The 285,839-nt window shown below is 41.1% G+C and overlaps 4 protein-coding genes and 1 long non-coding RNA gene across 18 annotated transcripts; 4 read left to right on the forward strand and 1 right to left on the reverse strand.

Annotated features, from left to right (window-relative positions):
* The first annotated feature begins 1,190 nt into the window (after positions 1-1,190).
* Positions 1,191-47,609, forward strand: slc6a13 (solute carrier family 6 member 13). Of its 5 annotated transcripts, XM_088646665.1 has the most exons (16): positions 1,191-1,407; positions 2,162-2,323; positions 10,740-10,978; positions 15,130-15,264; positions 19,607-19,747; positions 20,793-20,880; positions 21,930-22,062; positions 23,030-23,164; positions 27,846-27,949; positions 28,499-28,623; positions 29,392-29,504; positions 30,349-30,486; positions 31,663-31,765; positions 32,617-32,717; positions 33,473-33,643; positions 37,342-47,609. In XM_088646665.1, the coding sequence occupies exons 3-16, from the start codon at positions 10,783-10,785 to the stop codon at positions 37,504-37,506; spliced, it is 1,848 nt and encodes a 615-aa protein (XP_088502791.1). In that variant the 5' UTR covers positions 1,191-1,407; positions 2,162-2,323; positions 10,740-10,782; the 3' UTR covers positions 37,507-47,609. The 5 variants fall into 5 exon arrangements, with proteins under 5 accessions (XP_088502791.1, XP_088502790.1, XP_088502794.1 ...); XM_088646664.1 differs by lacking the exon at positions 2,162-2,323 and having other exon boundaries at positions 1,193-1,407; XM_088646668.1 differs by lacking the exons at positions 1,191-1,407; positions 2,162-2,323 and adding an exon at positions 6,589-6,642.
* Positions 47,610-50,403: 2,794 nt separating this feature from the next.
* usp15 (ubiquitin specific peptidase 15) lies at positions 50,404-91,146 on the forward strand. 6 transcript variants are annotated; one of them, XM_088646673.1, is made up of 22 exons: positions 50,404-50,553; positions 54,248-54,375; positions 55,697-55,827; positions 60,083-60,209; positions 62,751-62,896; positions 68,210-68,271; positions 71,920-72,006; positions 74,390-74,534; positions 75,224-75,397; positions 76,464-76,622; positions 76,958-77,182; positions 77,629-77,712; positions 77,801-77,895; positions 78,485-78,673; positions 80,292-80,404; positions 82,551-82,826; positions 84,685-84,755; positions 84,997-85,112; positions 86,132-86,281; positions 86,659-86,762; positions 87,843-87,931; positions 89,246-91,146. In XM_088646673.1, exons 1-22 carry the CDS (start codon positions 50,465-50,467, stop codon positions 89,453-89,455), a joined length of 2,970 nt encoding a protein of 989 aa, XP_088502799.1. In that variant the 5' UTR covers positions 50,404-50,464; the 3' UTR covers positions 89,456-91,146. The 6 variants fall into 6 exon arrangements, with proteins under 6 accessions (XP_088502799.1, XP_088502800.1, XP_088502802.1 ...); XM_088646674.1 differs by lacking the exon at positions 71,920-72,006; XM_088646676.1 differs by lacking the exons at positions 50,404-50,553; positions 54,248-54,375; positions 55,697-55,827 and adding an exon at positions 58,901-59,041.
* A 5,015-nt stretch (positions 91,147-96,161) lies between these two features.
* Positions 96,162-167,183, forward strand: mon2 (MON2 homolog, regulator of endosome-to-Golgi trafficking). 4 transcript variants are annotated; one of them, XM_088646684.1, is made up of 36 exons: positions 96,162-96,668; positions 113,152-113,215; positions 115,630-115,757; positions 118,366-118,497; positions 119,183-119,312; positions 121,125-121,222; positions 123,059-123,184; positions 123,690-123,884; positions 124,575-124,699; positions 126,150-126,289; positions 126,744-126,897; positions 131,463-131,683; positions 134,283-134,364; positions 136,431-136,612; positions 137,701-137,748; positions 140,004-140,116; positions 141,940-142,044; positions 142,484-142,564; positions 142,661-142,734; positions 143,575-143,665; positions 144,460-144,561; positions 146,210-146,320; positions 147,224-147,399; positions 148,841-149,003; positions 149,830-150,123; positions 151,032-151,230; positions 153,068-153,693; positions 155,242-155,385; positions 158,581-158,598; positions 158,945-159,073; positions 160,194-160,384; positions 162,290-162,350; positions 162,460-162,583; positions 163,295-163,502; positions 165,625-165,707; positions 166,514-167,183. In XM_088646684.1, exons 1-36 carry the CDS (start codon positions 96,561-96,563, stop codon positions 166,675-166,677), a joined length of 5,190 nt encoding a protein of 1,729 aa, XP_088502810.1. In that variant the 5' UTR covers positions 96,162-96,560; the 3' UTR covers positions 166,678-167,183. The 4 variants fall into 4 exon arrangements, with proteins under 4 accessions (XP_088502810.1, XP_088502811.1, XP_088502813.1 ...); XM_088646685.1 differs by lacking the exon at positions 158,581-158,598; XM_088646687.1 differs by lacking the exon at positions 137,701-137,748.
* Positions 167,184-170,338: 3,155 nt separating this feature from the next.
* On the forward strand, positions 170,339-171,737 carry LOC148654453 (uncharacterized). Its single transcript, XR_015941453.1, has 2 exons — positions 170,339-170,447; positions 171,060-171,737. It is a non-coding gene; the product is annotated as an uncharacterized LOC148654453 (long non-coding RNA).
* A 22,161-nt stretch (positions 171,738-193,898) lies between these two features.
* Positions 193,899-270,906, reverse strand: ppm1h (protein phosphatase, Mg2+/Mn2+ dependent, 1H). Of its 2 annotated transcripts, none has more exons than XM_088646680.1 (10): positions 270,468-270,906; positions 241,475-241,640; positions 234,784-235,125; positions 223,503-223,615; positions 218,678-218,762; positions 214,318-214,436; positions 202,732-202,795; positions 200,929-201,036; positions 197,064-197,221; positions 193,899-194,335 (listed from the first exon to the last, which is right to left on the reverse strand). In XM_088646680.1, exons 1-10 carry the CDS (start codon positions 270,698-270,700, stop codon positions 194,194-194,196), a joined length of 1,530 nt encoding a protein of 509 aa, XP_088502806.1. In that variant the 5' UTR covers positions 270,701-270,906; the 3' UTR covers positions 193,899-194,193. The 2 variants fall into 2 exon arrangements, with proteins under 2 accessions (XP_088502806.1, XP_088502805.1); XM_088646679.1 differs by having other exon boundaries at positions 193,899-194,341; positions 197,070-197,221; positions 270,468-270,900.
* Between the last annotated feature and the right edge of the window lie 14,933 nt (positions 270,907-285,839).

Here is a 285,839-nt window from a genome sequence, read left to right on the forward strand (position 1 = left end):
CATCTAATCAGATTTTAATAATCGAAGATGTAGAATGGTACATTACATTTTTAATGCTGAATATAGGTGATTTGTCATTCCCAATGGCCGACAAAATTTGCTTTTGTACTTACATTTGCCGATCACGTGGGGTCAGTACAGAACAAGTATCTCAGTGGTCACCTGTTCCGACATTTCACATATTCTTTAAAATAATTATGTTTCCTGTCACAATCTAGGTGTTTCCACAATGTAAATTTCTCTGAACTGTAATTGGCCTGTCAATATTATTTTGAATAAAAAATACATTAAGTAAATTGTTATATGCAATTTTTCCTGCAATCTGTGTTTTTGAGATTCCCTATCAGACACTGTTAAGGCCAAAAGAGGTGTTAGCCGAAGAAAAGTTCAGTTTCGCGCCTTTGCATTAAACAGTGATGCAATGAATCAGATCAGTAGGATAATCTGAAACATTTTCTCAGAATTTGACATATTGCTTTAACAGGTTGTAGCCCAAAATGTTTTTGACTTTGCTCAGAATATCTTTTTTTTTTGTCATCCAGTTCAGGTAAAAATGAGTTGCTTCTTCAGAGAATGCCAAATATGGTTCTTTGGCTGAAAAATGTTTCTAATCTCTTGGGAAGGAAATTGGCCCTTGTGTCAGCGTGAAACAGACTGGATTGTTAGGGTCATGACCTCCGGATGAGAGTTCAAAAACCAGGCGACCCTTTTGTGAAAAATGTCCAAAAAACGGTCTAAACAGAGTGTGTCAAGATCACCAGGAGAGCTTCAGAAGAATTAAGCTGTTTTTTTCTTTCTAGGTTAAGGTTTTCAGGAATGTGGTCATAATTTGTCTGAAGAACTGCTTTAAATGGAGCTGTCAGTTTGGAACTTGTTGCTTTTTCTTTTGCTCTTAAAATCTCCCTGGACCTGTGGTCCAAACGACAACCACATGATAAGTAGATATTCTGCAAACCTCACCAAGCGAAGGAAGCAGGATAGGAGGGATTGAGTTCGAGCTCAAGCCTCTGTGAAAATAGCCGCCCCCCTCCCCTCCTCTCGTCTCCTCCTCACAGCAACCGCAGTGTCCCTGGGTTATGCAATCGTTCTGACACACCACCGGCTGCACAGACCTCCAGTGTGTTCTCTGAGGGCGCAGCAGCGACCGTCTGAGGTTCAGAATGACTGGGGGTTTGTGTGTGTGTGTGTTTCTGAATGGAACTGGGGAGGTGTGTGTATGGGAGGGTGGTGGTGGTGGTGAGGGGGGGTTTGAGGGGAGGCTCAGTGGGGGTTGGTTCAAGTTTAGAATTACACAGCTACCCTCCCTTCTGCACACACTTTAAATACTCAATCCGCCGGGCTCACGGATCAATATTTTGGGCAAATTCAAACGAAAGGGGAAGATTTCTTGCTTGCCCGGGGCAAAAGGTAAGACTTTTGATTCATGGCATTTTTGTCTAACCTATGCACAGAAAAATAAGGCATTGCTTTACTCTACTGGTTGGTTCTGCTGGTTTTAACTTTTCTTGACCTGTTTTAGTCTCACGCTGTTAAAAATGAAGGTGGTTGTCTGTAAGTGCACATGCCATACCTGCTGTGTGTAGTTTTACATGGATTAGTAATAAAACTGTACCCTCACTACCAGTAAGGAAAATGTGTAAAGCATGCTTGTGGATAGTCCATAATGTGAAGTATTTTTAGACCAAATGTGTTGCTATTTTGAGTGTCTTTGGTTCTAACTATATTTTTCCCTTTTCAACATTTTTACCTATTTTTACCTATTGTCCACTTCAGTTTTGAACAGCAAATCATTCTTTTTTTATCTGAAGTGAATTCTTCCCAGTGTTTTGGTCTCTTTTATTGAACTATAGTAAAGTACATTCCCTTAAACTTTAAGCTTTCAAATTTGGATACCCAGCTGTACATTAATAGGACTGGACAAGTGTAATAGCTTACCTTTATTTGCACAGTAGTGATCACATATTGTTAAGCCACTTAATAACTTCTCTTCTAGAATTAAGGCAGCTGTCTGTGCTGGAATACTTTTCCACATTTTTCAAGTTCTTCAAAATGTTTCCTTCTTAAGTGAGCAAATAATAACTGCAATATGTTGCAGTTAGATTTGATGTATAACAGTTCTTGGCAGCAGCCTTTTTAATTTGCTACTTTTCTGTTGTGACAGGTAGCTGTATTAATTTGAAGGGATCCCTTTTAAAATAGTTGGACAGAGATCAAAACAGAAAACCATTAAAAAAAACAACCAAACGTAAAAAGAAACAGGACTTCAAGTAGACACAATGAAGCAAATTACTTCAGAAGCTCGCAGAATGTTATCTTCATAAAGGTAATTGCTATACTAATGTGGATTTAATTAAATCATTTACTAGAGGATTACAATGTAAACTATATTTAATCATTTAGCCAGGTTTTGAAAATGCACTAGTTAAAAAGTATAAAAAGGTTCATGCTTATGTGAATATATTTATAGAAACGGTGCAGTTGCGAGTTCACCAAGCGTTTATGCTGGTGCCTGGCATGCAATTAAAATAAAGATTCATTCTCTGACATAAAAGATGTTACATGTAGCAATCTTCATGGGTCAATGAAAGTTATGAGCATTTGCCTAAAACGCAGACTGAAGTATTTTTTTTGCATATTGCCGGAGGAAGATATTAAAAACCACAGGATCTGTCAGTTTATAGAGTTCCCTTTGCCGTGTTGATCGAATAGGCTTCGGGTTGTCTCAGTTCTCGCCAAGAATAAACAGATTTCTGATCATGTGTAGAGTGATGGATGGGTGTATTGGATAGGTACAGTACATGGATGGTTGGAGTGCCATATTATGATCGTGAGCCCCATTCGAAAGCACATTACAAGGAAGGGTAATGGCAACAGAAGCCAATTGGAAGTATTTATAGAATAAATAAGGAATCCATACAGTATTTTGCACAACTATATTGATCCACAGACATAGGACACAATTCAAAGCAATTGTAAATCTAACATTGTTGCGTTAAACCTATCACATGCATGAGGAAATTTAAAAACCTAAGTCCGATCTTATACAAAGGACATTGCTACATCCATAGAGATCAATAGCAGAGGAGTGTTACTAAAGATGTGGTCGTATCATTCCAGGCTGTTTAGCGGATACTCTATCACAGCCACTACTTTTTTCAGATAATTGTTTTAAAGCAAACTGATCGGCAGTCTAAGCCAATCAATTCTCAAGTGTCCCCAGGCTTTGCAAGTTATCATTCGCTGAAAGGCAGAGGTGCTTTCGAGTTCAGCAAAAGGCAGGAGAGAGGTGTGGTCTGGCAGTACACATATTTAAAAGTCAACATTACTGAAGCACGTGTTCTGCAGTGGCATGGCTAGGTACTGTATGTCTGGGCATTTGTTACAGACCGATTTCCAACGGCAGTGTAGTATTAAGGGGTGAATTCATTGCTGTTGGCTGGTTGGAAGCAGTTCGGACCTGTCCGGACATGAACTTACATATTTCTTGTAAAGGAATCCCCTGTATGTCATGGATTCTATGCTTGACCATTCCTGTCATGCGTTTACTATTGTTGTTTCTCTGTGCTTTTAAATTCTGCTTTTTTCTTCCCAAACATTCCCTTGTCTTTTTCTTCACACCGAGTTTTGCTCTTGGTGAACAGTGTGTTTTTATGAGTTTTGTGAAGTGAGAACTGAGACGTTTTCTTCAGTATCCACCAGTCCGCATGTTATTTTATCAGATGACGTATTTAGCCTCATTTTTAGTGTGTTTGTATGTTTTATTTTAGAAAACCAACTTTATAGCATGACGTAGTGTTGTTGATTGCAATAATTTATCTATTAATGAGCCATTTCACACCATTTGAACTGTTCAGCTTACAAGAGATGAGTATGAAGAACACATCTTAGTGAAGATAACAGTTCCAGAGGAAGAACGCTGTCATCTGGTAGATTAAAGACTTATTTTGTAACCGAGAGAGCAGAACATGTTAGTAGGTTGCTGCTCGACCTGTTTCCGATATCTCCTGATGGCTGATGCAAGAGTCTTCTCCTAATTTCCAAATTTTACGGTTCTTTAAAAAAGGCGCTGTCCTTGGGATGAGAAGAAAAACCGAGGTCCTGTCTCTCCGTGGCCATTAAAAATCTCAAGGCCTTTCTCAAAAACGTCTCCTGATGTTTACCAGTCATGTTGTTTACCTCTGTTCTTCTCCCCACTGGTTGTTGGTGTGTGTGGAGTCTGGATACTGGTGCACTTGGGCTGCCATTGCATCATGCAGGTGGGGCTACTGTAAAGCATTTTGAGTAGAGTTTCCAGAAACAATGTGCTATGTAAGGATTATTATTATGCACATATATACAGTATAGAAAGACTACAGGGGCTGCTGTTTGCAACTGTCCCAGATTTTGCTCAGATGCTGCACAGAAGCTGTCTACATTTGCTTTCCATGTGAACTCGGCCAGGCAGCACCAGATCAAGTAGCCACAGGCTTCAACAGCTGCACAGATTGAGCTGCTTCTGAAACACACTGCACCAGAGCAGATACGTCTGAGAGCAAAAGTGCGAGATTAGAATTAGAATAAACGTAACGACTAAACAGCAGAGAAGCACTGACAGCTACAGGTAGTGGGAGAGGCTGTTAAATAGTCACCAGTATGCCAATAACAGACTGGTTCGGGTTCTTAAGAGCTGGGTTGAAATGAACACTTTCAGATACTGTTCTCTCCACCCTTGGTGCAGACACTTCAACATGCTTATTTGTACATAACCAGGAGATGACAAAAAAAAAGACGATTCGTTGTCTCAAACAACATTTCCCAGAGCCCTTTCTTCAACTCTCTACCTCTCTCCCACACATGTTCTTATTAGTTATTGCTTAACTGTGCAACAGACAAAAGTGTGAATAAAATGTCGGATACGAAGGAGAAAAAGATCATAGTAACAGCAAGTACAATACAATTTCAGCCTAGCAGCGAGCACGGTAACTTTGGTAAGGAAAATGCAGTGCAAGTGGTGCTCAAGATGACCAAAATTGCACCCAGCAGGTGTAGAGTGTGGTTTCAAATTTCTTTTTGGAAGGCAAATGTAATTGTAATAAAGTATATCATGAAATTTAGTTTCTTCACAGATTATGGACTTTTGGCCCTAGTAGTCAGATCCTGTTTATGTTTGTCACTTCTGTGGTACAAAGTGTCATGCAGCATGGAATTACTGTCTGATATACAGTAGCAGTCTTTCTGTGCAACGAGAAAACCAAGAGGTGTGCTATAAGTGGGACAGCCACTGTATGTGGCTACATTAAGAGTACTGTATGTTGAGACTGGTTGGTAGTATCTCTTCTGATCCCTCACATGTTTTGCAGGAAGAATACCAACTGATGCCTTCAAATGGACATTTCACAATTCCTTTATCCCACATTCAATCAAATGAGTGATTGATTATTGGATATGGGCAAGTGCATTCTGTGGTTAAGAGCAAAATTAAGAGGCAATGTGTATTTACAGGGGCTTAGGGTGATTGTTGGTGAACTAAACTTACTGGTTCAGGTTGTCTGTGTGGGTTCCAGTTGTTGTGGTGTATACTGTATGGGCTCATGTCTTTTATGTGATATTAGATTTCTTTTTAACTTAATGTTTATTTGTACTGTTTATACCGTGAGTCTCTGTGTGTTTGAAACACAGCTGCTTGGATGCAAAACAAATTTCAAAGAAATCAGACAAATGAACATATCACATATATTAATGTACAAAACTGTACAGCACTTTTTATCCATCCATTTTCTAACCACTGTATCCAATTCAGGGTCATAGGTGAGGCAGAGACTATCCCAGCAAGTAACAGGTGCAAGGCAGGATACAAGGAGCTAATGTTCCATGAGAGCATGAGGAGAACATACAAACTCCACACAAATGCTATCCTTTGAATTGAACCCAGGGCATCAAGACTGTGAAACAGCAATACTAACCATTGAGGCACCATGCCACCCTGGAATTTTTAATCTGCCATCAAATATAAATTCCATATAACTTGGATTTAGACATTTCCTATTTTGTTATGACAGTGAGAAATGAAAGGAAGCAATTGACACTAAAGGTGTTTGCTTAAAGTAAAAACCAACAAATAACTGCTGGAATCTCTTGGAAACAAGCTTTTCTGTTTAACATACTGAACGAGGCTCTAACCCTTTTCAGGCTGAGGGTCGTAATCCAAGGGAATTTGCCCAGAATGTTCCGTTTTCACTGTATCAGAACTAGCCTTCAGACCAGAACGCTAGGGAAATCTGCTTCCAGGCAGATCATGACAGCTGTCACATTTTTGAGTATCCGTACCAGAGCTCGTAAGAATCTTAAGAATTTGCGTCGTTAATTTACTGAAAGCTAGGTGCGGCATGCTTGTGTGAAGTACAGCTTATTGTAAAGAATATAGAAATAAATTAAAAAAATATAAATCAGAAACCAAGATTATTGACAAGAGATAGCAGCGTTTTCTGAAGTACGATGGAGCTGCAGCAAAAGGCTAAATTTATTTCGGAAGTCACGCACTCTTTCCCACCAAATACCTCTTTAAATCTGAAGCTTCCGGGTTTATTGCTCTTTTCTCTGTAATGTACGATGTAACAACTTCACCTCAGCAAGCGAAAATGTGTTCCCAAGGCTCTGATCTCGGTAGGATGCCCATTCTGCTTGTTGTTTCAAATCTCAAGTATGTCGAGGGACATACTTTTTCATTGCTTAAGGGCAGCTGGAATGGGACATTCAGTGCTTTTGGACACCAGGGGACATTTCCTGTTTTCTCTCTTGTTATAGATCACGTCTGCAGTCACATAAAAATGAAGATCTTTTTTTAACAGGCCGTATAGGGAACAAGTTAAGTGAAGGAGACGTGTTTTGTTAAATAAAATGAGACAATGTTTTAACTCAATTTTACTTAAATCTATGCCTTGACACTTACCAGGGAACTTTTCAGACAGAGGATGGATGTTTCTTACTAATTACAGCAGAGAGCACTGATAAAACTATATATATATATGTGTGAGTTTATATTAAAAACTAAGTGTCTACTTTTGAGACAAAAAAAGTATTTTATTTCACAATGCTAAAAGGACTATAATAATAGTTTTTTAGATTTGTTAAGTACATAATTATTTGGAAATGTTAAGCTCCAAGCAAAAAATCTTTTTCACATTGCGTCTTGTCAATAGATGCCAGTTTCACCCTTTTTTTTCCAGTGCAAGAGGAGTTTTGTACCTTGTGACTTGTGAAAACACTCAATCAATCTTGTGCAATACTGACATAAAACCGAGAGCTTTGGCTATGGGGAATAGGAGCGATATATATCCAAGAAAGTGTGAAAAGAGATGCAAGAAGCCCTACACTTATAGGGCATGATCTTGGGATGAAAGTTTTAAGTTTTGAACAAATCGAACAATCAGTATCATTGTACAACAATTCAAGAAGTTGGAAAATATTGTATGCTCCATTTTCAGCAACCCATTGTCCTTAATAGGATTGTGGTATGCCTGTGGCCTAACACAGCAGGCAATTAGAATGTGAACACTCAGAAGCATTTAGTAGCACGGGGGAGTTTTAGAGATAACAGTTAACTTAGGGGCAGCATGTTTGCAACTAGGGGGAAATACAGTAGCTGAGGTACCTGGATGAAAACCCAGTGAAAACAGGCACACCATGCAAACTCCATGCAGACAGAGCTGGACTTGACCCCTGGATGTGCTTCGCCACTGTATTGCCCTCATACTGTGTATTGTGTAGGGGAAATCCACTCTGAAGTTGATTAGGAAGACGAACAATGCTTCAACACACTCAAATGATAGGAAAGAAAAGTACGTGTGACATAATGTAATGGCGGTTTTAATTTGTAATAGTCATCCATAATACTGTACTGTCAGTGCAGTTTAAATCTCTTTAAGTCAATGAAATTACAATCATTCACATTTAGTTTCAAATTCAATATTGTCCTTGACAATTGCCCAAGAAAGGAGCCTCAGTATTAATACCACACACTGTACATCCAGCCCTTGCAACAATAATTATTTTGCACTGATGACTTATTAACCTAATCAGAATTTGAATCTTACCTCAGGGTTGGATTCATGCTCTACTGAGTTCTGATGGGTTTCGGGCTGGCCTTCAAAGAGCATGAAACTGATGATGGATGTAGTGTTCCAGGAGTGGTTGATGGTTATTTAAATTGTATTTATGGTTATTTGAATTATCAGGGAAAAGCACATAAGACCATCAAATCTGATTTCAGCAGCCACATCACTCTGCAACTCACAACTGGCAACCCACTGAAGCTAAGCAGGTGTGAGCCTGGTCAGTACCTGGATAGGAGACCTCCTGGGAAAAACTAAGGTTGCTGCTGGAAGAGGTGTTAGTGGGGCCAGCAGGGGGCGCTCACCCTGCGGTCTATGTGGGTCCTAATGCCCCAGTATAGTGACGGGGACACTATACTGTAAACAGGTGCCATCCTTCGGATGAGACGTAAAACCAAGGTCCTGACTCTCTGTGGTCATTAAAAATCCCAGGGTGTTTTTCGAAAAGAGTAGGGGTGTAACCCCGGCGTCCTGGCCAAATTTCCCATTGGCCCTTACCAATCATGGCCTCCTAATAATCCCCATCTCTGAACTGGCTTCATTACTCTGCTCTCCTCCCCACTGAGAGCTGATGTGTGGTGAGCGTTCTGGCGCACTATGGCTGCCGTCGCATCATCCAGGTGGGGCTGCACACTGGTGGTGGTGGAGGGGAGTCCCCATTACCTGTAAAGCGCTTTGAGTGGAGTATCCAGAAATATAAGTGTAAAGCAATTATTATTATTATTATTTCAGTGGATTTGTTGGCTAGTTCATTGAAAAAGAGGTAAAGTAAAGCAGGGGCTTTATTAATTCCACACGAGAGACTGCATATTGTTAATGAACATCGCGGTAGTATGATGGCGCAGTGGTTAGTATTGCTACCTCACTAGATGAGGGTTCTGGGTTCAGTTCCCAGAGTGCTATCTGTGTGGAGTTGGCGTGTCTTCCCTGTGTTAGCATGGAAACCTCCAGGTGCTGATACATTAACTGGCTTCTAGGGAAACTGGCCTTGGTTTGAGTGCATGTCTGTATGTCCTGTGATGAATTAGTGTCCAGGGTTGATTATGCCTTGTGCCCATGGCTTGCTGGCATAGGCTCTGTCTCCCCCACACCCCATATTGGATAAAGTGCTTATAAAACAGATGGAATGGATGAAGTTCTGAGCACTGAAGTTCTGTGGTTTCCACTGAAGAGTGACTTTTCAGAGCTCCAGGTGTGCTTACCCTAAACTCAGTAGGAAAACATAAAACCATCAACGTATAATCAAAAGTGCAGCACAAAAATCTCATTCCTGAGTATGTATGCGTGATATTAAGTTAAGAAAGATATTTAAGGGATTGTCAAATTCCATTCCCTATGACAATGCTTCTGCTCACTGCTCCTTTGTATAAGAATTTCCTAAGAAGCTGCAGTGCTTGAACTGCGGAAAAATGTGTGTTGAACTGCGAAAAACTGTGTGTGTTGCTGTGCTAGTGTTGGTGAAGGAGGAGTTAATGTGTAGCGTTTACCCTTGCCTTGCTGTGATGTCAACAAGGGGCTCACTGTTCTGTAGGAAGCACAGATCGCTCACATAGAAAGTGAGTTTATACTGAGAAAGTGTGAGATCGTTCTTGAAGCACACTTTCAAAGAATGAGGGAGAGGCAGTACAGAGGGTTAACATTGTGACCTTCTCATGTTCTATCAAAGCTCAAGTGACTCAGGCCATATTACTGGCCTGTCTTGTTTCAGCCCAGTGTCCAATGCCCCTGTTACCCACCAACCTGCACAGAAGATTGTATATCACAGGGCGATGAGGTCAAAAGGAGATTCTCGTAATGGAGTCAAATGAAAGTGATTATCTGTAAATCTTGTCAATTGTGAAATATCCACTGAGCATCATTGTGTTTAAGTAATCTCCTTAGCTTCAAATTACTCTGTAAATTAAGAAAATATATTCTAAAATTACATTGATGTACAGCGGCTTGGTTCTTTATTTACCTTGCTGGGGGTGATGGGTCTGAGTCTCACCTGAAGCAGTGCAGAATTCATTCTTACTGTATATCCTAAAAACCAGCTGTCGGCAACTAGAATGCTCTTTTGACTTATGGAAAAAAAAGCTTTGGTGTTTATGTTGATAGATCATTTACATCTTGTGTGGAAGTCATAAAAAGATCAAGCGTGATGTCAGTGTAGTTGTAGGCACATGTAGTTAACACTGTGCAACTTTAATCAAGAGACGTTAAGTTAAATTTACGTAAGACACTTGTATAATACTGTGTACAATTCAGGTCAAGACATTATAGGACAAGATATTGCTGCTCTGGAATCGGTCCAGGGAGTAGCAACTAGATACATTCAAGGGCTGAAAGGAATGTCCTACTCTGACAGGCTGAAAGAACAGAACCCTTTCAGTCTTGAACAGAGAAGACGAAGAGGCACAAGAGTTCAAAACTTCACAAGAGGTGCTTTACGAAGTAAGAAGACAGGGTGCTTCTTTACCCGCAGGGTTGTGGGAGTATGGAACAAACTACTCAGCCATTTTGATGAAGGAGACACCCTGGTTTGTTTTCAAGAAATGGTGGGAGGAGATCCCTTTGATCAGTTAAATACTACCCATCAGACGGTCTAGAGAGGTAGAATGGCCTCCTCTCTTTTATATCTGTTCTTTTCTTTTTCTTCTGTTCCTCAAGTATTTCTGGCAAGCCGGCGTTGTTTGGCCGTTGTGGGGGCGATATGGAAAACAGGTTTCGAGTGGACGCATCCAACGGCCACAGCCGCCCCCTGGAGATAGTGGCTCAGAAGGAGGAGAAGATTAAGGACAGAGGACAATGGAATAACAAGGTGGAGTTTGTGCTCTCAGTGGCTGGAGAGATCATTGGGCTGGGCAATGTGTGGAGGTTCCCTTACCTCTGCTACAGGAATGGCGGGGGTGAGTATATGTCTAAAGAACTTTATTATCCATCCAAAAGGGGTAGAAATTTGTCTTAGGCATCGTTGTGAAAAACCACCAAAACAGATGACACTCAACCTGAAGTGAATACACATTGACAACATGCAATAGTCCTAGCCAATGAACAACACTCCTACACACATCTCACTCTGCCCATATTGCATTATTACATTAATCAGATAGCTCCAAACAGAAAACAGTCACTCAGATACCTTTGATATACAGGACATTCATGGAACAAAAGATTTCTTCTAGACATTTTTCTTGGTCACAGGCATTTTTCGATGCCTCCAAGAAGGTAGCAGTTATAAGTGGGAGGGGTTGTCAACGAAAAGCTAATCTTTCCTGACAAAAACAATATAATTCAGTTCTTTAAGCTATTTATGTGGGCGACCAATTATTTTACCAGCAATATTAACAATTCTGGCCAGTTTCCCTTTCCTCTTAACACTCAGGCTGCCATACCACACTGTGATACCAAAAGTTAGGAGCTTTCTACTCTCTCTAAAATGTTTCGACTCACCCCAAAACCTCTCCGCTTCCTGATCAACAATTTACCCTGACTAGCCTTCTTAAACATACAGTAGAATTGTTATCTTCTGCAAAGTTTAAATGTTCACCTATTACTGTTCCTAGGTGTTTGAGATACTGAACAACCTCCACAAGGTGATTAATAAGGGAGGGAGGTTGAAAATCTAACATATTGCTATCACAGGTAGCCAGTTCTTTGGTTTTATCAACATTAATATGAAGCACGTATGACTGATATCACCTTTCCAATGTACTTATCTGTTCAAAGTAATCCTCCACCTTTGTCTACCATTCCCAGTAAATAATCCTACGGCCATACCATTTGCATACTTTAATAGATTAACAAAAGTAGCATTTTCATTTCATTCCTATAGATGGGAAATAGTTAAGGTGACAAAAACAAAACCCTGGAGAATACCAACATTTAAAATAATTTCATTTGAAAACATTGTTCATAAGAACTCGCGGTGGACGCTCTGTTAGAAAATCCTTAATGTATTTTATAGATCTCCCATTAACATCCAAACCCAACATATGTTGATCTGGATAGTATTAAGCACTGAACTAAAATCAAGAAATAAAATCTGCACAAATTAGTAGCGTATCAGGAAATACTCGGACAAAAACAGCACATTACACAAGTTGTTCTCTTCAATTACATCTTAGGTCCATGATTAAAGTAGCTTAACAGACCCAAATAAACCTTCATACCACACTGACTGTCTGTTTTGCATTATCTTGCTGGATTGGAACACAACTGAAGACTGAAGGTTTCCTTGCATTAAGGTTTAATTTAGAGATGGGTCACTGTCATCCTGGCTGGAAGACTAGAAGTTTTCCTACAGGATTTGTAGGTTTTTCTCCACCGATAAGAACTTTTGACCTGCTGACCTGCTTAGACCAATTAAAAAAATAATTAGTTAAATTAAGCGATGAAAGTTACAACCAGAACTGTAAAGAAAGCTCATTTCTTTTCTTGTTTGTAATTTCTTATCTGTTAGAAAAAAAAAACACCACTGTGCCAAAAGACTGTCCTTTCAGACACAGGACCAGCAATGTTTATCCTTTTAAACAAGAATTACAGCGCAATTTTTATTTTATTTTATTATGTAGAGGTGCGCATAATATACAGGTACTGATGAGTCTGCTCAAAAGACTTCAGCACATGTGCTATGGTTGTCCTGGACCACAACAAAAACGAGCTAGCAGGTTCAATTTTAAGACGATGGGAAATTGTAAAAAAACAAGAAAGTTCTGTATTTTATTATAAGAATCCCGTTAGATTCATTCCTAGATGAGATGTAATTTCCTGGCACAGCACACATAGATACAAAGACAATTTTGTCACAATTTTCCCAGAAGCTACATAACCTACCTGTATGCCTTTGGACTGTGGGGGGAAACCAGAGCACCTGGAGAAAACCCACACAAACACAGGGAGAACATGCAAACTCCACACAGACAGCACCCTGGTCCAGAATTGAACCCAGGGCCCCAGCGCTGTGAGGCTGCAATACTAACCACTGTGTCATTGTGCTTCCCTCTGGTGCTAACTATGTTATGTGAATTCATACTTTCATATTCAGCCGGACACAACAGTGTCCTCTTGCTGTTAAAAAGGTTAATGACATAGAATGAATGTACTGGCTCTTTCCGGGCTATTTCACACCCTGCATCACAGCCTGTAGGAGTATCAACAACAACAAGACATGCTGCTCTAGTTTCAAACGAGAAAAAATAAAAATCTTGTGCAACCTTGTCTGTACAGATGGCTGTTACATAACTCCCAGCAGTGGGTTTGGAATTCAATCAAGTAGAAAATCATTATACAATATACAGTAGGTGTTTTTGATTAGGTGTGACTGCATTCATGTTTTTAAGAATTGATATTGTCTTTGGGTCCTACAATGAACCATTTATACAATAAAAACATCACAACATAATAAAACACAGCCTGCAAACATGTGTTGTTCTTATGTCATAGGTAATATATTGGTCTTAGGAATGCTAAAAGAACTACAGGGCCTTGCAAAAGTATTCACCTGCTTTCACTGATGTCTCATTTGGTTGAATTCTAAATGATACGTGTGCTTTTTTTAAAGGGAATAATGTTAATCAAAACATGAATGCTCAAACGGAACACGTTTATGGGTGAAAGAAGCTAAATGGCAGCAAAAACCATAAAGAAAGATCCAAAAATAAAATACACATGTAAAATATAGTAGGTCTGTGATGGCTTTGCTATCAACTCAGATCTGTGGGCTTAATAGTCGTGTCACAAGAGTCTGGAGTCCTTGAGTATTTTATTTTCCTGTTGTCCCTCACCTTTGCAAAACATAAAAATGCCCACTTTCCCTTATCCCAGTTTATTCCCCACTTTAAATACCCAAATTTGAATGAATTTTGCCCCATCACAACTAATGAGTGCTCACTGACATATGTTGCAGTATATTTACAGAAATGTTTGTGAGCAATATACAATTAGAGTTTCATTTTCCAAAACAGAAAAGTTTCACAGAGAAGACTTTTGTGGATTGGATCCAAGGTGAGGTTACATTTTACTGGTGGGGTTTGTCTTGCACTGGATTGTTGTCCTAAAGAATGTGTGAAAAGGAAGTGCAAACACAAATTTGACTGTAATGAGCATGTCTACGAGATGTACACAGAACGTGCCTGAGAGGGCTGTAACCCATGAGCCCATAATTCTAATGTTTTATTTCTTTCAGACATATAAGAAAATCCAATAAAAAAAACAGATTCAATATTAAGTCTCATGGGCTCACTTTGATGTTAATTAGTCAGCTTCCGCCTTTTTAAAACTAATAAAATCTCTTAAGTGAGAGCTTAAACTAGTTTGTTGTTGTAGTCTTCTTTGATTTCACTGACTCAAGGTCCCAGGTTAAAAAAAAAAAACATCTTGACTCACCCCAAAATCACATATGGTAGTTGAAAACCAATACTGGATAGCAGCTATCCATTTTCTACACACAGGAGCCCTCAAAACTCAACATTTTCTGTTGTTGAGATCCAATACATTTGGCTCATGGGGCAAGTCTTTCCCAAACTCAAAATGTAAAAAAAAAAATGATGACAATACCAACATGTGCCAAATCCTTCACAAATGCTACTACTTGCAATTGCTGGTAACTACATTATTGTTCTGTGCTTCATGCTTTGCACGTAGAAAAATCTGAAATGTGAATAACATTTCATAATATGTTCATATTGAAATCGGGATTCAGAAGAGTCTGTGCTTTAATTTACAGTACATGCGTCAATCAGACTGAAGCAGTTACATATACTGTACGTCTGGGGCTCAGCCAATGAAGCAGTAAGGAATCTGTTGGTGTTGGGAGATCAGAGACAGACTGTGGCAGATGTGTGGACTCACTGCTGTGAACTCACTAGCTTACACCAGCTGGCTTTAAAATCAAGTAAACGTTGTGAGTTTGAAGCACAGTCTCTTGGGAAACCGTTTCAATTCAAAGTAATGTGTATTGATTAATGGACCCCATTACTACATTGTCACCTTGGAACACGGAAACAGGAATTACTATCCCAGAGCTCAATTTAACATCACCTTTTTTTATTTCCAACAGGTGCATTCTTTATCCCATACCTCATTTTCCTCTTTACCTGTGGTATCCCAGTGTTTTTTCTGGAGACATCGCTAGGACAGTATACGAGCGAGGGGGGCATAACGTGCTGGAGAAAGATCAGCCCGCTATTCGAAGGTAATGAAAGAAAATTTGTCTGATTTGTTCTTTCGTTGTGGAACTGCAAAATTCCCCAACGCAATTCCGAGACGTCCCCACTGCCCTGGGTGAGGATTGACAACGACACGCATGTTTGCTCTCAAAACCACCTGCTTCGTTTTTTTCACACTGCAAGACTGTACCGGCATGCTTCTTGTCTGACACAGAGGGCTGACTCACACATGCAGGGCTGCTCGGATGGGGTTGCTGTCCGTACATAGCTGTCGGCCCCTGATGGAGACCACTGGGAGATCTCAGCAAGTCTTTCTAGATTTCCAGTAGCACTCATGGAGCTATATGGCCAATCCTGCCTCCTATGTAACTGCCTATGGTTCCATTTCAAGGATGTTTTTAGTATTGACTAGTTTAGTAGTAACTGTTGTCTTATTTCCCCAGGCACCCAGGATTACCATTACAAACAGATCTTTTGTGTACACTATATAAGAGGATCTCCAATGCTGATAATAACCTAGAATTGCTAAACGCCGTATAAAACTGGCCTACATATTGGCTCCTGGTTGATCATCTTCTACAAATCTTTATGCTGCCAAAATCAATGAGGGGATTAGTTAGTGTTTAAGTTCCTTCAAGCAAACCTTCGTACTATTATCTCTTTTATTTCCTGGCTTCAGCAGTAACATTTCATCGACAGAGCAGTGGCACAGCTAAAATAAATATTAGCATTGCTTACTCATCACTAAAGCAATGGGCAGACTAGATCTTACATCCCTATAGGTGGGACGAGAGCTTAATGCTTACAAAGTAACAGTAGTATATTTGAAAGGAGGCGAAAAGATGGGGGTAACTTTTAAGAGTTCTAGGCTGCCACAGCTAGAAATAAGTAGCTTCCTGTAGTGGATGAACGGATGAATATCACTTCTTGAGTACTGTATGTGGCATTTCAATCTTCCAAAATAAAGGGGCACTGTGAGTAGGAGAAAGGAGGGAGTTAATGCTACTGTGATCACAGTTACAGGAGGGGATGGTGATTGAGAGGAATTCTTTTGGTGCCGATGACACTCTCGGAGCTCGGCGTTGTGAATGGAATGGCTTAGCGGCAGCCTGGCACCCTCAGTCCCTGGCTCTTATCCAGACAGCTTTCGTCACCAGCTGGAAGGTCCCCAATGTGCTGGGCTGCAGAAGTCACCACCAAAGCCTATACTGTAGCTTTGGAAAGGAAATGTGCAAAATATGAAGCAAGGCGTGGCTGGGAGGAAGAAAACGGGACACATTTCACATTACAGCGGGTTCTTCATTGACTCTGCTGGATAGGATGATGTGTTCAAATCTGGAATTTAAGTGTCTTTTAATGTTTTTAAGTCCCAGCCACTCTGTTACTTCCTATTGCCTTATATGTGTTGGCAATATGTTTATTTAGGCTAAGAAAGAGTCACCAAGATTTGCACAGGCTACAACAACCTTAAAGCCATGTCAGCATTGATCAATGTGTTATATCCCTTTTTAAAGGAAAACAGCCCTGTGTTTTAGGCAGTAAATCATTAGCTTCAGCCAATCCCTTTTATACCTCCCAAATCACATCATACTCGTCCGAATGATTGCTTTAATTTGTATTTCCACAGGTTGATAGAGATGTTAAGAGCCGACTCACTTGACCTTTTTAATTGCATACAGTGCTTCAGCTGGAAACCTTTAACTCTATTTCAACTCTCAAAAAGCAAGGCCCAGATTAAAATAAAAAAACCCAACAACTTTTATTTAAAACAGCCCAATCCAAAAATCACACGTCCAGTATGAGACAAGACAGAGGATGCTTTGTTTCATTTAACCTACGTTAAAGTCTTCATCAATGAGTTTCAATGTAGTTGCAACTGCACCCTCCCACTTTCTCCCATCCTCTATGAAATAGAATTTTGTGAATATTTCCTTACATTTATCACATGCTTTTCATCCCGAAGGATCTCAAGGAACTTGACATATTGTGTGGCCAGCTGCCACATCACCTCAGAATTGGCTGCCCCACTGAAGCTCAGCAGGTGTGAGCCTGGTCAGTACCTGGATGGGAGACCTCCTGGGAAAAACTAAGGTTGCTGCTGGAAGAGGTGTTAGTGGGGCCAACAGGGGACGCTCACCCTGTGGTCCATGTGGGTCCTAATGCCCCAGTATAGTGATGGGGACACTATACTGTGAACAGGCGCGGTCCTTTGGATGAGACGTAAAACAGAGGTCCTGACTCTCTGTGGTCATTAAAAATCCCAGGGCGTTTCTCGAAAAGAGTAGGGGTGTAACCCCGGCGTCCTGGTAAAATTTTGCATTGGCCCTTACCAATCATGGCCTCCTAATAATCCCTATCTATGAATTGGTTTCATTACTCTGCTCTCCTTCCCACTGAGAGCTGATGTGTGGTGAGCGTTCTGGCGCACTATGGCTGCCGTCGCATCATCCAGGTGGGGCTCCAGGTGGTGGAGGGGAGTCCCCATTACCTGTAAAGCGCTTTGAGTGGAGTGTCCAGAAAAGCGCTATATAAGTGTAAGCAATTGTTATTATTATTATTATTATTATTATTATTATTATTATTATTATTATTACCTGGATGGAAGACATCCTGGAAAAAACTAAGGTTGCTCCTGGAAGAGGTGTTAGTGGGGCCAGCAGGGGGCGCTCACCCTGCGGTCTATATGGGACCTAGTGCCCCCGTATAGTAACGGAGACAAAAAAGGCGCTGTCCTTCAGATGAGATGTAAAACTAAGCTCCTGACTCTCTGTGGTCATTAAAAATCCCAGGGCGTTTCTTGAAAAGAGTAGAGGTGTAACCCTGGCATCCTGGCCCTTGGCCCTTACCAATTATGGCTTCCTAATAATTCTCATCTCTAAATTGGCTTGATTATGCTGTTCTCCTCCCCACTAATTCTACTCTTCCTCACTAATTCCTCCCCACTAATTCTATTCTACTCTTCCCCACGCTCACCACACATCAGCTCCAGAAATTAAATTGGAAATTCTGGCTCAGAAACCAACACCACTTACAGGGGCAACCTGATATCCCTGAAGCAACCTTCCAGGGGCAACCTGATATCCCTGAAGCAACCTTCCAGGAGCAACCTGATATCCCAGTCATGAGTAGCCCCATCCTTGCTTAGTTTCTGAGACCTGAAGAGATCAGGCTACAGGGTGGTACATAGTACTTGCCAATAAGACTGATCTTAGAATAAAAGAATCCACACCAGCAATGAAGCAATGAACCTCTTTTATGTCTTTTTAGTGTTTGTATCCAAAAATGGTTTGGCAATGGATTTCTATTGCCCTAAAATGTACAGTATAATATTGATCTGCCTATTTAACATTTACTAAGAATAAATGTGACAATGCTTCATTTACCCGGGGTTTAAAAAAAAAATTGTATTACCTTTACGTGAACAGCCTTTGCTTTGCAATTGTACTGAGTTTCACGTGAGTTTCAGTTTTGCATCCTTAAGAAAATCACAAAGCTGTCACCTCTTGAGCCCCTTTGCAAAACTTTAATTTTCAGGTACTCTCTCTTTCTCACACTGTTCTCATCCACAGCACATTTTTGATTTAACAGAACAGTAATTCTACCTTGTAGAAATGAGTATACAAACAGCAGTTTAGATTGGAGCTTTTAAAGATCCAATTCCTTAATTGTATGGTAAAAATAAAGTCACCTCTTTTTGACAATTATTCGTGTTTTTACCTTTTCTTTTTATTTAAATGTCTGCAGAGCGCACTGGTTAGAAATTTGTAGTAGAGCTATGCTGTATGTACCACAGTGGGTCTCCTCCTGTTTACGTGGTGCTGAAACATGCTCAAAACAATCATGTTTTATACCACTGAGGCTCAGAGGTGTGAAGGAGATTAAACTAAAAAAAAAAGAACAACTTGTTTTCCGTACTGATACATTGTATCAAGTATTTACAGTACAACAAATAGATAGCTTAGTTCAATTTATTAATGAAGCATCTTAATGACTGGTGTCTGTGCCAGTGGATTGCTTAGGTTTCATGCTTTTACCGTTTTTCTTTGCTATTTACCTGTTGGCTTTTGGGTTTGCTGTACATATTTATTTAAACGTTTTAATGTCTGTAGCTATTTCAAAGCCTTTCAGTGCCTCACCTTCACTTCAGTTCAATTTTTCACTCTTTGTTAAAGGTCATGCTGGCCTTCTGAGTCACCCCGAATGTCTATGTTTCACCTCACATACGAATTTTTACTGTATTTAGTGTTTTGTTACTGTAGGTCTAGGTTCATGACCAATGGTTAACACCATATCGGCTGGTGACTATTATGTTTTGAAAGAAGTATACTAGTATGCAGTATTCAATTGAGTTTCTCTCCCTCCCTGCAGGTATTGGCTATGCTACACAAGTTATTGTAGCTCTTCTGAATTTCTATTACATCGTCGTACTGGCCTGGGGCATTTTCTACTTGTGTAATTCCTTCACATGGGATCTACCCTGGTCCTCCTGCAACAACACGTGGAATACAGGTAGACTTATATTTTTGGTGGTAGACCCCTGCAGCTTCTAATATTGGGAAGATTAGGGATTAAAATTCGAGAAACCCGTAGGCAGATTAAATAGGGCTTCTCAGTGGCAAGCAGTATGCAGTTGACTCAAAGAGCATAAAGTAGACCTTCCCTGATCAGAACAATCACTGAACATACCAAATTGCTGCAATTCAATTATCCTCAAGCCATCCTCAGCTGGCAGCCCAGCCAGAATAGATGAGATATGGCTCTAATATTTCAAAACCTTGAATATACGACACACTCACTACAATACATTATCAAAGCTGTTTTTGCTCGTGTTACACAACTGATTAGACCTTGGTTCTTGCGAATTTCTCAACCTTATGGAACTCAAAATGTTAAAGTATTTCTTGGACCAACAAAACTGAATTTGGTGAATTAGGATTCAGCCTCTTTTTATCAAATAAATCAAAATAGATTTAGTTCAATTGAGATTTGTCCCCCCCCCCCCCAAAAAAAAAGAGAAATTGTAATTATTACTTAATCCATCTTCCAAATGGATAAGAATGGTATTTGTGCCCATCCAGATAATATATATTTAAGTAAAAGTAATGACAGTTTGGGTCTTGAGTTTGGAGTTTGGTCTCCTCAAGTTCACATGTGTTTTCTCCAGGTACTCTAGTTTCATACCATCTTATAAAGGTCTTATAAAGCTCTACTGTAGCTTAATAGGTATCTCTATAATGTCCCTACATGCTTGTGGTGTGTGTCCCGCAATGGATAAGATCCCATCAATCCCTGCCTGGATCCAGGATGTAGTTCCTCTTTGTGTCTGTGTTTCTGCAGTAGGCTCCAGGTTGTCCATCCCTTACCTACTCTAAACATCATTTTCATAAGGGAAGGGGTGGTGAAGTATCAGAATGAATTTCTGTCATGAGTGCAACCACAGGAGACAGGAGTGGATTACAAATGCAATGGAATCCCTATACAGGGAGAGACACAAAGCTCACTGCACTGAGAGAGAATCGCCCTTTTCTGACCCACGGTTGTGTTCTGTTCCCAGAGACGTGTGTGGAGTTTCAGAGGCGAAATGAGTCATTCAACTCCACGGTTGCTGCTAACGCCACTTCCCCTGTCATCGAGTACTGGGAGTAAGTCCTGTGTTTCACTGTGTGTGTTTCTGAGAGGGTTTGTGTGTGTATTTCAGTCAGCTATTGTTCCTTGTGAGCAGGCACATAACTCAGGTTTCCTCTATGCACCAGATCTGTTTATAGGCTTTGGAATTGCTACTTGCCAATCTACAGTATGGAACACTGTTGATGATTCTCTTCAATACACAGTAGGAGATACTGCTGTTGTACACTTGAGCACGGATCTTCACCAAAATTGTTTCAATCGAAAATACTACTGTATAAATCAGTACAAATACAAGTTACTTTGGACGAAAGCATCAGCTAAATAAATTGATTTTCTGAACAATCCCTTTTTTCTCCAAAAGAGTTTTTATATCCTTAAAGTGTCCAAAAAAGTGCTGCAAATATGCAATAATTTGCATGCTTCGTTTCTCATCACCTCTTTTATCACCAGTATATCAAGAACCAAGAGAAACATATCACTCAAGTGATGGATGTTTGTTTTTTAGAAAACTAAAGCACACAATATCTGGATATTGATTAAATGTTCTGCCATCTTTTTTGATTAACTGGTAGATTGATTGCTCACGACTAACCGTGATAGACTTGAGTCACACTGACCAGGCTCACACCTGCTGAGCTTCAGTGGGTTGCCAGTTGTGAGTTGCAGGGTGATATGGCTTCTGGCATAGTAAGTTATATAGTAAGCTATCGGTGGGTTCAGTAGACTTCTTCCTTGCCAATCCAGGATCAAATCCTGCAATTTATTTCATGTGTGTAAACAACCCTAGTTTTGTGAATTTCATCGCTGCACCAAAATGACTTACAACTGTCACCAAGAGGCACCAGGGTAAAGATTTTACTAAATTCACTCTGACACTCCTATTACTAATCACAGCTGCTCAATGGAGGCAAGAAAATGGGAATGTTCTTCTGATTACAGAAGAAAGCAAATGTTTTTTTTTTACTTAAAGTCAAATGAAGGTCTCATGCAGGATAGTCATCACTTTGGTTGTCTTGTCTTCAATTTGCACTGTATTCTTTCTCCCTTTTGTATCTGTTCAAAGGAATCGGGTGCTGAGGATATCCTCAGGAATAGATCACATTGGCGTTCTTCACTGGGACCTTTCTCTGTGTCTTCTAGCAGCCTGGATCATCTGCTACTTCTGTATATGGAAAGGAGTCAAGTCCACAGGAAAGGTCAGTTCTAGCAATGACTCCAGCAAACCGCCCAGGTTCAGATTACAATCATTGAAATATGTCGGGCAAAAGGAGAATCTTTTTGCTTTTGATTCATTCACAAAGTTTCTGCTTTCCCTCTCTTTTCTACTTTTCAACGTGGAATTCACCTTCACTTGCTCCTTTGCAGCCAACACATGCAGACCCAGCTCCCCGCTCAGTATATGTTTGTGTTTCTTTTTTGTTCTTAGTGTTCATGGTTTCTGGCACACAATTCCAACAAAACAGCCTATCTGTCACTAGCTTTAATGCGTAACTGAGGTATATACCAATACAATCAGTCTGGAACAGAGATAATAATAATTCCTTACACTTATATAGCACTTTTTTGGACAGGCCATTCAAAGTGCTTTATAGGTAATGGGGAATCCCACTACCACCACCAATGTGCAGCCCCCACCTGGATGATGCAATGGCAGCCATAGTGCACCAGTACACTCACCACACACAAGCTCTCAGTGGGGAGGAGAGCAGGTTGATGAAGCCAGTTCATAGATGGGGATTATTAGGAGGCCATGATGGGAAATCTGGCCAGGTCACCGGGGTTAACACTTCTACTCTTTTCAAGAAACACCATGGGATTTTTAATGACCACAGAGAGTCAGGACCTTGGTTTTACATCTCATCTTAAGAACGGCACCTGTTTTACAGTGTAGTGTCCCCGTCACTATACTGGGACATTAGGACCCGCATAGACAGCAGGGTGTGCACCCCCTACTGGCCCAACTAACAACTCTTCCAGCTTCAACCTTAGTTTTTCCCAGGAGGTCTCCCATTCAGGTATTGACCAGGCTCACACCTGCTGAGCTTCAGTGGGGCTGCCAGTCATGAGTTGCAAGGAGATATGGCTGCTGGATGGAAGATGAATGGAAGAGACGAGACAGGAGCAGATCTCATCTCAACCTGTAATGTATGCGCTGTCCTCCAGGTGGTGTACTTCACTGCTACCTTTCCCTACTTCATGCTGATCATCCTCCTGATTCGAGGTGTGACTCTGCCCGGGGCTGCTGAGGGAATCAAGTTCTACCTTTACCCAGACCTTGGACGTCTGGCTGACCCTCAGGTGAGGACCGCTTTCCCTCATTGTGCAAACTGTTTCCACACTTGACAGCAAAAGCGTCTCGTGTTGTCATTTATGTCATGTAAAAAAAATGGTTCTGACAAGGAAAGAGTGGATATCAGCTCTGTAAAGGCAACTGCAGCTTGGGTTGCTGCCGGAATTGGAATAAACTGCTCCAGTGACGTGGTTGTCCTGTTTCTTTTTCATGGAGAAAGGCTCTTAGATTCCTGTCTCGGCTTTGGGCAGATGTGACCCAGCGAGGGGGCTAGCTTTTCAAATATGTGCTCTTTCTCTTTCGTCTCTGTGGTCCCAGTGTTTTGCTCAGTGGTAAAGGTCTTCCTAGCGCAAGACCTGGCTGTGAGATGCATTGTGTGGCCAGCTGGGACAGATTGACCAGGTCCATCTGTAACTCTGCCTGGCAGCCCACAGGGGAGGAAGGTCCCACAGTGTAGAAAAATATTGTTTCCATCGGGGGCCAATTGACTGACTGACTCCCACATCTCCCTGGTGTTTCAGTCGTTTATTTTCACTGCTATCGCTTTCAGTTCAGTGTATCTTAGAGCAAATAAATGCCCCCTCTGTTACTCCTAGGAAGGCACATTCTTTTGAAGAAGAGAAAGTTGTGTTTTTGTTTACCTGATATGTATTAAAAACAAAATACCAAAGGGTTATGCCCCCTTTCTTCCTGCTTTCTAATATTTTGAAATAAAGCTATTCCATCTATCTTATGCTTCTTTCAATTCAGTGTCGTGGAGACTATCCCAGCAAGCAACGAGCGCAAGGCAGGATACACCCTGGACGGGACGCCAGTCCATCTCAAGGCACACACAGAGAGAGACATAGATATGCACACACTAACACCTAGGGCCACTTTTCCCAGAAGCCAATTCATTATATACTTATGGACTTATGGACTATGTGAGGTAAACTATGTGACCACATGGAGAACATATATAACACGCCAGGTCTAGAATTGAACCCAGGGCCGCTAACCACTGCACCGCCATGCCACCCAGAGAGATAAACAATAGCTAATTCATAATGCTGTTTCATTTAAGACACCATAGTCCTGAAAGTTGCTCTTTGAAAATGATCTATCTTCAGCCCACCCACATATATCGTATTGTGTTGGAGCCTGTTCTTGCTGCCAGTCTTCTTGATAATATGGTCATACCCATTGCTGAATCAATGGCCAATTGAGTTAATCTTCACCTGAAGAAGACCAAACAGCTGAAACACATTACTTCTTTCTCCTTTTCAGTGTGGAACCTTTTTCAGTGAACACTTGCTGAGGCAGTTACCCATTCACACCTCTGTCCGTTAGAGTCATGTCAGCTCTGGGGCTAGTCTGATTAAATACCTTAAGGGCTATAGTAAATTAGTATGAAAAGTCAATGCATTTTCTCATTTATAAAAAGGCAACCAGCATGGGTGAATTACGTTTCCTGTGGTAAAAAAATAATGGACAAAATTGCTTTAGACTCCCCAGCTCAAAAGAACATAATCACTGACCCTTTCTGGGAGGAGACCAGACATGTCCTGGTATCGTTACCCTTGTAGCAATTCAAAACACAAGTGCTGAACAGAACATTTTTAATTTTCCTTGTCCTCTACCTTAAAACTGAAGGAAAACACTGGGAAAAGCTTAATGTATAATGTTTCCAACAGCTGGTCGGTGCCGATCACTTTTCAGGATAACCGTATGGAAGCACTGAGTTCTCTTTTGGTGCTCGTCTTTTTCACACACGTTGGCTTTTGGAAGGTTTGAAGAACGGTGGGCAAACAGGAGTGTATGAAAGAGTTTTGAATGGAGTGACTTGACTTTTGTTCTTGTTGGATATGGTGGTGGAAGAGACACTGCTTTTGGAGAAGACTGAGTGGAATTACTGTGCTGTATACAGTATGTCACAGAGTGGAATTATTTAGACGTGTAGATGAGATGAAAATTGTACTGAAATGGCAAAGTCCTTTCATTGTATGCTCACACATACCTCAGCTTTGTCATATCTGGTGTTTGGGTTGGCCAAGAGAGAGGCCCTCTCTAATTCTTTCATTGTGGTGTAGGCTGAGCACGTGGCACTTCAGAGCAAACGAAATCGACTGAGGGTGACTGATGTTTGATGTCCAAAATAGCAGGATCCTAAGGAACACAGGAAACAAACTTGGTGCAGAGCTTTTTCAGCTGCAACCTTTGCCTTTGTTGGGCAGTGTTCCAGAACTTGCCGTCCCTCTCTGCGTGAGTTCTGTCAGCCTCCAGACAGCAGGGTGGTCAGCAATGGGATACAGTGCAATTATCTGGTACGTTATGTGCTGCTTGCTGAAGTGAGCGTACTTTGAGACACTCAACATGAAGTTAACCGAGAGGCTTTCATAGAAAAAGGGCCCAGTGCTTTATACTTGCATTTTTCCAGGAGAATATCTTGCTTTACTTGGATTTCCAGAGTGGATTGGATTTTAATCCCCAGAGAACAGAAATACTCAAACACAATTGTCTATGATTACCATGGGAGATGGTTTTGCCCAATAGCTGCTGGTGACTTGGTGACTTGGTCTCCTATCCTTTGAATTTTCTTATGTGACTCTATGTCTTGACTGCTGTCCTTGTTATTTTGCAGTCCTACGCTCACAGAGAAGATGTCCAGGGGCTGTATATACTCTTTCTTAAATGTGATGAGTCGTTTTGATTGATATCAGTGATGTTGCCCTTATTTCTTTAAATGGTACTGATTTCAGTGACAGCACTGTCATGCTATCTGCATTTTCTTTTTTACTTAGTAAGAGTTAATTAATGGTTAATTGCTTGTTTTAGCATAACATTAATCCTTTCATAAATATCTTCTGAACAGTCATTTCAAATCCCAGATATACTGTACTTTGTGTTATGCTGAGTGTTCACAAATCTTAACTGGTCTCTTAATGTTTCTTTTGTAGAACAAAGCTATACGCCTATACCAGCCTAGAACTGATTTCAGATTTCTTGTACATTAACAAAATTCATAGAGACAACACCATTTATGATTGTGTTGCACATTGGCATAATGACATAACATATTTTTTAGTGACAGAAACTGATGTTATCCCTTGCACCAATGTGCCTGTAATTGTTCAGAGTCTGCTTCTTCGTAATCTTCAGTGCATATAATGGGAAGAATGATTTTTATGTCTAGCAGACTGGTGCTAAATTCCAATTAAACTTCTATAAGAAGTAAATGCTGTCCCATGCTTCCTTACACTTTAAAATGGGATACAGAAACGGAGATTCAGGTGGCTCATTCTTTGAACTTGCTCACTCAGAGAGAAAGCAGAGCCCTATAATCTGGACATTACTGGTTTGACCCCGAGCAGTGTCATTATCTGACTGGGATTCCCCAAGTCTTGGTCCAAAACAGAGCTGGTGTGGTCTTTTCATGGTTTACTGAGACTTTGTTATAGTTAACTGCACAACAGCTACTTCAGAGTCCTAATGGCATCTGCAGGCTTGTAGTGACAGCAGTAAGAGATGTTCTGGTCCTCCAATCAGTGCTCACTCTTCTATACAGCACAGTGGAACTTGCAGTGCGTCAGACTGTGAATAGCTTGACAGTTGGGCCTTGGTCACACTGCACACTACAACTGTATTGATTACTAACTGACATTTTTTACAAACTGGGAGGAAGTACAGCAGGAAGTACTAATGATAATATTGGTGTTACAAGGAAAATTCAATTAGTTTTTAATTCTTAGAGCTTTCATTTTGGGGTTGAAGCATAGCTCACTCGCAGTCACTGGTGTGAACATGTGCTGTCTCTTCGGCATCTCAATGCAGAAGTCGGGAAAACAAAGGCACTGCTCATGTAGTCCAGACTGCAGACAACCAGTGGAAAAACCCTGTTTGGCTCAGTGCGGTGGGGAGCACGGGAAGCCAGGTTTTGTATATGGGGAAAAAAAAGGCAGTTCTGTCATAGTAATGTGCACAGCCTGTGAGATTTCTTGGAATCGCCTCTTGTCTTTGAAAAGGAGGAAATAATTGGTGGTTTGTTTCATTTGTTTGCGCAGTCGTGCTAGTGTTCCCAAGAGCTCTTGGTACTGTAATGCTGAAAGTGGAGGGATGAGTTCAAAGTCAGGACAAGTGGCCTTTGTCCACCTGGAAGTCCATCCGCAGAGCAGAAAGACCTTGCAGCTACGTTTAGCACCCTGTGCAACGGGGGTTATGTTCCGATGCCTAGTATTCACTTGGGGGTGTTTAAAGAAGTGTAATTGGTTAGAAAATATCAAGTAGAATTACTGGAAATGTGCAAAAGTCTTTTAATACCACTTTAGCGAAACAGCGAAAGTTTCTTTCAAGTAACACATTTGTCCATCAGTCTGCAGAGGTGACGTAATATGGTATCCCTCTATTTGAAAACACCTATTCTCAGTCTTAGGAAATCCTGCACAGCTCAGTATTGTTCATGACAGAGTTTTGATAAGGGACCAAGGTTTGAAGGGCCTGGAGCTTGAACTACTCTTTTGTTCCCTTAAAATGAGTGCTCTGTCTATTTCTCTGCAGCTTTGTGGAAGTGTATTGAATTTCCCAATGCTATTCTGTCTGGCTCCTACTTGGAGACACAATATACACATGCATACGCAAAACACAGCCAAACAAACAACAAGGAGGGTTGCCATCTGAGCACAATCACATGTTCTTCTTTGCTTGATTTTTCAGGTGTGGATGGATGCAGGGACTCAAATTTTCTTCTCCTATGCCATTTGTCTGGGGTGTCTCACTGCTCTGGGGAGCTACAATAAATACAGCAACAACTGCTACAAGTAGGAGACTTGGAAAACGCACAACACAGAGATGGAGTCTTTTAATGCCCCTCACCTAGGATTGCATAGGTCACGTCCATTCTGTTTTATGGAAAACGAAACACAAAATCTTAATAGTGATGTTTGGAGTGCTGACTTAGACTGCAAAACATCCACATCATTACACACGGGATATAAGTCTAATTTCAGTCTCTCTCATTTGTCAGAAAATTAGAATTAAATGCAAATACTATAATAGCTTCATTAGCTTCAAATGATTCTTTGTCCATGACTCATTGTCACTATTTGTACCACATTTGGTCGATCTGAGCAGTTGAATGAGCAATGTTAAACTTAACTGCTGAGATTTCAGCACTTTGTTTTCTTCACTGACAAACGTCCTGACATCATTTTAATTATATTACCTACCACTTAAATTACATTGAAGCATAGGGTGTTCTGTATACATTTAGAACATTTAAATATCACTAGCATGTTATACAGTAGATGTTTTCAAACATTCTCTGTGGGTTTTGTTATGTAAGTGAACCAATTTCTTGTTTATTACAGAGACTGCCTAGCCCTGTGCTTTTTAAACAGTGGAACAAGCTTTGTCGCTGGGTTTGCTATCTTCTCGATCTTGGGCTTCATGTCTTATGAACAGCAAGTGCCAATTTCAGAAGTTGCTGAATCTGGTAAGCAGTCACCCGAAAGAAAAACACAGAATTGGAATCTTTTAAACACAGTGACATGTTGAACTGTCTGGTGGCCCATGAAGATACAGAAAGGATAACGGTGGCATTAACTTGGGTTATCCGGCAGATATTTTAGACCTTATCTTAGTGTGTTCAGCCACTTATCTTCTTGAGGAAATTGCAGATTAAGAAAGAATTCCATGGGAACATCTTGTGAGTTAGAACTAGGAAGGGAAACCAAAAAACTCCTTGACAATTGAGCTCAGACACTGCATGTTTTGTTAATGGCCATGCTGCACTACTGCCTACATATACATAAAATATAACCGTTGAAATACTGCTATGTCTTGGTACAAACTACGAGTCTTCTTATGGAAACACTCTGAAAGGTGTTGAAGAGCAAAACATTGAAATATCTCTTCTGACTGCAAGAATACTGTAACTCAAGATCAACTAATTGAATAAAGCAATCTTCACACTTTAAAAGCTGATGCCCTGACTCTGTCGCATCCAAGATAAAACTGTTTTCAAGTGTCTAAGAGTTCAGTTATTGGATAGGTCCACTGATGCGTAAAATCCGATTTATTTCCCCAAGCACACGTAATGACAGAACGGGACTCCTGTTCATTCTGGGATGGGCTCTCCTTGCAACCACTAACTCCCAGGGTATCCTCATGCTGAACGGCCCAGATCAAAGGCAGGATAGTTCTGGGGCCATTTTCTTTTTGATGACTGCAGCTGTATCCTTCCTGCTTTTCCTCTGCCCAGGTCCCGGTCTGGCCTTCATCGCCTATCCTCGGGCTGTCTCCATGATGCCTTTCTCCCCCGTCTGGGCCTGCTTCTTCTTCATCATGATTGTTTTGCTGGGGCTCGACAGCCAGGTGAGATGTCCACCAGGTGCCCATGAGGCATTTTTTTCGGACGTGATATATTTGTCCTTGATACTTTTCCTAATTTCACCTCACTGCTCGTGATTGTTCATTTTGCTGGCTTTAAAGCCATAGATTCTTTCATTTAAGACGACGTTAAGGTTTTTTTTAAAGTTGGGCATACTCACAATTTCAACGTGAATTATCTTATGTAATTCTTATGTTTTTCAGTGTGGATACTGTTTTAGGGTATTGCTAACATCACTCAAACTGTAGCAGCCGTCTTCGTGACATTAAGTTAAGGCTGACGCCCGAGCTCCTCGGTTTACCTAATGGGAGTGAAATGTCGTTCGTTGCCATAGCATCCATCTACAGAATGTCACTTATCCCAGTGAGGTTCACGTCAAGTCAGAACCTGCCCCAAAAAACACAGGGCTCAAGGAAAGGACTGAAAGCACACAACTGCTTGCCTTCTGAATGGGACAGCAGTCCATCAGATAGCCACAAAGAAAGGGACAGAATAACCAATCAAGTCTTTGAGGGGAGGTGGGTTCAACAACAAAGTATGCACGTCCCTCACAGGCAGTTACCTAAAGCCCACATTGAGCGCAGAACCCCGCCGCTTGTCCAAAGCTCACCTTCAAAAAATGCTGTGCATCTTGGGAAGACGCTCTGCGCAAGTGCAGTCTGACAGCAGGCATGGAGAGCCTCCTGGGAGTGACCCCTTGCTTGCTTCCCTTGACCGATAAGTGGTACATTCTGAGCGCGTCATTAGCAGTCGAAGGCATGGACTCACTTTGTGTTCATCCTGCGTGTGGCGATGGAGCTCATCCCTCTGTTTGGTACCCTTACGCAGTTCGTGTGCGTGGAGAGTCTGGTCACGGCAATGGTGGACATGTACCCATCAGTCTTCCGCCGCAGGCACCGGAGAGAGCTCTTCATCTTAGCCGTGGCTGTGGTGTCCTTCATCATGGGCCTCATCATGCTCACTGAGGTAGGGTCCTGCTTGCCTCTACTAGAGAAGCTATTTGCCTCCAAGCATAAATAAGGCAAGAGGTAGTCTGTGTCCCTGTGAGCTTCTCCCTAATTGTTCTGACTTCTCTCTACGTTGCAAAATACGCTAAAAGCTGCTTTTTGAGTTTCGTGTCGTGTATAGTAACTTGAGGGGGTAATGTATAATGGAGTTCATTGATGATCATTTCGGAAAACTTCATCACCTATTCTTGAGGCTTAGTTTCATTTGAGAAAAGCAAATTACTTGTTGACGTATTATTATCTCCCAAAATGCATTTTTTAAAAGTGAATTGCTGCTGAATTTAGAAATGTCTGCTGTAAAATGATAGAAACGTCTGGAAACCTAGTTTTTCTGGTTACATTGTATTCATCCATCCTGGTCCAGTAGTGACCGTGTGTCTGCTGAGTTTTGTTCCAGTTGGGCCCTTAATCACTAGTGCTAATTAGTGTCTGAAACTGCCTGCTTGCTCAGCACTTAGTGGTTTCAAAAACATTGTAGTTAAGGTGCAGTGTAAACAACGAGCTCTGCACACCAAACTTTAACAGTCTCTCCTTTACTTGCAAATTATGCCTTTGCCTTAAACAGCTCTTAATAGATGATCAGTCCGTGACGAACAGCAACAGGTATGAATGACACCGTATCAGACAGCTCCCAGAGAGTCAATGATTTTCCTCCTGCTTAAACCCAATTTGTTATATTTCAGCTAACACTCCGGAGCGGCAGCAGTCCTGAAACCCGCTAATTACTACAGGGGTTTCTACCAGTTACAGATCTCCTTCAGCTCTTTAAGAGATTAAAAGGAAAATGGAAAAAGGCCTCAAAGGAAATAGTGGAACAAATTTGCCTGGAAGTTACTCAGAGCCAGGACAGAGAGGCACTAGACTCGAGTATTTTTGAAACTGAGGCTTGGGTGCAAAATAAAACCTTGCTTAAACAAACAAGCAAGCAGAGCAAATAGCACAGGTGATTAAGGGCCCAGATGCAACAAAAACCAACATAAACAGGAGTACTCCAGACCCAGTACTGAGAACCATAGGGGATTATGCTACAGCAATTAAAGTTATTCCATTTTATTGCCCAATATCTACAGTATGTATGTTGGATTTCTTTTGCAATTCCTGCTACTGCTACACTGATGTGTGATTCTCTTTGCAGGGAGGAATGTATGTCTTCCAGTTATTTGATTACTATGCAGCTAGTGGGATGTGTCTCCTCTTTGTGGCAATTTTTGAAACTGTGTGCATTGCGTGGGTTTATGGTGAGTGTTTCGTTGCGTTGCACTATGTGGGAATGTGTAAAAAAAAATTATTAGAGCAAACTGAATTATTTTCAAGGGGGAAATCTGAGCTTCCCGCTCCACTTGTGCCCTGCGAAACATGATAGTTTAAATTACTGCGCAACTCATGTGCTCAAACGCAGTATGTGGCAGGAAATGTCCCACAATCCTGTCTCACGGCTGACTGAACACTGCCTTGTGTCACCTGAGTTCCTTTTTCTTGAAGTTATCGGTGCCCTTATGTTTGCTGCGGTGATTTTAAAAGCCATCTCCTTATATCCCACCCGCCTGTATGGCTATTTAAGCTTATGCAATGGTAAAAGGAAGTAAAACAGCACTTTTGGACATTTTTCCTGGGCAGAACACAAATTCTGCTCTTTTTGTTTTGAAGGGGGAAATATTGGAGCCCAGCATTAATGCTGCAGGTTATCTCAGTCTATAACACTTTCACTAGCCTTGATAATTAGGTATACATCAATTATAAAACCCAACCAAAATGCTCCCTTGAGTCCGTGGTTTTGAAGGGGTGACATTATCCCAGATGTACTGTATTACAGATGTACTGTATCTCCTCTACAAGGATAAATTAGTGGTGACGTGCATTTGGCCTGGCAGTTTTCAGGAGAGTAGTACCTCTTCTGATTCCTTTGGGGATGTTACAGAAAAAAATTGTATTAATGAATAGAATCACCCTGTATTTACAGTTCATTCAAGTTAAAATATGCATTGTATTAATTCACAGTTTTATCTTTCACTCTATTATTAACAATTAAAAATAATGTGTCATAATTTGGTTGTGTCGTTCTAGTACATTTACTTTTTCTTGTTTTTAGGTGCAGACCGTTTCTATGACAACATTGAGGACATGATTGGTTACCGGCCCAGTTCGGTGATTAAGTACTGCTGGCTGTTTTTCACCCCTGCAGTCTGTTTTGTGAGTATGCTCTGGAGCTTGGCTCAATTTTACTGTACAGCTATACAAACCTATGCCTCTGAACTGCTTAACAAAAAGACAACAGATCTTCAGTCGTGGGTGATCATTTCAGCTAAACAAATAAAAAAAAAATCAACCTAACAGTTCTTGGTTTAACATTTAATGAACAAGCAAAAACCAATCTTCAAGGCCATTGTCAGTGTGCTGGGTAGCATTTTAATGAACTCAGAAATGATCAAAATTATGGTATAGAAACTCTGAAATCTGTAGACATACAGTACAGTATGTAGCTTTTTTGAGAAACCACAGCTAGAGTTCATCCACTGGCAGGAGGTTTCATATCAAAAGGAAGGAGCCAAAAAATAATCTTTAAAAAAACATGAAACCATTGTGTCTGATGGTGAGCAACAGGGGTAACCATTTTGGTAGAAAACGTCGTAAAATGTCAATATGAACAAATCTCACAGCTCCCTTTCTCAGGACAATAATATGTAGATGAGGTCAGTATTTTTTAACCTAAAACTAAACAGTTAGCATGGTTGTGGGTCACTCTGCAACGGATAAGTATTGGAATTCGAGTGGGGATAGGAGGTTATGTACTCTCTACTGTCCATTTATCACTACAGAAAGTGGGATAAGATCTGCCTGACGACCACCAACAGCGAGCACGGACTTTGCTTAAAACCAAATAAGAGACCAAGTTAGCCAACCTACCAACAAGTGGTTTGTAACAACTTGTTCTTCTCTTTTTCCAGGGTACTTTTGCTTTCTCCCTTATCAAGTACACACCTCTGAAGTACAACAATGTGTATGTTTACCCATGGTGGGGGTATGGCCTGGGCTGGCTCTTAGCCCTCTCCTCAATGGTCTGTATCCCACTGTGGATTATCTTCAAAATCATCACCACAAAGGGCACTTTCCGACAGGTAAGGACAAGAAGAGATGTGATCGAAGTCAAATTGCCAGGACGTGTCTCAGCAGATCCTTAACGCATGAAACTGACCAAGCACCTCATTATCTGTTGAAGAGATTACTGTAGTTCATTTTCCAAGAAACATGATTGATGATCCCATGGCTCATGTCTTTGAGCATAAAAATGACCCTTGAAATACCATGTCACTCAGAAAGGTTTAGAAAAGAGTATCAAAATATTTTGTGAATGTAGTTTAAGAAGAAATATATACAGAAGTATAGATTTAAATGCGATACCAGACATTCGTTCTTGCTTAAGTATGGCAAACGAAAAAAAATTGCCATGCTTAAGCAAGTTTTAGATGTCGAAATTTCAATATTTAAAGTCAAAATTTCAAAATTGTGAAAGTGCTGTATTTTTCAAAATTGAACCACACCCGTGCTTGGAGAAGGGAAAGTGAGCAAAAATAAACGAATAAACATTATCAAGCCAAATAAGCAACAGGCCGTACTTATTTCTCCTTTATTCTGCCTTATTCTGTGCATGTCATTCACCAATGTGATGAAACTACTATCCCTGATTCATTGACTATTGTGGTGGTATCATCAATTCTACTTAATCTAAAAAGAGGTTTTCCATCGATCAGTTTATTCATTCAAACATTACATTAACACGTGCATCATGTTTAAAAATAATTACGTATTTCATTCAGGATGAGAAAATAATGCTTTTGTCTTTGCCTTAGTGTGGCAAGACAGTGTCATAAAGAGACTTGTGGCCCCACATTAAGGCACACATGTTTATGGATGTAAAAGGATCGTTTATGGATGAGAATTCAGTGAAAGAAATACCTCACTTGAAAATAAATCACCACTCAGGTGCTTCTCCTTTCACTAAGAGTATTTAGGAGGCTCCCAGAGAGGAGATCCTCTCTGTGCACCTACTGTACACTCAGAAGACAGAATCGTGATAGCGACTGCTTCCTTGTCAGAGAAGTCAAGGCTGTGCAAGAGAAACAGTTTTTTTTTATGGCTGTGTTGAAAAATGGCCAAATAGGACCATCCAGGTTGAATAGGGCTCTGTCAGGCTCTGACAAATGCTGTTTCGGAGGAAAAGAAAAATGAAAGACCCTCCAAAAACGCAGAGTCAAAGATCAAGAAGCGTGGGAAAAGGCATATTCCCGCTTAAAACTGCGGCGGGCTATTGGCTTGGGAAACAGCAGTGAGCAGAGGCGAGCTTGAGAATTCATGGGAAGGAACCTCGATTAGTAGAGGCAGCAACCGAGTGAGAAAATTCTCCAGTACAAGAGTTGGGTTTAAAAGCAGGATTGTCTTCTGCAGTATGTGAGGAGTAGCTGGCAGAGGCTTTACAGAGCAACGATAGGAGGACAGCTCTGTAAGTAGATGACCAGTCAGAGACCCAATCAAGACAGACTGTGGATCCATTGAGGAGAGATGCGAGTGGAGTTTATTTTTGGGAATAAATGAGAGTCACGCTGTTAGTGCTGCTACACCACGTAATTGAACAAAAGCACAATAAGAGTGGTGGAGAATGACTTTGAACGGACAAGTGAACTGGAGAGGTGGTGTCTGTCAAGCATGCTTCATATTAATGTAGATAAAACCAAAGAACTGGCTACCTGTGATAGTAGTACCTTATATTCTCAGCCTCTTCCCCTTATTAATCAGCTTGAGGAGGTTGGCCAGTGTCTTAGATACTGAGGAACAGTAATAGATAACATTTTAAACTTGGCAGAGAATACCAATTAATTAAGAAAGGTAGTTAGCATATATTTTTGTTCTGGAACCTGAAGGGGTTTGGGGTGAGTCAAAACATTTTAGCAAGAGTTTATAGAGCGTTAGTAGAAAGCTGCTTATTTTTGGTATCACGGCGTGGTATGGCAGCCTGAGTGTTAAGAGTAAAGTACCATGGGCCAGAATTATTAATATTGCTACTAAAATAAATTGTCGTCCACAGAAACAGATTAAAGAGCTGTATTATATTTCAAGTTGGAAAAAGAAAGACCAGCTGGTCGTTGATGACCCTTCCCATCCCCTTAATCCCCATTTCCAACTGCTACCTTCTGGTATAATGTTTCAAAAAGTCGGGACCAAGAAAAAGGTATAGAAGAAATCCTTTTTCACCCGTGTAGTCGATATATGAAACACAACTAAATTTCTTGTACAGAGCTATCGGTTTATATGTGAAGGTAGTGTAATATGGGCAGAGTGAGATGTGTGTATATTGTCACATGTCTAGAGCTATTGTTTGTTTTCATATTTTTTTTATGTTGAGTGCCATTATTTGTTGTTTTGTATTGTGATGCCAAAGACAAATTTGTTCCCTTTTAGATGGACGTGAAAGATAGACAGCATCTTATATCTTATTTTATAATCCCAAAGAGGTTTATTATCCAGTTTATCGGTGCATATTTAGAACTAGGAGGTATTTTATGAAAGTTATTTGGATAAAGTTGGCTGCTAAATATACAGACTCTGTGTTGAAATCCTATTGGACAGGGAAGGAACCGATAAGACGAATCTGAAGTGTAAGTCCTGCTTTGATGGAGTCAGCAAAAACAGTGTAGTCTGAGGCGTTGGCCCTGTTGATGAGGAAGCAACTGTGATAAGACAAGTAATGTGCATTACGAAAGAGCCATGTCGCATAAGAAAATCTTCTTATCCTTAGCATACCCAGAAAGGGCTGTATAATAATCTTGGTAGAGAGGAGCAACCAGAAAAAGATGTGAAAATAGTGGTTGTATAAAAACCGTAGAAAGGGTTAGGTGTCAACTCCAGTGGCAAAGTGGTTACACCAGGGAGACTATAGAGCTGGAACCATAGGTTGTACAGTCTCCCAGTGGAAGTCTGAGCTCGTCAGAGCTGTTCAATAAAACATCCCGAACTCAGAGGTGCTATTTTTATATTTCGGGGGTTAGAAAGAATCAGCAGTGCATTTTAAAACTGCAATAGTAGTAAAATGGACATGCTGTAGTAACTTGTAGAACTGTCAATTTACATCACAAAATAAATGAAATTTCCAGCTATGCACAGCTCCATATTCTGTGATTTAGAATAAGGCAACAAAACTTCCGATGACATGAAGAGGCCTTATTACAGTGTAAACAAGCATGCTTGTGAATACAGTACCCCACTTTTAGTCCAATAGAAATTTCTCTGTCGACGGTTTTGCCGACAAATACTACTTACTCGTTAACTCTGCATGCAGATCACGTTGGAAAATTTCTGCAGTGAAATGTCTGCTGCTCAACCTGTACTTATTCACTCGTACCTCGCATTCCTCGTGTGCTCCTATTAGAGTGACTAATGAGCAGGAAGGGCCGCTTCACGTCACACTTCTCACAAACTCTTGCTCTCACCCGAGGCGAGACCAGGGCTTTCCAACAACATGGCGACTTACAGCACTTTCACAAAGTTCATGATTTTGTGCTTAGTTTGAAATTTTTTCAGTACCGTCAACTCATTAATGTTTGCATGTTCGCCGCGATTTACTAACCGGTCTGAGCAATTGGGACAGCAGTTCCCCTTTAAAACGCCACCAAAAGCACGCAAGCCCACAACGTGTGGGAGAAACCGGGAGAACTCTGACTGAGACACGCCCACGGCTGCCGTCAAATGGCGGCCTTGAAAAACGGCACGCATTTCCCCCCCCCCAGGTTTTCTAAAGCCCTCCTCTCCGTTTTCCTCACAGCGCATCCAGCAGCTGATCAGACCCTCGGACGACCTTCCCAAGACGAAGAAGGAGCAGGAGAAGCTCCTGGCCATCTTCGCGCCCGAGACTGGCCTGCAGCAACCCCTTGGAGAACCTACGCGGGAGGGGTACTTCCCTGTTCCCGAAAAGGAGTCCGTCTGCTAGACTCTTGTCAACTGTGGCCATCCTGGCTTTGCTGGGCAGGGGTCCATTTGCACCCACGTGATACCTCAAACTTGCCATCCAAAAATCAGAAACAAACGCACCACACCTGTGAAGTTTTGTTATAAGTTTTGTAGCAGCACACGTTATTACTGTTGTCCTTGTTTTTCTATTAACTGATAATTTTTAATGGCGTAACCTGCCAGTGTCTGGAAGCTCAACGTTGGACCAGTTTGGTTTCGTTGGAAGTCTGCGGTGTTCTTGTTTGGCTTTGTTTTCTTTAACTCTTCAGACTTTGGTTGGAGTTGGTGTTTCTTTTGTGTTTTTAGGCGTGAACTGAATTGCGTTGGATGTTGGTATTCTGACAAGATCACCAGCAAAATTAACCTGACATTGAGGAATGCTCCTGGCAAACTATCTGTGTTTTCTTTTGTACAGCAGTGTAGAATCAGGTGGTTCTTCATTTTTTTCCAAGAATGTGTTTCCTTAAAAGATTTTACCAGTTTAAAATGTTTTCATTAATCCTTAATTTCCTATGTAAAGCATACTAACAGCTTTCTTAATTTGATTGTGTCAGGCAGCATAAATGGACATCTGTGTGAGAGTTTACAGTAACCAAAACTAAAGAGGCAGAACTCATGGAATATTGACTTTATACTGGGGATAATAACTTCCAACAACTCATATGACAAAGCAAAACAAATTTAAGAAGAAAAAAAATTGACCTTAATCAAGAAAGCCCTGCTAATAGTCATTAACGAATATTTCTTGATTGAGGAAGGAAAAGCTGTCTCTTCAGGTGACTTCAGAAGCCTGTAGGTTCTCAAGAAACAAGCCACTAATGAAATAGTGCCCTAGCGGACATATGGAGCTAACTGTGAATCAGCAGAAAATGTCTTCAAGATCCTGGGTGGGATGTTTTAGCTGTAAGCAAGGTATTTCACTTAGGTTGATCCACTGATTGCCAGATTGCCCCACCTGCTGTATGTAAAGGGGTCTCCCAGTCTTTTTTAATGGGTGCTAGTCATCATTGTAAATGAGAGTTGATTATCATTGGCATTACCAGAAAAAAATAGCAGAATAAACACATAGACTGCTTGTTCAAATTAATCATTTAAAATATTCTGCCGAGAATGCTAATCCAGAGGTAATTCTACTATTCCAATATGAAATTCCAATATCTAGAAAAAAGTGGCAGTGTATATTTCATTTCTACTGTATATAGCATGTAAGAATCCACAAAATTGTAAATAATGGAAAAACAGAAGTAAATAAGAATCTCCAATTTAAGCAAATATCTCAAAAGCCAAGGACATCTTAAAAACAGTTTTAAAAAATCAGGAGTAAGCAGGAACGGATATTTTACTGTTTAGGCTGAATCAGCCAACTCAGTAATCAGGCAACAAGAAAAGAAAATCACGTGAGATTTTCACTTTGACCGCAGTTCAGGAGCAAAGGCTTAAAATAAGCTTTCCGGATGTCGAAAGAGCAGGAGCTTTAAATCACCCGGTTGCTCCCCAAAACCAAGTTTTTTTTTTAAACAAAAGCTAAAAAAAAAACACCAGGCAAAACAACTTTGTTTTAAACTTTTCTATTTAGATGACTCCACTGTCTGTTTTCTTGTGTCCCTCCTTGCTGATGTACCCTAGCGTGTTCTCTCACATTGCCTGAATTCTTCCCTTTTCAGAACTCAAAGCGAATATCCTAATTCTAGCCACCTGGTCCAGTATCCCAGTCCAGAGGAAGCTGTTACAAGAGTGAGAGAATGTAAACAATCCCTGTACATCTCATGCTCACATTTTGCACGGATTCCATGTGTTACAGGGATTATCTCTTTTATGCTCTCTGACTGGAGGCACTTCTAGGTTGGTGTATCGCAATCCTGAAACAGTTTTTAAAACAGTTTTTAAAACAGATGCTGAATAAGGCCCATCTTGCGTCCGTAGCAGACTGGGTACTATGTGGTACTATTGGGTTCTGGGAAGTCTCAGTAGGAGAAGACTAGCTTCTGGGCAGGTTTTAAAAAAAAGAAAGTAGAAAAAGATATCCCAACCCAGAATCCCAGCCTTTCTAGAGGTTAGATAACCTCTCTTTCCTCTTTAACTGATTTAGAAATGGACTATGGGGAGAAACGGTCAGACAAACACAGGTGGAGCCTGTGACAAGTGCCTTTCTATGGCCCGACCGTGTAGTACAATTGTCCACAAGTCTACCAATGGAGTAACAAGTCCGGGCAACAAAGCTATAGTATACAGTTGGAGTGTCCCTCTTAGACACATATGGAAAGTATTTTCTCAAGATAGTGAAGGTTAAGATCTAGAATCCCCTCTAGAATATCTCTTTTGCTCAGCTTGAGTCATTAATGGTGCACAGATCTTTTAGAACTATAGCTCTTCAAACATGGTACCTTGATTAGAGTGTTGCTTAGCCGGGCAACCCAGTGACTGTGATAATGGCAAACCGACCAAAGGTTGCACCTTGATAAAATGGACATCATTCAGTACCAAAATGCACAGGTGCCCATCACCTGACCACTGCTTGAGGATGAGTAGTCCATTATAACGAATTCTAGCAAATGCACTTGTGTGGAAAGAAATTAAATGTGCCTTAGCATGAAGGATTGACGTTTTACTGCACAAAGCAGAATGTTTGCTTGAATTCAATTCAAGCTTTATTATCCCTTAGGGCAATGTTTTTGGGCAGGGTCCAACACAACAGCACAACACAGACAGGTAAACCAAAAACAAAGAATACAGTACAACAGTGATAGTTCAGTAAATTTACAGTTTAATCAGTGCAACACTACAAGAGCTGCCCTGTGCAATAACTCTCTCCCATTCATTGCTTTCAACATTTATTATGCCATTTCACCTGTGAGAAACCTGATAATTCTTTTCTCAAATATGGTGGGCAGTGTGGATTTGATATGGTGACAGTGCTGGTGCAGTCGTTATCTTCTTCATAAGGAGAGAAGGTCATCTGAAGCTTAGAAAGCAGCTCTGCTACAGTATATCAGCCACATACAGTAACTCATCAACAGGAGGTTATTAAGTTTGCCACATCATTTGACTGCAATGTGAGTCATATTGTATTTACACACAGAGGGACCACTTACACCCGACAGTCAAAAACAACAACACGAAAATAAACTTCCCCAGATTTTTTATAATGTTCTAAAAATATGGAAGGAAGGGTGTTTAAAATGCACTTTAATCATAACTGTAACCTGGAGCTACTGCGTACAGATGGAACAGACCGCCACAACCACTGAACCTTCCTTAAGAACTGACTTAGTGAAAATCTTGGAGTATTTGCTATCTGGATCTAGCCTTGTCAAATCCCAGAATACCTATTTACTGTGTGCTGGTATATTCCAGGGATGTTTGTATAACCTCAGCTCATTCTTCCAAGGCTCTCAGCTAGCTATGTCTATGCCATTAATTAATATCTTGTGACCACTCCATCTGGCATTGTTCATTAATATTGGAGTTGTAATTGAAAACCTAAAACAAACTCCCCCAACACCGTCTAATTTCTTCCTAACAAGCCAGCTTCTGCTTACTCCATAATTCATTTAATTAAAATTGAGACATCTCTTAGCTAGGTAACACACTCACTACAGTCAAAGAAAGCTAGTTTGAACAAAGAAGAACCTGCCTTTAAGGTACTCACAGCTAATACTTTACTTTAACACCTCTACCCTGTGACTCACCAGGTATTTATCTGATGGGTAAGACTGAAAGTCACTGCCTCAACTTGGATGAACTACCTACTCTAGTTTAAAAAAGCCAAACTATGAATTTTGGAGCATTTTCTGAATTTCTTGAGTTTGGAGTACACAGAAAGCAGCATCAAATCTGATGTGTTTACTGTTTCATTAGTTTTACTTTTACAGGATGTTTATGTAAAAACACATGTATATATAAAATGTATATATAAACAATGAATGCAATTTCTTGTTATCAGTCACGCTCCTTTGAGTTTTTCATCTCTTCTACCTGCTTTCATGTCTCCGTTTAACAGAGAGGAGGAGCAACATACTTCTCTCATGTCCCAAAATTGGCATTGATCAGGCAAGATATTCTTGAAAGTGTAGGTTAGAGGCAGGAGTACCTACAAGCATGGAGCTTTAGACCAATGAAGCAATGTGAAACTGCAACCCATACAAAACACCTACTGTACCTGCATGAGTTCTACTGAAGGAATAAGTTAGGCTACTGCACATTCTTCATTGACCTTGTGCAAAATACAAGGAACTGCAGTAACAGAACAGGGCATGGTGATTATTGAGTGAAAGATTTACTCCTTTTCTTATGGGAATTTATCACCTCCAAATGCCCCTGAAATGAAGAATTTATCAGCACAGTTCTCAAGTTCCATGCAAAAAGTCTTTGCTTGTCTTAGATTGTGTGACTATAACCACTGATCAGAAACAGGGATGTGGTTCAATTGCAGCATTTGTACAAAACAACAAAAATATATTTTCCACTTCAGATATGTGATTTTGCGGGTTAATGTTTTGCATGAGCTACTTCACTTTCTCTGTAAAACAGTAAGTAGAAATCTAGTGGCTGTGTCCCTTTTAATTGACACAGGTCACTGACTGATCAAGCTATAGGCTAGTCCACACACTGTGCTATGAACATATGCTATGATGATAGAATTTCAATAAGAGACATCATACAGTATGTGACAAATAGATCTACAAATGTGAGCGCTGGGATTTTAAATTTTTTTGTGCCAACTCAAATGAATTCAGCCCCATTTCTTCACCCGCAGAATTACTGAAGGCTGTGGATCTCAAACTTTATAGTCAATTCAAGAAAGAGACACTTTCAAAAAGAAGCATTTGCCTGACTTTGCATGCATTTCGGAGCAAATGAACAGGCAGTCCATGAGGGCTAGTTCAGTTCATCACGTTTGCAACAAACAGCACAGCGCTGTTTTAATGAAGAACAGGTGTCTGGCTTGCCAACACAGGACCTAATGTGTTGTTTTGTTGACACGCTGAAAGGTCTTAGGCTTGTCCCTCAAAATAAAATAAACATCGTGACTTATGTTCCAGTTTTCCTGTTTGCAAACCCCCAGCTGTCTGTCTGCAGTTGAAAGCGAGGTTTATATCACATTTCAAAATAAACAAAAGTGTCCGTCGATTTCAAAATGTACAAAGTCCCCCAAAAGCTCCATGCATGTGTGTGAACTAGGGTTATTACTAGGTACCCTTCCTCCAAGAGAGTGTAGAATCAGTGTGAGAGTGTAGCTGTAATAAACCAAGTTTTCTCTGCTGAGGACAGCAGTTCCAAACTGATGAATGGGAGAGGGATTTTATCTGTAAATTATGCTTCATAAAAGGGAAGTTGTTTATTAGTACAATGGAATGTTTAAGAAATTATATTATTTACATTGCCACCTTCAAAATGACAGTAGAATTAAGAACTAAGTAGACGTAGCTTAGTAGAATGTTCATTAGAGTAATTTTTCAAAACCACAGAACAGAATAATAAATCTATGAGACATAGGGAAGAACATTTATGTTAATAACACAAACCAAATTATAATCATCTAATAGCAGTGTTCACCTGTGCATTTACAACATAAGTATAATTTTAGTTCCCAGCTGTTATGAGAAATGTGCATTGAATATAATTTTGCAAAATTCTTTTTTTAAATAAAATACTCCTAATACTCTTGCACAATGAAGGAAAGGTTCATGATGCATACTGTAATATTAAGGAATGATAAATATTTTCTTGTTGCATAGTTCTATCTGTCTTTGAAAAGCTGTTTTATAATATGATGTTTATGCCCTTTGGGGGGGAGGGTCTATTAAAAGGGGCTCTTAAATATCATCCCAAAATATTTACTGATACTTTCAGCTTAACATTGTTGTAAAAGGTTTTGTGACTGGCAGGATCTGTATTTTTCTTTTGTTGTGCAATTTTTGTTGCTTGCCAGTCCCAGTAAAATGGCTTTGAAAAGATTCCTTAAGAAAATGTAAAGAGAGAAGGAAAGCACATACGACCAGGACAGTGTCTACAAATCCACAGACATGGTAGTCATGGCTTAATTTTTTTTTTTGATTAGCTATAGGTTGCCTGAGTCTACTGAATCCACTGGCATTGTTAACTGACATGGCAAACAACCATCTAAGCAAGAGCACTGAAATTGTTCTGAACCTGGACATAGTGTACTGAAAATCAGAGCAGCTGTGTGCAAAAAATAAAATAACAGCAACATGCAACACATAATACTCTGTTGATACTTGTTGACTTCACTGACACGTGTGGACATGTGTCAGAATGTACCACTGGCTGTTGCAGAGACAAATACGAGATTCCCAAACAGTCCCATGATCAAATACGCACATACAATATTCAGGTTAGAGAGGAAGTCTACTGTAGGTACCACTTTCAATTCTGCCAAAACTTGGCCACTTGGCCATTTGAAACTTGAAACTTCCACACAGATGTCTGGTATTGTTCTTGCATGGTTGCAGTGAATTCTGGGAGGTCCCTGGGTTTTTATGTTGTTCAATTTCTCTGAAGACTTTCTAATGCATAACTACTTGTTAACTACTTTTATTAACATCATTATTGTATTAATTACTTATCCTTTTGGTTATCATACCAAGAACAAATTACTAAGGTTAGGAAGATGATTATTGAAACTTTTTTTTAAAGAAACAAGCATATGTAAGTTCGCAAGCCAGTGCATATTTAACCATAGAATTACTGCATGGATGCACCAATGTGTTCAATTCAGAACATCCAGTGAAATAGTACTATAAATGTAGAACAGCATTTTGATCCAAGCTCTTTTACTTGCCAACTCCTTGTCTGGTTCATAAATGTCTCAAGATAATGAGCCTCTGTGTTTAGTAAGACAGCCTCTTTTTTAGTAGTTTTGTACAGAAAAGGTGTTATCAGGATGTTTGACAGTGATAATGTGAACTCCTTGTACTGTATATCTGTTCCTGAAGTTGTGCTCGGACATTTACTTTCATTCAAAGCTTTGACACTCCACTGAAAGTGTTTTAAAAATCAATTCCACTGTTGCCTACCCAACCATGGGTAACAATGAATTCCAGTTGTCCAGCATTCGTAGTTTAGAATGTAAAATTCTGAAAAGAATTGAATGATGAAATGATAATTCTATTAAATTCCAATAGAAAAGTGCTGATTTGCGATATTTGCTACCATGCTGAAAACCAGGATTTTAAAATACTGTACAAAAAACAAGAATGTTTTATGCCTAGCAAATCAAAGAAGTAGCAATATTGCAAAATCGCTAAAAAAAAATAAAAATAATATTTATTATATTTCATATACTATGGGAGACCTACGTAATAGAATAAAAAATGAAACATCTGTGCTTTTAAAAAAAATCAAACATAGAATAGAAGACACAGCTGACAGGTTCAATTCAATTATGACTGCAGCCCTGGGTTCATAAGTACCTTAAGCTCAGTAAACAAGATGGAACCTTGAGGATAGCTTTTGTTTGATGAATTACTGGAGAAAAAAAAAACTGTAAACCACAGCATTCTTCCCGAGTCAGTAGGTCTACTGCCTTTTCCTGTTGATCTTTTAATTGTGAACTACCAGATCTGAAGGTCTGGCCAAGATTAATGGAAGCAAGATTGATGTTGTTGGCACCAATGCCAGGCCTTCATTCAATCTCACTGAGCAAATGAAACCCTTTGCTGGACCGAGGCTTTGAATGCAGTTTAACCTCTTTGACTATCTTCTGGCTGTGAAAAAGACCTTAGAGGGTAAGAGGCACATGGATTGAATGAGTTGATTTTCTATTCAAATCAGCGTCGTTGCTTTCCCATACCTCCTCTTCCACACCTAGGCCAGCGTGCCTTTTCAGTGGCAGGAAGTTGGTTCGGTTTACAAAGTCCTACTCTGTTCGGCTGGGCGTTGTGTGTAATACCCACATCAGGGCCTTCACCCTGATTAATTCAAGGCCTCCTCACAGAAAATGCACACATTTTGGAAATCGGGCTTGCAAAATTGTCCAAAAGTGTTCCATGACGCGGCAATGGATTTTTTTTTACACTTTGACTTTAGTTGGGAAAGGAACCTTTTGAAATGTGAAGTGGGGACAGTTTGTGACAAAACTGTAGCGAATTGCTTTACTGTATATTGTATTTGGTGATGTACTGTACAAAACATGACCAGCCTTGAAAGCACCCTCATCAGCACGAAGCAAAGAAATGACATTTCTGTGGCTAGCTGAGCAGGGTTTCAGTGCAAACTAACGTTAAACATTGTTAATTTTTAAGTGAATATCATTAACAGTGTGGTGAATCAAGAAATATTAATCAACACTAATAACAGTACATAAGCACGATGATTATGCATTACAAAGGAAACATCCTGTGTGGATTCTCTCAAATTAAATTTAATCGTCAATGTTTAGGATCACAGGTTTTGCTCAGTTACCTGTGAATATATCTCTATTGTTACTTCAGCTTATGTGTTTTTTGTTAACCACACTGACGAGTTCACACACCGGTTTTCAATAGTTTTGGGAGCTGTCTGGTTTGCTGAAATCTTTTCTTGTCCTTTATTCAGCTTCATTTCATAGCTAGGCAGTACTGTCATTCGACCAGTAATGTTTGAAAAATATACAGAAGGTATAGTTTTTGTGTTATGTGTTCTTATTGTTTTTAGGTTATAAGGTTACTTTAGGTCTTACCAGCAACAGCTGTTGCAAATGTTACAGAAGTTAAGGAAGAGTAGTATAGGAAATACTACACTACCCAAATGATGTTAAACACCTGAAGAAGGCTCTACAGTGGGAAATGTTGTATTTATTTTCTTTACCTTTCCAGTCCAATGCAGGGCAGACACAGACACACACAAGCACAATTTTTTCCAGTTTTCCCAGAAGCCATTTAACCTACCAGCATGTCTTTCAACTGTGGGGGTAAGCCGGAGCACCCGGAGGAACACCACACAAAACAAGAGAAGAACATAAGAACTCCACACAGATAGCATTCCAGGAATTTAACCCAGAGCCACAGCACTGCAAGGCAGCAATGCTAATCACTGTGCTATGGTGCTGCCCCAAAGTCATATCCTCAGCAGGAAGTTGACTTCACTAGCTTCCTTTATCCAAACTCGTTTCATTACTACGTATTTACCTTATTAATATATAGTGATAGAAAGTTCAAAAAGTTCTAATAGATATTTCAAACTAATACTACGGTATATATTAAACTGGAAATTAGTTCGATGATCTCTTGTGTCTGTTTCTGAGTATTGTGCAGAGGATCAATGTACATAGTTAAACGCACACAGAAAAGTCAACTGAAAAAAAGACATGATTGTTTACAATAATGTATTATCTTAATTGGCATTGCTTACTGATAGTTAATATTGTACAATGTAGTCAAACAATAACGAAGCCAAAATCCCAGAAAAGGTGTGTTTGGGAGTGTTAAGAGCAGTCAGTATTTTTTATGATTAATTTGCAAAGGAAAAGAAAACAAATGCATTAGTTGCTTTTTTAATGGATTTTTATTGTTTTGGAAACATTAAAAATAAAAACTGATCTCCCCTTCATCCTATTACTATTCAAAATAGTAATCTGCACCTGAAGAGGAGAGTATTCAAAAAGCTTACAGCAACATCTACAGTATGATAGAGATAAAACATATTTGAATATTATATATAAAAACTAAAATAAAATAATGATTTAACTAGGACAGTTGCAGACTCCCACACTCTACTGTATCTTGGCACTGTGGATATATCCTGTGGAAAGTTCCAAGTGATTTGGTTTTCTATAATTTTACAAACTTATCTTTACAAAATTGTGCACAAATGGGTCTTGTATTTTAGAAAAGTGTAAATGCAGATTTTAGGAAAATAATTTCTTATACATTCTTCTTCCAGTTCGTGTACTTAGTTACCTATTTAACTTTTCAATGTGAAAATCACCATTGTCATTAACTCTGTTGATTAATTTTATTTCTCTTTGGCATAGCACTCTGTACTAATTTTTGTAACAGAATAATTATGACAAATTCAGTGTTGTGAATTTGTACAGTGTGTAATGAAAACTATGCAGATGTACAAATGTATTTCTAAAAACAACTCATTGTGTGTGGAATTTTGTTTGGCTTCGTCTCCTCCCACACCCTGCTCTGTTTTCAACAGTAGTACACATTTGCAACTCAAAATAATTAGAATAAGAATAAGTGACATAAGTCGTCGTAAAAACACAATTCCAGGTAGCTTTTCGTAGCTGTTTGCTTCTGAGTAGGTTCTGCGACACATTTCCTTAAATTAATAGCAAAACCTAAAAAGGTTAAAAGTAACAGACTTTTATGTAAGCTTGCAAAACAAATTAGATATATACTGATGGCAAAAAGAAAAGCAACACCTCCTCCTCCACACTCTGGTCCTCCCGTCTGCATGGAACAGGCTGAAGAGTGACTCATCCGTGAAGAGGACCTGATGCCACTGCTAACGAGTCCATCACAGCCTCTGTCTGGCCCAATCCAGTCGGATGTGACGCCTAGGAGGTGTGAGCAGAGGGCCTCTGACAGGTCGCCTTCCTCCAAGACCAGGAGCATGGAGCCTCACTGTCCTGTCACTGATGCGGGCATTGTGTCTTCTGGCAGTTTCAGCAGCAGTACGGGTGGCAGATCTGAAACAATCTCTCAGATGGACCAGTCTGAAGTGTTGGTCCTGCTCTGGTGTGGTCACTCGAGGGTGACCGGATCTTGGGATGGTCATCTGTCCTGCTGGTCTGCTGAGACCTTCTCTGCAGTCGGGACACAGTGGAGCGGCTTACTCCATAGTGTCTGGCAACGATGCCACATGACATGCCAGCCTGCAGCATGCCAATGTCCCTCTCCCTTGCTTCTGGTGACATTCGAGGCATTATGGAATTCACAGAAAACTGACTGAGTGTGGCCTTTTTCTCACAGTGACTTACACTTTGTATTAAGGCCTTTTTAAAGGTGACCTGATCGGGCATTGTTCCACCTGGACCTCGTTGGGTAAAAGTGCACCTAACGAACTTTCGTGTGATTGGCAAGTTGCAATGCCTCACTGCACAAGCTGTATTGCTGGTCAGAGGGCTTAAAACAAATTGGCAACTTTTTGTGAAAGGATATAAGCTATAACTATAGTATTGTAGCGCTCTCGGGTTCACGGGGGTATGCGCCCTCGCCGCTGCCAACTCAGGTCGGCCCCCCACCGTTGGGGACTCGAAGCCGGGCCTCCAGCATCACTCAACAGGGACCCAGCCAGTTGTGCTAAAGGGAAATCTCCTGTTACCCCGACGGCTGTGGTCCCTGCTATTCACAGGGAAGGGCGGTGACGTCACCACACCAGTAACCCGGCTTGCATAACCTGCAATGGTGGCCGTATGCGTTACAGTATTCTCATTCCAGAAAATGTTGCATTTCTTTTTTCCATCAGTATACATTGACAGGTAACATGTCTGTGGGAAATAAACTGCTGCTATACGTGAAGCTGGTGAAGTAACCTCAAAGTGAAATACATTCTTAGCTTGATCCATGATGCTTTGAAAATAATCTACTGTAGTTTAGCAAATAAAAATGGAGCAGAAATAATCAACATCAAAAACTGTTTGTCGGGTTTTACTCTGCTTTCCACTGTGGCCCTGCACTGGATAAAGGAGTTTAGAAAACAGATGAAAGCAGGGATGGATAACAAAATTGTGATGAGCAATATTCTAAAAGAAAATACTTTAATCCATCAATCCATTTTCTAACTGCATCTCCCAATTCAGGGTCATGGGGAAACCGGAGCCTATCCCAGCAAGCATCGGGCAAAAGGCAGGATACAGTACATCCTGGATGGGATGTCTATCCACTGCAGGGCACACACAGACACAACTACAACCAGTCTCACATGCACATTCACACCGGGACCAGTTTTCCCAGAAGCCGATTAAATACCCAATACAACTTGAGGAAACTTGAGCACCTAGAGGAAACTCATGCGAACACGGGGTGACCATACAAACTCCACACAGATAGCACCCCAGCACGGCAAGGCAGCAACACTGACCACTGCACCCTGAAACATACCTTAATATTATCTGGTATTTAATATTGTATATACTACTTACAATTACCATATGCCTACACTATGGTAGACTTATGGTGTCACTTAGTGATTCCTACTGCTGGGTTGAAATAGTCATTGCCCATCAACTCAGAAACTCATACCCCTCAGTGGGACTGTAGAAACATTCGCGAATAATTGCAGTTGGCATACAAAGCATTCGCTTAACAATTGAATTGTGTTGCTTTTGCATTCATAAATCAAAAGAATTACAACAGCTAAAGGTTTAGTAGCTGTATACTTTCTAAATGTGAAGTTTAGCCCCCTTTCAATTCACCAAAGAGACATTTTGGGGCTGCAAAGTAGTATATTAATAAGGAATGCTGTCAAACACCTGGTGGTTATTTAAGAAGGCATGAAATTCACCAGTATGAGGGTCTGAATATTTTGCCACAACCCAATATCAGTTTTCTTGTGGATTGTAATGGTTTGACTAGACCTATGTTATGCCCTTTTCTAGCACTAGGTGGAGGTGAATCTTCGTTTGGGCTTCGCTGAGCGGTTCAGCCACTCTTCACTAATGTTTTTAGGAGGGGCTTCAGAGCTGTTTTGCGATATTCCATATAATTTAAAACTATTTCAACGGCCTGCGGGATGTTCAATTTTTTACTGCATCAAAATGTTCTCGAAGAGTTTTAGATTAAGTTGTGACGGACATTCGGCTAACAGGATTCCTCTGTGATCAAGATTTACAAATCAAGTACGCACAACTTCAACTTTCCACACCCTGGGTCACTGCCTGCAAGAGCCCCGTCGCAGATTGATCACGAACCTCCAAGCCCCTTCCGCCTTACGTACGCCAGTGACGTCGACCTTCCCATGATGCAGCGGGGCTCTGCTAGGGAAAGATGGCCGAGGGCGGAGCGGCTGATCTAGAAACCCAGCGAGCTGAGATCGCGGCGCTGCTGAAAACACAGCTGCGGAAGGGAGACACTTGGTAAGAGGGGACTGTTGCTGTATGGGAGCACTGTGGCTTGAGATAGACAGCAGTGGCACGGGCTGTCATCTCAACGGGGCCGTGGGAAACCCGCAAGCATGGCCCCTGTTCTCAGACATTTAAGAGGCTCACTGGAGCTGATTAGCTGTGGGAACAGTGCGACCGGCACTTTTAGGACTTCTCCGGTGTGAAAAAGTCCTTGTCGTTCACATTTGGAATGCCACCGAGTGACATCTTAGTTTCCCTTACGTGATTGCTGTTTGGGGGCTCCGTAGCTGTCAGAGAGAGGCCGGTGAGATTAAAATAGGTTCTTGAAGTGAATCAGCTTGCTCGCCTTCTGCAGGAGCGAGGCGGAGAGCCGAGGGCAGCCACCTGTCAGAAATACTTCGCAATCGGATCTACAAGTGTCACCAATAAGCATAAAACGCACACTTGGTCCGACGACCTGCATGATGAAAAACGTGTGCCCCGCTTCAGGAAAGCTTCAGAACAGGGTGCTCGATTGTCCATCTGTTCCCACGAAGGCTGCGGCTTGCTGGTCATTCATTGTGTTCTAGGAGATAAATACGAGCTACTGTAGCGAGTTTCTACATTTGTGCGTATGTGTCTTTCCCTAATTCCTTCTCAGAAGCTATCAAATTAAAAGCGCTCGTCAAGTACGCATCGCAGATGGAGATTTTTGTAATTGTCATCGGTTCTGCACAGTTGTGGATCTGTGCCGAGTTTTGTATTTTGACTGACAGGTCGCACATGGTCAGTATGAAAGTGCAGATTCCGAATTGAAAATATCGAGTTGGAATACCGAAAAGGGCAGCCTTAGTGTGTTTTGAGTTGAGCAAATACATCCAAAAAAGTCATTTTCGTTTGTATTAAATACTTTTAAATGATATTTTTGAACACTGTGTATAATCCATACGATTTTAGAACTTCCTGGGTGTTTCAAATACTGTGTTTATTTGTGATCCTTTGAACATAATCTTAATAGAACTGAAAGTTCAGTTCATTACATTTGAGCTCTTCTGCAGTCTTATTATTAGGGCACATTTTGCTGTCAGTGGTGGGAAAGCCTGCCTTGCAAAATTATTCACCCCCTCCTTTCCCCCTTCCTATTTATTTGAATTACAAATTATGGATGCATGTTGTTTTAAAGACAGTATTTCAGTATGTCTGATCTAGACTGCTCAAATATGTGAGCTAAAAAAAATAAAAAAAATAAATGTCAGTAAAAGGTGCAAAGAAAAATCAAAAACAAAAGAAAATGTATTGATTGAATAAGTATTCACACTCTTTGCCGTGGCAAACCTCATTTGGGTCAAGTGCACACATTAATTTCTCTACAGTTGGTTGAATGGAGGGTCAGCATGGTGAGCCAGTAGCTGTCATGGCTGTATGGAGCCCTGGGTTCAATTCCAAAGGTTCTATCTGTGTGGAGTTTGTATGTTCTCCACATGCTCATGTGGGTTTTTCCTCTGAGTGCTCCAGTTCTCTCCCGCAGCCCAAAGACTGCGCCTTCTGAGAAAACTGGCCCTGGTGTGTGTGTGTGTGTGTGTGTGTGTGTGTGTGTGTGTGTGTGTGTGTGTGTGTGTGTGTGTGTCCCATCCAAGGTGTACCCTGCCCCACACCTGTTGCTTGTCAGGTTAGGTATTGGTTACCCAGTGATCCTGTATTGTATAATGCATTTGACCCCAAATGTATGGATGGATAGTTACATGGACCCAGACTGCGTGCAGTATCCCTTCGAGCATGCTGAAGTGGAACATACCGCCCAGACATTGCCAGGCTGAGCAGCCGGGCAGAAAGGAAAGTGGTGAGAGATGCCAGGGTGAGCCACCGACAGCCTTGGAAGAGCTACAGAGTTCAGGGGCTGAGATGAGACAAAACGTCCATGGGTTTCCATATCCTAGTCCCTCCACAGATCTGGCCAGTTTGATAGAGTGGCAGAACCATCTCAGCAGAGCTTGTTCCTGCAAACATGGGGCAAAAGGTTTTGTGATCGAGCAGCTGACCATTATGTCTAGTGCAAACCCAACACATCATTCCTGGGCGCAAACTGTTCCTGGGTAAATGATCATTCACTGACTAATGTTTGTACCGGCTGCTGTTAAATCCACACCTTTTACAGCTACCATCATGGTCATTTATACTTTAAGAAAAGATGAGGAGTTTTCAGATCTGTACAACTGCAGACCTCATGCCTTGAAAGAGCAGGTAACTGAAAGAGATTAAGTACAGCTAATTAGTAACTCAAGTAGTATTGATTCTGATGATCTCATCATCTGTCATAGAAGGCATTGGAGCTTTATTTCCTGATCAGCAGTTAGCGCAGTCAGGGCTGTATCTCCAGTGTACTGTAGTTCAGTAAGCACAGGGAAGCCTCATTCTACAAGCCTATGATCTAATGCAGCTGCTTCTGTGGTTCTTCGTGGCCGTGGTTTTTGTAAAAAAGGGAAAAAAAAACTTTTTCAATCTATTAACAAATAGAAGGGATTTAATGCTACAAATAAAGGCATCATTTTTCTGTGACCTGAAGCAGCCTCAGCCTATCCTGGAGTTAATTTCCTTACTTTCATGCTTGTGCATTTGAGAAAAGGACACTTTTCATGTAAACATCTGAACCACATACTGTACAGCCACAGGGAAACAACATGTGCTGGAAGCTATACAGACAGAATGTGACTTGTAAGTGGGGATGTGTATGTACAGTACTGTATATATGTGTGGTACTTGACTTTTTGTATTTTGGATACTTTTGATTGCTTATTTCAAGCCTTACATATTTTTCTTGACTCCCTGTGAAAATGTGATTACTGTATCTCGGAGACAAAAACTCTGGCTGCTGAAAATTCCTCTGTTTTCATATACCTTTAGGCTGATGTACTCCAAACATACAGTAATAGCTTTATGAATTATTTTCAGAAGCAATTCTTGTTCATAGAGTATTGCACATAACACCTAAAGCAAAGGCCATGGAGTTGCATAAAATACATGTTTGATGCAATAAGAGCAAGTAAAATCAGTTAAAATTCCTTCTTCAGTGGTCATACCAGTTACTGGTATGCCAATTGAAATTGTGCTGTAAGCATTATGACAAGGGTAGTTTAACCAATCAGTGTTAAGAGCTAAGGTGCAGAGCTTTGCCTAACATTCTCCAAATTTGCTGCGACTTTTGAAAATCAATAGACTGGGGAATTTGCACAGTCAAGCTGTTTGATGCAGGCAATCTGCTTAAAACCGGTAGAATCATTTCTTCACAGTGGCAATGATATGTTTCTTTAAGAAGAGCGTGACATGAGCCATTTCTGGGCTCAATGAAATAAACTGGTTCTCTGAGCTGAACTAGTCTGAGGGAGACAGCAATTAACTTTTTTACCGCCTTGAAAAGCTAGACATCGTTTGTTTGGATGTGAAATCCAAATCTCAACTCAGATTATGTTTAACTTGGACGCACATAAAGTGCAGTGTTCATCAAAGTGTGGCACAATGAGAGGACTACTAGCCATAAGAGAGAACATAGTTTGCTCTTACTGGTATCTATCTTTAGATTTTTCGGCACGATAAGGAGGATGTCCATACGGTACCATGAAGGAGGAGGGTTAAGTATCCTGTTGCTGAACGAATATATTCAACAAGCAAAGTAATAATCGGAAAAAATAATGTGTAATACTTAAAAGTATGTTGTGTTTTTTTTTAACAGGTATTTAGTAGATAGCCGCTGGTTCAAGCAGTGGAAGAAATATGTTGGTTTCGACAGCTGGGACAAATACCAGATGGGAGAACAGAATGTATATCCTGGCCCCGTTGACAACTCTGGCCTCCTCAAAGGTACATCATGCTTTCGGTTCTTTTCCCGGCTACCTCAGAGATGTGCTTCCCAATTAGCCGTGTGGCCTAGTGTGTTTAAACAGTGCCTTGCAGGAGTATTCTGACAGTGTTCACGTTTTGTTGCTTTAAAATCTTGCGGTCACGACTCTTTGAAGTGAGAATATTTCTTATACTGTATATCTAGTCCGCACATTCACGAACAAAGAAGTAAATCTTTAACTTGGATGAAAAATGGAAAGGGTATGACTTCGTAAGTATTCAAGCTTCTTGCTACGACCACCCTAAATGAATTTTGGTGCGCAAAATTACCTTTATGAGTTAGTTAACGAGTTAGTTACTTTGCAGGCAGGTGGAGACACACTTCATGCATTATTGGAGTAATCACTGACCAATACAACATGGTAATGTATACTAAATTTGCTGCTGGAAGAGGAGTTAGTGGCACCAGTAGGGGACGCTCACCCTGTGGTCTGTGTGGGTCCTAATGCCCCAGTGTAGTGATGGGGATACTGTACAGTAAAAAAGGTGTTGTCCTTCAGATGAGACATCAAACTGAGGTTCTGACTGTTTTGTCTCGAAAGAGTAGGGGTGTTATCCCGGTGTCCTGGCCAAATTTCCCACTGGCTTTTAACAATCCTGGTCTCCTAATAATCCCCACCTCTGATCTGGCTTCATCACTCTGTTCTCCTCCCCTTGAGAGCTGATGTGTGGGGCGCATCCTGATGCAGTTTGGCTGCTGTTGCATCATCCAGGTGGGGCTACATACTGGTGTTGGTGGAGGGGAGTCCCCCATTACCTGTTAAGTGTGAGTGACGTTTTATACAGGGGGGAAAGGATTTAACAAGGTGGACTGAGCAGAGGACACTAACTGGTGCTCAGTAACTTGTATAAAGGCATTAACACCTTCCAGGCTAGGTGAATGCACAAAAGCAATGCCTGAGAGAATGTTTAAACCCTCCCTCTCTGTGCATCCAGAACAGAGGGAACTGGGAAAGAGGTGGACAATCAGAGGTGCGCCAGCATCTGAACCTGTGCAGCCCTTGGGTGGGCAATGTACTGTATACCTGTTTCCCTGGATTGTGGTGTAAGGGCCTCTGGTGCATTTGGGGGCGAAACCCCATTTTGGTACTAGTGACAATTTCGGGGAACCCAGATTACCATTGTAATGGTACGTTCTTATAATGTGCTTTTCAATGTGTCCCATGAGTGCCAAGTGCCCACTCAATTCCTCCCAATTCTTTGTCTTGGATTATGAACCCAGTGAACTGAATTGAACACTAGGCCAAGATGGAGATCTGATCTTTGTCCCTCTGCCGTACAGATGGCGACTCCCAGGCCCTTAAGGAACACCTCATCGATGAGCTGGACTACATCCTGGTGCCCACTGAGGGCTGGAATAAGTTAGTGAGCTGGTATGGACTGACTGTGAGTCAAGAGCCAATAGCACGCAAGGTACAGTATACCTACCCCGGAGCTGAGCTTTTCATTTTCCTATGAAAATCATGTTGTTGTTTTTAAACACCAGACTAACATTTTATACTCGCTGCTATTAATTATGCATTTGATCTATATTGGGGCACCTCATAGCATATGTAAGGTTTGTAGAATGTAGCACACTTCCTATTATCTTCTCTCTCAGAGACATGCACAGCCAGTTAACATTTCTGAGTCCACTGTCCTTTCCATCATTGCAAACCGCTCAAATCCTGTTAGTCTTTATCTGCTGATCTCTCTCACGTTTGTCTTTCTGAGAAAGTCTGGGTCTGATGTGGCTTCTTTCAGGGCAGATGCTGCATAATACGATCATGTACAAAGTACCTCAAAGGTAGGTCTTGAGTAAATCCTGAGTAAATACCAAAAAAAATACTCATTCGGATGTTTCCATTGAATCAGCAGGGTATAGAAATAACCAGGCGTTCAAGTGAAGCCCTTCAAAGTTAAAAAAAAATGAAAGCCTGAGATCAAGTTCTTCGATACAGTTATGAATGTGTAAGCCTTTTTGATCCGTACTCGAGTAAATACAGTATTTAATCTGTCTAATAAACAGAGATTCCCTACCTATTAGATTATATTAATAATGCATTTTTGGCCACACCAGGCTTGCCACACTCTTAAAGAAAAAAAAAAACATTATCTGGATCCGAATCATAAAAGAAACATTTCAATTTATGGAACTGTTAACGTTTTTGTTTTATTTTTTACAATAAATCCATGTGGGTCCTAATGCCCCAGTATAGTGACGGGGACACTATACTGTAAACAGGCGCCGTCCTTGGGATGAGACGTAAAACCGAGGTCCTGACTCTCTGTGGTCATTTAAAATCCCAGGGCGTTTCTCGAAAAGAGTAGGGGTGTAACCCCGGCGTAGTGGCCAAATTTCCCATTGGCCCTTACCAATCATGGCCTCCTAATAATCCCCATCTATGAATTGGCTTCATTACTCTGCTCTCCTCCCCACTGATAGCTGATGTGTGGTGAGCGTTCTGGCGCACTATGGCTGCTGTCGCATCATCCAGGTGAGGCTGCACATTGGTGGTGGTGGAGGGGAGTCCCCATTACCTGTAAAGCGCTTTGAGTGGAGTGTCCAGAAAAGCGATATATAAGTGTAAGCAATTATTATTATTATTATAAATAGTAGAAACGTAGCAAGGTGGTCATTGCAGTCTGTTATAATATTGGATAACTTTCCCTCCTGTCTGAACACCTCTTCAGCAATGTTCTGAACAAATAACCTACAGATCTTGTAAAAGTTTCCATTTATCAGTCTTCTGTTTCTTATTTCAAGCTTGAGTTTTTATTCCGTTAATCCAGAAAACGATATATGCTGTGTTTAGGACAGCAGATGTATTTGGTTCAATACTGTCAGTGACCCATGATGAAGCTAGCTGTATCAGATTCTCGGAACTAGTGGGGAAAAAAAGCACACAGTGGAGCAGGCTTTGTGACTGTGCGTGTAATTAAAAGAGGCAGTATTTGCGTATCTAATGAAGCGAATTTAAACTGTTTCATTAGCAATCTTGCCGTGCACCTAATCTAATAATCGTTTTCTTAGTATGCCAATGTGCAGCTGAAATTGTGTTCATTTCAGTTGGCCAAACCAGTCAGCAAAGTTACAAATTAAGTAGGACTGAATTTCATGTTCTAAATCTTGCTTATTTGGTAAGAAGGGGATAATTGTGATATGTTACATGTAAGCCTTCATCTTCAGTATACTAAAGTATATAGCATAACTCTCATTGAGAGTTTTTGTCAAATATCTAATTGAAAAGTGTTTGGCAGGCCAAATTAAGCACTATATTTAACAATAGTACCTTTAGCCTTGTCACATATTCTGATACCAATAGAGGGTGCACTACACTGCAGTTGGAACATACTTTTAGTAGTAACATCAAGTGTCAGTTGTACTCCACGCTAGTGGTTTTAAGCCAATTAAAATTCATAATGCTGAAAACTGTAGCTTACATTTCCTTGGAAAATATGATTTGTACTGTTAAAGAGGTTTCAAAGTTAAATCGCAGACATTTAAAAGGTTACTTTCCCCATGAAAACTTCAGGCATTCATAACATTATAATGCATAAAGCACCATCAAGAGACGCACGAGAAGGAAGCTATTCAAACATACGTTTGGTGATTCTCAGGCTTTTTGGGTAGTTTTATTTACGACTTTATTGTTTCAGCCCCAGATGTGGGTGGCACTGTGGCACAGTGGGCAGCATTGCGGGTTTTGTAGCACAGGGGCCCTTGGTTAAATTCTGAACCTGGGGCTCTATCTGTGTGGAGTTTGTATGTTCCCCCCATGTTTGCATTGGTTTTGTCCTGGTTTTCTCCCTCATTCCAAAAACATACTGGGAGGTTAATTGGCTTCTGGGAAAATTGGCTTTGGTGTGTGTGTGTGCCCTGTGGCGTCACATCCAGGGTGTATCCTGCCTTGTGCCCATTGCTTGCCAGGATAGGCTCTGGCTCCCCAGCAACCCTGAATCGGGAGAAACAGTTAGAAAATGGATGGATGGCTTATTTTTCTAGAAAAATAAGCCATTTTAAAGTAAATCTTTTTAAAAAATCTTCAGTTTGATTAAGGACCTATATGATGCATTTATCCAAGAAGCCAGTTAACCTATGCTTATGCCTTTGGACTATTTGTCGAAACCAGAGTACCTGGTTTTGTTCCTCACAAATAGCTCGTCCCACGTAGCTCGTCCCACGTAGCTCGTCCCACGTAGCTCGTCCCACGTAGCTCGTCCCAGCACATGGCACATAGAACCCCAGGAATTGAAACCAGGGTCCCAACACTGACTGGCAGCATTGCCAACAAACGCACCACTGTACTACCCATCATACAGTTTATACAGGGGGTCTCCTCAAAGGGCCCCCACTTTCAAATTGGCAAGTGTAAATATGTTCTTTCAACATATAAACTGAACCAGCCCCTTAGAATTTCCATGATACTTCTATACTGGCAGCACGATTAGTTTGTATTATTTGTAGCCATTTCTTTTTATTCTGTCAATTTGATCCTCCCCCTTTGCCATGTATGTCAGGGGTATCAGATAGCTGCTATGTTTCTATTTTCAGAGCAGTCTAGATGACAGAAAAGCTACGCCGAATAACCTACAAGATACCATGGAGGTGTATTTTATTTTTCCTTTTTGGTTCTTATAAACACAGGTGACAGCTCATTGCACTAATTTCCATGTTTGTTGTTTGGATTTTAGCAACCTGATCTGCTCAGGTCGTTCAGTGACCTTGTTTTGGTGTGAAACAACAGCTGAGGACAGACTCAAATGAGCGTTAGAGGTTATGTGTTTTTAAGTGTTGTGCGTTGGGGTTTGTAGTTCGACAGTCATGTTTTTTTAGGGTTTTGCTAAAATCTTGGCATGTAGCTGTAGCAGGCAGGCAAGTAGGTGTAAGTCTGACTGATTTTATTTCATTTGCTTTGTAATCCTTTGCTAAAATGGACCAGGTTGGGTTGACCCTTACAGCTGTCTTCCTTCTAAGTTGCTAAATTAAGTATCTTGAGACTTTCTATATCAGGGGAGTGTCGTTGGCTGAAAAGGATCGAAAACACGTTACTAAAGACCAAGACTGATGTATTTTTCTTTTCTAAATTAAAACCAGGTAGGATCAAGCTGTGTGTGCCTTAAATTTCGCCAAGAATCTAATTTTAATAAAGTATTTTTTAATGTTAGGCACCGAGCTGGATTTTTTACAATTACACTAATATCATCATGGGGAAATGGAACTATTATGCCTTTAAGTAGTGAATTTGACATTTGTTCTGCCATTTTGTATGGTATGTGAGAACTTGGGTTGAGTTACATAAGGGGTTTTGTACATCAGATTTGCATGGCTCATGAGGAAAATTTGCCTCAGTTACTGATATACTGATGTCTTGGTATATCAGATATCTCCTGCTTTATGATATATCTTACAGCACTTATATCCCTTTGATGCTGTAGTTGTCATTTTAAATAGATTTTTGTGTTAAAGAGATATTACACTTTTGTTTTCTAGCACATCTAAAGTGCCAAATTGCACTACATTTGAGACTCAATGTGCAAAACACTTAATGTTTTTAGAAAACATTTGTTCTGACATGGGGGTACAAAATCTTCGTCAATAGCAGGAGAAAAGATCACAATCTTTGCAGTTTTACAGAGTTTTATTTTCTTTCTCATGTCATTCCCGTTGGTGTTGTGTTTTTTGCAGGTTGTTGAGCAGGGTATGTTTGTAAAGCACTGCAAAGTCGAGGTATATCTCACAGAGCTGAAATTGTGTGAAGATGGCCACATGGACAACGTTGTAACAAGACGATTTAGCAAAGCAGACACAATAGGTAAGAGGGATCTTTTGCGAGGTATGGTGGCATATGCAGTATATCATGTCTGTGTAAGTTAGAATAAATTCAACTTTCTGTAAATCTCCAATAAGCTGTTTTAGAGGAAAATTGCTGTAATTTAAGTAGTGTATTTCTCGATACAATTACCATACAATCAGATAAGAATAGAGAATAGTATATGACTCTTAAAGTTTACATTTAACTCTTCAAGATCTGAAAGCAGTGGTAACAGATTAATTTGGTGAAATGTCGATTCAGATGAAGTCGTTAAACCCCAAGTGGAATGGAAATTAGACACTGCCACTACCAAGTATGACTTGGTACTGTAAGTGCCCTGTAACAGATGCTACATTGATGACAACTACAGTTGTCAAATTCAGACAGATTTCTCCTGATACAACTGACAAAAACACATCCAGTAATAATGGTGCAGACCTTTAAAAAGCTCTAAAAAGGTCACGACAAAAGAGATGGCTGAACATTTTTCTCATGTTTAATTTCTTATGACCTGTTTAGAACATTTTTATGTGGTACAGATTTAAAGACACTAATGCTTGCATGAAAATTCAACAGCAGTTGCATTTCGCTGACAAATACATTCATATTCTACTAAGGAAATACCAAAAAAGGCAAGAATACCCCTTTGTTTGATATGAGTTATGACTTGTTAACACAACTAGAATTTAGAAGTATGAGTAAAAACACTTCAGAAATGCAGTTCTAGCTTTAATCTCTGTGACAACATGGCGACTTCCAGCACTTTCACAAAGTTCGATATTTTTGCCTCATTTGAAATGTATACATTTTTTTCTATGCCATCAATGAGATTTAATAACCGATCTCAGAAATTGGGACTGCAGTTCCCTTTTAAAGACCTCTTCTTGGTAGCACACGCATGATTGCAATTTCTTTCAGCACAGTTTTGTGTAGGCGGGGGTCAGTCACAGGTTATACACTAGAATGTTCATCCCACTTCAACAGGTGTGTAATGAGATAGATTCATGTGAATATGAATGCCAGCCCCTATGTGGCACCTGCTTTTCAGATACAGTGCCTGCCAGTCTGTGCTTTGTTGTTTTCATATTGGTTAGAGCTACATGTAGATGTGGACTCACCAGGTTCTGATCACATACACAGGTGTACCTTACTTGAATGGACCCATACTGTTCTGACCTGGGGACGTTCTTGTTAGAAACACTTTCAGATGATGAAATTACATTGGTTGTTTACCTTGGACCTTTACTTAACTTTGCCCCATCCATTATCCTTCTGAAGGCCAACAGTGGCAACGTAACTATTAATCCGGGCACAGCATCGTTGACATTTCAATTTCCCGATTCATCATGTTGGATAGCGCTTCCGAATAACTGTAATGGAATGTTTCTGGGACACTCCTGGAGCGTGCCCGAGTCACCCCTCGGATACATTTCATGAAGGTGTGGTGCAGAGCGTGTGGTTTGGCCCAGTTGTAGGACTGTAAAAGCCCTCTGAGCACAGCAAAAATCTGGTAATCTGCTAAAATCTGGAAATTCAACTCTATTGCAGTAATAAGACTTCAGGTGGTGACGTTAAGGCTTTGTTAATTTTAATTAGCATTAGTACACTGGCAACACCCTTCATTTATACAGAATATGGCCAGACAATGGTGACATTCAACTGAGTGGAAGCAGGTAAAAGAATCCAAATAATATGGCCTCTGAATCATTATGCTGTGTATTTGATGAGTCTTGACAAGGGCTTGATCAAACCTGTTTAGCCCATCGGTAGCGTGTCCAATTCCACCTTTTCCAACTAGTGTTTAAACACTATACCCATCTTCGCTTGGTTTGCATTCTCAGTGACTTACTACACACTTTTGACATTCTTAATAAAAACATACCTATTTTTTAACTACTCAAGATCATCTTTGGATCTAGGGACCCCTTTTTGAAACACTCATGAACACTAGCGTGCTCATAAATCCCCCTTTTTCGGGCTAATATGTTTGTTGGAGCATTAAAAAGCAAATGAATGAGTTTTGTCGGAGAAACGTTTCTGCTCCCCTTTAAAAGACAACCAGGAGTCCGTCTCGGAAGGTAATTGTTTTTTCCCATGTGCATGGGAGAGAAACACACAGAGATGCTCGGTGTTTCTCAGAGTGATTACAGTCCTTAAATGTGTTTCTGTTATCTATCACACTACCCTGTGCTAATCAGATTGGCAGGATTCCAGAATCACACTCATCTTCATCTTTCCTATTTGCCAAAGATAATTTCTTTAAACACAACTGGTTACTTAGTTTTGTAGCACACGTTCCAGTATAACACAGTAATGAATTATATAGTAAACCTTGTGTGCAGCATCCTTCCATTCCAGTTCAAACTACTAAAATACCTTCTAAAATACTGCAGTGTCTGCAGGAAAAGTGTGTACAAAATTCATGAAGACCCTCTCAACACTTGTACATAGGGGGATATCCAAGAGCTGAGATGGCATCATTCCCAATAACTAATACATTGGTAATATGGTCATTAATTTTTGACCGTGTTTGTTTTTCAGACACTATCGAAAAGGAGATGAGGAAAATGTTTAGCATCCCCGATGAAAAGGAAACTCGATTGTGGAACAAGTACATGAGCAACACGTTTGAGCCTCTCACCAAGCCTGACAGCACTATTCAAGACGCTGGTCTTTACCAAGGACAGGTAGGCAACGCCGCGCTGCCTTCAGAAAGCGTTTTGCATGCTTAACCGGTCTGGCATTTGCTTACAGTCTCAGTCTCATCACGTATTAGTGTGAAAAACGCTAATGGTAATTAATGCTTTGCGCTAAGGGAAACCCAAGGCTAAACTTAACTCCAAAAGCTTACTACACAGTTAACTGATATTGCTATTTTTTTGACTGTATAAGATAAGAAGTATGAACAAATACCATTTCTTAAAGTGAATGGAAGTAACATTGTCATGCATTAGGTCAAGTAAATCTTGATGCAACGTGACACTAATTGTGGCAACAAAAAAGATCATGATACTAAATACGGGCGGCATGGTAGTGCAGTGGTTAGCATTGCTGCCTTGCAGTGCTGGGGCCCTGGGTCCAATTCCAGGCCTGGGGTGCTGTCAGCATGGGGTTTCTATAGTATGTTCTCCCCATGTTCACGTGAGGTTCCTCAGGGTGCTCTGGTTTACAGACCAGAGACATGGTGGTACGTCACCTTGTGTTTGTGTCTGTCTGTGTGGACCCTGTGGTAGACTGTCGTCTCATCCAGGGTGTGTCCCACCTTGCGCCTACTGTTTGCTGCAACCCTGAATTGGATGAAGTGGTTGGCAAATCTGCTAAGGAACTTTTAAAATAGTGTATTTGATATAAATACTGTATTTTAGTGTATTACTAGCCAAACACTTTAAGCATGCAACCTAGGACATACAAAGATCGCAGATTTTAATACAGTACTAAGTGTGCAAGCTGAATCAAACAAGAAAACACTTTTTTCCCCATCGTTGAGAGCTAGCTAGCCAATTTCAGAAACAATTGAACTTTAAAGGTTCTTCATGTCATTTGTACCTTGGAAATAATGCGTTCTTTGTTTGATTACTTTTTCAATGCACTGTATATTATAGTATTCACCCCCTATCAATGGTGTTCCAATTTACTGAATTAAGATAAGCTAAGCTTTGTCCCCTAGTGTGGAAGTCGTATGGAGACACGTTGCTTCTGTACATCTCATTAGACACGTCAAACATCGAGGCTATCCACCACTATTGCACATGCATAACTCATTGCAAAAAAAAAAAACCCTTACCACACGTACTGTAGTTGTTACAGCATAAACAGCTTATACTGATCCAATTGCTATGTATTTGTATAAACGGTTTTAATAGATAAGGGAGCAAATGACTATTTTGATCTATTTAAGCTACATTTGGGAACTCTAAAATGTGTCCAGTGGAAAGAAGTTGATATTCAGAATGAAGGATATGAAAAGGATCCGAATGTCCAATCACGAATTGTTCAAAAACTGTCTTCAAAGAAGAATGCTGCTTCACTTTCATAACCTTCATTGCTGTTTGGACAAGATGGGTGATTTTTTATCTTAGCTGGACTGATAAATTACCAGACCAGACTGTTATACCATATCTAATAACGCTCTCGATTACAGCATGGTAAAAGAGGAGCTCTATTTCCTGTGCAACTCCAAACACTCTTTATCTGCCCCCCAAAAAACAAATCATTACAAATAGTGCAAACATATTTCGAAAAGTGAAAATATTTAATGAAAAAACAATGTTCAAACTGAACACTTTTGTGGGTTAAATGATAGGGAAAACTGCAGTTTGCATACATAGTGGCAATAGTAAGTCTTTTTGGGGAAAAGTCTACCAATTTTGCACCTCATTCTGCTGTGTAAACTTACTCAAGCTCTGTCACATTGTTTCGGGGTCGTTGATAGACAGCTATTTTCCCAATTTTGACGCAGATTTTCAGTAGAATTTAAGTCAGAATTTCAGCCCTTTGGTTTGAGTCATTGTCCTGCTGAAAGGTAATTTTTTGTCCATTTGTGGTTCCTTTGCGACTGAAAGTGGATTTGCTCTAAAATTTGTTCTTCGCTCTGTATATTTTCCCCTCATGGTTCCCAGGCCCTGGTGCTGACATAACATAACACTGCCACCATCATGCCTGACAGCAGTGATGTTGAGGACTGGGTGATTCTTTGCACCCAATGTACCACTTTGCATTTAGACCACAAAGTTCCAATCTGGTGTCATCTGAAACAAAACCTTTAGCCACATTTGCTATATCACTTAAGTGGTGACTTGTGGACAACTCCCACTCAGCTACTGAATGCCTTAGCTTTTTCAGAATTAGTCACGCAGACTGACACAGGGTGGACAGGTACGACTTCCAGTTCTTAATAATGGTTGAATCTGTGCCTGACATTCCCTGCCTGACCGAGGGATCTTACAGAATCAGACATCTTGTGAATCTCTGTTATTCCACTCAGATCATTCAACAAACGAATTGTAAAAGAATTTTTTGCACCCCTGAACAAATTTAGGTTTGCCATTGCAAACATACTCCTAGCAATCAACATACAGTTCTTGATTTGTCCTGCAGTTTTTGCGGATATTTAACTTCTTTTAAAGGTATTCAGTATGAGCATTCAGGTTTTGATTTCAATTTGACCACAGTCAAATTTGACCACAGTCAAAGTGTGTACTTATTATTTAATATAACATGTAATTCAGCAAAATGGGACATCATTGGAAGAGGGCAAATACTCTTCTGTTCGGGCATGACGTCTTACAAAACTGTACATTGCTCTTGTCGTATTTAATATTTCTATTTAGTTTTGTCGTGTATTAATTGGGAATTGGTATGTGTCAGTGGGATGTGATGGCTATCCGTGACTACAGTCATAGCTGTTGGTGGAATAACCAAGCCCGGAGAGGCAAGTGAATGAGACTTATGTGGTCCCATTTAATTGTTTAGCCTTCTGTATGTGCCTGGCATTTCACTTGAGGAATTCTTCTTAGTGTGAACGTAGTGTGCTTTGTCTCCATTCCCGTGATTGTATTTGTATCTCTGATAATCAAAATATTCTATTAACTGATGTATAATTAACATACTGTACAGTATGTTACTTTTTCCATTGTAAAAACCTCGGGTTGTTTTTATCTCTTCATGTTTGCCATTCCTAAATTCCCATTTCTAATAGGCTTGTTTTTTTTAAAACAAAATTGGTTCTCTCCATCTGTGTTTGTTTCTGTTTTGGACAAATACCTGTCTGAGTTTTTTAAATTTAAGTCACAAAAACGAAGTGTTTTGATTCTCTTGCTTTGTACCGGACTTACATTTGAGGATATCCCCACTGATAGCGATGAATGAAAAACAGTTCAGCAAAGCAAAAAAAAAAATCCTTATTGTTACAGCCATAATGGGTTTTGACACCCAACTCTTTTCGTTTAGACATTTTAAAGTTAATGAGCATTTACCATTAGGCTTTTGCACAGTTGACCAAAATGACTTCTGTATAGGTCTGACAAAGAAGAGATAGAATTGCAGACTATATATTTGTGGGCTCATGAGAAACTTCAGATTGTTCTTTGTATTGTTTGATAAAGAGGGATTGGCACATGTGCGTGAGCATTGTTAACTAATAACATATTAAGAGCTGGTCAAACAGCCACAGGGGAAGCGAAACTCGAAACTCATTGAAGCCTTGCATGCTATATGTACCACAATGTTTCTGAAACCAAATTATGTCAGTATTTACTGTAAATGAGGGAACTGGTTAGCCTAGTAAGAGCTCAGCTCCACAAAACTGAGGCCAAGTAAATTGCAAACTGTTCTGGACTGGTTGGACAAGAGTGAAGGAGATAGCTGTGTTTTTTTAAGAACAGTGGTATGTCGAATGTGTTGTTTGGACAATTGAATCTATAGTTGTATTACTTTATACGTAGTTGTGTTCAGATTACTTCATGAAAAATGAAGTCATGTCTGCTGTATGCCGTGTTGGAACACTGTGGCTTCTATTCTGTCTGAGCAGACAGCAGGCCTTTGTGGGAAAGACAATATCGCATTTGTAAGATCCATATTGTAATGTAAACATTCAAAAAAAATTCAAACAAAATGTATTGGCTTTGCAAATTAGGATTTGATTTAGCCTAATTATTGCCTAATCGGGAAAAGCCTTTCACTGTGGTTTCTGGTAGTTTGTTGATAATTGCACATCAATTGTACCTGTCAACAGAGAGATTAGGCCCTACATACTGTATACAGTGGCAAGAAAAAAATTGAAAGACAACTGCAGAGTGATATGCTGTGAAAGGTATTTATTGCTTAAGTTAATGTACATTAAATGTTTCATATACACTTGATCTGTTTCTAAAACCTCCCACCTGCAGCAGATGAGTTGAAAGGCAGTCTTGCTTATTTAGAATGTATCTGATGCCATTTTCTCAGATAGGTAGAGACTGCTTTTGTATAACATATTGTTTTTTAATGTACTATTCAAAACAGCCGAATTTGCTATCACTTTATTTTCTTACAGCTAAAGTAGCTTGAAAGCACTGATTTCATTCGCAGAACTCGGATTGCCCAAGTGATCCCGTTCCTGTACTTTCTCTCCAGGCCTCTAGGGGGCACTGTTTGTTTGCATGGCTTGTGTGTGTTGCAGAAGAAAGTGAAAATCATGCCTCGTTGGCACAAACTTACAGGAGGGAAGACCATGCAGCCTATGGCTTTGCTAGCTGGCCCTGGTGTGTGAAAGCATAGCTGGGCTTCCAGTCACACGAGGTGGCCTTGCAAACTTATTTTGGTGAAGTTTACAGTTTATTCGCGGTAGAATCTTGTTTTTTCTTTTGCTTGTCGGTCTGAAAGTAGATTTTATAGTGTATTTTTACAGAACGTAAGCTGGCAAAGCTTTCGGTTGTTTGATGTTTTTGTGCCAACTGTAGGTTTGTACCCAGGCTTACTTTGTGCTGGTGCTTGTAGGTCTATAATGGATTCCAGGTTCCTCAATTTCAGTTATTTTTGATTGGCCTGCCAGCTTTTTACCAGCTCATGAGCTAGTATGTTGTTTATTCAGCTTAAGACAAGGTTGTTCATGGTACAATGAGAGATCACAAGATGACTGTTCATTACTCCTGTAGTCTACTGCTTCAGCTAACTTTGACCTTTTCTTCATTCGCCAAAATAAGTAATTTGTTTTAATGTCAACAGCTGGTTTAATAGACAGCTTCAGGATTTCAAGAAAATCAGTCATCTCCTAAAAGTAAAAGTAATTTTGTTTAAGCCATAAAACAGCACTCGATCCTTACAACTAGTAACAAATTGTTCCACTCTGTAGATTTTCAAGGTGGGTGAACTGGCAGAAAATATAAAAAACTGAACATGAGGAACTGTCCATATATTGTACCTGTTGTATTTAAGCTCAAAGTGAACTGCTTTCCACAAATGCGTTCTCAACACAGACGAATGCTTGTGGAAGATTTATGAAGTAATGATTTCCCTTGCAGGTTCTTGTTATAGAGCAAAAAAATGAGGATGGAACGTGGCCGAGAGGTTCTTCAGCAACCAAGTGAGTTTGTGACTGTGGTTTTGCTGTACAGCTTCCAACATCTCTGAGGAGACAAACACACACATCCGTCCAACAGAGTGACACTTATTGGATTCACATCTGGGATACTGTCTAGGTCCAGAAAAAAATAGGTTCTTCCATTATACATAGCGCTAGATACAGTGCAAGGAACACATTTTCAGTGTCTTGGGTTTATTCTTATTTATTAATGATGGTTTGACCCCACATACAGCAACATGAAATTGTTAGCTTATCGAACTTTATTTTTTTAAATCTACAACTTGTGGAAAGACCAGTTGATCCGATCAGTCCACAGTCAAAACCAGCTTTGACCAGACACTTAAACCTTTGTTTTATTGAAGGAAATGGGTTACTAATTGGCAGCCAAGCCTGGATGTGTTTCTTCATTAACACTCTGAAACAAGTCTGCAGTTGCCCTTAATGAAAAGGAAGTGAGCCTTGAGTGAGGTTGTTTGCTCTGCCCGCTGTTTATGGTGATTAACTTAATTTAACTATTATTTAACTTATAATTTAAGTAACTCCCATTTAGACTGTCCTACACTAGGTCTCTGAAAATGATGTTCACTGTTTCTATTAGTCTTACGTCCACCACTGTTGGTTTTCTTTTCGTTTTAAATTCTGCTTTAGTGATTGCCGTTTTGGGGGACATTGTTGGGTATAATTCCAAGCTCGTAAGCCTATTTCTTGGTTTGTCCAGACAAACTGGTAAAAGCACTTCAGATTGATTTGATTGGATCTTGCTTAACAGTTCATGCCTGCTCAACATCCTGTAAGTTCAGCCACACCCAATCCACAATTGTGGGTAATGCAAAAGATTTACATTGTATTGATCAAGGGTGCATTTAAATATATTGATCTCTATTACGTTGGACACTCTGTAAGCATTTGTAGTGGAACACCCAAGAAGGGAGCTTACGTCTCAAAATGAAACCAAAGTGGTTGACAAGTTCTTAGTTACAGAGACAGAATTCCCACTGAAGTTCCTACTCTAGGATTGTCAGGTAAAAGATTCATTTACCTAGGGTTAATCAAATAAAACATAGCATGAGAATCCCGATATATCTGAGCATTCATTAGCAGCATTACATCATATGTGGACTGAGAAGGTTTTAGACAGGTTTTATTTCAAAAAGAAGTTGGGTCTTCCTGAAACCATTATCTCCATTTGTTGAAAATAGAATTAAGAAGCAGGTGTGTGGAATTCATGAGAGACAGATAAGAGACCATTCTGGATCTTGGCGTGAGCCAGACCTTTACTGAATAGGCTCAGATCTCACAAACTTTAGAAGTAACTCATACATTTTCCTGTTAACGGTTGGTTCTGATCTTTCTTTTTTGTGATATGACAAGAAGGGAAAATGAGTTGATACAGCTCATTTCATAGATATCAAGGTAACATAATATGAGATTGAGTAAAATGAGATGCGCACTGGAATGTACAGGTGGAAGTCACCTGTCTTGAAATGGTAAATTGCTTTTTTTAGCAGTTCTAGAAACTCTTGAAAGATGATGAGTTTCTGTCATACACCATCAAAAGGATTCATTTATATAATGAGAGCAAGTTTTTTTTGTACAATATTTCTACTCGTAAGGATTTGTTAGAAAATAGAATATTTCCAGGACTTTTTGTCAGTGAAATACATATTAGTCCCACATTATCAACAATGTTTCAAGCAGTTCTGTTTCACCGGTAGAATCGTTTCCTCATTCAGTACAACAGGGAATAGCAGTTAAATGTTAGAATAATATATTGGATCTCCCTGTTTGGCACCACCTACCAAATGTACTGTTTTCCTCATATTTTGAAATAAAAAATCCTAAACGTTTTCTCGATTTCTTGGTTTATTACCAGGGACGTGACCTAAAAAAATGTACCTTATTTAGGTTTATATCTGTAGGGAGGTTAAGTTAATTCCTGGAAGGCTTTCCTGTCAGTCAGTACCATGCATAGATGCTCTAATCTAATCTAAATTGTCCCTTTCTTGTTGGGGTAGCTTTCATGAAGATTTCATACTTTTCAGTGCTCAGTTTGGCCCCTGAACGTTCAGTATTGGCTATAGAGAAATAGAGCCAGATGATCTTCATGTGTGGTGGCTCTGTAGCCTTTCTGATGTTCTAATGAACCCAAATTCTCAGACAAAGAGAAGCCATTTAGTGCATCTCAATCCTTTTATCAGTATCCTTCAGTCTGTGGAACATGAAGCTGTTTTCCAGTGTTCCATTGGGATCTCTCTTACAAAGCTGTTGTATACAAAAGTGATCAAATACTTTTACATAACAGAATAATGTGGAAATTATTTAATCACTTCTGTAATGCGTTTTGAAATTCAAACTTCCTCACTGATGTTATGATTTAATGATTTTTGAAAGGTCTGCAATCAGCAGTCGTTTTCTGTCTGACATACACGACCTAATGTGGAATCGCCAATTGCTTTAGGACCCAGTTCTGATTCCCAGACCTGCTGGGGTAAAAATAGCTCCTGCAGACATACTCCTTTAACACAAAGGCCTGCAGAACCATTCGTTGTCATGTTGCAAGCTCTATAGTGCCTGGCAGGAGAGTTAGTGCCAACACGGGGGAGTGGTGCATCTTGTACTGATGTCCATATAGCCTGCAGGTATATCACCCAGCAGCTCACAACTGGCAGCCCCACTGAAGCTCAGCAGGTGTGAACCCGGCCAGTACCTGGATGGGAGACCGCCTGGGAAAAACTAAGGCTGCTGCTGGAAGAGGTGTTAGTGGGGCCAGCAGGGGGCTCACCTTGACGTCTATGTGGGTCCTAATGCCCCGGTATAGTGACGGGGACACTGAAATGCAAAAAGGCACCATCCTTCAGATGAGATGGAAAACCAAGGTCCCGACTCTCTGTGATCATTAAAAATCCCGGGGCGTGTTTCTTGAAATGATTTGTGGTATTAACCCCAGTGTCCTGCTCAAATGTCTCTCTAGCCTTTATAACTCATCGCCTCCTCATAATCCTCGGGTATGAATCTTCACTCTGCCCTGCTCCCCACTGATAGCTGAAGTGTGGTGAGTGTACTGGCGCACCTTGGCTGCTGTTGCATCATCCAAGCTCTATATTATTTTTAGTAGTAGGAATGCTAGACGGCAAGAGCCTGGCAAGTTTCAGGATTGCTACCCCTGCCACCTCCCACTCCCACACACTCAGTATAGACGTGCCAGTATAGTCATCTGGTTCAATATAGCCTCAGTGCAGTCAATATAGCCTGCATTTAGAGCTAAGGCCTTTGTTATTTTGAGCCACCCAGAAGCCCCATAACTTAGATTTTTAAATTGGGTTTTTGCCCCTACCTTTAGCCTTTATCCTTAAAAGCGTAACAAGAAATCGAACAAGCTCGCTCTACGAGTCACCTGTACCAGATGATCTGTGGTCTGTACGCTAAGTTAACAGAGCTTTGATAACGATGGGCCTGTCCAGGTCGCTTGTGTGTAAGAAGGGAATGTACCCCCCAAAAAAATAGATCCCTCTGTCACCCCATCTTTCATTTTCCTGAACATTTGCTGTGACGGCCACTTTTCTTTTCATGAACTTGTGTGAACGAGCTCTCTCACCGTCGACATGGCTCGAAGGACGTCACTGACTGAACATCTTTATTATTTCGAAGGGCTTCAGGTGCCTCCAATCTTTCAACTTTACCAAAGATCTCGCCCTCATCTCTCACAAACAGTTATGCCAGCTTCAACAACAGAAAGTAAGCACCTGTCAGAGCCGGCATGAAGGGGCAGTGTGATTGTAGTGGGCCGCCAGCATGGTTTTTACTTTTGCGTTCTACAAAAGCGCCGCGTTGGTCCTGGAGTGTAAAACCGAACATTGCCTGAGTTGGTGTTTGTGGTCCCCTGCTGTCTTTGCGCGCATGTTGATAGTCATTCACATTGGTCTGGGATTGTTCTCACTTGCCTTTCAAGTGTCTGCTTGCTGTCTATGTGTGACTTGTGTGTGTGGATTTAGTTGTGTCATACATAGTGCTGCAGCCAGCATGCATCAGCAGGCATGTCCATCGATGTTTTATGTTTTCTTTCATGCATCTGGTTTGTTTTGGGATGTCAGAACGAATGCAAGGAAGATCTCTTTTTTTTTAAGGTGTGAACAAGCAAAAATCTAAATATCAGTTGGTTGAACATGAGCAGGAGAGTAAAAAGGTCCTTGACATCCTACTTCTGGATTGCTGGCGTTACTGTTTTCTACACAATATTATTTTGTTTTGTTTTTTACAGTATTTAAAAGTGTTGCTGTCCCTGTGTTTCTTGATTGCAGTTAAAATGTAAGGGCAGTATCTTTTAGATCACATAATTGAACTGAAATTTGTCTTGAGTTATCCTGTTCTGGTTTCCTTATCTTTCCTTTGGCTTCTGTAATAAATAGTTTTTTTTTTTAAACAGTACCACAGAACATTTAACATCTATTCATTGGAAAATACTTTCCAGGGTATGTCCTTTGAGATGAGAGAGCTAGAATTTGAACATGTCCTTTAGGGTACCAAACTGCTCAGTCACTGCTCAGATTGTGCAACTCCCTCACTTCATTCATCTGTACAGACTATTATACTGTCTGATGTTTTTTTACATCCTAATAGTTTCATATTGAACAGAGTTGGTATTATGCTATTGTTCCCTGCTCATTAGTAGAAATTATTTTCAGATTGAGGAGCATTGTTAATATTACACCATTATGTTGACACACATTTAATCTAGATTGTATTCTTGAGATTTTCTGCCTTCAAAAATGAATTTTTCGGGAATCTGCCACAAGGCCTGGTGATCTGAAGTAAGGAATGATCGATATCTGCAAACCATGAGATACACAATGGTTTATAATTGAATCTGGTGTCTTAACATTTAATAATATGTGATAACATAAAATATGATTTATGAAACCTAAAATAAATGTAATGGCATTATGACAATTTAAGTTACAGGAAAACACCTGTGACATTAACTTAAAACACAACAGAATTTTTGCAGAATAAGTAGTTTTCCTGCCAGATTGGTCATTTCTCAGCCTGTTTCTCTGACACCTGACACCATATCCTGGTCTCTCTCTCCCATCCTACTGAATATTCTCTGCAGTGCCTGTGACCTTCAAAGAATATTTTATTTGCCCTTCTGCTCAATTTATATTAGAGGCTGCCATAAAACCGTAGTGCGTTTCGTAGAAAAATGCGACCCATTTAAAATTTGGCTGGATGCTTTCAATTTGCACCTTGTTTCAACTTTGTGTTTAGCTGCATAACTGGCTCCTGCTGAGAACCCACAAAATAAAGAGCTAAGTGGAAAATATTTTCTCTTATTATGTGGGTTTACAAATGCACTGTATAAATCACCGGATGTCAGGCAGCCTTTATTTTAGGTTGCAAGATGCCTGAAAAATGAGTTTTCCTAAAGGCAGGGGGATGCAGAGATCTGGTATTCCTGGCTCTATGTTTGCTCATTTTCTCCCTCTGCGAGTCTCTCATTCCGTCACAGGCTTGCCTCCTGCAAGGCAGTGCTAGATTATGCTGTCTTAGCAGTACAGCTATAAATAGAATCTTTAGTGCATTAGGACAGTGATGTCACACAGGCCTCGAATTCACAACAGTCTCACCTGTAACCGAGGCACGCTCTTTTCTCCACTTCTGGAGTGTCTCAGCTGGGACTCTTTGATTATGTTGGGACCTAAAGAGAACTGAAATGAGATGCTCTTATGCTGCTGGTGGTGCCTAAAGTCAGAATGTTTACAGTTAGATGGCCGGAGGGAGAACAGAGTAGGCTGTGAAGCCACTCCTCTAAATCAATGGTAGAGATCTTTGCACTGTTATCTGAGGTCTGGTATTCAATCTAGGTCTTTTCTACTGTGGTTATCACCATCTTTGGATATGTTGCCTTGTTTTTTCCATGTTCTCAGCCGAGTTCTGCTTCCTGCATCACACCTGTCTTTGTAATGCAGATTTGCCGGTGTCCATTATTAATAGTGTTGCGGTTGAATGGTCTTAAACAAATGTTCTGGTACATGTCAGATGTCTTGGGTTTGTTTTAGTTAATGGGTTTTTTTTTCCAGGCCTTCATTGAATGTCAATTGCCGTTTCCTTCTTTTTGCAGTGTAAAAAACTCAAACTACTGTATCCCGTCATATCCTCCATATAACAGCTATGATTACCCAGAGCCAGGAAGACACAATGAGCTGCCTGGCCTGTGTGGCCTGTGTAACTTGGGGAACACGTGCTTTATGAACTCGGCAGTCCAGGTAGGTGTTTTGGTCTTTAAAGCCTCCGAGTTTCTGACTTAAACTGCTACAGTTCTTACCTTTCTTGTTCGGGGATAGAAACCCAAAAACGGTGATAATTCATTGTAAAATAGATGCAGAAAATGTTTGAATATTTCATATTTACTTGACAATATTCTGTGGTCATCTAGCAAAAGTAGAATGTTTATGTTGGGATTCACTTATTAAATGTCCTTGAAGGAAGAAATTCTTTAGGCCCAGGAGGGATTTGCTAAATTACTTGGTTTACTTGTGATTATGCCAGTTTTATTGGCATAATATATTTAAACATTCAGCAGGCATAGGATTTTCCTGGAAATTTAGACCAAACCAGACTTCCTGGAAAGTCTATCACGTTTGCCATTGAACTGTAAATTCCTTCAGCGTGAGTAGAATTCAGCAGATTTCTGAAGTTACCAGATAATTAAATTTGAACTACTGAAGTAGTAGCATGTTTTATATTTACTGTAGGTGGCAAAATACATCCAGATGTCTCATTTTAGTTTTCGTGCTTGTGTGTCTTCCTTTTCCGTGCGGACATGAGAAATACCGTAAATCTCTTTCTAGGGTAGAAAGGTATTTAATTCGAGCTTTGGTGCAGTGTGTTTGTTGCATTGCAGAATTATTATTTGATGTCTTTTCTCACCCTGTTTTCTTTTGTTTCTGTGCAGTGTTTAAGCAATATACCTCCGCTCACTGAATACTTTTTAAAAGACAAATACCAGGAAGAGCTAAACATCGACAACCCTCTAGGAATGCGAGGCGAAATAGCGAAAGTGTATGCCGAGCTGATCAAGCAGATATGGTCAGGAAAATACAGCTATGTCACTCCAAGGCCTTTTAAGGTGCTTTGTTCTTTTCTGTTAATATAATGCTTACCTTAGAGGTTGGAATTTATTCCGTTTTGTTAGGGGTGTTGACCCAAGGGGTATTATCCAGTGTATTGTGTTGTGTTTATTTTGTGTTTTGAATTTGCACTCATGTTACAGAAGATCAGACTATACAGATCCAACACTATTATTATGAGTAGTAGTAGTATTCCTTACACTTATATAGCGCTTTTCTGGACACTCCACTCAGTGTTGAAGCCAGTTCAGAGATGGGGATTATTAGGAGGCCATGATTGGTAAAGGCCAGGGGGAAACTGGGCACCAAGGTCCCCTCCTCTTTTTGAGAACTTCCTTGGGATTTTTAATAACCAGAGAGAGGACGCCACGGTGCCTTTTTACAGTATGGTGTCCCCAACCCGAATATTGTACGGGGATATTGGAGTGAAACACGCAATACTTTCCAAGTGGACAGATCACAAATATATAACCCTTGTTTGTTTTGAACACTCAACAATCCAATCTGAGAAGTGCCGTGTTGTAGTTTTTGGAATTCCTGGTTAAGTGTCAAGTAGCTGATAGAAATGAGTACATGAGCACACAAGTGTATTATGGGAAACAAAAAAAAAATAGCACTAAAATATAATGGCCAAGTAAACATCTTTTCAGTTACAGTAGCTTGTTTCATGAGTTTTCAAAGTGAATGATTTACCTGGGAGGCTTCATCAGCTCTGCCAGTTCAATTATATTGGCTGAGGACCTGCGATGAAAACGATTACAGGTGTGATGTGTCCAGTTGCTTGCTTGGGAGGGGGAATACCGTACCTGGTTTTGAATCACCTCACTCGATCCTGTCCCGATGAATGCAGGCAGAGACTCCTTCAGGTGGTCTTGCAATTGTTTCACATAGTTTGCTTCTGATGTTCCTTCCAGACGAATACTTTTGTTTGCATAGGTTTTCGTTCGGAGAGTGTCACACGTTTCCACTTTTCGTTTACCACACCTAGCTTGTAGGGTCGGTTCTCATGTTGGCATTGAAAATACACCCAGATCCGTGAAAGCAAACTCGGCATTTTCATTGCAGACTCAAGTTGGCAGGTTTGCACCTCAGTTTTCAGGATACCAGCAGCAAGATTCCCACGAGCTCCTGGCCTTCCTTCTTGATGGATTACACGAAGATCTTAACAGGATAAGAAAAAAGCCCTACATCCAGCTCAAGGATGCAGAGGGGAGGCCTGATAAGGTGACCTTATGTAAAATATTTTCATTGTATGTAACATACGGTGTGGGGGCTCTGTGGCTAAGAATCTGCGCCTGTGGCTGGAAGGTTGCCGGTTCAAAGAGGAACCCTGCTCCGTTGGGCCCCTGAGCATGGCCCTTAACCCCAGCTGCTCCAGGGGCGCCGTATAAATGGCTGACCCTGTGCTCTGACCCCTAGCTTCTCTCCCTGTCTGTGTGTCTCATGGAGAGCAAGTTGGGGTCTGTGAAAAGACAAATTCCTAATGCAAGAAATTGTATAGGGCCAATAAAGTAAAATAAATAAAAAGGTTGGTAATTACATTCCGTGTGGTTCTACAGATTGTTGCTGAAGAAGCCTGGGAAAATCATATAAAGAGGAATGACTCCATCATTGTGGATATATTTCATGGGCTCTTCAAATCCACGCTAGTCTGTCCCGTGTGCGCCAAGGTCTCCGTGACCTTTGACCCTTTCTGTTACCTGACACTCCCTCTGCCCATGAAGAAAGAACGGACTCTTGAAGTCTACCTTGTGCGATTGGATCCCCTCGCAAAAATAATGCAGGTACAGTTGTACACCTTCCGGTCTTAATCTTGATAAAATGGTTGCAGAGTCTTTAGCCTGTTGTGCTGTTGCTGTATAATAAATATGTGGCGATTTTGGAATATTTTTCTTTCTCCTTCATCAATTCACCCACCATTAACTAACTTCTTGAGCACCCAGTGTCTCTCATTGATCTACCGTTACTAAATTAGTGCTGTAAAGGATGCAACTGTCAATAAAATATAGCAATGGAAAAGACTGAAGAGGAAGTGAGAGATTATCTGTTAACGCAGTCTGTTTTCTTTTGAAATCTATTCTGTCAATTGGATCTGAAGATGTTCTTTGTAGGCAAGAAGAAACCGTTTTTTAAAACTGTCCTGCACTTTCTGGCTAAAGCTTATTAATATATGGTAATGCTTCATCAGGCATAAATAGACATAATTCTTTTTCTGTTTTTTTCTTTTTAGTACAAGCTTGTGGTACCCAAAGTTGGGTACATTTCTGACCTCTGCACTGCTCTCTCAGCTTTATCAGGTGTAGCTTCAGACAGGGTAAGAACTGGCATTTTTACTCTGGGTGAAATAAAGTGGAATTGGAAACCACCTCTTTTTAATGTAACTCTGCCATGTTTCCTTCTAGATGATTGTAACTGACATCTACAACCACCGATTTCATAGAATATTTGCTATGAATGAGAATCTAAGTAGCATCATGGAACGGGATGACATTTATGTGTAAGTATGGGAGCTTTTGTGCTTTATTAAGGAATTAAAGGCTACTGCTTAAAAATTAGAAATCGTAAATTAAAGAAAAGGGGATCTGACGCCTGTGTGTGTAAAACTGCATCAGCCATAGTGTGTTCTGCGGATTTTCTTGTGGTTATCAGCTTAAGATGTGCAGTTATTTGATTTTGGTATTTTAATGCCTGTGCACATTTTACGGTAGCTCTGACAGAAAAAAAGGCTGTTCTTTAGAGAATGCTGACTGTTTCAGATTTAGAATTTACTACTTTGGATTTTAATCATCTGTATCTCATAAAGGAGCTGTTTAATTGCTGCCAGATTTGGAAAACCTTCAGCTCCTCACGGATTAGGAGAATAATGCCTTCGTCTTTCGTTCACATTGCTGTTTTTTTTCTGCTGAAGGGGTTAGGCAAGGGAGGAGGGAGAGAGGGAGGGAGAACTGCAGTTTTGCTGTGATGGGTTGGTGCGTTTTTCCCGGTTATGTATTGTTTGCGTTGTGCGACGAGATGAGTGTTTTGTTTTTTCTTGTTCTGAAATGCTCTGTCAGCGCGATTTCTTCCAAAGTTTTTCTTCTTTGTAGCTTTGAAATAGCCATCAATCGGGCCGAGGACACCGACCACGTTGTCATCCCTGTTCATCTGCGGGAGAAGTACCGACAGTCAGGCTACAACCACACCAGCTCGCCTTTGTTTGGACAGCCATTTCTGATCACTGTGCCACGCCACCTGAGTGAAGACAAGCTCTATAATATGCTGCTCATGAGAATGTGGTGTGTGCCTACTGGATCTTATGGTTATTGCTGATAGTAATTCGTTCTCCACCATTGTGATCAAAGGGTTGGTGGTATCATGCCTTTTATGTACTTTTAGGTCATTCTGTCAGATGATCATTTTTCTGGGGGTGGTTAGGATTGCTGCCTCACAGCACTGGGGCCCCGGGGTTCAATTCCGGTAGGGCTATCTGTGTGGAGTTTGTATGTTCTGCCCAAGTTTTTTGTGGGTTTCCACCAGAAGCTCCAGTTTCCTCCCACAGTCCAAAGACATGCTGGTAGGTTATTTGTTAAGCGCCTTGGTGCAACCTTGTTGTGAAGGCAATATGAAAAAAAATTGAATTGAATTGAATTATTTGGCTTCTGGGAAAATTAGCCCAGAAGCTTATTATGATTGATGATTTTTGGAAGATTAGTTCAGACTGGCGTCCCATCCAGGGTGTACCTGGCCTTGTGCCTGTTGCTTGCTGGGATAGGCTCTGGCTCTCCCACAACCCTGAAATAGAAGAATCAGTTAGAAAATGGATTGATGGATTATTTGTCTAGAAGTAAATAGATGACTTTAGTCTGTAATTTAAACACCGATAATTTATATACAATGTTTGGTGAAAAGAAGAAGGATTTATTTATTAGTAAATGTGGTTCTTGAAGTTCTTATTTGGAGCTTATCATTAACATATTGCGACATGTTGCACTTTCTAATATTCTGAAGACATTGATGAAAAGAAAAGCAGCCATGTCGGGTCAGAAAACCAGGATCAAGACCACAAACAATAAACAGAAATACAAAATTGCAAGATTTTCTCGGTAGATGAAAGGTTATGCAGACTAAAGCAAAAAAAGACATACAATATGATACTACAACATGAGGCTGTCAAACTTCACAGTACTTCATTCTCTGAAGAGAACATTCTTGTGCCCTAAAAATTTGAAGAAACTCCCAAAAATGCTCGTCTATAGCAGCTGTGAGGCACAGAAGTTTGTAACTCAAGCTTCAGTTAACTTTCCTCTTCTTTTGTAAACTTTTATGTCTCAGCATTATTTGATTTCTTTGCGATCGAGAAAATTGTAACTTTGTCTGACACAGACGTTTCGTTTGAAACCGTCCAACAGTCATCATAACATCGCTGGATCATTCCATTTAGTTGCAGAAGCACTGAAAGCTTAGCACTCGCTCAAACGTAGCAAAGCTGATTTCATTGGTAGCCAAATACAGAAAAGCAAAAAAAATACAGAATTTCACTTTCAGCAGTTTTCCGACATCTTTGGGGAACAAATGTGAAAGAAAAAAATTTTTTTATCAGCGAATACAAGTGACCCCATTCACATTTCCAACAAAACATTACTAGATTTTATTGTAATTATTCTTAGATAACAGTAGAATATATGAAATTTTATAGGAACAGATTATTAATGTTGGGGGGAAAAAAGCAGACGTATTGGAAGGCAGCTGCAGTTGCAATTTTGGACATTTCTGGTGAATACCGGGCATGGGTAATGCCCGGAATATTTGTTTTCAAGAGATTGTGCTGTCAAACCACAGCTCAAGCTGTTCTGTCAGGGACGGCCTGAGGCGTGGCAGCGAAGTTTTAAAGAGAGGAATGTGTTTTTGTTACAGCCGCTATGTTAGAACCTCTCCTGAACACGAGGAGGTGGAAGAGACCTCTTGTTGCAAAGACCATGGAATCAACAGCAATGGCACTAATGGTTTACTTGAGGAAGGCTCTCCGAGTAAGTGCTCTTTCTCTCTCCCGTTCAAGCTCCATTCTGAGTGGAATGGTTCAGTGTAACAAGTCTTTTAAGTTCTCTGACTTTTTTTTTTGCACTGCCTGTAATGCCGACTGCACCACATCCCTCATGATTTGTAGGGCTGAACTTGTGAGGTTGTACGGCTTTCGTTTTGTTGTCTGAGCTTCTATTCTGTTTAGGTAGTGCGCTTAACACCTCTCTGTACCTAGGTACCTCTGTACAGTACCTAGACGTGTGACCAGAGACCAGAGATCTGGTATTCAGGGGCTGTGCAGCCATTGTAAGGCTGAAGTAGAAATTCAAGAAATTTAAGAAAAATTTAAAATGTCCTTGGAATGGTTTTGGGTAATTGAAAAGCATGAGCCAGGTATTTTTTTTGTTGTTGTACATTTTAGGACATTGGAACAATTGTAAATGAGAGGAAGCCATTCGGCTAATCTGGCCTGTTTCGTAATTAGTAATTAATTGATCCAAGGATCTCGTCCAGCTGTTTCGTGAAGGAAGGAAGGGTTTCAGCTTCAAAATCAAGGCTGTTGAGCCAATTCCATACTCCTTCAGGGTCCTGTTGTGTAATATTATTGAACGTGGTTCAATTTAGAATGCTTTAAACCGATTATTTGATGAGAAAATCCTTCAGTTTTGTTAAATACCAGTGGGATTGTTTGCAGTACATCAAGACAATAAATGCAGGTGGTAAATGGAATCCAAAAACAGAAAAGACTTTCTGTTCTGAAATCTGGAACCTTGGGTAAATGGCAAGGGGAACATGGTTTCAGGTGTTTTAATAATAAAAAAGGAAAATCGCCAAAAAAAAAGATCCTGAAACTTAATGAGCACTTTTTTCGCAACACATCAAAGAAAACACCACAGAGAGAAACTATATTCACTATAATTATCTACTGTAATGGTGGAATTCTTGCATTTTCAGAAAATGATCTAAAAAGGGCAAACTATCTCTGTGTGTTTGTGTCATTTACGTTAAGTCACAGGTCATCATGCTCTTTTCTCTTTGACTTTTACTCATTACTTACACCTTATTTACTTATTACTCCTTCAGTAACACTTAATCATTCATGACCCAAGAACTCCAATTTTGGAGTTAGACAGTGATGAAGCCAGAATGAAATTCAGTGATGAAACCGGAATGAAGTCTTATGTATTATGGATCTTGCAAAGGCTTGGGTCTCAAGAGATAACTTGTCTTCTTCTCTGTTTATCGCCACATTTTTATCCATACCCCTTCATTGGCAGTACCTAAACTTTTGTTGTTGTGCTGCCAGGGGCTTTTTTATGTTTAGAGTTGGGTATTAAAATTTAGAGCTATGCTAAACACCTGCATTAAGCAGATGTGAATCTACAGGTAGCTCATGGGTGAATTTAGAGGTTTGGTTCAAGATGTGGTAATAATACATCGTCATCCACAACTAAATCAGAGCTGCTAGTACTGTATATACAAAATGTGTTAACAGTATCACATATTTGGATTCCCAAGTGGTTCCATAGAATCTGCCAGAGTGGTTATTTTGGTATTGGCTATATGTCACAAAATAAATGTGCAATAATGTTTTGCAAGGCATACACTCAGTAAAGAGACTAGAAACGCAAACAATAAGATATTTGAAAGCTTTTGTTTTCCTGCAATATTTTAAATGCATGTGCACTTTCCTTTTAATGCACAATAGAGATTTGCTTCGAGTAACTCCTGTGAACTGTACTTTTTGGGGTGTTTTAAGAACTTTTTTAAGTTCGTTTTTGAGTCATAATTAGTTTTTTTTTGCTGTAATCAAAGCATTTCAAAGCTTCAAAGTTTTTCTCCAGCCTTTATCTCATGACTGTTAAACGGAATATTGAACTACGTTTCCCTGTTTCCGTTGAGACTGGAACAGTCAAAGATTAACACCAAGCTAGAGTGATGTCAAAACCTTTTTTTCTGCTTTTATGTTGCATGTCTGTAAAGAATGATAATTATATATCATTTATATTATATTATTTCATTTTCCAAAGTATAGGTGTTTGCATCCAGCTTCTGAGGGTGATAGTTACGCTGAAGTTTTTCTTTGTTTCTTTGCTACTGTTGACGTATAATGGAAATGACACAGAAAAGACTGATTCCCTGGTCAAACTGCAGGTGAGATGGAGACGGATGAACAGGATGACGAATCCAGCCAAGATCAGGAGCTTCCTTCTGAAAATGACAACAGCCAATCGGAGGAATCTGTAGGCGGAGACAATGATTTGGAGAATGGGATTGGTCCAGAACAGATATGCAAAGGCCAACAGTTCGTGGGGCACAAAAAACGACTTTTCACATTCCAGTTTAATAACATGGGGAAAACAGACTTCACCTACATCAAGGAAGAGCCCAGGCAGATCAGATTTGATGATGGGCATCTTCGACTAAGTGGTGAGTGTGTTTTTTAAGTCTAAAATTAAAGATGATGTTTTGGTTTTCCAGGCTTAGGTGAAACTTTAAGTAAAAGAAAATGATATACAATGCCTTATGTTCAAACTTCTTTTTCAGACCGAAATATCGGGTAATCAGGAATGCTGTTATATCTGTGGGCAGGTTGGATATGTGATTAATTCCTTGTGGGAGGAGAATAAGGACTTTGATGTTTTAACACCCTGTCAGTGTTTGTTTTTTAACTAGACATTGCTAGCCATTTGTCCAGTTTTCCTTGAACTTCACAGTGCTCAGCATGAAGATGGGATTGCAAGCATGTGAATAGCATCAGGGAAATCAGGTCCTGACTAGGTGGCACTGCATTAATGTTATATGAGCCCTCACATCCAAAAACTGAATCGGATATCAGCGTGGCCCTGGAAATGGCCACTGTCGCAAATTGCGCCTTTGGGCTCGAGCAGAGATGCTGTGATTTACCTGATCCTTCACCTCTTCATATAGCCAGAAAATAAGATCAGGAGATTTTATAGTCAACTGAGCCGGAATGCAGTGGTCTGTGCTGTGTATGTGCCATCCTACCTTGAGAGTGCCACATTGCTACAAGGGTTTGACAGGCTCTGCCAGGAGCTCACTATATCATTCGTGTCTCCAAACCGTGTGGACCAGCTTCTTCAAGGAAGCCTGGATCTCTCAGGATTGAAGCTGCAAAACCTCAGCAAACATTAGGAAACCAAAATGCAGGACTGCACACAGCATAAATCGCACTTGGTGAATGCCTGGGCTCGGATGTGACACTGTAGTGGGTCCACAGTCCCAGGGACAGTGAAAAATGTGTCTTCGTCCGCACGCCTCAAAGAGGATGGAAGGAGTTTTGTATGGGCAAGATCAAGATCGAGCTTCGCATTGTCATGGTCGGCAACTTTGGATAGGTTGTAGTGTAAACACTATAAAGAGTGCTCCATGGAATTTTTTGGGGGGAGCTGCACTAGATACCCCTCATTCATTAATGGTTGCCTAATCAGCAATCACTTTAAAAGGAGTTTGTGTGGCCGACCTGTGGAAGTGAGAGACTGTTCCGGTTTTCGGGAAGTTTCAGAAGAGATGGAGAACAGTTTATAGACAGCAGTGACCGTTTCCAGTAGCAGGGAAGTCTGCCGGCACTGAATAGGAATTAAGGGCCAGCAGCTGTATCACCCTGCAGCTCACAAGTGACAACCCGCTGAAGCTCAGCAAGTGTGCACCTGGTCAGTACCTAGATGGGAGACCTCCTGGGGAAAACTAAGGTTACTGCTGGAAAAGGCATTAGTGGGGCCAGTAGGGGGTGCTCACCCTGCGGTCTGTGTGGGTCCTAATAACCAGTGTAGTGAGGGGGACTGCAAATATACTGCAAAGAAGACGCCGTTCTTCGGATGAGACTTAAAGCCAAGGTCCTGACTTGAAGATTAAATATCCAAGGGTGAAAAGATTAGGAATATTAACCCCAGTGCCCTGACCAAATTTCCCTCGGGCCTTTACCAGTCATGGTCTCCTAATAAACTCAGATATCTCAGAATTGGCTTCGTTAATCTGAGTTTACTGGTGCACTTTGCCTTTATTCTTCTTCTTCTTCTTCTTCTTATTGACTGCTTGATAATTCAGTGTGCTGTTAATGCATGTCTAGAGGCATGCCAGCCAATATCCCATTGTGTTCTTGATGTAGTATGCACCAGTTTCTACAGCACCACGTATTTGGTAATGCTTCCTATACTGCCAAATGTCCTTGATCTGCGTAATCTGTCAATTTCAAGTTAATTAAGTGAATGGACACAGACTTGAATGCGATACCTTATATCTACACCCCACTCTTTTCTTTTAACAGATAGGTCATATCTTTCTTTGGACTGGGAACCTGAAATGAAGAGCAAATACTTTGATGAGTGTGCAGCAGAGGTGAGCACGGAGAACCTGACATGTGCTCTGCGGGAAAGATTTTCATTTTCTCTTTAATCAAGAGGCCTACTGTCGCAAAGGTTCATGAAGCTATAATTTAAAATGGCAAAAAAACACACACCGCAGTCAGCACACCAAACAATATGAAAGTTCCTAAGATGGGCTTATTTTTCTGTATTTCCGGCAGTGACATTGTACTGTAAAATTAAAGGAAGTCTGTTTTATTTTTCTTTGCTGAAAGGACTTTGAGAAGCACGAAAGCATGGAATACAAGCCTCAGAAAAAGGCCTTTTTCAGGTTGAAAGACTGCATCGAGCTTTTCACTACAAAGGAGAAACTAGGCGCAGAAGATCCGTGGTGAGTTCAAACTGCGCCGTGTAGATTTTGACATCTCCGTCGTTCCTGTAATATGGATTTCTTCAAAGGAAAAATAGGAACTATTACAACGCACGTTTATTGTTGATTAGCTGCATCTGTTAGCTTTTTTACTCCCCCAGTCCTGTTTTTTTTTCCCATATTATGTTGTGAAGATCTTACTGCAATCCAAAAGGTAGTAGTTAAGAGACTAGTTTAGTCTATGTGACATAGACGGTTATTATAAATAGCCTGAAAATGACACAGACACGACTGATTCTCCAGTCAGGCTGCAGGTGAGATAGAACCTCACCTCTGGACCCCGCAGGGTGAGAGCTCATTAGTAGCCACTGTGTCTTATTTGGTATGTAACGTCAAAAGCTAGTGGTATTTTCTCTAGTAAAACCAACATAGTTGCCATACAGCCGCGTGAAAGCGACTTATCCCTGTGGGACATACGTTAGCTTTCTGAGTTTTGAGTCCACTCCAAATATAGAGAACACGGATCCTGAGGAAAAATTGCTCTACTAGACGGTGCTCTACTAGAAGGCTCCACGGCCGAAACGTTGTGTTTCTTCTTTTTTTCAGCTTGTAATAAACCTATTGCTTGTTCCTTTACTAAAAGCTGCGTCAGCCGTAACAAACAGGAATTCTGCAGTTTTCAGGCTTGGATTTGCACCCTTATCCTTTTTGTAACCTAGGGGAGCAGTACTACATCACATATTGCTGGTTAAAACATCTCCAGTGGCTTCCTTATCTTATATCACGGGTTAAATTGCAGGTTATATACAGGGTGACACGAGGGGCGCGTGTTATAAGAAGCACATTGAATTGCTCTGTTGGGTGTGTTATGTTTGGAGCGCAGTCAATACGTGCGCACTAAATTCAGAAAGCTTTCGCAGGGCTATATGGCAAATTTGTTGCTTTCCCTAAAGAAAATAAGGCTGCGTATGTCAATCTGAGTTCTTTTCTGTCATGAGTGGAATGAAGGCTAAATTAAATTCAGCCTTATTCTTTTAAAGGTACTGTCCAAACTGCAAACAGCATCAGCAAGCCACCAAGAAGCTGGATCTATGGTCCTTGCCTCCTGTGCTGGTGGTGCACCTTAAGCGCTTCTCCTATAGCCGCTACATGAGGGACAAGCTGGACTCCCTGGTGGATTTCCCTATAAGGTATTGAACGGGAGACAGTTCTCTTTTGTTGTATTACAGTGTGGGTTTGATTCAGATCTTTTGGAATTAAAGTATGGCATGAAGCTCGTTTCTCTCTCATGACTGATTGTCCGCTAGAGTTGCAGTTTTTCAGTTCACCTGGCACCCTGGCAGGTATTTTACTCAAGTAAACATAAAGACTGTATTACAAAAATTATTGTATAAGTGTGTATCGGGCTGAATGCACAAGAAATCTTACTGTGACCAAAATCTATAGTAGCAAATACCTCTTTATGAAATAACCATGTTTTAAAAGAAGCCAAAAAGAAATGAAACACAAAATGGTGGTACATATTGGTTTATAGATAGTTTTAACACTCGTTTTTATTCCTACACAGTAATTTGGATATGTTGGAGTTCCTGATCAACCCGAATGCTGGTCCTTGTCGTTATGATCTGATTGCTGTTTCTAACCATTATGGAGGAATGGGTGGTGGACACTGTAAGACCTCTTCATTTCAAACTTTTTCGATTTTTTTGTTTGCTTTTCAGATAATCTGGTATCATCACTTTTTGATTTCATTTCCACAGACAAGATTATACATTGTGTAAAGGTCACTATCAGTTTCAAGTGTGTTCTGACACAATCTTCTATATGGTACCTAAAAAAATAGAATACATATGTGTTTTGGGTATTCCTGTTTTTGTTGGTATAGACAAGTAAGTTTAGAAGTGTAATACTGTTGGAAGAATATTGTAATAACTTTAACTGTAGAGATGTGTAAGTCTTAATTAGTTAAGAACAACAGTTGCTAATCATTTTGCATTCCTGGAAAAAACAAATGTATTGCTATTTAGCTGATTGTTATTCCCGACTACCTGACATTACACTACAAAATGCTAAATACACACAGGCTCAAGTTATGCATTTCCACAGTGTAGGTGATGCAGCGGTTGATAGAAACATAGTTTTCAGGTTTTCAGCACTGTTAGTTCAGTTTGTGCAATTCATTTACCCTCTGATTACTAAACATGCCAAATTCAGTACATAATAGTAGAATTCAATTTTCTGCATTTCCAAATTGTGATGTACAACTAGTTCCAGACATTCATTTCAGCAGTTTGTGCAAAACCCTGACTCCGTTCACTAAACACGAAGTGTAGACGTTGCTGTGGTTGAATATCAGCCTTAGTTACCGTGGTTCAGCTCTTGATTCAGGCTTTGCTTTGTGTCCTCCATTTTGATTGTCCTTGGCATTTAACCTCAGAGAACTGAAGTACAGGGGCTTGACATAATACAATGAGCACCCCATCCCCCCAGAAAATAAATTTTCCAGTTTCCCCCCAGTGCGTCCATGTCCGTGATGTAAGCATCAGTCTTTTCCAACAGCAGCTTTTGCATCAGGATCAACATGAGTGTTGCACATAGCCAAGCTATCACATATTCTACCAGATACTATTTTACTATAATAGCGTCCTAATCTACAGTAGTCAGTCACTAGATGTAATTTGTGCCCTTATCTAGGTTGCCTGTAACATAGGAAGAACTGAAAGATGTGCTAACTATTTGTTTTTATTTCAGATACTGCTTTTGCTAAAAACAAGGATGATGGCAAGTGGTACTACTTTGATGACAGCAGTGTTTCACCTGCATCTGAAGAGCAGATAGTGGTAGGTTTCTGTTGGGTTTCCTTACATAAAAGGCGAGATAATAGATTTTTTTGGTTGTTTCACAAAGCCCCAGATGGGACATGCATTTACAAGGTGAAAATGCACTCAGACGTGAGAATAAAGGGAGATCATCACCAAGTGCCACTAGGGGGTCATGTCACTAGTTAACTGCAATGGAGAATCCCTAAGCAGCAGTGCTTATTGGAAAGCAAGCTTCTGGGAGTAGGATTGCAGTACATTGGTCTTATCCATCCATCTTACAACTGCAGAGCCTATCCTGGCAAGCAGTGGGCGCAAGGCTGGATACACCCTGGATGGGACATCAGTCCACGACAGGGCAGACATATACAGATCATCACAGACACACACACACTCTAAGCTACCGGCATGCCTTTGGACTGTGGGAGGAAACTGAACTACCCAGTGAAAACCCACGCACAGACAGCGAGAACATGCAAACTCCACACAGATAGCACCCCAGATTTGGAATAGGGCTCCAGCATTGTGAGGCAGCAATGCTAACCACTGCACAACCATGCCATTCCTAGTTGGTCTTAGCTTTTAGCAAAATAGTGATTCTTGTAGTGACGTCAGCGATAGATGCTGCTCCTCTGACTGGTGCTACTTTTTTGCACCATGGGTCTTTCGATATGTCTTGGGTCTTTGATGGCTAACTGTGTCCAGAGATCTACATATCTCACTCTCCTCTGTTTTTAGGGAATTTGGGTTACAGTTGCCTCGTGACACAACCCAGGCCCACACTGCAATTATGGAAAAAATTGCCATGTGACTAGCAATGTGAAAATGCACCGTAGCAATTTCAACACTCCCGACCAACCCAATACGTTTTCTGGTCAAACTAACCAATGGACTCATATCAGCCAGTATGGGGTGTAACTTCCATTGATAGGAGTTTCCCTTTAATATCCTATTTATTGTCGGTGTAATACACGATTCTTGATAAATTAGCATCACGTGAAATAGGTAAACATTCACTTTATCCTGAATTTAAGATTTAACATGCATAAAAACAAGGTTTTGGCGATTTAGTATCCAAAGTGCAGTCTCTAGCATACAACAATACCTACAATCCCTGGGCCACTTCTCTCACTAAACCAGCATTCCCGCCTCTCGCTCCTCCTCTCTCCCAGCCTTTGTTCTCCCGCTACATTACCTTTGCTTACTGCCCTGTCTCTCTCACACCTGAAGAAGGCTGACGCAGCTACCCACCTAAACAATACCTGTTTCCTGTACTTTGAGGGGAAAAAAATCTGTCAAAAAACTAATGTTTTTTTTTTTGTGCGTTTGTTTTAGTCAAAGGCTGCTTATGTGCTCTTCTACCAGAGGCAGGACACGATTAGTGGCACTGGATACTTTGCACTAGACCGCGAAGACCAGCCGGCCCCCCCAGTTCTGGGCGCCGCTGCTCAGAGCGACGAGGACCTGAACGACAACGAGAACGAGAATGACAACGACAACGACGAGCACGATCTCAACAACGAAATCTGTATGCACACCAACTGAGGGGGTGGGAAGGGGGGCCTCCAGAGCTACAGTCGGAGAATGCCCCTCCCACCCCCCTTCCTCCACCGCCGGGAGATATCTGCCCTGACGCCGGAATGTTCCCTCAACAGTGCGACAAGCCAAGAGACACTGAGCAATCTGGGCATTCGGGGTGCCCGTCCCTGTTTCGCTTCCCCCCTGATTTTAGAATGCATACGTTTCTTTTCAATAGTGGACAGATCGTCTGCATCAAGATGCGCTGATAATGATAGCCCGCAGAGCACTTACAAACACACAGGGTGTACGCTGCATACATCTCTGTCTCCGATTCAAAGATGGGGGCAGGTTTGTGCGTTTCTCCCCCCACCAGTGTGATTATTTTACAGTCTCTAGGGGAGGGGCAGGTGTTTGCATATTGCTTTTTTTATTTTTGCCTTGTAAATACTCCAACTGAGCACTGAGAAATGTTCTTACTTACTGTGGTGAAACTGCTGGACTGTCAAACAGAAACTAGATTTGCACAATCACCCCATTTGGTAGGTAATCCAGTGCCACGCGTACTGCAAATGTTTTACACTCAGAGGGTTTTCACCCACCTTCAGGCTTAGTGCTAAGGAAAGCTGCCTTTAAACTGTAGTAGAAAGTGTGCTTCATCGGACACTGCTGCTCAGTGCTGTGTTGTGTATGCTACTACAGTTGTGTTCTTTTGTATAAGCTGCTGTTATAACTGAAACAAATTCCTCTACCCAAACTGGCCCCTTATGCCCGGTGTACTTTATACATACGTAGAAGTTGATTCTGCTACATACAGTATATGACACCCTTGAGGTGTAGCGAAATAAATGTGGTTAATCCAAAATGCTCCGTTACCCTTATCCCTCAAAACATTCAGCGTAGAGGCTTTGAGATTATAAATGTTGGTGATATACAAGATTTTTTGTTTTGCGATCCTACTAGAAGTCACCAAAGCCTTACTGTAATCTCAGACCATAGCTCTTGCATTGTGAAAGTACCATCCGCATGCTCCGTTGCACACAAATCTCATTTAGCTCCATATTTAGTATCAATTAGTCATGAAATGGAGGTCCAGGATGTTGGTAATATGTGTGAAGTGTTATCTGTTTTGATTTATGCCTTCCATACATCTGTAAGTCTAGATCTTTTTTTTTGGGGTGGGGGCTGGATGGACGGTATGTGGATTTTGGGATTTTATTGCCTTTATTAGTAGCTATACAAATGCTGGGGTACTGTTAATGTATCTTATACCTAAGTAAATGCTTTATTGTAACCCACTTGCAAGATTCTGAACAGTGATCTTTGTTGGGAGGGAATTCAAATATTTATCTGACTGAGTGAGATGTGAAATTCAACAGGCTATAAATATTGTATATAAAGAGTTCACTCTGTGAGTGCGCCTTTGGTAAATTAATTTATTTATATGTTAGCATTAAAAAAGCAATGTATTTAAACTGGGGAAAAAGTAAGATGTATGGGATATAAGGCTTTGCTCTGTAGCTCATAAGTCTTGCCAGTGTTCTCTTCCTGGTGTTTTGAGGATGCTGTTTGATTTGGAAAATTTTGTATAGTTAATAAAAAATTGTCCCGCATGACAGGGGTGGCATATTTTGGCTGCACTTGAGTTCACTTGGGTTTACATTTGAAATGTGCATGTTTATTTATATACAGACTTCAATAAAGTTATGCAAAGCCTTGCTCCTGTGTGTTTGTTTATTTGCTTTTATTTACTTATTCTTTTCCCACAAACCGTAAAGAATCTTTCATTCCAAAAAAAAACCAAAACAAAAAAACGCGGTTTTCTTTAGAAAATCTTGGTTGGTACAGAGGGGTTTCTCTGACGGAAAACCAAATCCATTCTGAGTTTAATTAGCCAGATCACTATTCAAGTATTCAGTATTAAGCATGTATTTTTGCTGACCTTGCATTTATTTAATTTGGTTTAGAAATGTGAAATAGGATTGTCTCATGTTTACCGCTGACCTGATGTACAGTAAAGCAGTACTCATGGTAATCACTTTCCTACTAAACATTTCAGAAGCATTTGTTTTTGAAAAGATGGCCGGTTTATTGTTGAATGGTTTGTAATATTGTACCTGGAAAGTACAGTGTGTGTGATAAGTTCCAATGTTGCCTTCCTTTGGACATTCGCATTATGTTGTAACAGGTGATGGTTCGTTCCTGAAAGGTAAAGAAGAGAAACTCAAAGTTTCTGCTGTTGGGCCTTTTTCAGGTGTGAGGGAGAGAGCGGAAAGTAGCAAATGAACTACAATTATCCTTAAACTTAGACTACACCTTTGCCTTTATCTCGACGACAGACGCATCTCTTTCTAAATCCCCTCTATGCATTTGCAGAATGAATGAATGATCTGTTCTCCTCGGCTTCATGTGTCCCCTACTGTCCCTCTCTCCCTCGCACCTGAAGAAGGCTCCACAGCTGAAACGCCGTTTTTCTTTTTCTTTCACCATGGAACGAAGCTTTACCTGTTCCTTTGCAGCCTACGCATGCTCATGCGGCTCCCTACTGGAAAGTTAGCTTCGCGATGCGCAAGGCAATCTGTGACTTGTATGACTTCAGCCCATACCCAGTACAGATTTTGTTTTTGAGAGACACGGAACCGAGCTTGATTGGCTACTTTCACAGGGATCATTAAAAATAGAAGAGAGGTCCGTGTATGCTCAGTGAAGCTATTAATCTGGGGATTAAACAACCAAACATGACTTTTCTGTTATAGAAAACAACCTGCTACCGTTTTAGCCAAACCAGTGTCTGAGCTGATGCCCTGAGTTTCCTTCTTTGTTTTGTGTGGGCAGTATTGCACTGAAGCACACACGTCCAGTACAGAGGACAGCCTTTCGCAGGCTCACCAGATGTGCTGCAGCTGGTCACCCTGAGCTGTGCCTGACCATTGAGTGATGTTCCCAATCGTGGCTATCGCGTTATCCCAGTCTTTTAGTTCCACCTCCTTTTCTGTGAAAGACCATCCGACACGTGGTGAGTGGGGTGCAGACCAGAGCACCTCCCAAACTAATCCGCTCTTTCACTCTGAGTGAGTTAACCAGCGTGGCTGTTGGGACCAAATTAGATCCTAGAACCGAGAGATGATCTGAAAGCTATCCTGCCTCTTTTGAAAGACATGGACAGCAGTGCAGGTACCCATTGTATTCCTTCATCATATCATGGTGCCACCTCTACTGCGTGTCACTATTAAAATCTTGAGCTTCCGAGTGTTCCATGAGATGCATAGATGGATGGCACTTTCAACAGCACCTCGATTGTTCTGGCTTAAGGTAAGGCCTGGAAAGGATCTTGAAAAAAGCCTCTTCTCATCCATGACATTCCTGAGGTCAGCGCATTAGGGCACAGGTTGAACTTGAGTTGTTTATGGACAATAAACGCCCTGTACTTCACTAGGTATTTTTAAACTCTTTGCACCTTTTCTTACATGCATATGTATATCTTTTGTTTATGTCACAGTGTCCTGGTGTGGAAAATGCAATTTTGCTTATTCTAAATGGAGGTGGGGAGTGTTGTGCTAATTTGTCTCTCCTCAGACTTTAAAACTTTCTCTGTCTGAGCAGGTGCTAATCTTTTCTCTGCACACAGTGTGAAGAAAATAAGAAGCCATACCAAACAAACTAGCTACAAGACATGTGCTGTTTTACTATTACTTACTATTTTATCCCCCATTATTGATATTTATATATTATATATTATATATTATATATTATTTAATTATATATTTATCAATTATTTACTCCTTAGATTACTTCAATTAGTTTGACCACATGAGAAATCCAGTTTTACACTGAAAACCATTTTTTAAAAATCCAACAACATATTAAGGTAATGAATCAATTTATTTATTTTATATTTCAGATAATTAAATATAAATCAAATATCAGCATATTGTCACCTATTCAAGCTTGCTGTGATTGCTTTTTCAGTAAGATTAGGAAGATTAGAAAATAAACAGATTAACCAAATTATCTGAAGTAGTTCATTTGATGGGTATACAACATTTGAATTTCTTGAATACATCTCCTTTGTAATTTCTTCTGTTCAAAACGAAAGAAATTTGATTACTTGCTCTGTATGTGGCTTGTCTCTTTTTTCCTCAGAGAAAGAGTTACAGCTTTTTTTCCTTGAACTTTTCTAAAACTGTTTTAACTAAAACACTGGACAATTTTAATGCCTTTCTGAGTATGATGTAGTGAGAGCATAAAGATCAATTGGCGAAACAGTTATTAGGGCTGCTGCTCACTGTTCATGGGTCCTCAGTTGGATTCCAGACAATGGTCTGTGTGGAGGCTGCATGTTCCTTCCTCCAATTTCCATGGGTGATGGACTGGCATCCCAATCAAGGGGTAGTTCTGATTTACACTCTATTCTTCTGAGACAGGCCCTGGGTTGTCATAACCCTTATCAGGACTGGGCTTTTCTTCTTCTTCTTCTTTTTCACAGCCTTAGTCCCAGACTGTCCTGGGGTCAGCTGCTTTGGTTGCTCTTCTCCATTTGTCTCTGTCGAGCACATCTTCCTCACTCACTTCACATACCTCCATATCTTTTCTCACACAATCTATCCATCTCTTTCTAGGCCTGCCTCTTCCTCTGTTACCTTCCACCTCAAATTCCATTACCCTCTTTGTTACTTCCTCAACGTCCCTCCTCATGATATGTCCATACCACCGTAACCTCGCTTCTCGCATCTTCTCAACCACATCCACCACCCTACATCGTCTACGGATTTCTTCATTTCTGATCTTATCCTTCATTGAAATCTGCAGAATCCATCTCAACATCCTCATTTCAGTTCTTCTCATCAAGTTCTCTTCCCTCTTTCCAACTGCCAAGCATTCAGCTCCATATAGTAATACAGGTCTAATCACAGTCTTGTACATTTTGCACTTTAACTTTCTGGGAATTTTCCTGTCACAGATTATTCCAGTTATTTCTCTCCACTTGTTCCATCCAGCTTTCACTCTTTGTTTTACTGCCTCCAGTGTTTCTCCTCCCTTTACCAGTTTTGATCCAAGGTATTTAAAGTCATCAACTTGTTTCAGTTTTCCTCCATTTGTCTCCTCAACATTGGTCATAGTATCTCCTCTTCTCTCCATTACCATTATTTCAGATTTTTCTGCATTCATTTTCAGTCCACCCTTTTCCAGACTCCTCTGCCATTTGAACACTTTCTCCTGTAGTTCTACTTCTGAGTCTGCCATCAGTGCCACATCATCAGCAAAGATGAGTTCCCAAGGCACTTCTGTTCTTACCTCCTCTGTCAGTGTGTCAATAATGTTTATGAAAAGGAAAGGACTTAGTGCTGATCCTTGGTGTACTCCAACTGTGATTTCAAACTCTTTTGTCTCTCCCTGTTGTGTTATCATCTTTGTAGTTGTATCTCTATAGGTTGCTTGAACTAACTTCACCATGCTTTCTGGTACTCCTTTCTTCCTCAAGCACCAATACACCACCTCTCTGGGCACACGGTCATATGCCTTCTCCAAGTCCAGAAAGGCCACATACAGCTTTTTCCCTTTCTCTAGTGTCTTCTCCTGTAACTGTCTCATCACAAAAATGGCATCTGTTGTGCTTTTCCCCGCTGAGAATCCAAATTGTGAGTTGTGGATCCTGATTATCTTCCTGAGTCTCTTGTCCAGAATTTTTTCCAGGATTTTCAATCCATGTTCCAGAAGTTTTATTCCTCTATAGTTTTTACACTCCATTGGGTCTCCTTTCTCCTTGTAGATGGTAACCATACTGCTTTTTGTCCATTCTTCTGGAATTCTCTCTTCCTTTGCAATATTGTTTAGCAATCTCGTCAGCCACTGAATCCCCTCTTCATCGAGGTTCTTAAAGTGTTCTGCTGCTATTCCTGATGGTCCAGTTGCTTTGCCCACTTTCATCTCTTTGATAGCTTCTGTCACTTCCTTTACTGAAATTTCTTGGATTGGTCCACACACTACGTCTGCCTCCACTAGGTTCTCCCTCTCATTTTCTACATTTAACAGATTTTTGAAGTACTCCAGCCATCTTTGCTTGATCTGTTCTTGTTTAATCAAGACTCTGCCTTCTCCATCCTTGAGTACCGCCACCCGGATAATATCTTTTTTCTGTCTCGCTCTATGTTTAGCAATCAATGTTTAGGACTGGGCTTTTGTTTTCGTATAATGACTAAACGGATAATTCCTGCTTCGTCTGTTGCGTTATGTTAATACAAAGATGCAGACGATCCCCTTTGGAAGCTGGCTCATCGAGTTATAGATGAATTAACAGTAATAGACAAAAATATATGGTACGGCTTTTTTTCTATCCAAATTTCTGCGGTATGTCAATTTTCATAAGGGTTCACGTATGCATCTCTACCTAACGTCCCAGTTGCTTATGCGTCCTTAAAGGCACAGTATGTGTGTTGTATCTCCTCACGAAGAGGAAACTATGGATGTCAATACAAGTTGATTGTTAAAGGTGACTGTAACAATAATATTTCTGGCTACGCGTCTACCTTCTAATTTTAACTCGAATATGCACTAAAAGGCGCAACAGTAGGCTGCTCATGGGAAAACTTTTGTGGTAGGTAGCGCACCGATTGGCTATTATCACATCCACAACTTATTTGTAATGTATATGTCGTCTCCTCTAGTTGCAGCAGGGGGCGCTGTAATGTTTCCCGTGAGATCCGGCAACTGTTTACGGAAGTGTGTGTGACGTGTCAGTGTGCACTCGGGCATTGTGGGATCGGAACGGCACAGCAAATGGTGGAGGCTGGAGGCAGAGGAAACCCGGGGTTGAAATTTGCCAATACAGCAGCAAACCGGCATCCCGATCTGGCAGGATGGTGGCGGTGACAGCCTGCCGCGTCGCGACTGGATTTTGATGAAAGAAAAGGCGCAAGCTTGCGTCGTCTTTGCTGTCGTGTCGGCGAGGAAGGAGAAAGTGGCACCGTCTATGTCAATGGACGTTGACGTACGAGTGGTACACACACGGCGATTTTATTTTCACACAAGAGCGAAAAAGTAGGCCGGATCGTGCTGTAGGACTGCGATCGCCTTGTTGTTGTTGTTTTTGTTTTTTGTATCGGGAGGATTTTATACAAGAGGCGCAGCGAAAATGACTACGAGCAGCCCCGAGGCGGTGAAGAAATTACTTGAGAACATGCAGACCGATCTGCGATCGCTGTCAATGGAGTGCAGGAAGAAATTCCCCCCCGTGAAAGAGGTACGGGAAAATATCACGCGTGGTTGCTGCCTCTTTTTTTTTTAAATAACACGAAGTGCAATCCATTCAGGGAGGTGGGTTTGGCGTAAGGCATGCGTTTTCGTGTGCCAACGAGCGGTCAGGCTATGCGCTTTGTGTGTGGTATCGAGAGAGGGTAAGTCGGTACCGCCAGCAAATGTAGTGTATTATTTTTTGTTGGTATTTTTGCGATTTGGGAAACCCGAAACGATAGAATGTACCACACCCACCCAAAAAATAAAAAGCGAAGCAACTTTTATTTGCAGCAGGCATGGATCTGTTTACATGGTTATGTGGTATCCTCGGCTGCAACAAATCACTTTTTTTTTTCTTTAGCAGAGCTCTTGTCAAGTAATCAGAAAGCTTGACAAAAAGTCACCGTGAACAGTCGGCACTTCTGCAGGGAAGGGAAATCCTGTGATATTGCACTCAACAAAGTGAGATCGCAACACTGTATACCAGTTTTTCCTTGCTCAAACCCTGTTTTTTAATCCAGTTTGTAAAATACTCTGCAGCGGCTCTGTCAAAGTTGTACAACTGTACCAACCAAGCCTCGCAGACACGATTCTCACTCAGAAAGCCCATTCTGTTAGCCAAATCCATCATATTTCACACCCAGTCATAGTTCCAACTTCAGCGTCCAGCGTTAGGTTATTCTGTAACGTGCACAGTATGATAGAAATCGTGCCAAGTCAGCTTAGACAAACTCGTAAAGAATAGTCTGTTAACATTTCAAAGAAATCGGAAGCTAAGAAGTGTTCAACTGTAAATGATACTGAGATTAGACGTTTTCTTTTTCTCGTATGAAAAAACTAGGTTAGGAATACGTGGGGTGCTTAAAATGTGTTATTTAATTTTCGAAACTCAGATAAAGAGGTATCACATGCTGAGTAATTAGTGTAAGGGTGTTTTAAAATATTTTTTCCGTGTATTTTGTAATCAATTCTATTATTCTGTGTAGGAGCTTTATCGGATACAATACTGGCTTTTCTTATAGCCTGTGATGACCTCCTTATACAGTGTGTACGTTATCTTTACTGTTCATGACAAAGACGAAAACAAAAACACCTTGATTGCAAAGCGGAAGTGACAATTGAATTTCTATTTAAAAAAAAAAGCCCTGTACCTACAAGTTTTACAGGAACTTAGTGATGGAGTCTGTCTGTTTCCACCACTGTTCTACAACGAAAACCAAATATTCTCCTGGTGTATTTTGCAATTCTTGAACATGCTGTCTTCATCCATCAAAAGGTGTTGCACTCCTTTAACAAAGTAGTCTTTTCGGACTCACCGACCAACCATGTTTTAGCTTAAAAATGAAAAACCGTGACAGGGGTAGTACTTGACTTAGAATTTCACTTATTCTACTCATTAAGAATACATTTTCAAATGTGTTTGTTGTACTGAAATCGTGATGTATACAGGATGCTGATATAATTTGCTGTATGTCTGTGTGACGTGCCCTACTCTTCACCCTGATGGTTAGCTGTTGTTAACCAGCACCTTGGTTAGCATGATGACTTCTGTGCATCGAGGGCACGGAGCTGTGTGGTGTGGGAGCCGTCTTCTGGACCGGAGTGTAGTTTCTCTTCCTAAAGTGCTCTTTCCCCCTCAGACGTTATAGCATCTTAGCTCTGCCAAGTCTGCACACCACCGAGAAAGAAAGAGTAAAATGAACAAAAAAGTAGTTCCCTTCTCCAACTTGCTCTTCTCTTTATTAATGTTTTTTATTGAAATTTCTCTCTTGAGGCAATTTCCCAACTCTTTATCAGTTTAGGTCTGGTAAACGGACCTCAAAATGCAGATTTTATCAGTATGAGACCTAGCAAAGTTCACCATATTCAAGCTAAGGCAAAAGCATGGTTTTAGAGCCCATTGCCCACAAGCACTTTGAGACACCTTCTACATGTATACTTTTAGTATGCAGTTCTCCTACGTAGTATACAGTATGTTGCCTCTGTGATCAATGCATGGGAATGTTGTTAAGAACTTGCTGGGGTGACAGACCTCTAATGAAAAGTGTTGGCGGCGCTCATCTATCATCTATCGTTGGTTTACAAACCAACGCTCCAGTATGGAAGCTGGGCACTATGTGCTGCAGGAGCTGCTGTGCATCGAATGAGTGATTAAATCAAAGTCCTGCCTACTTGACCATTAAAAGATCCCATGGCACTGTTTGAAAGCACAAAGGTGCTAACCTGCATGTCCTGGCTAAATTCCACTCTGCATTTCCTAATAATCTGCATTAATTAATAATAATAGTAATATAGTAATAATGTAATGCTTACACTTATATAGCGCTTTTCTAGACATTCCTCTCAAAACGCTTTACAGGTAATTGGGATCCCCTCCACCACCACCAATGTGCAGCCCCACCTGGATGACACTGCGGCAGCCATAGTGCACCAGTACTCTCACCACACACCGGTCTCAGTGGGGAGGAGAGCAGAGTAATGAATCCAATTCAGAGATGGGGATTATTAGGATTTTTAATGACCACAGAGAGTCAGGACCTCGGTTTCACGTCTCATCCGAAGGACAACGTCTTTTTTCAGTATAATGTCCCCGTCACTGTCACTATACTGGGGCATTAGGACCCACATGGACCGCAGGGTGAGCGCCTCCTGCTGGCCCCACTAACACCTCTTCCAGCAGCAACCTTAGTTTTTCCCAGGAGGTCTCCCATCCAGGTAGTGACCAGGCTCACACCTGCTGAGCTTCAGTGGGGCTGCCAGTTGTGAGTTGCAGGGTGATATGGTTGCTGGCAGTTGAAAATACTGAAGCAGTTTCTCAATTCTTCACCTGATCTGACGTGCAGTGGGGCTGCTGATGCATAACAGCTGTCGAGCGTCACCCAGGTGTGTGACGCACTTCAGTAATGGATAAAATGGGTCTCCTTTTGTGTTTATATATGTATGACACTCTGGATGCTTTATAAATAGTGCACCCATCCACTTTCTAACTGCTTCATCCCTCTCCTCTGCCCTTTCTCCCTCTAGTTCAGACAGAAGCCTGGAGCTCCTACTATAAATATGCCTTACAGTGTGTGCCGGCCATTGGAATGGTCATTTTTAGATTTTGACCGAATATATCAAATGTAATGTTACAGTACATCCATCAATTTTCTACCCAGTTAATGCAATGGGGGAGCTGGAGTCTATCCTGGCAAGCAGTGGGCGCAAGGCAGGGTACACCCTCGACAGGATGCCAGTCCCTCAGAGAGCACACACTCACACTAGGGTACATTTTCTCAGAAGCCACTTAATCTACCAGCATGCCTTTGGACTGTGGGGGGGGGGGACTTGAGCACCCGTGGGGAACATACAAACTCCACACAGATAGCTCCCCAGGTTTGGAATTGAGCCCAGAGCCCCAATTCCAGCAGCAGTGCTCACTCTGGGATCCTTTGGGGGTGAAAAGCTGAGCATGGGACACCACACTGATAAACAGAATAATTAACAACATGAATACATTTTCAAACAGTGAAAAGAGGACTGCCTTGTAGTTCACATTAAAGAAGGAAGCCATGCAAAGCTCTTCTGCTCTGGGGAAAAACAAAACTGTGAACTTGGCACACCTCAGTTTAATGTGCTCTAACCCACCCGACCAGTTTAAAATACTGTGTGTATTGTGTAATCAAACTCTTCCTGCAGGGTTTACTGTATAACTGGGAGAGATTCAGATTTTCCACCCAGTTCACTTTTTCGCCCTCTGTGGAGTGTGGTTTGTGCTGAAATTGTCTGCTGTATCTCAAGGTTTTGGGCCCTGTGTCCCAAAATTGTAAAGGTTATCGCTTTATCGCAAAGGCGTAATTTATGAACAGAGCGAGCGGCTCACTTTAGTCTCCAGTGAGGACTGTTTAATTACTTACAGAGTTTAAAATTACTGTCCCAGGTCTCCATATCCTTAAAACGTTTTCCTTTAAAATGTTGGGTTGTGACGCGCTTTGCTAAAATGGATCTAAAACTGTTCAAACGTGTTGATAGTGCTTTATCATTTCCACATTTGTTCAGAACTGACGCCAACAAACAGTTTTATGATAATCTAAATTAAATCATGTCTCTACCCTTTTTATACATTTCTTATGCACACTATGTAATTTACGATTTACATATGGAAGATGTATGGTTTCAGCTATCTATATTGAATTGGTATGTACAGTAGTTGTTAAAGGATATATAATTGTTATATTGGCGTCTAATGTCGTCATAAATTTTCTTTTCATATATTGTCCAGGTTTACAGTTGTGCACTTTAAAGCACAACTGACAGCACACTTTTTGTGTTTTAAATATGTGGCTCTTACAACAAGGATCATCAGAATAAGTTACTTTTATGAGAAAATAGATAAACTGCCGGCAAGTGGCTCATACTCGGCTCAAAATAAATATCATTTTATTTGCTCTATATCTGATAAATGTAATACTGTCACTCAGTGGAAATGGATTAAACCTAACCAACCGTTATACAAATTAAAGGTTTGCTCATGCCTTTTTGAATTTTGAATTTCTGTCTTAGTCATGCTTACAGTAATGCTAGTTTTATACTATTTAATGCTGCTGTTGGTGATCTGGTGCTATTTATTTTGGGTTTGTGGTTTTTGTAAGTAATGCCTTTGCTGTCTTCTTAAGGCTACTCTGCTTTCTTAAGCAAAATGCTAATTTTATGATTGAAGCAGAAATGCAGTTTTCCGCATTCAGTGTTATTGTGGATGCCAAAGGATCACCAGCATCTGACAAAATACATTTGAATGAAATGTCTAGTGAGGTATTCAGATTTTACAAAAACAGAATCCGGAAGTCATTGAAACACGTTTTGTAGTTTTTTTAAGGCATAATTGAAGACCTTCAAAGGTATCTAAGTGGTATCTGGCATTATTAAAGTTTTTTTTTTTAAGGAAAACTTCATAAGCATTTAAGTGACATTGGAGAGTAGCGACTTACTACTGCATCTTTCGAGCTCGATTTTAATGATCAAAGCAGAAGAACCTAAAATATCACCAGCTGCAGACCTGGTCAGAACATCTGACTAAAACACACAGTTATGTGTTCAGAATTAAAAAACAAATACCGAAATAATTGCAACACTATGCTGATCTCATTTAGTAGTATTTTTACCTTTTGTATTTCTGACACTGTTGTCCATTCTTCGCAATATCTGGCAGAATTCGAGACGGGCATTTCAGTTAAAGTGCAAAGCGGTTGTTTTCTACCGCATCATTGAAGCCCTAATTGGACATTCAGTATGATAGCAACAGCTGCACATCAGAAAGAACTCCTAGTCAGTCCTTCCAGTTCACTTGTTTGTGCCTCAACAGCTATCACACTCCATGGTGTGTGTTGTCTTGCCTTATTTAAAATGTGTCAGTTTGTCACAATAATGTGACGCTGGTGGCCGTCAGGCTTGTGTTCCAGGGGGTTAATATTCACATTTCCCCCAGTTGTACGTCTTTTCAGCCTTTGTTTTTCACCAAACATGGACGGCAAGCTGTTTTTTTTTGGCCTCTGTCATGTCGTGTCATGAACAGGCCATAGTGTTTTTGTGCAGGCTGCGAAATTGCAGTTGTGTGTTCAGCACGAACGACTATGGAAAGCAATTGAAACTGGATATACAAATGATTGTGTGTGTTCCTCTTTCCCTGGTGGGTGATGTTTTAACTGCTATCTTTACTGTGGTGTGTATATAGTACAATGTTGAACAAAGGAGAAGGATTTTTTTTCCCCCAGGTGTATAAAAAAACACTTCATCACAACTTGTTCTAGTTTGAGAGATGCCGATGAACTGAATGTGCTCGTTAGATTATTTTCCTGACGGTCAGCTGAAAGTTGCATTCTTTGAAAAGTTCTAATAGGCAGCGCGGCAGTCTGGAAAGAGAGATAAGTCAGAATATTTCTTTTATGTTAAAGAAAAGAAAAAATCCTTTTGATCTTCAGGTCGTCAAAACCAAGAGAAAATATTCTTGTCTTTTTTAGAAATAATATATTGTATCCAAAATAACATAAAAACGGGGTTATTTCAAACGGGGTTATCGGAAAAGACAAAGACTGTTTTGTGGAGCCCTGTAGCTCTGAACAATGCCTGTGTTGAGGATCCCTATTGTTTTTGTATTAATGAAATAAAAATGTTCTTGTCGTTCCCAAGTCAAGAACTGCTGGGTTTCACTCACTGTTGCGGTTAACTGTCTCATAGCAATGATGCACAGAAATGTTTTCCTAGTTCCTGTTTTCATTTGTAGAAGTTTTAATTTCTGTTGATTTCTTAGGCGGGGTAGCAGTTTTTCTTTGGTGCCTGTGATCACCCGAAAACAATGATTGTGCGACTCACTGCTTATGCCTGAAAGTTAAACATAGTGTGTTGCTGTGTGTTGCTGTTTCTTTTTCTCTGTTTCTTTGGCCATAATCGCAGCATAATGCAAAGGGTGTTGTACAAACTTTTCTGAGTCACTTTTCTAACTTCATCAACAGTATACAGATGTTTTTAATCAAGTGTTCTCAAAGGCAGTGGGCCTGGTAGCAAACCCTCAATTTTCTTTAATTTAATGCATCTCCATAAGCAAAAACTGCTCATAATGTTGGTTTTACACAATTTTTAACTGCTCCATCTTGGAAGCTCCTGGACTGTTGTATGCAGTCAATACCCTAATACTGGCTACAAATCCTAGTAAAGTGATTTTTATTTTTCAGGGTGACCAGATGTATCACGTGCAGTTTTTTTAACCAATTTCAGTGGTTAAAAAAGGGTCAGTCTGGTTCTTTGAACTAAATAAATTGAGTTTCATGTACCTGAAAATAAACTGGTGGGCAATCTGATACATTTGGTTTGTTGGTGCGGCTTTATCTGGGCACATTACACTAAATTAAGTAAAAAAAAATGGAGGAGAATTTCAGTTATGTTCTACAACACTCCAAAAGGCTTAACCACAATTTCAGTCACTTTTTTATTTTAATTTTGCTACAGTAGGGAAGTAACATTTCTAACAATTGCACACGCAATTACTCAGAAACCAAAGTTCTATAAAACGGTGCTATAAAACAGTCCATAGAAGTGTAACCTGTATGTCAGTTCCTGCTGTTGTTTAAGAACTGTTTTTCTATATTAATTTTTTGTGCTTTTGTATACACTTCTTTGTTTCTTAACTCTCACTCCGCCTTTTATGTGTCTTGAATGACAGCTGGCTGGATATTTCTAAATTGAAAAAGGACTAAAATGGTGTGTGAGCAGAAACAGAACTAGTTTTGGAGTGTGCCAAACTTAAATGTTTAAAACATGGCAAACACAGCGTCAGGAGAGGTGAGGCTATCTCAAATTCAGAGTCATATGTCAAAAACACTGTGTCCTGAAGGAGTTTACAAAGCACAGTGTTGTAATTCAGCATGAACTTAAAATTTTCCCCTGGTCTTTACCAGTCATGGCCTCCTAATTATCCCCATCTCTGAATTGGCTTCTTATGCTGTTTTTTTATAAGGATTCCCCATTCCTTGTAAAATGAGTGGAGTGTCCAGAAAAGCGCTAAATAAGTATAAGGATATTATTATAACTGAAATGTTCAGTAAGAAAGCAGGGGGCACAGGAAGATTAAGGTCTTCAGGGAGAATTAGCTAGCTGTATGCTGATTTGCACAGCATGTGTTTGCTTGATGCGTTCCTCGTCTTAAAAGGAATAGCTTTTGTGTTGAATTAATTGTTCTCTCTGTGTTCAGACAGGTGCCAAACTAGAAGTTAAGGTTAATCGGGGATGTTTAAAGTTTAAAGATCAGAAGGCAGCGGAGATGTGTTGCACAATTAAGACCTGACCAAAGTCTCATTTATATATCATTTATGGTCAGCAGCTGTATCACTCTGTAACTCACAACTGGCAGCCCCACTGAAGCTCGCTGACGTGGCGACTGTCTTGAATGTGTCTGGGAAAAGTCAAGGGGGGAGGGCCATGATGGAAATGACAAGCGACCCAGGGGTGTGATTGTCTATATTGACATCTTTAACATTTTTAAATCCTCCTTCTTGGTAACAGAGCACAATTTAGATCTCGCAATGTGATAGTGTTATCGAATACAGATATTTGATAATGGAGAGTGTGCAGTACAGTACCTAATTCTTCTCTCATAGGTGGAAAAAAGGTACACTAGATGTGGAACTCCCACCTTTTAAACATCTGAAAACATTAGAAAGCAGACCACTGTTTTGTAGATGAAGTTTTTGTTTTTATAGATTAAGTTAAAGAACTTTTACAGTATGGAGAGGCTGGCTTGAAGCATTTTGCGGGTCTAAACAGCATTTGCACATTAATTCTGTGTGTAGCGATTTCGGAGAGCCTACTGGTTAATCTCGGCAGCAGTAATCCTATATTAATGCTTCTTTGTCTGAAGTTTATAAAAACAGGATAAATCACGCAGGAGGTATTTGGTGCTTTGGTGGCAAACGCTAGTTTGTTTTGTTATCCAGGTTTCCTTGAAAATTAGTTTTAAACTAAACCGTGTTATGGCACTAGCCTGTCTCTTTCTGCTCATACTCAAGCTTTGCTGAAAAATCACAACAAGTTGTGCCCTTCTTGGATCTGTCCTCTTCCTTCAACTTTGCTAGGACACTTTATAAGGTAGATGGTAAAGCATTCCTAGTATACAGCAATGTATGTATGGTTTACATTCTGAATTCTAGACCCGTACATACAGCTGTGCGGTATGTATGTTATGCACTGTTCACATAATTAGTATAACTATTCAGGTAACTAATGTTACACTTTTGCAATATATAGAAAACATTGTAGTTATAACATTATAGTCACTGTTCAGTAATTGCTGTAAAACTAATTCACCTTGCACAAAGACATCAGCATCAGAACATAAATCCATAATAACACATTTAGGCAGATTTGGCAGATGTTTCTTCAAAAAAGCGTGCCTTCTCCCCTCTCATAGAGTCCACATGGGCATTTCATTTCAGCTGACGCAGCTACCCACCTGAACTATTTCATTTCAGTTACCTTTAAAACAGTGTCTGCTTCTAATATCGTCTGAAATCCTTGTAAGTTTACTGCGATGCACATGATGCTAATAGCTGTTTTCTGTAGGAGACCTGTATTCAGAATCCTCCAAGGTATCGATAAATACAGCCCAATGGACTTCTTCAAATTCACCAGCGATACATGGACCTACAAGGGGAAACATGCAATCAAAAGTGAGAAGAGGAGGCACTTTGAAGCCAATATCTTGGTTTCTTTCAAGAAACAGCTGGATGAGAATCCCATGTTTGACCGAACAAACAAGCTTAAAGGGCCAACTGGTGTCCTCATGTTACTTATGGTCTTAAGTCTTCGCTGGAACGGTGCCCATGATATGTATATGAGGTAGCTTGGTGATGTTCCTTGCTGCTGACACTATAATTCTTGATCGCGACTGTCTGACAATAGGAAAGAAGAGGAGTAGGGAGATCTTAAGTCTTGGGCCGAGAGTATACCACAAATATGTTTCTTGGCGCCATCCCATACAGAAAGCCTACCTAGAAACAGTGTCTGCAGTGTGACATCCTTTGTAGACCTTGGGAGGGGTGCAGCTTTGAGAGCTAATATGGCCATTGGCGGTGACACTTGGCTCGTGTGAGCTTGCGCTGTAACGGACAGAGAATAAACAAAATTGAATAAGTCACCTGCAATTCTGCCACGTCTCCTGTGGGTGGAGACGCCACTTTGTCCCAGGCCTTAACAGGACATCCGCCACCCTGGAGTGTTTTATGCCATAGATGTGCGCTCGAGTTAGGCAGCCTGAATTGACAAGGAGGTGCCAGACTTTCCACAGAATCAGCACCGCCTGCTCTTCTGACCTCCTTGATAAAGAGGACTTATCAGTGCCAGAGTCGCTAACGAGCAGGTGGAAGAGACTTAGGTTCTATGTGTCGGCTACTGGGGGGGGGAAACAGTGTGAAAATACAGGGTTTCAAAAATGTTTCACTGAGTGGGAAGAGGCTTAGTCCTAATTTTTAAAATGTGTTTTCTTTGACCTTTGTCTTTCCTGTTTCTAAGCTCTGTGATTAAATTTTGGACCCAGGTGTCCTCCCTTCTCACAGCCGGGTGGAACGGCTTCTTTTAAGCAATAACCGCTGTTGTGAGAAGCCTGAATACAGCCTGTGCCTTGTGCGTTGGTTTTACCCAGCTTGGGGACAATTTGCACATTGTATAGCTGCAGCTCACTGAAGCAGACGACACTCTGGGTTTCGAAAAACGCTGCCGAGCGCCACTGCACAGCCAAGCTTTGGGCGTGTTTGACTGACTCTGTGTCCTGACAGTAATGTGGGTTTCATGCGTTTTCAATTGTTCACATTTCTTCCGGTGTCGCAAACTGGCTGGATTAAAAAAAACAGCAAGGGCGTGACGAAAAAGGGAAAGCATGCATTTTCAAAATGTTTCAAGCGGGGAATTAGGTCAATATGTATGGACTGCCAAGGAACAAGTAAATAATAATATGAAACTTTGTTTTATATTGCATCTTCTCAAATGGCTTTACAGGAAACAGTAAAGAAAAACAACAACTAAGATTGGAGATTAAAAATTAGCACAAATAAACAGAAGGTTTTAGGATGCAGTAGAAGATAAAGAGGGACAGACGTAGCCATCAATCAAATAAAAGCTTTTACAACAAAGAGTCTGGATTTGAAGTGCTCAGTGTAGGTGACTCTTTGATATTCTTGGGGATAGAATACCAGAGCTTTGGAGCACAGCAAGAGAAGGCCCTGTCACCCATAGTATGTAGATGAACTTGGGGGCAGACAGGAGACCAAAGTCAAACAAACGAAGGTTGCAAGGTAGGGGAGTAGGAAGATAATTCAAACAGGTACTGAGGTGCCGAGCCACATCGTATAGGTGACCATGAAGGCTTTGAATTGATACGAAACCTGACTGGAAGCCAGTGCAAGGACTCCAGGATAGGAGTAATGTGATCGCTTGTACACACCCTTGGCCAGGATTCTGACTGACAAAGTCTGGACATAGTGGTTTGTTCAGAGTGGATTTACAGTAGACACCCCAGCGAGCAGGGAGTTGCAGTAATCAATTCTAGAGAAGGCACATTTTACGATAATCCCATCCTGAAACATAGCAGAATTGCTGTTGTTGTACCTTCTTCAACACAGAAGACTCTTCTGCTGTATATTGACCCGTGCCAAGAAACTGTCTGGGGTTTACCGTGAATTAACCTTTGCTTGTTCCTAGTTTTTATAATCTGACTTTCCTTTAATTAAATTACTTCATGCATTGTTGCTTTGTGAAGCTGATGTGTATTCATGGTATAAAGGAAGACAGCCAGCATGTCTTTCTTGTGCAGATTTTCTCTGCATCGCAGATAGGTGCATAAACTCTTTTGCCAACCATACAGGTGACAACGATGGTAGATCTGTTTGCTGCGGTAGAGGTTTGTCCAGTGTGCACAGCTGGGAATCATGAAATCCGGTCCAGTTCTGGCACTGGTGCCTTGTACGCCGATATTTCTGTTCTCACTGTGTCATTTAGTTTATGTTCAATTCCTGTGAACATGAGTAGTTTAATTGCAAAATCAATTCCACGGTTGTAAAACCACCTTATAAAATTAAACATATGCCCGCTGGCCGCAGATAAAAGGGAGATGAACACGCACAAGTACAGGACGAAATGTCTCTCCTTCTTTTCTCTTAGTCAGATGGAACTTAACAGCGCTGTGCTTCTTTTATTCTCCTCTGGTCCATTTCCCATCTCTGTCTCTTTTAATGGCAGCGTTTTAAATTCTCTTCCTCGCGCCCTTTCTCTCCCCTCCAGCTCCCTGTGGATCTGCCAGGAACTGGAACTTCATTTCTGTCTGAGCCTCTCCTCTCCCCTTTCTCCCTCTAGTTCTTACAGAAGCCTGGAGCTCCTACTATAAATATACCTTACAGTGTGTGCCAACCGTATTCCTAGTCATTAGAATAGTCATTTTTAGATTTTGACCTAGTACATTAAATGTAATGTTACAATCCTTCCATCCATTTTCTACCCAGTTAATGCAATGGGGGAGCCGGAGTCTGTCCTGGCAAGCAGTGGGCGCAAGGCAGGGTACATCCATCAGAGGGCATGCAGACACGCAGCAGGGTCAGTTTTCCCTGAAACCAGTTAACCTACTGGTATGTCTCAGCACCCGGAGAAAAGACATGCAGACATGAGGAGAGCATGCAGTCTCCACATGCCCTGTTATAATACATCTGATTTTTTATTTTTATTTTTATTTACTGCGAGCTCCTTGCACCCCGAGATTTTCTTTCTTGTTACTCTCGCTTTGTACACTGTATAACTGTAACATGCTGCACATTTTCACTTGGGGGGGGGGGGGGGGACTTGGATCAAGGCAAAATGAGCTCCCAGAATTCCGCTGGGCAGAGCATGAGGGAGGAGCTCGGGGACGAGAGTGTGCGTTTTTCCTCCTGAGCCAGTCAAATCGGCCATTGGCACAGCTGCTACTCCTCTCCTCTCTCCGGAAGAGAGGTCCGGTGTGCTCTCTCGGCCTGTGATGTTTACCCACACAAAGGTGATTAGTAACAAGGGATCTCTGTTCGGTTTTCTCTTGAGTTTGTATCTTCCTGTTGCTGTGGTCACTGTTCAAAAGGCTCAAGGTCATGTTTTTTCTTTTCTTCTTCCTTCACAACTGTTGTCATCGGGACCCCTGTTAATCAATTTTAAGCCGCTCTGATTTGGCAGAGACAGCAGTTCATTAATGGGGCTCTCCCTTATAACCCCCTGAATTTGCACAGAGGAATGGAGGAACACGCACATACTCCCCTGACAGGCTCGCTGTCGTGTTCAGTTTCCTTCTGACGGGCTGTTATCTTCAGGAGAGCTGGTAGGAGCTGAAGAAACAGAGCGGCTCTCCTTGTTAATCGCTACAAACTCACAGGTGCCTCGCAAGCCTCAGAGGTGCACTGCTGAGTGCTTAATTATGGGCAAGGTGTGAAGTCTTACAGCCGCCAGAGGCTTCACAAACCCTGATCAGGGACTACCCAATTTTATTTTAAATAAATCAAGAATTACGAGAAGCCCTCCCAACTGTTTCTCAGTTTCCGATGTATTTAAATTATGCCTATACATGTCAGCTGTTCAAGTTTTCAAAGGCCTCTGTGTGGAGTTTCAATTTGATCATTGTATGGTCAGCCAGTGACTGTGTCTGTTGAGCACATAGCAAAGAAGCAGATAGTAAACTAGTGTTTCTGCTATGGGCAGACATCCAGCTGTAAAAGAAAATTGCTGCGACTGTGATCAGAATATTAGAGAACTTTCCTTACAGTATCTATTTTTAATCTCCAGAACCATTTTAAAGGCTAAACTTTTATAGCGGAGTAAGTTATAAATGTTACCTTAGCAGATAATGAAATCCTGCCCGAGGACTGTCAGTAAAACTTTCATTTGGAAAAGGCTGATATATATACAAGTTTTTTATTTCATGGCTGCTTGGCACTCAGTTGTGTGTGTCCCAGTGGTATCAATACATTACATTCAGTCATGTTCGTCTTTGTGGTGTAAAATCTATTTTTGGCCTAAGCAATGTGCAGCCCCACATTTATTTATAATTATTATTTATTATTCAAAAATAATAATCGATTGTATTTGTGGAAGGACTTTAATTGTAGGTTGGGCGGCCATGCTGTGTTTTCTTGCTGGACGATATTAAATATACATTTCGCTGCCTCAGGCATGTTCCACATTTTTTCTTTCCTCTTCATTGGTGCAGTTTGTGAATCAAGTTACAGAAAAGGCTTTTGATTGCCTTTTTGTACTTCACCTTCCTTATTTGTCACAGTCGATGGCTGTGAAGTAGTTTTTTTTTTTTCGGTCCCGTTGGTAGCAAATGTCTCATTTTTGCCGTTTTGGAAATCTGGCATTGAGGGCAGAAGTGAATAATCCTGTGAGTTTAGGACTGGAGTTAAGTGGGTCATTTCACTGTATGGAATGCGGCCTACCTGTGGAGTGAGCGTGTGAGACTGCATTCATTTATACTGTCGGCGCTCGAAGGGACAGCAAATACAGCTGTTCAGTACGATATGGTGATATGGGGTACTTCATTCGGTCTCCCTCTTTCACCCTTTTTCTCTGTTTTTGTCTCCATCTTTATCTCCCACACTTCACCTCCTTTCTCCCGTGCCCTGTTTATTTCTCGCACCCACCACTGGGGAAAATTTTTTATTATTTCTGTATTTGGCGATACGATATCGCACCGCATATGACCGTTTCAGCAAGTCGGCACATTCCGTTTGTTTTGTGTTTTTTTGGCGAAAGACGGGGCATGCTCCGTCCTGCGAAGCAAAAACGAAATACGAAGCCCCTAGAGAAATGGAGCGGTTCTACAAACTGGTGTTGCCTCAGGTGCGTTGGTGGTAAAAAATAAAATCCCAGAAAGGATGGGTGTCAGGCTGGCTGAACAGATCCAGTGGAGTGAGAGACAAGGTCCAGGTGAGATGTTATGGATGTGGTGTGCAGAGTAACATTCGTTTGACTATTCTTAGATTGTCAGGAGAGACACTTTTAGAAGGGGTGGTAGGGAATCGTATTGCTTATCACTGTATTAAACACCCTTTATTGCTGTGTCAATCCCCCGTTCCTGATTGTGGGTGTATATTAATTTGTAAAATTTAAGAATTGCAACTGCACTGCATCTGCAACAAGTGCTGCTAAACACACCCAAAAAAGAATAGAAGTCATGCAGATCCTAATAAGTGCAAGAAACATGGCTTTTGTGTGTATTTCGCTTAACAGACCTTCCTAAAAGCAATCCTTTTTTTTTTTATTCTGAAGCGTTTACAGGAGACCGAGCCAGTGCACTGATGTAACAGAACTTAAATTAGAGCTGTCATACTGAGAGGGTTGTGCGATCGTCTGTCATTTGAACTCCTTGAACTAGGCGATCAGGGAGGGAAAAGAGTTCTGTGAACAGGACAAGATTATGCAGATGAGCAGAAACCGTAGGAAAGTTGAAGCAGAGTGCAGCGTTTACTTTCCGAGACCTTTGTGCAACAAAGGCTCATTTTTCAAAACTCGGGACGAGAAGTTGTGCTGACGTTGATGAAAGCTGGGTTTGCTAGTATTAAAATGGATTTTGACAGCAGTCAAAAGTATTTAGGGCTGTGAGAGACTTCTCTTTCTTAATGCAACATTATTCTGATAAAGGGTAGTGCACGATTTTCAAATGTGTAACGCTTTTTAGTTCACAAGATACGTTTCCGATTTATGTTTGGTTTTTTTCTTATAGGTGTGACAGATTCCCAGTGCTCTGTCAGTTATAAAGTATAGTATTTCATTTTCGTTCTAGTTTTGTTTATTAAAAATAGATTTCAGTTAACTCCAAGGTGTTCTGAATTTAAGATAGGATCACTTTATTGGCCTTATACAATTTCTTGCATTAGAAATGTGTCTTTTCGCAGACCCATGCTTGCTCTCCATGAGACATACAGGCACACAGACGGGGAGAGAGAAACTTGGGGTCAGAGCACAGGGTCAGCCATTGTACAGCGCCCCTGGAGCCGTTGGGGTTAAGGGCCTTGCTCAGGGGCCTAACAGAGTAGGATTCCTCTGCCAGCCGCAGGATTTGAACCTGCAACCTTCCAGCCACAGGCGCAGATCCTTAGCCACAGAGCCACAGCTCCGCATCTATAGAAGTATTTGATCCTAACTGTTATGTTAAGCTGTTTAATAATTTGCTATAATTTTACCACACCATGCAAGAACAAGGGAATTATCTGTGTGTTTACAGGTAGGGGATTTAAAACTTTTTGATGTTTTATAGCCGGTGCTCTTAATTTGCTGAAAGTAGTTACAGAAGCATGAATAGCAATCTTGACCCATGTGCACACATTTGCCCAGATCTCTCCAATAACCTTATCAACCAATTATGGCTCTTTGGTTTGAAAACTGCTGTTTGTAAGTGATCCCCAAGCAACTCGAGAGACCTTGAGCAAAACTGCCAAGACAAATGGGCGCAAATACCACCAGGGTAGTGTATGAAGTTGGTAGAGATGTACTGTACACAAACTTGTGACTTTATTTGCTGCCAGATATACTACTATATTAATATAATATTCAAAGGAGCTTCTACCACATACTGAATTCACAGGTCTGAATACTTAGGCAATCAACATATTTCAGGTTTTTTCTCTTTAGTGTTTGCTGATGTTTACTTCAATGCATCTTCCCCTAAGGGTCTTCAGTTTTGCGTATGCAGGTTTTGAATAAAATATTGAGTTTAACAAATATGCGTGCATCCTTTGGCCATTTCACAAACGTGAATTCTTTGAAAAGATGCTGTACTTCTGGCGGATGAAAAGCACTCATATGAATGCAGTTCATTCTTTTTTAAATCCGTCGGTGTCTAAACATTGCTCAAAGCCTTTGTTAGGAACTTGGTCAACATGAAAGATAGGCCTAGATATTATTAGATTTTTTTAAATATTAAAATGACGGTAATACACATCTCTTTTTTTTTTCAGGCTGCAGAATCGGGCATAGTGAAAATCAAGACGATAGCCTCCAGGAACACGGACATCCTGGCAGGTAGGCGTGAGAGCTGTGGCATTTCTGCGCAAGCTGGTGTGATTCACTCTGTTTCTGAAACAAGGCCCGACACACGCTAAGAGGAGACACTTAAATCCTTGTGAGCTCAGTCTCTTCAATAGAGCACAAGTCCTCTCTCAGAAACCAAAAAACAAACGCTTATTTATGTCGCCGGTAGTTTAAGTCAACCAGAAATGCCGTTTCTCATCGGTATTAAAGCAATGTTTTTTTTCTCGGTTATTTTGAACTTCAGGGTGAAATACACAGAGGCTTAGAGGGTCTTGACCTTAAAGGTGACCACTACATTTTTCTGTGCGGGATTCTTTTCTTTCTATCGATTCTGATCATCTTCCCACAAAAATGGATATTGCAGTAATTAAGTACATTAAATGACACAATGAGTTGGAAAAAATGCAAAAATAATTGTGTTAGCAATTCGGTGAAATGTCAGGCTTCTGAAAGCAATATACTGTAATAAGATAGAGCTTGAATGGTTTGTACCATTTTTTGTACCAAAAACCTATCATTCTTATGCGGTTTTTATTTTGAGGCCTCTGTGTTTTTGGTTGCTATTTATTTTTCTTTTGTACTTTATCTGGAAAAACAAGCATCATGCCTCCATTGAATTATGCTTCATGTGTAAGTATATCTGTGCATCCAACTTCCCTTGTAAATTGGCTTCAATGCTGAGATGCATAAGAAAACCTGATTTTATGAATGGAAAACTAGACACACAGAGTTTATTAAGCCAGCAGCTGTATCACCCTGCAACTCACAGCTGGCAGCCCCACTGACGCTCAGCAGGTGTGAGCCTGGTCAGTACCTGGATGGGAGACCGCCTGGGAAAAACTAAGGTTGCTGCTGGAAGAGGTGTTAGTGGGGCCAATAATAATAATAATAATAGCGTCCAGTGAACCAGTGAGCATGTGACATGTGGGCCAATTGCAGAGATTATCCCCCAGCAGTGCTGGTCAACATTTATACAGTTGGGTGCGCTGGACTGACTGAAGTAAAGTACCTCAGTCAAGGTACAACAGCAGTGTCTGCAGTGGAGACTTAAACCTAAAATCTATCAGTTCTGAGTCAGAGGCTTACTTGAAGCTCTGTATAACCCCCTTCAACTGCAGTTTTGCTGAAAATATACTGGGGTCTTTTGCCTCCAGTGGGTGAGGATAGGCAGCCTGTCTCCATTTCCAGCCGTGCTAGCACAACTGAAAAGCCATGAAATAAGTTAGCCCCTAACAATTTGATTTTTTGTGGGGGGGGGGGTAATGTTCTGGCGAGTATATCATCTCGTTTTCCACAGAAGTGAGAGTGCTACCACCGCAGGAAATAACAATCCACGTAATGACAGACGGTTTAGAGTTTGTTACCAGCGGCTAATATTCTGGTGGTCTTTTTTGGTCTGCCAGTGTGATCTTGTATCAGGCTAGTGTGGCTGTTGCAGCAGAACCTACGACAGGAGTAGTGTTTCAATATCAGAGTCATTAACCCTGCTTGGCTGTATGACATTTCATTTTTCACAGCCCTGCCACCTGCTTCCCTCTCTTACACAACCATGACAGGTAGCACACAGCGTTTTCTCTAACTGAGTTTTGAGAATCGTGATTCCTCTCAGTAATTCATGCAGTGCGTTAAGACCCAGGCAGCTGTAATTACTGTGACAGAGGGCACTGACGCAGAGGCATTTTAATATCTTTGTGTGCAGCATCCTGACATCATTAGCAACACTTATCTGCGCACTCTCTCTCCTTTCAACAGCTTTGACGAACGTGTTACACACTGGTTAATTATGAAGAACATTTTTCGGCATCTTCTCTGAGCATCTGTACTACAGTTCCTGCTACAAAGCTTTTTCATTCATCTTTGTGCCATAATTGATTGTCATGTTTCCTTTCTCACTGGGCATGCAGTTCTAGGCTCACCTTTGTAGGGGTTTTATATTTTATGTTTTAAATCCATCCTGCCATTCATTTTCTAACCACCTTATCCAAGTCAGGGCCACAAAGGGAGCTGAAGCCTATCCTGGCAGGGTACACGCTGGATAGAACACCAGTCCATCACAGGGAAAACACAGACACAAACATGCTTAATCCTGCCCTGCCACGCTAATCCTCCATCCTACCCCACCACATTATTCCTCAGTCCTGCCCTGCCACACTGATCCTCAGTCCTGCCCTGCCACACTGATCCTCAGTCCTGCCCTGGCAGTGTGTAGCCAGTCGTGCACCTCTGCTTGGAGTACCCAGTCACAGCTGTGTGAAGTCCTGGCCCAGGCTTGATCTAGCATTGCCTGGGCCATATAACCCAACCTGTCTTCCCAGCCACCAGACACTGTTTAACACAGGAATGGGGAGCTTCGTTGTGCTTCTTTCTTTCCAGCGTGGTTAAGTGTCTCTTCATCTTCTTCCCAGCTCTGAAAGACAACAGCTCAGAAGTCGTTCAGCCGTTCCTCATGGGCTGTGGGACCAAGGAACCGAAGATCACTCAGTTATGCCTGGCAGCCATTCAGCGGCTCATGTCTCACGAAGTGGTGTCTGAGGTAAACCGAAGAACTATTCTTCCAAATATGAGTGGTAACACACACTGAAGAATTGTTGTATTACTTATTTAATAATAATAATTCCTTACACTTGCCTAGTGCTTTTCTGGACACTCCACTCAAATTGCTTTACAGGTCATTGGGAATCCCACTTCCACCACCAATGTGCAGCCCCACCTGGATGATGCGACAGCAGCCATAATGCACCAGTACTCTCACCACACATAAGCTATCAGTGGGGAGGAGAACCATTTCATAAATGGGGATTATTAGGAGTCCATGGTTGGTAAAGACCAATGGGAAATTTGGCCAGGATGCCGGGGTAACACCCCTGTTCTTTTCAGGAAACACCCTGGGATTTTTCTTGTCCACACAGAGCCAGGACCTCGGTTTTGCGTCTTATCCAAAGGATGGCATCTTTTTACAGTATAAGGTCCCCTTTGCTATACTGGGGCATTAGGACCCACACAGACCACAGGGTGAGCGCCCCCTCCTGGTCCCAGTAACACCTCCTCTGGAAACAACCATAGCTTTCGCAGGAGGTCTCCCATCCAGGTACTGACCAGGCTCACACCTGCTGATCTACAGTGGGGCTGTCAGTTGTGAGTTGCAGGGTGATATGGCTGCTGTCACATTAACATGAGGAAGTTGTCATATAAGGGGTTATTTGTAAAACATTTGATCTTTCTGTATTTGTGCTGAGTAAATCAATTTAAGTAAGACACCTTGAAGAGCTGTGGGGTATCGTAAGTTAGTAACACATCAGGCTAAGTACTGTTAGCGTTCAGTTCCATGACACGTTCACATTGCTGAATGGACATGTTTAGGTTTAAAAAGAAAATAGAGTTCTCTCTTAGCACCTTCTGGAAGTGCTGTGAACCTCTGCAGTTAGATCAAGACATGCTTTCTCCTGGATAGTTGCTTCTGTGCACCCTAAGAAAGAGCAAGTGGATGTTCTGAGCATACCAGCAGAAAAGACAAGGAGAGAGCAAAGAATACCATGGGCAAGATTTTACAAATAACCTCCCAAAAAGCCTGTTTATCCATAAACACAAATGGCCTGGGGTGTTTGAAAGAGGCTCTTTGACAGTGCAAACATGTTATTGGCAACTCCCTGCTTCGAGCTTTTCATTAGAGCTTTAGCTACGGTCTGCTGCTCCCCACTTTTATATAACTCTGGGGTTTAGGAACACAGCGCTTTTCTGTCTGACAATAGAAGTCTAGGTTATAAACAAACCAGGCCTTTTCCATTCGCATTTCTTTCACTCAAGCCCAGCACGCATGTGGACAGTCTTCCATGACTGTGTTTTCTGTATTAGAAATGCCATTTTTGTTTTATTCCTGGTAAGTTCTGTGGGGCTGGTGATGTACGGCCGGTGCTCACACCCCTGGTCTTGAACATCACAAAATTCCAGCTCTGCGCAGCGCCATATTGCCATCTTGCAGTGCGATTCAGAAAAAAACGTTCTGCGGCCCTATTACATTGTAAACAAGCAGGCTTGTGAAGATGTCTCTTAAAATCCAGTAGAAATATTGCTCTAGACTTAGAGATGGTTTCGTCATCATATACAACTTACTTGTTAACACTGTGTGAGGATCACTTTGGGACATTTCTGTGGTGAAATTTCTGCTGCACAACCTGTACTCACTCACTCGTACATCGCATTACACTAGTCATTCCAGGAACTAGTGAGCAGAAAGGGCCGCATTGCGTCACAGTTAGTTGGAACTCTCGCTAAGACCAGCGGTTTGCAACGAAATGATGTCATTGTCCCATTTTTCTGTAGCGCTATTTCTTATTTGTTTCCCAATCTTGTCATCTGTATTTTGGCTTTGCTCTGCTAGTTTACTGTGTCATGTAGCTCTCTTGACAGGAGCAGGTAATAATAATAATAATAATTGCTTACACTTATATAGCGCTTTTCTGGACACTCAACTCAAAGCGCTTTACAGGTAATGGGGACTCCCCTTCACCACCACCAATGTGCAGCATCCACCTGGATGATGCGACGGCAGCCATAGTGCGCCAGAACGCTCACCACACATCAGCTATCAGTGGGGAGGAGAGCAGAGTAATGAAGCCAATTTAGGGACAAGGCATCCGAAAGCTGATTATGAAGATCGCTTTGGAACATGGGCAGGAGGGGAAGACATCTAGCCTTTTAGACTGCTCTAAAAATCCGCTGAGCAAAATTGTGCTCCACCAGTTTTTTTCTCTGGCTCATTCTCAGGAGTATTTTCCTAACGCAGTGCATGAGAGGAGCTAATTCCAAGAACCCCCCACCCCCAAAAAGGGTCACATAACGCGGATTAATGATGGTGAGAGTTTAAACTCACTCTTAGTGAATACCGGTCCAGGAAGACTGAGATAAGAGATGTGTGTGGATGTATTCCTAAAAGCCAGTAAGAACCACCTTCTAATAATTATCATTAAACCCAGAGTTGTTTATTGCCTCAGTCACAAGCAGGAATCTCCCCTGCAGAAATGCTATCATTGGAATTAGCGATTTCCCCCGGTGACTCGGGAGCTGCCTGCTGAGACTCTCGAATGCTGTCAGGCGCCAGTGGAACTGAAGAGTTTTCTGTGTGGGTGACTGTGTGGTTGCAGGCTGCGGCTGGAAACATTATCAACATGCTGTGGCAGCTGATGGAGAATGGGCTGGAAGAACTGAAGCTGCTGCAGACCGTCCTGGTGCTCTTAACCACCAATACTGTGGTCCACGATGAGGCACTGTCAAAGGTATAGTGCACAGGCCCGCTCGAAGGATATATATATATATTTTATATTTCACTTACAGTCCTAGACTGAAAATGGTTGCTGTTTTGAGGCTTTGTTACTTTCCCTCCACTATTTACAGCCCTCTGAAACCCACACACATTTGAATTTTGTAATGCGGCCAGTCACTGTTCACATACATGCTGTTTTATGTGCAGGCCTCGTGCTTGCCCAGCTGGTGATGCTGGAGGAATAATAAAAAAAAACTTTTGTAGCATGTTGTCCCATCCCAGAGGTCCCCAAACAACTACACATGTAGGAGGGGACTCGGTTCATCCACCACTGCTGTGTAGCTTCTCATTGCATTCTTACTGTGAACAAGAAAAAAGGCCATCTTAAATTTTTCGGCAGAAAACAAAATAAAAGAATATTTATGTGAAACAGTTTTGTCTAACCGTTCAACATTATTTTCAGTCAACTTGTATTCTTTCAGTTTTCTGAAATATAACAGGGCCGCTTGATATCGTGTTCATTTATTTGCCTTGACCATGAAATGTGCTCACAGGGAGCGTTTTTCTTTCTTTTTTCCCCCTCCCTGCATGCAAACAACATTCTGGGAAAGGAATTGTCCCTCTCAAAAGAAAAAGAGTGGGGTTATTTCGTGTCAACAAGCAAGTTTTTTTAAAAAAACGGCGTGTTTCTTTTCTAGGCGATTGTGCTGTGTTTTCGACTGCACTTCACCAAGGACAACATTACTAACAACACTGCCGCCGCCACTGTCAGGCAGGTCGTCACGGTGGTCTTTGAAAGGATGGTGGCCGAGGATGAGCGATGCAAAGGTCAGGGTTCATACTGGGGGGGCGGAACTCCGTGACATCAAATAAATTGCCTTTGCCAAGTTGCTTATGTTTTGAGATACCAGTGAAACTACAACTTTTATATGCTTTTGTACGGTGGCAGAGTGGTTAATGTTGCTGCCTCACAGTACTGGGGCCCTGGGTTCAATTCCAGCCCTGGGGTGTTGTCTGTGTGGAGTTTGCATGTTCTCCCCAGGTTCATGTGGGTTTCCTCCAACTGCTCCAGTTTACTCCCACAATCCTAAGACATGCCGGTAGGTTAATTGGCTTCTGGGAAAACGGGCTCTGGTGCGAGTGTGTGCCTGCCTGTGTTTGTGTCTGTGTGTGGTCTGGAATGGGCGCTGGTGTCCCACTCGGGCTGTATCCTGCTTGCGCCCGATACGTGCCGGGATAGGCTCCGGCTCCCCAGCGACCCTGAACTGGAAGAATCAAGTTAGAAAAAAGATGGATGGATCCTTTTTTATGAATGCACATCAGGATCTGGTGTGAAAGATCACGTATGCCAGTACCTGAATAAAACTACATTATTCAGTCATTATTCAGAGCCATGTTTTAAGATTTAGGTTTAAGAAAGAGATTTTGAAATATTTAGTTGAAAACTCCCTGTTGGGAACATTTATGATCTTTCTGCAGGGACTTGCTTTATTGTCATTTTGTGTTTTTTTTTTCTTATTTCAATTGTAGACTGAAATTATGTTGAAATTAGGGCTGGGCGATATGGCCAAAAACATTATCACAATAAAAACTTTCATATCAGTCGATATCGATAATTATCACGATAAATGTCAAATCATTATTTCTTTCAAGTTTAAAGGCAGATTTTTTCTCCTGAGTGAAAGTTGAAGAAACCAGACAGGTAGTTGGTAAATTAAATAACTCTTTATTTTAATAACACAACAAACACTTGCCAAACAGCAGAAACATTAAACAAATCTGTTAGCTGCCCGGTCTGCAACACGCACGCTCACTCGCGCAGTATTTTTTGTGCCCATGCGCAAAGCATAAACATATTTATCGAACTTTTGTTAAAATTATATCGAGGAAAATTATATCGCGATAATTATCGTTATCTAATTATCACCCAGCTCTAGTTGAAATGTATATGTCCCATCAGTTCTGCAAGCTTAGTGGATTATTTGGCTTAATTTTTTTAGCATTGGTTATGTACCTGTAAGGACTTATCCTTTGTTTCATTATGCTTTTTGAAAATCATAGAATTGCCAGAATTGCAGCAGGATAGTTGACACTTCTCTAGTATGTACAGTGCAATGTGGACTTTAATGAGCAAATTATCAGTGCCTTGGTTTTACAGTTGTGAAAAAAAGTTTGTGAACCCTTAGGAGTTATATAGATTTCTGCACGAATGTCTCCAAAAATGTGATCTGATCTTCATCTAAGTCAAAATAATAAATAAAGACTTATTTGACAAACATCACACGCAACATTTTTCATTGCCATATCTTTTTGAACACATTGCTTACACAATCCAGGTCATTGATGGAAAAAGTATGTGAACCTTTAGATTTAGTAACAAGTGGAACCTCCGTTATTGGCAATAACTTCAATCAAACTCTTTCTGTAGCTCCTGATCAGACCTGCGCAGCGTTTAGGAGGTATTTTGCCACAGATAATCCCAAAGGCTTCTCAAAAACGTTTTCTCACAACTGTAAATTCCACCCAGAGTTCAGAAAAAGGATAAGACGGGTGTGAAGGGCCGAATAGCGCCTAACGGTGTTCAGCTAGTTCAGTTCTCTGAGTGAGAGACCATGACTAAAATGGTAACTCCCCCTGTAGGTATTATGGAACAACCTCCTCCAGTTCAAGGAAACAGCAACCGGAGGTCATTCAGCTCCCTGAGGCCTTGTGCTAAGGACGCGTACATGTTGTTTCAGGTAAATAAATGCTGTTTTGCTAAAAAAGTTGTTTCTTTGTATTAAATCGAGCAGCTGTTTTTACATCCGCTTTTGAACTCCTCCCCCGGAGATAGTACTGTGGTCCATTCCCGAGTCCCACCGTTTCCACAGATGCTATCCAGATTTGTTTTCACACAGGAACAGCAACTTAACGCCCTGTATCACTAGAGCCTGGCCAATGGGTAGCCACTTGGAAAATGAGAAGGACCACCCAGATCCAGTGTTTTCTCGGGCCTGGCACTCATTTTGCTTCAACCTGCAGTAATGGTCATTATATGTGGAGTTTGCATGTTCTTGTTTCCGTGTGAATTTTCCCTGGACGCTCCCTTTTCCTCTCCTCACCCAGAAACGTGCTGGTGGGTTTGGTGGCAACTGTAAAATGAAATTTTTCAATCTTTTCCATCCCCACAGTTCGCATCCACAAATCTGAGCGTTTAGCAGTAAACCAGCCCCCTACTCTCACACATACATACATGTTACCAACGCAATCACATTATTATAAACAAAACTATTTCATTGCTTGATCTGAAGTGGCCTCAGGGTGCATAGCTGCCTTAGTATGGCAGGAATCAGACGTTTCTCTGTCTTTGTTTTTTCAGATTTGAAGAACTGAACTCGCACCACATGCTGTTCCCCTGTGAACAATCTTACAGCGTGGCCCCTGTCGAACGTGCATTATGCCTCTTTGGTTACTCCCCAGAACTAATACATATAATCTGTCCATCCATTTTTGAACTGCTTCATCCAATTTAGGATATAGGGCGCAAGGCAGGATACACCCTGGATGGGATGCCACTCCATCGCAAGGCGCACACACGGACAAGCACACACTCACACCAGGGCCAGTCTTCCCAGAAGCCAATTAACATGCCAGCATGTCTTTGGACTGTAGGAGTAAACTCAGGCAAAAATGGGGAGAACATACAAACTCCACGCAGATAGCTCCCCAGGACCAGAATTGAATACAGAGAGCCAGTGCAGCAAGGCACAAATGCTAACCTCTCTGGCACCATTAATATATATATATAAACGTTATTTAATTCCGTTTTTTATTTTTCTCATATGTGGCTTTTCTGTCACACCACTTTGCCCGGACACACCATCTGAGAAACGCTATCCTACAGTTTCCAGTCGAGGATGACTGGACAATGGAGGATGACAATGGCATGAAGGGATATAGAGTGAGCACAACACTAGAAGAGAGTGTAGGAATACTCCTGAGAATGAGAGAGAGGAATAGGTTTCAGCCTTCAAATTCCTCACAAGTGTATTAGAGAAATTGGCTGCTGCTGTCAGAGAGCTGATTTCTCACTACAGAAGAGACTACCTCAGAAGAGAACGGTGTCTAATCCGATAGTCGAAATCAATACATAGTGAAGTAAACTGTCTATGGATTCCAAGGAAAAGCGACTAAATTTTATCAAAGTTTCCGTAATATCTATGTATACCGACTGCTGCTGTGTCAGGGGAAGAAGTATTGCAGTTTTAATACCTGTCCCTGGCCAAACAGGATAAGCCAGTTAAAACAGGAGTACAGTCATAGGGAAAGCAGAATGGCTGAAGGGTTACAGACCAAACCAGGAAGGGAAAGCTTTAGGGTCGCGGTGCAGCCTCAGCCGTTTAACCACCTTCCTGAAGGGAGAATAGAGGTTCGTGTATGTTTTAGGTCCTCCACACCACACTACTGTCTTAAGAGGATCTGCTCCGCAGCGTTCCGATTCAGTTGTAGGCCTCTATGATGCAACACAGCAGCGCTACTGACATTGTACTGCGAAGTAAATACAAATAAAATGTTGTTCCTTTTGTTTTAAACAGGACCTGTGCCAATTGGTCAATGCGGACGCCCCTTACTGGCTGGTGGGCATGACAGAAATGACGCGGACATTTGGCCTTGAGCTTTTGGAATCCGTTTTAAATGATTTCCCTGGGGTGTTCTTACAGGTGAGTATACAAAAGTATGTGGGAAAGTTGATCTGTTTTCAATTGGTGTTTTATACATGGAGTGATACTATTATGACGACATCTGGAGAGGAATAGGAGGTGGTTAGAAAGCCTGGTCTTGGAACAGATCGCTGTGAAGAGACGGCATGCTAGTTTGGTGAGATAAGGAGACAAGGAGTCCAGGGAGGAGGAGAAGGAATGAAGAGATCTAGAAAAAGATGTAGTGGAAGTTACAGTGGGTCGCAGCAGAAAACGACTGTAGAGGTTTGGGTAGGTAGCTTTGTCAGCATGCCCAGGCTGTAAAGGAACAGGTAAAGGTTTATTGCTGAAAGGAAAAGAAAAACACAATGTTTCAGCTGTGGAGCCTTCTTCAGGTTTTGTATACATACAAGTCTCTGTGCATCTGGATAAATCTGGAAACTTTTAGATCAGTATAATTTAACGCTCTGCGAATTCGCCAGGATTGCCCTCTGAAACCGAATTGTCTTTTTCTCATCTCTTTCAGCATCAGGAATTCAGCTTCCTCTTGAAGGAGAGAGTGTGCCCACTGGTGATTAAACTCTTCTCTCCCAACATTAAATTCAGACAGGGGAGCAACACCACAGCCTCTCCAGCTCCGGTGGAAAAGCCTTACTTCCCCATTTGTATGCGTCTCCTGCGAGTAGTGTCAGTTCTGATCAAGCACTTCTACAGCCTGCTGGTGAGTTTGTGTTCGGCCTGTCCGACTGAGAGCCACACATTGCTGAATTATACAGAAACCGTTTCCATTCGGCAGCCTGGATACCAACGATATTCATTCAGTAGGCGCTGGATGCCAACGATATTCATTCAGTAGGCACTTCTGAGGCTTTTAAAAAATAAGTAGTTCAGGTGGGTAGCTGTGTCCGAATGCATAGGCTGCAAAGGATCAAGTAATAGGTTTATTCCATGCTGAAAAGAGAAGAGGAAGACGAAACGTTGTGCTTTCTCTCTTCTCTTTTCAGCATGGAATAAACCTATTAACTTTCTTTTAAAAAATCTCATGCAAATTTGCTAATATTCATTATAAGCCAATGCCACAGTTTCTACAAGGCCTGAGTAATGTCAGAATGGCTGGCACATTTTTTTTTTACTCAAATACCTCATGAAAGAAGTATCATTTCTGACGTACAAAACTAACTTTTTCAGATTTAGGGGTCCCTAATATTTGAAGCAGTAAAGTAGTGTTTTTGGGGGAAATACTCATACTTAAGAGTTAGTTGAAAATGACTTGAAATAGACCTGAGGTGGTATCATTTCAACGTTGTCAGAAGAGGCAGGTGCATTTGTCGACGTGTGAGGGTCGCGTGTCGCAGTAATTAGTTATGAACCTCAGCAGATGTTCTAGTAGTTTGGTTGTTCTGCCTGACAGGTCACGGAGTGCGAGATTTTCCTGTCTCTGCTGGTGAAGTTTTTGGATGGAGAGAAACCACAGTGGCTTCGGGCTGTCGCAGTCGAATCTATACACAGACTCTGTGTGCAGCCCCATTTGTTACGGTAACTTGCATTACTTACTGTCCCTGCCTGACACTTACGACTGAAACAGAATGAAAGCATGGAGGTGTTTCAGGAGGCATATGGAGGCTACGCAAGAAGAAGCAGAATAGTTTATTATAGGACCTCCTAACTCGCCTCTTCCGGTAATTTCCTTCAAAAAACATTGCGGGAATACAGATTTCAGTTTGACAGCATTTTGTTTCGAACTGCACTTCACCATCATGTCCCTGCCGAACCCCACACGAAACCATTTCTCCTCCGTTTCGGGGAAAAAACGATTATGGTTGGAAGACTGTGTGAAGATGTTCAGAAACAATCGGACGCAAGGGACTAGTTTCTTGACTAATCATCTTGCGTCTGCTGCTTGTTAGGTGTAACTATGGATGAGATAATTGACAATTTGAAGAGAATTCTCCAATATCAAGTTACTATCCTACTAACTGCTGAAGTTGAGTAGATAAATAGGTGTGCATTTAGAAAGTCTCATTGTGGTTGCTAAAAGTCTAAGCATACTCCTCAGCTTCTCTCTGCAGCATTCTGGAGCATAGGAAGAAAAGCTCCAAGTATCTGAATAAAACATCATCAGACCCTTACAGCCAGTGTCGTTAGACAGGTTGAATTTCGGTTTTAAGCTGGCATCCAGATTTGTAAAGAAAAGAAAGCTGTAAAATACCTGTTTTGGGGGCTTATCTCAATACATCTTAAAATGTTTTCACAACTGTGGAATGGTCTATGTTGCATATTCTATGTTGTAGTCTATGTTGCATAGTCTCCTGACAGCTGTTTGTCTTCGTATTGTGACTTTTTGATGCCTCTGACTTTGAAATAATTTTATTGATAGTGAAATCCCAGAAGGACGGGTTTTTAAAGTCTTTAAAGGAGAGGCACCTGAAGAGGTCTACAATTTATCCAGTAAACTTGTAACTGGCTGGTTTAGCTGGTTAAGATCTGAGGTGGAATGAAAAACCTACAGATAAACCAGTTCAACAGGACCAGGATTAATTTGTCCTGGGTTACAGCTCTGGCTGTCTTTGTAACCTGTCCCCAAAAACTTCAGCTGTTTAGCAGTATGTGTCGAACAAAGCAAAACTGAACCAGAGACCTTTATGGAGGTCTTTTGTGGGCTTTGGTTAAAATCTAGCTCAGGTTCTCCTCGAAACCAAACCAGTCAATTTTAAACATCTCTTTTTTCTTAATATCTAAGTCCTTGTGGTAGACCTGGTGCCCTAGTCTCAGCTTTTGTTAATTGACTTTCCTGTCTTTGCTGATCGTTTGTGTCTGTTCATCTGGTTCCTGTTTCCTCCTCTGTGCTCTAAGGATTCTGGGACTTGTAGTTCAGAAGCCACTCTCATCTCTACCTCCTTCGCCACCTGTTGGAAAAGTACCTGACTGTAACTGTGCTACAGTTCCTGTGTTTGTATTTGACATGCATTTCTCTTGACACGCACAGATCATTCTGTCAATCGTACGACATGAAGCAGCACTCCACTAAGGTCTTCAGAGACATCGTCAATGCCTTGGGTTCCTTCATCCAGTCTCTCTTTATTGTGCCTAGCACAGGAATCCCAGCTACTGTCAACACACCAACAGGTCAGTGTTCTTCCACCCCTGCTACTTACAGAAACAGTTTTCCAGTTTTAACTTACATGCGACTGAGTGTGCGATAGATGTTTTTTTTTTCTCCTTCTATGTCAAAATATATGACTAATACTTCATCTCCTGCCTCTCAGCTCTCATCCGTAATGTCTCCCATCTCGGTACATTGTGGGAACGTCCCGATATTGATTTATTTACACAGAACACGTACTAGACTGTGATTCTTGATTTTGTCGTTGTCAGTTGCAGGAACACACACAAAAAAAATTGGCTGCTGTTGGAGACTAATTCTTATTCCGACAGCAAAAATAAATTCAGTGAGCAATACAGACGCTGGGGCGGATAAAAACCGAGTAACCAGAAGTCCTTGTGAATGCGCCGGTTTTTTTTTTTGTTTGTGGTGTGGCGTTGCCGAGCGATCTGTCATTAAGGCGGATGTCCTCTGCAGGTGGTTCGGGGTCCGGAGGCCAGCCAGTTCCTCAGGGAGGTCCTGGAGGGGCTGGGGTGAGCGGAGGGGTGATGCCACAAGCTGCCTTTGAGTACAGGGGGACCTGGATACCTCTCATGACGATTAGCGTGCAGGGCAGCGCCAAAGCCACATAGTAAGTATGCCCAAGAACCTGCGCAGGCCCGTTCCACATACATCTGATATTCGGATTCTAGACCTTAAAGGGGAAGTGCGAATTGAATATGGGGCATTTGAATATGGATGAATGTCTTGATCAGGACCACCATTTGTCTTGTTTCATGTTTTATCCCATCAAAGTATAACTGTGAAGCTATTGATTAAAGATTGACATTATATAGCTTCTGGACACATCTCAACGCGCTTTACAGGTAATGGGGACGCCCCTCCACCACCTGGATGATGCGACGGCAGCCATAGTACGCCAGAACGCTCACCACACATCAGCTATTAGTGGGGAGGAGAGCAGAGTAATGAAGCCAATTCATAGATGGGGATTATTAGGTGGCCATGATTGGTAAGGGCCAATGGGAAATTTGGCCAGGACACGGGGGTTACACCTCTACTATTTTCGAGAAACGCCCTGGGATTTTTAAGGACCACAGAGAGTCAGGACCTCGGTTTTACGTCTCAGCCGAAGGACGGCGCCTTTTTACAGTATAGTGTCCCCGTCACTATACTGGGGCATTAGGACCACATGGACCCCTGCTGGCCCCACTAACACCTCTTCCAGCAGCAATCTTAGTTTTTCCCAGGAGGTCTCTCATCCAGGTACTGACCAGGCTCACACCTGCTTAGCTTCAGTGGGCTGCCTGTTGTGAGTTGCAGGGTGATATGGCTGCTGGCAAGAGCTGTATTCATTAGCACGTCATATAGAGAAGAGATCAGACCCCTTCCTCTGACTGTTGATAGAGTTAGCTCAATATGGCACCCTGTGAGGTATCTACTTCAACAACATGCATGAATAGCTTTGTCCAGACCCTTAGTGTGACTTTTGAGAACACAATGGTGGTCAGACCATCATCAGGGTTTAAAGGGCAACTGCAATGCTATTTTCATATTTCAGGGGTTAGAAAGAGTCAGCATTGACAAAATAATGCCAAACTACAGTAAAAGTCAAATGTACACAGTAACTTGTAAAACCTCCAATTTACATCACAAAATAGCCGAAAATGTGCAGGTACGCGCAGCGCCATCTTCTGCGATTCAGAACGAGGCAACAAAACTGCAGGTGAGGTGAAGCGGCTCTGTGACACTGTTAACAAGCAGGCTTGTGAATACAGCTCTTTTTATCCAATAAAATATTACTTTCGATTTTAAGGTGGTTTTGCTGACAAATACTACTTGTTAAGTCCGCATGCAGATCACGTTGAAACATTTCTGTGCTGAAAGGTCTGCAGTACTTACCTGTACTTTTTCGCTCGTACATCGCATTACATTACTCATTAAGGGGACTAGTGAGCAGGAAGGGCTGCATCCTGTCGCAATTCATGGGAACTCGAATGCGAGTTTGCAACAACGTGGCGACTTACACAAAGTTCGCAATTCCGTGCTTAATTCCAAATTTGTACATTTTTTCTATAACGTCGATGAATTTATTTTGTTACAGATATTTAATAACCGGTCTGAGAAATTGTGTCTGCAGTTCCTCTTTTAGTGAGATGAGACTACAGCCGCATATCGATATCACCTCTTATGACATTCATGCATCTCTTTGAGAACATGTTTGAAGGGAACTTTCCTTTGCCCTAATGAATTCATTAATGAATGAATGAGTTAGGAGCTTGTCTAACTGAGTCATTAAAATCTGTGCAACCTCTCTCAGGCAACCTGTAGAAACAGCCTGAAGGTCAAATGGCCTAAAATAATAACCATTGCTTAGATCTCCTGTTCATGCTTTCCTGTAGCCAGTTTTGATTGTTCACACTTTCTGGAGCCCAATTTTGAATTATATTTGAGTTATATTAGTGCGAAATGTAGGGATATCTATTAGCACCACGGACATAAATGCAAAAAATTATACGAGATATTATTGCAATTAAATGAGATTTTTTTTCCTTGGTGCTAATAAGCTTCCGTAAACAAATGTTCATTTCAAATCACAAAATATCACACAAGTTTGGATAGTTTACTTGGGCACACAGCCTTTTTCTTCATATAGAAAAATACATCTGGGTGCTTGTGTAAGTGGAAGGGGGTGGGGCTTATTTCCTAATTTTTCACACTGTATTGAAGCTCTGTGCATGGTGTAGCTCATATTTAAATCCTTTCACATTTCTGACTTGAGCCTCTAATACTGGTCCTGACTTTTTTTTTTGTTCAACTAGCACCTTATCATATCTTTTATTTGAGCTGTATGCTGTGTTGCATACATATTTATATTATTTTACATGAAGCTAAAATAATCACATAGCAGCATGATATGAATTATATTAGACTAAGAGCCCTGCTTCACATACGGCTTTCACTTTGGTTGCTCAAGTCCCGCTTATGATGCCTGCAGGGTGACTCACAGAAAGTAAGGATGTTGGTTAGTTGTGATGTGTGGACAGAGTAATTGATGTGGGCTGAGTGGAAGGTCACTGAAGTGAGGTCAGGTACAGTGGTGTGAAAAAGTGTTTGTTATTTGTTCCTGAATTTGTTTGGATCGCAGCATGATGTCTAGCATTTGAGGATCTTGTCTACTTCAGGTCCTATTTAAGTGATTTCTTGATTGAGAACAGGTGTGGCAGTAATCAGGCCTGGGTGTGGCTAGAGAAATTGAACTCGGCTTTCCAAAGATGTTTTAACAGGGAGGGCAATCACTTTTTCACACAGGGCCATGTAGGTTTGGATTTTGTCCCCCTTAATAATAAAAACCTTAATTTAAAAACTGCATTTTGTGTTTACTTGTGTTATCTTTGTCTAATATTTCAATTTGTTTGATGATCTGAAACATTTCAGTGTGACAAACATGCAAAAAAATAAGAAATCAGGAAGGGGGCAAACACTTTTTCACACCACTGTAAATACCAGCCCAAGGGGAGTCCTATCCTCCTAGCTTCGTTAGCTCAGCCAACCCACTTACAAGCTAAGTGGGAGGGCAGTAGATGGTATAAAGAGTCCTGTTTCACCATTGAGACTGTAATCTTCATGATTTATGTTTCAGTTTTTTATATTAATGTATTGCATCAACCTGAAGGTAATAGTGTTCATTTTTATAAAAGTGAGGGATATTTTGAATGCAGTGCCTTATTGCAGATTTGATCTGTCCCTAATGCCAGCAACAACTCTGATCATGGTTCTCAATTCAGAGCTAGTTTGCCAAATGTGCGTGTTAGGAAGTCATGTGATCAATAACAAATTCCCCCTGCTGCTGCCAACAGTGAGCTCTTTTGAAGCCAGCAGCCGTATCACCCTGCAACTCACAACAGGCAGCCCACTGAAGCTCAGCAGGTGTGAGCCTGGTCAGTACCTGGATGGGACACCTCCTGGGAAAACTAAGGTTGCTGCTGGAAGAGGTGTTAGTGGGGCCAGCAGGGGGCGCTCACTCTGTGGTCTGTGTGGGTCCTAATGCCCCAGTATAGTGACGGGGACGCTATACTGGAAAAAGGTGTCATCCTTCGGATGAGACGTGAAACTGAGGTCCTGACTCTGTGTGGTCATTAAAAATCCCAGGGTGTTTCTCGAAAAGAGTAGGGGTGTAACTGGCCAAATTTCCCATTGGCCCTTACCAATCATGGCCTCCTAATGATCCCCATCTGTGAATTGGCTTCATTCTGCTCTCCTCCCCACTGAGAGCTGGTATGTGGGGAGAGAACTGGCGCGCTATGGCTGCTGTCGCATCATCCAGGTGGGGCTGCACATTGGTGGTGGTGGAGGGGAGTCCCCATTACCTCTGAAGCGCTTTGACTGGAGTGTCTAGAAAAGTGCTATATAAGTGTAAGCAATTACTATTATTATTATTTATTATTATGAATCTATATGTGAGTCATGTGTGGTGATATTAACTGTGTGGAAAAAATAAAACTAATCGATCCAATGATACCTGTCTGGCACAGCATGGTGGCGCATTGGTTAGTACTGCTGCCTCTCAGCGTTGAGGCCCCTGGGTTCAATTCCTGGGGTGCTGTCTGTGTGGAGTTTGAATGTTCTCCTTCCTTGTATGTTCATGTGGGTTTCCACCCAGAGTCCCAAGTCCAAATACTGGCACATTAATTGGCTTCTCGGGAAACTGACCCTGGTGTGAATGTGTGTATCCCTGTGTCTGTGTGTGGACTGGTGTCCTGTCCAGGGTCTAACCATTCCCCCATGACACCGAATTGAAAGTATCGGTTAGAAAACGGATAGATGGGATATTTGTCTGTTACATCTGACTAAAATAAATGACAATATCTGAAGTACTTAGTGTGATGAGAACTGAGACCTGTCAACTTACTTATTCAACTCTGGTAGCTGTAATTAGAGAGAGGTACAGCAGTCACAGCTGGGCTTGGCTTTATTGTGCTGTAGCTTAGTAAGAGCATGGCAGACGTTACTTCAGTAGAAGAATGCAGTTTTCAACTCCTTGCAGGACAAACATAGGTACTGGAGATACCTCAGGTTTCTTTAGGCGCAGTCATGGAGGGTAGTTTTGGGTGCAGGGAAAGAAAAAGTCTCCCGGTTTGTTCCTGTTGTGGTTCGCATCGCTGAAAGTTTCTTTCGCGGCTTTTTCCCTCCTAGCTTGGAAATGCTCGACAAGGTGGAGCCGCCGTCGATCCCGGAAGGCTACGCGATGTCCGTGGCCTTCACCTGCCTGCTGGACTTGGTGCGAGGCATCACCTCCATGATCGAGAGGGAGCTGGGAAAGGAGGAGGCGGAGGCCGGGCGCGGGGCCGCGGAGGCAACGGCCCCCCAGAAACAGCCTCCGGAGCGGCAGGCGCAGCCTGGCGAGCAGGAGACCGGTGCGTAGTTTTCACCATTTTGTTTCTTTGAAGCCATTCGCTTCAGATGTGTTTGAAGTGTGTGCTGCACGACCTATACTTATTCGCTTGTACATTACATTAGTCAGGATGGTGACTAGTGAGCGGGAAGGGCTAATTCATGGGAACTTGAATGCGAGTTGCATCAACATGGCGACTTACACAAAGTTCACAATTCCGTGTTTAATTTGAAATTTAGGACATTTTTCTATAATGTCAATTAATTAATTTTGTTACAGAGAAAATAACCGGACTGAGAAATTGAGACTGCAGTTCCCCTTTAAGTCAGATGAAACTCCATATCGATACCACCTCTTGTGACGTTGATGCATCTCTTTGAGAACATGTTTGGCGGGAACTTTCCCTCGCCCTAATGAATTAATTAATGAATTAGGAGCTTGTCTTTAATCTTTTTGACGTTCCAAAGCCCAAGTAAAATGGAGACAAGCTGACACAAGTCGAGAGCCACACTGAAGTCGCACAACGACACCAGGTTCAGGTTCGAAGCCGTTTGCTCTTTTGAGCGGCGACTTCACGGCTCTTCTTCCCTCAGTGCTGTGCAGGATGACGAAAAAAGGCCATTTTCCAGAGAACACAAGAGGACACACACAAGGTGTCTCTGGCGTGGCGATCTAAATCCGGACAGATCTGCAGGAAGTTTTATAGTTTGAGTACAGCTCCTGTCACTGTCTATTGTTAACATGAATGGATCTTTAGAAGCAATCGTGATAGAGTAGCTATTCCTGATTATGTTTATTTATTTCAGTTTATTTCTTTTACAGCTTTTAGTTATTTGTTAAATTGCTTAAAATCCATTTAAGTCGGGTTTCTACAGCTAATTTAGTTCTCCCTGCGATTAGCTGTTTTTTTTTTAGCCTCAATATTGAGTGTAACTGCTACAGAAGTGTTATAAAAGATATTTCTATTACATAGATTTAGTTTTTCCTTACATGCAGCTAAATATTTATTAATATCAGCAAGCCTTCCAGGAAGTGCGCATTCTGGAGCAGATTAGAGAAAAGTTCAGTTTGTAGTGTTTGTCATATGCACGAGTTCAAGGAAATGCTTATGAGCAATGAAATGATTAGAAAATTCATGAATTTCTTTATGCTGAGGCAGCAATGTATCTGCAACTGCTGGAGAGAGTTTTACTGTCCCATTTTGTAGCTTGTGATTGTTATTCCAAATTGATCCCTAAAAGAAGATGTAAGATACATGTGCTATGAGTATATTTTTACTGAAGGAAAGTGCTGTATGTGTATCTGTTTTGATGTGATCCCCCGATATAGAAAATATACAGTTTTTTTTTTACCTGCCTGATTTGAAAACAAGACCAACCAGAGGACACTGACCCATCATCCTTAGTTGTGTTCAACACACATTTTATTCTTTCACTTATTTAACTTGTCTTTCTCCATATCCAGAAAGAGATTAGCTGAGCACAAAATAGTTCTATACACTTCTCACAAATGACAATTTGCAATGATTTATGGGGATCGTCCAAAAACCCAGGTGGCCTTGAATTATTTATACTAGGATCAACTTTAGGATCAACACAACACAGTAATTGTGTCTGGAAAAGAAGTATGTACTTGAGAAATCCCAAGAATCCTTACAGTTTGTCCACCTGAATGCTACATGACTCACTTAGGTGCCCTCTAATGGTTTTTGCATGTGTTGCATGCGAAATATCTCGAAAGGGATTTTTTTTAATTTACACTCAGCTTAAAAAAATAGTCAAAATTTGTTAAATTAATTGGGACTTACTGGTAGTTCATCCATCCATTTTCTAACTGCTTCTACCCAATTCAGGGACGCGGGGGAGACAGAGCCTGTCCTGGCAGGCAGCAGGCACATGGCAGGATACACCCTGGATGGGATGCCAGTCCATTGCAGGGCCGACACACAGACACAGCGTAGCAGACAACTGTCCATCTGTCTGTTTTCTAACTGCTTCTTCCAATTCAGGGTTGCGGGAGAGCCGTAGCCTATCCCAACATGCAATGGGTGCGAGTTAGGGTACACTCTGGACAGGATGCCAGTCCATCACAGGGCAGACAGACATAAACACACACTCACACCAGGGACGATGTTCCCAGAATTCAGTTAACCTACTAGCATGTCTGTGGACTGTGAGAAGAAAACTGGAGCACCCGGAGAAAACTCCCACAAATATGGGGAGAGCATGCAAACTCCACACAGATAGCACCCCACATCTGGACTTGAAGCAAGGGCTGCAGCAATGCAAACCACTGTGCCACCAATGCCGCCCTAGCTGGTAGTTGTTCCATGTAGTAAAATGCAGAAAAAAAGTCTTTACATTAAGTTGACATGTAAGTGGAAACTACAGTACAGGGAAGTGTATTTAAAACCAAAAGGCACTTCTTTACCCTGAGAGTTTGGGAAGTATGGAACAAGCTACCCCGCGATGATATTGAAACAAATGCCTTGTTTTCTTTCAAGATTTGATAGTTATCTGAACGGGCCTGATGGGCCGACTGACCTCCTCTGGTTTGTAACTCTTCTTGCTCTGTGTTTTCGAGAAATGAAAGTGGGGCCCGACCCTGTCCCTGTGTTGCAGGGACCCAGGTGGTCTGGGAAGAGATGGTGAGCGCCTGCTGGTGTGGACTTCTCGCCGCCCTCTCCCTCCTGCTGGACGCCAGGTATCTCTCTCGTGGGAGCTGCAGCGGGTTTTCCGCCGAGCTTCGTGTCTGTGCCTTGTGTGTGTGTGAGAGAGTGCGAGAGAGTGAGTTAATGTGTGAGAGAGTGCGAGAGAATGAGTTAATGTGTGAGAGAGTGAGTGAATGTGTAAGCAGCTGCCAGTACGGCACACGGTTACCGACGGTGCCCTCCCAACATACTGGGGCTGAAGGGCCGACAATCTCGTTTATGCCCCCATCGTCAAAGGGGTGACTGTGCCTTTTCTCTCGCTGCTCCATTGTTATGGAATTCCTCGGACTCTTTGAGAGACAGATTCTTTGACTCTTCTCAAATCTAACCTGAAAACTTAGCCTTTTCACTGGGGCCTATGTCTGATTGCTGTGTTTTATATCCTGTGTGTTCTCGTGTCTTCTTTTCTTTCACTTTTATTGGACTTCTTTTGTCTTTTTTTATCACTATGTACAACATCCTTTGGTTTGGAAAGACACTTTATAAATGAAAGTTATGATGGTATTCAGGATAATATATAATATACTGTATATTATATAATGAAAATCAGTAATTTTGATAATAATGCATACAGTATAATATACACCTTCCCCCGGGTTCAGCAATCCTCCCTTATTTGTCTGAGCTGTCTCTGCTTTTTAAATTTAAACATTTCAAAAACCCTGTAATTAGAATAATTACACGCCAAATACATACACTTGAAATATACAGTACAGTAAATCAACTAGGGAATAAATACAAGTATCTTTTTAATGCTGATATACTGATATTTAGAAACGTATGAAGACTGTACATTTCTTTACCCTGTAGTCTTCAGTAATTAAACACAAAATAAAATACAGAGTAAGGAATACAAATAATAGAATCACGTGGGTGCGTCTTTGACATGATAGCACTGCAGATTACTTGCAGTTTTCAGTGAGGAGATGTACAGATGTGACTACAAAACAGAGTGTTCATCTTGCTGCACTACATGCTTTTCAGACACGTAACTTAGTCTTTCTACCTGGAAAAGTTTACTGTGGGACCTACATGAGCTTTTTACATATCGTCACATCTTGGGGTAACCAGTGGAGAGGAAGTATGTGTGTGAACAGTAATTCTGTCCATACCTTTGACTAAATTTGAACCAAAACTGTGTTCAACACATTTATTTGTAGTGACCATAATGGGACACATTCACTATAATATGTACATTTCAGAGTGTAAAACTTTGGGTCTTGTTTCCTATCCCCCTGAGGCAGTAGCTGCATGAAGTCTCCACTCCATTGAGCTCACCAAACTTTCTGGGATTATTTGAGAAGCTTGCCTGTTTCCACTTTGATTCCTGGCTTATTCTTGGGATGTTCTGATTTTTGAATTTCTTTCATGTGTAAAATGCGTGCTCGACAGAATTTAGATCTGGAGATGGCCTTGGCCAACCCAAGACTTGCTGCTCCTTAATCCTGACGAGCTTCTTGGTAGTTTTAGCCGAATGGGTTGGGTCATTATGGCGCTGCGGGGTGAAGCTCCACTCAAAGTGGATTGGAAGTATGTGCCTCAGTTCAGTTTATTTGTCATCTGCACAAGTGCAAGCAAATGCTTATTTGCATCTACGCTCCAATACAAAGACATTTAACACAGGACAAGAGCAGCAGCAGCAACAACAAGTTAACTAGCATACAGCTTCAAAAAAAGTCAAACCAGCAGTGTGAGCCAGTGGTAGGGTTCAGTAATCGAACAGCTTGTGGGAAGAAACTGCCTCTGAATCTGGAAGGGAAGGTGGGAGAAAAGTGAGAACTTTTCTCTACAAAACATGAGAACACTACCTGACGTGTTTCGGTAAACGTCAGAATTCATTCTGCTGCGGCCATCGTTGGTGAGGCCATCGATAAAGATGACCGAACCAGCTTCAGAGGTGCCCATGCACGTTGGTACCCATCGGCAAATTATTGATTGGAGCCTAAGCGCTCAAACTCGTCAAAGGTCCTCAGCTTCGCGCCGCGAATCTGCCCGTCTTTAATTTCCCGTCTGTGTGGGTGTCCTTCTCTCTTCCAACGACTCTTCCCTGCGGCCCCAGCACCGACGAAACGGCGACGGAGAACATCCTGAAGGCGGAGATGATGATGGCGGTGCTGTGCGGGAAGCTGGGCCTGGTCACCCCGAGAGACGCCTTCATCACCGCCATCTGCAAAGCTTCCCTGCCGCCGCATTACGCCCTCACCATCCTCAGCAGCTCGGCCTCCAATCTCTCCAACAAGTGTGAGCACCCCTCACCCCCCCCCCCGGTCTGCTCCCTTACCTTGCTTGTGTCCGGGGCTGGAGACACAGTCCGAGTCACTCCACAGTGCCGTCTGCATGATGCATGAGTGAGCTAGGGAGGGGCCATACAATCCGAGATAAGTAACACAACATCTTTAAGTTTCAAACACGGTTTTACGGGTCCAGACAGGAACTGTTGTCTCAAAGGCTGACTGTGCGATACTCAAGGTGAAGAAAGTGGGCACAGTGGGCTTGATTCTCCAGCAGTTGTGAAACGCCTGTTTTATTCCAACTTAGAAGACGTTTCTTGCCACACACTCTTAACGCTGCGCTTTTCTGTCTCTCTAAATGTGGGTCCCCTAATAATGCTGAATTGCACAGGGATAAAGCTTAAAATATAGTGTTCTCAGTGTGTTTCCCTCCTAGTGAAATTCTGTTAACCTTTATGAAATGATTTGTTTATTCGTGAGGCTTTTGTACCAAACTCGCTCGAGATCTTTTTCGGACTTCTTTAATAGTTAGCTCCCAGCCACCCCCCTGACCAGGTAGAATGCCTGGACTTCCATCGCTTTGCCATTTTAACGGAGGAATTCCGAAAACCTTTTGTGAAGACAGAAGTTGGACAAGGATATGTGGCAGGCTGTGGTAGCAAAACATGAGATGGGTGCTTGATCTTGAGAAAAGGCTTGCAAGGGATTTTTGAGGTTCAGATCTGGTGAAAATGCTTCATACAGTCTGTACGTTGAAGGAACTGAGCAGTTACCGTGCAGTAGTATGTTTTTTACGGCTCACGGCTTTCTTACCAGGTTCCCTTAAACATTTTTACATGCACGTCAACAGCAGCTGTTTAGTCTAATGGCAATATTTCTCTCTCATGTTTAAAAGTAAAAAAACATTGTTTCATGTGTTTCTTCTTTGGGTGCCTAAAGTTATAGGAACGCACACTGTTCCTAATGACAGCTGTATAAAGGAATGAGGACTATATATGAAACACTGTGTGCATGCTAGTGCCTGTATTCGCAATAGCTTCCTCTTTGAAGAGAATTAAAAGCAATAAACAAGTGTTATTCTTTTTCATTGACACACAGTGACCGACTACATCTGTGGGAAGGCTGTGACTTCAGCATCTCACAATGGTAACTGATCGTCTGTTTGCCTATTGAATGTCAACCCAAGTGGAAGAATCGTGTTGCCTCAGACGGTTGCTTTGTTTCCCCCCCCCACAAGTGTCGAACTTTTCAGTTGTCCCCGTAAAAAAGCTGTAACTTGCAAGGCATGAGCACACTCCATCCTCGCTCCCGGCAGCTGCCCTTTTAGCGCTCGTTGTGAAAAGCAGTGCGTTGAGCCCTTTGCCTGAATGATCTTTGCTTTGCAAGTGGCTTGGCGGCTGCCGTGCCCGTTAGAAGTTGACGGTGGTGCGGACCCGGCACATTGCTTGTGGAATAGGGGTGAGACATTTTATGTTTCCACCCCCAAATTATCAAAAGACAGGGGTTTCTAACGGTCTTTCAGTTTTCTCTTGCAGGCCAAAGACATTTGTTTTTAACAAAATAAACTTTATTGCCCAATGTATCACAATCTTACAATGAGTACACACTCTCCCAACTTATAAAAGTTCTTAAAATGGTGATTGTCCTTTTTCAATCTCTTTACTGTTCAAGTGGTTGGTATGGCTGGATTTGCACCATGAAAGAGACCCTCCAAGCCCTACCACTTGCAGTAGTCATTGTCTATTTTCCCTGTCCTGGCTCTGAAACTGCGGTTGTCCAGGCCAGAGACATAACTGGATGGTTAATAGGCTTCTGTGAACCCTGTCCCTGGTGTGAGCGTGTGCATGTTTGTTTCTGTGTGTGCCCTGTGATGTGCTGGCGTCCCATCCAGGGTGTATCCTGCCCCTGTGCCCATTACTTGCCAGGTTAGGCTCCGACCTCTCTTTTGGCCCTGGTACTGGATTAGCGGAATAGAAAACGGATGGATAAATGATCGTTAGGGCTTGATTGTCCTTTATGAAAAGTGAACTCCAGCTAGCAAGATCTGCGCCATTTTAAATGTAAAAAGCGATAATCTAACTTCAGTCATATTTGTTTTTTTCTTCCAAATATTCTGACCAGTAGTTGTTTTTTTTATGAGTTGGGAAGAAATTAAAATCAGTTTCAGATTTAAAAGCCTCTGTGAATTTGTGCCCTAAGGGAAACCATTTACAGGAAGCACAGCACAATCTGGCCGTTTCTCAGTTCAGTAGCAGTCTTTCTATAGTTTTAAAATCAAGATTTTTGTGTTTTACCATTGCTATCACCATATTCTGATGAATAGTATTTAATTTTGTTTGGTGAACTATTTCATAAGGTACGTTACTGGAAAGATACGTCTTAGTGCTAAATATCTTTAAGGCAGCATTCTCAAAGGCATTTTGTTCATTATTTAATAAAATAATTATTGAGTTACGTTATGCTATGCTTGATGCCGTTTCGTTATAATGTAATCTGGTTAATTGGGTATGCCATCTGGGTGTGCAGTTCTTTTCTTATTAGGCTCAAAGATTTAGATTTAGTCTACCTTCATTGAAACTGTAATACACAGGGTCCTCAAACGCTGCTTAGAAATGTATTACTCCAGAAACGTAACTGTGCAATAATTGCCATTTGTATTGTCATCATAAAAAATAATTGAGCATTCACAGCTCCAGTCCAGCCATTTTTAGCTGTCTTCTTTGTGTGGAGAAAAAGCTAAACAGTTCTCGCATCAGTCACAATTTACATCCTTTTTTCCAATGGTTTCCATTTTCACAAGCTGATGCTTCTTAACAAATTCTCATTTTTGGAAAAAATGGTGGAAAAAGTGACTGGGATTACTGACTCATTAAAAATACTTATTTGTATACAAACCACTCCTTGACTAGTAATGTCCTATTTTAAGCTGCCTCCCTGTGCTCCAGTCCATATGAATCTGACAGGACATGAGTTAGTTTTAGGGCTCCTTCCCTGAATCCACACGGCTCAGAAATTCACCGAGCTTGGAGTCACTTGGGTTACTAGACGCGAGAATGCAGCAGACTGTTGTCAGACATCAGTAATATCGCCTGTCTGCTCAATGTACACCTTTGTGTTGAAGTTGGAGGCGATGCAAGACTCCCAAATGTTATTTAAGGGGAAAAAAAAGGAAAGCACTTCCATTCATAGCTAATCTTAACATCAGCACTTGGGTATTTATTAGTTTTAACAGTGTTTTGCCCATTTTCAAAGTTTTTTTGGGGGGGAACGCCTTTGCTTCGCTGCTGAACTAGTTATGCGGTAGAGCAGTTCTGGTAGACTGAGTTTTTCCAGTATTTTAGCTGCCTGCTTCTCCTCGAGGACCTGGACAGCACTGTTAAAGCTGTTGTCTTGTGTTGCAGCGTATTCCATCCAGGGGCACAGTGTCCAGATCATCAGCCCCTCCAGTGAGTCTCATCAGCAGGTGGTGGCTGTGGGACAGCCTCTCACTGTCCAGCCTCAAGGCACAGTCGTGGTAAGGCTGCCTCACACTTAAAAAAAAAATCATTACACTTACAGTATGTAGCACTTTTTTGGAGACTCGACTCAAAGCGCTTTACAGGTAATGGGGACTCCCCTCCATCACTACTTTTTTACAGTATAGTGTCCCCATCACTAAACAGGGGTATTAGGACCCACTCAGACTGCAGGGTGAGCGCCCCCTACTGGCCCCACTAACACCTCTTCCAGCAGCAACCTTAACTTTCACAGGAGGTCTTCCATCCGGGTACTGACCAGGCTCACACCTGCTGAGCTTCACTGGGGCTGCCAGTTGTGGTTTCATGTGATATAGCTGCTGGCTCTAATTTAAAAAGGAAAAGAACTCTGCTGGGCGGCTGTGGGGCAATGTTTTTTTTTCCCACTGCAAAACCTTTTGTTAATACTCCTACTAGATATTCTTTGTTGTTTCTTTTCATTATGACAACATGGGATTGGATTGAGCCCTATGATGGACTGATGTGCCTCCCAGGGCGTATCCTGCCTTGTGCTCATTGCTTGCTGGGATAGGCTCCGGCTCCCCTGCAGGCATCTATTAGTTAAAGAGGTTAGAAAATGGATGGTTGGAAGAATAGTTTAAAACGGGAGGAAACCATTTAGGCCAACTGCCCATTTTGTGTTCAGTTCCTAATTGATTTAAAGACCTAGTCAGGCTATTTCTTGAAAGAAACCAGGGAATCGCCTTCAACATCACTACTGGGCAGCATGTTCCATACTCCCACAATTCTTTGGGTAAAGAAGTGCTTCCTTTTCTCAGTTTTAAATGCACTTTCACCTAGTTTCCACTTGTGTCCTCTGATTTGTGTTTCCCTGTTGATTCTGCGGATATCTGCTGGGTTGATTTTGTCAATGTCGTTGAAGATTTTGAATACTAATAAGGTCCCCTCGTAATATTCTCTGTTCAAGACAAAAAAGATTCAGTTCTTTTAGCCTGTCGGTGTAAGACATTCCCTTAAGCCTTGGAGTGTATCTGTTTGCTCCTCTCTGAACAGATTCCGGGGCAACGATATCTTTGTTTTATATGCGACAACCAAAATAGGGCACAATATTCCAAATAAAGCCTTACTTAGGGATTTGAGTTCAGCTCTTTTAATGATATATCTTCAAAATGTTTGCCTTTTTATTTCTTCCTCACATTGTTTAGAAGATGCAAATGGAATTGTCAGCATTAAACACCTAAAGCTTTTACATAAGTAGCCTCTTGCTCATTGTTTCCCAATTTGTATTTGTACAGTATTTGTAGTTTGTTTTCACTCAAAGAATGGTAGCAGCCTGCTTTTTATTAAACAATACTCTGTGAAGTATCCAGCATTATGTTGGACTTATTTCTAGATCCCATTGAGCTTGAAGCCAGTAGAAATTTGAATAGACTTACACCATGGGTGGTTATACTGGAAAAACAACAAAAGAGTGAGACTCCACTACTGCTACCTCCTCTCAATGTCGGACCAACCAAACATACTGTATACGAGGAATTGAGAATGAGATTTTTAATATGTCGGCTTGCATATGTCCAATAAGTCAGTGTAGTTTATAAATTGAAATGGGGGATACATTGAAGTGCAGTACAATCGCAGTTTGCAAGAGGTTGTTGGATTCTTGATATGGAGATTTTAACATTCGTAAAAGAAAGATGCTTCACTCACAGCCATGAAAGATTCGAAATGTACAAAAATGCAACAACAAAAAAAATTTCTGCCATTTGGCATTGGGATTCTGCAGTTCTCGGGTGGAGAAAATTGCCATTAGTGGTGTAATTTAGTTGAGCCATGATTCCTGACTTGAGTCTCTTCTCTTTAGCTTACTGCTAAAAACATCCAGTGCATGAGGACCCTGCTGAATCTAGCGCACTGTCACGGCTCTGTTCTCGGGACGTCCTGGCAGCTGGTGCTGGCCACTTTGCAGGTAATTTGTAATCAGTGGTCCGGTTAAGAGAGGTTAATTGGAATTGAAATGGTATTTCTTCTGCATAGATGTCTTGCAACAGGTAAGCAGGGCTTTCCAGCTTATCAAAGTGTACTAGTACACTTTTGAAACACCACCGGGCTTGGCCAGCTTGGAAATAAAGAGGGGAGAGGCAATAAAAAAACACAGCCCAAGTGGTTTGGATTTAACTATGGTTTGTGTCAGGCTGTCATCTTTTTTTTTTTTTATTCTACATTTTCTTGAAACTGTAAAATGAGCGGCTTTTTTTAACCAGAGCAATTTAACAAGGGTGGAATCCTAGACCATGTTTTTTGTTTTGAGGGGTGGGGTCGAATTCTTCTTTGGTTTATTTGTGTTTTTGTTGGCAACGTTTGGCGTCACTTTTGCTTTCCCCTCCCCGTTGCTCTTTTGGTTCCAGCACCTGGTGTGGATTCTGGGCCTGAAACCCGGAAGCGGAGGAGCGCTGAAGCCGGGCCGGGCCGTGGAGGGGCCGAGCACGGTAACCGCCTGCCCGCCTGCCCGACCAGTCGTCTTCATTCTCTGCAGTGTCCCCCACGGCCCTTCTGAAAGTTCAAAACTTTTCTGTTCTCTCTAGGTGTTAACCACAGCCGTTATGACCGATTTGCCTGTCATCTCCAACATTCTTTCAAGACTGTTTGAAAGTTCACAGTAAGGATATTTTTTATATGCTTGCGTGCTCTTACAGACTTTAGATTGCTAGTCGAGAGAAAGCGTTTACACTCGTCCATTAGTTTCCACAAGTGTTTTTATGTGCTGGTTACAGCCGATATTGTTCCGGGTTGTAATTATGAAGGATCTGTTCTCTATACAGTTGTATGCAAAGGTTTAGGCACCCCTGGTCAGACTGTATGTTTCAGTAAATCTCTGAGTCAAAAGAAGTTGACTCAACCTCTGTGTGGTACAAGCTGAAACATGTCATCTTTCTGCAAATTGTAATGCACAGTTAGTATTTATTGACAGTTTTGTAAATAATGGCACACACAAATGTTTCGCCACCCTGTTAGTTAGTCCTTAGCAGGAGCTTCTTCTAGCTTGGACATGTTCTTTGATCTTCTTGCATGCACTGCGTGTTTTGAGATCTCCGCACAGATTTTCAGTAATATGCAAGTCTGGAACTTTGAAGGTGTAAAGGTTTTCCTTTTGCTTCCGAGACAAGTCAGTAGACCGAGGTGCGTTCCTAAACTGTCTTGGAGAGTGTCGTTTTATGGTCGTCACACACCAGCACACATGCCAGAGCAATACAGGCCAGAGCAGCAGTGTGGCGGCTTCTTGGGCAAAATATTACTTTTAGTGTGTATTTATTCATCGTGCTTAGACATTTGCAGCCTTTGACCCAATATTTAACAACAGCACCACATTATATAGAAGGCACACTTGGAATGTCAATATTGTAGTATTTTAGTTCCAGAGAGAGGGCGTCTGACCTTTAATATCTTACCTTCTTGATATGCATTAATTTTCGCCGCCATCTTCTGTCTGTGTTTGCAGATACCTTGACGATGTGTCTCTGCATCACTTGATAAACGCTTTGTGTTCCCTGTCCATGGAAGCTATGGATATGGCCTACGGGAATAACAAGGTGAAGTTTGATATAAAATGTTTTTTTTCTGAACTGCCTTTCTGTGCCAGCAAATGGGACGGGCTATACCATAGCGTCTTGTTACCATTAAACCAGTGCAAATGATATTGTATTCTCGATATCGGTAGCGTTCAACTTATTGTATCTTGTATCCTTTTTTACAAAAATTATTCACTGAGGCATCTTCTTTAGTGAAATCATGCAATATCCTATGGTAGTTTTGTTACAAATTGAAATGTCAGACTAATCAAGATACATCCTATGTAGTTGTCAGTGTGCAGCAAGCACAAAAGTGTTAAAGTTGTCATTTGGTGTGAATGATGCATGGAGTTTGTACAATCCTAGTTTTATGACAACAGTGCATTAGTGAGTTCTGCCAGGCACACGTGGTAGTGAATGATTGAATGTTGCAGTGGATTCCTAGATCTAGTATTAATTTCTCATCTGTTAAAGTGTGTTAGGATGAGTGCTAGTGGTCATCTTGGTCCTGATAACCCACATTACTACTGCAAGACAGGATCACAAACATTTGTCTTTGATAGCTTTACACCTACTGTCACTGGGACACAAAATTTGTCCATTAATGATATACAGTAAGTGTCTCACTATGTCTGGCAGATTAGATTTACAGTGAGCCTTGCCTTGTATTTTCCCAGTGCAGATTGTGAGCACAGCACAGATTTGATTTTTTTAAATTAGTTAAATAAACTCCCCACCCAATGTGGAGTCTCAGTCTCCTTGTGTTCGGTCACTCTTGAACACCAACTTTAAAGATGTCCCTCCCTTTTCTCTAGGAACCCTCTCTGTTTGCTGTGGCTAAGCTGCTAGAAACAGGCTTGGTGAACATGGACCGTATTGAAATTCTCTGGAGACCTTTGACTGGCCATCTTTTGGAGGTAAAAGCAGTTCCGGGCCAAAAAAAACAGACAGGATGTTTCCGCATTGCCAAGGCAAAAATAAACTGGGCACTTTAAACTCACGTGCTAAGGTTAATTTGGAGCATGTTTTATTTAATCCATTTTACTGAAGGAAAACAAATGGAAAATAACTTTTAGACATGTAGTTTAGAGTTGAAGTTGGGTGTTAAGTACTGCTGTGTAGTCTTTGCCTCTTATGTTTTACTTGACAATGTTTTCCCTGCTTTTGAATTGATTTGTCGTGTTGTCGGCAACTCCTTTTTCTACAGAGCTTTTTTCCTTAGTGAAACCACCATTTTTTGCCATTTACTTGTTGTTTCTCTCTCTTCTGTTTTGCATCCGTGTCTTTAATACAGAAGGTAAGATACAGTACTTCAGCAAAGCTTCATCTAATTCATCTCTCTGTTACCAAACAAAATTTTAACTTGCCTCATTCTCTGCTGTGTAATTTACACAACATTTTGTGAAGGGGAGATAAGGATTCTAATATGGCTTTTGTTTTAATGATACATTAATAACTCAAATCCTTGCATTTCTCACATTTTCCCCTTCATTTCCTCTCAAACAAATGTTACGGGAGTGCACCCTGGAAAACTATATTTCCAGTTTTATTTGAGTTTATAGATTTAGAAAAAGACTGAACTTCTAAATCACGATTTTATGATTAAAGATAAGATAATAAAACATGATTGCCTGTAATTAAAATAAATGCACCATGCCTCAACCTATGTGCTGTTGATTACTATTGACATAGCACATTCCCTTTGTAAACCATCTAATGCAGGTTATTTTTGCTGAGAAAAGGCACAATTTCATTTTTTCCTTTTTTTCTTTAATGTTTCACTATTCTTTAAATCATACTTTCAAAACATATGGTCCTTAGATCTGATGGCTGTCATTACTGTGAATAATTTCTGTTTTGTGATGAATTTTTCTTCACAAATGGTTGCACAAAATGATTGCATGTTGTGAGAAATTACCCTGATCTGTTACTGAAGGTGTGAAATGAAATTAAATCAATTAATGGTGTCTGAGTGTCTTGTTTTTGTGTAAAAAAAACTGTTAAAAAGAAACCCAAAAGTTCAACAAACCTTTTATTACATTGGATGTTACTGATTAAATTTAATGAAAATACAAAATGCAACACAGCAATTTCTACACCAGTTATAAAAAATAAACTGGTCAACTGTCTGACATTTAATAGTAATCAAATTACATTAGAAAAGCATCATAATCTAACATTCTCATTGAGGATTACTGACATGCACTAGTCAAATATTCAAGTTCAGTTTTATCAAATTGCCTATTCAGCTTCTCTTTGGTAGTGATAATTCAGGTTTCTTCCATTGAACAGAAGCAGTGGACAGAACTCTTTAGAACTCTGTTCTAAATGTTTGACAAATTCCTCAAATGGAGCTGTTAGCAGGAATAGATCTCTATGGTGACACGTTTCGCAGAATGCTGTGTGTGTCGAAAGCTGCTGTTCAGTCACTGACATTATCTTCTGTCCTGTAATGGTACAGTCTACCAAAAAGTCCAAATCTACATTTGAGTGATATTCTTTTTCTCCTCCTTTTCTCTTTAAGCAAGCGCTCAGTATAGATTTAATTTATCTTACTTTTTCCAGGTTTGTCAGCATCCAAACGCCAGAATGAGAGAGTGGGGCGCAGAAGCAGTAACTTCGTTGATAAAGGCTGGATTGGCCTACAGGCATGACCCTCCCCTGTCACAGAACCAGGTGCAGAACCAGGGGGGATAAAGATATCAGATGCACAACAGCACAGGAGTTAAATCTGGATATAGAAATCTTTCCATTTTAGCAGAATTGTACCAGATATCAGAGTATATCAGTTTAGTCAATGGCAGACATTTTATATTTTGTACTTGTCTATGAACATGCCGGCCACCCACAGTGTTAACAGTTAATGCTATTTGTTATGGGAAAACAGCCTTTTTTGTGGTTCCTTTGAAACATTTTCAGTGCACTTGTCTCATTTTGTTTACATGATTTGCTTGCCTAGCAAATTTAGTGTTTAAGAAAAAGGTTCAGAACACTTGGCAGAGGGCAGTTCAAGAAATAGCAACAGTACAAGAAGATTTGAAACGCTCTTTGCTCCACATTTGCCGTAAATATGTGTAAAATTGTTACGTAAATACCCGTGAAATTATAAGGTTCTTGGTGTGGTATGTGTTTGGAAAAGATTCATATTTGTCTGAAATGTAGTTTTTGGATTTTGGCGAGGCCTTGTTTATAAACCTAAATAGATACAGTGACATTTGTACCAAAAAAAGTGTTATCTCTTTGAAGGACAGGAAGAGTTCTGTTTAATTCAGCTTTTTTTTTTGTTAATATATGGTCAGTCAGATAATTTTCCCGGGAAAAATAACCTACCAGAGTCAACCAGGACACAACATTGGTTGTAAAAAAAAAAAGTAAAATGCTCTCTAAGAAATATTAAGGAAATAAACATTTCTCAGAAGACAGGAATACAAAATGTTTCTTGGGGAAGAGGCTTTAAAAACACCTCTCACTTATAAATCAGTTTATTTTGCTTTAGCAACAATGATAGCCAGTGAAACAAGTTCCATACAGTACTTGACTTGTTTTGTTCTCTCTGTCTCGATGCTGCTGTTTCCTCAGAGGCTCCTTTTGCTCTTGCTGAACCCCCTGAAAGAGCTGTCGAACATTGCGCACTCCGACATCAGGCAGAAGCAGCTGGAGTGTGTCCTGCAGATCTTACAGAGCCAGGGTGACAGCCTGGGTCCCGGCTGGCCCCTCGTGCTGGGCGTCATCGGTGCGATCCGCAATGATCAGGGGTGAGCAGAGAGGACACCTTTCCCGATAATCCCGAACGGGATTCTGGGCCGGCCCGCAGTCTGTGGAGTGGGATAGTGACAGTGGATCTTTGAAGATCATTGGGGGTTTTCTTAAAATGGAAAATGGTGTATTTCAAAGGCCCTATATTTAAAACACTTCTAAATGTTTGCTTTAAGAATTTAAACGTGCATTTTGCATGAAGAGCCCCAAATGTTTGTTTGTCACACAAGAGGCATGAGCTTTTGATTTGTGTAAAGGTACGTTTTTCTTTTTATTAAAAAAAAAACAGCTTGACTAGAAATACATTTCTGTCTCTGATAAACCTTTTGGTAAAGACTGATGTGATTGACAAAGGCTGGCAAATGAGAGAACCATGTTGCTTTTAAAATGATTACGCCATTGATTTAGGATCTTTAATTATTCTCTCTTAATCGAGGGCCTTTTATGTGTTTGGATGTTGTCTAACTTTAACTACCCTGATTTCTGCCAATGGAAGATTTGGGATTAATCAGCCAGAGTTCTCTCATATTTTGGTGGCAACAGCGACCCCTGTGACCTCTCAGGTGCTTGCAGGTGTACAGTGTTGTTGGTGAGAGATGTGTTCACCCCCCCAAAAAACTAGGTTTCTCGTGAGAGGGATTTTTCTGTGTGCTATGCATGAGCAAAGAGAGGCGCTCTTCTTGTATTCACAAATAACTTATGTGGCAGTTAGGCTGAGCAAGGCCGACCATTGTCTCATATGTGAAAAGGTTCATTCTAAATATAATGATGCTAAAATATGAGATCTCTATCAAACGATTCTGGCAATTCAGACAAGGAGAGATCAAGCAGAGTAACCGAGAGACCTTTTCATAACAGAATAAGCATCTCTTCAATCCTTCACTGAACTGAACAGGGACTTCTCGCCTCTCTCTGAAATCAACCCACCAGATTTCTTCTGAATGGAGAGTAAAACTCAATCCAGAAGGGACAAGTGGAAACTGTGTGGAAGAGCAATTAAAACCAAGAATGGGAGACACTTCTTCACACAGAGGGTTGTGGGAGTGTGAAACAAGCTGACCCAGCCATGTTTTTAAAGCGTCTCCCAAGAAATGAGCCCGGGATTAATTAGCTTCTAATTACCAATGGGGCTAGATCATCCGAATCGTCTCCTCGCGTTTGTAACCTCTTTTTCTTATAGCTATTAGCCAAGACCTGAAGACGCACAATTGGCTAATCCAAAGTAGGTGGACAATAACAAAAAAAAAGGGTCAACTCTAGGATTTCAAAAACAAAGAAAAAGAAGACTTGACCTTGTTGAAATGAAATGCATATTCTCCGTCCAGTCGAAATTACCGTGCTGCTGTTTGTTTATAGGAGGACCTAAGCTTTCTCGATGTACAGCGGAGGTTGTAAAGATTCTTAAGCTGAAGCTGTGCCTGTTCCCTTCTGATCTTCCAGGGAATCCTTAATTCGAACAGCCTTCCAGTGCCTGCAGCTGGTGGTCACAGATTTCCTGCCAACCACGCCCTGCACCTGCCTTCAGATCGTTGTAGACGTCGCTGGCAGCTTTGGACTGCAGAATCAAGAGCTGAATATCAGCCTGACCTCAATAGGTCTGCTGGTAAGTCTTCACATACGTCTTTACTTACAGTAGTCCTCATCACGCCAAGTGAAGGCTTCTGTACCCATAATGCTTTTTAAAGGGTGCAGTTGTTGGTGCCACGCCTAACCCCCTAACCTAGTTTGTTGTTGTTCCCCTGAAGTCTTACCTGAAACCAATCCAGTATGGTTGAACCTGCTAGGGGTTTGTGCCCCCATGGATATGGATGTAGCTTTCAGGCTTCTCCACCTCTCCAGGGTCACAGCAAAAGGAGGAAGAAGTCTTCACACAGCTTTCTAAAAAAGCTTTCCTTGCTCTAGGCCCTTGAGCAGGGGTGGCAAACTAACATCTTGACAAGTAAAGATGCTGATCTTAGACCAGATCAGACCAAATGTGGGTCCTTATTCCCTAGTACAGTGACGGGGACACTATACTGTGAGAAATGGGCGGGATGAGATGTAAAACCAAGGTTGTGACCCTTCGTGGTCATTAAACTACCCAGGGCATTTCTGAAAAAGAGTAGAGGCGTAACCCTGGTGTCCTGGCAAATGTCTCCTTGGCCTTTACCAATCGTGACCTCCTAATAATCCCCAACTCTGAACTGGCTTTATCACTCTGCTCTCATCCGCATTGAGAGCTGGTGTGTGGGGAGAGTACTGGAGCATCATCCAGGTGGGGCTGCACACTGGTGTTAGAAGTGGGATTCCCCATTTCCTGTAAAGCACTTTGAGTAGAGTGTCCAGCAAAGTGCTATATAAGTGTAAGGAATTATTATTATTACAGATAAAAGGTGAACGACTTTGAAGGTTGAAGAGAAGTCCCAATGTCCTCTTCTCGTGTCTTGCAGTGGAACATCTCGGACTACTTCTTCCAAAGAGGAGAGACGATCGAGAAGGAGCTGGACAAGGAGGAGGCTGTGCTGGAGAAGCAGGCCAAGGAGAAGGGTGTGCCGCTGAACCGGCCCTTCCACCCGGCCCCGCCTTTCGACTGCCTCTGGCTGTGCCTGTACGCCAAGCTCGGGGAGCTGTGCGTGGACCCGCGGCCGGCCGTGAGGAAGAGCGCCAGCCAGACGCTCTTCTCCACCATCACGGCGCACGGGACTCTGCTGCAGCAGGCCACCTGGCACACCGTCGTCTGGAAGGTAGCGCTGCAGTGAGGGAGTCCCGACAGGGCTGTTAGCAGCCTCGCCGTAGGTTCAAAAGGCTCTTCGTGATGCTCAGAGCTTAAAACTCCAGAAACTGAGCAGCGTAGACTGCAGAGGAGCAGGTAAAGGGTCATTCCATGCCAAAATGTAAAGAAAGAAACAACAGTTCTGCTGTGGCGCCTTCCTCAGGTGGGAGGGAGAGAGAGGGGGAAACTTCCTCAGGTGGGAGGGAGAGAGAGGGGAAAACTTCCTCAGGTGAAAATATCAAAATATTATGTGTTATGTAAAGTAGAAAATGGGGAAGTATAACAAGTAGCAACACATACTGTACCTGTTGGTCATGAAAATCCAGGTATGAGACGAAATACCCTGTAACCACGCACACAGGTTATGAAATCAGCGCACATAGCAAATTGAACTGCGCACAAAAAATAAAATTAAAAAAAATAAAACAAACATGGTTGTCTTGGGGCTAAAATGCTAACTTGGCCACATGAGACTGGCTGCGAGAGGCCCAACTTGGCTGTGTGCATTATTATTGCTACTCGATAATCGGTATCTGTGCTCTCGTGGTCTTGTACCTCACGGCTCATGGTCGCCCGGCACTCAGTCTGTATGACTGGGCTCGTTGAGTCGCTGTCCCAGTCTTTTGCTATATCGTCATCCTATGCTTCTATGAGGATGACGATATTAACAAAAAATCATTTCAGGTTTACAATTTTACATTCACTCAATTTCGTGTGTGCAAGTTTTTTTCCCTGGGAAAAAAATCGCACAACTTGAATTTTTTTGCGCACACAGGCCATTACAAATTAGAGGGAACGTTGCCTGTAACCACCTTTCTACTAATTGTTTTTTCCTTCAAATGTCTCATCTTTTTTTTTTTCTTTCTTTCTTCCCTGTAGGTTCTGTTCCACCTACTGGACTGCGTGCGGAAGTCTTCCACCACAGCAGACAAGGAGAAGATCGAGTCGGGAGGAGGAAACATCCTCATCCATCACTCCAGGGACACTGCGGAGAAGCAGTGGGCAGAGACCTGGGTGTTGACTTTGGCTGGGGTGGCCAGGATCTTCAACACCAGAAGATACTTACTGCAGTCTCTAGGTTGGTCCCTGTCTCATCACAGATTCAAAAACTCATCTGCAGTGAGGTGTTTGTTTCCTCCTATTTAAGACATTGGCTGACACGATAAATTCCAGTACATCTTTTATCGAGCATATTGTTCTCACTGGAGGTCTCTCATATTCTGTTTTCTGTGGCCTTTTTTTCCCCATTTATAACTGTCACTTCTTTGTTTTCCTGGAATATTTCCTTTGTTTACAGTGACGTATAATGCACATGGCTATTGAGTAACTTGATGCACTATTTCCCATTGTTTTTTTGAGTGTAGTTGTTCTGTTTTATTTTGTGTTACTGAGTTTGGATGTTCAAATACGTCCAGCACTTTTCCCACTCGAGAATGAGAAGATGAAGGGAGTATGACGGCACATGCGTTTACTGCCATCGTTTCTTGTAGATGCTCCTCTGTTGCGACAGGTAGAGCACTTTTCCACTTAGTCCTGGTGACAGTGCTGGTTTAGTCCAGTTAGCAAGGACACTCTGCTCTTCTACCCTGAATGTTCGGTGATTTGTTGTATGTGGCATGGGCGCAGAGGTTTTCTGTTTTTGTGATTGTATGTCTTTGTATTATTTTGTCTGCTTATGACACCGGTAACATTATAATTGTAACAGTTCTATGAGATTAAACTCTTGTTTTCTTCGGTGGTGGTGCCCCATAACTCCCTAACTTCTATAGCATCTAAGTGTCTCCTTAAGGAAGGAGATGTAATTCTATTTGTCTCCTACTGTTTGTTATAATCTCTCACCGTGCTCTTTAATTCAGGGAATCAGACCTTATAAGAACACTTAAGTGTGTGCAGTTTATGTAGGGCAGTGCCTTTCTGGTTAGAAATGTTAGATGGTTAGAAAACCGAGTGTTTCCAAACCACCTTTTACGACAGTTCAACCACCTTTGTGATGAAAAGGGTTTGACTAATTTAGGAAGCAGGCAGCATTTTGAGGCCTGTTAACAGTGACACGCTAATATACTATAAAATGTATTTTAAGAACCAAAATGTGACAAACTGAATGGTTTAATCAGGAAAGGCGCTTGGTCTGAGGGCAGGCTGGGCTCAGCCGTGAGCAGGATTCTTCAAGCAGGAGTGCACAAAATGCGCACGTGTGGGGTTGAAGTTATCGAGCTAGGGCCGTTACCTCATACAGACGGACCGCGACTCTTGCAACTATGCGTGGCCTGCGGGCTTCTTGACATCAGTGAGAGATGTGCCACTCCTCCAGTCGGTTTTATCCCCCTAGTTTGGCACTGTGAAGCTCGCAGCATGAAAGAGGGTTGTGCAGGCAAATTGAACGACATGTTGTGGTGTTTGTCCCTGTGCGTTATGGGAGCTGTCCACGCGAGCCGAGACCTACAATCGGCCATTCCAAATGGCGGTGCATATGCAGTGAAAAACAAAAATGCATCAAGTTTTGACTGCACCTTTTCTTCCTTCCACCTATGGTGTCAGTTTGAACTGCGGTACGGCCGTTTTACAATCCCCCCCCCCGCCTTCCTTTGCACACGTTTCCCCCTTAAAAAAAACGCTCTGTTTCTCAAGCTGCCCCTTTTTGGGCGGAGTAGGTGGCTCTGTGGCTAAGGATCTGCGCCTGTGGCTGGAAGGTTGCCGGTTCAAAGAGGAATCCTGCTCCGTTGGGCCCCTGAGCAAGGCCATTAACCCCAACTGCTCCAGGGGAGCCGTATAAATGGCTGACCCTGCGCTCTAACCCCAAGCTTCTCTCTCTGTCTGTGTGTCTCATGGAGAGCAAGCTGGGGTCTGTGAAAAGACAAATTCCTAATGCGAGAAATTGTATATGGCCAATAAGGGGGATCTTCTTTTGCCCACAGGGGATTTCTTCAAAGCCTGGGACGTGCTTCTGGACCACATCCAGTCCGCGGCCCTGAGCAAGAACAACGAAGTCTCCCTGGCGGCCCTGAAGAGCTTCCAGGAGATCCTCCAGATCGTGACGCCGGTGAAGGACTCGGAAAAGGCCGATGCGCTGGCCGCCATGGGCATGCCCGTCCTGATGGAGCCGGTGACGGCCTCGGGGCCCGGCAGACCCCTGCTGCGGTCCGACTCCCTCGGGGAGAGGCTGGCCAGGTACAACGGCGCCGAGCAGGCGGCCGCGGCGTCCGAGGAGATCGACGACTCGGCCCTCTGGTGGTCCGCCTGGAACACCTGGTACCGGATAGGCACGGAGAGCACCAGACCGCCCACGGGCTCGGAGAAGCTCGCCTTTATACCCAGCCAGCCTTTCCTCACCGCTCTGGTTCAGATCTTCCCCGCCCTGTACCAGCACATCAAAACGGGGTTCAGCATGGAGGACCTGAAGAAGCTAGGGGTCATCCTGTACGGGGCGGTCTCTGTTCCCATCAGCTCGGACGCCTCTCCTTTCATCCTCCCCTCCTATACGGAGGCCGTCCTGACGAGCCTGCAGGAAGCCGTCCTGACGTCTCTGGACGTCTTGCAAAAGGTGCGTGTCCCTTCTCTGCCTGTAAGACAAGATAAGATTTTATTGTCCTCCCTGAGGGGAATTTACCATGGACACCCAGCACTCCTGTACATTTAAATAGAATGCAAACAAAACAAAAAAAGAGAAGAAAAGAAAACCATGGCACATTCTTCTATTGCAAAAAATAAGAAACGCATTGCACATCGCGCTGTTGCACGTGTACAGCATAACGCATAACAACATTTATAAAACATCACATAACATATCGCACTCAAGTGGGTTGTTAGAGTCAAAATCGTGTTCATCCTTGACATTTGCGTTAACAGCTTTACTGGGTAGTGGAACAAAGGGATGTTTGTATCTGTTTGACTTACATTTGGGAACCCTAAAACGTTTGCCAGAAGGAAGAAGTTGATATTCAGAATTGAGGATGTGGGAAGGATCTGATTGAATTTTTCCTACCTGTTTGATTATGGATTTTTCCAAGATTGGCTGCAGGGAGGGATGCTGTTTCACTCTCATGACCTTCAAAGCTGTCTGGATGAGGCGGGTAATTTGGGATTTAAAATGAACTGATAGATTACCAAACCACACTGAAATACCCTGTAGATCCCTTTCACCCCCCTAGACCCGTCGGCTGGCAGGTTTTGAAGTTTCTGAAGGGCAGTTTCAGCTCCAGGCGTACAAAGGAGAACACCAGTTTGCAGGAAAAAGGAATTGTCTGGCTCCTTTCTGGTCTCGCATCATTTGAGTCCCAAATCATTTTTTCTCTCTTTGGGATGAACGCGAGTCAAAACCAGTCTCTTGAAACGTAATAGTTTTTTTGTTGTTGTTGTTCATAAAAAGAAGCTAAGAGAAGCACTTAGTATATATCTTGCTATAAAGTAGTTCAGGTGGGTAGCTGCGTCAGCATGCGTAGTCTGCAAAGGGACAAGTAATAGGTTTATTCCATGCTGAAAAGAGAAGAGAGAAAACGCAACGTTTCGGCTGTGAAGTCTTCTTCAGGTGTCATGCTATAAATGCTTATAGTTGTGAATAATCAACATTTGTGAGTGCTCCAGATATTCTGTGTATATGGGTGCTCTTTGCATTGAAGATTGTATACTTCTATAATATTGGCTTTTTGATAGAGCATAGGAAAGGTTACTAATAAGAGGTGGCCATTCGGCTTCCCTCAAGTCCAGTGGATGGTGAGTACTTATTTAATTCAAGGATCTGATCCAGAGATTTCTAGAAAGAAGCCAGGGTTTCAACTTCAACAGCATGGCTAAGTAGTCTTGTTCCACACTCCTACCAACCTTTGGGTAAAGAAGTGCCTCCTTTTGTATTTATATTAGACCCATTTCTTTTAAAAAGGCAAAATACCTGTTCTAATACCCGGAGACTTCAAATTATTGCATGTGCATGATTTAGGTGTATTTTAATTATATTCTTCAAGTACAATTAATGTGTGTGCATTGTTACAAAGGCAAATTAGATAAAACCGCTAGTTTAGTTCATATTTGAATTGGATGAAATTGAATCCCTTTCTCTGCGGTGACGCATGTTTCTTCCTTATTCCTGTCCCAGGCCATCTGTGTCGGACCAGAGAACATGCAAGTCATGTACCCAGCAATCTTTGACCAGCTCCTGCTGTTTGTGGAGTTTGCCTGCAAACCGCCTCAGTACGGAAAGCTAGAAACCAAACATGTGGCCAACGCGAAATATAATCAGGTCAGCGCCTCTCTCTTTCCTGGTTAACATTTTGTCAAAGTTTTCAAGTAAAATGTGAAAAGATTAGTTTTTTTTGTACAGATGTTTCTTATCCTGGTTATATATCTCCCTGTCTATATACATCTGTTTTTCCCCACTGGAATTTCCAAAGTGCTTGCTTTCCTCTCTTCCATTACCATTTGACTATATCCACTTTGGGACTTGTTATAAAGACATACCGAGTATCTTTTGCTTCCCAAACTTGGCCCTGTTGTGCATGTGATGGACTGGCATCCCATCCAGAATGTATCCTGCCAGCATAGGCTTTGAGTCGTCTTTCACTCTGGGGAAGATGCATATATTAACAAAAGTAACAAAAAAACGTTTTTTTTTTGCTGTTTTAAACATTTATACCATATTAGGTCTATCTATCCTAAATAACATACTGGAATTGCAAAGTTGCATGACTCATTTTAATAGCACAATTAGTCGCCAGTATATTTTCCATGTTTGACTTGCCTAGTTTTGTGAGATTGTGTGAGCGATACATTGGGTGTGTGAAGAGGCTGTTTTTTTCAGTAGCCATGGCTAGTTAAAACACCAGATTTACAGAACAACGAAGTGCTTGGGGAGGACTGATACACCTTTTAAATCCAACACTAACGGATATTAAGCCTTCATGTTCTATAGCACTGTATACATAGATTTCAGCAGTTGTTTCGTGATTTTTCATTTTTTGCTAGAAAACAGTTGGAAAAAACATCCATCCAATTCAGGGTCATGGGGGAGCTGGAACCTATCCCGGCAAGCAACGGGCACAAGGCAGGATACACCCTGGTCAGGACGCCAGTCCATCACACAGCAGACAGACACAGACACCAGGGCCAGTTTTCCCAGAAGCCACTTAATCTACCAGAATGTCTTTGGACTGTGGGAGGAAACCGGGATACCTGGAGGAAGTGTTGCTATCAGATAAACTTGGGGATGCTATATATGTGGAGTATGTATGATCTCCCCACGTTTCCTCCCACAGTCCAAAAGCGTACTGTGGTAAGTTAATTGGCTTCTGGGAAAATTAGCCCAGGTGTGAATGCGTGCGTGTGATGGACAGGCATCCTATCCAAAATGTATCCTGTTAGGATGGGGGGAGGGCAAGTTGTTTTACAGCAGCAGTGTTGGTGTGCAGACAGACAGAAGAAATAAACCCCAACAGGAACAGCAATATGCATACATATTTACATAGAAGGTCAAGTGTTAAGTAACAATATACCTACAGGTATGAATGAGAACTTCAGTCTGTTGGTTTTGGAGTTGGGCAGTCGGTATCTGGATTCTGATGGGAGTACCCGGAAGTTATTAAACAAGGGGTGTGAAGGATCACCGCAGATGGATTTTTGCTTTACGTGAATGATAGATGGAGGAGAGGGCTGGCAGATCAGCCCCAGTGACCTTCTGCCAGATTTTCACCAGGCTGCCCGGTTTGTTCTCGCCTCTCGGATTCAGGTTCCAAACCTGAACATCCAAACCAGCAGATCAGGGTAAAAGTTGAAACAGATTAAAGGGAGGACAGGTAGAACAAAACCAACAATGAATCATGGACCTTAAAATACTTAAGCTTCCTTAAGAAGAAAAAAAAGACGCTGTTGATCTTTTCTGAGGATCAGGTCAGTATTGGCTTCGAAATTAAGCCTGGAGTCCAGGACAGTCCCCCCAAGTACCTATATTGTTCTGCTATCTCCACTGTATCTCCCCCGATGTAGGTTAGGGTGGTAGTGTGGGTGTTTTTCCTGAAGTCAGTTATCATGTTTCTGGCCTTGGACACATTCAGCTTGAGGCAGTGGTAGTTTAGTGTTGTTGTTTTTCCGAAAGCTGGCTAAATTAGCTAGCTGGACAAAAAACAACCCGCGTAACACTGAAAACTAATGTGAGATCTCTTTTATGTTCGGAGCTGCACTGTTCTCAGCATTGAATACTAGTTGTGCCAGACCCCCTGTATAAGGTTATTGGCCAATATAAAGCCTTATCTCTTGATACCTTGACTTTTTATGCATGTACACATATGAAAATAAGATGAACCTCCTCTTTTATTAACAATGCTATTTATCATTAAATTGGACAAAGAAGGCTCAAGTGCATTAAAGTACGCAGATACAGCTGAGCCTCGATTTGAAGCTGGTCTTAAAAAATTAAGTCTTGCATGTTATAATAAAGTGAGTGGTATACAGAAGCATCCTTTTATCTCCTTTTTCGAATGATTCTCCCAATACGGTACACTTGGAAACATTTGGTTTTAGTAAAGGCAGTGTAAGGAAAACAAATGCTGCATCGATAGTAAAGCAGCACATGTTGTATCTCCTAGGTTTCCAGTATTTTCATATTAGACTTGTTAAAATGAGCAGTCAAAGCTAGGGTGTTCAATTTGTGGACTGTCATTTTACTGGAGTAACCAAGTGTTCACTGTAGAGGCATCATTATCAAATTATTATAATCTAAGAATATTCACAATTTTTTTTTAAAAGTGAATAACCCCATTGAATTCAGAGACAGTAGTACTTGGATAAAGTCAGGTGCTGTCTGTAGTGCATTATGATCTCCTTGGGCTTCAGCATACAAAAGAGCTCAATGCACAATTATGTTTTGGTTAAAGATACCATATACAACAGTTTCTCTGTTTTTTAGGTGAATTGATTTTTTTTTAGCAGTTTTGAATTTTTCCCAAACAGCACAATAAGAAACCAGTGCCCTGCTTTATTTCTCAGATTATCCTATTCCCATGTTCCGTACTGTACTTTCTATCAGCCCATAGAAAGTTCAGTAACATTCATCACGGTTAAGTCTGGTTAAAAAGCATGTTAGCATAGACTGTGCAGTGTGTGTTTGACATCTCTGGACTGTTGTTGCAGGTTTAAGAGAAGACAAGCTAAAGCAGTTTTCATTTTAGTTCCGTTTTAGATTGCAAAATGTCAAAGGTCTCTAAAATTAAAAGGTATTTAACTTTTTTGCGACTCTGTGTTCAAAGTTAATGACTTAGACTGCTTTCGGCCTCCTTAGCCCTTTGTTACACTGCAAACAGTTACAGTGTGCATAGACGTTTCATGCATAAGAACTCTAAATGCATCCAGACATTGTTTTTGAAGCTTGGTCCACCACAAGTACGTTAATGGTTTAAATCTTCTTTTATTCTGTCTGCCGTACTACTCAATGGATCCACTTTAGATCCAACTATTTGCACCGGTGAGTTCAACAACCTTCAGCTTATTATAGCTTAATCAGTAATGACTAGACAGAGATTTTTAACAGCATGGATAGGCTTCTAGTCACCTGCATTACTGACACTGTCTTTATTTGGCATATACATGTACATGTTTGCAAGCATTAACTCAGCTTTGCCACTGTACCTGCTTCTGTGTACTGGTCCTGTGATGATTCCCTTCTGATTTGATTTTTTTGGGTTATTGTTCGCTTTGTTTGCATGTTGTCTTTTTTTTTTTTTTAAAAAAAGGATCCAAACGTATGAAACTCTGGTGTCCGTTTGAGTTGAGTTCCGGCGAGCTGCAGCTTCTCTTGTTGTGCGTTGCAGGCCGAGTGGGTCGCCTTGAACTATGTCCCATTCGCAGAAAAATCCCTGGAAGTGGTGGTGGATCTGTACCAGAAAACGGCTTGCCACAAAGCGGTAGTCAGTGAGAAAGTGCTGCAGAAAATCATCAAGGTAAGTCCCTGAACGGGGTCTCTCTGTGAAACTTCACACAAGCAGATTCATTCAGATCCGACCAATTCAACTGGCAACAACCAGTATACGATACCACCAGTGTATATGATTTACTCTTTCATTATAACATTAGAAGGGTAAAGATGTAAAGAAAGCCATTCTTGCTAGTTTGGTTGTTTTGGGCAAATCTGTTGTGCAGTAACTTTGGTAATGTGGTTGAGCAAGTTGTTCTAGGTTATTAATGTTGTAAAATGGGCCTTCTGGTTTCTCTCCTGAATGCACCTGGGCTTAAATTCTACTTGTGTCATCAGAGCTTTGTTTCACTAGTGTCTTCAGAGTAGTCCCTTTGTTTAGCTTTGGCATTAACTAGAGGATTTTGTACATTCCATTAAATCGCTGAGGAGTCTTGTCTGTGTGTGATGCTTCTCTTTGGAGCTTGGGACTAGTTTCGGCCACTGTTCTGTGTTCTTAGGGACATAGTTCCACTCTCTGTCACTGTATATCCCGGCAAGCAACGGGTGCAAGGCAGGATACACCCTGGACAGGACGCCAGTCCATCACAGGGCACACACGCAGGCAGACACAAACACTACTACACTACTACGAGGGCCAGTTTTCCCAGAAGCTAATTAATGTACGAGTATGTTTTGGGGCTGTGGGAGGATACTGGAGCACCCAGAGGAACCCCACACATACAAGGGAAGAACATGTAAACTCCACACAGACAACACCCCAGGTTCTGAATTGAACCCAGGCCTCCTATGATACGAGGCAGCAGTGCTAACCACTGTGGTGTTTGAGGTTCCTTATTTTTATTTTATTATTTCTGTGCAATATATGAAGTCCACTTTTACGGCTAATTTAAGAACATATTGCATGTCTGGAAAACTGTTCATCATTTATGTCATCATGGAGTACTCCATCTTGTGGAAAAGGCCTGATTAGTTTTTTTTCTGTAGTCATTTCACATTTCGTAGTGGTCATTTAACCATGTTAATCACTAGCTCATACATTCCAATGATCCTGTGATGTGAGTGTGTTCTTTTTCAGTTGATCTGAATGCAGGTATCCCACAGATTCATTCCAGTAACTGTGTGCGTCCTGCTTTCTTGTCACGCAGACCATGAGGATACCGTTGGGTCTGAAGTACGCCTGCCCTTCAGAAAGCACGTGGAAGCTGGCAGTGTCATCTTTGTTGAAAGTGCTATCGATTGGACTTCCAGTTGCACGGCAGCATGCGTCTTCTGGGAAATTTGACACCATGTGGCCAGAGCTCGCAAATGCGTTTGAAGACTTCCTGTTCACAAAAAGGTAAGTGAGCTGCGCTCTTCCCAGGTGCAGTTGTGCTGCTGCTGTGCTAAGGCTTTATTAAAGCCACTCCAGAAACGGACACCTAATTCATAGAAGGAGACCTGCAGCCAGGAGATTAGAACTTCTTATCCTGACTGCATCATTTTCAGAGGTGCTAGGAGAATTGGGTGAACTGGGATGATTTTTAAATCTACTAATCTTCTAATATCCATGATAGGTTTGTGTTTGTGTGCTGCTTTTTTACATTGCAGCACGAGAGAGAGTGTTGTGTGTTGATGGGTAAGGGTGAATGGGAAATTTGGCCAGGATGCCAGGGGTAACACCACTACTCTTTTCAAGAAACATCCTGGGATTTTTAATGACCACGGAGAGTCAGGACCTCGGTTTTACATCTCATTGAAGGACGGTGCCTTTTTACAGTATAGTGTCCCCATCACTACGCTGGGACATTACGACCCACACAAACAGCAGGGTGAGCACCCCTGCTGGCCCCACTAACACCTCTTCCAGCAGAAACCTTAGTTTTTTCATAGGAGGTCTCCCATCCAGGTACTGACCAGGCTCACACCTGGTGAGCTTCAGTGCCAGCTGTAAGCTGCAGGGTGATATGGCTGCTGGCATTTGTCTCTGTCATCACAGACATTAGCTTGCTGTTTTCCATAATTCAGTGTCAATTCCGGAGTGGCAGGGTTAAAGAACACGAGTATAAGGAGTATACAGGAGGTACAAAGTAGAGTGTGGAGTTTGTGCTCTTTCAAGAATAGACATATTTCCTTCACACTCGCTGCACTTCAGAAATCTGCGTTTGTGACATTCTCGTCGGCATGTAAATCTAAAGACCTTTGTGAAGCCACCATTCTCTCTCGTATTGACTACTGTAATGCTCTACTTGCTGGGGTATCTAAATCTACTTTGACAAACTGCAGTATGTCCAAAATTCAGCAGCCAGGATCCTGACCAGGTCTAGTGCAAATGATCAGATTACTCCTATCCTGGAGTCCTTGCACTGGCTTCCGGTCAAATTCCATGTGGACTTTAAAATCCTCATGCTCACCTACAAGGCTCTACATGGCTTGACACCTCAGTACCTGTCTGAACTATTATCGCCCTACTCCCAACCTCGCAACCTTCGCTCTTCTAATCCTGCTCTCCTTACTGTCCCCTAAGCCCGTCTACACTCTAGGGGTGACAGGGCCTTCTCCTGTAATGCCCCCAAGTTCTGGAGCTCTCTCCCCAAGGATATCAGAGTCACCTTCTCTCAAAACCTTCAAATCCAGACTCAAAACCCTCTTCTTCAGAAAAGCCTTTACTTAACTGGTTCCATTCTTCACCCCTCTGCTTTTCTTAGTACCACTATCCACGGTCTCCTCTATATATTGTAATTGTGTTTTATCTTGTGCATTTTTTTTATTTATTGTTGTCATTCTGTAAAGCGCTTTGAGAAGCCACCTTTAAAGGCTCTATATAAAATAAAGTTTATTATTATTCTTTGTGCAGAAGAGCAGAAGCTGAAAAAAGGGGAAAATCTGTTAAATCTGTGGTGTTAAGCTCTCAAACGATTAATAGCTTTTATTTAATTGATATTTCCCATTAAGTGATATCAGCAGTTTCTACATGGCTTCCTCTGTTTTCTGATATCAGTTTTAGGCTTTATTGGAATTTGTAAGCTATTTGTATAAGTCATTTGTGTAATCATTTTACATTGGAATCAACTTTCATGTTATTTCATGTGATGAGCAAAGCACTTAACTTCTCTAAAACGAAAAGAAGTAAAGGCTGTGTAATTTTAGCCTTTCCCAGCTTTGTACAATGAAATGGTTTCAGAATTAAGGCATCCATGCTCACTATGCTGTACTGATTTGGTAACGTATGGTGGTTTGTTGTTATTGCCTTTTTCTTCTTTAGCACGCCTCCGGACAATCTCTCTATTCAAGAATTTCAGAAAAATGAAAGCATAGATGTCGAGGTAAGGTTTTTGATATCAGGAGTGGCAAGCCTCTCTTCTCCTCCATGCAATTTAGTTCACGTGATTTTGTTCTTTGTTGTGCCATCTGAATGTGCTACATTTCTTGTAGGTTGTCCAGCTTATCAGCACAGAGATCCTGCCTTTTGCAAATTTTATCCCCAAAGACTTTGTTGGACAGATCATGACGATGCTAAATAAGGGATCGATTCACTCTCAGTCTACATCATTTACAGGTGAGACAAAATAAAAATATGTGTGACAGGCAGTCTCATAGCAAAAGGACTGTCAGCTAGTATTTATCAAATATTTTGAGGTAAATGGAATAACCATCCATCCATTTTCAAACCAACTCAGGGTCACAGGGAACCTATCCCAGCAAGCAGTGGGTACAAGGCAGGCTACAACCTGGATGGGATGCAAGTCCATCACAGGGCACACACAGATGCAAACACAGACCGACACTCGCACACCAGGGCCAGTTTTCCTCAAAGCCTTTTATTCTACCAGTCTGTGGGACTGTGGGAGGAAACAGGAGCACCTGGAGGAAACTCACACACACACAGGGAGAACATACAAACTCCACACAGATAGCACCCCAGGAATTGAACTCAGGGCTCCATGTATATTAATATATCATTAAATATCCTTGCAGACTAACACCTAATACATATGCATCAAGGATTAGACTCCAATATTAAGAGTCTAGATTAAACTCCAATATTAGAATATGAGGGTGCAAGGGATGGATTTAAACAGTCAAATTGTCTTAATATTGAGCCTGTCCTTTATAGAATTGTTGATATTTTCTTGTATTTTATTTACAAAAGGCCTGATGTTTTCTTGTATATTTAATAGAATGCTATTAATGCCTCAAAACAGGTAGATAAATAAATGGCATTTTCATCTAAACGCTTTCTGCGTCTTCTCCGATTTGTTCTCCGCAGAGGCAGAGATAGACATTCGGATGAGGGAGGAGTTTTCCAAGGTGTGCTTTGAAACGCTGCTGCAGTTCTCCTTCAGCAACAAAGTCTCGACCCCTCAGGAAGGCTACATCTCCAGAATGGCCCTCTCCGTGCTCTTGAAAAGGTCCGAGGACGTTCTGCACCGCTACGTGGCAGACGAGAGGCTCAGCGGGCGGTGTCCTCTGCCGAGGTAAATCCTGCCGATTCTCAAGTGGAGGCTTCAGAGCGCGGGGGGCCCTGGGTTCAAGTCTAGACCTGGTTTACTATCTGTGTGGAGTTTGCATGTTCTCTCTGCATTTGTGTGACTTTCCTCCCACAGTCCAGTTGGTTGGTTAATTGGTTTCTAGGAAAATTGGCCCTGGTGTGAGAGTGTGTGTGTGTGTGTGCCCTGTGATTACTGTCATCCCATCCAGGGTATACCCTGCCTTGTGCCCGTTGCTTGCTGGGATAGGCTCGGCTGCCCTGCGACCCTGAATTGGAAGTAGTAGTTAAAAATTTGGGAGGATGGGTGAATTGCGAGGCCTGCCAATTCTTCCTATTCAAGTACAACGTATACGCAAAACTGTACGTGTGTGTTTGTAATTTTGCGAATGCTGAAAGAACTGGCCCAGATTAAGTCAAAACATCAAATTCTACATCATTCTTTTCTCTTTTCCTTTTTCACATGATCTCCAATGCCTTGACTGACATTCCAAAAAATGGGAACTACCCTATTTTCCTCTCTCTCTCTCTCTGTAATATTCCAAAAAACAGGCTTGATAGACCAAGAGAACAGACACTGTAACACATTTTCACCATACACAGTGACTTCTTCAAGATATTGTTGCGCCAATAACTCCTTTCAAAGGCAGTCCGAAACTGAAATGGAACTGAGTGAGCTGCAAAACAGCTTTATCATCCGCTCGCTGAGGAACACGTGAACACATATTGGGGAAGATCATTATCCGATTAAGGCCGCGCACACACAACTCCTGATGGTGGAGTTTCATTGGAAAATCCAGCAGAACTGCCGGGTGACACATTTAGGAATTGTTTTTTTGTGGAACTAGCTATGCGGTTATGTTAGAACTGTCCAATTGTGTGTAAAGGTCATGTTTCATGGATCTGGGCTCTCATGAGTGTCAGGGTGATTTTTTTTTTTCACTGTACTGTCTTATTTGAATACAAGATGGTGTGTGGTTTATGTAGCACAAGAACAAAAAAAAAGGTTACAAAGCAGAGGAGACTTTTTGGCACATCTTGTCTATAGGTAGCTAGTAATTCATTGACCCAAGGATCACGTCCAATCATTTTTTTGAAAGAAGCTTGGGTACTGGCTTCTACAAGATGGCTGGATAGTTTCATCCACCCTCTCACCACCCTGAAGAAGTGCCTTCTGTTCTTGGCTTTGAACTGCACTTCCATGTAGCTCCCCCTCGTACCCTCTGATCCTTTTTTCTACTGTTCATACCGATGTGTGCGCTTTCAGATTCAAATCTCAGTTCTCAGACGCTGCTGCACACAACTCGGGACAAGTAACAAACCCGCTATACAGCAGGCCAGACCACTGACCTGAGGGGGTCTGCAGACTCTTAGGAAGACATCAGTGATATCATCTTTACAGGTTCCAATCAGTCTTGCATTCGTGTCTCATGTGGCCAAGGACAGACAGACCCTGTTAGTTTTCTCAGAGCTGAAAGGAAGATGACCAGGGAAGAGGGTGTAGTGGGCATTCTCTTACAGCAGAGGAGCAAGTCAAAGGTTTATTCCATGCCGAAAAGAGAAGAAAAGAAACACAACATTTCGGCTGTGGAGTCCTTTCCGTGTGTAGAACCTGTTGTGTTTGTGTTGTTCTCTTTTTTTCGTGTCAAGAAGCCTTCCAAAGAAGGCTCCACAGCTGGAACGTTGTTTCTTTTCTTCTCTTTCCTGCATGGAATAAATCTTAACTTGTTCCTTCACAGTCTACGCAAGCTGACGCACCTCCCTACTTTCAACTCTTACTGAAGTGTGGGAATGTGTAGTCTAGATTTTTCGTTGACAGTAAAAGGCATTAAACTGAATCTTGGCCCAGTGCTTTAATTCCATGTGTACTCAAGGGAAAAAAAAGTTACACCTTTATTGATTTTATTTTTCTGTTCAGTTCAGGTGCCTTGAATACATCTTTGCCTGGCAAGGATGTTATTGAGTTACGTGAAGTCACTTAATTGTGGGACTTTTCAGTGTTTAACCCATCTTTACACTTAAATCAGCACAGCAGTCCAAAGATTCTGTTGGTCAGAGTTTAGTGCATAATCGAGCAAGGAAAAAATGGAATCTTCTAATTTCCTTTCCAGGCAACAGGTGACAGAAATCATATTTGTCCTAAAAGCTATCAGTACACTCATGGACTCTCTCAAGAAAACACAACCAGAAAATGGTGAGTAAAACAATTCATTTGTGGCAGGTCACATATCTATAGCTTAATTAGCTTTTAATTTATTGGCCTATTACTGTATTTAAAGTTTAAATACTATAGAGTCAGCAAAATATGCCGGTGGATGTGCAGCCCATTATTACGGGTGACAGATAAGCAGTGTAAAATATCTTTTTGACAACGTGTCGTCTGAAAATAGGTACTGCTTGGCATGAACCACTGCCTTAGTTCTTCCACTTCAAGCAAAGAAAGTTATTTTATGGGAAGAATATTTGGAAAGTAATCCATTTCCTATCATTTTGTGAAAGCAATAACTTTCTTCAGTTTCTCTTAGAGATGATTAGAGATTGTGCAGGAGTTTCACTAGATAAGTGTACATGTCACTGGGATGATATATACAGAAACAATGAGTAGTGTGTACTTCAGAAGAGCATGTCTGCAAGGACATTGTTTTAGAAATCCTTTTATACTGCTTTTAGGGTGTAAGGAATTAATGGCAGTCATTTGATATAGGTGGTTGGACAGGCAGATAAAAATGTTGGACTTTTGTCCCAAAAAACAGTCAACTTCTGATTTATATTTTGCGTGTCTTCTTTGACATTGTGTCAGTGTTCGTGTAGCTCATGTGATTGTCTGCTGTTTACCATTCATGAAAACATTTGTTGTTCTTTTTACAAGTCTTATCAGTCGCACATGGCAGCGTTATAATGAAGTTTAAATGAAGGGAAAGCGTTGTTTGATAGAATCAGCTTTATTTTCAAATTTACAACATTCTTTTTGTTTTGCCTTTGTGGTTCTTTTACCAACAGTGGATGGAAATACTTGGGCACAAGTAATTGCTTTGTACCCGACTCTTGTGGAGTGTATAACGTGTTCATCTTCTGAAGTGAGCTCAGCTCTGAAAGAAGCTCTCAGTCCTTTCAAAGACTTTATGCAGCCACCAGTAACCAAAGTGCAAAATGGAGAGTCATGACTGCTGACGTAAAGCAAGGAAGACAGAGTTTTTATGGAAGAAGTTAAAGACTAAAGGCACAGCACGGACCTCTCATTCGACAAGGGCCTGTTTGAACAGGGACAACTGTGAGAGACCGCCCCCAGCAAAAGGAATTGACCGATATCCGTGTAAACTTAAGTACAAGTTAATAATTGAACTTGAGCAGCTGGACTTACCGTATTAACTGCTACAATAAAAATGCAGTGTTTTCCGAAGGGAGTGTAAAATGTACAGTGTGTGGTGATAGTGTTAATGATGTAATTAAGAATAAAGTATCGAGGCGTTCTTGATCTAATGAAGCAACAGTTGATGGTCTTTTGTGCACTTTTTTAGCACGAGAAATCAATAATGATTGGGAGTTTTGCGCAGACCCTTTTGTAACATTCCATGTCATCTGTAGCCAGTCTGAGAAGGGGATGTACTTGTGTGTGTACAAATAAATGGTACAGTTCTATAATTTTTCCCATTAAAAACTGTGAAGGAAATATTGAAAGGATTCATATGTTCCTCTTGACCTACATGCTTTTTTTTCCCCAGAGAGAAGTGGAATTAAGGTGCCTTAAAATGCCAGACTTGGTGTTTCTCCAGACGTGTTTAATCTCATATGAGCAAGGCTCCAAAGACCGTGGAGGTATTTGTATCCTGGATACTTTACTTCAGTGAGGATTAGGAAAATATAGATGTACATTGCTCCTGTTGCTGGATAGCAACATCCTTTGGGTGGTGGGTGTCACTGACCAGTTTGTGGCATTGCGTACACAAGTTCAGCAACAGTGTTCTGCACGTGAGGTAATGTCCCTATCCGATATTGTAAATGTTTTGCAATGTTATTTCTGCCAGATTTACTTGGCTTTGAACTGCTTCTCTTTGTCTTTTGACATGAAGAAACTTTCTGGTCTACAGTGAGCATCTTGCAGAAGTGATCAGTCCTCTGCATATTTATTTTTTATGCAGGAAAACATAACTGGCTATCCAAACTTATATTTAGAAAAAAAAAAACAAGCCCATTGATTAGTCTGTCTGATTGTATTTTGCACAGATCTCTTATGATCTCTTAGTTTGTTTAGTTTTGATAAGCAGTAGAGGAATTTGTACTGGGTGCACAGTCTATCACTGGTCTGCCGGCAACTGTGTTCACAGTGTGTAATACAACAGGATCTTCCGTTTAAGCATCTTCCTATGGAGGAGACCCATACGAACTGGGGGAGAACATACAAACTCCACGCAGACAGCACCCCAGGTCCGGACTTGAACCCAGGTCCAGAGCTCTGCGAGGCTGCCACTGTGCAAAGTTAATAAGGCCAAAATTCTTCAACAGCATTACACTCTCAACATTAAAGATATCCTTCTCGAACCATCAACCTTCTTTCAGCCTCACAAATCACATAGACGCTGTCCATTATCACCCAAAACACTTTACCCTTCCAGGCCTGTCACTCAATATACAATACTCCACACTCACGTACACAAAACTACGCACATGTGAATGCACCCCTTGTCAGAACGATTTTAAAACGAATTCCCAAAACCCACTAAACCCCCCCATCTCTGTTAGCAACCTGGGAAATGACTCTCAAACCCCGCTTCAGCATGTTTCTTCTTTAAAAAGTTGGATTCACCCTCTCACAGCCACATTCTATTACAAATATCCGCACAGCATCAAATTTTGTCGATACGAAACGTTTTAGCTCCGGAGCCCCTGTTTTCCTGCGATTTGACGCATCAAGGGTTTTGTGGATGGGAGAAAGACGCCAGTCGATTTGAAGACGAAATAAGTTGGATGATTTGGAGAAGAAATAAAGCGCGTTAATTTGTGTATATATATTTTTTTAATTAAGGGATTTTGATTTTGCACCAGCGCCGAGCGCTTTGAAAGCCGGGTTACGTGTTTTAGGTGACGTCTCAAACTCAATCTCTTGATGTGCCGAACTGCAGGACGGGGTGTGGGGTAGCATTTCTTTGAGAAGGGAGAGCTTTTGGTTCTGGAATCGGTGCTGCAGTAAATTAGCAGCAGTGACGCTCAGGGAACGATAAGGTCCAAATCAAGTTGTTTAAAGTGCCAAGAAGCAAGTAAGGCTCTTGCAGATATTAGGACTTAATAGAAGTGTTGAGAATTTTCATTTCGGATACAACTAATGCATGAAACCTCTATTCACAAGTCTGTGAAAATAATTTGCCAGCAGCTATATCACCCTGCAGCTCACAACTAGCAACCCACTGAAGATGAGCAGGTGTGAGTCCAGGGTGTTTCTCAAAAAGAGTAGGGGTGTAACCCCGGCGTTCTGGCCAAATTTCCCCCTGGCCTTTACCAATCATGGCTTCCTAATAATCTCCATCTCTGAACTGTTTTCATCACTCTGTTCTCCTCACCACTGAGAGCTGGTGTGTGGGGAAACTACAGGTGCACTGTGGCTGATGTCACATCGTCCAGGTGGGAGCTGCACACTGGTAAAGCACTTTGAGTGGAGTGTCCAGAAAAGCGCTATATAAATGTAAGGGATTATTATTAGTTTCAGTGTTTACCTAAATTTTTCCTACATTTGCGGACACCAAAACTTGTACTGTATATGAACTACAGTGCATGTATTTTTAATCATCCTATGGTGCCAAAAACATCAACATGAGCTTCAAAAAACAGCAGTGAGATAGGAACTGCCCTTCTGAGCTTTAGAATGATGCGAGACCTTGTATCTCTTTCTATTTCTATTTACAGTTTCGTTATTTAATCCAATTCAGTCGTCCCTCGATATTTTTTTACCCCCAAAATAAGACCACTGTAAAAAGAAAGGCTTAAAAAGAAAAAATACCACACTGGCCTAAAAAAACTACGTTTCCTACAAGCCAGCGCGGTGCAGCCGGTCACATGGTGTCGCACGCCTCGTCTGACGTTTCCCGCGAATTTTATCCGGAGCAGACCTGAGAGACCGGAGTCAGAAGAGCCGGGCTCCGGGGAGGGGAGGCAGGGAAGGATGTGCTGGCGAGAGGTTGGTGGGCTGGTTGCCGAAGGTGGGGGAACCGCTGGAGACGGCTGGCCTCGGTCAGACACGGGGGAGAGGAAAGAAGAGGCTTTTGAGCTCCTCCGCGGTGCATCGTGCATGCACCATGTATGCACTCGGGTGAGACAGAGAGAGAGAGAGGGGAGGAAAAAAAAGAGACGGATTAGGATCAGATAGACCTGCGAGATGTCGAGGTGCCGGTAGGAGCGCCGCAGAAACGTGCAAACCCGTCAGACTGGAGCATTGCCTCCGCATGGGCCGAGAGGGAGAGGGCTTCAGCGCTGCAATCCTGCAGTTACGAGCATGCACTTTACAAATATAAGACCACCAGCGGCATAAAATCATTTAAAAAATGTTCGTTTTTTTTTAATCAGGGGGGGTGGCGGAAAGGTGGATCGGCACCTAAAATGTGAAAATCTGACAGTTGTCACGTTTGCGGCGCATCGGTATTAATACCTCGTGTTTCAGGAGCGATCGGGCTCTTCGTAGGTAAGGACGAGATGTATATTTTTTTCGTCGTCACGTTTTGCAAGCGTTCACGGCGCTGTTATACTGTATTCAGGGACGGGATTTTCACTCCCCGCCGGCTGCGGGTAGGTAATTAATTACTACACGTGTTCGCCGGGTCTCACGGATCAGGATGAATGTGGGAATAACCTCTGCGGCTGAAAACGTCATCTCTCTAAATCCTCCCCTCTTTTCTTTTTGTGCGAAGTGTCAGTGATCGCCTCGGCACAGTTCTGGTCTGCGGAGGTGCGTGTTTTTGTATTATTATTTTTCATGATTTGTTCCGACCATCCGGTCTTTCAGCAGAGATGGAAACTCGGGACAGGGGCGGCGGTCAGAGACCTCAAATAATGTTTGCGTTACCGGATTGGGACACGATGGACCTTAATCGTTTCATTTTATGTGGGGGGGAAGATGGCATTCGTAGCAGAAGAGCGCTCCCGTGTCTTTATTTTATCCCCCTGTCTCCGGTTTCTCGTTTGCCCGGGGTGGCTGGCCGGCAGGACGCGGGTTGGAAAGCGGGGTAGGGGGTGCGGGTTGGGTTGGGATTTGGCAATTAGTCCTGTTTTTTTTAAAGGGGGGGGGGAGGAAGAGGAGGAAGAAGAAAAGGAAGCTCGTCTCTTCTCGGCCCCGGGTCAGGCGAGGCGAGGAGGGAAGCGGGGGGGGAGGAGGAGGTACTGGGCGGGGATTTCCCTGGTCTTTCAACACCCGAGGAGGAGGAGGAGGAGGAAGGCTGATGTCTGCAGGAGATAGCGGGGAAGGAGAAGGATCTGGGGCCTCTAGCGTCTTATTTCCATCTCTTTCTTTCTCATCGCAACCTCCTAACCCCTCCACCCACCTCCCGCCTGCACTCCACAGCCCCATGGCCGCCGCCGCCGTTGGACACACCAGACCCCTGGCTGAGGTAGTAGTTTGTGCTGTTGGTTGGGTTGTGACATTGCCCGCTATGGAGGTGACTGCGCAAGCTACTGCCTTGCTAGTGCTGGCGACGCGCTGCGGACACGAAGACCACGACAGGAACCGCGACGGAGGGAGGAGGAGGAGGAGGAGGAGGGGGGGACTCCTTTGTTTATCGGGGGCTCTTGGGTTTCGGGGAAGGGGTTGTGCACGAAGGCACAGGCCGAGGCTGTGTGAGGACGGTCCATTTGGATTTTTATCCCCCTTTTTTTTAAAGTGTAGATTTGTGGGGGGCCGGGGGGGTCTGAAACGTGGAGGTTCCGTATCGTTTTCGTGCGTGAGTTGGAATGGAAGAGCTCCGATTTTTATTTTATTTTATTTTTTTTGCGCGCTGGCTGACTTCAAGCGACTTCAAATGGGTCTCGTCTTCACGTTTTCCTGATCGTCCTGTCGCAGTTTCACATTTACCCGTGTGTGTGTGTGCCTACTGTGCAGGTGCTCTGCCTTCTTAAAAAAATGTTAATTGCCGTCACAAGATGTGGCTATCTTCATGCGGTGTATTGCATTGTATGCGAAGTGTATTCGGTAATGTCTTGTCAAAGAGATCTTGCACATGTAATAAACTTCTCGTTTACTTAACATTTTGTGCTTCTAGAGTTTCGTGTTTGAAATTCCCCTCTGTGCATGGCAAGGATATCTATGTGTGATTAGTGAAACTTCTTTTACCATCTTGATAAACGTTAAGCAGTGTGTTGTTTACAGGAATAAAGTAACCATTTATTTTTTTATCGATTTGATGTCACCCTCGGGATTCATGGATGTTAATTTCTCCCATCTGTTATCACGGAGGGCATCGTGCACTAAGAATGTCAAAAAAAATTTCAAAACAATCAGAAAGAGTGTTTCTTTATTCCCCGATCAGGTCAATTTGAAACAAAGGCTCTTAGCAATGGCGAAATGTCTTCCCTGTATGTGAATTGATTAAAAATAAGATTTTCTTAAGGGGATATGACTAAGCAGAAGTGTAAGGCACAATACAACTAAAAAAATGAAGTTTGAAAAACCAACATGAAAACAAGCAGAATTAGCATATTTTGTGCTTTCTGAATGAATTCTCTGCAGTTGTGCAGACGTTCCGAAGTGACACATCGGTTGACTATCTCAGGCACATAAAGGATTGGTTTATGTCATGTGTATTTTGCTTTGATGTCCTTCATTAATGCACTCCTTAATGTGTGTCGTGTGATTCTGCACTGTTTCTGTCTCTCATATGGTTGTTTTCCCAGCTAAATGATCATCTCTTGCAGCAAGAGGGAGTTCTCAGCAGGATGTGACCAACACCAGCCAGTGAGATTTCCATTCTAGTTTCTTGGCTATCGGAATCCCATTAACATCATCAGTAAATCTTTGCTAAGAATTCTTTGTTCATTTCTGAGACATCTGGGGTGTTGGAATTGATTCCTTGCGGGTACGGTGTCTTCTGCTCTTTTGTTATACATGAGCTCTCTTTTACAAAGCTGGTCTAATTATTTAAGCAGCATAGGACTTTAATTGTTAAGACTTTTGATCAAGTTTGATGTTTTATAGGTAACTACTTGTGCTGAAGGATCTTTATTTAGGATTCAACTGTAAAAGGTCTTATGAAAACCTTTTATCTAATTAAGAAAGAAAAAAGTCCTGACTGCACCAGCAAACAAGAAATATAAAAGATTAAGGAAATTGCAAAAACACTGTGCAGTCCTCATTGCTTAAATGCCATTCTGATCCTTTATTGCAGCAGTTTTAGTTTTGTTTGGCCCTAGTATTTTTCAGCAGCCTTTTCAGTTTGATATCTTAATGATATCTATGCTGTGCATTTAATTGAATACCTACAGTCATTTTTTGACTCTGACCAGGAAGGTAAAATTCTAAAGACCAGATCACTTAAAAAGCCAGGTTTTGTTCAGTAGAAAACTGAGTCTGCCTGAATTGACTTCCTCCTACTTCCACCCCTTCCTAGGAGAGGTGAGTTCCTTCTTTCCTGATAACATTCAAGAAGTTAAACCACTTCATCATTTGTGCCCAGTCAGCCCAAGCTAATGAGTTGATTTAGTACTTATTGTAACAGCCGAAGCTACTTGAAGTCAAAGTCAAATCAGTTATCAATGACTCACTTAATTCTTAATTATGACGGCAAAAACCTATCCAGTTCTGCACACTGCCTAACAATACGCATGGTGTTAAGTTTCTTTTGATATTCGGCATAAGTGGTCATTACACAGAATACAATAAAATGATGCCTTATTCGTCTGAACCATTCATCGTCAATGTCAATGGTTTTAAGTATCCGTTGTTCAAAAGAGTTGGTAATCTCCATTATGAAGTCACAATAAAAGGCAGGGGAGCTGCTCCACACAACTACAAATTGGTCTCTTCTACAAATATTGCCTCAACATCTAATCACTGCTTCATTAATGGTTACAAATATTGAACAATTGCAACAAGTGCTTGAGTAGTTCATTTTGTCTAGGAAAAACAGCAGTGAGAATCTTTTTTCCCCCCACTAGATCAGCTTTGTTTCTAGACATTTTCAATTCTAAATTTGTAAAGGCATTCTTGTATTTTTCCAATTAAAGTACAGTGGCTAGTGTTGCTGTCTTGCAGAACGGGGTACTTTTGTTAAATCCCTGCGTCGGGTTGCTATCTGTGTGGAGTTTGTATGGTCTCGTGTTGGTGTGAGTTTGCATACGGTTTCCTCCCCACAGTCCGAAGGCATGCTTGTGGGTTAATTGGCTTCTGGGAAAATTGGCCCTGGTGTGAGAGGGTTTGTCTCTGCCCTGCGATAGACTGCAGTCCAGGGTGAGTCTAGCATGGCTGTCCTGCCACTCTGCATAGGAAGAAGGGTTAGAGAAGGGATAGATGGTTTGGTAAGAAATGCGGTAGGCTCAAGGCTTTCCAGGAGTCTGCAATCCTTGGTTTTTGATGGGATCCTCACTCAGGGCAGAGGGAAGCACCTTCTGTGTGTTTCACAGGTTCCTTTCCTGCTTGGTACTAATGTGCTGTACAGACCAGGTAAGATACTGTAAAGTACCTCTACTAAAACAAATGTGTGATTGATGGTGACCGTAGTGCACCCTGAAAAGGCACTTCTTTCTTTAACCTCTTCTTGTGTCTGGAATGTGTGTCTAAACAAACGAGGAGAGTCCAGCTTCAAATTGTAATAAGCTCAGGCAAGCAGTGGCTCAACTGAGCACGTGATCATTCTTCGGATCATTTCAGCCGGTGCAAAAATAAATCTGCTTCAGACTGTTAAACCTGAGGTAATAAATTAGATTTCTCTTGTTTATAGCCCTGTGTTGGGGTTAAAATACAGCGCAAGTTTATCACGGCTACATATTGAAGCTGTACCTCAGAGCAGACCTGCACATAAACTATGGTTTTCCTATTTCTTTTTTGTTTCTAAGAATTTATTTTTCCCCTCATTTTACATAAATTAAGGAATGGGGGGAAAAAATAATCCCAATTATTGTTTCGAGACAATACGGTGGTGCAGTCATTAGCAGTGCTGCCTCGTTGTGCTGGGGCCCAAGGGTTCAATTCCATACTTGGGGTGCTGTCTGTGTGGAGGTTGCATGTTCTCCCCTGCGTTCGTGTGGGTTTCCTTCCAAAACTACCTGTTTTGAGGCATTAATAGCATTCTATTAAATATACAAAAAAACAGGCCTTTTGTAAATAAAATACAAGAAAATATCAACAATTCTATAAAGGACAGGCTCAATATTAAGACAATTTGACTGTTAAAGTCCATCCCTTCCACCCTCATATTTTAATATTGGAGTTTCATCTAGACTTTTAACATTGGAGTCTTATCCTTGACACATATGTATTAGGTGTTAGTCTGCAAGGATATTTAATGATATATTAATATACATGGAGCCCTGGGTTCAATTCCTGGGGTGCTGTCTGTGTGGAGTTTGCATGTTCTCCCCTGTGTTTGTGTGGATTTCCTCCCGGTGTCCCCAAGGCATCCTGACGGGTTAATTGCCTGCTGGGAAAACTGGCCCTGCTGTGAGTGTGTGCCTTTGTGTCTGTATGTGCCCTGTGATGGACTGGCATGCAGTTCAGGGTGTATCCTGCATTTATTTCGAAAACAGGAGGATGGAATCATTGATTCGATGGTGTCCAGCTGTTTAAATTGCATTCCCGTTTGCTTGTGTTGATTCTCAAGTGTGGGCAGTCCATCTGCACAGCTCCCAGAGACTATTTACAGCAGGTGTTGGACCGGTGATTGTTGGGCTGAAAAAACGAATTTCTCAGTCTTGATTTTATTTACAATCTTATTAAAGGTCCCTTCACTCAGGCTGGGATGGGAGATGGGTGAGTATTGTTAGCGCTTGGCTAGCACCAGGCAGGGAAATTACCATGTCAATGAAAGATTGCCTACCTGCATTTTAAACTTTCACCACTCAACTCTTTTCCCACCATTAGCGTAGCACAGAAAAAGAAGCAGCAGACAAAAAGTAATATCTGAAAGGATGTACCAGTCTTGAAGTAGCAATGCAAGCCTCCTTTAACTGACTGAGAAGAGAACTCGCCAGTAGACTTCATTTTTGCATTTGCAAAGACTCTAGGCCTGACAGTGCTGAGTTACTGATAAAAGAGTGCCTTGTGTTTCATGTCCCTTATTAAAGAAAAAATATTTCTCTATAGCCCTCTCTGTAATGAAAATCTGTTGAATGCAGATAATGACATGCAAATAACTGATCAATAACAGTTTTATAAAACGGATAAGACATTCCTTTGTTTCATTTTTACTCAGGACAGACACACGCTGTGCTCAGGCATGACCAGCTTTGCTATACAGAGTTGTGTGTTCTACTTAAAACTCATTTTTAATGCTCTGGCATTTGTAATTCATTTGGGTGATGGTATTGAAATTGCAGATCTTTGCATTTTATTTGTTCTGGAATATCATGTCGTTTCTAATGGTCTGGAATCTGACAAAAGAAGGGTTTATGTCCAGCCTGTGTTCTGCTTTGTGAGAACATTTGTCCAAAGGATGGTTTCCCCACATTTTTGCTTGTGCTGCTAGGCTCTGCAGTATGATGTGACAAGGACCTCCTGAGAAGGTAAAATGTGACACTGATATAATATTACATAAAATAATGTAATATTGATGCTATGGGCTAGTTTTCTTCTCATTGTCTCTCACAGCATCCCTTTTGCAAAGGAGCCCTTGCTTTTGTGCTTGAAGCAAGTACTTGTTGCCCTGTGTCAGGCATGTCACAGGCTGGTGAACACAAGTCTTGGGTCAGCATAATTATCCGTCTGCCACCCAGAGCCATTACGTCCAACCCAGGGTCTAACCCAGCAGCCTGGGCGAACATGCAAATTCTACCAGAAGGTGCTCTGTACTCAAACCCAGGACTCAAGGGCTTTGAGGAAGTAGTGTTAACCATCGTGCCATCATGCTGTTTGCTGGGCATGCCTAATCCTTAGGGCTTATTGTATATCAGTGTGGAAATGAACTGCTGTTCTGATACTTTCAATGCTGCCTTCCAATTACCCTAAGAGTAGATTCAACACCTGCAATAGGATTACAGTTTTTTTTCCCTCTGTAAATGGGCCTTTCCTAATGATTGAATTCACCTTTTAATTTTTTTCTTGTGAAGCTGCATTACACTGAAAATTGTAAGGAATAAAGTGAGTAGTGTACAACACGACGTCACTGCAGAACAAACAGCAATATTCAAAGTGTTACGAAGTATGTGTTTCGTTTTTTTTTTTGTTCTGTTATCTGAAGCAAAGAAAAAAAACAGCTGGTCAAACATGACCAACCGAAGAAGGCTTTTATACCCCTTTAGGCTGTTTTTGTTCAGATTTTGAATCTCCTGATTATTTCAATACAAGAGAAATCTACTATCCGGTAAGACCTCATATTAACGAAAATGTCAAAAAAGAATTAGGTGAACCAAAGGGGATAAAAGGTGGAATTACTAAAAGTACTTTCAAAAGGGAGTTTACAGCAGGCATGGTACCTCACCTCTCTCTCGTAACAGTTTCGCGTACGGAATTTATTCACGTCATTTACCGAGGCGGCATTCGTAAATTGTCATCCGAGACCAGTTCTTCAGCGAAACATTGGGTGACCTTGAGATGCCTCCCACGTAGTAATTGCCTTTACACAGAGTGCATGGGTGTCAGCGCCGTGGCTCTCCGGAGTAGCATGTGGAGGCATGAATCATTCAGCCTGCGTGCAGAATTGCTTGCGTTAGGGAAGACAGCGCAATAACATTCTTCCCTAGTGTTTTAAAGTGCAATGTTCCTTATACGTTCCTGTTCCTTTCTTCCAAAGGCTATAGAATTTAAGTAAAATGTATGATTTTTCAGTAAAATTTAAGCTCTCAGTGGTGTGAATGTTATCAACTCTATAGAGCTTAATGAGTGCAACTACGGTAGATAACCTTTGGAGCTGCAGTCTTCAGAAATGACCCTGTTTGACTTCAGGCGGGTTCACCTGTCTTTGCGCTTGCCGGCTGTATTCAGTAATCGTTATTGGTACATCGATGTAATTTAATAAACAGGTTTTATTAAAATGAATTGGTGAATAGCACCCATTTTCCAAATGACACCTATGTGTTTTTGTCCATGACTTCATAAAAGTGTATTATTTACTCAGGGAAAAGTGTAATTGTAATATTTAGTAATACAGTATGTGCATTGGTCTAACAAATTTCAGAATAAGTCTAATGCGGTTATTTACATTACAAGTCATAAAAAAACCCAGCAACATACAATTCTGTCAGATGGCTTGTCAGGGTGAAAAAGCCCTGACAGCAAATAGTTAAGTTTTAGTTCACATTGTTGTAATATTTCATGCTGATGAAACCTCTTCTTTACAGGTTATGCTGCTTAGGCTTTCGTGTTAATTTGTCCCACAGAAACCAAACAGATTTTAAAATGTTGCAATAGCTTGTTGCTTCTGTCAGAATTGATTTAGAAATATCCCTTGGGCCTTTTAGGATTCTGCGTGGCTCCGGCCTCTCATAGGCCATCTATCCATTTTCAAACTGCTTTATGCCATTCAGTGTTGTAGGGGAGCTGGCAAGCAACAAGTACAAGGCAGGGTACACCCTGGATGGGACACCAGTCCATCGCAGGGCGCACACAGACACAAATACGCACTCCCACCAGAACCAATTTCCCCAGAAGCCCACTGACCTACTGGTACGTTTTGTCTTTGGACTGTGGCAGAACACTCACGCAAACATGGGGAGAACATACGGACTCCACACATTATGGTCGCCACATTGCATGGCAACATACCCCAAACATGCAGAAATATTCAGTCTTCTATGATTGAGGGTCAAGTTGAGGGTCAGGATTTGTGCATTGTGCCCTGTAATGGATTTACATGTGTGTGGGTGGGAGCAACAGAGACACGTCATTTTTAGTTCAAGCCTCATCCTTAGCGTTTACACATGTACCCTCCCTTATTCCCCCCAGCCAGCAATGTAAAGACTGTTAAAATGTGCTCCGGGTTATACCAACCTGGTTGAATGAAGGCTTGAATCGAATTATGTGGTCAGTCGCTACATATTCCTATCCTTTAATCAGTCCGTTTATACTCAGACTACATTCAGTTTTCTCAGAAGCCAATAGACCTACCAGTATGTCTTTAGACTGTGGGAGGAAACCAGAGCAACTGGAGGAAACCCACGGAAACATGGGGAGACACCATGCAAACTCCACACAGACAGCACCCCAGGACTGGAATTGAACCCCAGGCCCCAGCACTGAGAGGTAGCAATGCTGACCACTGTGCTGTCCCCCGTGTGTGTGTGCGTGCGTGCGTGCGTGCGTGCGTGCGTGCGTGCGTGCGTCGGTCGGTCGGTCGGTCGGTCGGTCGGTCGGTCGGTCGGTCGGTCGGTCGGTCGGTCGGTCGGTCGGTCGGTCGTATATACTCATTCATTTTACTGCCTCAGTCTCTAGTGGTATAAATGATTTTAAACCATGTTCAAGATGTTGAATTCCTGGAGAAGTTTTTACATTACATCAAATTTCTTTTTCCACCGAAGATAGTGTTGTTTAGCTAACTGAGTTACAGATTCAAAATCTGTTGTTCATGATCATTTTAGATGAAGTTCACAGGGAATAACTACACCCCAAAATAAAAGTGTTTGTAGGAATATCTGTTGACAAGTTACACATACTGTAGGTCGTTTTGGCTTAACTCGTCTGGCTGGGGCCCGTCCATTCAGCTGTATAACAGGAAGTCAGCATCCCTTTGCAGAGTGAGGCGTTAACAGAGGGGTAGCTGTAAAGTTAGAGAAGGACTGTAGGAGGGGTGAATGAAAGGAACGTAATAAGGTATTTATAGCTTTTCTGAGGAAATGATATCATGGAGGGTAAGAAATGAGGGCCGCAGAGGTGAAGCAGAACTTGCTTGCTCATTCAGGAGTCGTTCCTCCTGAGCTTGTATTTAAAAAAAAACCTTCACGTCATTTAAAAAAAAAAAGCCGTCTGGGAAACAATTGTTCCTCAGCAACTTAATATGTGCATCTCTATTGTAGATACACCTACAGAAAAGAGAAATAAACTAAAAACAGCCTTTATAGGGGTTGAGAGCTGTTAAAATGTTTTAAATGGAACATGTTTCCGATTTGGTTCAGAACTGGAGCTCTTTGTTCCTGTGGGGAAAACATTGCTTAGAAAGTCATGTTAAGCGCTCAGAAGCCAAAATTGTTACCCAATTCCCAGAAAATAAGCCAATATCTGGCCATGCAAACCAGTACTATTATAATCCTTTCAGCGTTGCTCCTGAAGTACTCATATCTCTTCTGTTAGGTTCTTCAGATAAGGTCTCAGTTCCATAATTGGTGTCTTAATTGAAGAAATAATAGATTCCTTCATATTCTTTTAATTATGAAAAAATATTTTAAATTAAAGATTTTTAAAAGGGTGAAGCAGTGGTGCAGTGATTAGCATTGCTGCCCTGAGACTCCAGGTTTCAATTCAAAACCTGGGGTGCTATCTGTGTGGAGTTTGCATGTTCTGTCTGTGTTTGTGTGGGTTTCCTCCAGGTACTCCAGTTTCCTCTCACAGTCCAAACACCTACTGGTAAGTTAACTGGCCCTTGTGTGAGTGTGTTTGTATCTGTGCCCTGCGATGGACTGGCGTCCCATCCAGGGTATATCCTGCCTTATGCCTGTTTCTTGACAGGATAGGCTTCAGCTCCTCTGTGACACTGAATTGGAAGAAGTGGTTAGAAAACCGAGGGATTCTCAAAAGGTGTGGTTATGTTAGCCAAGGGGTGAAGTAACCAAGAGCTGTGCAAGAGCTAAATGAAGAAGCAGTTGATAAGCCCTGTTTTCACAATCTCATGAGTTAGGTGTAAGAGGATGGGAGTCCATCTGGCCCTGACTAGCATGTCTGACTGTAAGCAGCGCATGTATCATGAGCCCCAGACACCTGCTACTCTTTGTGTAAAGATGTACCTGCTGTCTTCAGTTGAGACGCACTGTCTTATTAGTTTCTAATTAGTTCCATAGCAATCTCGGGCTTTCAATCTGGGGTACATGTTTTGGGCTGAACAAAAAGTAGCCCATCAAGTCAAGACTTATGTTGTCCAGGCTTTCTGTGTATGACACAGACACACAAAAACAAACAGCTGGGTCTTTTTACTTTTTGCTGTTGTGCTCCACATTTATAGAATTCTGTTAGTGTTTAGGCAGTTGAGACTGAAATTGCTTTTAATGGATATTGATTTTGTTTTTGTTTGTGTTTTAATGCTCGATTTTAACTCTGTGCAGCTCTCTAGGGTGTTATGTCATGGAGAGCATGATAGAAAAGTACATTTAACGTGACCTGGAATGACTCTGCTCTCAGAAGTTGCCAGTTTGTGATCATAGCTCCCTGATGCTGCTCTCACCTCTCCCTCTTTGCTCTTTTGAAAAGACCAGTCAATACTTTTAATTGCCTTGATATACAGAATACGTCAAGAAAACAGGCTTTTAATATTTCCTCTTCCCTAATGCTTAGCTATACTTTACAACTATATTTGAGGGAAATCAAATTCTTCCACAGTAATTGTCTCTCCTTTGCTAAGTCCCATTAGTAATTTTGCTTTCTATAGTAAATCATTTTTATTGTTATCTGAATTTTGTGATCTTTATGATATTCCTATTAATAAGATCTTGATTTCCGATGAGCCCACCCTACATATGTTCTGATATGTTTGAGTCATCTAATTTAAATTCCTTTTATCATGATACATTAAGGTTTTTGAATCATTTATGAATACAATTTATGTCTTACCATTGAACTGTTGGGCAGATGAATATATGATTTGTACATTTCTATACTGTACATTTTTTATACATTTATGAGAAAAAGATACTAAATTCAAACATGATATTTACAGTAGGTCACAATTTGTGTGTTCTCCAACAACTGGTGCATTGCCTTAGTAAGGATAAAGGCTATTAAACGACTGGGCATTAGTCAGAGAGAGAAAGAACATGATGATTCAGCTTTGTTGCTTTTTATGGCTTTTAGATTGTCAGGATGACAGGATATTCCCGTTTATTGACAGTAGCTCCAAAAGTCCCAAACACTTCATCAGCCACAACGTATAGTATCATGAGGAAGACGGCACCTCTGCAGAAAGAGACAAAGAAACCACGGAATTCATTTTCTCTTTATGTTTACTGTAGGTAAGCATGGTGTTACTGTGGTTAGCACTGCTGCCTCACAGCGCTGGGGCCTTGGGTTTGATCCTGGACCCAGGCTGCTATCTGTGTGGAGTTTGCATGTTCCACCCATGGGTTTCTTCCAGGTGCTCTGGTTTCCTCCCACAGTCCAATGACATGCTAGTAGGTTTATTAGCTTCTAGGAAAATTGGCCCTGATGTGAGTGTGTGTACCCTGTCATAAACTAGGGTCCCATCCAGGGTGTATCCTCCCTTCCTTCCTAGGGTAGGCTCTGGTCCACTGTGACCCTGAATGGGATAAGTGGTTACTGAAAGTGCTGTGATATATTTTACTAACCCATTGGTAGTCTGTTACCATACACTTCCAATATCACATTAAAGGTGCAATATGTACACTGTAGTTTCTGTGTATAAGGCCCAGATTTTGAGTTTAAGACTGTGTTGAGGTTGGGATAGAAACAACTGCCTCCCCACCCCAAAAAACAACAAAACAACTACCAATTCTTAAAATTTAGTTGTGTTAATATAGTGTGAAGTACAGAGACTTGTTAAATAATCTGCTTACTTAATACGTGAGCAGTACATACCATAAATTTGCAGCTGAAAGAAGAATCCATCTTGGTCAAGAGCCGAGGTGAAAGTAAATTACTTAAATGTATGTGCAGTACCGCAAACGTCAGATTATATTACTGTTTGTTACTGACGTATTTCATTCAGAACCCCATTGCAGTCCAGGAGTATGGATACGAATATAATCTACAGTACTAAAACTGAGACGATTAACTCGATGGCCACGGAAAAGACAGAGCCTGAGATTTTCACCTGAGCTTCTGCCTGCAAACAAGGTTGCTTGGTGGAACTTTTGTGCCATATCGCTATACTCCCGGCTTCTCACTAACATGCGGGCGCTGTTCCTGATTGAAAGGTATTCTGCCCAGATCACGCCTCACTCACCGGCTCGGCAGGCATTCATGGAAGGGATAGTCGACGGGCAAGTGTGATTTTGGTAAGTGCTTATTTTTACGCTCCAGCAGAAATGTAGCCAATGTTGTGAGGTGATGCATTCCAAGACTTCGAAAACAGCTGCATAAAACTCGTTGTATTTGCCTTTGCAAACTAATTTGCAATATTATTTTTTTTAAAATCCGTTTGTGCAACGCTCTACTCTTTGTGGAAAAAAAAATGCTGGTTACATACAGAGTACGTGCATATTTCTATGCTAACCCAATTTACATGTCCATTATAGTAACAAAGAAGGACTTGAGACTCTGGGCCAATATGCAGTTATATTTGGTGTATACACTTACAAAATGATTCACTACATTAAGGTGAAATTAAGCTTCAGTTTAAATGAATCGAAATGTCTTGATTCCCTCCCCGTGTACAGTAGTTAACAGGAAACTGTTTCATATTAGTGATCATTTCTGATTCTGTAGTCTTTTATTGTTGGCATACTGGCTTTTTATTCAAAGGTAAGTGCATTTATCTGGATTGACAGAGTAAAAACAGGGACTATTAGTCATGAACTAGAAAAATGGATTTACTGCTCGTTTGGGTCAAGGTTTTAATAAGGAGCCTCAGCCTAATTAAAACCCGAATCTTAAATTGTTTTGAGTTCTGAAACAGAAATGACGAGCTGCTCGAAAAACTTTGGAAGTAGCTTGAAATCGTCCGTGTTATAATGAGCTGGAACCAAAACAATTTAACGGAGTACATTAGTTCAGTTCAGGCTTAAGTTAAACTCGGTTGAAACAAAGCAGAAGACGCAGATGACCTACTTTACATGCTTTAGAATCCCATCTTCGTGCCCTGCTGTTAAACATGCAGATCCCTTGCATCATTATTATTAATGCTGAAGGGCTCTCCACCCATGGTTTTGGTCATCTGATTTTAATTTCCAGCTTTTTACTGAACTTTGCAATTAACATTATTAGTCTAGAGTGACTTAAACTTGAGCCCCTCATTTGACAAATGTAAAAACAAACTGATGGACAGAGCTCTACCAGGATCAGAATTGGAGAACAGTGATAAGTTTACCAATTAACATAAAACTACTTTGTAATATGTTTTTTTTGCACCTTTCTTTTAATTTTCCACTTCAATATTCAAACCTAATTCACAGTTCCTTTGCAGAGTGACAGCAGTCACGGTCGTCTGTTCAATATCATTGGTGGAAAAACATCATAGAAAAGAGCACAGACAAAATAAATAATCCTTACACTTACCTAGCGCTTTTCTGGACACTCCACTCAAAGCGCTTTACAGGTAATGGGGACTCCCCTCCACCACCACCAATGTGCAGCCCCACCTGGATGATGTGACGGCAGCCATAGTGCGCCAGTCCTCTCCCCACACACCGGCTCTCAGTGGGGAGGAGAACAGAGTAATGAAGCCAGTTCAGAGATGGGGATTATTAGGAGCCCATTATTGGTAAGGTCCAATTGGTAATTTGGTCAGGACACTGGGGTTACACCCCTACTCTTTTAGAGAAATGCCATGGGATTTTTAATGACCCCAGAGAGTCAGGACCTCGGTTTTACATCTCATCCGAAGGACGGCGCCTGTTTACAGTATAGTGTCCCCATTGCCATACTGGTCCCACTAACACCTCTTTGGCAATAACCTTAGCTTTCCCAGGAGGTCTCCCATCCTGGTCCTGGCCAGGCTCACATCTCAATGAATGATTACCTTCTGCTCTGTCTGTGTGTTGTTGTTTCAATTTAAACACAACATGTAAAGGTTGTGAGGGCAGCATGATGGCACAGTGGTTAGCAATGCTGCCTGGCAGTGCTAGGACCCTGGGTTCAATTCTTGGTACGCTGTCTGTGTGGAGTTTGTATGTTCTCCCTGTATTCCAAGGGATTTCCTCCCACAGTCCAAAGACATGGTGGTACGTTTATTGGGTTTTGAGAAAACCGTCCTTGGTGTGTGTGTCTGTGTCTACATGTGCCCTGCAATGGACTGGCGTCCTATCCAGAGAGTATCCTGCCTTACGTCCATTGCTTGCCAGTATTGGCTTTGGCTCTCCCATGCCCCTCAATTGGAAGACCCAGTTAGAAAATGGACATTGCTAAAGAGTTCCTAACTTCTGAAAAAGACAGCTTTCTTCCTGTTCGACATACTATACAATATATAAAGTCTGAAAATTTCCCAGATATTTCCACAAACAACACTTTGGTTACCCAGATCAGGTGAACTAAGAAGTGGCTAAAAAAAAGTTCTTCATCAAGACCAACAGGCAGTGTGAAATCCTGGACATTTTGAAGATTTCTTTTTTCCCAAGTGAAGAAGTCACTTTCAATACTTTTCCACAAAAGACTATTCCATGCATTTGTGTGCAGTGTAACATTCTCTTTGCACCCTCTTCTAGAGCTGTACATAAATGTGCAAGGAAGTACAGAACAAAATGCACAGAAAACATTCAAAGGAAGAAAGTCTTTATGTTTCTGAGGAAAAAAAAAAGAACATTGTAGGTCCACATTGTTTCAAGTTCTTTCTACCTTTTATCCTTATTGCACTTAAAATATTCAAAACACTAAAAATAACCTTTGACTTCATAGTTTCCTCTGGTTACAAAAATGTACATTTCACATTCACAAAGGATACAATTAACATTGGTCCAAAATGTCTCTTACATTCAAACAACTTTACATTTTTTTTTGTTTACAGTTCTTGAATTCTTACATATAATACAGCTAATGTCAAAATATCTTTTACTTCTCAGAGCTGGATACTACATTGGTTATTTTAACACAGTGTGAAAAGGATAATCAGAGGTGGGGGTCAGGGGTGGACAGAGTTTTGTTTCACAGAAGTACTTCAATGCTGAATGCCTGACAGCCTCAGGCTAATTGAGACACACACACAAATGCATTTTCTGGAAAACGGACAAAACTAAACAAATGAATACATCTTAAGTTTGAAAACAGGTTTTCAAACGTGTGAAGTGTTTTATTCTGACGAGTGAGTTATGACTTTCAGTGATGTCACAGTGTAAAAGAATATATAATCCAAGTTTTTCCAACAGTATACTGCCTCAGTCTTATCGCTCACAATCATGGAGCTATGATTACGTTTACAAAATCATGTGGTACAATCTCCTCATTGCCATTGATTAGATATTTTTTTCAAACTCCATAGACTCCAAAGAGATGAGAGAAGACCTCTCTAAAAGCCACTCTGAGATCTCTATGTATATTTCTTTTTGTCTGAAAAGATTAATGCTGGCTCACTTTCAAGTGCTTCGTATTATACCTAGGAATATTGATATCACCTTTCTGGATACTTCTGTTTTTGTTCAGAAAATCACATTCCATTTATTTGTTCTTTTTCTTTCTTTTGATGATAACCTCTTATTTATAAGATCTGATCAAGCAGAAAAGGTATTTTTCAAAGGACTATCTAGAACAATGGTCATTATCCCAGACTAACATACATGGGAAACACACCAGTCTATGATTAAGAATAAAATATATATAAAATGTGCTAATCCATTGTGAAATTTAATTTCTGTGTAACTCTGTGACCAGCTGCCACACACCCTACTTCTGCATTGGTAAAATCAATCTGATTGTCTGCCACAGTCCATGAATTTCATTTTTTTTTAATGTACACAATTCTTGCAGTCGTGCAAAATGATAGTGGCAACTCTTCTGTTTGATTCTGATGTAGAAAAGCAAAACCTGGACTGATTTGGTATGAAAGACCGCTTGCATGACAGATCTCTGTTATCACTATTTCATCCTGTCCTGTGTCCTCACTGACAATAATTCCACTGCCTTTACTAGGCTCAAATAATAATAGAAAATCTAATGTTACTTTGTATCATTGCTTAGAATTTCAAAGTTTCAGATCAGTGTGAGTATTAAATAAAGCAAAGGGGCAGATAAAAACTACAGAAGTCACTGATTACATAGTCCTTAGTGGAACTGCAATGGCTGTAGAATGGGACATGAAACCTGGACAATTGTTTCAGGTTTCAGTGCACTCCAGTCATACTTTCATATACTGTAGTATGGTCCCATGCAAAAATGACAAATGAACAGGCCAAAAGCAAAGGGTTAGATTTATATACTGCACACTGCTGTGCAAAAGACATTTGCTTAGAATTTAGAAAGTAGAATACTTTACACAATATTGTTTAAGCAGAATCATCTCTATGGCTATCCACTGAAAGCTTAGCTAGTTTGGTTGAAGCGAACAGTGAAGTGTGACAGATCTGTCTTTGCTAGCCCAAAAAGCAGACTTTTAGATTGAAGGATGTGTAGAGGAGATGAAGTGATCAGATTTGATTGGTACAGTATATGTGTTGGGTCAGCTACTTCAATACTTCACATTGGCTAGGCATGTACTGTACCATTTTTCTTGAGCTGTTTTGATCAGTGTTTTGAAAACGGTGAACATTGGGTTTTAAACAGTGCTAAATGGCTGGGAACCTCTAGCCTACTAACCTTGGGACAAATGTCTTCTTAAACCTTCTTTTTAAATTTTATATTATGGGAGGGAGTTGCAACGGAACCTTAAAATATACTGCCAGCCATACAATGCCATCAACTGCTTGTAAACTCTTGAGGTTGTCTGTATTGGCACATCAGTCTGCTCTTCTATTAGATTGCATGATCCACCAGAGACATGTGCACCAACAGCTCTGCCTCTAGTGATCAACCTCTACATCAACCTTCTTTATCATAGGACAGCAATAGCACCAAACAAAAGGCCTGGTCTGCTACTACTTTATAGTCCTCAGGAATCTTAGGGCATATCAAGTGCTAGGCCATTATGTCTGACACATCCAGAATACTCCTGTGGAACCTACCATGCTCTAATATTTTGTAGAATACAGTGTTACACTAGCAGGTTTTGTGCCTTTTTTTTACACATAACACTCCACAAAGTGGCAAAATAAGACTCCATGGCCATCAGAATAAAAAAGATACATAATACCTGTCGTTTTAACTTCATAACTTTGTATACATTTAAGGGTAAATTATGACACATGCAGTCCCATGCTGTTATATTTCCCAAGTGACTGGCCTGGGGGTCTGTGCAAGTACATTCCCAGATTCTCTGTGGTACACTATTTTCAGGCAATGATAGAGACAAAAGAGTGTCTGATTCTCCAGGAGAGGGCAGTCAAAAATGGCCACCTTTTACACCTGTTAAGTTACAGTGAGAGAGGAACTTTAATCGTGGAGACTCCCTGCTGAAACTTACACAGTCCTGTCTGTTCCTGACAGTGTGTAAGCACTCCGTCACCGCCTATGCTAAAAAAAACAATCTACTGCACAATCCAAAATGGAAAAAAAGCAGTACCTCTGTCAGTCTTGTGTTCAAAGGGAACTAAGCACATTCTATTTGGTAAGGTATTTTATTTTGTTCTCAACATATTATTTGTAGAACGTAAGAGTTAAAATAAGTTGTCCTTCACTTACTATAAAAAGTTCACACTAAAATATAAAGTGCATTTTTTTTAACAAAGCAGTTATTTTGTGCAATTGTTGTCATCTTTCTATAGGAGAAGATGCACTTTTCTCTCATCTTAATAGTCGGCTAGTGTTATCAGGGGAGGGGGTTGTAACAAGTTAGAGTCAGTTCCCTGCATATGTCTGTTTGCCCGAGTCTTGTGTTTCATATTTTCACTGAGCATTTAGGCATAGTAGTGAGAAACCTTTACAAATCAATAATTAAAGCATATTTGTACTCGTTTGGTTACAATCATTTAAAAAGTGCAGCTTCATAATCTCTAATTTTCCTTCCAAAAGACTGAACATATACATAGTGCTGTACACTTTTGACATCTAAACATTGGTTTAACTAAGTTTTCTGACAATGCTATTTCGTCTTGCACCCAACTGTCTGCCTTTTCATGAAGAAAATGCAGTAGCGCACCTCCTGTTTTAGAATGAAACTCCCTATGTGACTACAGCTGACATATTTTTCAGCAGTTTTGAGGTATCCGAATATTGCAGCTGGGTATGATGATTTAGTCACACCTGTATGGCACACTATCAGTGTAGAGGGTCTCGTAGTGTAAAAGAATATTCTTGAGCAACATCAATAACAAAGGCTACTATGTTTCCCCACAGCAAGGAAAGATTTCTTTGCAAATCCTGTCATGTTACATCAGAAAGGAAAACCAATAAAATGAAGCAGTATCTCCATAAAGTGATTTCAAGCATTTAGCTCCATCTTATTTACACACCTACAGCATTTCTAATATTTGGTGAAGTTGACTTGGAGTGCATCACGTGAAAGAAGCTACATAAATTGTAATAAATGTTAATTATTAAGGATCTTGCTCTGGCAAACTAAATCAAAATCTCATTAGGTAATGACATTATTTTCAAGCTAAGACCTCAGTATTATGGGGAAAAAAACATTTAAGCTGTAGAATGCAACAAGTTGCTCAGAAATGTAGTTTATCTAAGTTAGACTTGAGCTCAGTCAGCTAAGTGTAGAAATAAATAGAGCATGAATGTAGGGGCTGAGTATTTCTGGGTTTCTTTCCATCTAGTCAGAATGTGATAGGGGCTCCCTCTGCTTCTCTAATTAACAGTAACTACTTTGCGTAAGATTTCAAGATGCCACACAGTTTAAAATTAGCCTTCTCCCAACAAATATTTATTTTTGAAGGGTTTTATAAAGAGAAATCTTGTCATATCACTGTGCGATGAGCAATGTGCTTGGAAAAATTACTGGAGAACCTCATTCCTCAAGTTGCGTAAACGAATTAAATTCTAATTAAAGTCTCCACTTAATTTACCCCTACTGTCATAAGTTTCTCAACTCTGAAAAACATTCTACTGTGCACTTTCCTAATGTACAGTGTATTTTGTAACGTACCGACTATTTCCAAAGAACAATAACTGAGGTAGAAGGAATTTAACAGTTGTAAAACAGCAGGATATACTTGAAATTAAAATCTTGTATGTATTTTCCACACCAATAAAAAAAGTGCATTTACTTACACCCGTTTCCTCAATTGATTTTAATTTAGATTTTTTTAACTGTGCATTCTGATATAGCTTTGAATGATTTAGAAATATGAAAACGTCACGACTCCTAAGAGGTACTGTACATAAAGGGCAGCATCACTGCAGCAACACTAACTCTGTGTTCCTCAGCATGACTTCTGTATCACACATAGACATTATGTCTGTGCTGCTGCTGACGTAGTGGACCCTAATCCCATCACCTGATAGTACCGTTGCACGATATGTAGCTTGAGGGAGAACTCAATTCTGCAAAGAATACAAAAATATATGTTTGAACGGATGTGATTAAACAGAATTGCTTTAGGGAGGGCATAGAGGAATATGACCTTTACGTTATACACTTGACCCCTCCATGCGGTTCTACTGTGGAAAACTATCTCCAAATATTCTCCCTGACACAACATGTCTCTCTGTTTACTAGGGTTTAATTCCATTGTCATCGGAGATCCAAAAACACAGCCCTGGTTAACTAAATCTGCCTTCTTGTTTCATTCAAACGCCACAAAAGAGTGGCTTTGCACAGCAGGAGCAGATACTAAAATAAATTCCTCCTGCGTTCACAATGCAGGATGGGAAAATGAGTGCCTCACTTTGTCTTACTAAAACGTGCATAAAATGAAAATAATAATAATAAAAAATAAAGGGGCTGACCACTTATAAAGTTTCTGTTTTAAGAGTAATCACAGTCTGGGAAAAGAGTGTTTCACTGTTATCTAAAAATTGACGTACTATTCACTATTGTTTGGGGATAAAAGAGAAGCAAAAGTGTTTGTGATGAAACACAATTCAACAGATAAGCAGTCCAGATGCAGTATAAAGTAGTTCTGAAGTATTTCAAGTATGTGGGTGACATCAAGACAAGGGTACAGATCTGAAGATCCATTATGTGTTCAACAATACAGCCTTGCTGTTGTTCCTCTTAGCTGATGCTAGCAGTTACTGAATAGTGTTACTATAGTGGCTCAGAAACATACTGTATATTGCGAGTGGTTTTTTAAAGTCAGTCCAGAAATTAAGACGTATAGTATATCAGAATGTATTTGCAGCAGTGTATAGTTTATCATTTAATTTCATGTTTACATTACGTAACAGTTTAAGAAGGGGAATAATATCTGTATTTTTTATGAACAAGCCGACTGGCCAGGACATTTCTCTCAGTAAGACAGCTCCTCCCCTCGCCGGCCAAATGATCGCCTGGAGATCATCCCAAGCAGTGGGCCAAGCTAGCCTTGTGTCTCCCTGCGCTGGTTGCCTTGGATACTCATCACCTGGAGACTTAGAGCAACTGGAGTCGGTTTATGACTAGGCCTGTCCCCAGTGTTCTTGACGGTAAATACTGTCAGGACGGACCTGACAGAGCCTGGGGCTCTGTCGTTGAGTTTCAACTCTGAGCCCTTTGTGTCCTGTTCCAAAGTTCTGCCTCTGAATGCCCTCAAGTCATGATTCCTTGTTTCTCTCTAGACGTGTTTTGTTTTGTATTCCGACTCTTGCTTGCTGTCTCGACAACGTCTCGCGGATTTTCCCGTGTTACAGTCTTTCCTTTCGTTTCCCGGCTGTGATCCTCGCCTGTTCGACCACAGACTTGAACTGAGTTTTCTGTCCGTACGCGCAGCTCAGCTCAGCTACACACCTGAGTCTCAGCTAGCCACAGCCCCAGATGTACAAGCATGCTTGATTGCTTCAGCTCGCCTGTCAGCTAGCTGCCTGCCTCTCACCTCCATCTCCGCTCAGTCTGGCTCCAGTAACGCACAACTCTGGTTGATTCCCTGCAGGGTACTTGCAGATTAACTGCGCAGCTGCCTCTTATCCAGTACCTGGGTATTCTTACATTTCAGGATCTCGTTACAAGTCCCAATGCAGTAGCGTGTCATTACAGTGATAATGTGCATTTCAAGATAATTTAAAGATATCATTGGCAGATATTTTCAAACTGGGTCCTCTTTATTATGCAAAATCACTAAATACGTTTTGGGACATCTTAAATCGCTTGTTTGTTTTTCCATTTTCATTTTAAGCTATCTGTCCTTCGTGCCGATGTCATCTTTTAAAATGGCTTCCTATTCATTTTGAGAAATTACTTCCTGGTCACTGGCGATGGGTCCTATGGGCGGAAAAATCTTGCTCAACTTGCCTAGGCTGACATAGTCCGAGGCGAGCCATTATCAAAAGGGTGTTAAATAAATAAACAAACGCATATCATAAAAACTGACAATTTTGAGCTCAGGCGCAAAAGTACCTGCAAGCCAGAAATTATTTTGGTCAAATTTAAGAACACATGTTTATCTCATACCGGTTTTAAATAATGAGTGAAAGGGAATCGGTCAGAAGATCGCAAATATGAAAAGAAAATTTGGAAATGCTTCTATTGGAATATCTGGCCTTTTGAAGTAGTTGAAATCTTGCGATATTTCAAAATATTGAATATTGAATATTTTAAAGCCGTCTTTTACACATATTTTGAAACATCTAAAGATATAGAAAAACCAATCTCTAAATGATTGAAGCATACTGTGAAATATTGAAAGAACAGGCTGCAAATAACAGAATAGAAGTCTCATCTAGTTCCTTTGGCGCAAATTAACTAATTGTTGTAAGGATCTCGTTTCACTCTTGACTGAAAGCAGAAGCCATTGTATGGCAGGGTAGTTTATTTCAGATTCCAACACCAACTTGTGTAAAAAAGTGCTCTTGTTCGCAATTCTCTACTTCTCCATTGATATCGTGATGTTCTCTGTCCTTGGTCTGTTAGCTGATGTTACATATTAGTCTGTTGATCACTGAATGCAACCCAAAGCCCTTATGGACTTCATTGGCCTAATTATCAGATTCACTGGAATCATGTCTACCCAAACCTGAAAAAAGTTCACAGCAACTGTACCTGGAAGAAAGTGCTTATCAGCTCTGACAAAATACAGAATATATCCAGCAGATCTGACCATGAGATCAATTAAAAAAAAAAAGATTAAGGGGTTACTGGCTTCAAACCCAGGGGACTGTCAATCTCCAGGTGACGAGCCTGACACTACTAATGCAGATGACGAACCTTTAGCTTGAAAAGCTCTTAAAAATAATTAATACATTAAAATAATCCATAAATAAACCTGTAGTAAGACTCTTGCATAAATAAAATGAAAAACACACGTGAAAGTTCATTCTCCGAAGGCGCACAATTGCTCCCTACCTTAGAAGGAACTTCTCCCTGTTGAGCCAACAGAATACACAGGCGCACAGGCCCACATCTTCATACAGAAATCTTCTACTTACATTTGCTTTGGAGAATATTTACAAGAAACACATGGCTATTCTCATTCAGAATCAGAACAGCACAGTGACAGAACAGAACAGGTTAGATACACTTGCCTCTGAATTTATTCATACCCTTGATAAAGCTAAATGTATTTAGCACAGAAAACCAGGTGTACATCAGTTGATTTCAAACGAAAATGTTAAAAAAAAACATTTCTGGCATTTACTATATTGTCATCATGGGAATGTCAGAGCATTGTCCCCGATCTCCACACATCCAAAAATTTATAATTTTAAATGGATACATTTTAATGGCCTGGTTAAAAACCAAATATTAATTGTCCGCCTGCATTTTCATTGCTAAATCAATGATTGGTCAAAATTTTGCAAGAGTATGAATAAATGTGAAGTTAACTATCCATAATACGTAAGAAAATACTTTTTTAACATGTTTAAAGGGGACTTGAATAATACACGTCAGTGATTTCTATTTATACATTGTACAGAAATTCACAAAGGAAAGTTCAATCATTTCAAGAAAGACTAACATTTTCTTGGTAACCGATTTAAACACAAACAAAAAACACCTCAGAAGACAAGAAGGTTATTTGCTCAGAAGGCAAATAAAAACACAACTAAAAACAACACAGTAACAGAACATTGCACCTGCCTCACATTGGTTTAGCTATTTCCTGCCATAAAGAAAATTGCAACTAAAAACCTGGGGGATTTGGTACATTACGAGCCTTCACATCCCTTGTGAGGCCAGACAGAAAAAATCAAATCAAATCCGAAACACAAAGCTGGACTGGACGTCAAACTGGGTGGAATGGTTCAAAGCTTTGGAACAAAAACAAATTACCCGAAAAAATAACGGAAAAATCTGGACCGCGCCCTTCCAAGTGGATGAAACGCCGGACTGGTGCAATCCAGTGTTCGTGAAAGGAAACTTAGGAATCCTGAGGTCTCCCTCATGAGAGAAGCTTGTACAATTTTGCGCTTACTGCACCCTGCCAAAGGGGGTTTACTTGATTTTGCATTATTAGAACTTTACAGCATTGAATGAAGCTCATAGGGAGGCTGAGGATGGGCTGAAACTGCCCCCCCACCCACCACCCTAAACACCTGTGTACCTGACTGAGGCTACAGCCAATCCTGTTGGCTCCTACTGCTGCCTGTTCCCGTGCATCAGAGGAATGATGTAGACTGAGATGTCATCTCCCGACCCCAGCCTGTCATTGGAGATCCTCCAGCCCCTGTCCTTCAGCACTCCTCGAGCTCTCATCACCAGGTCCTGAGCTGCCAGCGTGTACCTGTTGCCGCCAGAGAACAGGGTTTCATTTTATTACAGCGTGCGAAAGGAGAGCGGGCAGACACACAGGCCCGAGCGCCCGACGGTTGAATTCAGAATCTGAATTCATTTTTTCCCAGGCCTGCTTGTATCCCAGACGGCCGAGCTGCCTGTTTCTGTCCATGGCAAGTTCTGTTTTGAGTTTTTTCGGGTTTTTTTAGTGAAAGACGCCTCTAGTCACACTTGCAGCACTCAAACCCTGGAGCTATAGATGGCAAAGCTACCACAAAAAGTTGACAAGGCAAGACTCCATCTTCCCAGCTTTTTATAGAATTCGGTCTAAAATGGGAAAACTGAAAAACCTGGACTGGGATCTTCCAGGCGGGTGTTCTGGGTAACTCCCAGTGTAAAGTGCCAAGTGCTTTATAAAGACAGCTAGCTTAAGAGCTTTAACATTTGAACCACCAGGACTGTACTACGTAATACTAGTGACACATATCAAATTGACTGTTAACATAACAAATATCCTTAATATTAACATATCAGAGAATCACACACAACACAATTAATTTAGATGTGATTTTAACTAGCTCCAGGGGCTCTGGGTTCTTCCCAGATTAATTGGCTTCTGGGAAAATTGGCCCTGGTGTGAGTGTGTGCATGTCTGTGTCTTCCCTGCAGTGGACTGGCGTCCTGTCCAGGGTGTACCCTGCCTTGTGCCCATGGCTTGCTGGGATAGGCTCTGGCTCCCCCACTACCTTGAACCACGTAAAGTGGCTAGAAACTAGATGTATAGAGGAGAGAAGCGGTAACACATTTTAATAAATTATGGATAAAATGTAACATAAGTAAATATTTGGATAAAAACAGCTAAAAACTTGAATGCAGACGGAATGGGTCTAATTAACTTGAATAGCTTGTCTTTGGTGTGTAATTGGTTTAGTCTGAAAATACAATGCAACTGCAACGAGCAGCGAAGTTCAGCTCACAACGGCGTTACAAGGTTTCTCCATTTTTGCTTTGACCTTACTGCAAACAAGTCTACAGCAGGTCTTATCTTTATTCTTATTGCATTCTGCAGCTGACAATCCAAAATCTGGCATGTTTCACCCACTGAAGCTCCTGGCCCACCAGTCGGGCTTCCTGCTGGGTGTTTCTGCTGGGCTATGTCGAGTGTTTCTTGTCCAGGTAATTTTGCCGAAGCTCTGTGGAGAACTTCAGGATTTGTCACTCGTGATCCTTTCTTTTGTACATTCCTTGTATAAAACAGTGGAACTGTCAGGCTGCCAGGGGCACAATTAAACACTGGCAATGGCCACTGGTGAGTACTTGCTTTCACCATGTACCTGTAATAATAATCATCATCATCATCATCATCATCATCAATTCCTTACACTATATAGTGCTTTTCTGCAGCCATAGTGCGCCAGAACATTCACCACACACCAGCTCTCGGTGGGGAAGAGAACAGAGTGATGAAGCCAGTTCAGAGATGGGGATTATTAGGCCCTTACCATGATTGGTAAGGGCCACTGGGAAATTTGGCCAGGACACCAGGGTCACACCCCTACTCTTTTCGAGAAATGCCCTGGGATTTTTTCATGACCCCAGAGAGTCAGGACCTCGGTTTTACGTCTCATTGTCTCATAGTGTGTCCCCGTCACTAAACTGGAAACTGGTACAGTGTAAACCGATCTGGTCTGAGTGTGAAGTGATGAAAGAAGAGGAATATGTTTAGCATCATGAATCAATACTCGAGTCATCTATGGTGATATTAACTGTGTGGAAAAAATAAAACGAATCGATCCAATGATACCTGTCTGGCACAGCATAGTGGCGCAGTGGTTAGTACTGCTGCCTCGCAGCGTTGAGGCCCCTGGGTTCAATTCCTGGGGTGCTGTCTGTGTGGAGTTTGAATGTGTGTTCATGTGGGTTTCCCCTAGGTGCTCTAAATTCCTCCCACAGTCCAAAGACATGCTGGTAGGTTAACTGGCTTCTGGAAAAATTGGCCCTGGTGCAAGTGTGTGTGTGTGCCCTGTGATGGACTGGCGTCCTGCCCAGTCTGTACCCTGCCCTGGAATAGGCTCTTGCCCCACAACCCTGAATGGGAAAAAACGTTTAGAAAATTGATAGATTTGTATAATGGAAAAGGATTGCCATTATGCATTGGGAAGAATCATTTTCTCTCATATTACAGTCAGAAGGGTTGAGTGCTCTTTAACCTAGATACAATTTATAGACCCTGATTGTACTACATAAATCACACTATTAATAACCTATTCAACATAACTCCAAGGTCTATTCACGGAAATGTCAGCCTTTACTTCATGTGAAGCTCCATGATCAATGCACCAACATGACTTTGTGTCAGTGTCAGATTTGAACCTCTGTATCTACGTGGCAACATTCAGTGCTACCACAGGCAAGCGGAAGTTGGTAAAAGCATTCTTGATGATATACAAGCAGCTTTTAGCAGAAAGTTTTTTTTTTCGTTTCAGTTATTTTTCCTAAAAACGATCCATTTGTTTTTCACCTAAATATGGTGGGTTACAAGATCTTATTAAAGGTGAAAAAAAGGTCTGGCATGATTTGTCTCGATTCCAGCCTTTAGATCGACAAAAGCTGACATTTCAATGAGGGTGTGTCGACTTTTGATGCAGCAAGGGAACTGCATTAAAACCTGGAATGGCTGCACTTTCGTTCCTGTGCTTTTCGGATTTAACGGTCAACAACTATTTAAAAAGACATGCCTGTGCTGATCGTCGGGATCGCAGTTTGCCAGGAAGTTGGTGACGGCCTCAGCCACGTCCTCATTGGACAGCACATCCCACAACCCGTCTGTAGCCAGCACCAGGACATCGTCCGCTCCGTGCTCGTACTCTGTGAGGTTGTAAACTTTCACCTGGAACAAGAGGAGGAACAGCGGAATCAGATGGGGGGAACATCATTTTCTGTAGGGCCTTTTTATCGTTGTGAAATCTTCTGAAGTCTTCTAACCCCACTGCACGTTGTATTGCACAATATGCATATGAAGTGATATGCGGTCACAGGATTCTTTCTGTCTTTTAGAACTTTTTTTTTTTAATTACTAGACAGTGTTGGTCCCAACTGTCCCAGCCCATTCTCTGTCAACCACACAGTGATGCTGAAGTGAAACAGATCTTTGCCCTACCTGGTAGAACAGCTACACTGAAGATATGCACGCCAGTGACAAGCTGTTACTTGACATCTGTGGATACGCCCAGCAATGAAATTTCTGGCAAACCCATTCTCAGAGGTAATAAAACGCATTTTCTGAGAACATAGTCAGTCATACCTTGGGGCTTAATTGGGGAAAAAAGCGAATTACACTGCACCAGAATTTCCATCATTTTAAATTCGTTGGCCGCAGGGCTCTTTCATTAGCTATTACCAGATGTTGGATATTTCATGCTCATTATCTAATTTTCCATAGACCTATATAGATCAATACGTGGAGTCAAAAAATCATTTAGTCTTCACGTGTGCAATCTGGGGCTAATTTTACAAGGGCTTGTAAAATTAAACAAAATGCTACAAAACACAATGAAGCACTCGACTAGCTTAGTTTCCGATGGGCTGGGCTCAGGTTTTCTCCTGAAAAGCTGTGATTCAGTGAGCAACCATAATCCTAGCAAGTACTGTACTTACTCATGACCATTTGACTCCATCTACTGGGACGCTGTGTATATATTAAACTACTCTGATGTGTAACCTTCAGCATCACGCCTTTGCTAAACTCAGTTCGGCTGATTAAATACCAGCACAGAGGTAAAAATTCAAAGTATTCATGCCATTTCTTTAATAACTGTTTTTACACTTACAAAACATGACAAAGTGACTAGGTTTGGTCAACATAAAATATGTTGTGAAGATACTCCTATGAACGAATCCGTGACATGGTCAGATTGATGATAGTAATAATGAACAGCTGATCAGCATCACACACTCACTTGGTATGGGCAAGTTATCATCAATTTCCATCTCAGCAAATGAGTAATGCTGAATTTACACAGTGATGTCTTTTAATTTAAAGTCAATTTTAGTTTCCTATCCTGTCTCAAAGTGTCCTGGTGAATATCTAGCTAGTCACGTGGTCATCTGAATATGACATTAAACATCTTTAGTGTGTTTTTTAAGTTAAGTTTCTTTTAATGTACTGGGTTTATTTTTGCAGTTCAAGCCCAATGGCATGATTTAAACAGCAATAATACTGAAAAAGGAATACGTATTGGAGAAGTAGAATTCCGTTTGCAAAGAGAGCCTTGTATCTTCTCCTCAGAGGAGAAGCATGCTTATTTCCTACAGCATTAATAAGGTCTTCACAGGCATGCTTTAATCCCCTGTCTCAAAAGCCTGTGGCTTCAGTCATCTCCCAAGAGATCAAAATGAAATGAATTTGTTCAACTATTCACAAGGAAAAGATACACAAATAGTTCGGCAGAAACAGCATTTCAACAGTATTCTCAGAGGGTCAGTCAGGCAGAGGGTTGGGGTGAGGGTTTCCTCTCCAGTTCTGTGTCTGGAAAAGATGCTTTTCAGGTTCAACTAAGAAAGAAGGAAAACTCACTAGATTTGCTCCCTTCAAGTCTCCCTGATGTTCTTTAAAAAGGAACATTTACTAACAATGCCTCAAAAGCATTATTTTAAAAGCACTTTTTATTTTACCTTTGTGAATTGGGCTATTTCCACCTGGAAGGATGTGCTCTTACACATCTTTAATTATCTTGGAAAGTATAGACAGCACAGGCCTGGTCGAGGGCTTGAATTGAAAGAAACCCCCTGGGCCTCAAGTTTGAATATTTTAGTTTTATATGTCATACTCAAGTACGCACACTAGAAAGAAATATCAAGAGAAAACTCAAACAAAAATTTTTTTGCTTCCTTCAAATCTCCTCAATTTGTTTTAAAAAAGACAAAAAATTTCAAAGGTATCTCAGAAGAACTATTAAAAAAAAGTCCTTTTCAAAGGTTGGCACTACTCATATTTTACCTTTGTTGAAGCACATTTTGTCACAGAACCTGGGCCACGTCAGTGATCTTCTCACAGAAACACACGTGCGGGGAAAAAGGGCATTTTGCACCCTCCCCACCACCACACACCCCTGCAATGCAGAGTTGATGAAGTGGAGGTTGAGTGCCAGTGAGAAGACAGAGGCAGCTCCTGCCTGCTCCTGTCTGAGAGACTGGTGTGACTTGATTAGCCAAGAGCCTCTGTCTCTTTTCCCCGCTGTGCTCTTCGACGCACGTTATAGGGTTGAATTCAAGCACACAGTGCTGTGAAATGGGTTCTGATGCTGTAGGCGCAGGCGTTTTTTTTTTTTCAGCTTTTGCCAATATGGAATTAACTGTGCTTTATAGTACTAAAATAAAAGGTAAAAAAAAACAGCAACGTCATAATCGGAGAACTTCATAAACCAACTGCATATCAATACTCGCATGTGCAAGTGTAAGAACAGCTTCACGCATTGAGTTTCAAAATACAAGTGTCCTGTAAACAGGAGCTGGCCACATTATCTGTGCGCAGACACGCTTATACAGCACCAATGGAGGATTCGAATGCAGAAGTTAACTACAGTTTTGTTCAACTGCTATTTACCTGGTCCAGTTATTCTGAAACAAATCCTTTTTAAGTCCTTTAAAGCATCAACCAAAGATACTTAGAGTAGGATACTTATTTATGTAGGAAATTAGCTGGGGAACTGCAACACTATGTTTATATTTCGAGGATAGAAATAATCAACACTGATTAAAGCAAAATGTACACAGTAGTGTGTAAAACCTCCCATTTACATCTCAAAATAGATTCAATTTCCAGGTATGCACAGCGCCATATTCTGTGATTCAGAGCGAGCCAACAAAACTTCCAGTGAGGTGAAGTGGCCCTATTACAATGTAAACAAGTGTATTTGTTTACACTCTTTTAATTCAATAGAAATATTGCTCTTGACTTCGAGACGGTTTTGCCAACAAATGCTACTTGTGAATAACTCTGCATGCAGATCACGCTGGAACATTTCTGCAGCAAAAGTCTGCTGCACGACCTGCACTTATTCACTCGTACATCCCATTACATTAGTCAGTACGGTGACTAGTGAGCAGGAAGGGCCGCTTCTCACAAACTCTTGCTCTCAACCCTGGTGAGTCCAGGGGTTTGCGACAACATGGTGACTTACAGTAATTTCACAAAGTTCACAATTTTGTGCTTAATTCACAATTTATACAACATTTGTCTATGCCGGCAATGGATTTATTTTGCTACTGCAATTTAATAACCGGATCAGAGACTTAGGACTGCAGTTCCCCTTTAATTATGTGGAGTATTTAAGACAACATATTGTGTAAAAAAAAAACACAGTTGGAAAGCACTCTGGGACTGACAGGAAGGAGAGAGAAATTACCGGTAAATAAATTATTGCCCTGTGAATATAAGAGCACAAGAAAGATAACAAAGGTGAGGAAGCCCATCTAGCCTGTTTGGGTTTTTGGCTTCGGCAACACGGCCGGATAGTTTGTTCCACGCTCCCACCACCCTTTGAATAAAGAGGCGTATCCTCGCACCCTCGGGAAAAGGGGACTGGGCAGCCGTACCTCAGGACAGCAGGAGAGGAACGGCTTGATGTAGATGTTGGAGTCGTGCACCTTGAGGTCATGGTCTCCGAGGCCTCTCGTGACTCCGATGGTGGCCATGACACGAGCCTGCGAAGACAGGAAATCTCAACAATTCTGACTGCTCGCTGCTCGCCAGTTGCACTTGGTACGTCTGCAGCTGAAGATGATATAGAGGTTTCTTTTGGGGGGGGGGGGGGGAGTCTAGACTGCACCAGTTCTTTGTTTCCTTCTGTTAAATTCTTATTCTCGCTAATATAGGTGCAAATGTCCAGAGATCAATTCACTCCAATCGCCTGCCGATGTATACAACGTCCTTTAAAACATGCTTATGAGACTTACGGAGACAAAATATTAAGAATACGATCCAAATTTTGGCAAAATCCAGAAAAAACAAGTGAGAAATAATATAGTACATTTTTCCAAGATTGCAGTCTACTTTAGTGGAATTGTTTATGCTCCTTTACAGCATAGTTATAAATCCTCATCCCAGATTATCCTTTCCACATTTGTACTCCTTTTTTGTTCTCCTCTGCTGCCATATTAATATGAGCACCCAAAGTGGACTAAACCAGTGTTCACAGAATTCTTCCAGAGCTGTTCGAACATTATGATTAATCTGCATGGGCATACTGAATGTGTCGGGCCATGCGTGATGTTCAAGGGTAACCTTGCAGATACTGCTGCGCTTGTGTTAAATCTCTCTGTGTGCTTGTGTCTGTGATGCACATGTCATCTGTGCCAAAATTGCTTATTTGAACAGGGCAGATCTCAGAAAAAGGCGGGGGGGGGTAGCTGTAATCAGTATTCTTGGCAGATCCTTGACTGAGTGTTCAAAGTACTCTCACTCCTCAGGCACAGAAGAGGCAGCGTCTTGGGATTTATGGTTCTCTGATTAGCACAGCAGACCCTTTACCAGGCTTTTGATGTGTGCTGGAATTCAACTAGACTGTATCTCTCCCTGCAAAGTGATGCCAAAGATTACAATCCAATGGAAATCTTTAGGGGGGCAGAAGGGTACTTTCCTTAAATAGCTCTCAGTGTTAGGAAAGGCATTTTTCACAACACCACAAATTCAATTTTTTCCTCCAACAACCGACATACTTTTTCCAACTGCATCAAGAAGGCTTAACCTTGTGTGTTCAAGCTGAACCACGTGTGATATCTGAATGATTCCAAACGGCCCTGCAATCACAGCCCCAGGCGTTCTGAACGAGCGACACTGTTATTTGAAACGCCCCACGTCAATTGAGGCAGACTTCATGATTCACCTGCAGGAGAGTTCCCGAGACTACCTCCTTTGATGTTGCACTGCAAAAGGAAAGATTTCAAGAGACTGACACAGATCTAAGGGCGATACAGTGCCATGGTGGTCAGAAGTGCTGCCTTGCAGAACTGGGGACCTGGGTTCAATTGCTGGGGTGCTGTCTGCATGGAATTTGTATGCTCTCCAAATGTTTGTGTGGGTTTCCTCCTGTTGATCTGGTTTCCTCCAACAGTCCAAAGACATGCTGGTAGGTTAAGGAAAATTGGCTCTGGTGTGAGAGCGTCTGTGTCTGTGTGTGCTCTATGATGGACTGGCATCCCTTGTACCCATTGCTTGCCAGGATAGGCTCTGGCTCCCTCACAACTCTGTATTGGATAAAGTGGTCAGAAAATTGCTGGATGACACAGGTCTCCTTGGGGCTGACAGAACTGAGAGCACACACAAGCGCTAGTGCTTGAATTTCTGTGAGCAATGCAAGGTCAAACAAGCACCACTCAGTCGACAAATGCTGGCCTTACCTTTTTCCCTTCTCCGTATATTAATGGAAACTTCAGGTCATCTTCCTCTATGGTTTTATATGCCCTGTATGTGGAAAAGGACAATTAAGACTTTATTTTTGTTCCTTCGCCATACAGTTACCCAAGATAAGGAGCAAATCACAGTGCTTATGTAAACAGAATCAAAGAACCCTTCTCAAGGTACGACAATCACTGCAATTCCCAAAGAGTGCTTATTTCTAATCATCGAAGTGTTTGCAATCCTGGGCTGTTGTGCTGTATTCATCTTTCAGATAAAAACCGTGTTAAAGTATCAGCCTGGGGGAGGAGAATGGAACAAGACTTGCAAAAGATTTGTTTCAGTTCGAAGCACTAAAACCTGACGCACATTCGCGTGACAACAGAACGGCTCAGCTTGTTTTTTAGTTTTGCCTCATCGATGGGTTTTCTTTTTATTGCCTCGTCCCCCAGCTGCTCAGAAGCTTGGCTTTTACCCTTAGGACCTTGAGAGCGGGAAGAGGAGAGAAGTTTGTACGCGCAAACTTTTCAGATTCATCTTTTTAAATAGGAGACCCACTGCGCCAGAGAAGCGATGCAGTAGCTCTGTAAGATCATAAGGGCCTCGCAAGTCACCCAAACCTAGCCAACTATTTAAAAATATCAAAAATGACCTTTAAAATACAATACAGTAGTGTTCGGTGCAGAAAACTGTCACAAGTAGCCAAATCCGCATATAACCAAGACCCACACCTATACCATCGCATGATGTAATATAATAATAATAATAATAATAATAATAATAATAATAATAATAATAATAATAATAATAATAATCTTTATTTTATATAGCGCCTTTAAAGGTGGCTTCTCAAAGCGCTTTACAGGATGACAATAACAATAAATAAGAAGACTACAACAATAAATAAGAAAATTTCACAAGACAGGACACAATTATAATTACAACAATACAACAATAACAATAGAGGAGACCGTGGAAGATGGTATTAAGAAGAGCAGAGGGGTGAAGAATTGAACCAGTTAAGTAAAGGCTTTTCTGAAGAAGAAGGTTTTGAGTCTGGATTTGAAGGAGTTTAGAGAAGGTGACTCTCTAATATCCTTGGGCAAAGAGTTCCAGAGCTTGGGGGCATAGCAGGAGAAGGCCCTGTCGCCCATACAATGTAGACGGGCTTGGGGGACAGTAAGGAGGGCAGAATTTGAAGAGCGGAGGTTGCGAGGTGGGGAGTAGGGCGATAAAAGTTCAGACAGGTATTGAGGTGCCAAGCCATGTAAAGCCTTGTAGGTGAGCATGAGGATTTTAAAGTCTACGCGGAATTTGACCGGAAGCCAGTGCAAGGACTCCAGGATAGGAGTAATGTGAACACTTGTACTAGACCTGGTCAGGATTCTGGCTGCTGAATTTTGGACATACTGCAGCTTGTTCAGAGTAGATGTACTATAGTATATAGTATGTATGGTTAAAAAACATAAGTAACCTTCCCTTATAAGATAATTGAAGTACTAATGCATTGGCATTACGTTAATTTAAATTGACATTAATCAACTAAACGAAAAAACAGTAATCACAACTTATAGCACTCAGTTAAAATAAACAACATGAATTCCTCCTCTGCATGCAGCGGATGCCTGCACTTTCTCTCTCTGCCTCTGTGATTAGCACTCCTTACTGTAATAAAACTGTCAGTGACCTTGTATCGTCATCTACAGCCCGTAATTCCCCACAGTGGCGACCCCGAACCTGGAGCATTCATCACAATACATAAACGAGACCACGCAGAGGTGTGAATGCTGAGTACAGAAGTTGGAACATAGGTAGAGGGCAGGGAGAGGCTCCCTCATTAGCTAGATTTGTCACACGATGGTAGTCTGTTGCGATGCTAATTGGAAAATTGCATTTAACGACCTTCGGTCGACCTTTAGACATATTGTATGGAAACAAAACACAATTAGAAAGCACCCTGGGAGTGCCAGTTTGGAGGGAGAGATGGGTCATTTTGAATTCCGGCTCTGCTCTTGTGAAAGTGAAATTCGCTGTATTCATTTTGTTTCCTGTTAATAGCACTTTTAGCTACATTTACCACAAAGAGCTCTTCACAAGTTCATTGTCCTCATTTAAACCAGTGATTTGTCTCATGTGCCACAAGCAAATACGGTCCATAAGACAGCTGTCGTTATTAAGATGCACAGTTCATTTCAACGAGGTACTCAGTGTTCTTAGCTTTTTATCAGAGGGTGACTGGAGATTTTACTGTGACTCTTGAGTGACAAGGCACACCTTCCACCTGCATCACAAATGCAGAAGACAAAACAGAAAATACCACACATTTTCTGAGATTATTTCACTACTGTATGTGCAACGTTTCTATATCTGAATCAACGTATTGTACATTTTACCCTCTCTTTTAATTTAAACAAAAATGTTGCAAACACAGCAGAGAACAAAAAAACAGCCTTTAGAGAAAACATGTTAAATCTGTGTGCAACTTCAAGCAGTTACCCTTGAAGAACGAGGCACTTTTATGTTGTCTAACAATTCAATTCAAGCTTTACTGTCCCATTGGGGAAATTAAGTTTTACAGCACTCTCCCAACATAACCACACAATGACAGACAATTTTACCAAGCAAGAAGTCAGTGCAATAGTGTTACAGCAAGATAAGGGAGAAGATAGTTCTGAAACATTGTTCAAAAGAGATATTGCAGGGGGAGGTGAAATATTTTCTGTGTCTATTAGTATTACACCTGGACTGGAAAGGTGTGAACTTTCTATGGTCGGGATGAGAGACACAATCTATAAAACACTTTGCTTTCTTTGCCACCCTCTGTTCGTAGAGGATATTTTAGGTGACTAGTTTTTCCAGCCTGTTACAATCAATGGTACTGTTACCAAACCAGCAAGTGAGACAGTATGTTAAGGCACTTTCAATACAAGACGTGTAGAAAAGTGTTAGGATGGTCCTATCAACCTTGAGATAGCTTAGTTTACTGAGAAAAAAAGTACTTGTAGTTGTGACAATTTCTACAGTCTGACCATTAATTACAGTACGTTGGAGGAGAGTTGCATTTTTCCTCCTTTGTTTTAAAAATCTCCCAGCTCCTTTTAAATCCTAAGTTTAACTGCAAAAACAACATGTCACACCATTTAGTAAACTTATTTTAAAAGGGGTATATGATGGTTTTCTGGGTACTTTAACCTTAAATGCTTAACCTTAAAATAAACATGATTAGCAACAAACACTAATTTCTGACAACCACAAAAAAAGGCATATGGCTTCTTAAGTATTAACTCTGAAGGTACTATAACCTAGCTTTTTACTTTGCTTCATTCTGAAATACATCAGCTTCATTTCTCAGAGATGAGAGAGACAAAGTTTAGCTGAGCCTGTTACAACGGTGACATATTTTCCAAGAATATCCCAAAGGCAAATGGCTATCATTGCATTATCCTGCATCAGGGGGCTGGCCTTTTGGCATAGGAGACTTCACCTCTGTCTGAGTAAGTGTGTGTCACTGAGCTGGGAGGTGAGAGATTCACCAGACGAACAAAAGAATCAAACTGCTATGAATATTAGAAGCATTAATACAGAAGAATATAGGAGGTAGGAGGGATGGCCAATACAGACAATAGAGTCATAAAGGCAACTCACCTGTTTTGATTATGTTTCAGATCTCTTTACTTACACCTCAGCTTCCTCTGTCATTTCTGTACTCCGTCTCTCCTGCACAAGTTTTTAAACCCTGGAGCTCGATTTCAAATGATTTACATATGCAAATGTGATTCGCCTTAACTGATGCATTTTAACTAGCATAAGCCAGCCTGACACCATTGACCTGCTGTTAGCTGCAGGGGAGGAAATACCTCGTACTTCACTCGCTAGCAAGACTCGTATGTTCCTACTTCCCGAGATGAATAAATCATTCAGAACCAAGCTCCAGAAGATGAAAAAGAAACAACAGACGGAAGGTCTTAAAAGGAATATCCTTTTTTGGGGGACAATTTAGGACTTTTTTTGTCTCTATATGTACAGGATTGACATCACAATCTCACAGGCAGTTACTTTTTACAGCATCTTAAATGTATTATATTTGTAGACTTCTTACTTTAAAAAAAAATTCAGATAAAACTAAAGAACAACCACGTACTTGGATATATTTTGCTGTGTGACATGTATACTTTAATCCTAAATGACAATGTAATTAAGAGTATGGTGATTTAATAATGTTTATTTAACCAAGGTATTCAGGTCAGTTTTACACTTAAAATTGTATTACTGTATAGAAGTTGATTTGGAACGATTTCCAGTACCTTACTGGCTAAAAAGCATTCACCTTCATTTAAGGCATAAAGCACAGGATCAGCATTTTCTAACAGTCAAGATACAGGATACCACAGCTCAGCAAAGAAATGCTGAATGTTTCTTGGTGATTTTTTAAAATGGTTTCACATTCAGTGAAATATGATTTGCAAATGAAATCTAAAAGGCAGATAGCAAGCTTGTATACTTTATCTCGGAGAATACCTACACACAGATTTCTCTCAACGTCTGTACGGTGCTGTAATTTAGGATAATGAGATTGTATTACGCAGATAGAAAAAGAACTATCCCATAACAGAAACAAAACAAGTCCCAAGTCTACACAACCCTGTTTAGCTACAATACTTCCTACAGTATTATATAAATACAGATGTGGAATATCCCAGTTTGTTTTACAAATGATAATACTGTGATGACAGCAGGGGCAGACTGTGCCAGTTATATTTGCTATAGTGCCCTTTGCAAAATACAAAACTGCCACAGAGTGTCTCCCAGATTTATTTGTACAGCAGTAAATAGTTTAGCAACTGCAGACCATGTGGGGACAGAGGACAGGAATGTCATTTAGTCTGTACTGTTCATTCTGTACTGTACTTTCTCTTCCTTATATATCCCCAGCAGCTGAAGAAGTGCTCTAACTCCTTCCTTGGGTTACATATTGCTCATAATTAAAATAATTAAAGGAGAAAACTTTGAAATCAGAATATTTCTAAATATATCTCTAAGTCAAGATCAGTGCTGCGTAACTGCTATATCACACAATCAGACCTTAGTACATGCACAGTGGGAGTTTCTAAAATAACAACAAAGCTACTTCTGTGCACTGTCACTTCATGTACATTTCAGGTAGCTCCTTAAACTGATTTTACAGCACTGCAAAAAAAAAATCAGAATAGATTACAAGTTATAAAATATAATTGTTATACTGTTGTAATTGCGATGTATATCACTAATACTTCAGCTTTAAATTTCCTGCTTTACCAGGTTTGCTTTACACCTTCAAGGACTACTCATAAATAAACAGTCTATTACCTTTGATCTCTTTTTAAGACTTCAAATTTGCAATATTCCTAAATATGATTTTTTACTTGTTTCTCTTCAGGAGGGCAGAGTTGGACCGCTGAGAAGCTATTGAATTCAACTGCCCACTATCACATGTTATATCAAGTTACAGACCGTGAGGCCAAGTAAGGTACTGTAGCTTAAAATCGTTAAGACGAGACGAACACTGGACTGCAAGAGGCAGAGCCTACAAAGAGTTTTCCATCTTTTTCTTTCTGGAGAACACAAGTGGTACACTGAATCAGACAGAGAAATAACGGCAGGCACACACAGCACTGTTCAGAGATTTGTTGGGCTCAAAAGAGGCAAACTCCTCTACAGTGCTCTTAACTGTGGTCTTTATCGGGTACTCTTTTTCTCCTTTAACACTAGTGTGTCCACATAAGCTGAATCTAGAGGGAGGTGGAGATAACTAATGTACTGACATCATAAACTACTTGAATGCGCTCTGCAACACTAAAACAAAGAGCTAATGGAGAGTACAGGTTTTTTAATATCCTATGCTTTTTGAATTAGATTGAGAAAGCTGGACCTGATGTTCATTGTTTAGAAGATCAGAATATTATAGGATCTGTCCCGTAAAGGAGAAATCCTGCCTGATGACTTTCAGAGTAGGATCAACAGCAGTAAATCAAAGGTTTTGCAGTAGCCTGAAAGCTCTCAGCTACTGTATATACAAAATGTTGAAAACAAAAACACATTGTTTTAGCCAACTAGAAATATGAGTCCATGTTACAATATTCTGTTAGGAGTGACTCAAAGAATTACGGAAAACTTTTTGCCTTCACTCATTTCTGTATAATTTAAATCTTATTCTTTATACTGTAGAATGTCATTGGTGCCAGATTCAAGATTCAAGCTTTATCAAAATAGAGAGTAAGGTATAAAAATTACAGACCAACAAATTAACAGAAGAAGAAATGTAAAATCCTCAAAATGCCCAAAACAGATAGATAAATACTGATTTAAACCTCTATCTTGAGCATCTTGAGTCAGATATCTTGAGTATAAATACATACAATAGATTTTTAGCCTTGATTGAAAGGTAGCCACTGTGAGTGAACCTTCAATATGACTGGACAGAAAACTCCACAATTTTGTAGCTGCAACATAATAAACAACTCTTTAATTTCCTCCTGAGCCCTACTATCATAGTACAGAGAAGTTTATAACAGTCATCTGGAGCTGACAGGGAGACAATACTACTTAGAGGTATTTTGCATGCAAAATGATCATCAATGTGCTATTTGCATAGCCAAAATTTGGCTGGTAGAAAATGCATGAGCTTTTTACAACCAAATGTACTAGAATCAGAGGACCACATTGTGCATCACAAACTCTCGTCATATTCTGATGGAAAACTCAACATGCACCTTTCTGGCTTTAATGACCACCAAAGACGTGGGGAGGAAAGAAGATCAAGTGAACCTGCAGCCAGTATTAGTAGCTTTTGGAGTGAATTCCAGTTTATCCACTGATCATCAATCATAAATAGCCTGTGTTGCAGGCCCTCCCAGAAGTGTTGTCCGAGCCCAGGGGCATGACTGGTATCATTTGTGCACACGAACGGGACTGTTCTATTCAAGCCTGTAGTACGTATCAAGAGACAACTGGGATATATCAGAAGCTGGTATCTATGACAGTGCTACTCTCCCATGTTAGTAGGCTTTTAACCTCACAGGCTCAACTTAGTGGACAAGACTGTTGCAGCTAACAGAGGTAGAAAACAGATTTTGTCTCATGAGGCACACTTCTGGATGGACAATTGCCGAATGTTCATGCATATACAATGTCCAGTGTTCTGGGTGGACACATCCAATGTTCATGGATGGACAATGGGCAGTGTTCTGGATGGACATGTCCGATGTTCAAAAATGGACAATGGCCAGTGTTCCGGATGGACACTTCCAATGTTCAGCACACATGCTAGTAAACAAAGTATGCAGCATAGAGCAGAATGTGCTATGGACACAAATCCATTAGAAGTACTGTAAGTTATTATGGTAGCTTAGTCGTGACAAAGGAGAAACAATAAGAACTATTTTTGTACCTGTGACAAGAACTGCATGTTACCTGCATTTAGAAAGAGCAGTACAGTAAATACTTTGACAGTGAAGCCCACAAGGACGAGACCAACATGGACCTCTCCCTGCTTGTACTGCACATGCGCCTGAAGGACAAACTGCACCTGTGCAGTGGCAGCTGGAATTTTCCAGCCTTTCAAAAAAATATGGCTGCTTAATCGATTCTGCCCCTCAACACATAATGCAATGGTTCCAACTAAAAGTTATATTACGAGAGGTCACGGGTATTATTCTTCTCTTTTACAGTAACAGCCTTTTACATTTAACAACCATATTACTATAGTTACTTGCATCTTCATTAAACATTAAGTGTCCTACATAAAGAAATTAGCTAAGGCTGACTTCTGAGGTAATACAGAAATGTTTGAGAGTCACGTGAGCACACCAGAACAGAAAACGTCCTTTTACTAATCACAAATGGATTTAGATTACAACTCATCTGATATGTGATGTGACACAAAGAGGTGGGATTTCAGGAATGGTGACCTATTTCTCAAGGAAATGTCTTCCTTAAAGTCTGGTGGCTATAAAATATAGGATCCACAGTATGGTAATGTGCCACATAAGGTTCATCACCATTCACTGTGCTAGCAACGCAGTCTGAATAAACATCTCTTTGATGTGAAGGGGCTACAGTTTAGGTTCAGCTCATGTATTGTAATGTGTTTTTTGGTTGTACCATATTTTGTGCTTACACCTTTGTGGTCTGCAGAATTAAAATTACAAGCTAGACATTTGGACTGTATTTCAGGGTAGAATTTGGGCAGGCAACTCTTGGTTTAAATTGAATTATTATTGCTCTTGTTATGCTCTGCAATCTACATCTTCCAAGCATTTGTCTTTAGGTTTGACATTATTGTGTCCTGCTAGAAAATGTTTAACACATTTTCACATTTCATATTCCATTTTCTGCATTACTTAGTATGCCAGGCACAAATTACTGGTTCATGAGAATTTTTTTTTGTCACAGATAAGGCCACAATCTTTTGTTCCTGAATCGCTGGACATTACTGGATGTGCGCTGTTCGTACTTTAAAGCGTGGGACCAATTAATCACTATCATGAGCTGTGCAGTCCAATTCAGGTCAGTTCTCTGTCCCCGCCACTCCATCAAAACACTGGAAGTCTATCGAACATTCAGAACAAGCACAGGGCGAACAATCCATCATTTCAATGCGCTGGCTCTGCAGCCTGACTCCTACTCTGCGGTAGGAGTCTCTGCCTGCCCCTGCATCTTTAAATAGGCTTGGATAAAATCACGTGTTCCTTCTGGAGTATGTGCACACAGAGGAGTAGTGTCCTGGCAATCTAATAGAAATAGAAATAGAAATAGAAATAGAAATAGAAATAGAAATAGAAATAGAATCTTACTATCTAATAGAAAACAAAATGTTGCCAGATATTCTGGAGTGAAAGGCAATCTGTCAAGATCTCAAGGCTGCCCATTTTAATTGACTATTTAAAAATGAATCCCACGCTATGGGTTAACATCACTGATGCCCAGTGCCTACTTTCTGTGTCTGCATGGATAGAGTATGCCATTTTGACCTTATTCTGTGCAAAGCTATTTCTGTAACCTTTATGTGTTATGATGTGTTTTAGTCACAAATACCAGGTTAACAAGAATTTATACGGTATGTACTGTAGAAAGTGTAATATATGTAATGTTTAGGTGATAATGACCTTTTTGGCTATAATTAGATGAGCATTTTTAGTTTCATGCAATTCAAGAATACCTAATTTAGGAGAACGTATTTTTATCACTCTAATGTGCTTTGGCATGGACACCAACATGCAATTTGGCCTAATGCTTGCGAGAATATAGTAATCTTAATTAAATCACGTGGGTGACACACAGACAGCCTTTGCCATCTTCCATTTTCTCACCTCTGCTAAATAAATAAAATGACATTCAAATAGAGAACAGTGTTAGCATGCGTAGGCTGCAAAGGGACAGGTAAAGGTTTTTTTCCATGCTGAAAGGAAAAGAAAACAGGCTGTGGAGCCTTCTTCCTTGAATAAATGTGTACTCATTTTCATTTGGGAGTGGACTTAGAACACATCCCTCCTACAGTTCTTATTTGTCTTTTTATGGAAAACTAGTTTTTGATTTACTGATTTGTTTTCGAGTTACTCCATCTTCTCTGCCGTGTAACTTGAAAACTACAGTACCTGCATTTTGTTCCGTTATAACTAATAAAACTACAAAATAGCAGTAGTATTACAAATACGTCTTTACTTTCGATATTCTTTGACACCTACAAAAATCTAAACTACAGCTTGATGTATGGTTGACGTGTAAGTAAATGTACGCAGAAATTAACTTCCAGCAGAAGTCAGGAAGAGTTTTTTTCAGAATGTGGCATTTTTTTATGTAACAAAACCTTTGCGGTTATGAAAGACACTCAGAAGAAGGACTTGCTCGCTTTTTTTGCCGACAGTGGCTGGGAACAACAGATGTGGAACCTTCTTACGAAACACTTCTGTGCTTTAATCTGAAACTTGTAGCTCCTGGCCTGTATTTCTTTCCCGTCTCATTCTGTGGCCTTTCCTGTTGACGCAGAATTTCTCCACACAAAGGGGCATGGACACATTTTCTCTGCAATGCCTGGGGATCTATGTAAATGGTAATGAAGAGCATCAGATGGGGCTGGTTTATTAGATGTGCTCTCGGGGGGATTCTGTTCGAGGCTTCTCTAATAAGCCCCTGTCTCAGATCCAATGAATTAATTTCTATTGATCTATGGCCCATCAGTCAAGCCAGCTCCTTAAAAGAAAACATACAACCACTCTGGGCACGGAGCCTGTCCACTCCCTTGCAGTTTCAAGCAATCCCGTCTACACAGGCAGGAGGCAGGGAAAAAGATCAAATGGAAGCATATGGATGTGCGAGCTCTAAAAGCCACAGTCAATAAACATTCCTGCCCATTTCATCTGAATTAGAACATGCTTTCAGCGTCTCTGACAAAACTCGTGAGCATTTATTGTACAGTGCTGAGAAAAAGTTTGTGATCCCCCTAGGCTGGCTGGTACGTTTGTATATTTTAGGCCTAACACGTAATTATATTTTCATGAAAGTTATAATACAAAAAAAAAAGAAGCAAACCAGATTAAATGTATATCACAAAGACATCAAATATATTTGGATGACTTATTTAAGAAAAATGATCCATCGGTACATATCCTCGTGTGAATAAGTAGCCCAACACTTTAGATTTAGTAACTTATGGTGCCTCTGTCAGCAGTAATGATCTCAATTAGGTTTTCCTGTAACTATTTATGAGTCTCTCATTTTGGCTTTCACAAATTTTGGTCCATTCCTCCTTCCAGAAGTGCTTCAAAATGTCATTCCTCCTCGTGACATTTAAGTTCCTCCTTAAGCATGAACAGCTTGTTTCAGACTCTGCTTTAATATTTTATTGGGGTTATCTAAGGAGTTTAGGAGACTATGGAAGGCCAGATTTGGTTCTCTCCACATAAAACATTGATCTTTGTGGCCGAAAAGTTGAGCTTTTGACTCATCTTTCCAGGGAACATTCTTTCAGTCGTATTGTGGATCATCCAGGTGCTCTTCAGTGAGACTTCTCCTTTACCTCTGAATACTATCCAGAAATTTGGTGAAAACCAAATGAACCTCCCTTTGGATGGATGAACTGCATTCTAAATGTCAAGCATGGAGGTGGCAGTATCATGACATGGAGGAGCTTTGCTTTTCCTTAGGATCTGGATGGCCTGTCAACAGTGGCAGAAACAGTGAGCTCAGACTTCTTTCAGCCAAGTCTGCAGGGGAATGTCAGGCCATCCATTCGGCAGCTAAGGCTCAACCAAAAGAGCCTCACACAGCACGACAATGATCCTGAAACTACAGACAGTACAAGCCGATCTATAGCAGGATGGCTGAAGAAGACGACATTTGCAGCATTTCGTCTGGCCAAGAAACCTCATATTATTATATCATCATATATTATCATGTTATTAGAAAATGACAACATTCACAATGTAAAAGAAATAATCAAGGTGCACACTGAAGGATGAGCAGCAGATTCTAAGATCTGAGGATTATTTTGCTTTTCTGAATGCCGTGTCACTGCGTGTAGTTTTAATAAAGGGAGCATTAACTGAACTCACCAGCCTGTCATGCTGAAGTCCCTGTACAACATCTTCTTGCCCACCTCCTTTCGCTGCACCCTCCTGGGGAACTCCAAGTGGGTAAATTCGTTCCCTAATAAGTGAGGCTGCATGTAGGCCTGGAACACAGAACGGAAATAAAAGCATAAATATTGTAGTGGAACAAGAAAAAGATCCTACATTTCGGTGGGCTTTCAATTTTCAGAAACAAGTGTCCCACCAGTTGACTAGACAAAGGACAAAGTAACAACTAAAGGTTTATTCCATGCTGAAAAGAGAAGAAAAGAAACGCAATGTTTCGAAGAAGGAGAAGAAGGAGAGGCTCCTCTACACGAAGGTGGCTCCATAGCTGAAACGTTGCGTTTCTATTCTTCTCTTTTCAGCATGGAATAAACCTTTACTTGTTCCTTTGCAGCCTACGCATGCTGACGCAGCTCCCTACTAGAACTAAACGCCCTAATTCCACTATACCAAATCACTGACATACGGAGCCTTTATACAGGACTGAAAGAAAGGCAATCCTGAAAAAGGCCTGGTTATAGGTGGGCGCTCTGCAGTGTTAGGTTCCATTTTGTGTTGGTTGACGTATCTTACATTATTTTTGTTAAATGTATACAGGTATGTGTTCCCAGAAACAACCCCCACCATTCCAAGTGATTGGAAGCAGTTGACAGCTTTGCATCCATTCGACTAAAAGTTAAAACACTGTCACACATATTAGAGAGAGTGCTCAACCCTCTCTAATATGAGCAGCAAGTTCAACTAGAGGAATGGCATTATAAATGTTTTCCCAGATCTCACTGGTTTGAGAACCGCCAACTACACAGAGTGAAACAAATAATCTATTATCCTAAGCTTTCCATTTATATCCATTTATTTTCCAGATTTCTTCTTTGACTAAGCCTCCCAGTGTATTGTAAAGTGATTGTTGGTACTAGTTTGGTCACTCCACATTTCTTTTAATGGTTTACTAAAGTTAAGAAACATTTATTTCAGGTCATTTAGACAGTTGTTTTGCATGTTTCAACCAGGGAAATATGCTGATAAAAAGATAAAACACTGTCTTAAAAAAGAATTGGAGATGTATTCTGATGTATCTTTTTTTACATCTCCCTAGGAGACAATTCTCCCTGGGCTCTAGACCAGCACATCACACAACATTCAACATAAACAACATAAAAAATCACAATCTAGTTATAATATAGTGAGAAGGAACACCAAAGGAAACAACACATCTTGTACAATATTTCTTTAATCTCTTCAGGACTTTTAAATGCAGGAGTGATCTTTAATAAAAGCACTCCTGCATCAGAATTCCAAACAGGGCACTGTGATAATATCAGGCAGTTCTAGGATGACTTTCCTGGATTTGAGTTTTTACCGACGGCGTTCTAAACTTTTTCGTTGTTATTCAGCTCGTCTCCGAGGCTTTCAGCTCATCTGAGATAATAAATCGCTTTTTATCAAGCCACACGGAGACAAAAGATTAAAAATAAATAATTGTTCAATTCTGTCCAGGATTTAAAATGTTTCTTAAACGTCACAAATACCTACAACGTTACTCAATATAAATTACATTTGAACACACATTTTCGGATAAATAGAGAAAAAAGAGAACCGATTTAGTTTGTTTGAGGCACATTCTGTAATCAAAAGTAAAGTCACACATTCAGTCATTTTTAACTTGCAGAATTAATAACTCCTGCAGTTTAAGGTTATGCCACAAACTACATCAGATAATAGAGCCAACAGAAAATATTAGCAAGCACACATCTAGGTTTGCGTATTATCAAGTCAGTGTGGCAGTTCAGTCAATCAGTCTAAGGCAGGCAGTTGAGGGTGAAAACAGTACATTTCATGACATATGAAATAATATTGCACTGCTGTTGAGTTCAGCACATACACTGCCCGGAGTTACTCCACAGATGATTAGCTTCTTCTCATTTTCCATACTGATACTCCCCCACCCCCCAAACTGGCCAATATCCTTAAAAAGGTCATTAAAAAGTCTCAGTGGGCCATGTCACTTCCCTTGGTGCCAATAACCCTGTTAGCTAATGATGTCTATACCCCCTAGCCAAGCAGAAATTTAAACCCCCAGCTTTTGGAAACAGCCTCAAGAATTGTTCCAGATACGTTCAGCAAGATCAGCTCCTCCTTTGCTAAATCTTTTGTGGTAAAACACTTTAGCAGGCAGACAATGAATTTTAGTGTTTCTTGGTTTACAGACACAGAGCAGACGTTCCTCGTTTTAGAACAAAAAGGCTGGTACAGACCAACAAAAACCTTAGACCTTAAGGGAAAGGTAAGTTGTTGAAAATGAATGCTTAACTGGACCGTTTCAACCCAATGTTGGGTTCCCCACATAAAAGAGTAAAAGCAGTTTAGGAAATAAAGTTATTACAAAGATCAGAGCTGAGCTGAGCTGAGTTGAGTTCCTGGGTATCTTCATTACTAATGATTTAATAATAATACTAATAATAATTGCTTACACTTATACAGCGCTTTTCTGGACACTCCACTCAAAGCGCTTTACAGGTAATGGGGACTCCCCTCCACCACCACTAATGTGCAGCCCCACCTGGATGATACGACGGCAGCCATAGTGCACCAGAACGCTCACCACACATCAGCTATCAGTGGGGAGGAGAGCAGAGTAGGACGCCGGGGTTACACCCCTACTCTTTTCGAGAATAACCCTGGGATTTTTAATGACCACAGAGAGTCAGGACCTCGGTTTTACGTCTCATCCGAAGGACGGCGCCTGTTTACAGTATAGTGTCCCCGTCACTATACTGGGGCATTAGGACCCACATGGACCGCAGGGTGAGCGCCCCCTGCTGGCCCCTCTAACACCTCTTCCAGCAGCAACCTTAGTTTTTCCCAGGAGGTCTCCCATCCAGGTACTGACCAGGCTCACACCTGCTGAGCTCCACTGGGTTGCCAGTTGTGAGTTGCAGGGTGATATGGCTGCTTTTAACGCGATCCGAGCATGTAAATGGAGCTACAAAGAAGACACAATGGTGCCTTTACGTCCTCAGACAGTTGAGAAAATTTGGTCTGTCTTCAACTATTCTTTCTTCATTCTACAGGTGCGCTAATGAAAGTGTGCTCACGTGTGGTATTACAGAGTGGTTTGGCAGCAGCTCGTTGTCTGACCGGAAGGCATTACAGAGGGTGATCAGGTCAGCCCGGTCCATCATTGGAGAACAGCTCCCCTCTATTGTGGACATTTTTACAATTCGTTGTCTCAGGAAGGCTGGGAGTATTGCTAAGGACACCAGTCATCCTGGTTTCTCACTTTTCTCTCCCCTGCCCTCAGATACGCATTATAGGAGCAGAAAGGCACAAACTTCCAGATTCTGAGACAGTTTCTTCCCACAAGCTGCCAGATTACTGAATCTACCACTGGCTCACACTGGTGGGTTTGCTGACTTGTATTTAAGTTGTATGTTATTTGACTTTGTTGTTGTTGCTGATGCTGTTCTGTGTTTATGCTTTGGCGTTTCCTTGATGTCTTCGTATTGGAGCATGCATGCAAATAAGCATTTCATTGCACTTCTGCCTATGACCAATGAACTGAATTTAACTGAACTGAGCTATAAAATATTCTCTTTAGAAATGTTCAGCAGAGAAGTCGGAATTTAAGACTGAAATATTACAGAAATGCTTAGTAAATCTTGTCAGTAGAAATGACAATGTCCTTTCAGCTGGGACAGTGAAGCCAAAACTATGATTTTTCCTATCAATCATTCTATCAGTCAATTCCATCATATGTAGAGTGGCCCCTCCTGTATGAGAAACGACTTTATGAATTTTCATTTATACTATACCTACTGTCCTGTTTTTTCATATGACAATTTCATTCCAAGCTAAGCTCTTGTAAAGCATTGCCAAGATTCTACTTTTCTGACATCTTCTTGGATAAGGAATTTAATTTTTATTTTTATTACATTTTAACCCTTTTATAATAAAGGCTCATGTGTTGAGAACCTTCAGTACTGGATAGTACCTAACTGTAACAATGTAACTACTGTACTATAAATGAGAAGCAGTATTCTTGTTTTCCTACATACTGTACCATTTTTATTTTAGATCTTTGCATTATTTTTTATAGTTTATCATTGTTCATAGTCTAGAATAGCAATATTTGAATTATTTTATCATTACCAAGCAATTGAAACAAATTTATACTCATCATCTAGATTGATGACGTGTGGTCAATTCATTAAACTTTCTTTCCCTTATTAAGGATGAGTCAAAACAGGGAAACCTCATACAAAAGAAAACTATTAATCTACCATAAATGCCACATTAAATTAAATTTAAAATAATACACTCGTAAACCACGGTCTCTTACCAAAAATTGAAGCCTCTGCCGTTCAGATTCTGGGGTAAATTCTGAAGACATTGGGATAATTTCCCCATTCCGGATGATAATAGCCCTTCACGAAAAGACAGCAACAGGGACAGAAACAAGTGCTGCAGTTACTGTTACATTGAAACTGTAAAAATTGTATATTTTTTGCTCATTTTTTTAAATATAAAATAAACACATTTGGTATCAGTTGAACAGGTTAAAAAATATTAAAAATATGGAACCTTTACGAATAAAGAATAAATATGTTAGTTATTAGCAGTCAAAACCTACAGTAGCTTTATCATAACTAATTTTGCATTAAATTACAATTACAAATTACAACTGCATTCCCACAACCCCTGCTGCAATTTTACAGTGTCTCTAGTAAGTCTTTTATTACTGTTTCTTACAGTTTTCTGGACACTCCACTCAAAGTGTTTTACAGGGGGGACTCCACTAAACCACCACCAATGTACAGCATCCACCTGGATGATGCAACGGCAGCCATAGTGCGCCAGAACGCTCACCACACATCAGCTATCAGTGGGGAGGAGAGCATAGTGATTAAACCAGTTCAGAGATGGGGATTATTAGGAGGCCATGACTGGCAAAGGCCAGGGGGAAAATTGGCCAGGACACCAGGGTAACACCCCTACACTTTTCAGGAAACGCCTTGGGATTTTTAAAGACTGCAGAGAGTCAGAATTTTGATTTAACATCCCATTTAAAGAACAGTGCCATTTTTAACGTACAGTATAGCATCCCTGTCATTACACTGGAGCATTAAGATCATACAGACCACAGAGTGAGCCTACTGGTCCCACTAACACCTCTTCCAACTGCAACCTTAGTTTTTCCCAGGAGGTCTCCCATCCAGGTACTGACCAGGCTCACACCTGCTGAGCTTCAGTGGGGCTGCCAGTTGTGAGCTGCAGGCTGATACAGTGGCTAGCTATATATTTGCAATTTACTCCCAAATGACTGGGATTTTATTTTGCTTACAAAATGCCAGGGTGACCTCCAACATGTTTGAAAGCTGAACAAAATGTTCATATTAATCTTATCCTAAGTTAAGGGTTCAATTGTAGCACAAAAGTGAACAGTCCTGCAACACTAAGACTAGGGATTGTGAACTATTGGTTCAGCAGTTAGTTTCAGGTATAACGGAATGAAGAACAGCTTTATTTGCTGCTGTTTGAACAATAGAGGAATATCTTCCCAGGAAATTCTTCATGGAAATTTTAACTAGGTTTGACATTTTGAATTTTGTGTCTTCCGTTCTGCCAGTCTTTTTGGACACTCCACAATGGTCTCTTTCACGACTTAGAAAGCTTGGACACATTCAGCAACCTCTGGCCAAATCAGTTTCCTGCACCTTATTTTACCTAATCTTCAGTTTTGCTCTGTTTCCACAACAGCCATACAGCTTGAGAATTAATGTAGCCATCGGGTCTGCTGAACTTATAACAACAGGGCTTTTTAATTTGCATACAAATTATATTGTGGCTGGATTCTCGCCAGGGAGTTTTCTATCGCCAAAAGCATGCCATTAACACAGGGCTGCCAGCTTTCATTGTCCTGGTGGTAGATTTATGAATCTGAGAAAAACTCACCACGACATATGGCAGAGCAATTTGGGGTACAGCAGTTTGATTGTGTCTTTTAAAACCACGAATAAAAAAAATGTTAAAAGAAACAAATTCAAGTTGGAACTAAAAAACAAACAAAAACACGGAAAAGCAGATTTCTACGCGATGGTGTACACCCGACATGAAGAATATGACTGTCGAAATCAGTCATGAAATCTCATTAGCTGAAATCTTATTTTGGTAGAGGAGGGGGATGGGGAGGGTAAAGACTCTCAAGACATCTTTCAAAATAAGACGGACGTGAGTGGATTGCTCTGTGACTGAATGGGTCAGGGGCAGAATAATGGAATTATTCGAGACAGACAGGATGTTATTAGTCCAGATGCAATACTCCTAATCCAGTTCTGTTAATGCTGTGATAAGATTTAAAAAGCGAGTGGGGGGCCTTCTCCCACATAGCAGAACGAACACAAATGAAATTGATTTTCATTAATAATTGAGAATCCCACTCTAAACATTTTGGTCTTTCAGTATCATAAACTAAAGTGGTTCCCCATTCCTCTTTGCTGTCGTTTGAAAATATTCTTTCATAAACATTTTCAGTTAAAGGAGTCCCTCTTAGAATTGCTTATGATATTGTTTTTAGACCACGGAGAAAGATTCTTAAAGTTTCTTTCCAGGAGAAATTGTTTTCTTAATGAGAGGATCCTACTGTACATTGCTGATTCCAGTTAAGTATGTTTTTCAGGCTGGAATTTGGTATCATGTCCTACATAGAAGTGATTGTATTACTATGCTAAAACATTTTAAACATATATCCTCAGATTCAACTCGGCAAAGTGAAATTTTAGCTGTAATATTATTTTGTTTTGTTTTTTTTTAGTGCTAGCCACATGCCCAGCTGTTTTCCCTCTTTTTCTCTGAGCTAAGACATCATGGCAGTGTGACTAAACCTGACAAACCTTTTTCTGAAAGCAGACATTAGCTTTTGCGTGTTGAAATTCAGGAGCATATATCTGTCACCACTGTTACAGACTCTGGAGGCAAGAAGGAGCACATAAATCAAGCATAAGTTCAAATACTGTATATTTTTTTACCATCTTCAATAATCCAATCATACATTTTCGGGATGGATGAAACCGCTTTATCCAATACAGGGTCATGGGGGAGCCAGAGCTTATCTCAACAAGCAATGGGCGCAAGGCAGGACACGCAGGGCACACACAGACTCCTGCAGGGCCAATTTTCCCAGAGGCCAATTAAAAAAACGGTATGATTTTGGACTGTGGGAGAAAACCAGAGCACCTTGAAGAACCCCACGCTAACACAGGGAGAGTATACCGAGAACAACCTCCATAAACACAAACTCCACAAAGATAGCACCCCAGGAATTGAACCGAGGGCACCAGTGTTGTGTTAACCACTGCCTCACCATTCCGTCCCATCTTCGGTAACAAACAAGTTTAGCAGCTAACCTGGAGTAAGTTATAATGTGAAGTATTTTAACTCCACATGTTGTTTTTCAGAAGAGTAACAGTAGAGACAGCCTCACAAACTAAAGGCTCTCTGTGTCCAGAGCCCTCCATTACACTTCTCTTTTGAAAGCAAACCAGTCCCTTGTATGAGTTGTATGAATGAATTCCCCTGGGTGAGCACACTGCTTCACAACACAGTAGCACACGAGAGCCTAAATTGGGGGGGAGACAGGCCATGAGTTTGTACCCAAATGACAAAAATAAAATTTCTGTCAGCCTAGGTTTCAATTTTGCAGGCTCCTGTTTTGTTAACGAGATTCCCTCAACTGGGTTGCTGTCAGAGTCTTTAGACAGTAAATAGGCCTCCCTGAGCAGAGAGCTCCTACTTATGTCTTGTTTTACACATTGGAGAGGAACAGGTGTAAATTGGTGTTTCGTTAAGGGTAGGAATGAGATGAAATCACCAGGAAAAAGGGGATAGCTGTAAGGTTAAATCACTGTAATTAAGGCAGTTCCAAGCTGTCATACCTTCTTCTAATGCCCAACTACACTAATATATGGTATCTGGAGGGGAGAGCTTCTGGGAAAGCTACAGTTGCTGCTGGAAGAGGTGTTAGTGGGGCCAGTAGGGGGCACTAACTTTGTGGTCTGTGTTGGTCCTAATGCCCCAGTATAGTGATGGGAACACTGTACTGTAAAAAAAAAAATGTGCCATCCTTTGGATGAGATGTAAAACCGAGGTCCTGACTCCCTGAGGTCACTAAAAATCCCAGGGCGTTTCTCGAAAACAGTAGGCGTGTTAACTCCCGAAGTCCTGGCCAAATATTCCCAGATCATGGCCTCTTAATAATCCCCATCTACTGTATGAATTGGCTATAAGTGGAGTGTCTACAATAGTGCTATAGGAGTTTAAAGAATTCATTATTATTGTATTTCTTGAACTAACTAGTTGCTCCAAAGGCTCCAATTAGCTACAGTAACTAAGAAGGGATTAAACAAAAACCAGCAGGTGTGCGGGCCTACATGACCAAGACTGAGAACTCCTGCCTTACAGGAAAATTAGCACAAATGGGAGTAGCAGTTACTATAATAGTATTGTCAATGGAAGTTTGTAAGTGTCTGACCGATTCCAAGAATTGACCTGAGGAAACCCCACACTGGCTGTGTTACACTGGAGTTCACAGACGTCTGAATAAAAACAAAAAAACGTTTTTTTCTTAAAACTATATTTTTTTTGGCAAAAGCAAAATACATAGCTTTTATACCTTATTCAATTTTTTGCATACATTATGATATTTCTATTGAAGATGGCATGCATTTCTGGCTATGTAATTTTTGGTTAAGCGTAATTCTAACTACTTGCTCAAACCAAAGGAAATCAAATGAAAATGATTTGGACAATTACATTTTTTTCTGCAAGTGCATATACAGCACCTGGTTATGTGCAATTTGAATGGCCATCTAATATCCTCAAATGTTTTAGGAAATACTGTAGCTTGAGATTATGGGAAGCTACCTGCGTGGAGTTTGTAGAAGTAGTCTTGGAAAGTCCTGGGTAATGGTCCATAAGTTAATGTCTCAAAGCTTTGAATCCACTTTCTTACCAATGGTAGTTTTTGGAAGGAAACGGTGCTGAAATGGGATTGGGATTTCCGATCTTGCTTTCCAGTGTTTTTGAAAGGCCGCAGAAGACTGCGAGGACCAGACATGAGCATCAGGACTTGTGTCAGCCGGACACCCAGTTCCAAAGTCACCTCTCACCTGCTGTCGCCTGCATTCCCAATGTAGAGCTTTCCCAAAAGGAAGACCACAACCAGTGCAGTACAGCCCCCAGAGATGTTGTATACGCTTCTCTCACTTTCAATCTGCGAGTCCTACAGGCAAACAAAACAAAAAGAGACAGAACCCAGTTTGTTAGTGAGATTATTACCCGATTTGCTGCTGGGAGGTCGACGCTGGATATCCTCCCAAAAAACTCAGTTTCTCTTACTTTTATTGATTGTCTGGGTAACACAAAATTTAAAACCTGTCCATCATATTTACTGAGGCAAAAAAAAAGATGATAATCATAAAGTAATCAGTTCTGCTGATTGAAAAGTAATTTTTTGGGTGGCCATGACCAATGGCTGATGTAAACAAACTCCATTATCGAGCTATTTGTTTTTGTTTTTCTAGTGCTGTTCCTGCCAAAGGATAGCATATTCCACTTCTCTGGATTATCTTTGTACTAACAAGTGTTTTGTCTCAAGGGATGCTTTCTTGTTAGAAAAAAAAAACACTTTTAACTGAGAATTTAACAGCTGCTGTTAAATGTTTGTAGTATCCAGAGAAATTAATAAACACAGCAAAAATAATAATCGCTATACTTTTTTATATTCTTTTCCCAAAATGTAATTCTCTTTTTTCATTTCATTGATTTTTCAAAATCACCAATTCATTCTTGTTCCAAAGCCTACATTTATACGGGACTGTAAATCACAAGATACATTCATCACTTTAGACTTTTACTGTCATGCTATATGGTTTTAGATGTGACCTGAATCAGGAGAAAGAAACAGTTAATGATGAGACTGTCTTTTCTCCCAGAAAAGGGCAATATATGACACTAGGGCCCAGAAACCTCTTCATTACATTTACCCCCAACTAATCCCAGTGATGTTAGGCGGGATGCAACTAGGTTTTTGGTTTTCCAAAAACTTAAAAGAGATTTATTTCTGAAACATGTCAGTGTATTAAAGGGGAGCAGCAGTGCTATTTGTTTATTTTGGGGCTAGAAAGAATCAGCATTGATGAGTGCATTTCAAATCACAGTAAAAGTAAAACATACACAGTAGCTTGTAAAACCTCCAATTTACATCACAAAATCGACAACATTTCCAGGTATGCACTGTGCCATATTCTGGGATTCAGAACAAGGCAACAAATCTTACGGTGAAGTGTTGCAGTCGTAATACATTGCAACGAAGCAGGCTTGTGAATCTCTCTCTTTTAATCCAATAGAAATAGTTCTGCTGATAAATGGAACTTGTTAACTCTGCATGCAGATCACGTTGGAACATTTCTGTAGTGAAATGTCTGCTGCACAACCTGTTCGTCTTCACTCGTACATCGCATTACATTAGTCACTCCAGTGACTAGTGAGCAGGAAGGGCTACAATTTGCGCGAACTCTCTCTCTTGCCCAAGGCAAGACCAGCGGTTTGCAAGAACATGGCGACTTACAGTACTTTCACGAAATTCACGATTTTGTGCTTCATTCAAAATTGTCATTTCTTTCTATACCGTCAATGAATTAATTTTGTTACCAAGATTTAATAACCTGACTGAGAAATCGGGACTGCAGCTCCCCTTTAACCCTTCTATAAAGAACTCCCTGGGCCGAAATTCTTTGTCTTGTCTTAAAGTTTTAGAAATAAGCAAATATCTATTTTAACTTCACTACCACATTCCAGCATAGCACACTAACCAGCTGCAGGAAGATACAGACAAAAGTTACAATTTTAGAAAAAGCCCTAGAGTCACATATGTAGTACAGTTAAGTACATTGCAGTACAGTTGTTTAATAAGAAATATTAGCTATTTTTTTTTACAGAATTTATCCAAGACAACTTGTTGTCAGGTCATGGTGGTGTGTGGGGGTTGTCCTTGAGTTTGTCAAACAGATCATTTGCGAGTCAATACCAAAACTTTGGGTCCACTCAGTAAAGCACGGTCCTGCTATGGTTACAAAAACAAAGGACATTTACTACATTTATATACATCACTGAAGCTAAGCAGGTGTGAGCCTGGTCAGTACCTGGATGAGAGACCTCCTGGGAAAAACTAAGGTTGCTGCTGGAAGTGGGGGAAGTTAGTGGGGCCAGCAGGGGGCACTCACCCTCCGGTCTATGTGGGTCCTAATGCCCCAGTATAGTGATGGGGACACTATACTGTAAACAGGCGCCGTCCTTCGGATGAGATGTAAAACCGAGGTCCTGACTCTCTGTGGTCATTTAAAATCCCAGGGTGTTTCTCGAAAAGAGTAGGGGTGTAACCCTTGAGTCCTGGCCCTTACCAATCATGGCCCTTACCCTAATAATCCCCATCTATGAATTGGCTTCATTACTCTGCTCTCCTCCCCACTGATAGCTGATGTTTGGGGAGCGTTCTGGCGCACTATGGCTGCCGTCGCATCATCCAGGTGGGGCTGCACATTGGTGGTGGTGGAGGGGAGTCCCCATTACCTGTAAAGCCCTTTGAGTGGAGTGTCACAGAAAAGCGCTATATTAGTGTAAGCAATTATTATGATTATTATCATTCAAATGACAACAGAAAGGAGGGGGACTGCTGCAAACTAATTGTGTTTAATATGTTTTCAAGGCCACAACAAACTACCAACTGTTCCGTCACACACTCTGCTACATCGCTAGTCTACAAGTTAGTAACCATGTTAACAGTAACTGCAGAGCAGTCGCTGCCATCAACACCAGCTTGACAGTACTCTGTGAGCCAAGCAAGCATACCTCTCCTCCTACACGCACCAGAAGGCTAGGGGTGACATATTTCAGCTCTGCTGTCACTTTGGAATGGAAACAATCTCCGAATGGAAATGGCTGCCATGTCCCTGACACATTCTGCAGCACAACCTGAACTACATACTAAACATAGTGTGGCGTTCTTACAAGTTGAAAGAGGCACAAATGCATTGTCAACTGGGGCCACCTGCTACAAATGTTTTCCTTCCCCAGGTCCTGGTGAGTCACAGGATCAGAGAAGTATACTTTAACAAACAGTATTCATCTCACAGTGAATAACACTGTCAGAGACAGAGGTTGCCAATACGTAATGCGACCAGAAATAACTATGCTATGGTCTGGATGTTGGAAGCCATGTTTAATACAGTACGGATAGATAGATAAGATAGATAGATAATACTTTATTAATCCCGTAGGGAAATTGATGTGCTACAGCAGTCCAGCCCAAGACAAGCAAAACAGACATCAGAATAGTTATAAAACAAAAGACAACAAAATAAATAAAAATAAATAAATACATAGGTGTGTGCAAAATGTGCTGATCATAGTCACTGTAAAAACAATAAAATATGTGCAAAATGTGCACAGGTTTATATAGACTGATTGTCCAAAAAGTACAATGGAGCAAACATGCTGTCCATAGATGACCAAATGAAGGGCTAACGGTCCTAGCCTAGGGCAGCGTTATACACCCTGACAGCCGCCGGGAGGAAAGACCTGCGGAAACGTTCCCTTGAACACCGTAGCTGGAGCAGTCTGTTGCTAAAAGTGCTCCGCTGCCCAGTAACAGTCCCATGAAGCGGATGAGAGGTGTTGTTCATGATGGCTGTGAGCTTGGTCAGCATTCTCCTCTCAGCCACCACCTCCATGGGGTCAAGGCTCATCCCCAACACAGTGCCAGCCTTCTTGATAAGTTTATTGAGCCAATCTGCATCTTTTGTCATGATGCTGCTGCCCCAGCACACAACAGCGTAGAAGATGGCCACCGCCACCACTGATTCATAAAAAATGTGTAGCAGTGTTCCACACACACCAAAGGATCTGAGCCTCCTAAGAAAATAGAGTTGGCTCTGACCTTTCTTGTACAGGGCGTCAGTATTACCAGACGGATGGAAACAGGGTTCAGCAGAGACTTATTCCTTCGAAAGTCGAAGATCATTTCTTTGGTCTTGCTGGTGTTAAGCTGGAGATGGTTAAGATGACACCACTCCACAAAATTGGTAATCAAGCTCCTATATTCCTCCTCCCTCCCCTCTCAAATGCACCCCACAATTGCAGAGTCATCCGAAAACTTCTGCAGATAACATGTCTCAGAGTTGTACCTGAAGTCAGAGGTGTAAAAGGTGAACAGGAATGGAGCAAGGACAGTCCCCTGTGGAGCCCCAGTACTGCTAACAATCTGTTCGGACACACAGCTCTGTAGCCGTACATACTGTGGCCTGCAGGTCAGACAGTCTATAATCCAGGACAGCAGGGGAGTGTCCACCTGCGCCGCCCTTAGCTTATCTCTCACTAAAGGTGGATGGATGGTGTTAAAGGCAGTGGAGAAGTCAAAGAACATAACTCTCACAATGCTCCCCGTCTTCTCCAGGTGAGAGTTAGCTCTGTGTAGCAGATAGATGACTGCATCCTCCACTCCCAAGCGTGACCGAACACAGAACTGCTTATCTCTTCTAGTTTGATGCCACTGTTTACACAGATATTTTGTTTTTACCTCTGAAGAATAGACTTTCCTAGATTGATGCTGTATTGTTAAGACTTTAATTAGGAGTTAAAAATCCTATATTAATCTGGGGCGCTACTTAAACATGGGGAATTTTGTATCTTTTATATAAACAAAGTCATTTTCCCCCCTTTTAATAAAAAGGTCTCTCAACAGCAAAAGAAACTGGAACTTTCTATGCCTTGTGACTTCACCCAAACACCTCTCTTTACCCTTTACTAATTGGATCCTCTTTGTATCCCAAATGTACTGTATGTTCTGCTTATGTTCATGTGAGTTTCCTCATGCTGTTCCAGATTTCCTATCACAGTCCAAAAACGTACTGGTAGGTTAATTGGCTTCTGAAAAATTTGGCCCTGGTGCGAGTGGGTGTGTGTTTATTTCTGTATGTGCTCTGTGATGGACTGGCGTCCCATACAGGGACTCAGTACCCATTGCTTGCTGGAATAGGCTCTGGCTCTACCATGATCCCGTATTATATAAAGCTGTTAGAAAATGGATGTGACTGATAATTATTTCTATTCCCTGTCTGAAGTCCTGGTGATGTTTTGGTACCTCTTTACATTTTATATTCCTTAGCAAATGGAGACGCATAGCTTTGGTGCAACTCGACTTGAGTTGTAAACTTCTTCTTAAAGAAAAACAGAGAAATTCTAGGGGATTTAGTACATATTAAAGGGACTTATCTCTTCAATCTTAGCAATGAAGAACTAACAGGAGACCTGACCCCTTTCTTATTTCAAAAGGAATACATGCAGACGTTTTATCTAAATTTAACACAATGTAACATCACCCTGGATTCTTTGGGAACTGGAAAACATTTACATACACATCACAGTCAATTATTAATGCATGGACTAAAATAAATAAAACTAATTCCCAGGGATTCCTTGAAATTCAGTTTGACAGTGTGATCAAAACACTTAGTGTCTCGAGACACTAAGGCGAGTATGACCTGTTTTTGGCCTTATGGTTTCTTGAATGTTTCTAGGCTTAAATGTCAAAATGAATTTCTATAGAAGAAGTGAATATACAGTAAATAAGACAGATACAGGCAGGCTACAATGCTTTTTGGCGTCCCATGCAATACAAGAATGGGCAACTTCAAATCTGTGGATTTTCCTTGGAATACATATGCATGCTGACAAACCTTCTTTTCGTTCCGTTTCTTGTAATTATGTCTTTCATAAGGTGAGAAATTTCGGCTTAGAAAAAATGGTGCCCTCCCAAGGATTTTTGTGTTTAATATGGGGCGAGATGCTATGCAGGATTCGAAACAGCCCTATGTGTTCTCACTTATCGAAAACAGAGAGGAGGAAAGTGTGCTTGATCATGCACTCAGGTAAGGAAAAGCCTTTCACCTTCATATGCCATAAACAGAAACTTAATCACTCGAAATATGCATGTGTGTTTCCAGAGAAATAAAGTGCACGGGTTATGGATGTTGATTAAATTAGCTTGGCGTCATTTTGACTGATTATTCACGATTGACCAGAAGGAACATTGACCACAAGAACGAACACAGGCAGGGAGCAATATGTGCCGCTTAACAAGAGAACATTTCATGACATCAGTAGTGAATCCAGGTCCTCTTTAGCACTAAATCAAGGTTTTTTTATTAACCAGCCTGAAGGATGGGGTATAGATGTGCAGAACATTGTGCTAATTATTGTGTATTAAATGACTAGCTGGCACAGAGCTGTAGTTATTGATTCCAGCTTGACTGCATAGTGCTACACTGATCAAAGGATCTCAATTGCTGTCGATCCTGTGGGACCAGCCTGAAGTGACAAAGATCCAGGAGGACAATACATGTCTATATGACGCTCATGCATAGCTTAAGTGGGAGATGAGAAAGAAATAAGCCACAGATGTCATAAACTATTATCAATTTGTCCCTTATGCACACCTGAAATGAGGGGACTGAACACAACAAATGACATTGCTCTGACATTTCTAAACATGTACAGTATGCAAAACTAATGCCCAAAAACAAAAGCTGAAATAATATACTTTTTGCCTGATATTAATCTTTTCATCTCAAATTCAAAATTCACTTCACTGTCCAACATTTCACTTTAAAGTGAGCTTCAAAACACACTGATGTTTTCTAACTGCAGCATATTCACAAGATTATTCTGGTGCTCCGTGTTGTGATTTACTAAATGCAAAAAACTGCAAATCTACAGCCATGGTCCAGTCTTTGGAGTTTACTTTTATGGCTCATAATGGCAGCATGCACTTCACTTGATGAAGAGGAAACTAAAAGAGAGAAACACCCACAAACCAGCAACAAGTAGCTAAAGTTAAGATGCATGTCAAAGCATCTCAAAGGAACATAAAGTCCAGAGACATTGTAAGTGTAAGGTGTATGCAGCCAAATACTAACTTTACACAGCTATGATTTACTTTAGGTTAATCTGTTCCAAAATTTACTGTGTACTGACCTGAAATTGGAAGGGATTGAAAACAAAACCATTTTAATTCTCACATGGTTTAACATGTACACACAAAAATAGCCAGAAATAAAAGCAGACATTCTGTACTCTGTATTGATTGTTTGATCTGAAATACAGATTTGTTTCGGAGCCGGCAAAAATGACAGATATCACAGCACTGCCCGAATACTCATTCTTTTCACTGTATTTTATGAGCGTTACTGTTTTAAGAATTGTGTTAAATGTATATTCTCCTCAGTAGGCTGCTGTAAAATCTTGTAATGGGTAAAAGATGGAAAATACAGGTTGCTTAGAACTTCCTCAGAGGAGTGGGAACTCTTCCCAATAACAGGATAGAAAATGCAAGGGTATAACAGGGTCTAACAGTAAGAATTCCACAGACTCTCATTTTCACACATGCAGATTTCTGACAACCAGATGACTTCCACTGATTTAAACCTCTGGAGGCCTACTTCCTGTACCTTTTCATCAGTCTGCTTTGTATTCTGGTAATTAGCTCGGCCACTGGTTTGTATTGTGTTGCATTTCTTTCATTTGACTGCTTACACAAGCGCTCACGAATCATTTTAACAAACTATCCGGGGACAGAATCATCAACCTTTATACGGCGTGTACAGTGAGGAAATGTCAGCACTGCACTGCCTTCAACACACAAGGACTGACCAGATGGAGCTCATTAATACATTGCAGGATGACCTCCTACGTCAAATTTCCTTGGAATCTAGGTCTGAGAGATATTTTAAGAATGCTTTGAAAAAGCGTATTGATATACAGTTTTTAGAGCTTGTGTCCTAAACTCTTCAAACATTTGATTGGGGGGAGTTCATATTTTTCTTATGAAAATCCCTATTTATGAAAGGCATTGCTTCATTTATAAAGCACATTTCTGGAAACATTGCTTTGCAAAGAATATTATTCATTTCCTGGGATGGGTTTCACAGTCAGGAGCTGCAGCTCACATCTGCTGAGTTTCAGTGGGGCTGCCTGGCTGGTATCTGCATGGAAGACCCAAAACTAAGGTTGCTGCTGGAAGAGGTATATTAGGGGCCAGTAGGGGCTGCTCAACCTGCGGTCTGTGTAAGTCCTAATGCCCCAGTATAGCCACGGGGACACTATACTGCAAAAAGCACTGTCCTTCAGATGAGATGTAAACCGAGGTCCTGGCTCTCTGTGGTCATTAACAATCCCAGGGAGTTTCTCGAAAAGAGAAGTGGTCTTGCACCAGTGTCCTGGCCAAATTCCACCCCCCAGCCTTTACCATTTATGACTTGCTAATAATATCATATCTCTGATCTGGCTTCATCACTCTGTTCTCCTCCCCACTGATAGCTGGTGTGTGGTGAGTGTACTGGCGCACTATAGCTGCAGTTGCATCACCCAGGTGGGGCTGCACATTGGTGGTGGAGGGGAGTCCCCATTACCTGTAAAGTGCTTTGAGTGAAGTGTCCAGAATGATAAGATTAGTAAGGATTATTATTATAAGTAGTTGTTATTATTGAGGATGATTTCGATTATTATGGATTAATATACTGTAGCTTTCCAAGCTTGATTGCAGTAGTTACACCTTTTAGAAATGGTATCAAGAAAGATCTGGAAATGTACAAATACAAAAGACAGATATCACCTCCAATGCAGGCCAGAGTCGGGGGGACACATCATTACATTAGTCTTTCTTTTCTATAGTGACATACTGTAAAATGAAGCACTTGTCGGGTGTTTGAACTTAATGTTAAACGAAATCAATAAAACAGGTGTGGGGATGACTTAACTAGTGCACATTGCACCCAATCAGATTAAATATATTAAAACACATTCCACTACCTTGTACATCTAAAGCTAAAAAAAGGACATTTGTTAGCACTCACTACAGTTTAATTTCTTTTCACTTTCACTTTCTATTAGTACTGTCAGCACAGTCTTAGGTTATCTCAACTGTTATCATAGGAACTCTAAAATGTACACAGTCCTACCTACACCTACTGCTGGAATATATTGAAAACAGCATCAAAAAGAGAATACTATCACATCCAGTTAGGATCCATGTTCTATAATTAAACACTGTTAATGCTGTGCTGTCATATTGACGTTTAAATTATTTGTACACTCAATATATTAACCTTTATAAACAAATTGTGCTTCAGCAGGGACCCCTGGTTTCAACTGAGCTAAAGAGCCAATGCAATAAAACTACTATTTATTATTGGTGTTAGCATTATATAGTGTTAACAGCTACATGGAAAAGAATCAGATATTTAGTTTTGCTTTTTTGACCAGAGGACTCTGAGCACACAGTTTTTTAGGATTGTGTACTTCGTCATTCATGCTCTCAGTTAAACCTGCTTGTTATCTTTAAAGACAACTAGGAAATGTTTAACAGATATTTTTGGGTTACATCCCAATAGCAGATAAAGCATTATGTACAGCCTTTATGAAACTACAGTATGACGATACAAAACAGAATAACAGTAGGGCACCATCTGGTGGTTAATCAATGTCCACTAAATCATTTCAGCTTTCCGGGATATAACATACAGGTATCTACTGCTACAAAGAAATGAACAAGGACTGCATAGCAATATATCCACAATATAATTATTATTGGACAGCTTTTTTGTTGGTGTTTAAAATATTACATTTAACAAAAGTGATACGTAAACTGTTGGCTCTTTAATTCAATTGCTAAACTATGCATTTTAAAATAAATTTACCAAATACATACACAGATGTATAATGTTTACACAACAAAATAGTTTTCTCTACTAAAGTTTTAATTTGTGTGGCCTGTTGACGTAGGACATCTGTTTAAACCTGATCATTTAGAAACACCCATTTACCTGGATAGCATGTCTCTGGGACAGAAAGGAAAAGGATGAAAAACCTAATGTAATAATAATAATAATAATAATTGCTCACACTTATATAGTGCTTTGCTGGACACTGCACTCAAAGAGCTTTGCAGGTAATGGGGACTCCCCTCCACCACCACCAGTGTGCAGCCCCATCTGGATGATGCGACAGCAGCTACAGTGTGCCAGAACACTCCCCACACACCAGCTCTCAGTGGGGAGGAGAGCAGAGTAATGAAGACAGAGATCGGGATTATTGGGAGGTCATGACTGGTAAAGGCCAACGGGAAATTTGGCCAGAAAATGGCATAACACCACTACTCTTCTCGGGAAACCCCCTGGGATTTTTATTGACTATAGTCAGGACCTCGGCTTTATGTCTCATCTGAAGGACAGCACCTTTATATAGTGTCCCCGTCGCTATACTGGGAAATTAGGACCCACATAGACCATGGGGTGAGCGCCCCCTGCTGGCCCCACTAACACCTCCAGCAGCAGCCTCAACTTTCCCAGGAGGTCTCCCATCCAGGTACTGAACAGGCTCACACCTGTTGAGCTTCAGTGGGGCTGCCAGCTGGGAGTTGCAGGGTGATATGGCTGCTGGCACAGGAGGAACATGGGAACACAGGTTTCCCAGGCCGGAATTGATTCAGGGACCCCTGAGTTGTGAGGCAGCAGTGCCAACTGACATATTACCATGTGCCTTCTATCAACTGCATCATTACTGTTACTATGCAATTATTATTATACAAGCTGCAACCTCATAAACGCTGCCTACTTATTTCTGTCTGATTACCTTTTGTGTCAGTGAGTTTTGCACATCTATCCATCCACCCAACTACCTGCAGGCCGGCAACGTTTCGGCTGTGTACCCTTCTTCGGGTCGAAACCATTTCCCTTCTTCTCTTTTGCAGCATGGATTCAACTTTTTACCTGTTCCTGTGCAGCCTACGCATGCTGACGCAGCTCCCTACTGGAACCACACTTGTATGATGTTTCGGCAACATACAGAGGTTTGACTGTACGACCAGCAGTACAAAGAATTGCACCTCCTAGGACCACATGAGCGTGCCTTGGGAAACCTGACATTTGCATAGCAGTATACTAGCATTTCACGTGTGAGGATCCCTCGCTCAACAGCAAAGCCATCTGGACCTGGAGGCTGGGCAGGACGACAGCACCCCCTTGGCGGCGACCTAAGCCGTGACCACCTACGATGCAGATGGAGAACTGTCAGTCAGCTCTGAGGAGGGTTAATTATCTGTATTGACCAGCCATTTCACAACAGAGCAAAGCGTGGTCCCAAATCCCCTGCAGGGGAACTGTAAGAACCTAGCAAGGGAGGGATTATGCAGCGTACAAAGAAGTGGTTTTTTTGACCCGAGACGGCAGTAAGCCAGGAAGAAAGAGAAAAAGAGGGGCGAAGTCTGAGCTTCAGCTTCGAAAAACCCCTCTGTCTGCCTGCTGGCTATGAGGATGGGCAATGGGCCGGCGGGCTCACCATTGTCTTGAAGGCATTCTCGATGGCCCCCGTGACAAGGCTCTCGTGCCGGATCTTCTTCTCTGTGAAGAACCGGGTCGGGGGGGTGCTGGGGGAGCCGGGGGCGCCGGCCGCCCCCCGCAGAGAGGCGGCGCGGGTCAGGGCCCGCCCCCCGGGGGCGTGGTCCGGATCCTCCCCGAGGCAGGTGGGCGGCGCCACGGCGCTGTTCCTCAGCACGTCCAGGACGTCCTGCAGCTGCTCCACGATGTGCCGCTGCAGCAGCCTGGAGGCCACCACGGCCGCCCCCGAGCCCGCGTGGCCGTCAAACAGCGCCCAGTAGTGGAACGTCAAGCCTTCTGAGTCCTGTCGAAACACACGCATGAAAACCCCTTCAGACAGGAAACAGGCTCAGATCCCTACACCACACAAGCACACAGGCATCCTAGAGATTTCCATATGTCCATTACCAGAAAGTCTCTTTTTCCTGGGAAGGGTGGTAATAATAATAATAATAATAATAATAATAATAATAATTACACTTATACAACACTTTTCTGGACACTGCAATCAAAGTGCTTTACAGGTAAGGAGGAATCCCACTACAACCACCAATGTGCAGCCCCACCTGGATGATGGGACGGCAGCCATAGTGCGCCAGAACACTCATCACATACCAGCTCTCAGTGGGGAGGAGAACAGAGTGATGTTCGGAGATGGGGATTATTAGGAGGATTATTTGGCCAGAAAGCCGGGGTTACACCCCTACTCTTTTCAAGAACCCCCCAGGGATTTTTAATGATTGCTGAGAGTCAGGTCCAAAGCACCTTTTTAAAGTATAGTGTCTCCGTCACTATACTGGGACATTAGGACCCACATTGACTGCAGGGTGAGCGCCCCCTGCTGGCCCCACTAACACCTCTTCCAGCAGCAACCTTAGCTTTCCCAGGAGTCTCCCATCCAGGTACTGACCAGGCTCACAGCTGCTGAGCTTCAGTGGGGCTGCCAGTTGTGAGGTGCAGGGTGATATAGCTGCTGGCATAGTGGAAATGGTGAAGTGGTGGCCTTGCTGTCCCATGGTGCTGGGCCTATGGGTTTAGTTTTGGATCTGGGCTGCTGTCGGTGTGGAATTTGCATATTTTCCCCATGTTTGCGCAAGTTGCCTCTGGGTGCTCTGGTCTCCCCAGTCTTAAAGACATGCTGGTAGGTTAATAGGTTTCCTGGGAAATCTGACCCTGGTGTGAGTATGTGTATTGGATTGTGCCCTGGTCAGGATAGGCTCTGGCTCCCCCGCAATCGTGTACTGCAGGAAGTGGTTAGAAAATGGTGAGAAAGAGTCTATCCAAGATAAATAAGGAGCAAGGTGGGACAAGTCCTTGGACAGCACAACCAGTCTTTTGCAGGGTGACCACCCACCCACAAAAAGCACTACTTTGAAAATAGAGGTGTGGGAATCCGAAAAGTCACAGTGCAGTTCAGGGTAGTTTTGAAAAAGGTTTTGTTTTAATGTTTAATGTTGCTTTATTAGCCCTATACAATTTCTCACATTAGGAATTCGTCTTTTCGCATACCCCAGCTTGCTCTCCATGAGACACAGACACACAGACAGGTAGAGAAGCTTGGGGTCAGAGCGCAGGGTCAGTCATTGTATGGCCTTGTTCAGGGGCCCAACGGAGTAGGAGATCTCTGCCGGCTGCGGGATTTGAACCGGCAACCTTCCAGCCACGGCCGCAGATCCTTAGCCACAGAGCCACCGCTCCGCTTGTTACGTGTTCTCTCAGAGATCAGCACTGAAACACGAGCACTTCAGAGTGCAGATTATAATCCATACAATTATGGCAACACATATTCAACCTTTTGTGTTGCCATAATTGTTGTATTAAGGACAAAGACAACATGTTATTTGAGCACAATATATGGCATATGTGGTATAGCAATATTTTTGAACCAGCACAAAATGTACATATATTAAGATATATTAAGGTGTGCAGCTTGTTTATCACACACCTTTAGCCTAACAAGTCCTTGCTCCCTGCCTTCTTAACATAAAGGAGCTATGAATTCTATAGAGGCAGAATATTTAGTAAACCTCACAATAAACAACTCTTTCATTAATTTTTCTTGTACTTCCCTGTGATGCCTGCGATTTAGGATTTTGACCCAAGAAAATAGGTTTGCAAAGAGTTTCCTACGGCTGACATTCATCCAGTTGGTGTTTTTTCCCCTAGACTTTCAAATTTGTTTTGCTTCCGAGAAACACAAACTATTGAAACACGTAAGGGAATGTTTTTTTTTTTTACTGAGAAGCCAAATAAATAAAAATAACAGAAAAAAACTGAAACATAAAACTGAACTGTCAGCAACTGTCGGGCAGGCCGATATTGACACTGAAAAGCATCTGAACCCACCATCAGCACTGCAGAAAATCAATGAATAGCTGAAGTGCTCCTGATTCTGCAAACATCAACAATCCCCAACACTCACTTGACTCACAGATGTGCAGCCTTTAAAAAATTAAAACCTTTAAATTATTTTTTTCTCTGCAATTAAATGCAGTGAAAGTGAAATTTGGAGAAATTCCTCAGACTGAAACACGATACAGTACCAATAGGTATCAGATCTATTGTAGATCTGCTTCTCCTTGTCCACATGATTGATCTAGACTCTGGAAATGTCTGTTAACTTCTCAAATATGCAGAATACTTAAAAAAAATGGAGCTAAACATACCGTAACTGTTGCGTGAGGTGCCAGGAGGTGCACAGTCTTTTATTATGTCCTAATCTTCTTGAATTTCCCTTGACTCTTGTTTTGCATGTGTTAATCGGGTATGTTGGGATCATCTGTGAAACTGATTAGTTTACAAACTATACCAGATGATTTAAGAAAAGCAGTGGTCCTAAGGCAAATTCGTGTGGCAGACCACTAATTAATCAGCCCATTTTCAACATTCACCCCTTATTTGCATTATGTTTTCGATTCACTAACATGTCTTCCTGTTTATATGCATTTTTGTTGTTGCCTTTTCAAGGAATTCTAACAACTTAAGATGCTTTTCTATATCTAGATATGGTGAAGCACATCTGCAGACAGACTACATTGATTTTTATTTTGACATAATGTATATCAAATTAGCACACATCGATAATAAATATGTCTTTAAGTTGGGTGGCACGGTGATGCAGTGGCTGGCATTTCTTCTTTGCATTGGCAGTGGCCTGGATTCAAATCCTGTAGTGCTGTCTGTGTGGAGTTTGTATGTTCTCCCTGTGTTCACGTGGGTTTCCTCCACCAGTTCAGAAACATACGTTATTGGCAGGTGAATTGGCTTCTGAGAAAACTGGCCCTAGTGTGAGTATGTGTCTGTGTCTACGTGCGTCCTGTGATGGACTGGCATCCCATCCAGGGTGTACCCTGCCCTGCACCTGTTGCTTGCTGGGATATACTCTGTGACCCTGTATTGGATACAGAGGTTAGAAAAAATGTTTGGTTGGATGTCATTAAGTTATCAGGGCCTCTATGTTATTTGAAGATAATTGGGGTTTCTTGGAAGGCTCCATCGCTAATAAGAGATGTACTTTTCCGAGCATCAATAATGACAGATTTCTACTATTAAATATTAGTTCAGTGTTTTGAAAAGTCCAGTATTGTCTAGAAATGCATTCAGGATTTATTGTTCTGACACTTCGATATCAAAACCAGAGAATCTTCACCTGACAGTCAGGAAAGGACAACATGTTGGTGCACCTGATGTTTCTGTAAATTTAGTAGAGCCCTCTAGACAAATAAATAAGTTAAATTATTCAGCACCCCACACCCCTATACAGTATATACAGTATAGGCGTAAGCACTGTTGTTTACCTGCAGCTCTGTTCCGAGCACCACATTTAGATGGCGACAAGAAAGATAAGTACTGCAAGTTTTTTCTTACGCAGAATGAAACAGAAGCCATGCTACAGGTATTATGTGGAAAAAAATAAAACCAGATTAGATGAGGCCATATTAGAATCCATCGTCAACCCCCCCCCAAGTCACTGTCGTGGTTAGCACCTGAAAAGATTACCGACACATGAAGAAAGGCGCAGTATGTGGTAACATCACACCATGACATGAATGATTGTTATGTTGGGGGCAGCACTGCATAATGAAGCTTAAAATTACTGGCATCAGAGCAGAGCTGGTAAACTAAATCTGGCACTCCAACTGCAATAGATGTGTATGGTTTGTTTCACTGCTCTATTTTTGCGAGTACAGAATAAGGGATTTGTGGGAATGTGGGTAACTCACTGTAAAAGTCAGTGCCGCACTGATTCCAATGTTTATAAAAACGCATACATTCTGATATTTTCTGTAGTGGGAGGCCTCCACCACAGAGAGAACACAGGTATACAAAACATCTTTAAAAATAAACTGTTATTTTTATGATGTGGCCTAGTTGGTACATAGCATTTTCCTGTCTTTTGCCTGTTTTTATTTTCTGGTGTTTGCCATTCCACAAATATTTATTAGAATGGAACTAATGTCCAGTAGTCTACTCTCATACAGGTGAAAGGCAGAAATGTAATGTATCGGATACAAATGGCATCCTTAGATTTATGTAATGGCATCCCTAAACTCACTTGAAATCCTTTGCCTTCAAAACTGTGCACAAAAAAAACATAAACAGATTTTCTGTGTTTCCTTTTTGTATGAGCTAACCTGGTGGCAAATAGATAAGTCTAACCAGAGTTCTGCTACAGTACCTTACTCGTTAAGCAAAGTCAAGACCCCAGATGTCCAAAAGTGGAAACTGGGAGCCCTGCTGTTGTATTCATGGCTTAAATGCACAAGCTGGGACTTCTGCAACAGAAGTCTCATCAAACCAACAGAACAAACTGCAGAAGTTAGTGCTCAGAACTCTTCCACATGGGTATACCCAAGGTCTCTGCAGGACGGACCCAAAATGTTAACATTCGAGATCACTAAAGAGGGAAGGAATTAAATCCCTAGCTTCTAGAATACAGCATAAGGTTTCATGCCTTTATACATCTGTGATAAAATGAAGATACACCACAGAAATTCCAAGATCATTTAAATGTCAAAGTAGAAACGTCAGGTAGAACCACCAGGGTTCTAGTAAAGCCCTGTTTTACCCCCACAGTGAGCAAGTAAGCAGTCTTACTTAGAACAATTTACAGACGTGGAAGAGCAGGTTTTGGTTAGTAACTCCCAGTCCTAGTTTTAAAGGCAGACCATTAGTCAAGGGAACATCCGACGAGATTTGTTTCTCTTCCTATTCTCATGGTGAACAAAATAAAAAAGTGCTCTTATGGATATGAATTGTGAATACTTTGTCCTTTTTGCATTACTGCCATTTCTTTTGAACAAGCCTACTTGGAACTCAGTAGCACCTTTAAAGTTGCTGGCTGTTTGGAATTTTGCAGCTTTGACACAGATACACATATATGTAGTAATTGGCAAGACACCTAGCTCATAACGGAGCAGGCACTGACATAGCTGGACATGGTAAAGCAGATCTGCAAGCACAAGGTGGGTTTTTATACGGTACTTGTTCAGAGAGTACAGTACATGGGGAAAAATAAGACAACTGATCATGTGTGATCTTCTTGAGCTTTATGAGCTTTATGAAGAAACAGACATTAATGTATTAGGTTGGACACAGGAAACTCACCCAGGCAGAAGAATAGCCTGGCAAGTTGAACAAGTTTGGAATATTCTGGAATGTTCACAGCTGCCTGATATGTGAGACATCCACAACTGTATGTATCCTCTGTGCTGTCCATTGCATGGAACCAAAAAATAATTACCAGTTACAAGAAACGAGAGGGGACTGTAAGAAAACACGTTTTAGTTTCAGTATGATTAGTTTCTCTGACAAACACTGGATCATAACTTTTTATTAGACCGAATTGTAGATACCTGTAGATACCAGATGTAGATGTAGGTACCAGTGTCATAGATACCCTAGAGAAAATTAAATTTGACTCAAGCTGATGCCATGAAACAGGAATTTCTGGATTGAGCCATCAGTGGCTGCATGATACTCAAATGCCCCAAAACAAAGCTAAAAACATACTATTTTATTCCACGTAATCCTTTAACTTCAATGCACAGTAGATATTGAAGATCATTTTGCTCAATAGCCTGTTAAACCTGAGAAGTGGGATGCCTCACAACATACATTCACACTCACACAATTGTTAGAGACACCAATTAACCAGCTACCAATTAACCAGGACTGGATCTGGTGAAAACCTACGCAGACTTAGAGAACATACAATTTCAATATACTGTAGATGCCATCCCAGTCCAAAATCAAACCCATGACCCAAGAGCTGTGAGGCAGTAGCACTAATCACTACCCCACTGCATGCCTTTTAACATCAATCCAATATATAGTTGAGGGTGAGCCAGAGCAGGTCGCAGACACAAACACACTCACACTAGGGCCAGTTTTCCCAGAAGCCAATTAATCTACCAGTATGTCTTTGGATTCTGGGAGGAAACCAGAGCATTCAGATGAGACCCACACAAACCAAGGGACAACATGCAAACTTCACACAGACAGCACCCGAGGCCTGGAATTGAACCCAGGGCCCCAGCAATGCCAACCACTGTGCAGTCACGTCATCCACAGCCTCTAACAAAATTGCACAGTAACAAACAAAAAAAGATCTAATGGAGATTCCACAGGTATGGCACTGGTAATGGACTCACTGTGTTCTCCTTCAGCTGCAAGCCCTCGCCGTTTGGCAGCGATGACCTTCTCTTTAACGTGGAGGTTTTATTTGGACTAGACAGGACCCCCGGCTTCTTTTTAACAACGACAACTTCACAGCAGGCCTGGTCTTCATTCAGCGTGCTCTTCCCTGCATTGATGACCCTGGAAAAAAAAAAAACATGAAAACCCTCAGCACTCAAATATGTATTCCCATGCCATACAACCCATTACTTGTGACATGACAAGAAACGACACCAAAAAATACGTCTCCTTTCAAGATAAAGCAAGAGAGCAAATACAATCTCCTCGAATGCCAACTGGAGTCCCAATTTCTCGGCCTGGTTATCAAATCTTGGCAACAAAATAAATTCATTGATTTTCTAGGCAAATTTTACTAATTTCGAATTAAGCACAACATCGTGAACTATGTGAAAGTACTGTAAGTCGCCATGTTGTCACAAAGCCCTGGTCTCTCCACGGGGGAGAGCAAGAGTTCCCATGAATTGTGACATGAAGCGGCCCTTCCTGCTCACTAGTCACTGCAATGAGTAATATAATAATCAGTGAATAATTGCAGTTTGTGCAGCAGTTATTTCACTGCAGAAATGTTCCAATGTGATCTGCGTGCAGAGTTAACAAGTAGTATTTTTCGGCAAAACCAAAGCAATATTTCTATTGGATTAAAAGGAATGTATTCACAAGCCTGGTTGTTTATAATGTAACAGGGCAACTTCTCACTGGACGTTGTGTTGCCTCGTTCTGAATCACAGAACATGGCGCTGAGCATAACTGGAAATCTCCTCTATTTCGTAAAGTTAATTATTTTATAAGATACTGTGTACATTAGACTTTTATTGTGGTTTGAAATGCACTCAATCAATGCTGACTCTTTTCAACCCCGAAATATAAAAATAGCATTGCAGTTCCCCTTTATTAACTTTAAGTGTAACTTTAATTATATCTTAATTGAAGAATGACTTGATTTATTTTTTAAAACTCTTCCAAGGATTTATGGACCATTAACTCAGCACTTCCACAAGCAAATACTGCACGTGAATATCCACATAAAACGTAATGCACTGTCATTGTGCCTAACAACAGTATTCTGAATGACTTCAGTTCATAATTGAATTCCTTTAAAAATGTAAGAAATTACATTTACTTGTAGTAAGTAAGGAAAAATGTTTCCTCTTGAGGGGAAGTCCAAAATGAATGATACAAAGAGGGCCCATTCATGTACACTGGCATTATCGTTAATTACAGAGCAATGAAGTCAAACTACCCACTTGCGGTAACTAGGAAACATTTTTACAGAGCTCCAGCAAGGGCAGTGACTTCATACCAAGGAAAATATGAAATATGGGGCAGATAGCTTATTGTTGTAGTGTACTGTAACCCATTCACCACATTAAAATGAAATATGTAAATTAAAAGACAGCAGCAATGAACTCCCATTGGGGTATACAAGCAAACAACCTACAGGTTTTTAAATAGAAATCCACACAGAGCAATTATCAAAAAAGCTATTTTAATTACTTGACTGAAAGGTATTGAAAGCTGTCGCCCACAGAGAGGGTCCAAATTATTCTCTGTTCTATTACTGTAGTAGCCTCAGGACTGAGAAGCATAGGGAATTAAATGCCCAGATTGTTGAAAGCAATGGCAGAGGAATTATTCCTCGTGCTATGAATTTCATCTTCAAAACTTTGTTAGAATTTGTGCACATTAAGTTAAATGAGTTTATTCCTTAGCAAATGCTGTTGTACATACAGCATTCAGGTGTTCCGAGCCCTAAGATAATTTACTGTACTCCTACAATTACTGGAAAGTCACTCTGTAGATTGTAGGTTGTAGATTGTTCTCATCTTGCAGTAATTTGGTCAGTAGAGCAACAGGGGTAATTAAAACGCTCTAAACGTATGCATATGGCTGAGAGGTGGCTTAGTAGCTGAAAGGAGAATGGTGTCCAAATTAATGGCCATCATGGACAACGTCTCCCATCCCCTCTATGGCATGCTTGTGAGAATGAACAGCATGTTCAGCAATAGGCTGATCCAACCACGGTGCGACAAGGAGCACTACAGGAGGTCATTCTTGCCTTCTGCCATAAGACTCTACAACTCATCCACTGTGTGTCTGCACATGGGCAACATTGACCTGTTTTTGGACTAAACATGAATTCTTGTTTTTGTGCAATACATGGTAGGGATTTTTGCAATATATTTAGAATGTGCAGTATATTTTTTGTGTACTATACATTCTGATTTGTTTTGTATCTTCTGTACTGGGAGCAATTCTGTATACTCAATTTTTACTGCACTTCGCACTGACTGTACTTACTATATAGTATTGTTTATTATTGTATCATTTCGTTACACTGTGCTGTATTGACTGTGCCAGGCTGCTGTGGCACTGCAATTTCCCTCACAGGATTAATAAAGTATCTATCTATAGTCTATGTGTCAGTGTCTTTGAATATTGGTGAATACTGGTATGCAGCCTCACAAGCTGTGTAAATAAAATTGCACTCTGAAGCTTAGATGACAATCTTCCACACTGCCTGGGGGAAATAGCGCCCTTTTCAGACCCACAACCTTTCTGCAACGCAGACGATAAAGCACAAGCTCTAGTAATACAATTGAATCACAGCACAGAGATGGAAAAACTGTGCCAAGCTGCCTCAGGGAAATAAATCATAAATAAAGACAACTAAAGCTTTAAGCATGAAGCAGATGAACACACAGCTAAACCAGAATGCTAAAAAGAAGGTTAAGACATGCAGGGATCCCATAAAATTTCACAGCAAACTCAAACGCATCCTTAATCAGTCTCAGAAGATCCCTCCACTGACACAGGTGTTACCAGCTTAGACCTAGCAGACAAACAGCAAAAGTGGAGATCAAGATTCTGTCCATGTTTTTCTGTACTGTGATACAGTATGAAATAACCATCTGGTATAAGGACTCTTTCTTTGCAACAAAAAGCTAAGATGTCCAGGCTCTTGACTATGTTTTCTAGGCTAGTGGGGTAGCCCCCTCTGAGCCCCTATGAGCGGGGCGCTTTACATTTTCAAACTGAAGAGCACGTTGGGGCTAGTTTTTAGCGTCTTGCATGAAGAATATCAACTCACAAATGTGTCAGACGTTCTCTTCAATGTAGACTTAACAAAATGAAGATGTATTTTATCCCACACTCAATCAAACAACTCAATCAATAATCACGCTCACAGTAAATGAGCAGTGATTTATGGGAACGTGCTAATAGAGGATTATGGGCCAAAGTGATTACATGGGCTTAGTAATCGTGGGGTGAGTAAATATACAGGGTTCTGATATAGTTGGTTGTATACTGTATATAGTATAGTTGAGTATATAGGGTGTGAAATTAATATGGGTATGGGTATTAATATTAATATGGGTAGATGTGTGGGTTATGTAATAAGAGGTTTACTTGTACTGTCTGTATGTTTCTGTGTATGCAAAACATACTGTAGCTGTTTGCGGCAAGACAAATTTCTGAGAAATCAGAAAACTACCATATCCTAAGAGACCTTTACCCAGATTAAGTTCAACTATCTTTCCAGTGGCTCAATTGTTTTTCGTCCTTCCTAGTGACCCGTTCACAAACACTGTAAAAGACTTGTCAATGTGAAATGAAAGACAAGGCCGAAGAATAAAAACAAAATATGCAACAGGCCAAGTCTTTGGGTCTTGGGAAAAAACACACAAGAGAAGAGTTACTAAGAAAGAGAGTTACTGAGTTTGAGGATACTGCTTCAACAAGTCTGAAGATGCAATCTGAAAATGAGCAAAGGAAAATGTCAACATTTGTGGCATAAAAATGCACCTACAAAACAAATAGTTGGGGAATATATCCAGACCTTGTTAAGTTTCACCTAGGTCTTTCCCCGTGAAGTTAAATTTTATACATTAAATATATCCACAAAAACAGCAAGAATTAAAATAGATCCTGCCATTTTAGGGAGTACCTGCAAGCCCTAAAGTCTGTTCAGCGCTGTCACAATTTCATCCTTTCCCTTAATTTGTTGGGTAAATACTAAATCCTGCACCTGATTGAAGTAAAATGATCTATTTAACTTCTAGCAAAAGCAAAATATTGCAAAAGTCTGTGTACTCCTGGAACTTTCCTGCAAGCTAAATCTTAAATTTCTCCAATAGCTTATTTTTGAGCCACAGACCTTTGTATTCTGAACTGAGTATCAAGGTCACATTTCTATGCCACATTGTGAATGATCTGCTTAAATGCAGACAGGGTGAATATGAGCATGAATTATTCTTCACCGGATCTCTTTATAAAGCTGTAGCACTCCATTTCAGGTAGTTCATTGGACAGTATTTAAAAGTGTGCAGCATCATCTTAAACACAAATAATATATATTGCGATTTCGAAGCCAAGTTATTTATCTCTGCCTGCTACGTAAGTAATACCATTTTGTTGCTGATGGGGTCAAAAAGCTCCTGTAATGCGTTTCAGTCTCACAGCTACAGACATAGAAGTAATGTGATTTCTCACAACAAATGATAGGACAATAATCCCTTCGAGTGATATTATCGCTTAATGTTTTTTAGATTTTCTTCACTGAAGAATCATAATCACTATCATACATTACCCAAAATAACACAGCTGAAAGGCAAGATCTCCACAGTTATAATTAGATGAGCCTTTTTTTTTGCTACAGTACAATCCGTATGGAGGGGATTCTGTTTCCAAAAATAAGCACATAAGCATAAAAACCGGTTATTACAGACAGGAGGACCGTTTGGCTGTTTTTTGAAAGACGCTACTGTTTTGGTCTCAGCAAATGGATGACAGGACAGCTTGTTCCATACTCCCACAGGCCTTTGTGTAAAGATGTGTCCCCTGCTTTCAGTTTAAGATGCACTTCCACACAGTTTATACTTGTGTCCTCTGGACTATGATGCTCTGTTGATCATAAAGGTCATGAATTGTTTTGAGGAAAATTAAATCAGTTATCTTCATAGTCGTCTAACACTATGATGCACTGTATCAACATAAACAGTATGTTGTTTCTATTTGCTCAATGTTTTTTTAATGTTTGTAGCTCATGTTTCTTCTACTGTACATGTAGCACTCTGCATGTCTAGACTGTAGTCTTGAATTTTGTCAAAGTCCTTTCATTTGCAGCTTTTGTTTGCTAATCCTATTTTAGTATAAACTGCAAACTTGACTCGCCTTCTGTTACTGATATAAATAAGGCAGAGCTGTGATCCTAACACAGGGACGTTTACCCTAATTTGAGAATTTACCACTTATCTGTGTCTTGTCTGTTTTCTATCCATTAGCAAGTTATTAATCCAAATACATATATTATCCTAGATGCCTACAGCTATCTAGAATAGAATATCCATATAGAATGAATCTTCAATGTGGAACATCATCAAAAGAATTAATTAAAACAGTTAATATATCATATTATTTATGGTACTCCATATCTATCATTGCTGTTGTTTCTCCAAAACACTAACAAGGTAGTTTAGTAAGGCCTACAGTACTTTTTAAGAATCCTGCTGCCATTCAGATAATCCTCTACTAAAAATTAACATTTATGATTTCTTGGTCCATATCTGTGGTGCTTTTTCTAGATGGGCACTACATGAAGCACTTTTCCAGTCAATGGTTGCTAGCCCTATCTTAATTGACCGCTGGGAGAGTTTTGCTAATGGCATATGGATAACATCTCCTGTGCTCTTAAGAAGAATTGGCAGAAAATCACTGGGCCTTGTAGATGTTTCTTAAATTTTAGTATCTGGAATACTCCTGCTTCTTCTAAGATTCTGTTACGTAATTCAAAACATTATTTTCTTAGCCTAGGGCACGCTACTGACATCTTACTTAGTAAACACCTCAGTGAAATCTTAAAAGGACCTTAGCCACCTCTCTTTTATCTTCTAGTTTCTTTTCTCTCTCTTGCCCATTCAAATACCTAAAAACAGGAGAATGATTACAAACAATGGTTACATTTGGCCCCTCTAGGCTGGCAGTAATTAGTTAAATAATCCAAGGATCTCATCTAGACCTCAACCACATGGCTGGGTAGTTTGTTCTATATAAGCGACTGAAGGAGTTACATATTTTTTCACAAAGAAAACCGCAGACCTTAGAGGTTTCACTGCTGAGTGGCAAACCGCAGAAATCCTGGCCAATTCAAGACCATTCCAATATCAAAAGTGCTTGGCCCACTGTCACAGCTAGAATACATAGCCAGACCCAAACCTGCTGTCTAGGAGAGAACTATCAATTATTGAGCCATTTCACTAGGAATAACAACACCCAGGAATTAGGTGTACTGAAACGATTATGGAGTGTTTAGTCACAATTTGGCTTAACCCAACTGGCTGTGGGCTGACCTCCTGTCCGTGGAGGCTGGGACCCCCCTGTGGACAGAGGAGTGACCAAGGGGCAGCTGCAGGGGTGGAGATTAAGTAGTGGGGTGCAAAAAGACGATGTGAGGGAGAAAAGGGGTTCACGTACAGTGTTTATAGTGTTTTAGGAGAGGAAATGACATCAGCGGTGATTGTAAATTACTGACAGCTAAGTCTGATTGAACTCCCGAAAGTCTGTTATAAACTCCATTCAAAAAGACACAGGACTTAACCTCTCCCCGTGCAGCACCCAATATGCAAGCTCTAATCTTACAAGTACAAGCAAAAATGCAGTTATTCTTGTGTTTGTGAGCCTTGTTAAATAAAAGAGCCAGTTACTTTTACTTTACTAAGTGTAAAACATTTGTTATCATTTTCAAGAACTGTAACAACAAGTAATTTTATAATTTTATCATGTACAAATATCTTTAAGCTGGGGGAAAAAATCAAGGAAAATGCACAGCTTTTATTTAGTCACTTGAGAATTGTGTTAATTCAAACAGATAAATCGATAGCTGATAATTTTACCTACCAAATTGTCTCTAATAAACTATACTCTTGGTTATTAACCGTACTAATGTAACAGAAGTAAGAAGTGTTCACAGTACTATTTCCTTTACCTTTGTAGCTGCCTTGAAAGGAATAATGAACAGTGGCTCTGTTCTGCACCATTCACAGTGAAGGTTTCTATGCGACACTGCAAAGGTGAGGCTTAAACACACCATCCTCCCTTTTGTAATGTCCCTATTTTACACAATGTCAGCCCTTTAGTGCCTGCTGGGAACTCCACAGCAACTGGAGAAGCTACAACAAGTGAAAGCTTAAAGATACCTGGGAAGTCAATGATGTTTGTGGCAGGACAGTGAGGGTGCCGTAAACATCACTGAAAGCAGCTACAGTATGTATATTGCATTGTGATCAATTGAAAATGATTTACAATTTTAAGTGCTGCACCCAGCAGAATTTTCTAAATTGGCTTTTTTGCTTTACAGCCCCTAGTGAACAGCAAAGGATAGGATCAACAGCTGATAGTAGATGGAACAGCGATATACTCTTCTAAGCAACACGAGTTGCAGGGCTGGCTCTGTCAGGCCAGTAGTTTAGAGATTTCTACTTTTCCCTACAGATGTGTGATCATGAGATATGCTTCATACAGTAGCTACATACTGTAGCATCAATAAAGGGTACTTTAGATCAGGCTGATGTTAGTTCAATTAAAAAATCCTCTGGGTACTAAAAAGGACCTGCATGTGTGTAAAGGTTGTAAAAACTACAGAACATGTCCTGATGGATTAGGCTCTTCATCCAAAACAAATCCATTCAGTTTTAGCATTCCCCTGAGCTTACAAAAATTCTATGCCCACTTCCTAGAATTTCCTAGAATGCGTGAATTGTTCTGATTGTCCTGAGATCACCCCCAGGTGTTTCAGGTTAAGTTCCTTTTTTAGAGAGACAAAAGTGTTACAGTACATCTCCAGCACACTGACGCCAGACTGTTGATTCGAAAGTTTAAATCAGCCTGCAAAAAAAAAAGGCTTAAGTTTTGCTATGAAAACGATCGCTTGATCGCAAACGTCAACAGTTGCGGTGCTGGATGTCCTGGAAACGACAGAAGAATTGCTTTTTTTCACAACACTGTAAACAATTTCAATAAGCTGTAGCAGAGAAGTCTACCACAGCTATGGAAAAAAGTGTTCGGGGAGGGAGGGCTTGAATGCAATGACAGCCGCCAGGTCTAGATAATGCGTTTTTTGTTTCTTTCTACTTACTGTGCAGCTGAAATCGTTTTAAGGAAGTGAATCAATCAATAATGGAAAACGTGCCAAGAACAGTCAGCAGTCTCAAAATGCATTTTCAAAATATTCTGCGCACCTTTCTAAATTGTACAAGCCCTGGAGTGTTCTATAAATAGGAAATGTGTGTGTATATATATATAAGGGACATCACCATCTTCCATTTTTAAAAAAGGAATATAAGAACTTTTTTTTTTATTCCTGAATTTGCTCTTGCAAAGTTTTCGTGATCTCGCCCGAGATCCGGCTTACTCTTACCAATTAGAATTCTGTGGATTCATTTTGGAAGTCATTCCTTTAAGTGAAATCGAAGGGTTTACAGTACATATGCAATTTTGCCATTATTTCCCATTAATTGTGATGCCCCACTCAAAATCACACAGTTGTTAAGTCACTTTCTTGCAGTTATGCCACGATTGCTGTGTCTGTACTTATTATGTAATTAAGAACCCCCGCAGAAATCCAAAATGCTATATTCTGTATGAGTAACACATAATGATGATTTATAAACAGCTGAATACTATAATTCTCAATTTTTCTTCTACCTCAAAGCCAAACTAATATTAATAACACAGCTGCCTTTATAGTCCTTCACCTGCTTTAACTATACTGTTGGGGTACTTTTTTCATTCTTTATTCATTTGTGCTATATTGTAAAAAAAGGGGCCGCCCTTTGGATGAGATGTCCACTAAAAAGGGGATTTTAATGACTATGGGGGAGTCTCATGAGTCATAAAAATGGTCATTAAAAATCCCAAGGTGTAACATGAAAGGAGTAGGGGAGTTACCCCAATGTCCTGGCCAAATTTCCCCCTGGCCTTTACCAATTATGGCCTCCTAATAATGCCCATCTCTGAACTGGCTTCATCACTCTGTTCTCCTCCCCACTGATAGCTGGTGTGTGGTAAGAGTACTGCCGGACTACTACATTATCATCATCATCATCATCATCATCATCATTATTATTATTGAAAAGCTGATGCTTTCTGAGCACCTGAAGTTGGACAGAATCCATAAAAGTTACTTATTACTAAAAACTTTGGGGCGTGCAATATTTTCTAAACTCTTACTCTTCTGTCACCAACATCATCTTTCAGCATGTCAAGGTCTGTCTTCACACCACAAAGTTATACATCATGCAGTAATGAATATCCGTTGTGAATGTTTCTCAGTAAAACAACATATTGCTGTTAACCGTGTATGTGCAAAAATGTTTGCTTCCGCAAAAGCCTTCTACTATCATCCAGATTACGACTGGATAAAACCATAACAAGCAAGGAAAAACATTTGCACAAAATGGCAGAATTATTATCTCAATGTTTATTGTTCTTCAGCATTACTGATTACTTACATTTTCTGCTCTATTGCACTAGGCCTACTCTGTAATGAAACCAAAGTTATAAGACATTTCAGTGTTTAACAGAGGATGCCGGCTACTATCCACATACTACTTCGCTTTAACCAATCGAAAATAAACCAGAATAAAGAAATAATTGGGAACATTGGTATAAAAAAGACTGGGATTACAAGGCAATAAGCTCACAAATCTTTCTGTGCATCCTTTGTGAGTCATACTGAAGGCTCTCTCTACTGAAAGAGCAAAAGCAATTGGGCACATCTCTGTGCACTGTTCACGGGCTTGTTCTGAGATCCGTTTAAAAATAGATTCAGCAGAAAAGACGCGATATATTTAGATAAGGCTAGTGAGATATATACAGTACTAGATAAGGCTAGGGCACATGGCCAACCACACACAGTCCTGAGTGTCACACAGTTCTACTGAATTCCAGTGGATATTAAAAAAAATGTATATTAATGCAAACTATGTCGAAAGAGATCCCTAATCTTGAAGAAAATCTCTTGCATTTACCACACATCAAGAGAGGGAATAAGTCACAGCACATCTAAGCAAAGTAACAGGTTTGGAGCCTGCTAGCCCAAAGCAAACAAAGTCTAAAAGGAAAAAACACGTTTTTTGGGTGGGTTGGATGTCACATAGAATTGGCAGCTACAAAGGTTAAGTCAGAAAAATATCTCCAGGTCCTCAAGTACAATTCTAACTATACGCACTACAGAGGAAGAAGACATAAATGAAAGAGGGTGATTGCAGCATCTTGCAGGTGGTTGTGATCCTTTAATTGAACATTGTCATTTTCAGTGCCTAATTTGTTAAACAAGATCCTGGAGATCATCAATAGTCATCATTAGTGAATGATATTATTCAGCCCTAAAGTGTTTATTTAGCTTTCTCCAAAATGCTAGATGCGGATAAATTCAGCTTGGTCCAAACATATTCTACAGCCTTTTTTCAGCTCTTTTCTTTTTATATCTGGAGCACAGGATGTTACATGGTCTCCACTCTTTAGCTAGACCAGGGAACCTACATTTTAACATGTGCAGCAGCCATGGGCGCTTGGTTTGATGAACATCAAATTGTTCAGTGGTCCAAACAGTTGGAAACGCCCGAGTTTCATTTCCCAGATCCATATCCTCTCACGTGATAAATTGCCTGACACATCTCAGTCCTCTATCTTCAACCAGAACCCTGTCATTAGTCACAACCACATCAATAGCAGAGCTCACACCTGCCTACTTCTGGGAAATTTCTTCATGTCTCACTTGTTTCACAAAGGTTCAGATTCATTGTTTGATAGTTTTACTCAAATAAGACTTGTAGATTATTTGAGATATTTGATTGCCTTTTGGCCATTGGTTATGGGAAAGGTTTGAAAATGAAAAGGTTTTCAAATTCACTATTAAAAATGGCTAATCTAAACCAGGGGTGTCACAGTAGTTAGCACTGGTGTCTCGCAGTAGTAGGGTCTTGGGTTCAGTTCCAGACCTGCGGGTGTTGTCTGTGTGGAGTTTGTATGTTCTCCCTCATGTTCACCTGGGTGTCTTCCAGGTGCTCCATTTCCTCCCACAGTCCAGGGGCATCCTGGGAGATTAAGTGGCTTCTGGGAAAATCGGCACTGATGTGAGTGCATGTCTATTTGTAACTGCCCTGTGATTGGTAATGCGAAAGCTGCCTTGTGGCCACTGCTTGCTGGAATAGACTCCAGCTCCCCCATGACCCTGAACTGGGAGAAGGGGTTAGAAAATGGATGGGTGGATAATCTACACCAGCTGCATTTCAAGGCTTTTTTAAATGCAGAGAAAAAAATTGGGCTTTTGGCCTCTGGCTCAGATCAAGTGTTCAATTTTTCATGTCACAAGAAGGTGCCGGAGCACTGATAGTCTAAAATCGAGAGGGGCTGAAGCTCGGCTCCAGGTTGTTGATCAAGCACAAGTCATGTTCATTTGCAACACTGTCTATCCTCACCCACAGGGTGAATCCACATACAGAACCTCCATTGTACAACAAGCATGTACTGTAATTGTTCTATTGACACTGGTAGTTGTGAAATAAAGAAGTGAGTAGCTGTTTGTGGCAAAAGGCTTAAATGGAGGGGATTCGAATGCTGAAGCTTGAGTAGCCTTGTTTTACACCGTCTTAAGGATATAAGAGAGAATAAATTTAAAGAAGATCATTTGGCTAATCTTGCTTATTACCAGTGCCAGTAAGCACTTTAGGATCTACTTCATGAGCCCAAAAAGTGCTAAATCTTCCTATGGAAACCCTTCACAACTGTGAATATTCTGACTTCAAGAACTTGAATTTGAAGAAGTAATCATCTCAGCAGAAATTCCTCCTCTGAAGCTATTTAAATCTGCAATAAAACCTGAAGTTCAACAGCGTAATCACCACTTAGTACACCACCTTCATAAAATCCATAGCATTGTGCTGTAGTGGTGAAATCGTGGATATTGAGTTTTATATATTATTTTATTCATCAGAAATGCTCACATTTCCTTCAATTTTACACGCGAATGAGCCTGAGGTTGTATGAGGCTAAAAGTTCCCTGGAACAAATAAGAGCAAAAACTGCAAAAAAAAAATCATGCCACCCACCTTTAGTTAAAAAGGTACTGTACAGGTAATTCAGTTTTTTTTGGGGGGGAAATGTTCACTGTAATAAAATGTATACAGTAAGAGCTAATGTAAATATGCAACCCAACATGCATTGCAATTTGTCTAGATTTTTCTCAAGAAGAGCTACCAGTAGCTGGCAAAGCACATGATGAATGGTTTAAACTGATGTCTTTGTAACCCATTCAATTCATGGGCTAGTCACTTCACAAACTTTCACTTACGGTAACAAGCAGAAATGTGCTGCAAACAAGCTGAGTGCAGGCACATATCGCACTGTATTTTACTTTATTTTCACTGCCTTTTCTCTTTTAATAAAGTTATTCTTGATCAATTTGAGGAAAACTATGTTTCAATGTGCAAGATGGGTAGGTGATTCTATGAACACGTCACACTCCATCACCATACTAAGCACACTGGAGAATGAAGACTCTGTGTATTTCTTCTTTTCTTACTGTTCTAGTTTCTCTGTAAAAACCAGTCACCAGCATTGCTCTGTTGTACTGTTTTCCCCCACATTTTCACAGGATTTGACTTTAGTAAATTAGACTGCTGTCCATGTTCTCATATTTTGAGGTACATATACTGTACCATGCTCTTGTACACAGAGAAAAGAAAAACATATTTTTTTCTTGGAATGCACTGTAATGCATGAAGTTTCTGCTTTTATTAAAATGGTTAATTCTTTTTTGAAAGACATCTGAATGCTGAATTGTGAATATTTAACTTACAAGAGTTTTCTAAGCTATTTTCTGCTAACAGTTGCCCTAGCAAAACAAGACATCCTCTGCAAGTATCGATCATTTTGTAAAAACCAGCACTAGTGTTCTCTACGGTTATAAGAAATACCACTTTGGATGAAAAAAAACAAGTTACCAATCTTAAATTTGTATGAATCAGAATCTTCAAAAACCTGATCAGAATCATTCAAGGTAACCTATAAAGACAGTATGAAATACTTTAGTAGTTAATCCATCCCATTAACTAATTATATCAATTATAAGTGCCTCATTATCAGGTGAGTCATAATTCTTTACAAATCTATCCTTGGTAGCAATTTAGATAGAAAGATAGATAGATAGAAATAGAAGTCTCATTTATAAATGCTACTACAATCAGCTTCACCCTATGAAATCCCTTGGACATAAACTTGAATCTGGCCGGAGGAATACTGGCCCCTTTAAACCTGCCTTCAAGCAAAGCCAGCCATCGTACAGTACTGCACTAACTGTTCCAAGGTCAATAGTACTTGTGAGGCTAATTAATAACAGAAAAGTAATCCCAGAACACTTTTTCCACAATTCATTTCTTAAATCCACTTAAGTATAGTACTTTTGAAAAGCCTACTTTCAAAGCGAAAAATTTTTCAATCTTAAATTGAGTCATTTGAAGTCAGAATGTATCTTATGATTCCACTTTTAAGAATAATTAATGCCCTCTCGTTTAGAGCATCTCGTCATGCAGAAGTTCATGCCTTAACTCTTCAAAAGCGTTCCAACGTAATCGAATGAAATAAAAGCAAATGTATGTTCTATTTTCCCCTCTGTTTAGACTTTGCTCTTCCTTGTCTCATTGTCACTCATATTATCAATAAATCATTAAGGTCTGGAATTGGTCCTTAAGTGTGTCGTTATTATTCATGATTCATAAAAAACAGAATCTGGATTGCAGTCTGCTCAGTAATGATCAAATTATATATAACACTCTGGGCAGCACAGTGACACAGTGGTTTGTTTTGCTGCCACACATCGCTGGTACCCTAAGTTTAATTCTGTACTTTGTGTACTGTCTGTGTGGAGTTTGTATGTTCTCCCCATGTTTGTGTGGGTTTCCTCCAGGTGCTCTACTTTCTTCTCACCATCCAAAGACATACCGGTAAGTTAATCCTCTTCTCGGGAAACTGGTCATGATGTGAGTGTGTAAGTCAGCCAGCAGCCAGCAGCCATATCACTCTGCAACCCACTGAAGCTCAGCAGGCGTGAGCCTGGTCAGTACCTGGATGGGAGACCTCCTGGGAAAAACTAAGGTTGCTGCTGGAAGAGGTGTTAGTGGGGCCAGCAGGGAGCACTCACCCTGGGGTCCATGTAGGTCCTAATGCCCCAGTATAGCGACGGGGACACTATACCGTAAACAGGCACCGTCCTTCGGATGAGACGTAAAACCGAGGTCCTGACTCTTAGTAGTCATTAAAAATCCCAGGGCGTTTCTCGAAAAAGAGTAGGGGTGTAACCCCGGTGTCCTGGCCAAATTTCCCATTGGCCCTTACCAATCATGGCCTCCTAATAAATCCCATCTATGAATTGGCTTCATTACTCTGCTCTCCTCCCCACTGACAGCTGGTGTGTGGGGAGCGTTCTGGCGCACTATGGCTGCCATCGCATTATCCAGGTAGATGCTGCACATTGGTGGTGGTGGAGGGGAGTCCCCATTACCTGTAAAGCGCTTTGAGTGGAGCGTCCAGAAAAGCGCTATATAAGTGTAAGCAATTATTATTATTAAGTGTTTTTAGTGTATCCTGCGATGGACTGGTATCCCATCCAGAGTGTAACCCATCATGTGCCCGTTGCTTGCTGGGACAGGCTCCGGCTTCTCCTTGACCCTTAATTGGTTGAAACAATTAGAAAATGGATGGATATAACTCTCCAAAACAAGTTCTGGAAAGGAGGGCGGTTTCTTCAGTTATAAACCTATTTACTTGCAAATAAGCTGTGTGAGCCACACAGTGCAGAATTCTTCAGAAGAAACTGCTCTTATTGGGGCTGAAATGATCTAGCAGTCCACAGATGTGCCACATCTTGGAAAACAAAGTCTCACCAGAGAGCTCCAATGCGTTCTGTAAAAAAATCACAAATTGTCTACTTTGATTTTCTGCATGGGAATAAACACAGAATAGGATGCCAGCATGGAAGACAAAGATGTTCTCCTGAAAATAGAGCCTTATATTAGACTCCAGATACAACACAATGAAGGCAAAACTGAAAGTAAGCCCTGTCTACTGTCTACTAAGAACTCTGAAGGAGTGGCCAGGGAGCTGAACTCTCTGTCTCTCTGTTCCTGGAGACAGGACATGGTGAGGGCAAGACACCTTCAACTCTTTTTCTGAAGACAATAAGTAATGGGACCAGTGAGCCATGAGCCAGTTAACCCAAAGATCCCTGCATATCTTCCTGCATTAACTGCATTATTTGATAATCTAGCCTTGTAACTGTAAATACTGAATGCTGCGTATTTACATTGCAAACAAAGCTTTCCCACTTTTTTTCGGTTCAATGAGCTTTTATTAGTAATTGCCCTGGATCCAGAGTACTGTTGTTTCAAACACAACACTCTGGATCCAGGGTCTCCGTTCCTGAAGGGCCTGTGGTTTTCTTTTGGTTGTTCCAACTCAAGTAGCACGTTACACAGTTAACCTGAATTTTTACTAAGCTGGACAACTGTAGGATTTTTCATGAGCCTACAGTACTCAAAATGTTAATGTCATAAAAGTTAGTTACCTGTACAACACCTTGGGGCTATCTTCGAAGTATCACAATTATGCAGTTGATTAAACAAGTAGATTATTTAACTGAGAGCTCGGGAGGTACATAAATCCAGAAGTCACTAGGCCCTCCAGGAATTAAATTAAGAGAGGCTGGAAAGATTGAGCAATCCTGACTCAAACACACTTTACAACAGAAGCTCCCAATTCCTGTCCTTGTAACTGCTGCAGCTGCTGGGTTTTATTCCAAATGGACTCTCTGTTGCTTAATCAAACTGATAATAAATGTCGCTAGACTTTTTTCAGATTATCCCTTCTTTGTACAAAGTTGCATCTTAAAGTGACTCATGAATTTTAATGCCAATGAAAATCTCTGCCTCTTCCAAAAAGATCTGACTGGTTCGATTAAACGATGAAAAGCTTAGCTGAAAATTGCAGGCGGTGGGGTCAGGAGGAACTGGACTGGTAAGCTTAGATTTAGGGGAAAAAAAGGTTTTGCCATCTCCAGAAACAGACACTCGTACGATCACAAATCCTGTCAGTCTCACTAGACTGAGAAAGAAGCACTTGTAGTTACATGTTACATTTTTTATATTCTTTGCCTGTGTTATCCTGCCAGACCCATGAATTATTTTGTATATTTGAATTAAATTTAAAATTTTATGTAAAGGGATGCAGAAACTCTATTTTTGGTCCTGTAGGTCTAGTGGACTAAAGTGGTCCAGCTCAGCTCTTAGCTCCCCACAAACTATTGATTTATTCGGACCAATTGAACAACTCAGCATAAGATGCTGGTAATACAGAGAATTCTCTAAACACTGCAGGACTACAGTCTGGATAACCAGGTAAAAGGACTAAAGTATGAGGAGAAGAAAATGTAATTTCCTTCCATAGTGTATAAGATCACTTTATTGCCCATATACAACTTCTTGCATTAGGAATTCGTCTTTTCACATACCCCAGTTTGCTCTCCATGAGACACACAGACAGGGAGAGAAACTGGGGGTCAGAGCGCAGGGTCAGCCATTTATGCGGCGCCCCTGGAGCAGCTGGGGTTAAGGGCCTTGCTCAGGGGCCCAACGGAGTAGGATTCCTCTGCCGGCTGCAGGATATGAACCGGCAACCTTCCAGCCACAGGCGCAGATCCTTAGCCACAGAGCCACCACACCACCCCAAACATTACTGATATAAATGTATAAATGATCACAATGCAATTACAATCCAGTACATTATTAATATTCGATGGAAAAACAGAGAAATACATCGGTTAAATCATCTACAGAGGCTGGAAGGAAAACCCACAAAGCAGGAGTAACTCTGTGGTAACTCAGACATCCTACAATCAATATTTAATGAAGCCAGTGATTTTGTTGACAATGTAAATAATACAGAGGTAATAAAGAAAATACCACAACAGTTACATTGTCTTTTCCTGGAAATCCACTGTTACAGAACATGTTCACTATTAGATGATTTAGATATCTGGACTCCAATCCAATAAAAAAACACTTCCATTAGTGCACACTCTGTACCTCAAAACTGTTCATGTGTTTTCATGTGTAATTTTAATGGTACAGAACACCAGGGACACATCGACCTAGACCAGTAACAAATGCTGATTTGATCCTGATCAAAAGTACAGAACACATTGTAAAATAACAGTTACGTTAAAAGGATCTTTCATTAAAATGCAGGCTTTGTAGCATCATTAAACTGATTCTACACATCTACAGTACATTGTGACGCACTATTCTATGAAAGACAGTATTTCATATCTGGAAAATTTCTGAAAATTCACCTTTGACATTCAACACTATCTTCAAGTATTTCAAAATATTTTGAGTAATCAAGGACTTGTGACATAAATATAAACAGGTGGTAGCTACATTTGCTGATTTTTTTTGGTGACACATGAAAAGCTTTAACTCATATTTCAGTCTTCATTGCGTTTTCCCTTAGATTCTGCTTTTTGGGTTTAAAAAGTTAACATTTATCCTTTATAATACAGGACCCACCCTCAGACGGCCATGATCACACTGACCTCTCTGTCTTTGTTAAGAAACCCTTCTTTGAGAACTCCAATAGCAGAAAGGAAACACTAGATATACAGTATACACGTATGACAGTATCATTACACTATCCTGATAGGTTCATACAGAAAACAGTCACTTTGCTGCATTTAACATACCAATCACAAACCGAACAATAGATTTGTTGTAGAAGTTTTTCTGGGCCACATTCTAAAACACCTCACAGATGGTAGCTATTGAAAATGAAAATGAAGAGGGTGGGAGTGGTTGCCAACGATTAGCTGAGCTTTCCTTTGAACTGCAATATAATACAGCTCTTTAATCTGTTTCTGTTGTCCGCTAATTATTTTACTAGTAGGATTTACAATTCTGTCCAATTTCCCTTTACTCGTAATGCTCAGACTGCCTTACCATGATACTAAAATTAAGGAGCTTTCTACCAACATTCTATAAACACAAAATGTTTTTACTCACCCCAAACCCTTTCAGCATCCTGATCAGAAATATATGCTGACTAGACTTCTTTTAAATGCTTTTGGTATTCTCTGCAAAGCTTAAAAGTTCATCTACAGTATTACTGTTCCTAGGTAACTGAAACACTGAGCAACCTCCTGAGGCTGAGTAATAAGGGAGAGAGGTTGAAAATTTAGAGGTTGTTGTCGAAGCACACAACAGTTGCCTCCAAAGTGAAAGTGTTAAATGCTAAACAAAATGCTAAAAAGTGGCCTTTAAGTGGCTCAAAGAGCTTAATAAATGAATTACTGAAAATACAAGTAAAAATAATGCCCATCTAGGCATAGTATTAGAAGAGATAGAATACTACAGGGGAGGTTATTCCTTCCTTTTTACAGTAATAGAGGAAGAAAAGTAAATCTCACTGATAAAAAATGGAAACTTTTATACAATGAGAAGGAAAAGTCCGATGTATTAAATAGCAATTTCATTCATTCTTTCTCACCAAGATAGAATCTCACTATATACCTCAGGCTGCAGAAAGGCAAGGTTCCCTCTTGCATTATAATCGCAAAGAAGAGCAAAAAATGTTAAACAAACTAGAAGCATAAATCTATATGGCTTGATGATATCCAGTTATACTCAAAGAACCAAGAAATGGATGTTATTCATTAACCATTAGAAAGACTCCTCTAGCAGTTCTCTGGGTAACACCCAGTGACTGGAAAATTGGTAATGGAGTGTTTAGCTACAGACAAAACTGGAGACAAAACTGAGATCAATAAGCCTTACTGTTATTACACAAACAGCAATGGACGGAATAATTAGTATGACATTAGAAATATGACTAATTATTATTTTGTACAGTTTGGATTTTTTTTCAAAATCTTGCACGTTCACAGAAAAATAAAAATGTTAAATGTACAACACTAAAGGCCACAAACGCAGCATGCGACATGTTATATTTAGATTTTCAGCAGGTGATTGATTGAAAACTGCAAGATTCTCAAACTAAAGGCAGCACACATTCAAGGCAATGCACATACTTCGGTCAAAAAATGCATAATATGGACAAGAAGTGCTAATGGTTCACGTTGGAGGGGGTGACGCAAATAATGGAGTGCCACAGGGATTAGTTTTAGGTCAGACCACTCTTTTTGATCTAGAATCTTGTATAATCAGCACATAATACCAAACAAGGAAGATGAGCAAATACTGTAATGGAACTTCAAAAAAACATTCAAGCAGAATTCGGTACCAGGCAGACACCAGCCAGTCGATGTGTGATGTGAATAAAAGTACAGGCAGCAAAAACAAACAGAAAATAGAAAATGGGAAACATTTAGCATCAAGACTCTTCCTATGAAAGTCTTAGGCTCTTAAATCTGCTAGAGTCTATGGGGTGAAGCAATTAAAAAGGCAACTGATATCAGGGTAAGTGGTTTAAAGTGCAGATTTCAAAACCCTTCACTCTAGAAACTACAAAAATCAGGAATCTTGTGGTACAGGACCACACATAGAATATGATGTGCAATTTTAGCCACCTCCTCACCAAAAAAATATATTGCTCCCGTGGAATCAGTCCAGATACATACCTCAGGAACACCAGAGGACACCAACAAGGTTAATACGACTAAACCCATTTCATCTTGAGCAGAGAAAAATATGAGAGGACTAGATTTAAGCATTCAAATTCTTCGAAATGAAACTAAAAATACTAATCTGGAACAGGCAGTGAAACCTGAACCAGCAAACACCTCGAAACTAAGGGAAAGCGCGCTTAGAACCAAGGACTGTCGAAGTCTAGATGAACCTACTCAGCCATGTTATCGAATTGATCACTTCTCTTCTTTTCCAGAAATGGCTGGGTAAGATCACTGCATTTATTAACTGTTAGCAACTAAGTGGGTTAGACGGGCTCCTCTCGTTTGCCGCCTTTGTTATGTTGCCATGAAACCAAATTAATTCCATGTAATTATTTAAAAACATAAGGATAGAAATAAAAAAAAAAACGCGTGAAAATAACATTTGTACATACATGTTTATCAACATACTTCCATAATAAGCCTGTTTATTTTAAAGAGGAAATAACAAGGTGCTTTAGAAAGGAGCTCATAGAGAATAAAGACCTCTCTGTTTACTGTTTATAAATTCTTTATAGACACGTTTTTAGTTCAACATTAGGACCATACTAGGAAAAAACCTTAATTGGAAGTAGTTTTAAAATATCCATGTCATTTCCAATGTAGTTTTAAATATTCATGACTTAGATTCACTCTGTAGGTGGCACAGGGACACAATGTTTAGCATTGGTGCCTCACTGAGCTGGGTTCAATTCTGGACCTGGGATGCTGTCTGTGTGGAGTTTGTACGTTCTACCTGTGTTCACATGGGCTGCCTCTAGGTACTTTGGTTTCCTCCTACTGTCCAAAGACATGGTGGTAGATTAATTAGCTTCTGAGAAAACTGGTCCTAGTGTGAGTGTGTGAGTGATTGTGTGTACTGTATGCGTCTTCTCTGCAATGTACTGACATCCCATCCAGGATGTATTCTACCTTCTGCTCTTTGCTTGCCAGGATAAACTCCGCCCCCCCCCCCCCCGACCTTGTTTTAGTAAAGAAATTAGAAATAGGATGGACTGACTGTACTGATGTCTTATTTAGTTTTCACTACTGACTAAAACTGACTTCAGTAACAAAGAAAAAAACACAAGCCTACATTATTATTTTTAGGTGTGTTGACTCACACTTTTTGGATAAATTCTGATCATTCACAAAACAGTCACCCTAATTGCAGCAGAGCCCAATACAAGTTTACAACATCATTACATGACTGTAAACTTTGTGTGCGCCTGGTGGACAATTGTATACACAAAAAGCTATCCTGTCTGAATTCCATCTGCTTAGATCTTGATATTTTAGTCAAATAGCAATAAAAAAGTACCTTCAGAGGCATGGAAAAGAAAAAAGAAAGAAGCTTGAAGAGTTTAAAGCAGATATGGAATTAAGACAATGTATGAGAGTCCTGAGGCTGACCAATCACAAAGCAAGGATAGAGGGATGCCATCACATTTTTGTCAATGAAAGCATGATGCACCAATCCATAAAATCTGTTACACTGTTCCTATGTTTTGATGTGGTACCGATTACTCTGTTGGATGTTAAGCACTGCATTTAAAGGGGAACTGTGGTCCCATTTTCTCAGACCGGTTATTCAATCTCGGTAACAAAATAACTTAATTGACGGTATCAGAAACTTTTACAAATTCCAAAAATCGTGAACTTCTGTATGGTCCCCATTTCATTGCAAACTACTTGTCTCACCACAGGCAAGAGTGAGAGATCAGGAGAACTGTGATGTGAAGCAGCCCTTCCTGCTCACTAGTCACGTAATGACTAACATAATGTGATATATGAGTGACTAGGTAATGATTTCAGTAACGGTTTAAGTAAAGCAGACATTTCACCAGCGTTCCAACGTGATCTGAAGAAGAGTTAACAAGTAGTATTTGTTGGCAAAACCATCTCAAAGTCAAGAGCAATATTTATACTGGATTAAAAGAGATCTGTTCACAAGCCTGGTTGTTTACAGCGTAATAGGGCTATGTTTTGTTGGCCTCATTCTGAATTGAATAACATGGCACTGCACCTACAGTACCTGGAAGTTCGTCATCTTTGTGATGTAAATGGCATGTTTTACATGACATTCTGTACATTTCACATTCATTGCGGTTTGAAATGCATTCATGAATGCCAAGTCTTTCTAACAGGATTATAAAAACTGCATTGCAGTTCCCCTTAAAGTGATTTCCATTAGACACTGTATGAATTGATGCTGGCCTTTTTATTCCTTGCCCAGCAGAAAATAGGCCAAGATTTAATCTTATAAATAATAATATTCAATTATATACAGGTTATCCATGCATTGCTTTATTTTTGGGTTTATAGATTCAAAATTTTACTCTGAAACACCTCTAGTCCATGAAGGGTACAGTCTTGTCGGATGTATGAGCAATTTAGCCCTTCTTGATGGCTAAAGACCTGGTATCAGTAGGCACTTTGTGCAATCAATTCAATCACGTACTCTATTAAGAGCTCAGCTGGAATGAAAACCTCAGGCTTCAAAACCTTCCAGGGTTTCTCTCGTATTTAGTGATAACAGAAAATCACAGTCTAAATAAATGTTTTGTTTTTCTTGACCTTTCTCGTCAGCGTGTAAACTAAGGTCCTTCTGACAGTGAGGGACTACGCTTGTCCTTGTAAAAACCCAAGGAATGTCGACATCTTTTAAGTGGAGTCACGCAAGTGGCGCATCTGTAATTTAATTTACCTAACCTCCCTTCCACTCCACTGTTAGACTAATGCTTTTTCTCTTTACAAAAAGCAACATACCGAAGCACCTTGAGTGCTCCGATGTAATTTCACGCCCCACGTTAAGCGCTGCACTATGCCAGGATTAAAATGTGCTCACAATACATTTTTCCTAATCGCTGGTGCCAACCAGCAGACTAAACCTATTCAACAAGCATTCTGTTGGCTTTTGGTTTACTGTCTTCTGTTTTAATCTGCAGGCACTGAATTAGACAACTTGAGTGGGGTTACCCGATAAATGCTATAAACAATCAACAAATGAGGGATATTTCATGACACAGATAATGCACTGTGGTTGGTTGTAAATATTGTGAAAAGTAAAGTCATATACTGTATATGTGGGTATAACAAATCCATATGATTTCTGTGGGTGCACACTTTGTGGTGGTTGCCTTATGTGAGCTGACAATGGTAATGGCCTTGAACATCTCTGAGTAGGATCAGAAGGCCCTGTCTTTCATATTGCAGCTTATTGCTGGGACTAGAAGTTCAAGGAAATGAGTTACCTGGGGCAGTGACTGAGGACAGACCTATAATGCCATCCAATGACTGTGACTGTTCAATGACTGTCCAATGACAGAAATTAGGCGTGTATACCTGTGCAATAGATGTAATGTGTAAAAATCCCCCAGGGCACAACAATGTTTATCTTATCTCCCACCTCCAAAGACAAACACCCACAAAGAAAATGTACAAAGTTCAGACCAGTACTGTACAGTAAGTCAACGCCGACTGTAAGTCCAGACTGTTCAGTTCTGGACTCTTGAGTAAAGAGCCAATAACATTCAAAACCACCACCTTGGTTCCAAGGCCTGTATTTTATAAAACTGTATAGTTGTTGCCCAGTGAAAAAACAGACACCATGAAAAACCAGACTGAGCAGGATTGTGTAGGTAGCCAGTAAATTATTAGAGCACAACAGCAACAGCTATCAGACATCTACGTCTATAAATGTTCCAGAAGGCCAATATAATCATCGATTGTCATGACCACCCATTGCACAGTGAATTTGAGCTCCTTCCACCTGGGTGTAGATTAAGACAGCTTAGATTCAAGTGCAAAAGAACTAAGTTACAACATGTTTTATTCCCATGGCTTTACTGTATTTATATATTTATTTTTCTCATTATACATGTATGTCTCTTATTTGTTAATGGGTTCATATGGTAGGAAATGTATTGCGCATTGTATTATGTCTTTTACCTGCCTGAAAGGCAAATTTCCCATCTGGAATCAAAGGAATCAAGTGGCATAGCCATCAGCATTGCTGCTCTAGGGTTTCGCAGAGCTGGAGTCCTGGGATCATTCCTGGACCAGGGGTGCTATCTTTTTGTGTGCTCCGTGTTTGCGTGAGTTTCCTCTGGGTGCTCTGGTTCCCTCTCACAGTCCAAAGACATACTGAAAGGTTATTTGGCTTTTGAGAAAACTGGCCCTGACATGAGTGTGTTGGTCGGCATATGTCCGCCCTGCGATGGACTGGCGTCCCATCCACTGTGTATCCTGCCTTGTGCTTTTTAGTGCTGAACTGTAATTGTAACAAAGGATGTCCAAACGTGGCCTTTGGGGGAAACAGTGTTTATACGTTTTTCAAGAAGTTCAGCACTTAACCGCTCAATTACACTAGGTTTTGGGCTTCCTGAAACAGCTTTCAGCTTTTCCCCATCTCTGAAGGTGTTGGTAATTTCAAAAGACCAACATTATAATTCCCCACGCCTGCTACTCCACTTGAGTCCTAAATTGCTGGAACTCACCTAACCTTTTAGTTCAGCCTTGCTTAAAAAGATACTTATTTCACCAAAGTCCAGGAAACTTAAAAATTTGCATGAACTGAGAACTGGTACTGAGGTCTGGGATTATAAACATCATCACATTGATTGTTTTAAGGAGCTGATCGTTGATTTCAGAAAACTGTAAAATGGTCATGCCCCTATCCACATCAATGGGACTGAAGTGGAAAGGGTCAGAAACTTCAAATTCCTTGGCGTCCATATCACCGAGGACCCCACATGGTCTCTCAACACCACTTGTCTGATTAAGAAAGCGCAACAGCACCTGTACTTCCTAAGACGGTTGAAGAAGGCTAAGATATCTCCCCAGATCCTCACTAACGTTTACAGATGCACTACAGAAAGCATACTGACAGGCTGCATCACAGTGTGGTATGGCAACTGCAGTATTGCTGACCGCAAAGCCCTACAGCGAGTGGTGAAAACTGCCCAGTCCATCACTGGTTTTGCTCTCCCATCCATCCAGGACATTTATGACAGACGGTGCTTGAGGAAAGCTCTAAGCATCATCAAAGACCCCACACACCCCAGCTACAGACTGTTTGACCCTCTGCCATCTGGAAAACGGTACTGGAGCATTCGGGCCCGGACTACCAGACTCAGAGACAGTTTTTACCCCTGCACTATCAAACTATTAAACTCCCAGCCTCTCTCACCTACGATCTGAACCCTTACAGTGCCTTCTGTCTTTATCAAAACTCGAACACACATTGAAATCTACAGTACCTCTACCTCACAGGTCAACAGGTTCACTCCCCATAATTTTCTATCCTTCATTTCATTCTGTTGACATATGATTTTGCACAACTGATGTTGTTTTGCCCATTACCTGTTACCTGTTGTTGTTCTGCACATTGCCTGTTGTCTCTGTCTTTCTTTTTTATACAATTGTATTGTTGTTTTTGGTGTATGAGTATAATGACAATAAACTTGAACTTTAATGACCATGTGACTTCAGTTTCCACTATGAACCAATGTGCAATGGGCATTATAGGAGTACTTGTTACAATCTACTGCAATTTCCATCTATATCTGTGTATCACTAACTGGCAACCTATTAAGAGTGGTTTAGTAACAGTTTACAGTATTAAATAAGATGTAGGCAGACTACCAGTGAGCGAAATACACTTCCTCACAGAAAACACATCCAAAGAGGAGTATCTGTGAAACTTCCTAGGGCAGAAGTAAAAATCAGCAATAGGTTCCTTTGAAATTTGTCAAATAAATTCCGTGTGCCACGTTTCTTCAGCTAATGATGCTGATGAAAAGAGATAACGTTCAAGTGTAGCTAAATCTTTACCTTTATGATGCAGCAACATTTTCCCATTAAATAAAAAAATATATGCAGATCACAACTAAGAGCTCTTGGAAGTAATTTTCTGAAAGCACAACAGCATGGAGTAGTAGTTAGGGGCTCTAGACTCTAACCAGAAAGTTGTAAAATGAAATGCTAGGTTGGACACCGATTGCTTTAACCGAATTGCCCTGTTGTGGATAAAAGTTGTGCTTTGGATAAAAGTCTCAGTCAAATAAATTCATAATTAAAAACTCCTGCTAGGAGAGGCCATCTAATACACCTTGTCATATGAAAATGTTCATATAGGAGTATGTGCTTATTTTGTAGTGTTTTGATAGGTTTCTGAGTCACGTCTGGTGAGGACTACTTGCAATATATATTAAGTTCACAAACTCGTTGATGACTTTTCCTGCTGGTGAAGCGTTATCCCATTAGAAACATTTATCTTTTTGCTATAACATCAGTTCCTTCACTGACAGGATGAAAGAACTGAACCTTTTTAGTCTTGAACTGAGAAGACTACAAGGTGATCTGATACAAATGCTCCAAGTCCTCAAAGACACCGAAATGGTCAAACCCACCATGACCAGTATGAATGAACGGTAAAGCACAAACCAGAAGCAACAAGTGGAAACTAATTAGAAGTGCATTTAGAATCAAGAACAGGAGGCACTTCCTTACCCAAAGGGTTGTGGGAGCCTGGAACAAGCCGACTATCCATGTTGATGAAGACAATACCCTGATTTCCTTGTATCAATTAACTACTACTCATTTTTTCATGTTTTTTTTTCTTTTTGTATCTTTATCACAGGCACCACTTAAATGTTGTCTGTACTTCAAGAAAAACAATACCACTCAGCACAGCACTTTGCTACAAAAGTCCCTGGATTGATTTTTGTATAACTGAATGTATAACATGAGCAAGACAGGCTTAAGTGTTTGAAGCATGAGTATTAAGAGGACAGCAAAGGAAAAAGTCTAACACTGCCATATTATTCCACTTTACAGATCAAGTAGGTAGACCACTACACTCAAGAGCATTTGTACATATTCACAGCTCCTCAAAGTCTGTCCACATTAGCACGGTATTTCAAATGCACAAACAATAGAAATGTGTTCTTTCATTTTTATCTAAATATGAAGTGTTGAGTCACCAGATTCATAAAGGCAACATCAAATAGCACAACCATTGCTGCTAAAGAATGTAGCATGACCTCTATCCCCATATTAGCTAAATGGCAGCGAAAAGGCTCTGCTGATCATTAAGGATGTTTTCATGAATCACATATAAAGTAGGGCAGCACTCGCAACCCTGGGGCTCACGTTCAATTCTTGGAGTGCTGTCTGTGTGGAGTTTGCATGTTCTCTACATGTTTATTGAGTTGGGGGTTTCCTCTGCGTGCTTAGGTTTTCTTTCATAGTCCAAAAACATACAGATAAGTTAACTGGCTTCTACGAAAATTGGTCCTGATGTGAGTGTGTATTTGTTTTTGCCTGTGTCTTGCCCTGCGATGGGCTCGTGTTCTGTCCAGGGTGTACTCTGAATTGCTTCCTGGGATAGGCTCTGGGTCACCGTGACCCTGAATCGGGCAAGTGGTTACTGAAATAAATTTCATGATGATAACACGCGGTATGCAGTACTCACAGCACTGGGTTCCTAACTTCCAAACACACATCTGAAACAGCTTCACACCTGGAGAAGCAGTTCATTGCTTTTCTGCGAGTGGGAATGTGGGATCTCCAATTCTTGCAAAAGACTGAGAAGGGCTCCTCAGATTATAATGATAGGAATAAGCAGTACCCTTGTACTGGGTGAACTGTGAATGTTTCCACAGTACTTCTGTGTTTACGGTATTGTAGACAATCTGTTTGCATGACCGTGTGTAGGTCAAGTTACCACACACACGTTTGTGTCTGCTCCAGTTTGTGCTTAGTTTTTGTCGCAGGCGGTCTACAGTGAAAACTTATGGCTTCCGGAATTAGAGGCTACACTTGAATTTTAATTTTCATTAAAAATTAAAAGGACTGCTGCCCTTTAAGAAAGCAGTCTTGATTTTCATACAGTCATTTTAAGAAACAAGAATTTCTGGGAAGAATGTTTGTACGACTTACTGTATGTCTAGTGTTCCTCTTTCATTAACTCATTAAAAGACAAATACACCCTTCTATGTTTCAAACAAGACAAGTGTTGATTAAGGAGCAATGTTTTATCTTATTATGCTGCAAAATTCCCTATTGGAAAGCTATGTTTTTGAGTTTTATAGACAGCTTTAAATGTTCAATGAAGAGAGGTCTGGGAACCATATTGCAGTAGCTTCTCCTAATTAAGTAAATTATTCATGTAATTATGTTTTGGGATTCAGCTGGATCTAAAATTAGGTTGGCTTTAAAATTAGGTTTAGTATTAATTTTTGTAACCAAGTTGGTGAATAACAGCAAGAAACTGTTATGATTAGGCACTTTATTGAACACTATCATGTATACATTCATTTTGATATGGGTTGATATTGTGAATAAATAACAAATACACTAGCTATGAAGCATTACTGTTGCTCAGTTGTGACGCAGCTACAGTTTTGTAAATTAATGAAGTGTGGATAGATGAACAGTGAACTAAATATCACATCAGGCCAGCTTCAGCTTAAAACTGCTGCAGGCTACTTAGCATTTAAAAAAGATGGCATGAACTTGAAAAAAGGTGGCTGGAACTCTGCTCGGAATACTGTTGAGAATAAAACAGGTAAAGCACAATAAAACACAAACCACAGGTATTGTTATAGCTGAATCTTCCAAGGAAAAAGGACGAGTCTTAATTCATTTTATTGATTACAAAGCATGCACCGTGATTGAGGCATTTTGCAGATTAAAGCGCATTTCCGCAATAATAATCACAGCATTAAAAAAACAGCAAGAGAGGCCAGTCACTCGAACAACCGGTCCCTACATTATACACCCTGTCAAGTCAGATAACATCTCGAGTAGCTGAGGATTCACTTTAAACTGCAGAGAGTGCGTGGATGTGTGGGTGATACAGTACAAGCATCAGATAATAAAAAAAATGTCAAACACAAAAGCCTTCGACATTGATCTCAAAAATGCATATACAGTAGCAACAAATTATTTATTTTTTTCAAGTAATTGTGGAAACACCGTTCCTAATCACGCTACCCTAACAATGAAGCGAATTTTATTTTGCACTTGTGACGTGCACACTATTATCTCTTTAGAAAACACAGATTTTAATAGCAGTTTAAGAATAGCTACAGTATGCATTTTGTTTTAATGCGAGGGAGTCATTAATACGAGAGATGGCTGTTCTAAACTGTAGCGCAAAGCGCACAGTACTGTACTGCATGGAACTACAGTAGCTATTTGCTATTATAGTTTAAAATGGACGCAGTACTCACTCTGCGTAGCCCGTGGACCACGGTAATCTCCGGGTCTCTTTCAAAATGAGGATTGGTCTGGCGATGTGGTCCGCGGAGCACTCGATCTCGTCCAGCGACAGTCCCAGAAACTCGGGTCTCATGTAGGGGAATTTCAGAGGCAGGTCCGAGCCCCCAAGATGATCATTACTGGAGCTACCAGCCATGATGCCTCCCATGAAATTGGCAACAGCAGATTTCACCCTTGTGAGCATATTATAAGCTTCGGCAAGGGATGTTTGCGAGAAAGTGCACCGGATCCCCTTCCCCCAGATTTACCCCCCCACCCCAAGTCCGAAATGCGCTCAAACGACTGTGCACCGAGTAGGGGCAATTGCTAGTTTGGAATTCATTCAGTCCTGTAGGATCCTCGGGAACACGGAAATAAACCCATGATGAGCACGGTCATGTGACGAGCCGGCTGCTGGATTTGCTCGCAGAGGCAGTGTTTTTTGAGGAGTTTACAGTTCGTGGTTGCAGGTCAAAGGTATCCTACAGTACGTACAGTAGTACCTGCACACCTCTATATTATTATTATTATTAAAACGCGGTTACAGAAGCAGCCTTGAAGTGCGCTGTCCAGCAAACAGTCCTTAAATATTGCCATTAATAATGATAAAGCAATAGTAATTGGTTTCATTCTCTTAATCCTATTCTTGCGTATGTGAGGCGAGTTCAGTGGGCATTGATTATAATACAGTATTACTTCGCCACAGGGACGATCGGAATGTTTTTGTCTTCTCCGAGTCTATTTCCCAGGGAATTAAGGTCTAGCAAACAGTGACGGACCCCGACTTTCTCATGTCTGAAGGATTAACACCATTAACGTACGGCTATTCCGTCTCGTCAAACGAATACGTTCTTTTCATTATAAAACATGAAGAGCTGTTTGGAAAAAATGAAACAGGGGTCGTGTCGAATGAATTTCGGCGAGTTTAAGTTTAATAGAACTGATATACTGTATGTTACAGAAAGTCAAGTGCTGTAAAATTGATTAGGTTACAGATGCATAGCTTTGATGACTGTGGTAGCTGATAGTATTGTTAATTTTAGGTTTCTTGATGAGAGAAAGCGATAACGTTTTTTTTTCTTTCTGGATTTAATTGCACTGACCCTTTCAGTACTGACAAGTGCTGCTTGAATCTGCTCTTTGAAAGGCATGCATAATTAATCTTATCTGCATTTTCTTTTTTTTTATTTCTGCTCCTTTCTTTCATGGAGTGTGTTTTATGTGACCCTACTGTACATTGTAGTCTACTCTATATTAGAACACAACATCTTTGAAAGCTATGTCAACCCCTGTACGCACGGATTTTTTTAAAAAAAAAATACTCTACTGTACAGTATATCATTATGTCAAGCTTCTTTTTGAAGAGAACCTGTAAATCGGTCAAAGTTGTGTTTTGTACATACTGTAGACAAGGGCATGGACAGCAGGCATTAACAGACTACGAGTGGTTGGTGTTCTGTGAACGTTCCATTCATCTGCTAGCGAGAGGTTTCTGCTGATGCACTGCTTTGATAAATAATGAATAAATAATGTGACACTGTGCACAGTCTGCTTTTCATATCACACAGGCTGTTCCAAGCTCATCAGTAGAAGATTCTGAACAGAGCTTTAAGTGTTATCCACTTGGATAAAGTTTTCTAGAAGCAAATCATTCCTCTTGCTTCTCAACATAAAAAAGAGAAAATGTATCAAGACATCACAGCGCTCTTAGACCACGTTTGTACAACATAGAAACAGCAGTTATGATTAGGAGCAAGCAACACTGACTTTAATTTGGAAGCTGATGGTGTGATTTTGTTGTAATATGACTCCTTTCAGAACGGTCACATCACCCAGTGACATAAATACTGTATTTCCAAGTCATGCTCTAGATCCTACAATAAGCATTAGAAGAATGGATTTTTTGTAGCACCGCTTCTTAATGTGGATTAGTGGATATGTTTTCATTAGAATTTAAATTCAGTAAATACAATGTAAATTGTTTTATATTTAAAACGTTTCTAAATAATTACAGCTAAAATAACGCCTATCTGTGAACAGAACAAATAGCTATTAGACTATAGTATATCACTACAAGGATATTTTTTTTTTATGAATCCAGTCTTCAATAGTGAATATAGGTAGTTTTTGTATCTGTGACAATGAATCAAATTCATTGGCATCCTCCCACAGTCCAAAGTCCACAGTCCACAGTCCAAAGACATACTGGTAGGTTAACTGGCTTCTGGGGAAACTGGCCCTGGTGTGAGTATATGTTTGTGTCTGTCTGTGCCCTGTGATGGACAGGCATCCCATCCAGGGTGTATAGTATCTCACCTTGTGCCCGTTGCTAGCTAGGTGTCACGATTGTAGTTCCTCCCCCTTAAGGGCGCTCCGGCTCTTTCACTTCGGACTTGATTTTGTGCACCTGCCCCCTGTTCCAGCCTCCTTCCAGCCCACCTTAAAAGCCAGATGCTCACTCTGTTCCAGGCTCTGCATTGGTTCCCGTACCAAGTGAGTCTGGGATCTGGAGCGTCTGGTCCCATTCCCCCTTTTTCCCACCCGACCCTCCACCGGATCCCGCTCCGGTTTTTAATCCTGTTTGTCCTCGTCTCGGATGGACCGCCCGGCTTTGAGCCTTTTGCCTCCCTCTTGGATTTCCCTTTGGACTCTGTTTTGGATTATTTGCCCAGGACTCACCCCCCTGAACACCTGAGCACTATGGACACGCCCCCCATTTACATTCCCGACTCCTGCATGCTTTTTCCCCCCGTGTTTTCCCTCACTCATCCCCGGATTGTGTCGTCTGCATAGGGTCCGGAAAGAACGCTTTTGTGACACTAGGTTAGGCTCCAAGTCCCCTCGCGACTCAGTACTGTTATGTGGATTAGAAAAGGTTGGTGTGGTGGCACTGTGGCTAAAGATCTGCACCTGTGGCTGGAAGGTTGCTCTGACCCCAAGCTTCTCTCTCCCTGTCTGTGTGCCTGTGTGTCTCATTGAGAGCAAGCAGGGATATGCGAAAAGACAAATTCCTAATGCAAGAAATTGTATATGGCCGATAAAGTGATCTTAAAATGGGTGGGTGAATGGATTTTCCAGTATTTAAAGTTCTAATGCACCAGATGTCATGATGCCATGATAAAGGGCTATATTTTAGAGGGGAGGTTTATTGTTATCTTAAAAAGATAAGCAGCAAGCAAGTTAAGCCAGTTCAGTGGAAGACCTGTACGCATGCAGGAAATATGAGCAAAGCTGACAAGGACTGTAAAAGAAAGATGAGGACAATTTAAAACTTTACTGATTCACACATGTAACCAAGTAAACAAACGCTATGACTACTCACGGTTACATGTTACATGTTGTGTCTTAATAATGTTTTGAAATAAAAGTTACAGAAGCAGCTTCGTCCAAGAAAAAAAAAACAGGTTTTTGTCCCAGCTACTGTAGTCTAACAAAATACAACTTCCTTCATGATTTAACTAATTTATCTTGCCCAGACGTCATCTATTTATACTGGATCATTACCGCATTGCCAGTCAAAAAAGGTGGTAAACAGAATGGGTTTTTTTGTCTTTATGTGTATTTTTGCTATACTGTTTGTGTAGATGTACAGTATTTGAGAGATTTGAGGAAGAGAGACTGAGAATGCAGACAGACTAGTTTTCTCAACATGAAAGATGCAAGTATTATCTTGAAGAAGGCTCGGCAGCGCCTCTATTTCCTGAGGTGCCTCAAGCGATGGGGGATGCCAGTACCTGTGTTGGTGAGCTTCTGCCGCTGCACCATCAAGAGCGTCCTCACCAACGGGATCACCGTGTGGTACGGCAACACCTCTTCTCCCGAGGGAAAGGCACTGCAGAGAATGGTCAATGTGGCCTAGAAGATCATCAGGTGTGGTCACACAGAGATTAAACAGCTCTATGAGGTCTGCTGCCGTGGTAGACTTCTGGCCATCACAGAGGACAGTCACCACCCTGGGCATGAGCTCTTCACCCCACTGCCCTCAGGCAAGAGATACGAGAGCATTCTTCAATAGCTTCTACCCACAAACAGTGCAATTGGCAAACACATCTGGCCATGCCCCTCTGACCACACCTACACCATCAACCACATTGTAATTTTATTTATTTCACATCTGCAGTCACTGTTTACATGTCTGCATTGTTTACATTTGAGCTGTTTACTTGTTCACTTGTACATTGTCTACTGTTTGTTTGTATATTGTCTTGATGCACTGTCTGCACTTTGTGTTTTACTCTTTTTTTAACAATTGAGAGACTTTCTGTAAGTAATTTCCATTGTACCAGTACATGTACCGGTTATATATGGCAATAAAGTTCAACGTTCAAAATATGAATAACAGCACCACTTTTTAAGCTTGACAAACAAGTGGAACAGGCAGACCAAGCTGAATTATGATGAACAAGGTTTTCAAAAGCCAGATATTGTAGCATTTTTAGTTTGACTATGACCAAGACTAACACCCAGAGATTGTAAATGGTGGCCAGGTTATGGAATAGTCTTGAAATTCTGTTATAGAGTGAAAAGTCTTTATTCCATCTCAAGCAGCGGGGATTTACTTGCTCTCAAAGATTTTGTGGAAAAAGTTCAATGTTATAAAATGTTGGACACCCCCGCCCCCATTCCCCATAATTTATTTTACATAAAATATCGTATTCCTGATGTTTTTTTTTTCATTTAGTTCTCCAGAAAACAAAGTTCGGAGGAGATCCAGGGGGAACTTCATGAAGTGTAAAAGGCATAACAGGTCAGCCAGGATTATGATAATTGCTGATGAAAAGTGAATGAAGACTGATCATTAATTTGCAAACTGCGTAATAATGCGTTGTTAGGAAAACCAAGCCTGTATGTGGAAACAGTATTCATATTTGCGGCTGCTGTATGTTTCTTGTCTATGTAGACTTAATGTTCTGATAAAGCATCCATAGACAATGCCTTATTGTTTGAAATAGTTATGGATTCTCCAGGAGCACTTGAACAAGGAGGCTAATGTACTGTAGTAGGACAGCTTTACATTTACCACACTGCAGTCAGCCTTCATGGCAGGAACTGAAGGTACAGTACTATCATTAGTACTGTAATCTCAATTAAGAGATTCCTCGTCCTGTGATTTTAACTCTCTTTCCGCTGATTGGAGTAAACTGATCACTGCTACTAAGTCTCGAGAACGAGACTTCGGTTGCATGTAAACACTGAGGATTACCTGGGAGAGCCGTGCAACACCAAACACGGACATGGCTGGGGTGCCTACCGTGACAAAGGCTTTAAATTTAATCAGCTAAGTGACTCTTAGGAACTGTATAAAAACAGACGGAGCAACTTCAGCTGCAACATAACGTCCCTGTCTGTTCATTTATTGTGTCCCAAACAGTGTATTGTAATACCTGTGATATGAACTGCCGGGAGTTTAACTCACATTGCTGAAAAATACACTGCAACATTTTACAAGCTCAAAATGTGTTTCAGGGTATATTAACTATACTATATTCCATCCATATCTAACATGAAAGTTTACTGAAAAGGTCAGGATACTCAGACTTCACAGTCGAAATAATTTCCTGTCTTACTTAATTAAATAACTTATATGTATGTCCACAGAAAAAAAAAAAATGCGAAAAACAGTTGCCCAGAAGTTAAATATAAAATGAACTTGCAGCCCATGATAGTTTTGTATGATTCCATTAAATTGATGGCAATCCACAAACTAATCCACTTTCTTTTATATTTCATAGTCATTCATATGTAGACTACTGAGGTGATATGGATCTTATTCCAGGCTTCATTAAAGCTCAGCAAATCAAAATATCTTAATTGGCTATCTATTTATTTCTGCTCTCCTTACTGTCCCCCAAGCCCGTCTACATTGTATGGGTGACAGGACCTTCTCCTGTTATGCCCCCAAGCTCTGGAACTCTTTGCCCAAGGATATCAGAGAGTCACCTTCTCTAAACTCCTTCATATCGTGACTCAAAACCCTCTTCTTCAGAAAAGCCTTTACTTAACTGGTTCCATTCTGCACCCCTCTGCTCTTCTTAGTACCACCTTCCACGGTCTCCTCTATTTATTGTAATTGTGTTTTATCTTTTGTATTCTACTTATTTATTGTTGTTGTCATCCTGTAAAGCGCTTTGAGAAACCACCTTTAAAGGCGCTATATAAAATAAAGTTTATTATTATTATTATTATCTTTATTACATTGAAAAGAAATTTAAAAAGTGCTGAACTGAATAAGGAAAATTAAAGGTGCTAAGCATTTTTCAACATCATTTGCTTTTTATATTTTTCCATGATTACAAGTTAACAATTCAGTTTGCATTAGTTATTTATGGCAAAAATGACAGAATGAGATTTTTGAGATCCTGAAATAAACCCACAACACAAACTGCAGCATTTTTGTATGAACACCAGATGTCACTATACCATTGTTACAGTGAAAATATGTTAGTGCACTATTTCTTTTCAAATTAGGATCCCATGCGGATCCATGGTTGTGTTTAAAGTCGGCCGTATTTGCACTCTCAGACCACAGACATTAAATGGTGATAAAAATGAGGTATTTTAATAAATATTTGGCCAAAACAAAAAGGGGCAGCAGGGTGTCACAGTGGCGCAGTTCCTATTGCTGCCTTGGGTTCAATTACTAGGGTGCTGTTTGTATGTTACCTTGATTGTGTGCGTTGCCTGCAACTGGTGCTCCAGTTTCCTCCTGCAGTCCAAAGACATACTGGTAGGCCAATTGGCTTCTAGGAAAATTGGCCCTGTTGTGGGTGTGTGCATGTTTGTGTCTGTGCGTGCCCTGTGATGTACTGGTGTCCTTGCTAACATTGCTGGCCAAGATAGACTCTGGCTCTCCTGCGACTCCATACTGAATAAAGTGATTAAAAAATGGATGGATGGCTGTTTAATCAAGAAAGTGCAAAATAGTGTAGTGAATTTGGGTTCTTGGGGTTGTGCCCTCGCCACTCCCTACCCCGGTGCGTCCCTCGCTACATGGGCTCAAACCCAGGTCTCCGGTGTCGCTCAACAGGGGTCTTGTCGGCTGAGCTCAAGAAAACCTTCCTCAGGAATGGGCAGCCAACATGTCTGTTATGCACAGAGGCATCTTCATTAATTTTTCCTGCTTTAATTTGCAATCCTTAGCAATGGGCAGTCCCATCCTACTACTGCCACCAATGTAACAGATTCAGGTTCTAGGGCTTATGCCCTCACTACTCCCCCCAGTTTGTCCCTCCACCACATGGGCATGAACCCAGGTCTCCACTGTTGCTTAATAGGGGGGGGGGGGGGGTCTTGCCAGCTGAGCTACAGAAGACCTTTCTCAGCCCAGGCGGCCAACATCCCTGTTATGCGTAGGGGCGTATTTGTTACAATAGGATAAGTCGGGTAAATAGCACATAATAATAACTTGTAATAGTACTCTTCTGGACACTCCGTTCAAAGTGCTTTGCAGGTAATGGGAACTCCCCTCCACCGCCACCAATGTATAGTATCCACCAGGATGATGCAACAGCAGCCATAGTGCACCAGTACTCTCACCACATACCAGCTCTCAGTGGGGATGAAGAACAGAGTGATGAAGCCAATTCATAGAGAGGAATTATTAGGAGGCCATGATTGGCAAAGGCCAATGGGAAATTTAGCCAGGGCATTGGGATAACACCCCTACACTCTTCTAGAAACGCTCTGGGATTTTTAATGACCACATAGAGTCTCGGTTTTACAGTTCATCCGAAAGACAGTGCCTTTTCACGATATAGTGTCCAGGTCATTATACTAGGCATTAGGACCCACACAGACCACGGGGTAAGTGCCCCTTAATGGCCCTACTAACACCACTAACACCACACCAGCAGCGACCTTAGCTTTCCCAGTTACACATATCATCAAATCATGAACAAAACATAGCTGCCCTTTATCACAGTACAATCAGAATTCATTGCCTCCATGTGCACAGAGCTACTAACATCTACACCAGATTGCATGAATCTTCAGCACATCACTGAGCGGATCTGTTTCTTCTCAGATATTATAGTATTCTACTGAGGGGTGTTTCTCTGAGTCTTTAGCTAATTAATGAATTGGAATCTATGAATTGGCTTAATCATTCTGCTCTCCTCCCCACTGATAGCTGAAGTGTGGTAAGCATTCTGGCGCACTATGGCTGCCATCGAATCATCCAGGTGGATGCTGCACATTGGTGGTGGTGGAGAGGACTCCTCATTACCTGTAAAGCGCTTTCAGTGGAGTAACCAGAAAAGCGCTATATAAGTGTAAGCAGTTATTATTATTATCCCTGTGTACTTAAAATCTGTGAGCAATTCATTGCACATTGAAAGTAAATTGTTTTTCACCACTAGGGTGCAACATGATTTAACTACAGTCTTTAACCTAAATGTGAAAAAATGCATTAATACGATAGAATGAATGATACTGAGACATCTCCTGACACAAAATGGGCAGGGGTTATAACACAATGGTGTCATGGTTGTTGTTCATATAATTGTTCAACTCTTGCTTTAATTGGAAGCAGGAGACTGAGGTTTTTCAGAGAACATGGTGTTCTTTCATAATTTTTTGTTTTTTACTGTCTCTTTCGTTCTTGTTTGAGGTCATTCATCAATAGGTATTAACATTATTTGGTTATTTTTCTTTTTATGGTTTTTGAGATAAGAGACTTTCAAGAGGGTTTATTAGAAGTTAAATATTTAGCTGTGAGAATTACAACATAGCTCAGCAGCTATATCTTGAATTTTCTTTGGCACCTACAATAGTCGTGCCCAGCTCCGGACCCAAAAGAACAGTGTATCTGCTGGTTTTCATTCCAGCTGAGACCTACAGCTCCAGTGCTAATTGATCACATAATTGGTCTGCTTGCTTATTATGACCATTATTTAATTTCAAAGACAATATTTTCACAACATCAGAATACAGAACTTTATGCAGCCACTTCTCAATTTCTGCTCCTGCCTAAACAGATCTTACTAGCTGATCAATTGATGAACAGACATAGGTAAGAGTGGCACAGAGGTGTACGACACAATCCAGCAATGTTGCCTTCTAGGGAGGTTCACTTGGTTACATATGAGGCAATACACCTAAATAAGGGCAGGTCAGAAACTCAAAACTTACTATTGGGATGATATGTATTACAAATCCTATTAGACCTTTCAAGAGCTGAAAGCAAATGTACAAATATGCCCCAGATTGAAAACTGTAATCAATTATCCCGCAATTAAGAACTTCAACTGGAGCAGAGACCAGAAGACAGTGTCCCTCTGGGACCAGGGTTGGGAACTACTGAAGTACAGAATAATTACATGCCAGCTTCCACTCCAAACACAGGCGGCTCCTCCACAAAGATGTTAAAGATGTTTCAGCTTATTGTAAGAATATACAGCTTAAAGCTTTTAAAACTGTCTTTGACAATGAGAGACATTCCATGATTAATGGAATGATCAATGATGAATTGTGAAAAAAACAGTGTTAGGACAGAATTTGTACAGATAAAGGACTCTGCTCAGACTGCATTTTGGGCTCAGTTGGCTAGAGACTAACTAGCCTGAATCCTGGCTAGCTAGCTGTGACTGAGATTGTCACTTACAGTACAGTAAATGATTGGTGTCATGCCATGACCGTGCACCAAAGGTAGCTGCAAGGGGGTTCAGGTCTGATTCCAAATGCCTGGGGTTGGGGAATTTCGGAGGTTCCTGGAGACGCAGAAATATTGAGGCGTCAGAGCTCACTTGAGAGCCAGAAGGCTGAAGGGGTGGATCTCGCCAAGAAGCCCGTAGGCTAAAGGCATCAGAGCTCACCAGAGAAGCCCAAAGGCTGGGTGGGTCAGAGCTGGTGACCATGACAGTCACTGCAGCAGTCAGTCAGGCAGTCACTGCAGACGTGGGCTGCCGGCTGTTAGTTGACTGGTGAGCTGCTGACGTCTCCGTTTAACTGGTGCGGAGACCGCCTGCTGGTGTACTGTGGAGCAACGGAGCTGCGGTGGTCTCCACAACGCCCTGAACTGCTGGCCCTGCAGGTGACTGATGGCGATGTCGAAACCACGGCAGACTGATGATCCAGTGGGGACAGCTGTGTGGGGACTGGGTGCCGGCGTGTACCGGACTGGAATACTTTTGGAGCGGCAGCAAGGGGTTGGTGTCACGACTGTACTTAATCAGACACGAGCCCTTTCCAATTCTCGCAAATGCCGACACTTGAAATAATTTTCCAATCACGCCCTTCGCTCATCACCGCACCTTCTGCTTCCCAGAGTACTTAAGGGCTCGTTACCACCACCACAATGCTCAGTATTGTTTTTTACCAGTGGAGCTCTAAGTTCTCGTCTTCAAATCCTCGTAACTGTCTAATTCCTGAACCTCCGGCTTCCCGACCTGTGTTACGGCTTTGACCCCGATGCTGATTCCTCAACTTGGCTGACTGGTGAAGCCCTTGAGACCGCAGAGGGCCAGGCAGGCAGGAAGGCCGCCAGGTGGCTTGATAAGCAATAGGGTGACCAACAGTGCTGGTTTGATAAGCAATAGGGTGATCAACAGTAGCAAGAAATGATTGTTACCCTACTGACCCAACGATTACCCTCAACACTTCCTTTTGTTCGCTGGGATACGCAGCAGTCTGAGTAATCGTATCATAGGCCAGGAGCATCTCTTTCGGTCAAATGAAGTACTTTAACAAGGATTTTTAAATGACCTTTAAAGAGTATAGCAACACAAACTTAGGAATTTAAGTGCCTTGTGTGGATAATACATAAACTGAATCCAAACCCAATAATTAAAAGAGTGATTTGGAAGAACACAGCATTACTGATCGTTAGATTGACTAGTCTCATTTTTTTGGGGCGTTTTGTGGTCAACAAAAGACAAAAACCTTATCAATCTAAACCTCTACATTTGACAACCATGAAAAATGTTTTCATGGAATTGTGGTAAAAATGCTCTTTTTAACTCTGGGTAAACAATGGAGATGTTTGGTGAGCACTGGCGTTGGATTCGGAGGCAACATAAATGGCCTTTCAGTTTGTGGGTCAAATCAAAGCCTTCCCCTGTTACCTAGGTCTGAGATTCCTTTGGTTTACCACACTGAAATGTTTTCTTTTCAATTTTTAAGGGTGTCCTCATGTAAAACATTAGCTTACTTACAGAATGAACTCAGTGGTGAACCCAAGTGCCAAGGCATTTTATAGAAAAAAGTAGAAAACAGGGTTTCATTTCAGAAAAGAAGTATCAATACTGGGGTGATGAGTGTGAAGCTTAGTTCACTACCCTATGCAGACGGTATAATCCGGAAGTAAGTGAATAAGGACATCAGGGGAGGAGACGAAGAGGATCAGGATGGGTTGACAGATGGGGGTGTGACAATGGTGATCCGGTGCTCGGGGGGCGTGGCGATGGCAAACAGGTCCAGGCAGTCCGAAAGGGGGAATCCGGGGCTCAGTTCAAAGTCCAAAACCAGGGGATCCATCCAGGATGAAACAAACACCGTTAAATCCAGAACGGGATCCTGAACAGGGACAGGGACGTGGAACAAGGAGATTAAAAACGGAGTGATGAGGCCAGGCGCTCTGAGACCCGAACTCAGATCAGTCAGGACGCCGATCGGAAGCCTAAGCCCTCAAGCCGCGGACGTAGAGCAACTTGATGGTAGGCGGGCCTCCGGGTGTCCGTCTTCCAATGCAGAGTCAGGAATAGCAAGAGCACCAGGCTTAATTAAGCAGGGACAAACATAGGGCAGGTGCACATAATAAACTAAAGTACGAAAGGGCTGGAGCGCCCCTAAGAGGAGGGATTCCAATCGTGACAATGAGAGTCTGTTGAACTTTCTATCATCATATACCTACTACTTAGACTGACCTGCTTATAACTAACTTTCCTCCTGTGTCCCTGATGTATCACAGAAACAAAAATATTATTTTTTATCTGATTCTGTTTTCAAGTGCTGCTGCATGTCACGAAATGAACCAGAGAACCCTATGCAGGTCCCCAGTGAAAACAACTGGGCTAGGCAAGGTCAGTGTCGGTGAAGCAGGCTGAGAGTCGGTTTCCAAAAGACTGAGGCTAGAAGAAATCTTTAGAAGAGTTTTGAAACAGTGAATGAGCAAGGAGAACGGCAAGCTGTTTAATTACAAGAAAAGAAGTGTGGTTTGAGAATGGTATAAATAACAGGTGCAGTGAAAGTCAAGAGCCGTGATTGGATGATTATTTAGTGCTCTGTCGATTCAGAGAATTAGACTGGGCTGGTGTCTGATTAACCGAAGTCGTGGGAGTATGCTGGCGTTAGGACAGTTACAGGTAAGTGACTGATTATGTGGATCATGATACTGCATCTATGCATTCTTGTATCAGTGCATAAGGAGAAGGGTGGATATCACTCCATAAAGAAATCGCTGCTGAAAGAAACAAAAGCTGAACAAACTGATGAATATAAGGTACTGCATTCACAGACCCTGCACCCACTGTGTCCCAGAAAATGTTAATATAAACTCAGAAAGCAATATAGCCCTTGTATCTCTGTTCTAGTTAGGTGCCTTGTGAACAGAAGGCTATAGATCCTGAGTATATTTTACAGGAGGTAAGGGTCAAAGTGAATTATGGGTCACACATTTCAAATGCATTTAATTTAAACTGTAATTATTCATTGAACAACAGTACCCTGCAAAAATGTTCAGACCCTTGCACAATGTTTACATTTTGTAGCTTTATGTAGCTTGTAGTCATGACAATTTAAATTGGCAATTCATATTTGCAATGTACACAAAAATCCACACACAAAAAGAAAGAAATGCATAGAGAGGAAAAATGGAAAAGTAATGGTTGCATACCCTTTGCTGTGGCAAATCTAACTTAATTTAGATGCACAAAATTACCGTATTGAGGCTCACAAAAAATTATGAGGCCTCTGTGTACCAGATGTAATAAATACATCAGTCTCTGTTTGATCTATCAGTCAGGTGGTGAATTTCAAGCCAGGGTTCAACCATGAAGAAAAAGGAGCTTTCAAAACAACTCAGAGATGAACTTGTAGAAAGGCACAGATTTCAATAATATATCTTTGAGCAGCCATGGAGTTAGAAAACTGATTAGGGATATCCACTGTGTCAATAGCGACTTTAAGCAAGATACTGTACATACTTTAGTTCAATGGCAGACACAAGAGAAAATGTCCATAATTCTAAGCAGGCCTGAATGGCAGACTGGCAAGAAGGAAGCCCACATTGGCTTCTATGTCAAATTCTGCATGTATTTTGCAGAACATAGTAAGGAATACGGCAAACATATGTCAGAATTTGTTTTGTGGTCAGGTGAGACGAAACTGGAACAGGTAGGTCTAAAGGCAAAATGTTACATCATCCCAGTCAACACCATCTCTGCTGTCAAGCATGGTGGTGACAACACCATTGTACTGGTTTCCAGCAATGAGCAAACCTTGTCTAGACTGAGGAAAAATGTATGAAGCAAAGTACAGGCAAATATTGCAGGAAAACCTGCTTCAGTCTGTGAAAGAAACCTAAAATGGCTGGAAATTCACCTTTTGGCAGGACACTGACCCAAAGCACAAGGCCAAAGCTACACTGGAGCGGCTTAAAAATAAGAAAGAGAATGTCCTTGAGTGGCCCCATCAAAGTCCTGACTGTATAGTATTGAGAATCTGTGGGAGGACTTCGTAAGAGATCCCCCAGCAACTTGACAGAACCTGAGAAAATCTGCCAGGAGGAATGGGCAAATACTCGTGAATACATATACGTATTTAAACTGGAATTTTATTCTAACATAAGTACGTCATTTTTTGTATGTGTAGGCTAGCATTGTAAGTGGAAGCATATGTTCTGAAAACATGCAAAACGTGAGAAACTAAAGCAACACTAGTCTGTTCTTGTTTTTAATGTTAAACATCAATGTTAAACAGGGCTAGGGAGTCATTGATGCATGCAGTAAAAAAGAAAAGCTTTACCAGCAGAAAATAACATTTTAAAAGTCTTTTTTTGGGGGGAAATAGTGAATAGTTTTCAAATGCTGACTGTAGTAAAATAACGACATTGCATCATACCGGAATGCTGACTTTCTAAAAGCTAAGTCAGTGATGAATGATTAGATCCCTAGACCAGAAGGTTTTCCTTTTCTCCTGTAATGCTTCAATTGTTATAGACTTGGAAAGGAAAACAGTCAATTGATCAAAATAAGTCTAGAGATCTAGAGCTGGCCACCACTGACCTCACCGATCAGCACGACAGTGCTATGAATGATTCCTAATTGGCCTTTTTTCAAAAGCAACAGGGGTATTCTGGTTTTCATCTCTTCTGTGTGCTCTGTTTTCGAGCTGGCACGGTCTGCCCTTGTTTTTTATTTCTCAAACCATTAACAACTGAGGAGATAAACAGCAGAACCTCTGGATTTGGCTGCGCTGAGTTAAATCCTTCATTTTGAGTGTAATTAGAGGGCTTTGCAAGTTTTTTTTTCTGCAGTTGCAGCTCCCTCTGTGAACTCTGCAAAATAATAAAAATTTGTTGTAGGAAGCAACGATACACTAACAGTAAAATAGTCACAATTCCATGTGACATTCACATGAGACATTTTTGAGAGAATCTGCAAACTGTTTCATTTTTAAAATGCAACATCTTAAATACTACTGTATATGAACATCAGTACATTTTTTCCTTAACTAACAAAAAACAGAATGTTCAGAGTGAGTAAAACTGTCCACGTAGGACTTCCAGAAGGACACAAAATTGTGGTAAACAGTTTCCCTTCTAAAAAAGTTAAATGCCCCTGAGGACACATTTAACTAGAAACGTTTCTAATTCAAATACCATTCCTTCAGCAGTCACAGTTATGCAGTCTGCAGGAATTCTGTCACGTGACGTCAGATGTGTATTACTGTAATCACTCACCTTCACTCTGTTCTGACTAAGATCTTATTTCTCCCTGTATCGTCAAGCTCATTCTGTATTTCTGATCACTGGTGAGACCGATCAAATCCTTTTGAAGAGTATTACAATTCCTTTTCTCATTCAAGTGATTTAGGATCAACCCAGCTTTCTGTTTAGGCTCAGTAACATGTTAGGAAACATTTCTTTCACTATCCTATCTAGTTCCCCCTATCCTAGAACTAGACCTACAGTAAGTGTTAGCATACTGTATTATGTTTGTTGCATTTTCTTTGGAGATTATTAATAATGTTTCATAAACATCATTCAGTGAATTTATGGTGACTTTTGCTGATATGACTGTATGCCATGTTATACCATAATTCTGATCACCAGTTTATGTGCGTCATCACTTGAAGTGTGTAAATTGGACATTCAGAGAGAAAATCCCATCCTTCGGATGAGACGTAAA

This window comes from Lepisosteus platostomus, chromosome 9 (assembly GCF_059453375.1).
Source record: "Lepisosteus platostomus isolate fLepPlt1 chromosome 9, fLepPlt1.hap1, whole genome shotgun sequence".
Lineage (NCBI taxonomy): Eukaryota > Metazoa > Chordata > Actinopteri > Semionotiformes > Lepisosteidae > Lepisosteus > Lepisosteus platostomus.

What these genes read in the sequence shown, in the direction of transcription:
- mon2 (XM_088646684.1), top strand. Translation starts at nt 96,561, where the DNA reads ATGACTACGAGCAGCCCCGAGGCGGTGAAGAAATTACTTGAGAACATG. An exon ending in GAACACGGACATCCTGGCAG is followed by an intron (nt 113,216 to 115,629) that starts GTAGGCGTGAGA and finishes TCTTCTTCCCAG; the next exon opens with CTCTGAAAGACAACAGCTCA. An exon ending in AGCACTTCTACAGCCTGCTG is followed by an intron (nt 123,885 to 124,574) that starts GTGAGTTTGTGT and finishes TCTGCCTGACAG; the next exon opens with GTCACGGAGTGCGAGATTTT.
- ppm1h (XM_088646680.1), bottom strand. Translation starts at nt 270,700, where the DNA reads ATGCTCACAAGGGTGAAATCTGCTGTTGCCAATTTCATGGGAGGCATC. An exon ending in GGCAGAGGCTTCAATTTTTG is followed by an intron (nt 214,437 to 218,677) that starts GTAAGAGACCGT and finishes TCTGTGTTCCAG; the next exon opens with GCCTACATGCAGCCTCACTT. An exon ending in TCCTCTCCTGCTGTCCTGAG is followed by an intron (nt 197,222 to 200,928) that starts GTACGGCTGCCC and finishes CTCTTGTTCCAG; the next exon opens with GTGAAAGTTTACAACCTCAC.
- slc6a13 (XM_088646663.1), top strand. Translation starts at nt 10,593, where the DNA reads ATGAAGGAGACACCCTGGTTTGTTTTCAAGAAATG. An exon ending in TGCTGGGGCTCGACAGCCAG is followed by an intron (nt 29,505 to 30,348) that starts GTGAGATGTCCA and finishes ACCCTTACGCAG; the next exon opens with TTCGTGTGCGTGGAGAGTCT. An exon ending in GCCTCATCATGCTCACTGAG is followed by an intron (nt 30,487 to 31,662) that starts GTAGGGTCCTGC and finishes TTCTCTTTGCAG; the next exon opens with GGAGGAATGTATGTCTTCCA.
- usp15 (XM_088646673.1), top strand. Translation starts at nt 50,465, where the DNA reads ATGGCCGAGGGCGGAGCGGCTGATCTAGAAACCCAGCGAGCTGAGATC. An exon ending in TAGCAAAGCAGACACAATAG is followed by an intron (nt 60,210 to 62,750) that starts GTAAGAGGGATC and finishes TTTGTTTTTCAG; the next exon opens with ACACTATCGAAAAGGAGATG. An exon ending in CATCTGAAGAGCAGATAGTG is followed by an intron (nt 87,932 to 89,245) that starts GTAGGTTTCTGT and finishes CGTTTGTTTTAG; the next exon opens with TCAAAGGCTGCTTATGTGCT.